Source organism: Lithobates pipiens, unplaced genomic scaffold, assembly GCF_037356315.1.
Source record: "Lithobates pipiens isolate NorthernLeopardFrog02 unplaced genomic scaffold, aLitPip1_a1.2 Scaffold_25, whole genome shotgun sequence".
Classification (NCBI taxonomy): Eukaryota; Metazoa; Chordata; class Amphibia; order Anura; family Ranidae; genus Lithobates; species Lithobates pipiens.
Window position 1 is genome coordinate 92,169,865 of NW_027507787.1, and position 288,358 is coordinate 92,458,222.

The following is a 288,358-nucleotide window of genomic DNA, read 5'->3' on the forward strand; positions in this document are numbered from 1 at the left end:
CTGCTCACTGTATGCCTCCCCGGCGGATGGATATTACTGTTATACGGCTCCCTTCATCCAGTAAGTGCTGCAGCTTGAGGGACTTATCACTGGGACGGCTGAGACAGACAGAGCAGCAGGAGTAATCTGGACAACGGCAGTGGTGCACAGGCAAGCAGTCCCCTGCACACACACACACACACTGACAGGTCACACTATTGTAGCATGTGCAGTCCCTAGACTCTGTGTGCTCATGGTTATTATCATTATGATGATCAGGGCACAGTAGGTGCTGTATGGCTCTGTCAGTGTAACATGACTGTGTGGTGCTGACTTTCCTGATATATGACTGTACTGTGTGTTACAGACTATAACTCAGCACAGCCATAACAAAGTCAGCATCACACAGTCATGTTACACTGACAGAGCCATAGAGAACCTGCTGTGCTCTGATCATCATAATGATAATGACCATGAGCACATAGTGAGATGCTACTTTTACACATGTGATGGGGGAAGGGACAGTAAAAATACATAGCCAAGCTGCATTTTTACCACCCCCAAACCACTCTCCTTTCATAACCTTTCACCCAAGCTTTGCAATTAGGTCCTTTTTCATGCAGACCTGATTGAAAGCTCCGTATGAAGACACAAACTGAATGGGCACAGATGTCAAAACACTCACATCTCTCCCATTCAGATGCAGTTATGACTGGTGGGGCGCTGTAAATGTTAAATGTTCCAGCTCCTGCCTCCTGCCCTGACAGCGTGGAGGCAGGGGTGGGGTTATGGGCGGAGCCAGGATGGGTTGTGGGCGGGGTCAATGGGGCCCCGTCAGGTAGGCTGTATGGGGCCCCATGATTTCTAACAGCGGCCCTGAATATGAGCCTTACAACAACCCACCATCTCCCAGACTGATTGTTTACAAAATGTCCCTATAGGACTGAAATGTCCTATTTAAATCTCTTTAAAGAGGAACTGCAGTATGGTCACATAATTTGTAATAAAAACATCTTTGCCATTCTGAAGCTTCCCTCCAAACACTTTGCATATCATTTTATATATACACTGGGATTCTGTACTTGCCAAATATGCTGCAGAAATCTCCCTCCACTGAGTCTGGCTGCAACCATTTTAACTGAGGGCAGCTGAAACCGCTGCCTGTTCACTTTCTGGATTTACACAAACACACACCTCCAGCTCTGCGGCTGTCATTGGCCCTCTTATTCCCTTCCTGGCAAACTCTCATGAGACAGAGACAACTGTGCATGATGTCATAAGCCTAGGCTAATGACCAGACAAGAAACCGGAGGTGGGCTGTATGATGTATTTACTGGCAGGAAAAAAATATTTTACTATCCAAAGTTAAAACAACAATAATGGCAAAAAATTGAATAGATCAAAAGATGAAAAAATGACTGAAAGTCCACTTTAACATAGTGTAAACAACCTGGCATTTAACTTAAGTGGTTGTAAAGTCAGAAGGTTTTTTTTTTATCTTTGCATTCTATCCAGCAATGTCCACAAGTGCCTTGGCCGCCTGGGACTCTCCTTCACTATTGGCTGAGACACAGCAGCGATGCCATAAGCTCCCACTGCTGTCAAATTCAATTAGCCAATCGGGAGAGAGAGGGGGCGGGACCGAACCACAGGTCCGTGTCTAAAAGAATACACGGAGCTGCTGCTCGGCTCGGGTGCCCCCATAGCAGGCTGCTTGCTGTGGGGGCACCCACAGCAGGGAGGGCCCAGGAGCTCCAACCAGGGACCCTAGAAGAGGAATATCCAGGCTGCTTTGTGCAAATCCACTACACAGAGCAGGCAAGTATGATATGTTTTTTATTTTAATAGAAAAAAAAACAAGACTTTACAATCACTTTCGGCCCTTTAAGGCTTTTTGGTTTTTGCATCTACTCTCCTTCATATGCCTTTCTGCAGTTGCATTAGACGTAAAAAGCATCCCGCAAGCAGTACACCCAAATGGCCGAACGTCCGTGTGAGTCCTCTGATGCGTTATGAGGTGATATTTTCTGTTGAAACACTTCCCACACTCAGAACAAGCAAACGGCTTTTCTCCAGTATGAATGCGCTCATGTTCCACAAGACGTGCCCTGTCCACAAAAAACATCTCGCAATAACGGCATGTTATCCCCTCCCCCGTGTGATAGCGCTGGTGGGAAACAAGGTGGGACTTGTATGCAAAACTTTTTCCACATTCTAGACAGACAAATGGTTTTTCTCCCGTGTGAATTCGGTAATGAGCTTTAAGGTTCCCTTTGTGGAGGAAGTGCTTTCCACATTCAGTACAGGTGGCCTGGCTTTGTAACATTAGATGGCTCTTCATGTGGTCCTCCAATTCATGCTTCCTTTCAAAGTCTTGTCTACATGCCGAGCATCTGTAATATTGTGCCTTTAGGCAGTAACGCTGCTGATGAACAAGTAGGGAACCCTTGCTTGCAAAGGATTTGTGGCACTCAGCGCAGCTGATGCATTTGATTCCTGTGTGAGTGATCTGGTGACTCTCAAGCTGTTGTTTTGCTAGGAAGCTTTTATCACACTCTGTGCAAGGATATGTTTTTCTCGCCGTATGAAGCCTGCGATGGAAGTCCAGTTTTTGCTGGCTGGAAAAACAGATCCCACATTCGGAGCAGGGGAAGTTTTTATCTGTAATGCAATGTGCTGCTTTGTTGGCAACTGGAGACTTTGTATTAATAGGGACGGCCTGGACACTGTCTTCGGAACTGGAAAGGTTTTTTCCCCCATTATTTTCCAGTTCTCTTTCATCAACGCTGCTTGCCCTGCTCTGGGTGGACTCCATAACGAAAAGGTTTTTGTATCTATCTTTTAAATGGTAAGCAGGAAGGGGATATCCATTGGGCTCGTAGGCAGGTAGACCTCCATCTAGGAAAAAGAACATGAAATTACATTAGCTCTAAAAGAACTCTACAGTAAAACCTTGGAGTGTGAGCATAATTCGTTCTGGAGGCATGCTAGTAATCCAAAGCACTTGTATGTCAAAGCGAATTTCCCCATAAGAAATAATGGAATCTCAGATGATTCGTTCCACAACCACTTATTCATAAATCCTTCCCTTTATAGTCCATATAAAAAGATTATAGCAATGTGATCAGGATGTGTCCATCCACAAATGGCACCCTCCACAAGTGGATTAGAAGCAAACTCCAGATGGAGCTACAGAGTATAAAAGAGAAGAGAGGCCCCTCTAAGTGTAGCAATATGGTTACATTTAATGGAGGTACAACATTTAGCAACTCACATGGTTGATTATTAAAAGAGGAACATCTAAGTATGCAGGCATCTGGGGTAAAGCTGTCCACATTGACCAAGGTTATGCAATTAGCGGACCTCCAGCTGTTGCAGAACTATGTCCCATGAGGCATAGCAAGACTGACAGCCACAAGCATGACACCCAGAGACAGAGCATGATGGGATTTGTAGTTTTGCAACAGCTGGAGGTCCGCTAATTGTATATCCCTGACATTGACCATTCCCTACACCACCAGCTCTCACCGCTGTCAGTCTGCAATCGTGACCAAGAAGACTACCTTGCAGTAGAGCGATCTGAAAGCCAGGCTTGAAGCACTCTTGAAGTGCAGAGTAGAAGGCATGATGCCAATGGCGGTGAGGAAAACGGTCTATGTGTACAGCTTTACCCGGATGCCTGCATACTTAGATGTGTCTGTTTTAATCATCAACCATGTGACTTGCTAAATGTACCTTTATTAAATGTAACCATATTGCTACACTTAGAGGTGCCTCTCTTCTCTTTTATACTCAGTTGTGACATGACGCTACTTCTATATCAAGACATTGCTTGGATATCAAGTCAAAATGTATTTAAAAATGTTGCTTGTCTTGCAAAAAGCTCTCAAACCAAGTTACTCTCAATCCAAGGTTTTACTGTATTTGGTATAGAAATCAGCAGTAAACCTCCACAATATGGAGGATAGGTGCGGTTGTGCCATCTTTCTGTAAGTTGAAGAAAGCACCTGCCTTGAAGACTACCACATATGTCCAAGCAGGTGGGAACAGGATTGCTAGCTGAGCATTTTAGAAATTAAGGGAGGTGGGCTCCTAGGACAGAACTATATTGTAAGTAATAGAAATTGGAAATAAACTTCCATTTTAATATAATTCAAAAACTAGGAAGGGAAATAGGGATTTTGACGGTGCAGGCGTTAACTAAATCATAATAAACATTATTGAACTGATTACAAAATTGTATTACAAATATTTATTTAGTTCAAAATTAAAATTCATTAACAATTACATTAATGAGAAATAAAAACAAACGGTGGACAGTACAATACAGTGGTTGTTCTCATTAAACACACATTATCCCAACATGTTTCGCAGATATATTTGCTTCTTCAGGGGATGTGTGGATATTTCAAAAAGATCTACATCAAAAATATAAACTAACATGGTAACAAAATGTTGTCATTAGACACAATGAATAAAGATACATGTGCAGACTTGAGAGAGGGAAGAAAAAAAAAGGGGGGGGGGGGCTTTTCTGCATCCACTACCAAGATGATATTATAGGGAATTTGTCCACCTCAACAGTCACCCACAGCCATGTTGGATCGCAGAGGGCTAAAAAACCGGCCAAGAACTATTGAATAATAAGGAATTGAAATAAATTTGTTTGAGAAAAATGGGTAAGTATAAGTAAATAAATAAAATAAATTAAAAGGTTCCTGAAATAAAGCAGCCTAAGGGGGGTAAAAACCCTCCCAAATAAGGTAATGCCATACTTGAAATACAAAATTACTGTTAAGTACTCACATTGATTAAAAAAAGAGTGTTGGAATATTAGCAATCGCTTATATTTATTCGAGGACGCTCGTATACCAAAAAGGACACCAGCTGTACAAAGACTAGAGTGAAAAAATATTTTTTCTCAAGAAAGGGCAAAAATACTGTTATATAAGGCTTGGTTCACACAGGGGGCGACGCGACTTGCCGCGCCGCGACCTGACAAGTCGCCCCCGTTCTGTACTACGGAACCGTTCTAAGAGGAGCGACTCGAGTCTCTCCGACTTAGAAAAAAGGTTCCTGTACTACTTTTGGGCGACCTGCATTGACTTCTATACAGAAGTCGTTTGCAAGTCGCCGCTGAGGTCGCGGCGCGGCAAGTCGTGTCGCCCCCTGTGTGAACCGAGCCTAAGTAATGAAGCGTAAACAAAGAGAGTGTGTAAATAAATAAATGACGTGCGAGACCGCAACCACCCAGTCAATCCCCCAAACGGACACAGAGGAACAAGGGGAAGAAAGATGGAGTGACAGGAGGGGAAGGATGGCCAGAAATTACCAATCCCTCCTGACCAACCCAAGGGGAGGATCGCAGCGCTAGAAAGGGGCAGCAGCACTCAAAGGTGCCTGTGCCCCCGGGCGTCTGTGCGATCCACAATGGTAGGGAAACTAGCAAGGTGGACAACCAAGGAGGGCCCCAGAAATGCAAAGAAAACACTATAACAAAAAAATCTAAAAATGGCAACAAATCCCACCGGATCAGGAGAAGTCGCCAAATGCAGGGGGTTGCGATGGGGATTAAGTGTGCCCCATCGTATGCCAACCTGTACCTGGGGGGGTGGGAAAAAAAACATTTTTACGAGAGACGACTTGTTGCCCTTTTTGGACAAGATCGTCTCGTGGTTTCGCTATATTGATGATGTTCTTTTTTTCTGGTCAGGCACTGAAATATAACTAAATAATTTCTTTGATTTGATTTCTAGTAATAATTTTAATTTAAAATTTACCATGCAATACAGCCAACTTAAAGTAGATTTCTTGGATTTAACCGTTTCTTTGGATGGTGATGGCAGACTTAGCTCTTTCCTATTTAGGAAACCCTCTGCTGGGAATATGGTTCTACATGCTACAAGCTTTCATCCTACTTCTCTTGTTAATAGTATCCCTTATAGTCAATATTTACGCTTAAAGCGAAATTGCAGTAAAAATTCAGATTTTCAATTAGCAGCTAATGATCTGTATCAGAGATTGAGAACAAGAGGCTATAGCCGTGAATACTTGAAACAAGCATACAATCGTGTCAAACCTAAACCTAGATCATCTCTTATTTTTTCCACTCGACGCTCCAATACAAATGAATCAGTTAGAATAATTACCCGATATTCAAATCAACATCAGAAGTTTAAAGAAATCCTACACAAATTTTGGCCACTTTTACTGTCCGATCCCATTACTAAGAAATACATCAAAGAATTCCCCGAAGTCACCTTTAAAAGGGTCCCTTCCCTTAAAGATAAACTGGTACACAGCCATTTTGAAAAAATAGACTCAAACATTAGAACTGTCACTAATGGTACTTTTCCGTGTGGAAACTGCGATGTTTGCTGCTATGTTAATTCCCATTCAAAATTCAAACTGCCAAATGGCAATTGGCACGACATCAAACACCGAGTTACATGTCAAACACGGGGCGTAATTTATCTCGCCCGCTGTCTTTGTGGAGGATTTTATGTAGGCAGAACAAAGCGACAATTTTGTATTAGGATTAGAGACCATATCAAACCTATTATTAAAAAGAAAATGGAAACTGCCATCAGCTGTCATGTTGGTCTTTTCCATTCTTTCAATCTTAAATTTATTACATTTTCTACCTTGGAACACATCCCTTTGGATCTTAGAGGGGGCAGTGTAGATAATATTCTGCTCCAGCATGACGCGGAATGGATTTTTAATCTTAAGGCCACAGTATTTCCTGGCTTTAATGAAAGCCTAAGCTTTAAACCTCTTCTGTGATTTTTCACCCCCAGTCCTCTAGCTTTGACCATCATATAAAAAAATTTTTTTTTTTTTTGTATTTATTTAATTTATTTATTATTTTTTCTCTTTGTCTTTTTTTTTTTACATTACCGTATATACTCGAGTATAAGCCGAGATTTTCAGCCTCTTTTTTGAGGCTGAAAGTGCCCCCCTCGGCTTATACTCGAGTCATCGCTGTCTGCCTGCTCGATCAGCGTGTCGAGCAGACAGACAGCGGACATTCTAAAATTCAAAAGCCGCGCCTCCGCCTTCGCCTGTGATAGGCGGAACACAGTGTTCCGCCTATCACGGACATCCGCTCATCCTCGTACTACGGACGAGGATGAGACGATGTCCGTTATAGGCGGAACACAGGCTGCTGGGAAATTCAGTGTTCCGCCTATCACAGGCGAAGGCGGAGGCGCGGCTTTTGAATTTTAGAATGGCCGCCGAGGCGCCGACGAAGAGCGGCGATCCTGGCAAGGCACGGGACGGAGGCAAGGCAAGGCACGGCACGGGACGGGACGGAGGCAAGGCACGACACGGGACGGAGGCAAGGCACGGCACGGGACGGAGGCAAGGAGGCAAGGCACGGGACGGAGGCTCGGGACGGAGGCTCGGGACACAGGTAGGCTGGACACACACACACACACACACACACACACACACACACACATGGACACACACACACAGGGATGGATGGATGGAGACACACACACACAGGGATGGATGGATGGAGACACACACACACAGGGATGGATGGATGGATGGAGACACACACACACAGGGATGGATGGATGGAGACACACACACACAGGGATGGATGGATGGAGACACACACACACAGGGATGGATGGATGGACACACACACACACAGGGATGGATGGATGGATGGACACACACACACACAGGGATGGATGGATGGATGGACACACACACACACAGGGATGGATGGACGGACACACAGGGATGGACGGACACACAGGGATGGACGGACACACAGGGATGGACGGACACACAGGGATGGACGGACACACACACAGGGATGGACAGGCATGTCTCACCCTCGGCTTATACACGAGTCAATAAGTTTGCCAGTTTTTTTGGGGGTAAATTGGGGGCCTCGGCTTATATTCGGGTCGGCCTATACTCGAGTATATACGGTATATTTCATAATTTTCTTTCACTGTTTTTTGTCTGACCATTGAATATCATATGTAATATTGTAATGTGCAGTTTTAAGAGTTTTCTTTAATTTGTCAACTTCTCCTGATCCGGTGGGATTTGTTGCCATTTTTAGATTTTTTTGTTATAGTGTTTTCTTTGCATTTCTGGGGCCCTCCTTGGTTGTCCACCTTGCTAGTTTCCCTACCATTGTGGATCGCAGGACGCCCAGGGGCACAGGCACCTTTGAGTGCCGCTGCCCCTTTCTAGCGCTGCGATCCTCCCATTGGGTTGGTCGGGGATTGGTCATTTCTGGCCATCCCTCCCCTCCTGTCGCTCCATCTTTCTTCCCCTTGTTCCTCTGTGTCCGTTTGGGGGATTGACTGGGTGGTTGCAGTCTCACACGTCACCACTCTTTTGTTAGGGCTGCGGCGTTGCTGGTGACTGCCTCCTCCCTTCTTCTTCCGGCCTGAGGCACTATGGGGTTTGTAGGCTTACCAGCCTTCTTCCCAATGTCGAGTATGCGCACTAGCGCTCTTCTGTCCACATCGAGTCGGTGACGTAAGACGCCGGCCCAATGGCGGGGCATATAAAAGACCGCCATTACACTGTCATCCCTTGCTATCCTTAGCCAAGGGTGACGCTTATCCTCTAAGATTCTACTATTCACCAGTAAGTTATTTGTCTCATTCATTCCCTATCACTATCGTTTTGACCTCCTATTTAACATGGCTTCACTTTTTCTCTTTCCAATTCAACTTTCCTTGCCATTTTAATTTTTTGTATTTCCACCAATCTCCAATTTCTTTTTTTATTTGTTTCTTCCACCAAGTTTTTAAGAGGTTTTGTTAAACCACTATGGGATTTTAATCATTTATTCATTTATTTTTTCATTAATCACTGCGTGTCCCTGCATGTTACTTTTTGAGAGGCTTAACCCATTCACTTCCCTCTCAATTATTTATTCACACACTCTTTGTTTACACTTCATTACTTATTCAACAGTATTTTTGCCCTTTCTTGAGAAAAATATTTTTTCATTCTAGTCTTTGTACAGCTGGTGTCCTTTTTGGTATACGAGCATCCTCGAATAAATATAAGCGATTGCTAATATTCCAACACTCTTTTTTTAAACAATGTAAGTACTTAACAGTAATTTTGTATCTTTGTATTTCAAGTATGGTATTACCTTATTTGGGAGGGTTTTTACCCCCCTTAGGCTGCTTTATTTCTTTTAATTTCTTTTATTTATTTACTTATATTTACCCATTTTTCTCAAACTAATTTATTTCAATTCCTTATTATTCAATAGTTCTTGGCCGGTTTTTTAGCCCCCTGCGATCCAACATGGCTGTGGGTGACTGTTGAGGTGGACAAATTCCCTATAATATCACCTTGGTAGTGGCTAAAGGTGGGTCCAAAATGCAGAAAAGCCCCCCCTTTTTTTTTCTTCCCTCTCTCAAGTCTGCACATGTATCTTTATTCATTGTGTCTAATGACAACATTTTGTTACTATGTTATTTTATATTTTTGATGTAGATCTTTTTGAAATATCCACACATCCCCTGAAGAAGCAAATATCTCTGCGAAACATGTTGGGATAATGTGTGTTTAATGAGAACAACCACTGTATTGTACTGTCCACCGTTTGTTTTTATTTCTCATTAATGTAATTGTTAATGAATTTTAAATTTTGAACTAAATAAATATTTGTAATACAATTTTTTAATCAGTTCAATAATGTTTATTATGATTTAGTTAATGCCTGCACCGTCAAAATCCCTATTTCCCTTCCTAGTTTTTTAATTATGCTTCAATTTTCAGGGATGTGGTGCCTTACTTATTGGGTGTTTGCGATGTTGAACCACTAAAATATTTTATTCCATTTTAATATCCATTCTTGAGTTGTTATGTTTTTTGCTCAGACACTATAAACTGCAGTAGAACCTCTAATTTATAGAAAGAAATCCAATGTTAATTGAAGAGGCTAACCGCTTGATGCAACTTGGGCAAAGCCAGGGCCGCTGATAAGGCAGTACAGCCAGCCCTCCTAATGGGCCCATCAGTTCAAAAGAGGGGCCCAGGCATACCATCTTATTACATCCACTGAGCCTCTTCTGCCTTCCCCTTGCGCACTGCAGGGGGATTGGTCATAGCACATGTGCCCCTCCCATCTGCTGTCCGGGCCCCCGTTTGCCCCTTTCCCCCGCAGCACTTCCGGCTTCCCTACTTTCCTCACTTACCGGCAGCTACTATGGGCACAAAGGAGAGGTTTCTGGATAGAGAGCAGCAAAAGGGGCCGGTAAACATGTAATTTACTGGCCCCTTCCTTTCCTGAATAAACACAGTGAGCGATCGGTTCCAATCACTCCTATGTCCATCTTTCATAGTTTACTATGTTTGTTTGTGAATGAGCAGGAAGCCTCAGAGAATTTCCTATTCATTATTCTGTGCTGCTGAGGCTGCAAAAGAAAGGGACTGATAAATATAGGCCCTCAGTCACTTTCGGACGGGAAGGGGGAATGGCAGGTAGGATGGCCTCGTGATTTCTAACAGCAGCCCCGGGCAAAGTACAGCTTCACTTTAAGCTATCTAATGAGGCCACTTACAATAATTTCTTAATAGCGATAGCAGACAGACTTATTTAAAGCAGTATGAAAAACGCAAATGCAAACATTATATTGCAGTTTACCAATTCTTAGATGTGATGGCTGAACTTTCTTTTTATAGGCTTTCTTTCCTTTATTTTCACCTCCTGATTCTGCTAGTCTGTTATTTTTTTTTAAAAGAACAAGCTGTCCTGCAGATGTATTCAGTTTCAGGGATGAAACAAACCATTTAACACCAACAGGGCTGCTTACATTGTTCCAAAATGAACAAAAAACGTCTGTAATTGCTTATAAAGTATTAGCTGGAGTTTTGCTTCAATTTGTTATTGTATTTAAAGCGGAGGTCCACCCTAAAATGGACCTTCCGCTCATCGGATTCCTCCCCCCTCCGGCGCCACAATTGGCACCTTTCAGGGGGGAGGGGGGTGCAGTTACCTGGATAATCCAGGTAACTGCACCCACTTCCGGGCTAGCTCTCTGCGGAAAGGGGCGTACATTACGCCCCTTTCCGCAAGTGCCCGCCCCCTTCCGCAAGTGCCCGCCCTTCCGCAAGTGCCCCGCTGCCTGCTGGGAAACACACAGATCCCAGAGGCAGCGGGGACCGTCCTCATTGCGCAGCGCGGCTCGCACATGCGCAGTAGGGAACCGGGAAATGAAGCCGAAAGGCTCCATTTCCTGATTCCCATACCCAAGATGGCGGCGGCAGCACTCGAGTGTCGAACTAGAGATCGGCTTCGGGTGCCGACATCGCGGGCGCGCTGGACAGGTAAGTGTCACTATTTTAAAAGTCAGCAGCTGCAGTATTTGTAGCTGCTGACTTTAAAAAAAAAAAAACGCGGAGTCCCGGCGGACTCCCGCTTTAAATCTGCTAGAATAACTAACACTCCTTCTCCGCTGGCTGACAATGCTGTCCAAATGTGCCCCCTGTGTGGATTCCTCCAGAGTGGTGTCTCTCCAATACAGGCGTGTTACTGGCCAGATCACCAGGTGAAAACAGAGGGTTAAAAAAGTCTACAAGAAGAATACTAATGTAGCCACCACATCTAATGATTGGTAACCTGCAATATATTACATTTTTGGTTTGGGGTTTAATACCGCTTTAAGTCTTGATAATCAAGCTAGTTGGAATAGTTTGTTCATCCATCAGACAACTAAAATGTATAGAAAAGTCTACCGACAACATCTGAGGGTCCCACTGAATATGAGACGAGGTGTTTAGGTATCTGACAGCACAAATTTGTAACTATTCATCTCCCTTATAAAGGTTTATCAATCAAGACTAAGAATAGTTTTATTAATGCCATCAGTGCTTAAAAAGGGTTATAAAGGTTTGCACTTTAAAAAAAAAAAATAACAAACATGTGCACAGAGCAGCCCCGATCCCCCTCCTCTGGGGTGCCCCATTGGCGCTCCTTCCTACTCATCTTTATTGGGTGCCCCTACAGAGAGTCGCTTTCCATGTGGGCACCTGTGCAGGCACGCTCCCGAGTCCCGTTGCTGCGTCCATTGACACAGACAGCAGGACCCGGCCTCGCGTCACTGGATTTGATTGACAGCAGCTGCTATCAATCTATCCAATGAGGACAGAGACAGCAGATGGAGCCACTGGGCTCCTGCACGTCGCTGGAACGGATGGGTTCAGGTAAGAAAAGAAGGGAGGGGGGAGCTCTGGGGGAAGTTGTAGCAAAGAAGGTTTTTCACCTTAATGCATTGAATGCATTAAAGTGAAAATCCATGAGACTTTACAACCCCCTTTAACAAGAATACAAACCTAATTTTTTTTTTTTTAAAGTGTACTTTACAAAAAAAAAAAAAAAACAGTCTAGTTTTGAATAGATGCAGGAGATTTGAAATGCTTATTGGTGGTTTTACCGTTATCCAGGGCTCTGATAAGCTGGATATATACACAAGTAGAATTTGGAATGAAAATGCTCTGTACATTTCAACAGCTTGACAAATGTTGTTTGAAAATACTTCAAAATTTAGTTTGCTTTTAACATTCAATTTTGGAATGAACTTCCAGGATGAAGACCACATATACAATAGAAACAATTTGTCCAAGAAAAATTTCCCAGCCTGCTCCTTTTTTGTCACTGCGGTCAAAAACCAATGCCTATTTGACCCCAGTAACGATCAGAAAATTGAATGACCATTCTTAAAAAGAAAACATTTTCAACAAAATTCTACTAGTGTATACCCAGCTTTATAGAGATTTAACCTCATTTCCTGTACTGCTGACAATGGTTTCACCAGTCAGGAAGTGCAGTAAAATCTGCATTAGTGACACAGACTGCAATAAAAATCTGATAAGGCTTCTAGCCTTCCTATAAGGCCTCATGCACACTGGACATCATAAAAACGTCAGTAGCTTTAGCTGCAGAATGCCGCATTAAAAAAAAAAAAAGCGTTTAGCTGCGTTTTTTTCGAGTTGGAGCGTTTTTATAACTTAAAAACTCCTCTTAGAAATACATTAGTTCTGTTTTTTTTCCCCATCCCATTTTTTTTTCTGCGAATGAGCGCTGATAATAGCCTAGGTGTTTGTGCGATGCACCTACCTCCCCCCCCCATAAAAGAAATAAACACCAGCTGCCACTGACATAGGATAACATGCTGGGGAGGTTACTGGCTGGAGAAAAAAAAACCCTGAAGCCAGCTGTAAAAACGTCCAGTGTGCATGAGGCGTAAGCGCCCAATCACACCGGTGCTGCTTTGAAGTCACTCTATTTCAGCATGATTTCAAAGCCGCATATCAGTGCGATTTGCACTGCTTTCATTGTGGCTTCCGACTTCATACAACAGAAGTCTATGTAAGTTGCAATGAAAAGTAGTCCCGGAACCTTTTTCAAAATTACGGCGACATGAGTCGCAGTTATTTGAACAGTTCTATTGCGGACAATGGGGTGCGACTTTTCATGAGATTTGGAACTGTCAAATCACATGACAAATCGCATTGGTGCGAACAGTGGCATAGAAAAGCATACTACTTATATCTGTGTATATAGTTTGAGTAAAAACCACTTTATTTACACTAATAAAAAACTACTCACATGTAGCCGATGCTTGAAGCGCACCGCAACAAACATTGCATATGCATAAAACACCGCCTGTACTCTTTACACTGTATTGCATTATCACCTGTGTACAATTCTTCTCCTCTGGACTTCAAGCACCAGCTAGTAGTTTTTTATTAATGCAAATAACGTGTGTTTTACTCAAACGATATAAGCACTAGGGTTGCTGTTTTTTTCTCATCCCAATGGCAATGATTGCATCTGATGTATAATGAGGAGATTGATGCAGGAGCAATAAGAAGGAAGGAGGAGTATTTGAAAATTCCTACCATGGGCCTGGGCAGGACAATAAGCGATTCTTGACCTAACTTAATTGGGAGGACACACGATATCAGGTGAGCGCACATCTGATGATGGGGGGAGCACGTGCGTTATTGGATATCAGTATCACAAGGGGACAAACACAGAGGAAGAGAATTGCATGAAGAAAACACCACTGATTGAAAGACATTTTTATGATTTATTTATTATTGGGATTTTGCCGGAACATAGGAGTACTTTAATTTTGGCACAGCTTTATTTAAATGTATTCATTATACACCATTTTTTTATTATTAATTAATTATGGCTAGATAGTGCTGAAGCCACAGAGAGGGGCGTGTACCTCCTGCAGAGGGCAGGGTCCACACAGAGTGGGCCATTGCTTTCAGAACTTGCACTTAAATCACCCTGCTATGCAAAAAATGGTGAAGTTATGCTAGAGCCGCAAAAAAGACCATTTAAAAAGTGTCCTTCATGGAGAGGGTCTTTAGAGATTGATTTGCCAGGAAGAGCCCAGTGCCGAGAGGTAATGTTACAGGCAGGCCAGCCCTACATTTCTAGACATTTCCTGCATTGAGGTTTGGGTAAAGTTCCCCAAGGAACTGCTGAAGTGCGACCAATCCGAAAGCTGCAATCATACCGCCCCAGTAAAGACGATGCAGTTGAGAAAGATTTCTTTGTGTGAAAAACCAAGCAAAGACTTTTGTCTTTCAGTAGTTTTAGAGCTATATTCCAGAAATCTACTTTTAGTAGAGAGGTTGTCCATTACATCAGGACACTAGCAAAAAACGAGAAATCCTAGGAGCAGGAGTTATATGTGCTGTCCTACAACTTTGTTTGCTAGTGTCCTCACCTGAAGGTGGCAACATATAATCCATGGTTAAAGATTTAGTTCACCTTTTCAGAAAAAAAGGAAGGGTGAACACACTACACCCTCCCCATCTTTGCTGTACCTACCTTTGTAGGTGCTGAGCTGTCAGATCCCATGCAGCCAGTGTAGCAGTCCAGGGATTTAAAATCTGTTTTTCTTCCTCTTCTTTCTGCACAGCTTTTGAGACGGATCAGAGTGATTCCGAATGGTCATATGCCGGCAATGACCAATCAGAGTCGCTCTGATCAGTCCCAGAAGACTTCAGAAAGAAGGAAAAGCAAAGAAGAGTGGGGATTTCTAATCCCCAGAATATTGCACTATACTGACAGCATAACACCCATGGTAGGTAAACACAGTGTGTGTGTGTGTGTGTGTGTGTGGGGGGGGGGGGGGTGTCAGGCTGTAACTAACACCTTTTTTCAGAAAAGATGAACTTACACTTTAAGGCCGCGTACACACGGGCGGACTGTTCGCCCAACCTTGTCCGCTGAACAGTGTTTGGGCGGACAGTCCGCTCGTGTGTGGGCTTTCAGCGGACAGTTTCAGCGGACAGTTGGACGGACAAAGTCTTTCGGAAATTCCGAAAAACTGTCCGCTGAAACTGTGTTTGAGCGAACAGTCCGCCCGTGTGTGGGCCTGTCCGCTGTACTTTCGAAATGAGCGGACTGTTCCCGCTCGGAAAGTCCGCCCATTTCGAGCGCGTGTACAGGTAGGCGGGGCCCGCGAAGGAGACGTCGCGGGCTCCGCCGCCTGGAATGGGCTTAAAGGGGAACCCCAACGCCGAAAAAAATCGGCGTGGGGGTTCCCCCCAAGTCCACACCAGACCCTTGTCCGAGCACGCTACCCGGCCGGCCAGGAAAGGGGGGCGAGCGAGCGCGCCCCCCCCGCCTGAGCCGTACCAGGCCGCGTGCCCTCAACATGGGGGTGTGCCTTGGGGAAGGGGGTGCCGCGCGGCCCCCCCACCCCAAAGCACCTTGTCCCCATGTTGATGAGGACAAGGGCCTCTTCCCGACAACCCTGGCCGTTGGTTGTCGGGGTCTGCGGGCGGGGGGCTTATCGGAATCCGGGAGCCCCCTTTAAGAAGGGGGCCCCCGGATACCGGCCCCCCACCCTATGTGAATGAGTATGGGGTACAATGTACCCCTACCCATTCACCTGTGAACTAAAGTACAATAAAAAACACAACACAGAGAAAAAATATTTTATTGCACAGCTCCGGGGGTCTTCGGGGGTCTTCTCGCCGGACTCCTCCGCTATGTGTGTGTAGCTCTTTTGCTAGCGGAGGAGTCCGGCTTTCTTCCTCCCCGCCGCCGGCCTCTTCTCCCGACTTCGGGGGTCTTGTCCCCCTCTTCGGTTCTTCTGCCGGGCCACCGCGCCTGGTCCGGTGGCCCGGTCTTCTGTCGCCGTCTTCCGTTCTTCTGTCGCCGCCTTCCGTTCTTCTGCCGGGCCACCGCGCCTTCTTGTAGCTCTTTTACAGGCGGTGGCCCGGTCTTCTGTCGCCGCTGTCGTCGCCGCCGCCTTCCGTTCTTGTTCTTCTTCTTGTTCTTCTTCTTCTCCTGGAGATGTTGACTCGACGATCTCTCCGGCCGGAATGCCAGAGCCGCGCTGTGCGGTCACTTATATAGTGACAATGGGGCGGTGTCACATGGTATATGTCACATGGGTTGGTCACATGGTGACCCCGCCCCCTTACGATGTCATAGTCCCCATGTGACATCAACCCATGTGACCAACCCATGTGACATATACCATGTGACACCGCCCCATTGTCACTATATAAGTGACCGCACAGCGCGGCTCTGGCATTCCGGCCGGAGAGATCGTCGAGTCAACATCTCCAGGAGAAGAAGAAGAAGAACAAGAAGAAGAACAAGAACGGAAGGCGGCGGCGGCGGCGGCGACGACAGCGGCGACAGAAGACCGGGCCACCGCCTGTAAAAGAGCTACAAGAAGGCGCGGTGGCCCGGCAGAAGAACGGAAGACGGCGACAGAAGACCGGGCCACCGGACCAGGCGCGGTGGCCCGGCAGAAGAACCGAAGAGGGGGACAAGACCCCCGAAGTCGGGAGAAGAGGCCGGCGGCGGGGAGGAAGAAAGCCGGACTCCTCCGCTAGCAAAAGAGCTACACACACATAGCGGAGGAGTCCGGCGAGAAGACCCCCGGAGCTGTGCAATAAAATATTTTTTCCCCTGTGTTGTGTTTTTTATTGTACTTTAGTTCACAGGTGAATGGGTAGGGGTACATTGTACCCCATACTCATTCACATAGGGTGGGGGGCCGGTATCCGGGGGCCCCCTTCTTAAAGGGGGCTCCCGGATTCCGATAAGCCCCCGCCCGCAGACCCCGACAACCAACGGCCAGGGTTGTCGGGAAGAGGCCCTTGTCCTCATCAACATGGGGACAAGGTGCTTTGGGGTGGGGGGGCCGCGCGGCCCCCCCTTCCCCAAGGCACCCCCCATGTTGAGGGCACGCGGCCTGGTACGGCTCAGGAGGGGGGGCGCGCTCGCTCGCCCCCCTTTCCTGGCCGGCCGGGTAGCGTGCTCGGACAAGGGTCTGGTGTGGACTTGGGGGGAACCCCCACGCCGATTTTTTTCGGCGTTGGGGTTCCCCTTTAAGCCCATTCCAGGCGGCGGAGCCCGCGACGTCTCCTTCGCGGGCCCCGCCTACCTGTACACGCGCTCGAAATGGGCGGATTTGCCTCCGCCTTACGTGGGCGAGTCCGTTCATTTCAAAAGTTGAGCGAACTGTTTGCCCAACCTTGTTCGTCAAACAGTCCGCTCGTGTGTGGGCAAGTCCGCTCATGCAAATTTTGAGCGGACTGTTTGATGAAACTGTTTGCCGAACAAGGTTGGGCGAACAGTCCGCCCGTGTGTACGCCGCCTTAGACTTAAAAAAACCTGTGTCCTTTACACAGGACACAATGAAAAAAATACAGGCGGTCCCCTCTATACAAACATCGACTTACAAACGACTCTTACTTACAAATGAAGAGAGACAACAGGAAGTGAGAGGAAATCTACCCCTAGGAAGGGAAATTCTCTCCTGTAATGCCGCGTACACACGACCGGACTTTCCATCAGAATAAACTCTGGCGGTCTTTCCGACGGAGTTCCGCTGAAACGGACTTGCCTACACACGATCACACCAAAGTCCGTTTGTTTAGAATGCGATGACGTACGACGGGACTAGAAAAGCAAGTTCAATAGCCAGTAGTCCATCGGAATAGCATACAGACGAATGGTTTTCCCCATAGAAAGTGATTCCGTCGGACAGATTTGAAACATGTTCTATTTCTAGGTCCATCAGAATTTTTGAAAAAAAAAAAGAAATTCAGATGAAGCCCACACACAATTGGAATATCCGATGAAATGATTCCGTTTGACCTTTCACACAGCATAAGAATTATTATGGGAAAAAGGTACCTCCGCTGATGCTTTATCACTAATCCTTTTTTCCACAACAACCCAAAATTTTCAAAATTCTATTTTCATTGGGACAGAAAGTGAGGCGAAATCTTCTGAACAGGGGCACAGACAGCAAAACAAACGTTACAGGGGTGATAACCCTTCCCTATTCTATCCAAAAAGCCTAAAAAAATTTATTTTTTTGGCTGGAGCTACACAAAAAATGTACCTGTTCTGACTTACAGATAGATTCAACTTAATAACAAGCCTACAGACCCCATCTTGTTTGTTAACCGGGGACCGCCTGTAAAGAGTTTAATAAAATGCTTTTGTTTTCTTTCGTAAAAGGGTCATTTCTTAAAACAATTTAAAAAATTAAAAAAAAGGAGGATACATTTTACACAAACTATGCTTTTTTTGCTGGGTAGAAAAAGAGTATTTGATGCTTCCTGTCTTACAACAGAGGCCAAATGGCACAGTAAAACTATCACAATTATTCACAGTTCCTCCTCCTGCAGCACTTCCCTAGGCCTCGGGGTTATACAGTACCAGAGATTGAGGAAATGTAAGAGTAAAAGAGAAACAGCAATGACAGTGAACAGAAATGATAGAGAGCCAGTGCCCCAGATATGGAGCAACAAGCTTTTGGTGACCCCTTAAATATATGTTCAACTGGGTCAATAATTTCTGGTAAGCCTTCATCTTTTAAGGTGGTGGTACTAGCACGTTGGTGAAAGCTCCCAGAGGAAATATCTTTGGACGCTAATTAATACATTTCCATTCCACTTGGGATCGCTTTTTATGCACAAAGGACTATTCACATTGTTTCGGTTTTATTTCATTTATTCACTTTATTATATGACATATTATTGTTTGTGTAACTGTTCAGCCGTAATCCTTTTTATGCACAAAGGACTATTTACATTGTCTTGTTTTTCAATTTTCCACTTTGCTATATGACACTTTATTGTTTGTGTAACTGTTTAGTTGCAATTAACGTCATATGGTGTATTTTGTATATGATTTCTTTTGTGATTCTGTCACGTTTTTCAAACATTATTATTTAGCGCTGCACTTTATACTATATTTACTGGAATCAAGACCCACAATTCCAGATTTGAGCTGGGATGACAGCAGTTTGTGAATTCTTGTAGTTTGTAAAGATCATAAAATGGATTTCTATATACTCCATTGTTCTGGTGTGATGACCTTAGTTCACATGTCAATGTAAATGTCAACATGATAAAGCCTCCATTACTTACTAGATTGATGTAGTGGGGACTCCTTCTGTTACTGTTAGAGTGGCAGAAAATGCAAAAAATTGCATTGAAATTAACATCTCTTTTAACACTTACCCAGAGATTTGAAAGGCTGGGAATTCTCCATGTCATCATCCCTGTAGAGGTCCCGATGTCCTTCTAAATACTCCCACTCTTTCATGGAGAAATGGACAGTGATATCCTGACACCGTATAGGAACCTGTCTCACACACAATAATAAAGTCACCATCCAGACACATACCTTCTGTTACTGAATAATGTCCCATTCTTTCTGGCACCACTTACCTCTCCTGTCAGCAGCTCCAGAATCATATTAGTGGCTTCTAGTATCTTGCTGTTTCTTTCAGGTATTGTGGGGTCAGGCAGGGACTCAGTGATGGCATCTGAACCTCTACTAAGATATCCCGAGCTCTGTTTGTCTGTCCTTGTTCTGGATGTCTTCACAAGTATATAACTCTAAAGAGAGAAATAAGAGAGAGAAAAGACAAGAAAAAAGGTATATATAAAAGAATCTTAGGATAATATTTTAGCAACACGATATATAAAAAACTTTATATGAATCACTTCCCGGTCTCAGGGAACCCCTATTAAAAATGACTACATCTACAACTCATGGTATATTATTGTGATGGTCAATGAGAAGAATGCTCCTTACACATGTTGTCATTGGAAAGAATCACCTCCTTACAGATAGCTAAAATGACTAATGGTGTCAGTGGGAACTTACACTATATGCCTTTACACACACTTGAACATTAATGGCATCCCAGTCGGGATGGCATCCCCGTCTGACTTTCCGACGGAAAATGTGCAATCGGATCGTCTTGTTGGAAAATCCGATCATATGTGGGCTCCGTCTGACTTTTTCCGTCGGAATTTCCGACACACAAAATTTGAGAGCTGGATCTAAAATTTTCCGACAACACAATCCGATCATTTAAATTCGGGTCGTGTGTAGACAATTCCAACGGAAAACGTGCCACACGTGCGCAGAATAAATTACGAGACAAAAGCTATTGGCTACTCCCCTCTTTATAGTCCCGTCGTACGTGTTGTACGCCACCTCGTTCTGAAAGATCGGATTTTCCGCCAACTTTGTGCGACCGTGTGTATGCAAGACATGTTTGGGCCAAAATCCGTCAGAAAAAATCTGATGGATTTTTTCATCGGAATGTCCAACCGTGTGTACAGGGCATTAGTCCGTAGGGTTCAATATTGAGTTGGTCCACCCTTTTGAGCTATAACAGCTTCAATTCTTCTGGGAAGGCTGTCCACAAGGTTTAGGAGTGTGTCTATGGGAATGTTTGACCATTCTTCCAGGTCAGGCACTGATGTTGGATGAGAAGGCCTGGCTCGCAGTCTCCGCTCTAATTCATCACAAAGGTGTTCTATTGGGTTGAGATCAGGGCTCTGTGCAGGCCAGTCAAGTTTCTCCACCATTAACTCCTTCATCCATGTCTTTATGGACTTTGCTTTGTGCACTGGTCCAAATCATTTGGTGGAGGGGGGAATTAAGGGGGGTGATCAAGGGGTTAAATGCGTTCCCTGGGAGGGGTTTCTAACTGTGGGGGAACGGGAGACTAACTGAAGGAGAGAGATCGCTGTTCCTAATCCTTAGGAACAGCAATCTCTCTCCTCCCCTTTCAGAACGGGGATCTGTCTGACATTGACAAAGCCAGAACGGGGATCTCTTTCCCGCAATTGCAGGTAGCCGGCGGACATCTTGGCCGCCGGCCATGCGCATCGTGTCCTCCCCATGCAGCAGACGCACGCGCCTGCTATGGTTTTTAAAGGAGCCCACGTACACCTATGGCGAATTTGGGGAAGGAGCCAACCTGCTGCAGTATAATAATGGCGGTTGGTCGGCAAGTGAGTAATTGGGCAACTATGTGGCAAATGAGGGTTAATGTTGATAAATGTAAATTTATGCAATTGGGAGTTAAGAATATGCATGCATCATACATACTAGGGGGATTGCAGCTGGGGGAATCCATAGCGGAGAAGGATCTGGGGGGTTTTGTTAGATCATAAGCTCAAGAATAGCAAGCAATGTCAAGCTGTGGTTTCTAAAGCAAGCAAAGTACCTTCTTGTATTAAGAGAGGTATGGACTCCATCCAGAGAGAGAGAGAGATATTATTTTACCCCTGTACAAATCATTAGTAAGACCTCATCTGGAATATGCAGTTCAGTTTTGAGCACCAGTTCTCAAAAAGGATATCGGGGAACTGGAGAAAGTGTAGAGAAGGGCAACCAAACTGATAAGAGGCGTGGAGGAGCTCAGCTATGAGGAAAGATTAGAGGAACTGAATGTATTCTCTCTTGAGAAGACTAGATTAAGGGGGATATGATCAACATATACAAATACATAAGGGGTCCATATAGTGAACTTGGTGTAGAGCTACTTACTTTCAGGTTATTACAGAGCACTCCAGACTCTACTGCTGCAGGAAAAGAGATTTAACCTCCACATATGAAAAGGCTTCATCGCAGTAATGCTGCATACACACTATCGGAAATTTGGTCGGAAAAAGCTCTGATGGTTTTCCCGACGGGATTTCGCTCAAGCTGTCTTGCATACACACGGTCACACCAAAGTTCCGTCAAGAACGCAGTGATGTACAACATGTACAACGGGACTAGAAAAAGGAACCTTAATACCCAGTAGCCAATAGCTTCCATCTCGTAGTTGAATCTGAATGCGTGAATCTTTGCGCGTCGGAATTGCATACACATGAACACATTTTCGAATAGGACCTTTTTCTGACTGAAAAATTGAGAACAGGCCTTCAATCTTTTGCTAACCGAAATTCGGCCAGCAAAAGTCTGATGGAGCATACACACGATCACATTTTCCAACCAAAAGCTCTCATCAGTCTTTTGCTGGCTGAATTTCCGATCGTGTGTACGGGACATAAGAGCTGTGAAAATGTGAAATAGACTCAAGAGCTGGTTCTGGCCAGCTCAGTAGATTGATAAAAAAAAAAGAACTGGATGCATTCCTAAATGTACAAAATATAATTACATATTAATATTTAGAGGTAATAATGCCAGGGATGGTTGGAAATCTCTGATTGCCTCTTGGGGGATCAGGAACAAATCTATTTTGCCCCTTGGGAAAATTGGATCATGCTTTACTGGGGTTTTTTTTTTTTTTGCCTTCCTCTGGACCAACTGTGTGTATAGGTTTGTGTATGTTAAAGTGTTCCATTTGTTTTGTTTTTTTTCTATTGGTTGAACTAGATGGATTTCTTTGTGTCTATGTAAATGCAATATCTGCAGGCCTGGGTTTTAACAATATAGATAACAGTGACCTCATATGACATTCCCAGAATTCTCCTCACATGTCCAGTCAGGTCTGGGTCCTATTCATAGAGATAACAGTGATGACATGTGACACTCTCACCTGTCCAGTCAGCAGGTCAATTAACTCTTTAGTGACATTCAACACCGCCTCCGCTCTGCAGTTCCCCAGCTTCCCTGTTTCACTTCTTGTCTCAGAGCTTCTTTTACTTTTGCAGCAGCCTGATATAAATAACAGAAAACAAAGAAAATGCATAAATGATCAATCAAAGCCTAAGTACCTGTTAAACAGCTTTTCAGGGAGTTGTAGGATTGATTCTTAGGACTGAGCAAGTATGGGTGATTGTACAAAGTCTGATGTTTACAAGTAATGCAGCATACTTCAGCATCCCGTGAAATACCAGAAAGTATTTGCGACAGTATTTTGTCCCCCAAAAAGCGATCCGACTGTGAAAGGAGGTTTGCGAGCATTTAGTAGGAAATGTTGCTCTCTTCCAATTCCCAATTCGTTTTTTTTTTATTGCCTAATGACAATTTTTTTTATTATACACAGCTGTATTGGTTGGAATGCTGGCACTCCTCTCCTACATGTAAAAATAATATTTTTTTTGCTAGAAAATTACTCAGAACCCCCAAACATTATATTTGTTTTGTTTTTAGCAAAGAACCTAGTAAATAAAATAGCAGGCGTTGCAATTTTTTACGTCACACAGTATTTGTGCAGCAATTTTTCAAATGTGTTTTTTTGGAAACAAAAAAGTTTTATGAATAAAAAAAAACCCACTAAAGTTAGCCCAATTTTTTTTGTATAATGTGGGATATATGTGAGCGTGATGTACGTATCGGTTTGCTTCTGCTTGCAAGCATGCGGGGATGAGGGTGCTTTACATTTTTTTTTTCATTTTATTATTATTTTTTTTTACACTTTCCCTTTAAATCTTTTTTTTTTTTTTATCACTTTTACTCCTATTACAAAGAATGTAAACATGCCTTGCAATAGGAATAGAGCGTGACAGGTCCCCTTTACAGAGAGATCTGGGGTCTATAACCCCACATCTCTCCTCCAGCCTGGAAAGACCCAAGATCCAAAAAAACTAAAACAAAACAAAACACAATGTCAGCCTTTCCAGCCTAATACACGGCAGTGTTTACAACTACAGGGGCCAGATGTAACGTCATAAGATCGCACCCAGCCTCCAAAGGTCATAGAGACTGTCGGGACCATCTGGTCCATGGTATTCTCTATGGTGAACTTCCGTCACTGGCAGATTCCTTCTCCGGGTCGCCGATCGCATGGGCGAGCCGGTAGAAGCACCGGAGGAGGGCACTGTGATTGTTTTTGTGGTGAAGGGAATTGCCGGTGGAAAATTGCAGCTGCACCCATCATCCAGATATCCCCACTCAAACTCCAGGACATCATATGGGAGGTGGCGATTATTAATTGCATGTGATACCAGTTGGTGTGACATCAAAATCTTCTCTCAATCAGTTGGAGAGAGACTTTAGTATTTCTTCTCCAATGACAAAATTAACCATGCACTTTTGCTTGCATCAGGTGTTAAAGTGGTTGTAAAGGTTTCTTTTTTTACCTTAATGCATTCTCTGCATGAAAGGGGTTGTAAACCCTTGAGGTTTTTGCATAGAATGCATTAACCACCTCCCGACCGGCGCACGCCGATGTATGTCGGCAGAATGGCACGGGCAGGCATATTGGCGTACAGGTAACTCCATTTCTATATGTCTCACGGGGCAGCTGAATGGGGAGATGCCGTTGTAAACAGCATCTCCCTGTTCTGCCTAGCAACAAGTGACACTGATCTCTGCTCCATGTGATTGGAGCAGAGATCAATGTTCACTAACACAAAGCCCAGCCCCCCACAGTTAGTAACACGCCCCTAGGAACACTTAACCTCTACACTGCCACCCCTGGTTAACCCCTTCCCTGCCAGTGTCATTTACATAGGAATCAGTGCATTTGTATAGCACTGATTGCTGTATAAATGACAATGGTCCCAAAAATGTGTCAAAAATGTCCGATGTGTCCGCCATAATGTTGCAGTCACAATAAAAATCGCCGATCGCCGCCATTACTAGTAAAAAACATTACTAGTAAAAAAAAAAAAAAATTAATAAAAATGCCATAAAACTATCCCCTATTTTGTAAACACTGTAACTTTTGCACAAACTAATCAATAATCGCTTATTGCAATTTTTTTTACCAAAAATATGTAGAAGAATACGTATCGGCCTAAACTGAGGGAAAAATCTTTTTTTTTTATATTTTTGGGGGATATTTATTATAACAAAAAGTAAAAAATAATTAGTTTTTTCAAAATTATCGCTCTATTTTCGTTTATAGCGTAAAAAATAAAAACCGCAGGGGTGATCAAATACCACCCATCAGAGTACCTGTCACAGTCCATCCGAGTACCCAAGTACCTTTCACAGTCCATCTGAGTACCTGTCACAGCCCATCTGAGTACCCGAGTACCTGTCACAGCCCATCTGAGAACCCGAGTACCTGTCACAGCCCATCTGAGAACCCGAGTACCTGTCACAGCCCATCTGAGTACCGAGTACCTGTCACAGCCCATCAGAGTACCCGAGTACCTGTCACAGCCCATCAGAGTACCCGAGTACCTGTCACAGCCCATCAGAGTACCCGAGTACCTGTCACAGCCCATCAGAGTACCCGAGTACCTGTCACAGCCCATCAGAGTACCCGAGTACCTGTCACAGCCCATCAGAGTACCCGAGTACCTGTCACAGCCCATCAGACTACCCGAGTACCTGTCACAGCCCATCAGAGTACCCGAGTACCTGTCACAGCCCATCAGAGTACCCGAGTACCTGTAACAGTCCATCAGAGTACCCGAGTACCTGTCACAGCCCATCAGAGTACCCGAGTACCTGTAACAGCCCATCAGAGTACCCGAGTACCTGTAACAGTCCATCAAAGTACCCGAGTACCTGTCACAGCCCATCAGAGTACCCGAGGACCTGTCACAGCCCATCAGAGTACCTGAGTACCTGTCACAGCCCATCAGAGTACCCAAGTACCTGTCACAGCCCATCAGAGTACCCAAGTACCTGTCACAGTCCATCTGAGCACCCGAGTACCTGTCACAGTCCATCTGAGCACCCGAGTACCTGTCACAGTCCATCTGAGTACCCGAGTACCTGTCCCAGTCCATCTGAGTACCCGAGTACCTGTCCCAGTCCATCTGAGTACCAGAGTACCTGTCCCAGTCCATCTGAGTACCCGAGTACCTGTCCCAGTCCATCTGAGTACCCGAGTACCTGTCCCAGTCCATCTGAGTACCCGAGTACCTATCACAGTTCATCTGAGTACCTATCAAAGTCCATGAAGTACCTGAATGCTTGTCACAGTTCATCTCAGTACCTGAGTACCTGTCAGTCCATCTGAGTACCTGTCACAATCCATATGTGTACCTGTCACAGTTCATCTGAGTACCAGAGTACCTGTCACAGTTCATCTGAGTACCAGAGTACCTGTCACATTCCATATGAGTACCTGAGTACCTATCACTGCCCTTCAGAGTATCCGAATACCAGTCACAAGGCCATCAGAGAACCTGTCACCAGGCCATTAGAGTACCCGAGTACCTGTCACCAGGCCATCAGAGTACCCGAGTACCTGTCACCAGGCCATCAGACTACCCGAGTACCTGTCACCAGGCCATCAGACTACCCGAGTACCTGTCACCAGGCCATCAGGCTACCCGAGTACCTATTTGCAACCCATGCCTCATAGAATATACGCTGGGGTGTTTGCTTTCCAAAATGGGGTAATTTTGTGGGTAATTACCCTGTCCTGGTGCTCCCGGACCTTCAAAATTGTGATGGGTAGGAATGAAATGAGATGTGTTATTTATGCTCCTAGAATGCCTGAAGGTACTACTTCAATGTTCGGCCTCTCTATGTGACCAGGCTGTGTAAAAGTCCTACATATGTGGTATCACCATACTCGGGAGGAGTAGCAGAATGTGTTTTGGGGTGTCATTTTTGCTATATACATGCTATGTGTTAGAAATATCTTATAAATTGACAACTTTGTGTAAAAAAAATAAAAAAATAAAGAGTTTTCATTTTTTTTCCACATTTTCCAAAAACTTCTGAAAAAAAAATGAACCGTTCAAAAGACTCATTATGCGTTGGGGTGTTTGCTTTCCAAAATGGGGTCATTTTGTGGGCAATTCCATTGTCCTGGTACTCCAGGGCCTTCAAAAGTGTAATAGGTGGTTGTGAAATGAGATGTTTCATTTTTGCTCATAGAACGCCTGAAGGTGCTACTTCAATGTTGGTGCTCTGTATGTGGCCAGGCTGTGTAAAAGTCTCACACACGTGGTATTGTCATACTCAGGAAAAGTAGCAGAATGTATTTTGGGGTGTAATTTGTTGTATGCATATGTTGTGTGTGAGAAATAACCTGATAATATCACAATTTTGTAAAAAAATAAAATCTTAATTTTGCAAAGAATTGTGGGAAAAAAATTACAACTTAAAAAAAACTTACCATGCTACTTAATACCTTGGAATGTCTAAATTTCTAAAAAGGGGTCATTTAGGGGGTATTTGTACTTTCCTGACTTGTTATTGTCTCAAGAAATGAGATACACTTGATGTACCAAAGGCCTGATCAGATGTGATCAATTTTCAGTGATTGGCACCATAGTTTGTAGACTCTATACCTTTCACAAAGACCAAATAATATACACTAATTTGGGTTATTTTTACCAAAGATATGTAGCAGTATAAATTTTGGCCACAATTTATGAAGAAAAATTACTAAATTCGCAAAATGTTATGACAGAAACAAAGAAAAGGTCATTTTTTTTCCACAAAATTTAAGCTTTTTTAAATTTATAGCACAAAAAATTAAAAACCCACTAGTGATTAAATACCACTAAAAGAAAGCTCTATTTGTGTGGAAAAAAGGACGCAAGTTTCATATGGGTACAGTGTTCCATGACTGAGTAATTGTCATGCAAACTGTGAGAGCACTGAAAGCTGAAAATTGGTCTGGTCAGGAAGGGGGTGTAAGTGCACTGTATTGAGGTGGTTAATAAAGTGATTTGTGTAACAAGCTTATTAAACATTCTACATTCAGTGAACGTTCGTGTAGTGCAAACTTTGCAGTATATGAACTTTCACTGAATGACAGGAAAAGGGAGAGGGCAGTTTCTTGCCCCCCCTTTTCCTCATGGGAGAGCGGCTGGATCAGCTGTTTCAAGTTCCCCCGCAGAGCCTGTGGCCAGCGGGGAAACAGCTGTTAGTCACATGTTTTGAGAAGGGGTACAGGTGACCTCTCTTCATGACATGTGAAAAGCCCGGGAAGAACTGGTTTAAACCAGTTTTCTGGGGGTTATAAAAAGGAGGTTCCGCTGAGGGGGCTCATTCGCCTCAGAAGAAAAGCTGTGGTGTTCTCTCTGGGATTATTCCCTGAACAAACAGCCTCTTCTGTGGCCAGAAGATGAGCCTTCTTCGGCGACTGATAGAGCGGGCGGGAGAGGACGGCGGAGAAGCCTGGATTCGCCAGTGCTTAGAATTACCCCGCGCAGCGTGTCAAGAAGCTCCGGTGGGAGCTACACCGCCTGTCAGCTATCCGGGTCCAGAGGAGAGAGGAAGAGAGCGGCCAGCGGTGGAAGCCACGGAGATGTCGCTGCGGGGTGAAGAGGATGCTGAAGGTGTGGAGGAGGAGACGTCGCGTCAGCAAGGAGGTGCCGCCCCAGGTCGGTCGAATGGGGCGGCGAAACGAAAGCGCAACCCCCGCCGGAGCTATTCTCCTACCCCGACGCGCCCTGCTGTACATAAAAGAGCTGGTCCTTCTCAGGACCATAGCAGAGGGCAGGTGGGCGGGGGAAGGCTTGGAGCGGGTAGGCGGAGCGGCCAGCTGAGCGGAAGAGCTCCATTGACTGAAGCGGTGGGCAGGGTCGAAGGCGGTACGGGAGGCGGAGCAACCTCTATGAGGGAGTGGTCTCCCTCTCCTCAGCGTCCAGCATCTCCTAGGCAACCGTCAATGCTGAATATCAGTGAAGCAGGGCCTGATAGTGAGCCTGCTTTACAACAAGGTAATACAGGTATGACTGATCCTTCTGTTAATGTTTTATTGAATAGTGTTGTGGATTTATTAACAAAGGTGTCTAAGGAATTATCCAGTCAAAAGTCTATTTGTCAACCAGCTATTAATAATGCTTTAACTCCTGATGTTTCAGCTATGGGAGTTTGGTCGCCACCTAGTGGCGTTAATGCTAATGGCACACAGGATTTACCAATTCATTTAGAACAATTTAATAATATTTCTTATAGCAATGCTAGATCACAGAACTTGCCAGAAACTTGTTTAAAGGAATCCATGCCCTGTGACATTTCTCCGTTAGGTTATCATTTATCTCCAGTTGTTAAGGAAAAAATTTGGCGAGGGGAATTTTTGGATATATTGTCTCTTCTCCCTTCCGCTAAAGATTTCATTAATAAGTCAGAGAAGAAAGAGGATGATGATAGACGCAGACCTATAGCAAAAAACCTAAATAATTGGTTGCAAGCATTTTGTATTTTTGCAAGTGTGCTTTGTGAAAAATCACCTGAGAAAAGTACGGGTTTATTTCAACATTTAGATATTATAATTGAGGCATACAAAAGAGGAATTTGTTTCAACTTCAATGATAGCCAGTGTAAATGGCCCAATTCATGTAAATACAAGCATGAATGCGCCTTTTGTGCTGGAGCGCACTCAGTTACAAAATGTTTCAAAAAAATGTCAGCAGCAAATTTGCAAGCGGGAATTTTTTCAAAAAGCACACACACCAGTGAGTATAGCAAAAATGCTCCCGTGGCTTCAGGTGTATCCAGACAAGTTGAAAGCACATCTTCTCATTGAAGGTTTTAGGGATGGTTTTTTATTGCCTTCCTTTCAGGGTCAAGGTTGTACTTTAGTTAAGAATTTGAAATCGGTATCTAAATTTCCCCAGGTAGTTTTAGATAAGGTTAATTTTGAAATCTCAGAAGGAAGGGTGGCGGGCCCCTTTTCTTTCCCTCCGTTTGAAAATTTCAGGATTTCCCCTTTGGGTGTAGTGCCCAAAAAGGAAAAGAATTCTTTTAGACTAATTCATCACTTATCTTTTCCTAAAGGAGATTCCCTTAATGACCAAATTGATGAGAGCATGTCATCAGTTTCATATGCTTCTTTTGAAGATGCTTTAGTTAAATTGAGAATATTGGGGAAGGGAGCTATTTTAGCTAAAGCGGATGTCAAGTCAGCTTTTCGCTTACTTCCCATTAATCCTTCATCTTTTAATTCCCTTGGTTTTTTCTTTAATGGTAACTTTTATTTTGACAAATGTTTACCTATGGGTTGTTCCTTGTCTTGTTTTTATTTTGAGTCTTTCTCTTCATTTTTAGAGTGGGTAGTTTCTGCCGTTTCTGGGTCTCAATGTTTAATTCATTATCTAGATGATTTTTTATTTTTAGGTCCTCAGGATTCTTTTATTTGTGCTAACTTATTACAGACATTTTTTGATGTTTGCAACCATTTTGGTATCCCATTGGCTCATGAGAAGACTATATGGCCTTCCACTTGTCTGGAATTTCTAGGTATTATTATTGATACTGATTTAATGGAGTTTAGGTTACCTGAAGAAAAAATTGAAAAAATTTGCTCTTTATTGTTAAAACTGGTAAGGAAGAAAAAAGCCTGCTTGAAAGAGATACAGTCTCTTTTGGGCCTTCTGGCGTTTGCTTCAAGGGTCATGCCAGTGGGTAGGGTATTTTCCAGGAGATTTTACATCGCTATTTCTGGTTTAAAGTCTCCCTTTTCTCATGTGCGTTTATCCAGTGATATGAAAGAGGACTTGCTAGTTTGGTGGCAGTTTCTTTCTCATTTCAATGGCAGGGCTTTGTGGCAGAAGGATTTCATTCTTGATTCGGATTTCCTTCTCTTTACTGATGCCGCAGGGTCACATGGCTTTGCCGCAATTTGGCAGAAGCATTGGTGCGCTGAACGCTGGCATGTCTCTTGGGTAATGAAGGGTTACACTAAAAATATAGTCGTTTTGGAACTATTTCCTATCATTGTTGCGCTTGAAATTTGGGGTGCTTTCTTCCAAAATAAAAGAATTTTGATACGAACAGATAATAAAGGAGTGATGTATGCTATTAATTGTTTAACATCTAAGTCTCCGCCAGTCATTGTCCTTTTGAGATACCTGATATTTAAATGCTTAAGTTTGAATATATGGTTGAAGGCGGTACATGTGCCAGGTAAGGACAATGATTTGGCGGATGCGTTGTCTCGTTCACAGATGGAGCGTTTTTTCAAGCTATTTCCGGAGGCGGATCCAGTGGGACACTCCTGTCCAATCAACTTATGGGACCTGATCTAAGGCCCATTTCTGTCTCTATTATCAATTCTTTGGCACCTTTTACTTGGGCAGGATATCAGTCTGCTTGGTTTATGTATCAAGAATTTTTAAACAAGTTAGGTGAACCGTTGGGTTCGGTGTCTGAAATACTGTTATTAAAGTTTCTTGGTTCTTTGTTTGAACAAACTTATTCTTGGTCATACATACATAAAACTTTGTCAGGAATTTCTTTTTTTCTTGAAACTAAATAACATGCCGTCTTGCATGCAGTATTTCTCTATAAAACAAGCTTTAAAAGGTTACAAAAGGAATAATTTTAGGCCTGATTCAAGGAAGCCCATCACTCCTCTAGTGCTGGGTCAGCTTTGCTCCGTGACGGATAAAATTTGTTTTTCTCAGTTTGAATCAGTTCTTTTTCGGGCAGCCTTTTCGGTCATGTTTTTTGCGGCGCTTAGGGTATCTGAGCTGGTTCACATATGCATGTCTGAAGTTGTTATTTTTGAAAATTCATTAAAAATTTTAATTAGCAGATCCAAAACGGATCAGGTAGGTAAAGGTAATTGGTTAACTTTAGATATGTGTATGAGTACTAGCATTTGCCCGGTGGCTCTAATACGTCAATATTATTCAATTAGGCCTTTGGGGTTTTCCAAGTTTTTTATTCATGAATCAGGGTTACCCCTTACTAAATATCAGTTCTTATGCGTTTTTAGGAGCTGTTTACAGGCCTTAAATTTAGATCAAGAACATTTGACGTCGCATTCTTTTCGGATTGGAGCAGCAACAGAGGCCGCTAGACTGGGTTTTGATGTTAGATCTATTAAGCGAATTGGTAGATGGAAGTCAGATAGGTACTTGCTTTATATTCGTCCTAACGCAATGCTATGATTTATTTCAGGTAACACTCGCATTGTGTGGATGATTGGACACTCCTTCATTTATTGGGCGAATTTGAGAGCTCAGCAGCGAGTTTATACTTGTAATTTAGGATTGGATGCTTCTAAATTTAAGATTTTTTGGTGTGGAAAGAGGGGAATGTTATGGTCTGACCTAAATTCTTTTATTTCTCAGCTTCTTCTTCATTTTCCCTCTCCGGATATCTTAATTATTCATCTAGGTGGTAATGATATTGGTTACTTTAAAACTTTAGACCTTATTTTTCAGATTAGGGATGATTTACAGAGGATACAGTTGTCATTTCCCAATTCAGTAGTGGTTTTTTCAGAAATTGTGCAGAGGATAAGTTGGCTTTCTCATCCTTCTGTACGTCCTTTTGAGAAAATCAGGAAGAGAGGGAATAGGGCAGTATCCAAGTTGCTATCAAAATTGGGAATGCTATCCTTTAGGCACACTGAGCTGGAGGGGGGTATCCCTGGCCTTTTCAGACAGGATGGCATCCATCTGTCTGATATTGGCTTGGATATTTTCAATGTAAATTTAAGTTATTGTGTTGAGATGGCCGCGGGTTGGGGTTCTGTGGGCAGTTGGCCTTAGGTCCTCCTGCCCTTTTGGGGATTTTGTGTTGCTGCCTGAGTCGTAGTGACTGGGCTAGCTTTAAGTTTATTGGATGAGTTTTGATGAGTTATGTACAACATTTTGAAACCAATAATAAACAACCGCGGCCATTATTATCCAAACACTTGTCTTCTTGTCTTATTTCAAAGTTATTGAAGGAAAAAAAATTCCGGCCTGCTGTCCCATGTAGAATGTTTAATGAGCAGGGGCGGACTGACACATCAGCACTTTATGTAGTGCCAATCCATAATTTGTTAATTGAAAGATTAAAGAGCTTGACTTGTAGTTTTGTTAGCCGTTTTTTTTGTTAGTTTGTTTTAACAGGGGCGTGGGTGGTGAGTTTTTATATGCAGTTTGTTATTTCCTGTGATGGGGATTCCATGCTGTAAACAAGAGGAAGTGGGAAGGAGCGTCTGCTAAAGAGATAACATTGAAGCTCCCATATGATTTATTTCTGGTGAGTGCATATTTTGGTGGAGGCTCACTTCTATTGGATCTTTCCATAACATCCGGGGGAGTTCGCTGGATGTTCTGCTCTTGTTTTTTTTAGATTCCTGGTGAGTGCATCGAGAATTAGAGTTTAAGCACTGAAAGAAGCTTTCTACACATAGTGGACACTTATTTATTCTGGATTGCTTTCACCACATCATTTGGACTTTTACTCCTTATTTGTATTTTTTCCACTTTTGTATTCATCATTTATTTATGATATTAGATTAGATTTGTATTTTGAATTAAAGAGGTTGTAAACCACGGGTTAAACCCCCCCTCAGAACACAATAGCACAGCAGGGTAGATTGCTGTACTAACATTGGATTGTTAGTGCAGAGACAAGTCCGACCTGAGCCGTCAGTTTTTTTTGTTCAACCCGCGGAGTTGAATGAAAAAAAAAAAACTAGTGGTGTGTACTAGGCCTTAAACCTTCCATGTACTGACGATTATTGAAAACACAGGGGTCAAGAAAGGTGCTAAAAATGAAGGTAAAAGTAAACAGACTACTATATTCCCTAATAGCTATTAGAAGCCGTTAAATTGGATTACAATATTGAACCCATAACTTAATCATATCCATTAAAACACAATTATGATTTTTTTCTTTAATATACCAATTGATCCAAACAGCTGCCGATTCTCCACAAGGACATCCGTGAACAGATCATCGTGTTCTTCTATATATTCCCACTCCTCCATGGAGAAATAGACCGTGACATCTTGATACCTTATAGGAACCTGACACACAAAGATACCATCACCACACGGACACATCCCTTCTGCTACTATATATGTCCCAAAGTTCCCAGCACCACTTACCTCTCCTGTCAGAAGCTCAATCATCTTGTTGGTGGCTTCTAGAATCTTGTTGTTCTCTGGTATCAGGGAGGGAGATGGGCACTCCATGATGGAACTCTGAGTTCTGCTCACTGTTTCTGAGCTCCGAGAATGACTGCAGTGGTTGTTAAGAGTGCCAAACTTTTTCAATATGACATAATGCTGGATATAGAAAACACAGATACAATGTATCTACATATTTATATTTTTAAAATAATGGTCACGCTTTATAAAAAAAAAAAAAAAAAATTATAATATTATATATATATATTTTTTTTATGTGCATCTGCCATGTTACCTAGCAGTTTTACTGTGGGCATACTTTCCCTTTTTATAATGCATTTCTCAGGGTCTTGGCTCAACTTTCAGTGGAGAAATCTTTCCACCATCCTAAAAAAAATTAAGTTTTCTTTCTCTAATTACTGATAACTTTCTGCGATATTTATTTTGGCTATGGCAAAGCAATATTTAAAGAATAGGCTCGGCTTTAGTAACATGTTACACCCATGTTTAGGATATGGTTTGTTAGAGAACCTTAGTGAACAAACAGCATCATGAAGACCAGGGATGAATTTGTGGAGAAGTTTAAAGAAGGGTTAGGTTATAAAAAAAAATATCCCAAGCTTTGAGCATCTCATGGAGCACTGTAAAATCCATCATCCAAAAATGGAAAGAGTGTGGCAAAACTGCAAACCTACCAATACATGGCCATCCACCTAAACTGACAGGCCGGGCAAGGACAGCATTATTCAGAGAAGCAACCAAGAGGCCCATGGTAACACTGGAGGAGCAGCAGAGATCCACAGCTCAGGTGGGAGAATCTGTCCACAGGACAACTATTAGTTGTGTACTCCACAAATCTGGCCTTTATGGAAGAGTGGCAAGAAGACAGCCACTGTTGAAAGAAAGCCATAAGAAGTCCCGTTTGCAGTTTTTTTTTTCAGCAGGGACAGAGTTGATGGAAAGATGGCTGAAACCAAATACAGGGCAATCTTAGAAGAAAACCTGTTAAGAGTCAGCAAAAAACTTGAGACGGGGCAGAGGCTCACCTTCCATCAGGACAACGACCGTAAACATAAATAGTAGGTGAGGTTGAAAAAAGACACAAGTCTCATAGTTTCATAGTTAGTAAGGTTGAATAAAGACACCAGTCCATCCAGTTCAACCTGTGTGAGTGTCTACCCCTATCCCTGTACATTGCACACTCACATTGGTCCCTACCCTCAAGGAGCCCACAATCTAAGGTCCCTATTCATATACTAAGACCAACTTTGGACAGAAGCCAATTAACCTACCTGCATGTCTTTGGCGTGTGGGAGGAAACCGGAGTACCCGGAGGAAACCCACGCAGGCACAGGGAGAACATGCAAACTCCAGGCAGGTAGTGTCGTGGTTGGGATTTGAACCAGCAACCCTTTTTACTGCAAGGTGAGAGTGCTAACCACTACACCACTGTGCCGCCCTAAACTGACAGGCCGGGCAAGGACAGCATTATTCAGAGAAGTCCAACATATGTGTGTGATAATTATATACATATGCTTATTAGCGCTGTCTGCTCAATAGAGCGAGTGGGCAATTAGACAGCTCTCTATAACAGGGAGTCCATGTATGAAAGTTAAAATGCAGCACGTGTGTCGGTGGTCACGGATAGGCTGACTGTGGGTGGCTGCCGGCTCATAACAAGCTAGAAGGGGCTCTGTAGACAGTAAAACACAGAGAGCAGCGCCATCTAAGTGCAACAATGTTAAAACATTTTACTACAGGACAGAAAATGTGGAACTCACAAGATCATAGAGATCACATCGCATGTAGGAAGGTATAAATGATGCATCCACTCCTGGGGGAAGGCAGTGGGCTCACAGGTGGAGAGATAGCCGATGATCCCGGCTGGGCTGGTGGTTCTGAGCGCTTCCTGGTTCTCCAGAATCGGCTCGGGGGGCTGGACACTCGGAGCATGCATGCTCCTTCATCAGGCAATAGTAGTGGCCATGTTGAAAGTGTTTTTTATAGTCTATTTTGCCAGGAGACGTTGATGCAGTGCCATAGCAATCGCTTGTAAACAGACCTCAAATTACAAAGTGGGCGCTGGTGTGACAGGCTGGATTGGGCAGGTAGAACTCATATAAAATGTAAACGAGCATTAAAATGAAACAAGAATTGTTCTATACATCGCAATTGAAATAATATTATACAAACAAAGGTGGAAGGGGGGTTAAAAAATGTATTATACAACATGAGAGAATTAAAAAAATATATATGCACAAAATAATCAAGCAATCTAAAAGCAGCTAAGGTGAGAGGTGGTGAACTGAAGTTGAGAATGAGTGGAAGAAATTAGACAAATGTGAATGAGAGAAGGACTGAAAAAAAAAAAAAATTATTTATAAATATTAAAAAAAAGGGTGAAAAATAAAAATGATGAATAAAAAAAATAAACAGAGAAAAAATATATGCGTTGAAAAAGTTATAATAAAAATAAATGAGAAAACAAAAAAAGGTATAGATAGATATAGGAATGAAATATAAAAGATAAATAAAAATGTGATTAATACAACTGTATAATGGGGGGGGGGGAGGGGATAGGGGAATGGTAAAAGGGTGCCAAGAGACTTGGGATGAAGGGAGCAAGTATTTAAGTATTTGGGGGATGATAAGAGAAGTACTTACCATTGATGGATATCTAGGAGGGGAAAAGGACCATAAGTCCTTAACATAAAATGATTAATGATAACATGTTAGCCAAAACACAAATGGAGATTTCAGAATGAGAACAGAATATGTATATATCTAAATATTACTTATCTTTCTAAGGGGAAAGAGGAAATGGTTATTGGATAGTAATTTAGAGTAAAAGGTTAATTTCCAGCTTCTCGTTCAACCCATATGGCATGAGGGCATCTAGTCTGTAAATCCAATAAGATTCCCGAGCGCGCAGGTGTTTGTAGCGTTCTGCTGCTGGAAGAGTGTTGGGAATAGCGTAGATTACCCAGACTTTCAAACATGGGAGGAATGTTCATGATGAATAAGGAAATATTTGGGGACACGGTGTTGGTCTGACCCTGCGTTCACCAGGCGCCTGTGTTCCCCAAATCTTTTACGTAGTGTACGGATCATGCAGCCTACATATAACAGGCCACATGGACGTTACAGACAGTATATCACAAACTCGGATGAGCATGTGTAAAAATCAGATATGGGATAGGTTTTTCCTTTGGAATGGAATTCTTTTTGTCTGTGGGCGACGTGTGAGCAAGTCAGACATAGGGGCTTATGGCATTGGTACTTGCCTCGGATATTAAAAAACTTCAGAGGAGCACTGATGGTGGGTGGATTTGATTTCATTTTACTGGGTGTAATTTTGGTTTTTAGGTTCCTAGCACGTCTGTATGAGATGAGCGGTCAGGCTGTCATAGTAGATTTAAGGTGCGGGTCCTCTTGTAGGATGGACCAATGTTTTTGGAAGATTTGTTCCATATTTTTGAATTTGGTGCGGAAAAACCAAGTTAGACTTACCGGTAACTTGTTTTCCAGAATTCTTTCAGGACAGCACCTTCTCCCTCCCTCCCTCATCCTTAGGAAGCACCTTCTTCCTCCAAACTTTAAAAGGGAGGCACCTCCCTACCACACCTAAGTTGTAGAAGAGAACCTCCGACACCCGGCTGGAACACATAAACATATACATTAGTCACAGCGTAGCATAATAAAATACAATAGGGCGGGATGTTGCTGTCCTGAAAGACTTCTGGAAAACAAGTAACTGGTAAGTCTAACTTGGTTTTTCCCAAGGCGTCTTTCAGGACAGCACCTGAGAGGATAAAAGAGACTTACTCCTTAGGGCAGGACAACAGCATGCAGGACCTTCCTGCCAAACGCTTGATCGCTAGCAGGTGTGAGGTCCAGCCTATATTGTTTCAAAAATGTGTGAAAACTCGACCACGTCGCCGCCTTGCAGATCTGTTCAGGGGTGGCACCAGCTCTCTCTGCCCATGTAGATGCCAAAGCCCTGGTTGAGTGTGCACAAATCCCTGCTGGCGGGGATAACCCTGCCTGGGAATATGCCTATGAGATAGATAATTTCAGCTATCTTGCTAAAGAAACTTTAGAAGCCTGGAAACCCTTTTTATTACCTGAAAAAAGTACAAATAGTGAATCTGAACGTCTGAAAGGCTGTGTCCTTTCTAAGTAACACAACAGAGTCCTCCTGATGTCCAACATGTGGAAAAGGGTCTCCTCCTCTCCTTCTGGGTTAACGCAGAAGGTTGGAAGTACTATGTCCTGAATACGGTTCTGTACTGAAGTTACCTTCGGTAAGAATTTTGCATCTGTTCTAAGAATGACTATCAGGAAATATAGACAGATACGGTTCTTTAATAGATATTTAGCTCACTGATCCTGCGTGCAGAGACAATGGCAATCAGAAAAATGGTCTTTAACGTGAGAAACCTAAGGGGCGCCTCATCCAGAGGCTCAAAGGGACCCTTTGTTAGATACTGCAGGACTACCGACAAATCCCATCTAGGAAAAACCCTAAGAGGTGCTGGTCTAGACCTCTTGAGAGCTTTAAAGAATCTGATCACCAGCGGATCTGAGGGCACAGATCTTTCTAAAAACACATTTAGTGCCGCCACCTGCACCTTCAGAGTACTAACTGCTAGTCCCTTGTCTGCTCCATTTTGTAAAAACTCCAGGATGGAAACAAGGCTCCCTGGGACCTGGGTGGATGAAATACACCATGTATTATAAACCTTCCAAACCTTATGCCGCGTACACACAATCAAACAATCCGGTGGAAAAGTCCGGCAAACTCAAGTCCGCCAAACAATCCCCCCGTGTGTAGCCTCCGGCATACTTTTTTGACCCGACAGTACGGCAGACTTAGAATTTCGTGTTGCACATCAATCTGCCCGCCGTACTCGCATTTCGGCGGACAATCCGGCCGTGTGTGTGCCAGTCCGCCGTACTTTTGAAATGAGCAGACTTTTCCCGCCCGGAGAAAAGTCCGCTCATTTCGAGCGGGTCTCCAGGTAGGCGGGGCCCGCGAAGGAGACGTCTGGTATGGACTTAAAGGGGAACCCCCAACGCCCAAAAAAATCGGCGTGGGGGTCCCCCCCAAGTCCACAACAGACCCTTGTCCGAGCACGCTACCCGGCCGGCCAGGAAAGGGGGGCGAGCGAGCGCCCGCCCCTCCTGAGCCGTACCAGGCCGCGTGCCCTCAACATGGGGGGTGCCTTGGGGAAGGGGGGGGCCGCGCGGCCCCCCCACCCCAAAGCAACTTGTCCCCATGTTGATGAGGACAAGGGCCTCTTCCCGACAACCCTGGCCGTTGGTTGTCGGGGTCTGCGGGCGGGGGGCTTATCGGAATCCGGGAGCCCCCTTTAATAAGGGGGCCCCCGGATACCGGCCCCCCACCCTATGTGAATGAGTATGGGGTACAATGTACCCCTACCCATTCCCCTGTAAAATAAAAGTACAAAAAAAAACACAACACACGAGATAAAATACTTTATTGCACAGCTTCGGGGGTCTTCCGTCGTCGGGGGTCTTCTCGCTGGACTCCTCCGCTATCTTCTTGTAGCTCTTTTGCTAGCGGAGGAGTCCGGCTTTCTTCCTCGCCGCCGGCCTCTTCTCCCGACTTCGGGGGTCTTGTCCCCCTCTTCGGTTCTTCTCCCGGTCTTCTGTCGCCGCTGCCGCCTTCCGTTCTTCTTCTTCTCCTGGAGATGTTGACTCGACGCTCTCTCCGGCCATTATGCCAGGGACGCGCTGCGCAGCCACTTATATAGGGACAAGGGGCGGTGTCACATGGCTTTATGTCACATGGGTTGGTGTCACATGGTGACCCCGCCCCCTTACAATGTCACAGTCCCCATGTGACATCAACCCATGTGACCAACCCATGTGACATAAAGCCATGTGACACCGCCCCTTGTCCCTATATAAGTGGCCGCGCAGCGCGTCCCTGGCATTGTGGCCGGAGAGAGCGTTGAGTCAACATCTCCAGGAGAAGAAGAAGAACGGAAGGTGGCAGCGGCGACAGAAGACCGGGCCACCGCCTGTAAAAGAGCTATAAGAAGGCGCGGTGGCCCGGGAGAAGAACCGAAGAGGGGGATAAGACCCCCGAAGTCGGGAGAAGAGGCCGGCGGCGAGGAAGAAAGCCGGACTCCTCCGCTAGCAAAAGAGCTACAAGAAGATAGCGGAGGAGTCCGGCGAGAAGACCCCCGAAGATGGAAGACCCCCGGAGCTGTGCAATAAAGTATTTTATTTCGTGTGTTGTGTTTTTTTTTGTACTTTTATTTTACAGGTGAATGGGTAGGGGTACATTGTACCCCATACTCATTCACATAGGGTGGGGGGCCGGTATCCGGGGGCCCCCTTATTAAAGGGGGCTCCCGGATTCCGATAAGCCCCCCGCCCGCAGACCCCAACAACCAACGGCCAGGGTTGTCGGGAAGAGGCCCTTGTCCTCATCAACATGGGGACAAGGTGCTTTGGGGTGGGGGGGCCTGGTACGGCTCAGGAGGGGCGGGGGCGCTCGCTCGCCCCCCTTTCCTGGCCGGCCGCGTAGCGTGCTCGGACAAGGATCTGTTGTGGACTTGGGGGGGACCCCCACGCCGATTTTTTTCGGCGTTGGGGGTTCCCCTTTAAGTCCATACCAGGTGGCGGGGCCAGCGACATCTCCTTCGCGGGCCCCGCCTACCTGGAGACGCGCTCGAAATGAGCGGGCTTTCCTCCGCGTGTGTGGGCGAGTCCGTTCATTTAGAAAGTACGGCGGACTTAGTACGCCGTATTAGTCCGCTGAAAAAGTGCCGTGTGTGGGCAAGTAGCCCGTTCAAAAATTCAGACGGACAGTTTGGCGGACGTCCGCCAGACTAAGTACGTCGGACAGACGGCTACGTGTGTACGCGGCTTTAGAGTAAATGACCCTTGTAACCCTTTTTCTACTTGACAAAAGAGTTGAGATCAAACGGCTGGAAAAACCCTTGCTCCTAAGGAGCTGCTTTTCAGAAACCAGGCTGTGAGTGCCAAGCTGGCCACTCCTGGATGATTTACTGGGCCCTGTAACAACAGATAGTGCCTGAGGGGCAAATGCCAACAAGGCTTGATTGTCAGTCCTAGAACGGTCGAAAACCAGGCCCTTTTTGGCAAAAGGGCGTGATTAGTATGACTGGTACCTTTTCCTTCTGAATTTTCGTTAAAATTAAATGGAATTAACTGAAATGGGGGGAAAGCGTAGCAAAGACGGAATTCCCATGGATATGCTAGCGCATCTGTTCCCAGCGACCCGTCACGACTGTTCAGGGAGAAGAACTGGGGAACCTGGGCATTCTCTTTTGAGGTGAACAGGTCTACCTCTGGTAGCCCCCATTTCCCTGCAATCATTGCGAAAACCTCTGGGTTTAGAGACCATTCCGTTTCCTGAATAGGGTTCCTGCTTAGGAAATCCGCCACCCTGTTTAGATCCCCTTTTAGGTGGACTGCTGATAGCGACAACAAATGCCTTTCTGCCCACCAAAGGATTTCCAGGGCCAGTACTTGGAGCAACCTGCTCCTTGTACCCCCCTGCCTGTTTAAATAGGCCACTGCCGTGGCATTGTCTGTTTGGACCTGAATATGCTGGGACTGAAGATCCTGAGCAAACGACACCAGAGCTAAGGCAATCGCCTTGAGCTCCCTCCAGTTTGAGGACCTTACTGCCTCTTCTTTGGACCAGGTTCCCTGAGTGAAAAACTTTCCTAGGTGGGCTCCCCACCCCCAGGAACTGGCATCGGTTGTTAGTCTTTTCTCGACTGGAAAAGCCCAGACTAACCCCTCCGATAGGACATCCTGTCTCTTCCACCACCATAGAGACCTTTTCACCTGGGTTGGCACTCTTACCTCTGTCTCTAGGGATGCCACTGTGTGATCCCAAGATTTCAGAATAAAAGCCTGCAGACACCTGAAATGCAGCCTTGCCCACTGGACAGCAGGCATTGTTGAGGTTAGAACCCCCAAAGCTGACATAACCTGTCTTACCGTCAGACATTGACTGGTCTGCAGCATAGACACTGCACCGTGAATCCTGTCCTTCTTGTCTAAGGGAAGAAAGATCCTTTGATCCACAGAATTGATTAGATACCCTAAAAACCGAATCTCCTGGGATGGGTTTAGGGAAGACTTTTGGAGGTTCAAAATCCACCACAGAGCCTCCAAATGGTTGCGTGCTTTGCCTAAATTGATCTGCAATTCTTCGCTGGATGGGGCGAAAAATAGCAGATCGTCTAAATAAGGAATAACTGCGATTACATGAAGGCGCAGCTGAGCTAACGCTTCTGCCATCACTTTGGTAAAAATTCTGGGTGACGATGACAGACCGAAGGGTAAGGCTCTGAACTGGAGATGATGAACCACGCCCCCCAACCTCACCGCCAGCCTGAGGAACTTCAGAGACTGGGGCGAGATCAGGATATGCAGGTATGCATCCTTTAAATCCACTGACACCATGAAACAACCTGGCGTCAGAAGATTCCCGACTGAGAAAATCGAGTCCATCTTGAACCTTCTGTACTTGATGGATTCGTTTAAAGGCTTTAGGTTGAGAATCAACCGAAATTTTCCTGTCGGTTTTTTTACTAGGAAGACATGCGAATAAAACCCCTTTGCTGTTCTTGTAGTGGCACTTGGACTACTACACCCTGCTGCATCAGTTTCTCGAGAGAGGACTTCATGGCCAGGGCCCTTAACGAGTCCCGTGGGGTGTTTGTAATCAAGAACCTTGTTGGGGGGTTTTTGGTAAACTCGAGTGTGTAACCCTGCGAGAGAGTGGTCAGAATAAACTGATTTGAAGTTATCTTTGACCCCTGTGGAAGAAGTTCTTGCAGTCTTCCGCCCACCCGCAGGGAAGAGTCATTGAGATTTCTCGGCCTGTGTAGGAGGAGGACGGAAGAGAATTCCGCCTCTATCTTTTGGTTTTGGGGCGGACCAATTTTTCCTTCTCCCCTGCAACTTGCTGTCTTGATCCTGAGTTTTTTGAGGTCGAAAAAGACGTTTTGGCACTTGCTTTTTCTTTTTGACCGGGAAGGATCTCTTTTTATCGGCTGTCCTGTCAAGAATATTATTGAGGTCAGGGCCGAAAAGAAGGTCACCCAAAAGGGAATCCCACACAGCTTGCTCTTTGATGCTGAATCACCTGGCCAGGTTTTAAGCCAGGCTCTTCTTGCAGTATTAGTTAAAGCTGCTGACCTGGCTGACATCTTTTTTTTTTATCCAGAAAAAAAACTTTATTCAATAGTATATACATACAGTCCAAAGAAATACAGTCAGTGCAGAACAATGCAGTACAGTACACATTCAGCCCGAGAACATATCGTACATGAGAGCAGGCAAGTCCCCTCCCCCCCACCAATCTATAACACAGTGATATTGATAGTCAGTACATACATCAAAACATCTGTCCAGAGCCATGTAGGTAAAAATAAGCGTAAATGGCAGCGCCTAAGGCACCTCCGGTCCGAGCAGCTGGTCCATAACTAAATCATCCGGAACAAGACCCGGAATATCCAGCCATGGCCCCCACAGTTTTTCAAATTTATCAGGGCAATCTCTATGTTGATAGACAATTTTTTCCATTCTTAGCGTATTACCAACAGTGGCGGTCCATTCCCGGACCGATGGAGGCAAGTCCGATTTCCAGTGGAGCATTATCAACTTGCGGGCAATAAAGAGCGCCCTAGTCAGGGCCTCTCTAGTGTGCGATTCTCATTCCAACTCCTCCAGCAAGTTCAGAATGCAACACCGAGGATCCCAGGGACCTGGCTGACATCTTAATTGCCTCAGCTGAGGCGTCTGCAATATAAGCAACTGCAGCAATCGTGGTAGGAAAAAAATCTAAGATTTCCTGTTTGGGGGAATCAGCCGCTATATCTGACTTTAGCTGGTTAATCCAGCATTCCAAATTCCTGGCTACACATGTTGTGGCCATTGCTGGCTTTAAATTGCTCATAACTGATTGCCATGATCTCTTGAGCAAAAGATCCATGCGTTTGTCCATTGGATCCTTCAAAACTCCCATGTTTTCAAAAGACAGGTCCATGGACCTTGAGACCTGGGAGAAGGCGGCATCCAGCCTGGGCACCTTGTTCCACACCGCAGCAGGGTCCTCCTTGAAAGGAAAACGCCTCTTGTGGGCTTTGAAAAAAAAAGGTCTCTCTCTCTGGATCTTGCCATTCTTTCTTAATGGCCTCAGAGATGACCGGATTAACTGGGAATGTTCGCCCCTTAGGCTCGTCCAACCCAGCATACATGCGGTCATGGAGTGATAATTCCTTTCTTTCCTCACTTAAGCCAAGCGTAGCATGAATAGCCTTAAGGAGCCCATCTACCTCTTCAAGGGACGGTTTGAATGTTGCCAAATAGAACAGACTATCATTATGAGCCCAGCATTTTTCATTCTCGTCCCAATCATTTATGGTCACTACTGTCTATTGATATGTAAACCACTTTGTTAAATCACAACTTACTGATCAATAAGAACATCTAGTTAAAATCATTAAATGTACCACAAGAAATATGTTCAACAATGCAATACCTGTCTCAAGCTGGGCCCCACCACATGTTGCTGCCTGGAAGGCCCAGGTTGGACGTTGGAAGCCTCAGCTGGGGGTGAAGGAAGCCTGGAGACTGGTGGCCTGGGTACCCCCTGGTCTACCGGAAAATGCAGCCTCTGGAAGTAAACCATCCTGGGGTAATGAATGGCATCTGGCTCTCCTGATCTCAAGGACTCCAGGTGCTTCTTTCTCTCCCTGAGATATGTACTCTTCATTACACCAATTTTCCTAGTCACATAGTCCATGTCTGCCGTGGGGACCATGATCCGCACCAAAGAAAGAAGTTTCTACCAGCGCTGCGTTCCTCTTTCTTCTGTCGTAATAAAACTGGTTGTTGATCTGCCACAGGCAGGGCATCTCCCTGTACAGTTCCAGGAATAGACCCATAAAATTGTGGTTTTTGAATGGATCCATCTTCTCTGCAAGACACAACACAAGTCAAACCCTAAAATACTAATAATGCCATGATAAACCCTCCTAATCTTGTCCCAACATCAGCCTAGATAGAAGCAGTCTAGTCTAGTGATGTACCAAGTTCAAAATTTTACCTTCGTTTGCACGATCGTCGCGTCAGCTCCTCACTCTGTTCCCAGATCGTACGGACGACACACGCGTGTTGCGTTTTATATACAGTGCGCATGCGCGAAACTCAGTTCGCCCCTAACGTTCTTTCTAGACTATTCCCCGCCCCTTCGCTTTTGGCGCATTGGGGAGAGCACATGGCGGAGAGAACGCAGGTGCGCAATCAGAGTTCCACTAACAAAGAGGAGGGTGAGGAAAGCCCGGAGCCTGAAACGTCCCGATCCAGGAAGAGAAGATTTAAGGCCTCAAATATGTCTTTTGGAGAGATGTTGGATATGGTGGACATATTGAACAGGACCGACTATGATGGGAAGTATGGATCTTACCCAAACCCAAATATCAGAAAGGCCAAGATCATGACTAAAGTTGTGAAGAGTCTTCAGAAGAATTTTGGGATACGCCGATCCAAGGATCAACTGAGAAAATGCTGGTCAGACCTGAAACTGAGGGAGCACGATCAGTACAGAAGGATCAAGCATGTTCTTCAAAAAAGTAAGTAGTTGTCATGTGTTCATATGATTATTCTTGCTTGTATACTGCTTCATGTGCTTTGATTTCATGTTGTGCATTTTAAAATGGCCACTTTCAAGTTCATGGTTTCATTCATTCGTAAGAAACATCGTTCTGCAGGTAAGTATTCCAGCTTAACAAAGTGTCCACAATAATGTTATCACCTTGGAACTCGGCCAAAAAAAAACAATTGTACAACACTTCCAAGCAATGTTTCATATTCCTATTTCTGCCCTCTGTGTGCTAATTATTCTTTTTTTACATTCTCATAGGGGAGTGAAGACTCGGCAAGTATGAGGACACCAGGGACCCCACCCCTCCCAAAGAAGGTAACATTCCAAAACCAGAAGCAGAGGAGCAGGAGGAGGAGGAAGGAGAGATCGTTGAAGTTGGACAAATTGTCACCACAACAGGTGAGTGTCGGAGAACACAGCTTTCGGTAAGCTCATCAATGTATGTCACCATATTTATAATACATGGTGTGTTTTTTTGCTTTGTTTTGTAGGTGATGTGGAAGAAGAATCCCATTTTACCAGTGAAAGTGCCCAGATCCTGATTGGGGAGATAATGGGGTGCAATCGGGATTTAGAAAATATACAGTAAAACATCAATGATGTTAAAAATAAAATGAAGAACATCATTGATGTTTTGGGGAGAGTGTGAAACAGCCCAAACTAGCTAGGGTTTTATTTTTTGGCTTTTAAACCACAACTTTTGTATTTTTTCAAAATCCCAATTTGGAAGATGCACAGAGTGTGTTAACATGCGCTACATTGATCGTGGGGGATCAATGTACGTGTTTAGTGGAAAGTGGCTGAGATGAAGGGGTTGCAGCCCCAAAACATGTACATTGATCCCCCATGATGGGAGATGCACATGTTGACACACTGTGTGCATCTTCCAAATTTGGATTTTCCAGGGGTGACACTCCATGTGATGAAGGCAATATCAGCCCAGTTTGTACATACTCATGTCTCATATTGTCTTCACTTTTCAAAGTTGAACTTTGTAAGTTCCTGTGTTCTGTATGTTACGCTTTGATACATGCCTGTTTACACAAAAAAAAACAAGTAAACAAAAATTACCTGAAATAATGTTTTTGATACACCCAATTTGTTGGTTTGTTGTAAAACCCTTTTCTAAGCACATGTGAGTGTGCTTTGATTAAAAATTAAAATTATGCACAATGTGTGGCTTCCTTTTTCATTGCGCAAATGATGTATTTGGACTAAAATTGTTGTTTTCGGTGAGAATGGGTGTTATTTACTAAAGGTAACTCCACTTTGCACTCCAAGTGCAGTTTCAGGTGTACTTTTGCAGTGCACTTGTAGTGCATAGTGGATGTGCCTTTAGTAAAAAACACCTGGACGGCACAGTGGTGTAGTGGTTAGCACTCACACCTAGCAGTAAGAAGGGTCACTGGTTCAAATCCCAACCATGACACTACCTGCCTGGAGTTTGCATGTTCTCCCTGTGCCTGTGTGGGTTTCCTCCGGGTACTCCGGTTTCCTCCCATAATCCAAAGACATGCAGGTAGGTTAATTGTCTTCTGTCCAAAATTGACCCTAGTATATGAATGGGGACCTTGGATTGTGGGCTCCTTGAGGGTAGGGACCGATGTGAGTGTGCAATGTACAGGGACAATTGTAGACACTCAGGTTGAACTGGATGGACTGGTGTCTTTATTCAACCTTACTAACTATGAATCTATGATGTGTTAATTTTGACAATCATGCCATTTTCCTGCCATGGTGCTGAAAATGAGCACGATTTTTGTCAGTAATGCACTACATACATTAGTTACCAAAAACAAGGTGTGTGTGTGTAGCAGACCCACAACATAATAAGATTATCTGAAAAAGAGACTGTCCCCTCATCTCGCTCAGAACTTGGGTTTGCACTGTTGGTGAAAAAGGCACAACAAGAAAAAACATAGATTTACCTAGGAGACACCTAAAACCAAGCCAAGCAGTAAATGTAAACAAATATTGGAGTTTCAAAGAAAAATGTATTCATAAAATGCCGCTCAGACATTGTCTGGCATAACAATGGCCCCCCTACCCACAAAGTAGTCCATGTATTGGGTTCTAACCTCACGGGCGCTTTGGGGGGGCAAGCCAGGATGAGCAGCTTCAAGGCCCGTGAGGTTCTCATTTTCCAGCAAGTCTGCTTCTTGGACAACCGAGACCGCATCGTTTGCAGAATGTCTTTTTAGAAAATTGTGAAGAACACAGCAGGCCAGCACAATGTGATTTAGTTTGTATTTCGCCATGTGGATAGGCGTTAAAAAAAAGGCGGAACCGGCTGGCCAGTATTCCAAAGGTGTTCTCCACCACTCTTCGGGCTCTGGACAGACGGAAATTAAAAATCCTCTGGTCCGGGGTGAGGGTCCTCATCGGGAAAGGCCGCATCAGATGGTTTGCCAGGGCAAACACCTCATCCGCGATGAAGACGAACGGGAGTCCTTCCTGATTCTCCTCTGGGGGTGGCAAGCCCAGACTGCCACTCTGGAGACGCCAGTAGAACTCCGTCCATGAAAACACTACACCATCCGACATCCGTCCATTTTGCCCCACGTCCACATGCAAAAACTAATAGGTTGCAGACACCACTGCCAACATCACGATACTATGAAACCCCTTGTAGTTAAAATAGTACGACCCCGAGTTGGGTGGTGGGACGATGCGGACGTGCTTCTGATCAATTGCACCTCCACCCAACGACTGGCAAAGTGGGAGGCCACAGTCTGCCATTCCTGTGGCGTTGAAGGACACTGTGGAGTGAAACAAGACCAAAAATTTGTAATTTTACAAATCAACATTGCAAGCAGATTAGACACAAACATTTTTGGCCAAGATTAGTATAACATTTTGGGAACTGAGTATTTAAAGCCTAAAGTATAAGGTCCCCTTATCAGAGTCACCACCCCCCCATCCCTCCCCCACCCCCCATCCGATGGGCCCTTGCTAAAAAATGAGGGGGGGGATGTTTTGGACAGGTAACCCTCTCCACTTGATTGAGAGCTTAATGCCTAAATAATGTGTGATACTTTTGGAAGCCCATCCTTACTTACACTATTGGCAGCCCACCGGACAGGTAATAAGTGTCATAATACCAAAAAAAAAAAAAAAAATGGAAGCACATTCTGACATTTTGCTATTACATATCAAGATAGTAATAGGGGAACATTTTTTAAAAATGATAGCATTTGAAAGTATTGAGGCAGGCCCTTGCACTACATGCTTAGGTGAATTCATTCATAAATCTGACCATCAAAAAGGTAGATATAGTGTGTATTGGGTTTGGTAAAGTCAGCAGATAGAGGATTGCTATCAGCTGAGCTAGCAGTTGGGGGGAGGGGGGTTCCTAATGAGTTTGGCACAACAAAATAAAATAAAAAGTCACTCTGCATGAATTGAAGCAGGGTGTTTAGGGGAAAGAAATACTATGGAGCTGACAAAAGACATTGGTAAGTGACTAGACTATAGTTTTATGGGCCAAGAAGAGCATGGTGGGGAAGTTAGTGAGGCAAATATGCATGAGGACAAAGGGGCAGAGCATATGAATTAGAGCATATTGCAATGATGGTAATTAGGGAATGAGGAAAGAAATGCAAGACATTAGCAATCATGAAATACATAGAATGTGATGTTAAAGGATAAAACTTAGCTTCATATAGTCCTTCTGCAGGACCTGAATGATGGCAGAACAGGTCTCTGGAATAATGATCCCCAGAGCCTGGGGGGAGATGCCTGTAGAGAACTTGAGGTCCTGAAGGCTTCTCCCAGTCGCCAAGTAGCGCAACGTGACGATGAGCCTCTGCTCCGGAGTGATGGCTTGCCGTATGCAGGTATCCTGCCTGGTGATATAAGGGGTCAGCAAAGCCAGCAGACGGTGAAAAACAGGGTCCGTCATCCGGAGAGAATTCCTGAAATCATCAGGATTATTCTCCCGGATCTCACGGAGCAAAGGCATGTGCGAGAACTGGTCACGCTGATGCAACCAATTCTTGGTCCACAAACGCCTCCCCTCCCTGTTCATGGACCAGGCTTGTGTCAAAGTAAGAACCCCAACACGAAGCCCCTGCACAGCACAAACTCTACGACGAGTACATAGACAAAACATGGTTTCAAAATGGTCGGCTGGTCAGAACGGACAACAGAAAGCACCGATACACAGCAATGCCTGAAAGAACGAACTGAATAGCAGAAGCAAGCAGACAATAAGCAATGCAAATCAAAGCGTACTATACCAAGATATAGTCCACAGTGAGAAACAAATACTTACTGACTACACGCACCGATTATCAGATACGCAAAGACAAGCAGAAACTGAAGAGCAGTAGCGATCTGAATCACTAATCTGAAAAGCGCGAATCGTCTCTCACCAAACTTCTACTAACACGCGATACACCCGAGATCAGCAGAAGGAGCCCAAAGGGTGCCGGACGTGGTGCTGAACTTCCCTTTTCTAGTCCCGCCGTACGCGGCTTACGTCACCGCGTTCTTGGCGACCCGAAATTCCGACAACTTGGTCCGACCGTGTATATGCAACATCACTTCCGGACCTCGTCCGGAATTAATCCGTCAGAAATAACTCCGACGGATTTGGTTGTCGGAATCTCCGATCGTGTGTACAAGGGCTAAGAATTTTGTTTGAGAAGTTGTCCATGTGTGGCATAATCTTCATCTCTGGTACAATTATGCTTGAGACGGCAGTATTGGCTTTTGGGAATGTTTGTGATCCAGCATGGGTAGTGACAGCTTTTGTAGTGTAGGTATGAGTTTCCTGCAGTGGGTTTTGTGTAGTTTTGTGATTCTATGGTCCCATTGTTGTGACTAAGTGTTAGGTCAAGAAAAGCTAGGGAGTTCTCGTCACAGACTGAGATGAACTAAAGACCCATGTCGTTGGCATTACAGTGAGCTATGAATTGTTGGACGAAGGATTTCGGACCATCCCAGATGAGGACGACATAATCAATATAGCGGCCATAAAAAAAAAAAATCAGGTGAGAAGTGAAAGAGTTATTATTCCAATGTATCGGTTCTCCCACAGGCCCATGGTGAGATTGGCATAGCTTGGGGCAAAAATGTGTCCCTATTGCTGTTCCATGGGTCTGTAGGTAGAAGTCGCCATTGAATTCAAAATAATTGTGTGTCAGACAGAATTTTCTGACTTCCAGTATGAATTGGGCCAAGCTGGTGTTAATCATGGGATCATCATTGAGAATTTGTAGTAAAGCTCATCTCATGTGGTATGGAGGTATATAGTGAGGCTACATCCAAAAAAAGCCATAAGAAAGATGGTTCACAGGAGTCGTTTTGGAGGGTTTGTAATAGATGTATACTATCTTTAATGTAGAAAGATAACTGTTGCGTTAACGGCTGTAAAAAATAATAAATATATATGGAGAAATAGCTGGTGATGCTCTCCATGGTGGCCACAATCGGTCTACCCGGAGGATGTGTGGAATCTTTATGGATTTTGGGTAGGTGGTAGAAATATGGTCTATGGTAAAATTGATGTTTCAGGAAGGAGGTTTCTGATTTATTGATTATGCTTTCTGAAGAGGCCCTATCTATTTATTCATGTGCTTCTATGATGAAGGATGAGAGTGGATCTTTGGACAATTTTGTATATGTGTTAGTGTCGTAAAGTAGTCGTAATGATTCCTTAAGATAAATCTGACTTGTTTTGGACTACTAGGCCACCACCTTTGTCCGCTGTTTTGATTGAGGTCATTGAGTGCAATGAGTTCGGGGGGAAGAGGTTGGATAAAGAGTAGAGAGTGTGGGCATTATGTTGGCACAGACAAAGTATGTCTGCAGACACAAGTTGGTGGAAAGTTTGGATGTATAGACATTTGGTAAAGGTAGGATTGAAGACAGACTTTGGGTAAAAGGAGGTGTGTTGAATGGGTGGAGATGTGGGTGCATGCTGGGTTAGAAGTTCAAAATAATGACTTTGTCTTCAGTGCATAGCTGTTCTAGAAGATTTTGGACTGTTGGGTCAGAGAAAGTGGAATGTGAAAGAGTGGAGGAGAGTAGGAGAGCCTTCTTTTCCAACCATATATACGATAACTATTCCCTTTTCCCCCTTAGAATGATAATATTTAGGTATATACATATTCTGTTCTCATTCTGAAATCTCCATTTGTGTTTTGGCCAACATATGTTTTCATTTATCATCACTTAAGGTTAAGGACCCATATGGTCCTTTTGCCCTCCTAGATATCCATCAATAGTAAGTACTTGTGATATTGGGGTGTTTAGCTCAGTGGTAGCGGCGTCTTCACATGTGCGTCCACAGCAGTCAGTTATCAGGTTTGAGCCCATTTTTATTAACAGGAACAAAATAAAAGTTTATACACAGGATTTCCCACACAGGGGTTCTTCTCCAGTAAATTCATACAACAGAAAATGCCAAGCCTCCTGGCACCTAGGCTTACTTTGCCTTGCAGTTTCTTGCTGAACCGGCCTACACCTGGCCTCCACAGGATTCTCCAGACCCCTGGGTTTGCATACTGTCCGTCCCCCAGACTTCAAGACTTCCTTCCGTCCCCCTTGGACTTGCTAGTCGCCTTGGCTCTCCCAGCCTTCCAGACCCTTCTGTGGTCTCACAGGCCCTTGTAGCCGTCCCAACCCTCCCAGTCCTTCAAACACTAAGTCCCCCCTTACCAGGGATGTAGTCTCACACAGAGCGGACAGCTTTTCAGATACAGGTCTGTCTTGATACAGCAGCAGCAGTAACAAGCTGCACACACTCCACCTTCCTTCACTGTCTGCTCTCACCAGCCCCTCGTTATATGGGCTGCGTGCACCTGGGCACACAGCCTGCTGGCTAGCCATAAGTCCTGGACACAGGGTTGGAGATCCTGTCCCACCAAAGACCCTGAAGGATCTCCAAACTATAGAACCCCTTCCAGAAATAGCAAGATCTTGAAAAAACTGCCAGAAAAGGACAGGGACTCTCACTATTACAGTACTTCTATTGTCAGAGTCCCCCCCCCCCCAAAATACTTGCTCCCTTCATCCCAAGTATGTCTCTTTTTTCCCCTATTAGCTGCTTTGTTCATTATTATTTCAATTGCGATGTATACATTTGTTTCATTTTAATGCTCATTTACGTTTATATAAGCTCAATCCAGCCTGTCACACCAGTGCCCATTTTGTAATTAAAGGTCTGTTTGCAAGCGATTGCTATGGCACGGCATCAACATCTCCTGGCAAAATAGACTATAAAAACCACTTCCAACATGGCCACTACTATTGCCTGATGAAGGAGCACGCATGCTCCAAACACGTGCTCTTCCCCACTCCCCGTTCCACCCGGAAGTGACATGTCCAGCCACCTCTGAGCCGATTCTGGAGAGCCAGAACCAGGAAGCTGTCATGGTTATGCAGTGTTCTTCCTGTGTTTGCGTGGTTTTTATAACCTCTCCTCTAAGCATGGCTCCACCCCAGGCCCTATCAGGGAGCCCTATATTAACCTGTGCACTGCAGGCCATCAGTGCTTATCAACCATTGTGTATTGCTTTGTGTGTTAGCTTCCTGTTTCCTGCCGTGTGCTCTGCTACTGGTTTCTGTTACCGACTTTGGCGTGTCTTGACTATCCCTGTTTGCCTGTGATCCTTACCTTTTGGCGTGTACCCGACTATTCTTGTCTGCTTGTGGCCCCGACCTTGGCTTTGTCCCTCCCCATCCCTATCCTCCTGTTGCCTACTGTGGGTGTGAGCTGGGGGATCCTGGGGGTTGCGACCTGGAGCCAGTTGCAGCCAAGTCCATCCTCACCACTGGAGGCGCTGGTGAACACTTGCTGGCTCTTAGACTCCGTGGCCCAGGGAATCTTACGCTCTAACCCCAGTGGGATCTGTCCCCCCGTCTGCAGCAGTCAGCCGTAGGGTCCACAACCTTGCGGTGCACTCCTGATCCCTACGGTGTGCACCTGTCACCTCGCCTCAAGGTGACCTGACAGAAGCGCTGGTAGCCACCAGCGCAGCCAGGATCATTAGCTGTCTCTCCACCTGCGAGAACACCACCTTCCCCCAGGAGTGGATGAATGATTTATACCTTCCTACATGCTGTGTGATCTCTACGATCTTGTGAGTTCCAAATTGTCTATCGTGTATTACAATGTTTTAACACTGCTGCACTTAGATGGCACTGCTCTCCTTTGTGTTTTATGTGTATGATTATATATGTCAGTATTAGATTGTATATCCCTGTATGTTGTGGTCATTCAGGTGCTTATCCTCGCTGAAACCACCGCTTGTGGAAGGGAATTCCACATCCTTGCCGCTCTTACATTAAAGAGCCTTCTACGCAGTTTCAGGTTAAACCTCTTTTCTTCTAATTTTAATGAGTGGCCACGTCTTTTTAAACTCCTTTTTGCTGAAAAGTTTTATCCCGATTGTGGGGTCACCACCCATGTCCACTCATTTATCACTACCCTCTGAACTCGCCCTTGTAGCCAGTGTTCAATCCATGTACTAACCCCTATGGTCCTTCCCAACTGACCTTTCTTTTTCCCTTTATCTAGATGGCAACTCATCCCCTCATAGAAGGTTAATAGATTGGTTTGGCAAGAATGATTCTTCATTAATCTATGCTGATATACTGCTAATAATACCATTTTCATTACTAAAATCTTGCATCTAGTCCCTTATCCCCTCAAAGAGCTTGCATACTATTGATGTCAGGTTAACTGGTCTGTAAATCTCAGGGATATATTTTCATCGTTTTTTAAATATTGGTGCTACATCGGCTTTTCTCCAATCAGCTGGTACCATTTCAGTCAGTAGACTGTTCGTAAAAATTAGGAACAATGGTATGGAAAATACTTGACTGAGTTCCCCAAGGACCCTCGGGTGCAAGCTATGTGGTCCCGGTGACCTATTAATGTTACGTTTTTCAAGTCTATGTCTAATTCTGTCCTCCGTTAGCCATGAGGGTGCATCTGGTGACATGTCACGAGGATAAACACTGCAGTTCTGGTTACTGAAGCCCCCCCCCCCCCCCCCCCGATTCCTTTGTGAAGACCGAGGAGAAGAGTAAATTCAATGCCTTTGCCATCTCACCATTATGTGTAACCAGATTCCCTTCCTCATTCTTTATGAGGCTAATATGGTCGGTCCTCCCTCTTTTACGGTTTATATACTTTTCTTGGGATTTGTTTGCTCTCCTCTGCTGTGTCTTTCATATTCTATCTTAGCCACCCTAATTGCACCCTTATATTTCTGGTTGCATTCTTTGTAAAGTTTGAATGATGATGATGATGATCCCTCAGCCCTCCTCTCCTTTGCTTTTATAGGCATTTTTACATTGAAGGACTTTTATTCATTCTTTTAAATTTATTTCCTAATGGGATGCATGGGCTAATGCCCTTATTTATCATTTAAAAGTTTTTTTTTTTTTTAGCACAACAGACAGGTCAAAAAAGTCCATCAACATACATTTGTACATTAAAAAGGGGATAATGAGAACAGCAATAACAATATACCGGTAGCAACCCCTATCAAGAGCCTATCAAGAACGAATTGGTGCTTGTTAGTATAGCTCCATCACCCCTATGTGGGATTAAGTACAAAAACAACAAATTAAGAGGAGTTGGTTGTAAAAGCAGGTGGTTATGGAATCATGCACGGTTACAATTACTCTACCGAGGGGGTAACAAAGGTGTTATAATCTGGAGAGAACCGGAACTCATGCCAGTAGTACCAGGTTTTGTTGAATTTTTCCTCTTTTCGATGTAATGTGGCCGTCAATTGTTCCATCAGGTTAATTTCATTCACCACAGCTATCCATTGACCATAATGCCCTTACTTAATATGCTCTTAAAGCAAACCCATCTCTCCTCCGTGCTCTTTGTCCCTAAGATTTTATCCCAATTAATATCTTCTAGCAAGGTCCAGTGTCAACTGAAATTCAGTGTCTTTGTATTCCCCTTATGTTTCCACATCCCTGATCAGGTGTGTATTGTTGTTAATCAGTAGATTTTGTAACGTTTGTTTCTAGTCTACCATCTGACCCATGAAATTGTCCTGCAAGACATTTAGGCCCTGGTGAGCCTTAGACGAATGTGCGGTTCCTTCCACCCAGTCTATGTCTGGATAATTAAAATCCCCCATTATGAGAACGCTTCTCATCCTTGTCCCTAATCCAAACTGTAATAGGAGGTCTGCCTCCCCCTCCCTCTGGTTAGGGGGCCTATAGCATACTCCCAGTATTCATCTGTGGAATATGCTCCACGCTGACATCGCATGCACGCTGCCGGTCAGGACCTCCGTGAGTCGGGTCGTGGATCCCGAGGACTTGATCGCCACGGGGATACCTGCGATTGCCTCATGGACAGGAAGAACGGGGAGATGCTAATGTAAACAAGCATCTCCCCATTCTGCCTAGTGACGTGTCACATGTAGCCACGCCCCCCAAGTTAAAAACACTCCCCAGGACACACTTAACCCTTACACTGCCCCCTAGTGGTTAATCCCTTCACTGCCAGTGTCATTTACACAGGAATCAGTGCATTTGTATAGCACTGATTGCTCTATAAATGACAATGGTCCCAAAAATATGTAAAAAATGTCCGATGTGTCCGCCATGTCGCAGTTACGATAAAAATCACTGATCACCGCCATTAATAGTAAAAAAAAAAAATAATTAGTAGAAATGCCATAACACTATCCCCTATTTTGTAAACTCTATAACTTTTGCGCAAACCAATAAATGCTTACTGCGATTTTTTTTTACCAAAAATATGTAGAAGAAGAATACGTATTGGCCTAAACTGAGGAAAACAAATTATTTTTATATATATTTTTGGGGCATATTTATTATAGTAAAATGTAAAAAATAATGCTTTTTTTCAAAATTGTCCCTCTTTTCTTGTTTATAGCGCAAAAAATAAAAACCCCCAGGGTGATCAAATACCACCAAAAGAAAGCTCTATTTGTGAGGGAAAAAAAAGATGTCAATTTAGTTTGGGAGCCACTTCGCACGACCGTGCAATTGTCAGTTAATGGGACCCAGTACCGAATTGCAAAAAGTGCCCTGGTCAGGAAGGGCATAATATCTTCCGGGGCTGAAGCGGTTAAAAGCCCCTCTAAAGATTCGGCCATCTTCACTCCCAGCAGAGCTGCACCCTCCTCATTTAGGTGCAGTCTGTCGCTTCTATAGAGCTGGTTGACTGACTGAGAAGTTGGCCCAGTTCTCCAGGAACCCAAATCCCTCCTTACTACACCAGCTCCTCAGCCACTGTTTACTTCCCTAATCTCCGTCTGCCTTTTTGGTGTGGCTTCAGGTATCGGTAGTATTTCTGAGAATACTACCTTGAAGGTGCTTTTCCTCAATTTAGCTCCTAAGTCCCTAAAATCATTCTTTGGGACACACCATCTTCCTCTGACTTTGTCATTGGTGCCAACATGCACCATGACAGCCGGGTCTTCCCCAGCCCCTCCCAGTAATCTGTCCACCGTGGCCAACCCAAGCGCCCAGTAGACAGCATTCAGTTTGCTGCTTCAGGTCTTTGTCGCAGATTGCTCTCTCTAAGAATTCAGTCCCCTACTACCAGAATATGTCTTTCCTTTCACTTCGCTTCCCTACACTCTCACCGGAGGAGTTCTTCCCCTGGCAGCTTAATGAGTCTCTCGGCTCTAGCAGTGCTGGTACCTGATTGGTTTCACCAATGTCACTCGATGGGGCGTACTTTTTGGGATGTTCCAGCCCAGGATTGGCCTCCCTGGCACTTTCCCCTCTACCCTTTCTGACTGTCATCCATCTACTCTTTTCTAGTGCCTGCATCTCTTTGTCTCCACCCACCTCTGTGCTGGCCCCTGCCGAGTATGTTCCCAGCTCTCCTTTAGTATGGAGGGACTTCTCAGTTCTGACAGTTGATAACCTAGATTTACAACCTGGGCTTCCAGATAAACAATGTGCTTACATTTTGCACAGCAGTATTCGCCCTAGATCGGATGATCAAGGAACGCATACATGATGCAAGATGTAGACCGATTCGCATCTCCACACCCGCCGGGCATCATACCTACTAATTTAATGAGGATTGGGAATTATACCCTGTCCAAATTAACTAACAACTAGCTTCCTGACACTAATACTCAATACAATACACATACACCCAGAGATACAATAGAATGGCTTAGATCAAAGCATATTCATGTGTTTGAATGGCTCAGTCAAAGTCCAGGCCTAAATCTAATTGAGAATTTCTGGCAGGACTTGAACATTGCTGTTCACAGGCACTCTCGATCCAATCTGACAGAGCTTGAGCTATTTTGCACAGAAGAATGGGCAAAAATGTCACTCTCTAGATGTGCAAAGCTGGTAGAGACATCCCCAAAAAGACTTGCAGCTGTAATTGCAGTGAAAGGTGGTTCTACAAAGTATTGACTCAGGGGGGCTGAATACAAATGCACCCCACACTTTCATGTTTATTTGAAAAAAAAAAAAAAAAAATGAAAACCATTTAATCATTTTCCTTCTACTTCACAATTATGTGCCACTTTGTGTTGGTCTATCATATAAAATACATTTACATTTTTGGTTGTAACATGACAAAATGTGGAAAATTTCAAGGGTATGAATATTTTTTCAAGGCACTGCATGTATGCAATTTTTCCTGATAACCTGCTGCAGAACCCACTGGAGGGTAGCCTTGTCTGTCGTGAGCAGCCTCACCTGAGCCAGTGGACTTTTCATATCGGTTTGCCTTCTTACTACTTTGTATAAACTCATCAAAGTCCCAGCACTTCCTGGATTCCCTTTTTTTCTTTTTTGCTATTAATACATTTGAAGAATTTCTGGGTGGTTTGTCCTACTTTTTTTTCAAACTTGTCGGTTGTAGTACATATCAGGCACTAATACAACTAAATATTAGGCAATCAGCTTCCCTTAATTGGGTCTTCATGTCTTAAGTGGACCTGTCAGTAAATGTACAAGTATTCATGAATACATTCCTGATGTGGCACAATAAAAAGCAACAATATCATTTTTTCAGGATAGCGCCATTTTTTTCAATATTAAATAGGCAACCCTGAGCTCCAATTAGTGACTTTGCCTAGGGTGGGATGGTTTCATCAGTCTGTCACAGGCAACATGTAGACTTCTTCACCCCACTAATATAGGTGAATAGTCATGCCAGTGTGTATTTTTGGTCTTTGTAATGTTACAAAGGTTTTAATAAAAAAAATTGAATAATAATAATAGTAATAGATCTGGTGGCAGTATCTATAAAGCAAAATTTGATACATGGGGTTATCCTAAAAAAGTGAAATTGTAATTGAAATCCCCCAACCCCGCATACTTAATTTCCTGTTGGATCTCCTTAGAATTTTTTTTCCCCACTCACCTCTTCAGTCTGAATACAAAGGAGTCGAACGGCCAGATGTAGCAGCCTTTCAGCCAAGTTATTCTTATTCTCAGTTATCCTGTTGAGTTGACTCTGGTGCGAGAAGACCGCAGTTTGTGAGATGCCCTCCATTGTTTAGCAATCAGGAGAGTAATTCTGAAAAATTTAAATATGGAATAAATTTCAGCACCCCAATGGCCTGTCAGTTGCGTTTGCTTTTTCCCCCCTTTACATGTATTATTTACTATATTCAATCAGTTTTGTATGCTGTGGATCAAAAAAAGTAACAGTTGTGGGTATTTACATTCTATATGTTTTATGTGAACAATTAACCTGGGGTATTATGCACCCCTTACCAATTCACATTGGGGTTACTCCCCCAATTATTTGGAGACCTCTTAATGTTGAAGGGGGCTTTCATATTCCCGTTAAGCCCCTAGAACCAAATTACCCCATAACCACCAGGCCAATGTTGTGGGGAAGAGGCCTTAGTCCTCATTAACATGTGGAAAAGGTACTGTGCTGAGGGAAAAGGGAGTGGGGGGGGGGGGGGGGTTGTTCAAACGAATGGGAGGAGGCAGACCTTTCATTCATATACCCATCCTCCATTCATAGAAGTTATAGTACATCTTCTCTGAATAGAGGAGGTGTTGGAAAGGGCAGGTGTAATCAGCACATTTGAGTTGTGCATTGACAGGTACCTCGGCTCTATGAACCCCTGCCATACCGAAAGTCTAGATTTCAACTAAAAGCAGGAGCCAGCAGCACTAGATGTTTTCAGCAGTAGCACTGTAAAAGCCTCCGTAGCTACAAAACGAAAGCAGATAAGATGATCAATGTTTGCTAAACTCCTTTAAACCACTTGATGTCTTGTCTTTGTATTAAAACATCATCAGACCCGCACAGACAGCAACAGTGTTCTTGATTGTTAACACACTTGTTCCAGTGTCACCAGTCCAATGTAAGTCAGCAACTAAGTTCCTGATTTCTGTCACACCAGTGCAGCCAGCAAGTGTTCCAGATTACCAGCCACACCAAGCAGCCAGCAACAGTGTTCTTGATCATTGCCACACCAGCACAGTGGGTCCCATTTTTTTATTTTATTTATACTGTATGTTTTTGTTTTTAAACTTTTTTTTAAAATAGATCTATGTTTGTCTTAAGCATGTTTGAGTTCACTTACTGTTGTCTGACTCATTACCTCTGCTGGAAGTCTATTCCAAGCAACAACTACTCTTTCGGTAAAATAACGCTTTCTAATGCCACGTACACACGACCGGTTTTCCCATAGGAAAAACCTTCGGAGGTTCTGCTGAAACTGTGGTGCGTACACACGATCACACCAAAGTTCGATCATTAAGAATGCGGTGACATACAGCACCTACAACGGGACTAGAAAAAGGAAGTTCAATACTCAATAGCCAATAGCTTCCGTCTTGTACTTTAGAGCATGCATCATTTTTGGTCCGTCGGAACAGCATACAGATGAGCGATTTCCCTGATAGGAATTGGTTCCGTCAGAAATATTTAAAACATGTTCTATTTCTAGGTCCATTAGAATTTTCGTTTAAAAAAAAGTCAGATGAGGCATACAAACGATCGGAATATATGATCGTCTGACTTTTTCTGTTGGACATTGCGCTCGCATGTACGTGGCATAAGATTTGATTTTGAACTTTCTTCCTGCTAGTTTGAGGTCATGTCCCTGTGTTCTTGGTCTTGCCTTCATACTAAAAATACTGCTCATCTGAACTTTATTCATCTCCTAGATGTATTTAAAAGGTTTCAGTCATGTTAGTTACATTCAAGGCATGCCACAAATAACTTACATTTTCTTGTGCTCAACACTGAACTGTTGAGCAATGAAAATGAGATTTGGACCTCTGCTAGAAGAAAGTTTACACTGGGCAGATCTCCTAAAAAAAAATGTATTCAATACTTTTTATATAGACCATAGTTTGTAGGCGCCAACTTTCATGCAGTCTAAATAATTTACACTTATTTGTTGTATTGTTTTTTTTTTAACCAAGGAAACGTAGCAGAATACATTTTGGCTTAAACGTATGAAGAAGTATTATTAATTTGCAAAATTTTATAACAGCAACTGGGAAAAACAGTCTATTTTCAAATGTTCAGTCTTCTTTCCATGATACTTTTATTAGTTTAACCACTTGCTGACCATATAACTTGCATATATTATCCTTGGAAATATTCTTTGTGTGGCTTTTTGTGATTGATTTTTATTTCTAGTTGTGTGGCGCAGTTATTTTTTACTATATAACTTATATATATATATATATATATATATATGGTGGCAGGGTGCCCCCTTGCGCTTGATCATATACCTGGTATGTGATCTACGTGAGCCCACCGGCCCAGTTGTGCTGCGATTTGTCACAGCATATGCCGATCACCAAGTCCCAATCAATGATCGACCACCGACACCCGGTGATCGGCTCTCAGCTTCACTGAACACAGCTCTGTGCATGTAAACAACACAGAGCTGTGTTCAGTGACAGGGGATCTAGTTTTTTTTTATACCCTGCTCAAAGGGGAATGAAAACAACCAGATCCCCAGTAAAAGCAGCACACACAAACACTTGTTAGGCACACATTTAACCCCTTGATCACCCTAGAGACTCTTTCCTGCCCAGTTTCATTAGTACAGTGACAGTACATCATTATATATATATATATATATATATATATATATATATATATATATACACACACACTCACACAAACACATATATTATTAGCACTGATCACTGTAATAATGTCACTGGTGACTGATGATGTTAGTCAGTTCCCCCCAGTGTCAGTTAGTGTCAGATTTCCCGCCACACTATTGCAGTCCCAGTACAAGTTGCTGATCGTTGCCATTACCAATTTTGAATATAGGGTCACATGACTAAGGCCTCATACACATGGTGTATGAATCTGTACCTTGTGTGATGGCTGTGTTTACCTGCATGGGGATGTATAGGTGTTCTGTGCATCCCCATGCAGGTAGCCCCTTTGCTATCAATTGGGGTGCAGTGGCTGCATGAATAGATCTGCTGCTCCCAATGTGACATCTGTTTGGGTGTGTGTCCCCGAACTCACATTGCCTGTGTTTGGGAAAGTGTGCCCACGTGGATGTCATATTAGGAGCAGAGGCTGTGCCTATGCAGCTACTTTGCCCAAATTGATGGCAATGGGGCTGTCTGCACAGACCACCTGTGTATCCCCATGCAGGTAAACACTGGCCTCACATAGATTACAGATTCATACACTATGTGTGAACAAGGCCTGACTATCAGTCAAAGTTTCACAGTGCTGAAAAATGGCCTGGACAGGAAGGAGGTTTAACATGCTGGTCTTCGATTGGTTAAAGCTGGTTTAGAGATTTTTTTGGTATACTGCACCAGGGACATGAGGGACACAACTTGCCTCCAGTAAAGTGTGCCCTACGTCCTGCTGCTTATTGTAGAACCCTGATGTTGGATCCTCCTGGCAGCTGAGAACTACCAGCGCTGCATGGGTTAATGGAAACAGCTGTGATGGTTGCCCGCCCATCCCTATACATATTTAGCACTGTAAGGCCTTTTACACTTCACTCTGATCTGCACTGCCAAGTACATTCCTAGAATGTCTGATAACACACACACTGGCCTCGGCGATGCCTTGCTCAATTGAGGTGTTTACTTCCTAAAACCAAGTTTTACACAGGAACTAAACCCTTTGATTTAACTGTTTCCAAAAAAAAAAATTATATTCAAATAATGCCGTGAATTAGAACTGTCACAGTTGCTTGTACTCTCAAACGAACTGCCAAGTCAGGGGGTAAGTTCCGCTTCAACAGACAATTTTTATATGGGCACGTGGCATCCTACATATGTACACGTATAAACACTTCAACACGCCATAATAAAATTTAGAACAGTTTCACATGATACCTTGAGTGTCTCTTTATTGCATTAAAAAAATAATGAATTGATCGGGACTATTGGGAACCACTAACCAATTACTCCACAGAATCACTGTGACCCAAACATTTCCACAACACATTCTGTGAATGGAGGAGCATGGAGGAGCATGAATGACAGCATATTCTCCTCCACTCAGAGTGTGTGGGTGGAGGAGGCTGTCCCTGATGCAGTAAACAAAAAATAAAACTAAACTTAGGCTTTAAAATCCATGTAGAGTAACGGTCTGGCAGTTTAGTAGCCTTCTTCACTCGCTATTACATAAAATGGCATATTTAGTACAGTGGCTGCTTTATAAATGTGGCTTACCAAAGATGGACTTGAGGACTGTAATCACGTCAGCTGCCACAACGTACCCATATGCGGGGTTGAAGTGCTTATACCGGGATAATGACTACAGCTGCAGGCATCATAATGGTATATTTATTTTCAGGTGGCGATGCTCTTTTATGTAAAAGCGATCCTAATGGCTAATTAGCCGCTGGACCACTTTTATAGGCAGCGGAAGGGGGTCCCTCTCACTCCCACAGACTTCCTAGGCTCTCCTGTCCTACCGGGAGCCTGGGAATGAAGCCAGCAGTTCTACCGGATGACCATAGAGATGAACGAGAAACAGAAAATCCCCGATCAGCTCTATGGTGTAAGAAGCTGGAAGCGACAAGTATTTTGTCACTTCTGGTTTTGCCAGGATGTAAACAAGCCATTACTGGCTTGTGAAAGCATCTGATCAAACAGATCTTGGTTTGAAAAGATAGTTTTAAATGACCGGGAGAGATCTGGAGTCTAATAGACCCCAGATCTTTCCATAAAAAAGGACCAGTCACTGCTTCAGCTATAATAAAGGATGTTGTTCATCCCTTGACATAGCCAAATGGTAAACAGTGTTTGCACCACACATGTTGGGTATTCCCACGAACATTATACCAAGAGCAATAATTCTAATGCTGCACCTCCTGTGTAACTTTAACTGGGAACCTGTAAAGGCTTTTAGGGCTCGTTTACACTTGCTTCAGCTTCAACAATTATTCCTCATGTAGCTTCAGTGGTGCTTCAAAGCATCTTCAAAAGCCCCACCAAAGCACCAAGCAAAAGCAGGTGTAAACAGGACTGTAAGATAACCATTTTATTTAGTGACAGGAGCTTTAACATGTGTTCAGAGAGCTTTAATAAAGCGTGTCCAAAGCCATGTTTTAAAGCAAGCGATAACTAGCCCTTAACCACCTCAATACAGTACACTTATACCCCCTTCCTGACCAGACCAATTTTCAGCTTTCAGTGCTCACAGTTTGAATGACAATTACTCAGTCATGCAACACTGTACCCATATGAAACTTGCGTCCTTTTTTCCACACAAATAGAGCTTTCTTTTAGTGGTATTTAATCACTAGTAGATTTTTTATTTTTTATGCTATAAATTGTGCTTTGTTTCTGTCATCAAATTTTGCTAATTAGTAATTTTTCTTCATAAATTTTGGCCAAAATTTATACTGCTACATATCTTTGGTAAAAATAACTCACATTAGTGTATATTATTTGGTCTTTGTGAAAGTTATAGAGTCTACAAACTTGTGCCAATCACTGAAAATTCTGATCAGGCCTTCAGTACATCAGGTGTATCTAATTTCTTGAGAAACTAACAAGTCAGGAAAGTACAAATAACCCCCAAATGACCCCTTTTTAGAAAGCAGACATTCCAAGGTATTAAGTAAGTAGCATGGTGAGTTTTTTTATGTTGTCATTTTTCCCACAATATTTTGCAAAATTAAGATTTTTTTTTATCTAGGAGCATAAATGACATATCTTATTTCATTCCTACCTATCACACTTTTGAAGGTCCTAGAGCACCAGGACAGTGGAATTACCCACAAAATGACCCCATTTTGGAAAGCACACACCCCAACGTATATTCTATGAGGCATGGGTTGCAAATAGGTACTCGGGTACTCTGATGGTCTGGTGACAGGTACTCGGGTACTCTGATGGTCTGGTGACAGGTACTCGGGTACTCCGATGGGCTGTCACAGGTACTCGGGTACTCTGATGGGCTGTCACAGGTACTCGGGTACTCTGATGGGCTGTCACAGGTACTCTGATGGACTGTGAGTGACAGGTACTATGATGGGCGGTGACAGGTCCTCTTTATTGGGGGGGGGGGCAATCAGTGTGTGTTGGTGTGTACTGTAAGCGGTAACGAGATGTTACTGCAATCTCCTCTTCACACACAATCGGTGTGAGGAGGAGAACCCGGTAACATCTCGTTACCCCGGTTTGTTTACATTTTAGTGATCGGCTGTGAAACGATCACAGCCGATCACGTGGGTAAACAGCCAGCCAATGGCTGTTTACCAGCATCAGTGACGAGCAGTGTTCCCGGGAACACGCCGCCACTGATGTGCACGCGCAGCAAGCACGCGCCATGCACAGTGGGGGTGTAACCATCTGTGATTGGCCGTGACTCCATCACAGCCGATCACGTGGTAAACAGCCATACCCAATGGCTGTTCACCCCCCTTGGTGGCGAGCGGTGTCTCTGTGACATGCCGCCACCGAAGGAACAGGGATGCGCGCGCACTCCCTGTTTAAATGGGAGGACGTTATATGGCGCCCTCCCGCCACAAGAGATGCGCCGCCTGGCCGTCATTTGAGGGTCGGCAACTGGTTAAAGTGTATAGTTTGTTGCCATTCCATGGGCGTGCACAATTTTAGAGGTTGACATGCATTTAAAAAAGTAATTTTCTAGCACAAGAATGCTGATTTTTACATATAGGAGAGAGAGAAGTTTCAGAATAGGCTTTCCTACAATTAATGTAGGAAATAAAAAAAAAAAATAAAGATCCTGGTTGCATGACTTGTCAAAGTCATTTGACGGATCTGTCATTGTCAGGTGACTGGTCTCCCCGCTTCATTGAAGAGGAGCGTCACTCAGCTTTGGTAAAAGTAAAAAAAAGTTACCAGCTACAAATACTGTAGCTGCTGACTTCAAGTATAGCTAAAGCATAGCAAAAACTTGCCTTTCTTCCAACTGTCCCTATCCCTAGCTGGCATCTTTTTATGCCCAAGCTCTTTTTTCTGATTCAAACGGCTTCACAGAAAAGTTAGTCCAATTTTTTTTTTTACATTGTGAAAGATGTTACGCAGAGTAAATTGATACCCAACATGTCACACTTCAAAATTGCGCCCGCTCATGGAATGGCGACAAACTTTTACCCTTAAAAATCTCCATAGGCGGCGTTTAAAAAAAAAAAAATCTAGAAGTTGCATGTTTTGAATTACTAGAATTATTGCTCTCGCTTTACCGATCGTGGTTATATCTTTAAAAATATATATTTTTTTCTTCTTATTTTTTTTCCCAAATATAACATTTTTATTCAACTTCAAACAAAGGGAAAAAGGTCCCCACATTACAGAAAGAGTATGCATAATACCACAGCTTGGGTTAAGTACAATTACAACAAAAAGGGCATATATCTCTCATATCACAGTATACCCGGATATAAAAACAACGTCCAAAGCTATCCCTACCGAACCCTGGACACTCCAGGAGTGGAGAGGATAGGGGTCCTAATTCACAACTTTTCTAATTTTCCTAAAGGGCATTAGAGAACATAAGAAACAGAAATGAGAGAGTGAGTGAGTGAGTGAGTACGGACTTGGGCTGCTTAGCAAGGAGCACAAGACAACAGGAGACGGTAGCCTTCACTTGAGCAGACAAAGGGGTTCCATTTGTCCAAGTTTTTTTTTGATATCTTGTTTATTTTGTGACGTGAGGACAAGATCCTCCATCCTCTTTATCCCCTCAACTTTTCGAATCCAGTGTGCGATGGTCTTATTATTTATTTTACCTTTTTTTTAATACTGTTCTTTTAAAAATTGTGTCACTTTTATTCATATTACAAGGAATGTAAACATCCCTTGTAATAGAAAAGCAGCATGACAGGACCTCTTAAATATGAGATCTGGGGTCAAAAGGGTCCTTTTAACCTCCCTGGCCGTATGATTATTTCAGATTTTTTATGCTGAAAGCTGTACAATTATTTTGCATGACAATTTGGCATTTTATATTGTATACCTGTAATTCTTAAATTAGTGAAAGAAAGAAGGAAAGAAAGGAAGAAAGGAAGAAAGAAGAAAGGAAGAAGAAAGAAAGAGAAAGAAGAAGAAAGAAAGAAAGAAAAAGAAGAAAGAAGAAGAAAGAAGAAGAAGAAAGAAGAAGAAAGAAGAAGAAAGAAGAAGAAGAAGAAGAAGAAGAAGAAGAAGAAAGAAGAAGAAGAAAGAAAGAAAGAAGGAAAGAAAGGAAGAAAGAAGAAAGGAAGAAGAAAGAAAGAGAAAGAAGAAGAAAGAAAGAAAGAAAAAGAAGAAGAAAGAAGAAGAAGAAGAAAGAAGAAGAAGAAAGAAGAAGAAGAAGAAAGAAGAAGAAGAAGAAGAAGAAAGAAAGAAAGAAAGAAGGAAAGAAAGGAAGAAAGAAGAAAGGAAGAAGAAAGAAAGAGAAAGAAGAAGAAAGAAAGAAAGAAAGAGAAAGAAGAAGAAAGAAAGAAAGAAAGAAAAAGAAGAAGAAAGAAAGAAAGAAAAAGAAGAAGAAAGAAGAAGAAAGAAAGAGAAAGAAGAAGAAAGAAAGAGAAAGAAGAAGAAAGAAAGAAAGAAGAAGAAAGAAGAAGAAGAAGAAAGAAGAAGAAGAAGAAGAAAGAAGAAGAAGAAGAAGAAAGAAGAAAGAAGAAGAAAGGAAGAAGAAAGAAAGAAGAAAGAAAGAAGAAAGGAAGAAGAAAGAAAGAGAAAGAAGAAGAAAGAAAGAGAAAGAAGAAGAAAGAAAGAAAGAGAAAGAAAGAAAGAAAGAGAAAGAAGAAGAAAGAAAGAAAGAGAAAGAAGAAGAAAGAAAAAGAAGAAGAAAGAAGAAGAAGAAAGAAGAAGAAGAAGAAGAAGAAGAAGAAGAAGAAGAAAGAAAGAAGGAAATAAAGAAAGAAAGAAGAAGAAAGGAAGAAGAAGAAAGAAAGAGAAAGAAGAAAGAAAGAGAAAGAAGAAGAAAGAAAGAAAGAAAGAAAAAGAAGAAGAAAGAAGAAGAAAGAAAGAAAGAGAAAGAAGAAGAAAGAAGAAGAAGAAGAAGAAAGAAGAAAGAAGAAGAAGAAAGAAGAAAGAAGAAAGAAGAAGAAGAAGAAAGAAGAAGAAGAAAGAAGAAAGAAGAAGAAGAAAGAAGAAGAAGAAAGAAAGAAAGAGAAAGAAGAAGAAAGAAGAAGAAGAAAGAAGAAGAAGAAAGAAGAAGAAAGAAGACGAAGAAAGAAGAAAGAAGAAGAAAGAAAGAAAGAAAGAAGAAGAAAGAAAGAAAGAAAGAGAAAGAAGAAGAAAGAAAGAAAGAAAGAGAAAGAAGAAAGAAGAAGAAGAAAGAAGAAGAAGAAAGAAGAAAGAAGAAGAAGAAAGAAAGAAGAAGAAGAAAGAAAGAAGAAAGAAAGAGAAAGAAGAAGAAAGAAAGAAAGAAAGAGAAAGAAGAAGAAAGAAAGAAAGAAAAAGAAGAAGAAAGAAGAAGAAAGAAGAAGAAGAAGAAAGAAGAAGAAAGAAGAAGAAAGAAGAAGAAAGGAAGAAGAAGAAGAAGAAGGAAAGAAAGAAAGAAAGAAAGAAAGAAAGAAAGAAAGAAAGAAAGAAAGAAAGAAAGAAAGAAAGAAGAAGAAGAAGAAGAAGAAGAAGAAGAAGAAGAAGAAAGAAGAAGAAAGAAAGAAGAAGAAAGAAGAAGAAAGAAGAAGAAAGAAGAAGAAAGAAGAAGAAAGAAGAAGAAAGAAAAAGAAAGAAAGAAAGAAAGAAAGAAAGAAAGAAAGAAAGAAAGAAAGAAAAAAGAAGAAGAGCAAGTAATTCTAATTTATTATCGCTGGGATGTGAAATAAATTGACACAGTAATGTAATCTGTAAGATTACTGTGTACTGTATTTGTACTTTTTGAATTTGTGCCATTCTCCTTCCTCAGGGAACGGAGCTCGGCGCTGTGATGAATTGAGCGGAGGACGGCTGGCACACAGAGTGGGGAGGACATTGCAGGATCCTGGGGACAAAGTAAGTTTGCTGTACCTGGATCCTGTGATGCAATCCCAGGTGTGGCTTGCGGTCACCGCTTTTGGTGCTGAAAATCCACCCCGAGTCACACTCAGGAATACCGTCAGGGAGGTTAAGGCTAAGGGCCGGTTCACACAGCGAGCCGCGGCGAGGCGTCTCCGACTTACCTCGCCGCGACTTGCGGGGAGCTCAGCGGCGACTTGCAGAGGACTTCTGCATAGAAGTCAATGCAAGTCGCCCCCGAAGTCGCCCCGAAGTAGTACAGGAACCTTTTTTCTGAGTCGGAGCGACTCGAGTCGCTCCTCTCAGAACGGTTCCATAGTACTGAATGGGGGCGACTTGCGGGAGCGAGGCGAGGCGAGCCGTGTCGCCTCGCCTCGCGTCGCAGTGTGAACCGGCCCTTAATGTACATGGGACGTTTTTACAACCTCTCCTGAACTAATTAACTTGACAGATAGTAACCCACATTAAAAAATGGCAGTTTTGCCGTGTTTGAAAAAATAAAAACTTTTTATTTTTTTTCCCCAAAATGGGCAAAGATGAAAAACGCCTGTAAACGAAACGCAGCTAAATGAGAGTTACCACGTTTAGCCATAACTGCCGTCTGAAACTTCGACGTCTGAACTCATTTTTTTTGCCTTCAAAGACAAGCCTCTAAATGCAACTGCCTAAAAACGACATTAAACAAACCTGTGTACATGTACACATAAGATAACATTGGATGAGTTTGGGGCAGTTGAAAAAAACATCCAACTGCCTCTGAACATCTGTTTACAAGCAGCAGTGTACATGAGGCCTGCAATGTTATGGAGACGGGTGGGGGCCATTTTCCCCTCACTCATCTCCATACCCAGCACGGATGAACATCCGATCGCCTCCGCTGATGGCTCCGGTAAGCGACGGATGGCACCGGAGCACGGCGGGAGAGGGGCCCCTCTCCCGCCACCAAAAAAGTGATCTTGCGGGAAATCTGCCGCAGAGACCACTCTTACCAGAAACTGGGCCACCAGCCAAAAAAAGGATACTGGGGTTATGGCAGCTAGCCTAACCTCCTCACTTTCAACATGAGACCAGCATGCAACAAAAAACGGACGGCCATTCATCTGAAAATCTGATCATGTGTACGAGGCTTTACACTTTTCCACAACTTTATCCCTGACCTGTCTGGTCTGTTTCTTGGCCTTCATGATGCTGTTTCCTCACTAAGGTATTCTAACTAACCTCTGAGGGCTTCACAGAACAGCTGTATTTATACTGAGATTCAATTACACACAGGGGGACTCTAGTTACTAATTAGGTCACTTCTGAAGGCAATTGGTTCCAATAGATTTTAGTTAGGGGTATCAGAGTAAAGGGGGCTAAATACAAATGCACACCACACTTTTCACATATTTATTTGTAAAAAATTTAGAAAACTATTTATCATTTTCCTTCCACTTCACAATTATGTGCCACTTTGTGTTGGTCTATCAAATAAAATCCCAATAAAATAAATTCACGTTTTTGATCGTAACATGACAAAATTTGGAAAATGTAAAGGGGTATGAATACTTTTTCAAGGCACTGTATCACTAATACAAAGCACTACAAAGTTACTCCATATGGTGGATTTTACAGCCCATTTCTAAAATGCATACCGCGTTTTGGAGCCGGTGTTCTGTCATATCAGCGAACGGAAATTACATTCCATCAGCTGTGCATGTGTTCTACCCAGTGGCGGCCGGTGCTCAAATTTTTTGGGGGAAAAAAAAAACAACATTAATTGCAGCTACTGTGCCATCAAATGCAGCCACTGGGCCCATCAATGTCTGCTAGTGTGCCCATCAGATGCCGCCAGTGTGGACCATCTGATGCCGCCAGTGTGGACCATCTGATGCCGCCAGCGTGGACCATCTGATGCCGCCAGCGTGGACCATCTGATGCCGCCCGGCACTTACCTGTCTTGGAGCGGGTCAGCGGCGGTCTCCTGCACGTCCTCCATGTCTTCTTCCGTCCTCTCTCAGGCGTCCAATCACAGCCACTGACGCTTGAGCCAATCAGGTGATTGGAAACAGACCAGGCAACCTGATTGGCCAAGAGGCAGATTCAGTGTTAGCAAAGCAAAGGAATTCGCTTTGCTAACACACAGCTGAGTGAACAGAGAACGCACAGCCTTGCACCCGCTGTTCACCTTTTTGGGCGCTGATTAGATCATATGGCTCTAATCAGGTGCTTCCCAAAAAACACCCCCGCCGCTATAATTCAGATGCCCGGCACCTGAAAATGGCCTGGGCAACTGAATAGGGGGTGTCAGCAGCGACCATAGATAGATTTATGCAATGCATGAATCTATCTATGGTGATTAGAGCGGTGCAGGAGAGTGGGGGCGGCGCTCCTGCACCCTTTATGGATGCACCACCACTGGTTCTACCGCTACCAGGTTTGCTGATCTGACAGAACACCTGCAGTCAGAAGAAGGCAACGAGCATCGTACTACACCCAGCTACGTGTTGAAATTCAGAGTAATTTTAGCAATAAAGTAACGGGCATATAAATAAATATAATATATTGACATCTGTGATGTTTAATTTGAAAAGTCCATTTTACAGTCCATTCCTAAAATGCATACAGCACTGTTGAGCCGGTGTTTAGTGCTAAGCAGTGCGGGGTGTAACATGACAAAATGTGGAACATTTCAAGGGTTGTGAATACTTTTTCAAGGCGCTGTATCTGCTCTGTTATAAATGACCCCCTGAAGAAGACACGTGACCCCCTCCCAATGAAGCACTCACCTGATACTGATAGGATGGGGGAGGGGCTTAGCTCAATATAACCTCTGACCTCAGGAACTTTGGAGAGCAAAGAAAAGGTAAATCCCCATGGGGTCTGCATGTAACTCTGGAAAAAAATAAAATAAAAGACAATGATTAAAGACAAATGAAATAAGAATGCACTTCATGATATCATTAGAGGCATTACATCCACGAAGTTATCAGCACAGCATGTGCAGAAATAGGAGTACAGTTACCCACTAGGGCTACAAGAAAATGGCGACCGCCTGCTCCCAAACTCTTTCTACAAATAAAGCCGTCCGTCCCTCTGGTGCAGAGCTGCAGAAGATGCTGAAACTTACCGCTGCTTACCGGGCGGGTAATGTAAGCATAGCGGAAAAACTGACCGGAGAAGCCGCACTCCTGGCTCCTTCTGAGACATCTGGAGCACATGCGATCGGTGGAGCCCCTCCGCGCATGCGCAACACAGACTTTTACTAACAACTTTGACTGGCGCTAACAACTGGAAAGGGAATGGGGACAGTTATGATCAGAGAAGGACCAGTGGGAGGAATTGTGCAGTGGGAGGGGAAATAGGCCCATAACAGCCAATCAGCTTCCAAATATATTCGCACAAAGATTTTGTAATGAAGCATGCTGACAATTTGTTATTTACAGCAAGTAAAGAACATTTCACTTATATAGACTCCTGAGAGCAGAACTTTACTCATATCAACTTGACAAAAATAATGTTCTTGGGCAAAGAACCTACATTCCGTTATGCTACCAAAATTAGCATGTGCTGTAAATTGCCTCCAGCATTGCTCCTGTTTCTTCTTGCTGGAGGCTGTCATTTTGCTGAAGCCCAGAGCCCCTGAGCAGTAGTAAATCTTTAAAGTGGTTGTAAACCCTTACAACACACTTTGACCTACAGGTAAGCCTAGATTAAGGTTTACCTGTAGGTCCAAGAAATATCTCCTATTTGCCGAAAGACAGGCACCGATGTCTATGGCGCATGCACCGTAGACAGCGGCGCGCAGGCGCACTGAGCGCGCCGCAGTCAACGGCAATATGCCGCGAGTGGCGGCTCCCGTGCGCATGCATGGGAGTGACATCATCGCGGCTTCCCTGAATGACAGCGGTGGAGCGGCGAGACCCACCGAGAAGATGGATGCGCCGGACTACAGGGGACAGCGGTGACATCGCTGGCTTCTGTGTCAGGTAAGTGACACATAATAGACTACTATGCGATGCATAGTAGTCCATTATGCTTTACCTTTGCAGGGAATGAAAGAGGACATAAACTCATCAGGGTTTACTTCCTCTTTAAGGCTGTCAGCAGATCAGACGCTACAAATTCGGCACAGTGCCTAATTATACTGAGCATGTGCAGAGCAGGGTGAGACATTGTATTACTGAATTTTAACCAGTATAGATACTTATTTTTAATGTTTTACATAACTATACCTGCAACAGGGGCCAGCCTGACGTGATCCAGCAGGACTTAAATTTCTGACTAAAGGTCCACTTTAGACCCCTTTCACACGGCTGTCCGATCAGGTCTGCTTGTCAGTTTTTCAGGCGGACCTGATCAGACACTGCATTTATCTCTATGGAGCCATGGATGTCAGTGGACTCCTGTTTGCTGACACCCCCCACCCGATCCTGTCCACCAAAAACAGACGGGTGGTCCTATTTTTCATTCATCCCACGATCAGATGGCATTGGATGGTAACGGACAGCATAGCAGAGCGGACACGGATCTGTCATCTGCCTGCTCAGTGGAGAGATCCCCCCCGCTGAGCAAGCAGATTCCACATAGCGGAGGTGCCCATGTAAAAAGGGCCTTAATCACTTGGTGACCAGCCGTCGTCATTTTACGGCGGCAGGTCGGCACAATCTTACAAACCGTCATGGCTGTATGTCGGCTCGCGGGATCGGGATAGCACACGTCCGCTGCACTGCGGGGGTGCCAATGCTTGTGGCCGATGGTCACGATGACCGCAGGCCACAAGCGAGCAAGGGAGACAGAACATGGAAGTGTGTGTTTGTAAGCAGGAACCATGATCCGTCACTTCCTCTAGTCAGTCCCCTCCCCCTTCAGTTAGAATCACCTCCCAGGGAACACATTAGCCCCTCGATCGCCTCCTAGTGTTAACCCCTTCACTGCCAGTGACATTTTTACAGTAATCAGTGCATTTTTTATAGCACTGATCGCTGTATAAATGCCAGTGGTCCCCAAATGGTGTCAAAGTGTCCAATGTGTCCACTATAATGTCGCAGTCCCAGTAAAAATCGCAGATCATCGCCATTATTAGTAAAAAGAAAGTAATAATAAAAATTCTATAAATCTATCCCCTATTTTGTAGACGCTATAAGTTTTGCGCAAACTAATCAATATACCCTTATTGTGATTTTTTATTTTTTTTTACCAAAAATATGTAGAATACATATAGGCCTAAACTGAGAAAAAATTATCTTTCTTAAAAAAAAAAAAAAAAATGGGGATATTTATTATAGCAAAAAGTACAAAATATTGTGTTTATTTTCAAAATTGTTGCTCTTTTTTTGTTTATAGCGCAAAAAATAAAACCCGCAGAGGTGATCAAATACCACCAAAAGAAAGCTCTATTTGTGAGAAAAAAAGGACGTCAATTTTGTTTGGGTGCAACATCGCACGTCTGCACAATTGTCAGTTAAAGCGAAGCAGTGCCGAATCGCAAAATATGGCCCGGTCATTCAGCAGCCAAATCTTCCAGGGCTGAAGTGGTTAATCACTTGCCTACTGGGCTCCGTCACCCCCATTCCTGCCCTGGCCAATTTTCAGCTTTCAGCGCTGTCACACTTTGAATGATAATTGCACGGTCATACAACACTGTACCCATATGAAAGTTTTATCATTTTTTTAGGACAGATAAAGATTTATTTTGGTGGTATTTAATCACCACTGGGGTTTTTTATTTTTGTTAAACAAACGAATAAAGCCAAAAACATTGAAAAAAATAAAACGTTTTCTTAGTTTCTGTTATAAAATGTTGCAAATAGGTAATTTTTCTTCTTCGCTGATGGGCACTGATAGGCTGCATTGATAGCAACTGATGAGATAGCACTGATGAAGAGGTACTGATAAGGCGGCACTTATATGCTGCACTGATATGCTGCACTGATGGACACTTACTGGCACTGATGGGGCTGCACTAATGATAGCGGCATCATGTATCCTTGTGAATCGCCTACTGCCGAAATCTCACGTTATATGCAGACAGGAAATGATGCAAATGGGAGATCCGACTTCTATTACCTTCCTCTCCTCTGATTGACAGGTTGCTATAGCAATGAGGCGGGAACTTCTTCCGACATTGCTATGGCAACCTGCCAGGAACAGGGACAGCCGCGCAGAGGCATTACTGCGCATGCGCGAGATCGAGAGGTGCATGCTGAGTAGCCAAAATCTGTAAATGAAGACAGGAGGGCTTCACGTGCCCACAGCTTTAATGGAACCTGCCTGCTTCCGAGATCTGTAAGTAATAAACTATTTTAAAAGAAAGTAAAAGTGCAACACACGCATGACATATTGTAAATGGTCATGTACATGTTTGGAGAAATACAGAGCGGTCTCTTTGGGGACTGGAACTCTGCTTTAAGCTGCAAAGGCGTACACATGCTGCAGCTATAATGCTTTGCTTCCCTGAACGTGACTCATTCAAATGAATGAGATCGCACTGCAGGGCAGGACTTAGTTTGGTGGGGGCCCCTGGGCTTGAGTCACTTTCGGGCCCTACCTTCTATACATTACCGTATTTATCAGCGTATAACACGTGCTGGCATATAACACACACCCCAAGTTTAGGAGGGAAGTTTAAGGAAAAAGCCTTATCAGTGTCCATCTGCAATCTTGCCCATCCATCTGCAGCCTTGTCCAGTGTCATTGCAGCCTTGTCAGTGTCATTTACAGGCTTGTCATTGCAGTCTTGAAGTTTAAAAATGGCGCTGCCGAAATACAGAGTCGTGTGTATCTCGGCGGCTCTCGGGCCCTCTCGCAGTCCCGAGCGGAGCCGAGAGTAGTCGAGTGTACTCAACTCGGCTCACAGTCACGCCCAGTCCCTGTGTTATGTCCATCATAGGGCGGGACTGGGCATAACTGTGAGCGGAGCCGAGCCGGGTACACTCGGCTAGGTATCTTGGCGGGGCCCCCTATTGGGTGGGGCCCATGGGCTTGAGCTCAGTCAAGCCCAATGGTAAGTCCTGCCCTGTCGCACTGCAATTCCACAAGGTTTCAGCGCAGTTGAGCAGCATTTAGGATGTTTACACCAAGCAGTAATAAAAGGAACATATCGCCTCCTTACCAGCTGTCAAACACCTCTGAACAGTGATCTGAGAGCAGATCGCTTTTCATAAAATTGACAGTCCTGGTCTCTCAGTTCAATTAACCCCTGCCGCACTGGAAAAGCCATAATAATAATAGGATAAATAATAGATCATCAAATAATAGCTAAATAACTTCTTACAACAATAGCACAGCATTCCTTCCAGTAGTAGTAGTAGTCATATTCCATAGCAAACTTTCTGCATAAAGGGCCCATTTACTGTCCTTCAGACTTTGCGGGGCGGACTGAGGTCAGTGTGGGTAGACAATGGGAGTAAAGAATGCCCCAGCATTGATCTTAGTGGGAGAAATATTGCCCCATTGTTGGTGTTAGAGGAAGAAATGGTGCCCCATCGTTGGTGTCATTGGAAAGAATAGTGGCCCATTGTTGGTATCAGGAGAAGGAATAGTGCCCTATCATTGGTATCAGTGGGAGGAATAGTGCCCCATTGTTGGTATCAGTGAGAGGAATAGTGCCCCATCATTGGTGTCAGTTTGAGGAATAGTGCCCCATCACTGGTGTCAGTGGGAGGAATAGTGCCCCATCACTGGTGTCAGTGGGAGGAATAGTGCCCCATCACAGGTGTCAGTGGGAGGAATAGTGCCCCATCACTGGTGTCAGTGGGAGGAATAGTACCCCATCACTGGTGTCAGTGGGAGGAATAGTGCCCCATCATTGGTGTCAGTTTGAAGAATGGTGCCCCATCACTGGTGTCAGTGGGAGGAATAGTGCCCCATCACTGGTGTCAGTGGGAGGAATAGTGCCGCATTGTTGATTTCAGGGCAATGAAATAGTGCCCCATCACTGGTGTCAGTAGGAAGAATAGTGCCCCATTGTTGGTATCAGGAGAAGGAATAGTGCCTCATAATTGGTATCGGTGGGAGGAATAGTGCCCCATCATTGGTGTCATTGGAAAGAATAGTTCTCCATAATTTTTGTTATTGGAAAGAATAGTGCCCCGTTGTTGGTATCAAGGGAATGAATAGCCCCCCATCATTGGTATCAGTGGGAGGAATAGTATCTTATTATTGGTATCACTGGGAGGAATAGTATCTCATTATTGGTATCAGTGGGAGGAATAGTATCTCATTATGGATGTCAGTGGAAGGAATAGTGCCACATTGTTGATTTCAGGGCAAGGAATAGTTCCCCATCATTGGTGTCAGTAGGAAGAATAGGGCCCTGCAGTTGGTGTCAGTGAGAGGAATAGTGCCCGATTGTTGGGGATAGTGGTAGGAATAGTGTCCTATTGTTGGTATCAGTGGTAGGAATTATGCCCCATTGTTGGTGTAGAAGGAATAGTGCCTTGTATCAGTGGGATGACTAGTGTCCCAAGGGCCTGATAAACGCAAGCAAAGGGCCAAATCTGGCCCCTGGGCCGCAGTTTGGAGACCACTGTTCCAAATCATGGCACTAACTGTTCAATGAGAACACTATCATATTTGGTGTATGGGGGGAGGATTGCAGTACTCACATAAATATATTTACTAACCCAACTGAAGACACTTGACATGCATAGCCGCAATGATTAAAATACACAGTAAATCTATGCTGAAATATAATCTATGCTGTAAATATATTTGTTATGTGCTGAGACCCAAATGTTTTTCTATTATATTGCATGGAAGATACTTATTGGTGTTCTTATATTGTAGAACTTGATCCTGCATATGGGCACCCCCTGAAGAAGAACTGTAATGACGCGTACACATGATCGGAAATTCAGCCAGCAAAAGACCGATGAGAGCTTTTCAAGGAAAAATGCGACCGCGTGTATGCTCCATCGGAATTTTGCTTGGCGCATTCCCGCCAGCAAAAATTTGAGAGCAGGTTCTCAATTTTTCCAACGGAAAAAGTTTAGATCGGAAATCCAGATCGTCTGTAGCAATTCCGATGCGCGAAAATCCTACGCATGCTCGGAAACAATCTGATGCATGCTCGGAAGCATTGAACTTAATTTTCTTGGCTCGTCGTAGTGTTGTACGTCACTGCGTTCTTGACAGTCAAAAGTTCAGCGAACTTTTGTGTGACTGTGTGTATGCAAGTTTGAGCGGAATTCCGTCGGAAAAAACCATCATAGCTTTTTCCGATGAGAATTCCGATTGTGTGTACGTGGCATAAGGCTCGAAACGCGCTGGCTAATTTTGCTATCCACTGTGTTATGGTCAATTCTTCACTGTAACTGACCTTGTGGTGTTCATGCATGTACTATGTAGCTGCTATTGCCTTTATTTAGTGATTGTTGTTTGTATTAATAAAGTTGTTCATACTTTTTTTTTTTTTACCTATAGGCTCACATACATTATTGCCTATAATAGTCCTGTGAAATAGAGGGAATTATTTTCAGTACAGAATATGGGGATGATGGCACTCCCTTAGCACTCTGCCACAGTTTTGGATTTTGAGACTGATTTCACTCTGTTAGGCCGCGTACACACGCGGGGACTGTTCGCTCAACTTTGTCCGCTGAACAGTGTTTCAGCGGACAGTCCGCTCGTGTGTGGGCTTCAGCGGACAGTTTGACGAACAAAGTTTTTCGGAAATCCCGAAAAACTGTCCGCTGAAACTTGGTTTGAGCGGACAGTCCCCACGTGTGTAGGCTTGTTCGTCAAACTAAGTTCCGCGCATGCTCAGAAAGAATTTATACGCCGAAGGTTGCATTGCAGTGTATAGGACGTCGTTTTCTAGTCCCGTCGTACGTGCCGTTCACGTCATCGCGCACGGTTTCAGCGGACTGTTCGTTCGTCGTGTGTGGGCAAGTCCGTCCATGCTAATTTTGAGCGGACTGTCCGCTGAAACTGTTTGACGAACAAAGTTGAGCGAACAGTCCCCGCGTGTGTACGCGGCCTTAATTTTTTTTGTCTGAGGTCTCCCTCAAAATCTTTGAGTTTGGAGGGACCTGAGAAAGCATTCCTATAAAGTTGGGGAGACATTGCCACTCCGGGTCGTGGTGCCCCCCTTTCTTTTCCCAAGATAGACCCGTATATCTGTAAAAGCTTCCAGAACTTCATGTCCTTAGCATCTGCGGAGCCAGAGATACCTACCAGTATGCCCTGTACACACGGTCAGACTTTCCGATGACAAAATCCATTGGATTTTTTCCAACGGATTTTGGCCCAAACTTGTCTTGCGCACACACGGTCGCACAAAGTTGTCGGAAAATCCAATCGTTCTGAACGCGGTGACATAGAAGGCGTATGACAGGACTATAAACCGGCCAGTAGCCAATAGCTTTCATCTCATAATTTATTCTGAGCATGCGTGGCACTTTGTCAGTCGGAATTGTCTACACACGATGGGAATTTAAACGTTCGGATTTTGTTGTGGGAAAATTTTTGATCCAGATCTCAAACTTTCTGTGTCAGAAATTCTGACGGAAAAAGTCAGATGGAGCCCACACACGATCGGATTTTCCGACAACAAGATCCGATCGCACATTTTCCATCAGAAAGTCAGACCGCGTGTACAGGGCATTACATGCAAAGAGGCTAACCAATGTAAATCTATGGGAGTTTGGAAGTGACCCATTTTGACCCTGATAAAGAGATTGTTAAAACATTAAACGTTTAATATTACATCATGTCACCTACTATGTAACTATGTCCCCTTTGACCAATTTGGCAAAAAAAAAATCAATAGTTTAGGTTTGCTTGCTTATCCTGTAATATTTGCTTTTCTTACTAGTCTTATGCTTTGTGAGGTTGGTCCACCTCATTATATGCCCTTGTGTATCTTGTAACTTTACACATTTTCAGGCATTCAAGTATTTATTTTTTTGTATTTTTTTACTGATGTAATTGAATACTATTGTTTTAAAAAAAAAAAACACAAACTAATAGGTCAATGAGCTATACAGCCCTTCCCAGCATTTTCTTTCCACCAGGAATATCTGATGTTCATACATTAGTACCATATGCAAGTACTCTAAATGTAATCAAGCTTTACTCATTAACCTCTTCCCGACCTCCCTATAGAAGTTTTACTGCTACAAGTTGGCAGCTATGCAGCGGTTTACGTATATAAACTTGATCCCACACTTCCATGTAGGGGGCTCACGTGCACGCCGCCGGCTTGATTTCACTGTGATTACACACCGTGGAAGCCGATGGCCGGGCACTCGATGTCCGCCGGAACCCGCCGATCGTCAGGCAGAGAGACAAAACTGATCTGCCTGCCTGATCTGCCTAAAGGGGTTAACCTAGTGGTTAACCCCTTCACTGCCAGTGACATTTTTACCGTAATCAATGCAAATATATAGCATTGATCACCGTAATAATGCCAATGGTTCCAAAAATGTGTCAAAACTTGTCTGCCATAATGTCACAGTCCCGATAAAAATACCCCTAGAATATTCATTGTGCAATATAACAAAGGTATGCTGTAAACTATGACAGTTTTCTATCTGTGCAGCATTGTTCTCTTACTTTGTGAAGTTTCTGCATAGTGCGGCCATCTCCAGTGTGGGCATCTGAAGCCACAGTGTTCTTCTTTCTGGATTCTGTGCATGCTGGCTACCCAGCATGCACCTGCCGATCTTGTGTATGTGCAGTGTGGTGCAATTTTGGTCAGCTTGGCATGGAACAGCACAGTACATAATCAAGAGGGGAGCAAGAAAACATCACTATCTGACATGGAAGCTGTGATAAAGTGTCACTTTGGTATCCTACACAAGACAGTTAATAGCTCTTTAAGAGCCTGTTGCAGATTTGGATTATTTTATGTGAGAAGTGATCTCAAAGCAAGTGTGAAGAGGACCTGGTGGATGCAGAGTGTGATGAGTCTGAAGCATTATGGGTGGAACTGCATTTAGATGGGTGTAGTTCAAAGTTAATCGTTGGAGTTTGTTATAGACCACCCAATGTGAATGAGGAGGTGGAGACTCAGCTCCTTGCACAGATGGAAAGGGCTGCAAGGGCTGGGACAGTGATAATAATGGGGGATTTTAACTACCCAGAAATTGACTGGAGTAATAGCACTGCTGGGACAGTTAAAGGGCAAAAAATGATAAACCTATTACAGGACAATTTTATGGTCCAGTTTATTGAGGCCCCAACTAGGAATGAAGCTCTGTTGGACCTGGTAATCTCAAACCATGCAGAGTTTATTACTAATGTCCAGATAAAGGAACACCTGGGTAGCAGTGATCATAACATGATTTCCTTTGATGTTAGCGCTAAACAAGAAATACATACGGGTAAGATAAAAACACTTAACTTCAAAAGAGCAAATTTTCCAAGGATGAGGGCTACTCTCCAGGACTTAGACTGGGAGAGAATATTCACTTCAATGGGCACAGAACAGAAATGGGAATTCTTCAAAAAGACTGTTTGGGACTTCACTGCAAAGTATATTCCCATGGGCAATAAGTTTAAAAGGCTAAAAACAAAACCTTTGTGGCTCACGGCCAAAGTTAAAAAAGCTATAAACTATAAGAGAAGAGCTTTTAAAAAATATAAAAATGAAGGATCACTAGTGTCATTTAAATGTTACAAAGAAATTAACAGAATATGTAAAAAGAAAATCAAGGATGCAAAAATTCAAAACGAACGACAGATTGCAAAAGATAGTAGGACAAACCCCAAAAAATTCTTCAAATATATTAATAGTAAAAAGGTCAAGTCTGAGCATGTAGGCCCTTTACAAAATAATCTAGAGTTGGTGACTGGGGACAAAGAGAAGGCTAATTTATTAAACACTTTCTTCAGCTCTGTGTACACAAAAGAGCACAGTGGAGCGTCCATAATGGGGGTGATAGTGACACAGCCCCAAATGATCCACAATGGCTCAAAAGTGATATGGTCCAGAAATATTTAGACAGAATAAAGGTGGATAAAGCACCTGACCCTGATGGCATCCACCCACGGATCCTAAAAGAATTGAGCTCTGTAATTTCAGAGCCATTGTATCTAATTTTTAGGGACTCATTAATGACGGGAATAGTCCCACTGGATTGGCGCAGGGCGAACGTGGTGCCTATATTTAAAAAGGGATCAAAGTCTTTACCAAGTAACTATGGACCTATTAGCTTAACTTCTATAGCTGGGAAGATACTGGAGCATTTAATAAAAGACCACATAGACGAGTTCTTGCTGAACAAAAACACTTTAAGCAACAGACAGCATGGATTCATGAAAGACAGAAGTTGTCAGACAAATCTGATTTCTTTTTATGAGGAGGTAAGTAAAACCTTGGACAGAGGGGTGGCGGTGGACGTGGTATACTTGGATTTTGCAAAAGCATTCGATACAGTTCCGCGCACACGGCTCATGTGTAAGGTAAAGTCTACAGGTTTGGAAATATCAGTTTGTAAATGGATAGAAAATTGGCTAAAAGACAGAATTCAGAGAGTAGTGGTTAATGATTCTTACTCTGAATGGTCTAAGGTTATCAGTGGTGTACCCCAAGGTTCAGTGCTGGGACCCTTACTTTTTAACATCTTTATAAATGATATTGGGTCTGGGATCAAAAGTAACATTTCTGTCTTTGCAGATGACACCAAGATATGCAGTGGAATAACGTCCTTACAGGATGTCTCCAATTTACAAGCCGACCTCAGTGCTCTGTCTAATTGGGCGACTATGTGGCAGATGAGGTTTAATGTTGATAAATGTAAAGTTATGCACTTGGGGGCTAAGAATATGCATGCATCATACATGCTAGGGGGAGTACAACTGGGGGAATCCATAGTGGAGAAGGATCTGGGGGTTTTTGGTAGACCATAAGCTCAATAACCACATGCAATGCCAAGCTGCTGTTTCCAAAGCAAGCAAAGTCCTTTCTTGTATTAAGAGAGGTATGGACTCCAGAGAGAGAGATATAATTTTGCCCCTGTTCAGATCATTAGTAAGACCTCACCTGGAATATGCAGTTCAGTTTTGGGCACCAGTTCTCAAAAAGGATATCGGTGAACTGGAGAAAGTACAGAGAAGGGCAACCAAACTGATAAGAGGCATGAAGGAACTCAGCTATGAGGAAAGATTAGAGGAACTAAATTTATTCACTCTTGAGAAGAGGAGAATAAGGGGGGATATGATCAACATGTTCAAATATGTTAGGGGTCCATATAGTGAACTTGGTGTTGAGTTGTTCTCTGTACGGTCAACCCAGAGGACACGGGGGCACTCTTTACGTCTAGAGGAAAAGAGATTTCATCTTCAAGTACGGAAAGGTTTCTTCACAGTTAGAGCTGTGAAAATGTGGAATAGACTCCCGCCAGAGGTGGTTCTGGCCAGCTCAGTAGATTGCTTTAAGAAAGGCCTGGATACTTTCCTGATGGTACATAATATAACTAGGTACTAACATAGGTAAAGTTGATCCAGGGAAAATCCGATCACCTCTTGGGGGATCAGGAAGGAATTTTTTTCCCCTGCTGTAGCAAATTGGAGCATGCTCTGCTGGGGTTTTTTTTTTTTCGCCTTCCTCTGGATCAATTGTGGGCATAAAATTGGGTATTTGGATTGTACGATTATTTTTTTATTTTATTTATTTGTTCTTAAGGTTGAACTGGATGGACTTGTGTCTTTTTCCAACCTGACTAACTATGTAACTATATGTGTCCATTAATTCATTATTGATACACAATTTTGCACTGATTTATGCTTGATCACATGTGATGGGTTTATATATATATATATATATATATATATATATATGTATGTACCTATTTATTTATTTCCGTTTCTGGACACTATACACTAGAGGCAGTATTTATTCACCCATAGGAGGTTTTTATATATACTTTCTATTTTTTTTTTTTATGGATTTATTTATTTTTCGCATTATTCTCTTTTTCACATAGTTTACTACCACTTGTAGGCTTGGCATAGGAGTCTTGGGATACACACATATGTCATTGCCTCCTGCACTTATCACGATACCAATAGTTGGACAGAATTTTATGTTAGCTGGCAGGCAACGCCACTTTTCTCTTTTTATTTAATTTACATACATAAAAATAAAAACCATAAATGTATTTTTATTATTAGTTTTATTATTATTTTTAATATTTAAATTATATAGGATTTTTAAAGGATTTATCTAGCACCAGCAGTTTGCACAACTCTACAAAATAAAGGGAGGAAGCACACTTGAGTGGTACTAAAAAAACGAATACCTGCGAGTATATAGATATTCAAGTTCTGTCAAACTTTACAGAACATTACAAAATATAAACACTAGATGGCATCAGAGCCATGTCTAACAGATTTTCCTATGTGTAGCAGATCTTTGGTTGTTTTTATTTTTTATTTTTTTTATCTTTAAATTTTTGATTCTTTTTAGCAAACTACACCTATCAATATTATAAACATGCTGAAATCTCTGAGACTTTATTAGGCAAATTTCAGGCTTTCCAAACAGTGTTGATAACTAGTTCATCTTTGGTAGTTTCCTATTGGTCAGGAAGATACCTATGCTAGCGATGAACCAATAGAAAAGTGAAGTAAATGTAAAGGAGAGGGCTTGCTTTAAAAAACAAAACTGCCAGGAAGTGTCTAAATTAGCTTACTATAGTTCCCTGAGATTTGAAGCTCATTAATGATCTTATAAATACTGCATCAGTATTGACCTGTGCATGCCCTTCCGTTGTGTGTTTTCCAAGTGCAAAAGTTCTGCGTTAGAAAAAAATTGCCGCAAGAGCATGTGCAGCAAAACAGCATCAGCGTTTACATAAGCCCAACCATGTACAGCTATTCACTTGTACTGTATGGCAGGCTGTACATGGCACATGAGGCTTCCAGGCACTGGGCAAAAAGTGCCAGGAAAGTACACTAGACAGAAAATGTACTGCCACTGCTAGTTAATAAAGATAACGTTTGAATGCATGGCAACCATGGTTTTACAGTTTTTGTGCAATTTCGCCTGGAAAAACTATTTTCAAAACCACAATGCATAACACAGCATTTGACCTATGGTCAATAAGCTTAGAATTATCAACAGCAGGGCAAATATTAAACCTTCCAACAACACATATTATAAACGTGTGTTGGAAGAATGAAGGAGAGGATAGGGGGAGCAAATTCTGATACATGCCATGAGATACCGCCTAGGCATAGTCCGTGAAGATAGTATAGCCATTTACTGATTTACCAGAATCCACAGGCAGCTTGATTCTTCAATAAAGTACAGACATTGAATTCATTGTAGTTTTAGTTCAGATAAGTGCATTGCAGTTGAAGTGTAAGAATAAACAGACTTTCCTAAACCATGTCACTGAGGTGGAGAGTATAACTAAGCTGAACAAAAGGATAAGGCCAGGAGTGTCTAGTAGAGTGTACCAACTAGACAGTTACAGTGGTGTGAAAAAGTGTTTGCCCCCTTCCTCATTTCCTGTTCCTTTGCATGTTTGTCACACTTAAGTGTTTCGGAACATCAAACCAATTTAAACAATAGTCAAGGACAACACAAGTAAACACAAAATGCAATTTGTAAATGAAGGTGTTTATTATTAAAGGTGAAAAAAATCCAAACCATCATGGCCCTGTGTGAAAAAGTGATTGCCCCCTAAACCTAATAACTGGTTGGGCCACCCTTAGCAGCAACAACTGCAACCAAGCATTTGCGATAACGTGCAATGAGGCTTTTACAGTGTCCTGGAGGAATTTTGGCCCACTCATCTTTGCAGAATTGTCCTAATTCAGTTACATTAGAGGGTTTTCGAGCATGAACGGCCTTTTTAAGGTCATACCACAACATCTCAATAGGATTCAGGTCAGGACTTTGGCTAGGCCACTCCAAAGTCTTCATTTTGTTTTTCTTCAGCCATTCGGTGGTGGACTTGCTGGTGTGTTTAGGATCATTGTCCTGCTGCAGAACCCAAGTTCGTTTCAGCTTGAGTACACGAACAGATGGTCGGACATTCTCCTTCAGGATCTCTTGGTAGACAGCAGAATTCATAGTTCCTTTTATCACGGCAAGTCTTCCAGGTCCTGAAGCAGCAAAACAGCCCCAGACCATCACACTACCACCACCATATTTTACTGTTGGTATAATGTTCTTTTTATGAAATGCAGTGTACCTTCTACGCCAGATATACTTGGACACACACCTTCCAAAGAGTTCCACTTTTGTCTCATCGGTCCACAGAATGTTGTCCCAAAAGTCTTGGGGATCATCAAGATGTGTTGTGGAGAAATTGAGACGAGCTTTGATGTTCTTTTTGCTCAGCAGTGGTTTTCTCCTTGGAACTCTGCCATGCAGGCCATTTTTGCCCAGTCTTTTCCTGATGGTGGAGGCATGAACGCTGACCTTAACTGAGGCAAGTGAGGCCTGCAGTTCCTTGGACGTTGTTGTGGGGTCTTTTGTGACCTCTTGAGTCGTCGCTGCGCTCTTGGGGTAATTTTGGGCGGCCGGCCACTCCTGGGAAGGTTCACCACTGTTCCATGTCTTCGCCATTTGTGGATAATGGCTCTCACTGTGGTTCGCTGGATTCCCAAAGCTTTGGAAATGGCTTTATAACCCTTTCCAGACTGATAGATCTCAATTACTTTCTTTCTCAATTGTTCCTGAATTTCTTTGGGTCTCAGCATGATGTGTAGCTTTTAAGGATCTTCTGGTGGACCTTACTGTGTCAAGCAGCTCCTATTTAAGTGATGCCTTGATTGTGAACAGGTGTGGCAATAATCAGGCCTGGGTGTGGCTAGAGAAATTGAACTCAGGTGTGGACAACCACATTTATAGTATGTTTTAACAAGGGGGCAATCACTTTTTCACACAGGGCCATGATGGTTTGGATTTTTTTTCACCTTTAATAATAAACACCTTCATTTACAAATTGCATTTTGTGTTTACTTGTGTTGTCCTTGACTATTGTTTAAATTGGTTTGATGTTTCGAAACACTTAAGTGTGACAAACATGCAAAGGAACAGGAAATGAGGAAGGGGGCAAACACTTTTTCACACCACTGTACATAGTAGGTGAGGTTGAAAAAAGACACAAGCCCAACAAGTCCAACCTATGTGTGTGATTATATGTCAGTATTACATTGTATATCCCTGTAGGTTGCAGTCATACAGGTGCTTATCTAATAGTTTTTTGAAACTATTGATGCTCCCTGCTGAGACCACCGCCTGTGGAAGGGAATTCCACATCATTGCCACTCTTACAGTAAAGAACCCTGTACGTAGTTTAAGGTTAAATTTAACGAGTGGCCACGAGTATTGTTAAACTCCCTTCCGCAAAAAGGTTTTATCCCTATTGTGGGGTCACCAGTATGGTATTTGTATATTGAAATCATTTCCCCTCTCAAGCGTCTCTTCTCCAGAGAGAATAAGTTCAGTACTCGAAACCTTTCCTCATAACTAATATCTTCCAGACCCTTTATTAGCTTATTTAAGAATTCGTATCACCACAGAGTGGTACTGTGGATACGACACACTAATAATTAAATGCCACGTCCCAATATTGGAGATTATTGAAATAATTATTCGATGATGGACTTTGTAGACATAACACAAAAAAGTTTTTTTTTTAAACTGATATTTATTACAAAAATAGAACTAGAACAACACATACATAAAATTTCATATATTCTCAGATTGTGCCTATGAGCATATTAATTACACCATCTACATATTCAAATTGGATACTGAAAAATTCGGTGAACCAAACAATTCACTTTCTGCAATGATATGAAGTTTAGAGAGACAGTGTATCAAATAAAATGCAGCTCAACTTGCTCTACATGTTGCATTTTCAATAACACTTCCTCAGGTGCTTTGGGCATATTCTATAAACAAAAGAGTAAGCATAAGTTCATCACATTCTACATATGTAACTAACAGACATTAATGTATAATACTGTTACCCCATTGAGCTTGGCGTTCAGACCATGAACCCCTGGCCAGAACCTCCACACTGCCATATGAGAACATATAAGAAAGCAGAAAGGGACATAAAACAGAAGTAGGAAAGCATTAGCATGAAATATGGGAATTATGGGTACGGGTGTAATGCCTCGTACACACGATCAGAAATTCCACCAGCAAAAGTCCAAAGTGAGATTTTGGTCGGAAAATGCGATCGTGTGTATGCTCCATTGGACTTTTGCTGGCAGAATTTGGGCCAGCAAAAGATTGAGAGCGGGTTCTCAATTTTTTGGTCGGAAAAAGGTTCTGATTGGAAATTCTGATCGTCTGTACAAATACTGACGTGCAAAATTCCTACGCATGCTCGGAAGCATTAAACTTCATTTTTTTGGCTCGCCGTAGTGTTGTACATCACTACGTTCTTGACGGTCGAAAGTTCCGAGAACTTTTTTGTGACCGTGTGTATGCAGCGGAATTCCGTTTTCTCCAAGTTTTTTCCAAAGGAAAATCCGCTCGTGTGTACGTGGCATAACATTTGGATTGTTAAATGAATGGGCTATAAATAGGGAGCTTTTCAACATGAGGATATAGTTATAACCAGATATCTATTTCCATTTTTCAAAAAAGAAAAGAAATAGAATAAACTGGGCGGGAAATGATGTCCTCATCCCTAGTGGACGTTCAGAGAAACAGGACTTCAAGTCGCTTCTTGAAGTAGTCTATATATATATATATATATATATATATATATATATATATATATATATATATATATATACATGAATATTATGGATTCAATATTGTATGATTAGAGTTCATTTTAATTTAAATAGTTATTTTAAAAGAGGAATACAGAAAGGAGAGTATTCATTGCCTCTAATGTAGCCAACTTGTACCAGATACCCTAGGGCAGTGATGGTGAACCTTGGCACCCCAGATGTTTTGGAACTACATTTCCCATGATGCTCGGCTACACTGCAGAGTGCATGAGCATCATGGGAAATGTAGTTCCAAAACAGCTGGAGTGCCAAGGTTTGTCATCACTGCCCTAGGGTAATCAGTGATAGCTGATAACAATAGCATCCATAACAGACAAACCACCAGGTATAGGCTGAATCAATTCAGGAAAGCTATGAGAGCTAGTAGTCCAGACAGTAGTAAATGGTCCCTGATAGATATCTGTTTGGGGGGGGGGGGGTACAAAAAGAGAGAGGAAAGCCTCTTGTCAGTGTATATAGTCAGAGAACTAAATGACTATTAGGCTTGGAATAGTTCAAGAGTTGCATCTACAACATAGAGCAGTTAAAGCGGGATTCCACCCTAAAGTGGAACCTCCGCTGATCGGAACCCCCCCCCCCCCCCCTCCGGTGTCACAATTGACACCTTTCAGGGGGGAGGGGGGTGGAGATACCTGTCAAAGACAGGTATTTTCACCCACTTCCGGGCATAGACTCCCACGGGAGTCTACGCCATTTCCTGCCCTGCCGCGCTGTCTGCTGGGACACACACGGGTCCCAGTGACAGCGCGGAGATTTCCTATTGCGCGGCGCAGCTCGCGCATGCGCAGTAGGGAACCGGGAAGTGAAGCCGATTCGCTTTACTTCCTGATTCCCTCACCTCGAATGGCGGCGGCAGCAGCCGAGGCCCGAGCGGTCGATCGGCCTCGGCTGCCGGCATCGCTGGAACCCGGGACAGGTGAGTGTCCATTTATTAAAAGTCAGCAGCTGTAGTATTTATAGCTGCTGGCTTTTAATATTTTTTTTTTGGGCGGAATCCCTCTTTAACTTACCTTAAACACTGAACAATCCAAATGTTACACCCGTTCCCATAATTCCCATATTCCATGCTAATGCTTTCCTGCTTCTGTTTTCTCCCAGTCCCCCATTCCCTTCCCCGTGTCTCCCCAGTTTTTATGGTTTTTGCTTTACTTAAACTCAGATGTTGTGCAACGTTATGCTCTCAGGTTAGAACAGCCACTCTGCACTAGAGCTGCACGATTCTGGCTAAAATGAGAATCGCAATTTTTTTTGCGTAGAAGATAGATCACGATTCTCACGGCGTAACATTATCTTTCATATTAAACAAACTAATTGGGCTAACTTTACTGTTTCGTTTTTTTTTTATTAATTGAAGTGTATTTTTCCCCAAAAATTGCGCTCTGATAGTTCCTCAGACACATTTTCTGTAAAATAGTGCGTAATGGTTTTGCAAACCTTAGCTACCACTGAGGCATCGTCCAAGAGATTTTCATTGAGTCTCCAAGACCATGCCTTTGGGGACCCACCGGGGACTTTGATCATAGCAAGAACAGGAGCATGGTCAGATATGGTGATATTCCCTATTTCAGCTGACTGCAATAGTTATAAGGTATCGTGATCTACACACATGAGATCTATGCGTGTATAGACATCATGTGTGTGTGGTAATCTCTGTCCGATGCGTGCAGTACTCTCCATGTGTCTATTGAGAAAATGATTCTGCAGCGATTTGTGAAAATGTTTAAGGTAGGCCTGGGAGTGCGTGGGGCGTCCACGAGATGTGTCTAGAAGTGGGTCGGGGCCAGGGGTCAAGTCCTGGGGAAAAAAGTGTGGGAACTCCCACCCAACATCCACTCATATGCGTATATATTTCACAGAAAATACAGTGCAACATTTATTGTAAAGTGCCAGTTTACAAAAACAAAATAAGTTAACTTGTCAAACTAACAGAATAATCAACACAAGAACGGAGGGGGACAGCAGAACGGAGGGGGACACGGAGGAAAACTGGAGGGGGACAGCAGCAGAACGGAGGGGGACAGTAGCAGAACGGAGGGGGACAGTAGCAGAAGGAGGGGGACACGGAGGAAAACTGGAGGTGGAAAGGCAGCAGAATGGAGGGCTTGTGGGGGAGACAGCAACAGAAGGGATGGGGAGTGGGGGAGAAAGCAGCATAATGGAGGGGGGGTGGGGGACAGCAGCAGAACGGAGGGGGAGTGGGGGAGACAGCAGCAGAACGGAGGGGGGGTGGGGGACAGCAGCAGAATGGAGGGGGGTGGTGGGCAGCAGCAGAACGGAGGGGGGGGGTGGGGGACAAAGCAGCAGAACAGAGGGGGAGCACGCTCACTGTAAGGCCGCGTACACACGGGCGGATTGTCTGTCCAACTTAGTCCGCTGAACCGTGCTTCAGCGGACTTTTTCAGCGGACAATCTGACGAACAAAGTCTTACGGAATTTCTGTAAGACAGTCTGTTCAAACTTGGTTTTGTCCGTCCAAACTTGGTTTCAGCGGACAGTCCGCTTGTGTGTAGGCAAGTTGGACGGACTAAGTATGGCGCATGCTCAGAAAGGATTTACACGGCCGAAGGTTGCATTGCAGTGTATAGGACGTCGTTTTTCTAGTCCCGTCGTACGTGCTGTAGACGTCATCGTGCACGCTTTCAGCGGACTGTCTGCTCATCGTGTGTGGTCAAGTCCATTCATGCAAATTTTGAACGGACTGTCTGTCGGATTGTCTGACGAACTTAGTTGGCCAGACAATCCACCCATGTGTACGCGGCCTCAGTAACAAAGTGTGTGTAACACACTAACCTGGAAGTTTGTCAATGACTCTGGAGGACTCGGAGCTCATGAGAGGAGAAGTTGAACTGGAGAAGTCTGGCAGCTCAGAGTTACACTGCTGGCAATGTGCTACAGCAGCTGCCGGAGTAGTCGACTGACTGGGCAGTGGGCACAGGCTGGATCCTTACCAGCAGTAAGCGTGGCTCTGTCTGGTGTGGTGTCTGTGGCTGGCTGCTCTCTCTCGGAGGCGCTGCTCAGCCTAGCAACCAGTTGCTCAGGCATATGCAGGATGCGGCTGCTAAAGGGAACCGAGTTCCTGTTGTGGAAAAAGTACAGGAACTCCGTTCCCATGCGTTCCCGCAGGACTTGAGCCCTGGTCGGGGCTAACATTGAAGTCACCTCCAAGGATTAGGAGGCCCTCTCTAAAATCTGTCAGCTTTTTTTAAGACTGAGTCTATAAAGGAAAGTTGTCATGCGCAGAGAGAGCAAACATGAATTTTGTGTTGGCTATGACCCCTTTCACGAAGACATAACAGCCTTGTGGGTCTACGTGGCTTTCTGAAGGTTGGAATGGCCAGGATTTGTGAAATGTGATGGCCGTACCGCGTGATTTAGTTACCGGGGAGTTGCTAAAGCTAAAACCATTGGTTATAGAGATGCATGGGTATCTTGGGGAGGGATTGCTGTCTAAAGTGAGTTTCCTGCAGGAACACCACTTGGGCTCCCAGGCCTTTCAGTTCAAGCCATAGCTTGTTGCGCTTGTGTGGAGAGCAGAGCCCCCTAATGTTATAAGACTGTACCTTAAGTGATGGCATACCTGAAGCCGATGACAATCGGTCCGTCTGTTCCCCTCTGAGTCCTTTTGGGCGTTTGTAGGTGAAAAAAAAACAAACAACCTGAAGACCAAAGCAACAAACAGTTAGCGATCAAAAGCAATATGGGGGACACTGAGGAGAGTAAGGGAAAGAGAAAAAGAAAGGAGGGGAGGGGGGTGGGTAGGAGAGGGAAGGAAGGGAAGGGTAGGGGGGAAGGAGGCAAAGGGGGGGAAGAGGGGGGGAGTAAGGCACAAAAGTAAAATAACACCCCTAAGTGAAAATGTCCAAATTGGGCCCAATTAGCCATTTTCCCTCCCCAGTGTCATGTGACTTATTAGTGTTATAAGATCTCAGGTGTGAATGGGGAGCAGGTGTGTTAAATTTGGTGTTATCGCTCTCACTCTCTCATACTGGTCACTGGAAGCTCAGCATGGCACCTCATGGCAAACAACTCTGAGGATCTGAAAAAAAAGAATCGTTGCTCTACATAAAGATGGCCTAGGCTATAAGAAGCTTAGGAGTACAAAGATAAATGTGTCTTGCCTACAGTCAAGCATGGTGGTGGGAGTGTCATGGTCTGGGGCTGCATGAACGCTGCTGGCACTGGGGAGCTACAGTTCATTTAGGGAACCATGAATGCCAACATGTACTGTGACATATTGACGCAGAGCATGATCCCCTTCCTTCAGGGACTGGTCCGCAGGGCAATATTCCAACATGATAACGACCCCAAACACACCTCCAAGATGACCACTGCCTTGCTAAAGAAGCGGAGGGTAAAGGTAATGGACTGGCCAACCATGTCTCCAGACCTAAACCCTATTGAGCATCTGTGGGGCATCCTCAAACAGAAGGTGAAGAAGTGCAAGATCTCTAACATCCACCAGCTCTGTGATGTCGTCATGGAGGAGTGGAAGAGGAATCCAGCAACCTGTGAAGCTCTGGTAAAACTCCATGTCCAAGAGGGTTATGGCAGTGCTGGAAAATAATAGTGGCTACACAAAATATTGACACTTTGGGCCCAATTTGGACATTTTCACTTACTGGTGTACTCACTTTTTTGCCAGCAGTTTAGAGATTAATGGCTGTGTGCTGAGTTATTTTGAGGGGACAGCAAATTTACACTGTTATACAAGCTGTACACTCACTGCTTTACATTGTAACAAAGTGCAATTTCTTCAGTGTTGTCATGAAAAGAATAAAATATTTACAAAAATGTGAGGGGTGTACTCACTTTTGTGAGATACTGTATATCCAGTGAAGTGACTGGCCTCAGGTGATACACAGAGATTAAACAGATCCTCCTCCATAAGTTATGCCTTTTTATCTGCGGTCTTCTCTTCTCTACAGCCATTAAAAGTGCAGAATACTGTATATACAACTTGTCTGAGCTTTCAGAAAGCATGGGGCTGAGAGCTGAAAAGACACTCTGATTGGAGTGAACTGATTGGAGGGAAGGGACACACCCCCTTCACACAACACACAGGAACAGAGCTGGGACTGTTAATCAAAGGCTGTGTGCTGGAGCTCCCTACTCTGTCACCTTTGCCTCTTGTTGTCAGCAAAACTTGTCAAAAGTGACTCGAAAATACACTTAGTGCTCTGGATTGAGACTTTTTTATATGTCTGAGGTTTACAACCATGTTAACTATAAGGTCTTGAATCCTGTTTTAATGGCAGGTATACTTTTGTACTCTAACCTCTAATTGCAAGCTTTTTCAGTTTCCTTGTTATTACACGCATTTGTTATGTGGTTGCCAAAATAGTACATTTAATTAGTGTACACCCTTTTTTCTCACATAATGTTTGATGTCCCCTAGAGTGCAGATTAGTGCTAGTTTCATTCACTCTCACAAAATCATACTCACAAAACACCTTCCTAAACAGTAAACTAGAGAGAGACTGACAGTGAATAATGACGTTAATCTGCCCCCTAGGGGAAAAGAACATATTGACATAGTAATGTTTGTTGGGATACTACTTAATATAAATGTTGGTGAACAGCTTAATTTACTCATGTGGTGCTAATTTACAAGAGTGGGGTGATTTTCCTTTTTCAAAAATTCTCCTTTTTTGTGAATGATATAAAAAGCAACATTTTGCTGCAATATTTATCAGTCACGGTCCTCAAATGAGTATGCAAGTTGGAAGTTTTTCTTATTACTGGCTGCATATGTGTTCCAGCTTAGTGACTCATTGTATAGTAAATCAGCAATAAAGATGACATCCCTGAAATCCACCTCTTTATAAACCAGCAAACAATAGTTTCTACCATATTTGTATCCTGACACTTCATTTCAGTGAATTGTCAATCGTTCCTTCAGAACAAAATCCGAGCTTTGGTCAGCTGAAGGCCTTAATCTTCAGTCACCAGAACAGTGGTTGCCATTGGATAGTCAAAATGTTTAAGTTGATAGTGCTCAATGAGGGTTATTTTCAAGTTGCAGGACATTCAAAGAATTTGTCCAAAATTCAGATGTCGATCCATACCCCAGAGAAATCAATGTTGAACTTTAAAATTAAATTCTCACAATTCACTAATAGGGAAAGAATTGTCAAAAAATGGCATGGAGAGCTGGGTACTGCCCCGGGGGGAAGTATAACAATGCAAAAAAATTTTTTTTTATTAATGTTCAGTAAGGGGAAGGTATTTACACTCAGCGTAACAAGCAACATTGAAAATACATACATCTTTCAAATAACATGTTTGGGGGATGCCTGGAAAACTGTACATGGTCTTTCAGAACATTACGATTCTCTGGAACACCGTATTCGACTGGCACTACATACATTGCATATGTATTATTATTTTTTTACATTATTAATTGGCTTACATACAGCAGCAACCCAATAGGATTGATTTCCTCATCCCCAAAAAATTTATTGGTTACTTTTTGCAAAGACAGCTGATTTTTTGTGTGGAAGTAATAGGGTAGAATTGAGTGGTGAAATAGCAGACACATAGCCAAAATATGCTGGAAGCTCTATTATTAAATATGAAGCTAAAACCATCAACTTCATACAATTCTGTAAACAAGTTTCATGGCATAGCCTGTTAACTGCTTTTCACTACCACACTGTATTGTGTACAAGGTTTAATAAAATGTCAACAAAAAGCCTTTCATGCTTTTCAGAGGGAAAGCATGCTGAGATAGCATGCTTCTATTTTAAGAGAGAGAAAGCAAGCAGATTGCATCTGAAAATAAAATATCAGTGTCTTTTCTGAGACTTAAGACAGGAAATTGTACAAATTTGCAGCACTGCCTTTCGGCCTTTTTGACAGGTCTCAATATCAGAGGGAGAGAGTAAACAGATTTAATCTGGAAATAAAAAATTGCGCCTTTTGTCTGAGACTGATGACAGAAAAACTGTACAGATTTGCAGCACAACCTTTTATGCTTTTTGATAGGCTGCTATTGTAGCAGGAAGGGCAGCAGATTTCAGCTGGAAATAAACAATTCATGTATGTTTTCTGAGACTAGACAAAAAAATCTTACGGATTTGCACAAGAGCCTTTCATTCTTTTTAATAGGCAGCTACATCAGAAATAGTGAGAGCAAATTCCAGGTCAGTTGGCATGGACCATAGGGTGAGTACATGGATTGAAAACTGGCTACAAGGGCGAGTTCGGAGGGTAGTGATAAATGGGGAGTACTATTTAATTTATTCATTGATGACCTGGAGGATGGGGTGAACAGCTCAATCTCTGTATTTGCGGACAATACTAAGCTAAGCAGGGCAATAACTTCTCTGTAAGATGTGGAAACCTTGCAAGTAGATCTGAACAAATTATTGGGGTGGGCAACTACATGGCAAGTGAGATTTAATATGGAAAAATGTAAAATCATGCATTTGGGTGTCAAAAATATGCAATCTGCTCACTGGGGGGAGAACCTCTGGAGGAATCTATAATGGAAAAGGACCTGGGGGTATTGGCATGCAATAGAAAGGGGATTAACTCCATAGACAAAACAATAATTCTCCCTGTCCAGTTCTGGGCACCGGTCCTCAGGAAGGATGTACTGGAAATGGAGCGAGTACAGAGAAGGGAAACAAAACTAATAAATGGACTGGAGTTATGAGGAAAGGTTGCGAGCACTGAACTTATTCTCTCTGGAGAAGAGACGCTTGAGAGGGGATATGATTTCAATTTACAAATACCGTACTGTGTGACCCCACAATAGGGATAAAACTTTTCTGCTGAAGAGAGTTTAATAAGACATGTGGCCACTCATTTCAATTAGAAGAAAAGAGGTTTAACCACTATGTGTGTGTGTGTATATGTATATATATATATATATATATATATATTTTTTTTTTTTTTTTTTTTTTTTTTTGTGGTTGAACTGGATGGACTTGTGTCTTTTTTCAACCTGACTAACTATGTAACTATGTATCTTGCCAACTGGCTCACGCCAATAAACGCTAGCAGGCGTGCCACAGGAGCATTCCCCGTGGGTCCCACAGACTCGATGTCCACTGGTGGCCTGCGATCATGGCAAAGAGAGGCAGAACGGGGAGATGTAAACAAGGCATTTCCCTGTTCTGCCTAGCAAACTCTACTGCTCCCAGTGATCAGGAGCAGTGATCTCTGTCATGTTCTAGCCCATCCCCCTACAGTTAGAACATGCTGAGGGAACACAGTTAACCCCCTGACCGCCCCCTAGTGCTTAACCCCTTCCTGCCATGACATTTACACAGTAATCAGTGCATTTTTATATCACTGATCGCTGTATAAAATGCCAGTGGTCCCAAAATAGTGTTAAAAGCGTCCGATCTGTGCTCCGCAATGTCACAGTCATGCTAAAAATCGCAGCCGCCATTACTAATAAAGAAAAAATATTAATAAAAATGCCATAAATCTATCCCCTATTTTGTAGATAATTCCATATAAAAACAAACTGGGTGTGGAAGGCCACAATAGACTAATGGGGTAAATACCAGAGGGTGGACACACTATACTATTCTCACTTTCTACATGGGAAAACATGAGATAGTGGTCTGATAATACTGAAAAAATAAACTGAATAATACATAAAACCAATACACTAGCAACTACCCCGCCAGACCTATATATATATATATATATGTGTGTGTATACATAAAAAAATAATACTTTTAACACACTTCTACTGTTATTACTCTACATAACAAAATATTTTATATAGCTTTATAGGATAGTGGAGAGCTGGAGAATCTTATTAATTCCCCCAGGCGACAAAGTCTCAAGGGAATATATCCAAAAGGTTTCCAAAAGTTGTTTGATGCAGAGCTTGTAAAACTTCTCTGCATCAAACAACTTTTTTGCCATTTGTTCTAAGACCCATACTTTTAAGCCTTCAGCAGAACCTTTTTGACAGTTACAGAAATGACGAGTAACGCTATGTTTGTCCTTGCCTTCCTCAATCTTTCTACGATGTTCCCCAAACCTTTGTCTGAGTGGGCGAATAGTATGGCCCACATAGAGATGATGAGAGGAACAAAACAAACAATAGACCACAAAGTCAGAAGAGCAATTATAAAACTCTGATTTCGTAAGTCTTACCCTTGGTTGAGAAATGTTTCTGACCATGTTGTACATACAGGTTTTACATAAAGGTTTTTTACACTGGAACATATCATGTAGTGGGAGTAAACATAACCATGGTATGGACTGAATGGACACAGGTTTCAACTTACTAGGAGCGATTTTATTCCTTATATTTGGCGCTCTTGTATATGTTACTCTGGGGAATTTTGGCAAAAGGGTTTTTAGATGTAAATCTTCCAAAAGTATTGGCCAGTGCTTTTTTAGAATAGATTCCTTTTTTTTATGATCATGATGGAATCTAGTCATAAATCAAATAGATTGTTCTGACCTACATTATCACGCTGCAGAGTTGAATCTGATGCGTAATATATATAAGCTTCTTGGATTACTGATTTAGGATATCCTTTATTCCTCAATTTTTGACTAAGTATTTTGCTTTCCTCAATAAAGTCGTTATGACTTGTACAATTAAGCTTGAGGCGGCAAAATTGGCCTCTGGGGATATTGTTCTTCCACTTATGATAGTGGCAACTCCTATAATGCAACAACGAGTTGCCAGCGGTGGGTTTTTGGTAATTCTTTGCATGTATAATCTCGTTATCATGATATAGCTCTAGATCCGAAAAAGCTAATTTATCTGTATCTGAGACATGGGTAAATTGCAAACCATATGGATTGTCTTGGCAATGGTTGACAAAAGCCATCATATCTTGTGGGGAACTATTCCAGATGATAACGAAATCATCAATATATCTACCGTAATAAACTAGATATCTAGAAAAAGGATTATTGTTCCACATATACTTATACTCCCAATAACCCATGGCTAGATTTGCGTATGATCGCAGTGCCTTGAACCTGTACATAAAATTGGCCTTCAAAAGCAAAATAGTTATGCTCAAGGCAGAACTCTGTACAATCTAAGATGAATGCAGCTTGTCTGTCATTCATGTAAGGGTCCTGAGACAGAAAGTAATGAAGAGCTGCAAGGCCAAAAGAATGTGGGATAGATGTATATAAAGAACTGATGTCCAATGACATCCAGATGTAGTTATCCTCCCAGAGATAAGATTTCAAAGACTCAAGTAGATGGGTACCATCCCTAATGTAGGATTGCAAATTTTGGGCTAATGGCTGAAGATAATAGTCTATATATTTTGTCCCACTATTGTTATTCGTTTTTTTATTTATTAATAATCATCATCATCATCATCTTTTTATTATTATTCTGTAAGTTTTTTGGCTCTGCGTAACTTCTGCATACTTTCATCTATTAAAGCCATTCAACTTTTAAAATGATCAGCTCTTTCAGCTGATGTGTGCTCCCCTTCAACTTTTTTCTACTATTTATACTTTTTAAAATATTAAGCTTTTTAACACTTTTTTTTTAACATTGAAGTCAATGAGAGCATGCTTAAAATCCGTAAAATCTTCTGCTGCCAAAAATTTCAGCTCCTTTATACTTTCACCTACAGATGCCAAACAAACTTTAAAATGTTCACAAAATATTCAGCTTATATATTCAAATATTCAGTATTCCCACTAATAAATACAACTAGAAAATGCATTTCCTGGAGAAAATGCGTGGGAATGCTGAATAGCATCAAAACTGCTCCATCATATTCCTCTATTATAAATCAGTACATGGTGTGTCTGTGCTCTCCCCCACTGCCCATCACTGTTTATAAGAAGCTTTGGTAACCATGGAAACAAAACAGACAACAAAAGCCTGGATGCCCGAAATTTTCTGAAATGATCACTAAACTTAAACAGCTTTTTCACAAAAACTGTAAAATATATCAAACTGAAAAGATATAGCTAGATGGCTGAATGTTTTGTGAACATTTTAAAGTTTGTTTGGCGTCTGTAGGTGAAAGTATGAAGGAGCTGAAACTTTTGGTAGCGGAAGAAGATTTTACGGATGTTAAGCATGCTCTCATTGACTTCAATGTTAAAAAAAGTGTTAAAAAGCTTAATATTTTAAAAAGTATAAATAGTAGAAAAAAAGTTGAAGAAGTGCCATCATCAGCTGAAAGAGTTTAACATTTTTAAAATTGAATGGCTTTAATAGCTGAAAGTATGCAGAAGTTACCAAGAGCCAAAAAACGTACGGAATAATAATAATAAACTTAAAAAGATGATTAACTAGAAAATGCATTTCCTGGAGAAAATGCATGGAAATGCTGAATAACATCAAAACTGCCCATCATATTCCTCTATTATAAATCAGTACATGGTGTGTCTGTGCTCTCCCCCACTGCCCATCACTGTGTATAAGAAGCTTTGGTAACCATGGAAACAAAACAGACAACAAAAGCCTGGATGTCATAAATTTAATGACATTTTCTGAAATGATCACTAAACTTAAACAGCTTTTTCACAAAAACTGTAACAGATATCGAACTGAAAAGATATAGCCAGATAGCTGAATATTTTGTGAACATTTTAAAGTTTTTTTTGGCGCCTGTAGGTGAAAGTATGAAGGAGCTGAATCTTTTGGCAGCGGAAAAAGATTTTATGGATTTTAAGCATGCTCCCATTGACTTCAATGTTAAAAAGTGTTAAAAAGCTTAATATTTTAAAAAGTATAATCAGTAGAAAAAAAGTTGAAGAAGTCCCATCATCACCTGAAAGAGCTGAACATTTTTAAAGTTGAATGGCTTTAATAGCTGAAAGTATGCAAAAGTTACGCAGAGCCAAAAAACATACGGAATAATAATAAAAAGAAGATGATTAATAAATAAAAAAAAAATAACAATAGTGTGACTGCTAAAGCATTCCCACTAATAAAAAAAACGAATAACAATAGTGGGACTGCTGAAGCATTCCCACGAATAACAATAGTGGGACTGCTAAAGTATTCTCACTAATAATAATAGATAAAGAAACGAATAAAAATAGCGGGACTGTAGAAGCATTCCCACTAATAACTGTCACTTCAAGAAAAAAATGTTATTACAGGGGATATATCCCTATAACATCTGTATACTGAGCCTACAGGCTGAATTCACAAAACTCACAAAATAGGACGTGGCTCCTTTAACCACTTGCTTACTGGGCACTTAAACCCCCCTCAGTCCCAGACCAATTTTCAGCTTTCAGCGCTGATGCACTTTGAATGACAATTGCGCGGGCATACAACACTGTACCCAAATGAAATTTTTATCATTTTTTTCCCACAAATAGAGCTTTCTTTTGGTGGTATTTAGTTACAGCTCGGAGTTTTATTTTTTGCTAAACAAACAAAAAAAGATGCAAAAAAAAAAATCATGTTTTAATAGTTTGTTATAAAATTTTGCAAACGGGTCATTTTTCTCCTTCATTGAAGTGCGCTGATAAGGCGGCACTGATAGGCTGCATTGGTGGGCACTGATGGGCTGCATTGGTGGGCACTGATAGGCTGCACTGGTGGGCACTGATAGGCATAGTTAAGGCGGCACTAATAGGCACAGATAAGGCGGCACCGATGGGCACAGATAAGGCGGCACTGATGGGCAAAGATGGGCACAGATAAGATGGCACGGATGGGTGGCACGGATAAGTGGCACGGATGGGTGGCACGGATGGGCACTGATAGGTACCACAGATAGATGGGACTAATGGGCACTGATAGGTGGCACTGATAGGTGGCTCTGATAGGTGGCACTGCTGGGCACTGATGGGCGGCACTGCTGGGCACTGATGGGCGGCACTGATGGGCGGCACTGGGGTGCAGCACCTTTGAGGCAGATTGGGTGGCACTGTGGGTGGCACTGTGGGTGGCACTGTGGGGTGGCACTGTGGGGTGGCACTGTGGGTGGCACTGTGGGTGGCACTGTGGGCATTATGGGCACAGACGGGGGGCACTTACTTTTACTTTGTTAAACTTCAGGATGGCACTGCGGGAGGCAGGTGGGCACTGGCAGGTGGCATGTGGTGACTTTCATTGCTGGCCGTGATCGGGACTGATGTCCCGATCACGGCCGCCGGTGATCGGCTTTTTTTTTTTCTCCTCGCGCTGTCAGCGCGAGGAGGAATAATAGCCGATTACCGGCTCCGTTCTATCACATGATCAGCTGTCATTGGCTGACAGCTGATCACGTGATAAGGGGTCGGGATCGACCCCTTACACGGATCGGTGATCAGGCGAGTCTCACGGACTCGCCGATCACAGAGCGCGCCGCGCGCGCCCCTCAGGGGGCGCGCAGGCCGCTCGTAACCGGGACGACGTCAATAGACGTAGTCCCGAAAATCTAGGTCCGCGCTAATGCCGTCATTCGGCAATAGCGCGGTACCCAAGTGGTTAAGAAAATTTTTCAGTTATTTATTTTTATGCTGAGTCATCATGAGTTGTTGTTTTTAAATCTCATGATGACTGACAGTGAAAGGGTTAAAAAAAACAAAAAACACTGTGATGTCATCACCTGCTCTCATATAAGACTGCTCAGGGCTCTGGCATCAGTAGCTGAGTTGTTTACTGTACAGTGAAGACATCTCTGTCCAGTTTTCTCTTGCTGTTTGATTGGATTCAGATTTATTCGATTCAGTTTTATTGCAATGTCTCAGACTTAAAGTGTGTCTTATTATTCTTCATAATGAGACAATTTACAAGTAAACAGATTGTTTCTCAAAACAATATTGAGAAACCAACCAAAGGAAGCCCAGCTATGGAAGGAGAGATCAATATACAGCTTGCAGATCTCCCATTCAAGAAGCCCACCAAAATGTGGAGGGCAGGGCGATTTGTACGTCACTGTTTCAGATCCATTATCGGATGTTTTGATGCCGGCTGTAAAGCCAATGGACCACACTGGGACAAACAGGGCTGGTGGTAAGTTTTATGTATTTTGATAAATACAAAATACTTTCATTGGATTCTTTTTCCTCCCATTGATGACAATCACACCCCCCATATGTACAGATGTATAGGGATGGCCATAGACATTGCTGGCTTTTGTCTTGTAAACACCATTCTGAGGATTTATTTTTAAATCAAGGGAAGCAAGCAGCTATTTTTAGATCTGTTTACCCTGAGCCAAGCCCCCCCCCCCCTTTTTTCCAACTGACACCTACTAACTGACTTTTTTTTTTTTGAACAAGCCTTGCATGCTACTTATTACAGGCTGGACTTATGACCTCAGTGCCACCCAGCAAGATGGCAGAGATTTACAATATGCAAAGAAAAGACCCCCACATACATGTTTAACCCCTTGTTACCCACATAACACATATACATAGTTCCCACAATTTAAAAAAAATACCCCACAGTAACTGTAGCAAGCCATTGTAGGCAGAGAATGCATTTTCATTTACAATAGGAGTCGTTCTACAAGACGCAGATCATTAAACCAATGCCATACATTACAATGATGGTAAAGCTTGTAATTTAGTTTTACTTGCTCTGTGCAGTGCTGAGAAAGAAAAAAGCTTCCTCGTGCACATCGGACGTTATAATGATGTTATAAAAATGCCAGTAGCTTTGCAGTGAGTTTTTCAACAATTTTGCAATAGTGTTTTTTTACAGCATTGGCTTTCTTGGCGTATTTTTTTTTTACTGAGCCAGTGAGGAGCAAGAGAGCCTAGGCTCTTGTGCACATTGCTGGATCGGGATCAAGTTTAGGCATGTATTTAGGGAGGCTGGGGGGGGGAGCGGCATGCATACGTTTTTTTTTTTTTTTAGAAATGCAGCAAGATAAAATCCCTCTGCCTTTACAAGCACTTTAATTGAACCCGTATAAGAGATCTGAAGTTGTCATGGCTAAAGAAAAACAAAAAAAACCAAAAAAACACACTTGTAGGACGCATGTCCACTGATCCCAAGGTTTTGCAAGGTGCGGGACTTTAACCACTTCGCGCCCTCTCTATAGCCAACAGACGGCTACAGAGCGGACGCTATCTGCCGGGAGGGCGTCCCTGGACCTCCTCCCATTTGCTTCCCCTCTACGCACCACCGTGGACGCGCATCGGGGAAGTTCTGTGTTGGCCGTGTCCCTCGGACACAGCCAATCACAGATCGTGCTAAATGGCCAATCACAGAAAAATTTATAATTTGCATAATTTTATCACAGAAACAAAGAAAAAAATTTTTTTTCTCAAAATTTTCGGTCTTTTTTCATTTATAGCGCAAAAAAATAAAAAACCCAGAGGTGATCAAATACCACCAAAAGAAAGCTCTCTTTGTGGAAAAAAAAGGACAAAAAATTAATTTGGGTGAAGTGTTGCATGACTGAGTAATTGTCATTCAAAATGTGAGAGCACCGAAAGCTGAAAATTGGTCTGGGCAGGAGGGGTGTTTAAGTGCCCAGTAGGAAAGTGGTTAAAGAGGCGCTCCAGTCTCCCCCCCAAAAAATTTTAAGTCAGCAGCTACAAATACTATAGCTGCTAACTTTTTGGACACTTACCTGTCCAAACATCCACAGCTGTCCTCACCTGAGCCGATTCTTCAATCCCAGCCTCTTGTATATAAATTCACCAAAGCAATCCCGTAGATTGATATAAAAGAGGCTGGGATTTTAGTTAAATTATAAGAAACAGCAGAGCTCTCAGCCCGAAAGTGAAGAAATTGTCTCCTTTCTGCAGTGGCACCCCCCCCCCCCCCCCCACTCTCCTCCCTGCTGAACTAATGGGGTCTGGGAAAGTATTTATTTTAATGGCTCCAGATTTTTTTCAGAAGTAGGGAGTCCCATTTGTTGCTGTGGTGTTCTGAGTTCAGGGCTGATAATGACGCACTTTCTTGACAAAACTGCCACTCAACAAAGCCTCTGCTTAGCTGGTCTGATTATTCATAAACCGCTGCCACAATGTACAGCCAGGCAGGTGACACCACTACTTCCTGTCCCAACGTCCTTTGCTCCAGCAGGGTGGGTCATTCAGGCTCCAGCAGAAGGGTGGGCCGTTTTGGCTTCAGAAGGGTGGGCCGTTCGGGCTCCAGAAGGATGGGTCAATAATGCCCCAGAAGGCTGGGCTGTTCAGGCCCCAGAAGGGTGGGCCATTCAGCCTCCAGAAGGGTGGGCCATTCAGGCCCCAGAAGGAGTGCCACAGTGTTTTTTTGCAGGCGTGTGTTGGACCAGCTATGTATGGAGGTTGGAGGATGATACTTTTTAGGCGTGTGTTGGACTGGCTATAAGAGGAGGTTGGAGGCCAGTTTTTTTTTCTTCATCTGGTACTGTTGAACCAGCAATTTGGCTAGAATAATATGAAATTTTTTCACAATAAGTAGAAATAATTATTTTGAATTCTAGAGACTTTCTAAACCTAACACCAGTATCACTACGAGCACCTAAGACTTAGAGGGTTAACAGGCATATACCCTGGAAACATTACATTAGAGGGACACAGAAATCCCAATCATCCAAGGTCTCACCATGACCAAGCACAAGTCATAAGGAAGATCCAATGGGATCCCTGGAAGCTCTATGTAGCTTCACTTATGAAGGCAAATATATAACAAAAACCTCTGTTTTTAACATTTTTTAACTAGTTTAGACACACAATTTATTTCTTGCTATATATTTCTCAACAGTTCTGGAAACGTTAAAGTTAGGCACTTTGCAGAGGGGCCTTGACGTGGCAGTGTGACTTCACATATATTTACATCCAATGTAAATTGTGGAAACAGTTTAGACTTTTTTCTTTACATTACGCTGGCTAGCTGGTAAGAATGCTGGGGAATTTTGTGTTTTGGATTGTTCCGTGAACTGCCATGCTTTAGTGCCAAATCACACCTTTGTGTTGTGGTAAATGTGCATTACTGCAACCTATGTTTTTTAATTCACGTTACAAGCATCAGTGTGTTGCAGGGCCATCCATCGTCAATGGTACCCCAACACATTGACCCAACAAACTTCCAACACACATGCAGTGCAATGCAACACAATGCAGATTAACGCACAACCATGCATTGTGGTGCATCATGGCATAAGAAATTATGTATATACTTTATTGCTATATTGTGCAAAAAATTTAATAAAATTAGATAAAAATAAATAATGTGTGTAAGATTTTTTTTCTTTTATTCGTTCTAAACACAATCCGGAACACAGGTCTGATTCCAACCTTGTAGCCTCTAGTCAGAGCAGGTGCAACTCCGATGACTGTTAAGCCAGCCATAGATGGTTAGATTTTCAACCTGTGGTTCAGGAAAGAAAATAGGTGCATTCCCCAATCAACATCAGTGGATGTTGATGGAGCTATCGTGTTCTCTTCGTGGGGAGAGCTACAGTGATTATTGCTTAACCTCTGGCAATGATCTCATGAAAAATCCAACAGGCTAGTTGTACCCATGTGGATCAATCAATAAGCTTGGGTGCAATCAGCCTGCCCATACATGGTTTGAATCTCGGCCAGTTGAGTAGGAACCGCTTCACCTTAAACTGAAGACTGAGCCCCCTCCCTTTTTTTTTTAAAGGGCCTGATCGAACCCAGAGGTAGGCGGGTGTAAATGGACACAAGTCTGTGTACAGCTGCTTGCCCATAGGGACCTTCCAATCAAGTCAGCCGTGAAAACTGATAGGTGGGACCTGATTGGAACGCCTATCTGAAAAGGGCATATCTTTTAAAAATGTTTTATAATGGACTTCCCGTTTCCCATCCTCCTTTCATGTGTGTAACACTGCATATCCGGTGTGCCACCTGATCTAAGGGCCAGTGACACACGGTGCTACATGTCATCCCTGGGCCGAAAATACACAGTGTGGGGTGCCATCTGTGCACAGGGGCCTGTTATACCTGGAATACCAGCACAGGGTATCTACAGAGGCTAATTAAAGCCAGTCATACATGGATTCAAGTTCAGCAAGGATCAGGATTAGTGCAGCTACAACAATTGTCTTGGTATTAATCTTTTTCTCTGAGCGTTTCCCATTTGGAAAAAATGGTCCCAGTGGCTCTACAGCCTCTCGAACATTTTTACAGATGAAGGTAGGGGGACCTCCCCTCCCTCCACCTTTCCCGGGCTCTCCTGTCCCATCAGGGAGCCCGGTACCGATATAACCGCTCTAATCGCAATCACTGTGAAAGAGTTTCTTCCCCTTTTTTGTTACATTACTTTTGGTTTGATTAGAAGCCATTACTGGCTTGTACAGCATCTGATCAAACTGATATTGCTTTGATCACATGCTTTGGAGGCCAGAGGAGAGATATGGGCATAAAAACTGGATATGTCACAGCCCATGAATGTTGTTCATCCCTTGCGATAGCAATAAAGTTGATCCAAAAAAAAAATGTAAGCGCCCCATACACCCATGCTCATGCACAAATGTAAACATGCATGTAGGTCCTGCATGCTTATGTAAACAGCGATCGCACCACACAGAGGCATAGCTTGAAGCTTGTGGGCCCTGATGCAAAAATTTACCTGGACCCCCCCCCCCCTCATTACCACCCACCACTTCCACCGTGCGTGCAGATACACCCACCACATGCCAAGATACCCAAAGTGGCTTAAGAGTTTTGAGTTCTTCTTTACATCAGAGGGCAGGGATTACCGCTGGAGAATAAGAGGACAGGGCCCCTGGCAGGTCACTTGGCAGAGCTCCTTTCCCATATCAGCACTGTATACAGTTCCTCGCCCCCTACACAGGGCTGATATCACATTCCTTTACACACAGTCTCTCAGACTTCACAGGGTGTTTCTGGCTTTTATGTTGCCCTTCTCACCTGAGAAATTCTCTGGTCAGAACAGCAGTGTAGTTGCAGTAGGCAGATATACCATGTGCAGATCATGGCTAACTGGCTGTGTTGTAAAGGAATGTGATTTCAGCCCCGCGAAGAAGAAGCAGTATAGAGTGCAGTAATGGGAAAGGAGCTCAGCAGCCGGGCATAGTATCCAGGGCAGTGGGGGTGGTCAGGGGGCTTTGGGGGGGGGGGGTTCAACTTAGCTCTGGGACAGCAAAGCCATGTGACATAAAATCTGGAGCCTGTAGCCCTTCAGGGGCCCCATGAGGTGTTAAGGGATTTGTTTTAGCAATTTCTGAAGGTTTCTTTGTGAGTATTGGAAGTTGTTGGGGTAAGGTCACCGCCCGGAAATGTGTCTTTTCCCCAGTTGTCAGGGAAGTGGGGTAAGCAGACATCCCCGAGTGAGGGCGTACAGAGAATCCCAGCTGGTGACTTGAAGACACCGAGCGGTGTCTTACCTCACTAGTGACATCTGTCCCATCATTGCTATAGGACGGCACTCTCCTCCTCTTGCCTCGCTAAGCACGGATACCATTCCATCTTGCCAGTACACAGCACAGACACTTCCCCATCCTGGGCTGTTCTCACCTTGTGCTCCTCTCCATTCAGGAAATGCCTCACAGCTTTTCCCCTGCCAATGAAATTGGAGGAGTGTGGACTGTGGAAGGCAAAATTGAAGCCCAGTACTGGAGCGTGGCTGTGGGGCCCTAGGGCAGATCAGAGCTGGACTTTGTGGAGGATATGATAATATGACAGGGAGGCTGCTGGGGCCCCCGGAGCTAGGGCCGGGGTTGCGATTGTGACCCCTGCAACCCCTTATGCTATGCCCATGGCACCACACGTGTGAGGTATCACTGTGAATGTCAGAGCAAGCACAATATATTAGACATGTGCATTCATTTTCGTCCAAATGCATTTTCGTCCAAATTTCAGGTATTTTCGTTAACGTTTTGACAAACGATAACGAAAGCACAGAATCCGAAAAACGAAAGATCCGACATAAATAAATGCTTTATTTTTGTTTTAGTTTTGACACAGTTCGATACAGATAGGAGATTCGACGTGACTCTAACAATAACAATCTGTGTCTATTGAACTTGTATCATAACAGTCCATTCATTCACACAGGGGCAACATGACTTCTAGCACGACTTTGGGAGGCAACTTGGACCCGACTTGAGTGTGAATCACAGTGCGACTTACAACATGACTTAAAAAAAAAACGGCATGGGTTCCTTCCTTCAAGAGCATACCAGGCCCTTCGGATCTGGTATGGATATTAAGGGGAACCCCACGCCAACAAAAAAAATGGCGTGGAGCCCCCCTCAAAATCCATACCAGGCATTTCAGGTCTGTCATGGATTTTAAGGGGAGCCCCCGCGACAAAAAAATGGCATGGGGTCCCCCTCGAAATCCCTACCAGGCCCTTGAGGTCAGGCCCCGTCCATTTTTTTTTGACATGGGGTTCCCCTCAAATTCCATACCAGACCCTTATCTGAGCATGCAACCTGGCAAGCCGCAGGAAAAGAGGGGGGGACGAGAGAGCGCCCCCCCTCCTGAACAGTACCAGGCCACATGCCCTCAACATTGGGAGGGTGCTTTGAGGTACCCCCTCAAAGCACCTTGTCCCCATGTTAATGAGGCCCTCTTTTCCTGCGGCCTGCCAGGTTGTGTGCTCGGATAAGGGTCTGGTATGGATTTTGAGGGGACCCCCTCGCCATTTTTTTTTTTGGCATGGGGTTCCCCTTAAAATCCATGTCAGACTTGAAGGGCCTGGTATGGATTTTGAGGGGGACCCCCACGCCATTTTTTTTGCCGTGGGGTTCTCCTTAAAATCCATGCCAGACCTGCCTGAAGGGCCTGGTATGGATTTTGAGGGGGGCCCCCACGCCATTTTTTTTCTTTTTTTGACACGGGGTTCCCCTTAATATCCATACCAGACCCGAAGGGCCTGATATGGAAGTTCGGGGGACCCCCACGCATTTTTTTTCTTACATTTTTTCTTTCTTAATGCTAATGACCTGTGTGCAATGCAAATAGCCTTAAAAAAACCCATAGAAGACGTACAACATTAGAATCCTACTATAGCTTGTAGTCTAAATATTCGACCGGGAATGTATCATTGCAGCATCATAAGTGAGTTTCGCTGCTCCGTCAAATCTTCTTTAAACATTCGACAGACACCATAAGCCTTCAATGACAGATTCGACCGTAATTCTTTTGGATTTTCTGGACGAATGCAATTTTTTAACGAAAAACTAAATAAATAAAAACGAATTTCGGGAGTAACTAAGTAAATTTATTTTACAGACAAAAACGAAATTCCGAAACAAAATATTTCAGTCTGCACATGTCTACAATATATCAAGCACCAGACCTCCTGTGTATCTCTAAACTTGTAACCTGACCCTGCCTTTCTGTTAAAAAAAAAAAACTTGTAACTTGTAAAGGCTTTTAAAGCATCACCTAAGGGTAATTTAATGTATGGTAGTTTGTCGCTATACATGTAAAGTGTGACATGTATGGTATCTATTTACACAATATTTATGGTTTTTATGTTATACCAAAAAATTGGGCATTATATTGTGTTTGTGTTCACCAAAATTCATTAAAAAGTGTATTTTTTCCCAAAAAATTGTGTTTGAAAAGCAGCTGTGCAAATATCATGTGACATAAATTGCAACAGCTAACATTTTGTTCTCTTGGGCCTTTGCTTAAAAAAATATATACTGTTTTGGAGTGCTAAGTAATTTTCTAGCAAAAAAAAAAATGCAGATGCTTATATGTATTAGAGAAATGTCAGACTTGGCCAAACCCACCATTCAGCACAATTTGGCCAAACCCACCATTCAGCGTGGAGCAATTAGCCCCACCCATTCCCCACTCCTATTCTCAGGAGTAACGACTTTCTATATAGGGATGAGCCGAACACCCCCCCGGTTGGCTTTGCACCAGAACCTTCGAACGGATCGAAAATTCATACGAACTTTAGAACCCCATTAAAGTCTATGGGACTCGAACGTTCTAAATCAAAAGTGCTAATTTTAAAGGTTAATATGCAAGTTATTGTCCTAAAAAGGGATTGGGGACCCTGGCTTCTGCCCCAGGGGACATGGATCAATGCAAATTTTTTGTTTTTAAACTGGCATTTTTTCGGGAGCACTGATTTTAATGACGCTTAAAGTGAAAAAAAAGTGAAATATTCCTTTAAATATAGTGCCTGGGGGGTGTCTATAATATGCCTGTGAAGTGGCACATGTTTCCCATGTTTAGAACAGTCCCGGCACAAAACGACATTTAATAGAAAAAAAGTAATTTAAAACTGCTTTTGGTTTTAATGTAATGTCTGGTTCTGGCACTATGGATGAAAATCAGTGAGAAAAATGGCATGGGTAGCTCCCCCTGCCCATTACCAGCCCCTTTGGGTCTTGAACGGATATTAAGGGGAACCCCGAACCCAAATAAAAAAAAGGAAAGGCGTGGGGCCCCCAGGCCCTATATACTCAGAACAGCAGTATACAGGCGGTGCAAACAAGACAGGGACTGTGTAGGTTTGCTGTGTTAAGTAGAATCTGTTTGTAATTTTGAACTGGTACATTTTTAAAGTGTAGCTCCAGTCAAAAAATCTATTTTTAAGCTTTTTGGAAAACATAGGGAAGGGTTATCACCCCTGTATAATTTTTTTGGCCGTCCGTCGTTTTTTCATCTCACTTCCTGTTGTCTCCTTCCGTTTGCAAATAGGAGACATTTGTAAGTTGGATGTTTGAAAGTAGGGGCCTGCCCTATATGCTCTGCAGAAATTTGGCCCTAAGGTGTGGTTGTTGCCACAAGTTAACACTGTAAGCCCTCAAAGTGACTCTTGGTGGGCGCTGGAGCGCCCTGCTGTGAACTGTTATATCAAGAATTGTAATTACATGCCATTGTTGAACAACAGTGGTAGAAAAATTGAGCCTTTTGGTGGTTGTGGTGGTGCTGGTGCCACAACACTGTAAGTCCTCACATTTACATGAGCCCTGCTGCAAAGTATTGCATCAAAAATTGTAATTACACGCCCCTGTTAAACAGGGGCTGAAAAATTGGGCCTTAGGCGCTGGTTCTGGTGCCACGACACTGCAACCTCTCCCAGATACTCTAGTTGGATTGCAGGAAGGAGCCATGCTGCAAAGTATTGCATCAAAAATTGTAATTACACGCCCCTGTTAAACAGGGGCTGAAAAATTGGGCCTTAGGCACTGGTGCCACGACACTGCAACCTCTCCCAGATACTCTAGTTGGAGTGCAGGAATGAACCCTGCTGCAAAGCATTGCATCAAAAATTGTAATTACATGCCCCTGTTAAACAGGGGTTGAAAAATTGGGCCTTAGCCTCTGGTGGCGGCACACAGAACCAAAAATGTTCTTCCAAGCTATCAGAAGGATCGTTGAGCAGGAAGAGGCATTTAAAAAAAAATATTCCATTCCACATTCCATTCCATATTACATCAGCTTCAGGTGCTTGGTAGCTGGTGGACTGCATATGCATTCCGAAAGAACGCTGGATGCTGGACAGGCCAGTAGCTCAACTGCATACTGTGCAAGCTCTGGCCAGTGATCCATCCTCAAGACCCAGTAACCCAGAGGATTTTCGGTGGGAAAGGTGTCCAAGTCTGACTTTGCCCCTAGGTATTTCTGCACCATGTAAATCAGATGCTGGTGATGGTTGCTGGAACTGATAATACCTTGGGGCTGCAGACTAAAAAATTGTCTGAACGCATCAGTCAGACAGCCACCTTCTCCACCGCTCCTTCTGTGACTGACCAAAGCTTCAGCAACACGTTGTCCAGGACCAGGAGTTTGTAACCTCCCAGTCTCTGGGAACGCATTGCACAGACCTTTCTGCAAGGCCTCCCGGAGGTGTCTCATCCTCTGCTCCCTCTGCTATGGCAAGATAAAGTCTGCAACCTTACCCTTGTACCATGGATCAAGGAGAGTTGCCAGCCAGTAATGATCCCTCTCCTTGATCTGAAGAATACGAGGATCCTTCCGCAGGCTTTTCAGGATCAGGGAGGCCATGCAACATAGGTTAGCTGAGGCATTCGGTCCGGAGTCCTCTGGGTCACTAAGGACAACATGATCCGCAGCCACCTCCTCCCAGCCACGTACAGGTCCGCGGGTTTCTTGGGACTGTAAATCATTCCTAAAAGACTGCTGCTGCTGATGCTCCACCTCCATGCTGACACAATCCTCCTCCTCCTCCTGTGTGATCGGCAGGACAGCAGGAACACTGTCTGGATAAAGGGGGCCTTGAGAGGCAAGGAAGTCCTCCTTTTCCTGCAGCGTATGCTCCAACAGGTGGACAAGATATACAGTGTCACTAATGCATGCACTGTCACTGCTCACCATCCGTGTGGCCTCCTCAAATGGTGACAGGACAGTGCATTCTACCCTGATCATGCCCCACTGGCGTGGTGAAAAAAAACGAGCTCCCCTGACCCTGTCCTTGTGCCGTAGTCGCACAGGTACTCATTGATGGCCCTCTGCTGCATGTGCAGCCGCTGCAGCATGGCCAACTTTGAGTTCCACCTGGTGGGAATGTCACAGATAAGGCAGTTCTTGGGCTCCTTTTGGAGCTCAGCCAGCCAAGCACTGGCATTATATGATTGGCAGCAATGCACACAGACTTTCCTGGCCTGCCTCAGGACATTCTCTAAGCCCGGGTACCTGCCCAAGAACCGCTGCACAACCAAGTTAAGGACGTGAGCCACACAGGGCACATGGGTCAGTTGTCCCTGTCGGAGGGTAGAGAGGAGGTTGGTGCCATTGTCCCAAACCACCATTCCTGGCTTAAGCTGCCATGGTGTCAACCACCTCTTAGCCTGCCCCTGCAGAGCTGACAAAATATCTGCCCCAGTGTGGCTCCTGTCCCCCAAGCACACCAGCGCAAGCATGGCATGGCATCTTTTTGCCTGCGTACTTGCGTAGCCCCTTGAACGCCTACGGAGCACCGCTGGTTCCAAGGACAAAGCACGGGAAGAGGCCATGTAGGAAGAAGAAGAGGAGGGGATGGAGGAGAGAGGTGTGTCACAACCAGTAGTAGCATTTTGGAGGCGTGGTGGTGCAACAACCTCCAACACTACTGCACCTTGTCCTGCATCCTTCCCAGCTGCCAGAAGAGTGACCCAATGCGCCATGAAAGATAGGTAACGTCCCTGTCCATGCCTGCTGGGCCATGAGTCAGTGGTAATATGCACCTTACCACTGACCGCCCTGTCCAGCGAGGCATGGACATTGCCTTCCGCATGCCAGTAGAGAGTCGGAATCGCCTTCCATGAGAAAAAGTGGAGTTTGTGAACCTGCCACTGAGGAACCGCACATTGCACAAACTCACGGAAGGGGACTGAGTCTACCAACTGAAAAGGCAGCAGTTGAAGTGCTAGCAATTTAGCCAAGCTAGCATTCAACCGCTGGGCATGTGGATGGCTGGGAGTGAACTTCTATTGATGGTCCAGCAGCTGGGGCAGGGAAATTTGCCTGGTACAATCAGACATTGGTGTACTGCTAGCAGAGTGCCCGCAAGTACTTGGCTATGACACACCTAATTCTACAACTTCATTCCTCTCAGTGCAAGTTTCAGAGTGGACTGAAGGTATAGTGGGGTTGGAGATCCCAGCTGATGAGGAGCAAGGAGAGGTCAACTTTGTTCTTTGGTGTGGGTCTTTAAGGTACGCTTGCCAACGAGTTTCATGGCAGGTCAACATATGCCTGGTCAAGCATGTGGTGCCCAAGTGGCTGATGTTTTGGCCACATGAGATACGCTTTTGGGGGTAGCTTCAGGTGTATACTGTGCAGGAGGCCCAATACACCCACTATAACTGCTGCAGGTGCCTGTGGTATAGGAACAGAACAACACCAGCAATTGGGGGTAGCTTCAGGTGTATACTGTGCATGTGGCACAATAAGCCAACTGTAACTGCTCCAGATGCCTGTGGTATAGGAACAGAACAACACCAGCAATTGGGGGTAGCTTCGGGTGTATACTGTGCAGGAGGCACAATACACCGACTGTAACTACTCCAGATGCCTGTGGTATAGAAATGGAACAACACCAGCAATTGGGGTAGCTTTGGGTGTATACTTTGAAGGAGGCGCAATACACACACTGTAACTGCTGCAGCTGCCTGTGGTATAGAAACAGAACAACACTAGAAATTGGGGGTAGCTTCAGGTGTATACTGTGCAGGAGGCCCAATACACCCACTGTAACTGCTGCAGCTGCCTGTGGTATAGGAACATAAAATCAGTAGCAATTGGGGGTAGCTTCAGGTGTATACGGCGCAGGAGGCACAATACACCAACCCTAACTGCTGCAGCTGCCTGTGGTATAGGGACAGAACAACACTAGCAATTGGGGGTAGCTTCAGGTGTATACTGTGCAGGAGGCACAATTCACCAATTCTAACTGCTGCAGATGCCTGTGGTATAGGAACAGAAAAACACTAGCAATTGGGGGTAGCTTCAGGTGTATACGGCGCAGGAGGCACAATACACCAACCCTAACTGCTGCAGCTGCCTGTGGTATAGGGACAGAACAACATTAGCAATTGGGGGTAGCTTCAGGTGTATACTGTGCAGGAGGCACAATTCACCAATTCTAACTGCTGCAGATGCCTGTGGTATAGAAACAGAACAACACTAGCAATTGGGGGTAGCTTCAGGTGTATACTGTGCAGGAGGCCCAATACACCCACTGTAACTGCTGCAGATGCCTGTGGTATAGAAATAGAACAACACCAGCAATTGGGGGTAGCTTCAGGTGTATAAGGTGCAGGAGGCCCAATACACCCACTGTAACTGCTGCAGCTGCCTGTGGTATAGGAACAGAACAACACCAGCAATTGGGGGTAGCTTCAGGTGTATACTGTGCAGGAAGCACAATACACCCACTGTAACTGCTGCATATGCCTGTGGTATAGGAACAGAACAACACCAGCAAATGGGGGTAGCTTCAGGTGTATACGGTGAAGGAGGCTCAATACACCCACTGTAACTGCTGCAGATGCCTGTGGTATAGAAACAGAACAACACCAGAAATTGGGAGTAGATTCAGGTGTATACTGTGCAGGAGGCACAATACAGCAACTCTAACTGCTGCAGCTGCCTGTGGTATAGGAGCAGAACAACACTAGCAATTGGGGGTAGCTTCAAGTGTATACTGTGCAGGAGGCACAATACACCAACTCTAACTGCTGCAGCTGCCTGTGGTATAGGAACAGAAAAGCACTAGCAATTGGGGGTAGCTTCAGGTGTATACGGCGCAGGAGGCACAATACACCAACCCTAACTGCTGCAGCTGCCTGGGGTATAGGGACAGAACAACACTAGCAATTGGGGGTAGCTTCAGGTGTATACTGTGCAGGAGGCACAATTCACCAATTCTAACTGCTGCAGGTGCCTGTGGTATAGGAACAGAAAAACACTAGCAATTGGGGGTAGCTTCAGGTGTATACGGCGCAGGAGGCACAATACACCAACCCTAACTGCTGCAGCTGCCTGTGGTATAGGGACAGAACAACATTAGCAATTGGGGGTAGCTTCAGGTGTATACTGTGCAGGAGGCACAATTCACCAATTCTAACTGCTGCAGATGCCTGTGGTATAGAAACAGAACAACACTAGCAATTGGGGGTAGCTTCAGGTGTATACTGTGCAGGAGGCCCAATACACCCACTGTAACTGCTGCAGATGCCTGTGGTATAGAAACAGAACAACGCCAGCAATTGGGGGTAGCTTCAGGTGTATAAGGTGCAGGAGGCCCAATACACCCACTGTAACTGCTGCAGCTGCCTGTGGTATAGGAACAGAACAACACCAGCAATTGGGGGTAGCTTCAGGTGTATACTGTGCAGGAAGCACAATACACCCACTGTAACTGCTGCAGATGCCTGAGGTATAGGAACAGAACAACACCAGCAAATGGGGGTAGCTTCAGGTGTATACGGTGAAGGAGGCTCAATACACCCACTGTAACTGCTGCAGATGCCTGTGGTATAGAAACAGAACAACACCAGCAATTGGGAGTAGATTCAGGTGTATACTGTGCAGGAGGCACAATACAGCAACTCTAACTGCTGCAGCTGCCTGTGGTATAGAAACAGAACAACACTAGCAATTGGGGGTAGCTTCAGGTGTATACTGTGCAGGAGGCCCAATACACCCACTGTAAACTGCTGCAGATGCCTGTGGTATAGAAACAGAACAACACTAGCAATTCGGGGTAGCTTCAGGTGTATCCTGTTCAGGTGGCACAATACACCCACTGTAATTGCTGCAGATGCCTGTGGTATAGAAACAGAACAACACCAGCAATTGGGGATAGCTTCACTTGTATACTGTGCAGGAGGCACAATACACCAACTCCTATCTGCGCTAAGTTCAATTACAAGAAAAGAAGACACTGTCCCTGCCTATCCTAGCTCTCTGAATGCCGCAACACACTACACAAGGCTGCCGCGCAGGTGGCCTTATATAGTGTGGGGCGTGTACCCCCTGAGCTTTAACTGGCCACAGGCATCCTGCCGGTGGCCAATTATGGCTCTCCTCGCTGCCGTTGCTGTTATTGGCCAAGCATGTGGGTCCCAGTGCATGCTTGGCCAATCATTAGCCAGCAATGCACTGCGATGGCGCAGTACATTGTGGGCCGTGAGCGCAAATATGGCGCGAACGGCCCACAAAGGTCTGGCTTCGCCAAACGGGCGAACAGCCGGTGTTCGAGTTGAACATGCATTTGACTCGAACACCCAGCTCATCCCTATTTATATACTTCCCAGGTATGGTTATGGCCTTGGCAACCAAATACTGACATCCGATAATAACAGAGCTTGAGAGTGTCATTGATTGTTATGGAAAAGCTGATCACGGTCCTAAGTCATGCCTTAGAACAGGGGTCCAATGTGAAGCTACAGAAACAACAAAGGGGAAGGCGCAAACACCTGGTGCATTACCCAAGAATTTTTTTTTATTCAAAGGCAATGAAACCTATATATTCGGGTGAGGTCAGGTGATCTGTGTTCTGTGCCACCTGGACTGCTGTCTGGGTGGGTGTGTGTCATCTGCCCCGGGCTGCTAGGCCGGAGATTGGGCCTATTCCGGGGGCATCTGGCTGCTAGGCTTTATGAGGACCTATCCAGAAGTGAAAGTGCAGCACAGGGTTGTGATTGCGGCTAGGAGAACCCGTCAGTGGTCAGAGGTAGAAAAGAAGCTGTCTCCACCAAGGGACCAGTCGCCTTTACCAAGAACCACAGTGAGTAACTGAAGCAAGTACCGGAATCATATTCTCACGAAAGGGCACGGTAGAGAATCTGAAAACTTCAGGTGGTGATGAAGTCAGGGACCCAACCAGGAGACGCTTGCAGAGCAGCCGTGTGTGTCAAGCCAGGGACCAAGCTGGTTAATAGGGGTGAAGCTTGAGAAGTATCTGGAGTGACAAGCCAGGGACCCCAGCAGGGGTAATGCTTGAGAGAGATACCAGAGTCAGTGAATCAGTGGGTCTCTAGTGAGAGACCAGGAGCTCAGTATTGAAGAACTACAAGAAGTAGTTGTAGTGGAGCTGAAAGAACTGTTATGTTTGAGTTAGGAACTGGTAAAGGACTGTTGCCATAGGAGACAGCATTCCGCAAGTGCAGATGTGGCTTCTTGCTGGGGCCTTTTGCTGCACAGCTGTCCTCCTATTGAAGTCTCGGAGTCTGCCAATTGAGTTTGCAACTAGCTGTGGGTGTCCTGGCCCTAACCCTCTTTCCCTCCAAAATATAAAAGGACTGTTAAAAGAAAAAAAAAACACTCTTTTACATTGAAAAAGTGTCTGGTGCCCAATGACTTTCACCACCTTTCACAACCCACTACATATTGAAGGATGTCAGCTATCTTTGGCCTTGGGGGTTCTCATTAGACCAAAATAGGTAAAAGACTTTGCTACATTTATACAAAGAAGATTTATAAATAAATATATGAATTTTGAATGTATTTGAACATGCTCGGAAGTTTCTTTTTTTTCGGGGTGTATTTAACTAGTCTTGCCTAGGGTGCAAAATAATCTAGCACCGGCCCTGGGTGGAGGAGTATGATATAGTCAGTGCTGGTGCAAGTTTTTTTGACACCCTAGGCAAATCTTCATTTTGCCACCTCCCTTGGCTCCACCCCCTTTGGCCTGTTCATGTATATGGTGGAATTGGTGATCTGACATTACGCAGTGCATGTTAACGCACAAAAAAGAACGCATATCAACGCTGATACGTTACAGCTGTACAAAGTGTGAAGAGAAGAGCTCCCAGGACTACAGATCCCAGCATGCTCGGGTTGCTATGACATTGTGATCCATGATTACCCTAGGATGGTGCTGGAAATGAATTTAAGTAAGGTTCCCCGCTGTCATGTACTGTACAGGGGCGGGGGAGGCTCATCTTGTCCCATTCCTCAACAGCCTGGTACAGCCCAGCATCCTCCTGCTCTGCCCTGTCCTCCTTCCGCCTGTCTCTGCCAACACCGACCACCACCGCTGGGAACAGCTAGCACAGCCGTGGAGGCATCAGAGTACCGGCCATGTGTGAGTGGCTCGCCTTTCTCTTCTTCCGCACAGGGCTGCAACCTGGTGGTGTAGTAGGAGGGAGACGCAGAGGGTACAGTGATAATGAGAGAGTTCTATCACAAAATATTGCAATGACCAAACATACTGCACATTACAACGTCCTGGAAAGCATTGGGTACTGCAGCTGTGCAGGACATTGTTGTGTCAGACAGCCCGCTTTCACTGAAACTGCACTCAGTGTGGGTTGCACCGCACTGTTTACAGGTGGTGGTGCCCCTTGCCGATGTGTGCTCTAGGCAGGCGCCTAGCTCACCTATTGGTAGCACCGGCCCTGGATGTAGGGTTGTGGGGGAGGTGCTAGGAGAGGGAGCCTACAGCTGTCACCTGTGCCCTGCCCCCGAGCATCGTGCCCAGGTCATGTGACCCCCCTTGTCTTGGCCCTGGTTCCAGTAATATGCTCTATTGATCTACTGAACATCCTTCCCCCATCCATAGATCTCCTGCTCTGTATGTACAATCACTCATGCCCCATACTTGGGGAAAAAGGAAAAATTGGAACAGGGAACAAAAGGGGATAAAATGAAAATATGGAAGAACACTGCATGCCACTGTGACGAATTTCCGCCATATAAGTTAGTCTCTGTTCACATCTGTGTGTTCCGGTAATGCGCACAGAAATGCACGTTTCCACGCAATCCTGGAACATGCAAAAATATGTGCCTCGCGCTTGTAGTGCCATTTAGAAAGTGACCAAAAAGTGAGGCTCCCTGAGACACAAAACACCTTTGTCTATGAATATCTCTTTAATCAAAATTTTTATAAATACGGTATAAAAATAGCAAAGACACTCTTATGGGCAGGATCAACCAATCACTGTTAGGGTCATATTGATGTAAAAAGTCACCGACTGGACAATGGCTGCAGTCGGGACAAACACAGACAGGGGGAGGACCACATGTAACATGCATACACTAAACATAAAACACAAAATCGTCCAGATGCCGACCAAAGCTGGTGCCGAACCCACTTGTACGCAAAAAAATACGATAGTGGGTCCAAATTGGATCAGTGGGGTCAACACCAACTTCCCCGGGGGCTCGAGCCAACTGGAACGTAAAGGATAGGGGGCTCAGTATCAAATACCACTAACATTGGCGTGTTCACTACAGCATTATTATTCCACAAGGAGGGATCACATAAATCAGTGAGATTATACTCCAAGATGTAATTCCTAGTGGCATAAGCACAATGGTTATATGCATATGGTGAACTAGAACTTCAGAGCAAAGAATACAGTTTCCAAGTGATAATGAAAAATCACTGCTCAATATGCGTCCGAGTCCGGATATCCATCTATGTGTTATTCTCTGTTCGTTGTATAGTCCTTCAGAACGCATCCCAAATAATAAATCCAAATGACCAGTGGAAAATGCTGTAAGAATTCTGGTCCACTTGTTATCCAGACCAGCCGGTCATTCTACCATGCAAAATCTCAGTGACCGTAGCCCAGCTGGGGACTACCACCGTAGTGTGGCGTCCGGGCGGAAGTGACGTCAACGCGTTTCACAAAACAACATGATTAGCTTCGTCTGGATGTATTGGTGGTGTGCGAGCACTCCCTCTTAAACATCATCCACTTTCCATACACACCCACCACTCATAATGATTTAAGGGAGCACTTCTCGTTCATGCAAAGGTCAGAGTAACATCATCCGCTGAATAGGTCCACTTTTAAATAAATTTCAATAGGTTACTTATTCCAAAGCATGTTACTTTAAATCTCCAATGTTAATGTTTATTGCCATTAATTCTACAATTTAAATCACAGCTCTTAGTGGGAGACAAATAATTTATTTGTGACCTCCTTTTGTGTTTCAAGATTGTTAAGAGGTTAGAGGTCATCCACCGTCTAACTTGTAATACATTTCACACGCTATTTCAGTAGGCATAGTATTTCATTCATTATTCATGTTGTAGTGCCATTTATTGTAAATGTCACCACAAATGTGAGACCTCTGGTCCTTGTGGCAAAATCCATGGTAAATAAAACAAACCGATTGTCGGGCATAGGGCAGCGCACTGAAATCAATGGGCTGCTCTGGACCTGTTGGGCAAAAAAAAAATGGGTGTTTGCCATCCAGCAGTATGTCAGAGGTGTAACTGGGGCCTTCATCATTTCACCAACTATGGAATGCTCGGAGAGCAGAAATCAGCATTTAGCACATGGGCAAAAATGGAAAAAAAAAGTCCAACAGTGAAAGGGCTAAAGTGACCCTCAAAATTACTATCTGAGCACTCACCCCCCCCCCCCTCCTCTGGCAGTGGCAGTTGCTCATGTCTTCAAACGCTACACTCCTCCCCCCATAGCCCCATGTGTAATATGCTGCGCCCTATTTTAGACTGAGTCCCCACCATCCTCCACATACCAGCTAAAATAGACTAAAGACAAAAAATGTTTTTAAATTTACAATAGAGTAAGAGGGGGCTATAACCTCTGTCAGGTTTTATTTGCCATCTGTGTCCCAATTGGGGGAATTTCCCTTCACTTCCTTTCCCACAGTCAAAAAAGAAGTGTGAGAAATCCCTTAAAGTGACATAATCCCCGGGTGTCACCAGAACTAGTGTCCCCATTGGAAGATTTCCCCTCTATTTCCTGTTCTGGTGACAACCAAAAATCTGGAATTTTCTTTCACTTTTGGCGGAAAGAGGGTGTAGACATCAATAAAAACCCGACAGGGGTTCTAATCCCTCTCCACTACATCTAACACTAAGAAAGTTTTCCTTTATTTATAATTGAACATATGGGTGAGAAATGGAAAATTATTATTTGTGTGTGTAGGGGGGGTGGGGTACTTGGTTTGATAGTTAACCACTTTCCACCCAGGCCAATTCCGATATTTCTCTCCTACATGTAAAAATCATCTTTTCTTTTTGCTAGAAAAATTACATAGAACCCCCAAACATTATATATATATGTTTTTTTAGCAGATACTATAGAGAATACAAGAATACAATGGCAGTCATTGAAACTTTTTATCTTGCACAGTATTTGCGCAGCAATTTTTCAAATGTATTTTTAAAAAAATAAAAAAAAAGTTTCATGCTTTAAAAAAAGAAAAACACTGAAGTTAGCCCAAATTGTTTTGCATAATGTGAAAGATGAAGTTACGTTGAGTAAATAGATACCTAAAATGTCACACTTGCGCACGGTCGTGGCATGGCGCCAAGCTGGATGAATGAATGAAAAATCCGCATAGACAAAGCTTTAATTTTTTTTAGTGGTTACTTGTTTTCAGTACCAGAGGAGTTCTAGTGCTAGAATTATTGCTCTTGCACTAACGTTCATGGAGATACCTCACATGTGTGGTTTGAAAACGGTTTTCATATGTCAGCGGGACTTACAAATGCATTCGCTTTTGCAAGCACAGAGGGACAGGGGTGCTTTTTTTGTTGTTTTCTTTTTGTTCATTTTACTTGTATTGTTTTTGTTTGACACTTGATCAAATATACAGTGGTGTGAAAAAGTGTCTGCCCCCTTCCTCATTTCCTGTTCCTTTGCATGTTTGTCACACTTAAGTGTTTCGGAACATCAAACCAATTTAAACAATAGTCAAGGACAACACAAGTAAACACAAAATGCAATTTGTAAATGAAGGTGTTTATTATTAAAGGTGAAAAAAAATCCAAACCATCATGGCCCTGTGTGAAAAAGTGATTGCCCCCCCTGTTAAAACATACTATAACTGTGGTTGTCCACACCTGAGTTCAATTTCTATAGCCACACCCAGGCCTGATTATTGCCACACCTGTTCACAATCATCACTTAAATAGGAGCTGCTTGACACAGTAAGGTCCACCAGAAGATCCTTAAAAGCTACACATCATGCCGAGACCCAAAGAAATTCAGGAACAATTGAGAAAGAAAGTAATTGAGATCTATCAGTCTGGAAAGGGTTATAAAGCCATTTCCAAAGCTTTGGGAATCCAGCGAACCACAGTGAGAGCCATTATCCACAAATGGCGAAGACATGGAACAGTGGTGAACCTTCCCAGGAGAGGCCGGCCGCCCAAAATTACCCCAAGAGCGCAGCGACGACTCATCCAAGAGGTCACAAAAGACCCCACAACAACGTCCAAGGAACTGCAGGCCTCACTTGCCTCAGTTAAGGTCAGCGTTCATGCCTCCACCATCAGGAAAAACTGGGCAAAAATGGCCTGCATGGCAGAGTTCCAAGGAGAAAACCACTGCTGAGCAAAAAGAACATCAAAGCTCGTCTCAATTTCTCCACAACACATCTTGATGATCCCCAAGACTTTTGGGACAACATTCTGTGGACCGATGAGACAAAAGTGGAACTCTTTGGAAGGTGTGTGTCCAAGTATATCTGGCGTAGAAGGAACACTGCATTTCATAAAAAGAACATTATACCAACAGTAAAATATGGTGGTGGTAGTGTGATGGTCTGGGGCTGTTTTGCTGCTTCAGGACCTGGAAGACTTGCCGTGATAAAAGGAACTATGAATTCTGCTGTCTACCAAGAGATCCTGAAGGAGAATGTCCGACCATCTGTTCGTGTACTCAAGCTGAAACGAACTTGGGTTCTGCAGCAGGACAATGATCCTAAACACACCAGCAAGTCCACCACCGAATGGCTGAAGAAAAACAAAATGAAGACTTTGGAGTGGCCTAGTCAAAGTCCTGACCTGAATCCTATTGAGATGTTGTGGTATGACCTTAAAAAGGCCGTTCATGCTCGAAAACCCTCTAATGTAACTGAATTAGGACAATTCTGCAAAGATGAGTGGGCCAAAATTCCTCCAGGACGCGGTAAAAGCCTCATTGCACGTTATCGCAAACGCTTGGTTGCAGTTGTTGCTGCTAAGGGTGGCCCAACCAGTTATTAGGTTTAGGGGGCAATCACTTTTTCACACAGGGCCATGATGGTTTGGATTTTTTTTCACCTTTAATAATAAACACCTTCATTTACAAATTGCATTTTGTGTTTACTTGTATTGTCCTTGACTATTGTTTAAATTGGTTTGATGTTCCGAAACACTTAAGTGTGACAAACATGCAAAGGAACAGGAAATGAGGAAGGGGGCAAACACTTTTTCACACCACTGTATATATTTTTTTAACTTTTATTCCCATTACAAGGAATGTAAACATCCCTTGTAATAGGAATATAGCAGGATAGGTCCTCTTTACAGTGAGATATGGGGTCAATAAGACCCCACATCTCACCTCTAGGCTGGGAAACCTGAAATAAAAAAAAAGATCTCAGCTTCCCAGCTGAGTTGGCGCCATTTGTTTGAATGCAGAGGCCGGACGTGACATCATACCATCGCTCCTGGCCTCTGAACGATCATACAGAATCCGGGGACCATCTGGTCCACCAGAAATCACTATGGTAAACATCTGGGGCCGGCGGATCCATTCCCCGACTCACTGATGGCAGGGGTGAGTCGGTAGAAGCAATGCAGGGCAGCGGGAGGAAGGGGGACATCCCCTCTCACCACCTGTAAGAACGATCAGGCGGCTGATCAGCAGCTATGATCATTTTTATGGTAAAGGGAATCGCCAGCTGAAAAAGGTGATGTCTGAATGATGCTTGTAGCTCCACCCTTCATTCAGATATCCCGGGTCAAAGTCAAGGATGTCATGACAGCCGGCAGGTGGGAAGTGGATAAAGGGTTGAAACAAACAAACAATATAGTTTGGTAGTGAAAGGGTTAAATCTCATTCACAAGTAGAAAATGCATTTTCCTGGAGAAAATGCGTGGGAATGCTGAATAGCATCTTCCTATCTGCTAGCTGCCTGTCCCCTAAACGCACTGTAAAAAACATTAATAAATCCACAACAGTGCATGCTATGGAAACAGCGACTTCACTGTTAGAGACACAAGGCCTTTGTGAACGTTTCGGTATAAAATTTATGTTGATAAACCTAAAAATGTGGGCATGGCAGCGATTTAAAAAAAAAGAAGTTGGCTGTGCGTTTCGCTGTGAAATGTGAAGAATTTTATAAATCAGAACTTCCCCATCATATTGCCCCATCAAACCAGCCCCCATCAAATTTGCCCCATCAAAACTGCCCCATCATATTGTGACCATCAAAACTGCCCCATCATATCGCCCCATCAAAACGGCCCCATCAAAACTGCCTCATCAAAATTTCCCCATCATATTGCCACAGTCATAACTGCCCCTATCAAACAGCCCCATCAAAACTCCCTTATCATATTGCCACCGTCAAAACTGCCCCATCATATTGCCACCATCAAAACGGCCCCCATAAAAACTGCCCCATCAAACTGCTCCCATCAAAACCGCCCCATCATATTGCCCCCATCAAAACTGCCCTATCATATTGCCACCATCAAAACTGCCCCATCATATTGCCACCTTAAAAACTGCCCCATCAAAATTGCTCCATCAAAATTGCTCCATCAAAATTGCCCCATCAAAATTGCCCCATCAAAACTACCCCATCATATTGCCACCATCAAAACTGCCCCATCAGAACTGCCCCATCATATTGCCACCATCACAACTGCCTCATCAAAACTGCCCCATCATATTGTCACCATCAAAACTGCCCCATCAGTATTGCTCCCATGAAAACTGCCCCATCATATTGCCACCATCAAAACTGGTTCAAGGGTTGAAACAAACAAACAATATAGTTTGGTAATGAAAGGGTTAAATCTCATTCACAACTAGAAAATGCATTTCCCCTATCTGCTAGCTGCCTGTCCCCTTAACAGGCTGTAAAAAACATTAATAAATCCATAATAGTGCATGCTATGGAAATAGCGACTTCACCGTTAGAGACACACGGCCTTTGTAAACATTTCAGTATAAAATTTATGTTGATAAACCTAAAAATGTGGACATGGCAGCGATTTAAAAAAAAGAAGTTGGCTGTGCGTTTTGCTGGGAAATGTGAAGAATTTTATAAAGCAAAATTTTCCCATCATATTGCCACAGTCATAACGGCCCCTATCAAACAGCCTCATCAAAACTGCCCCATCATATTGCCACAGTCAAAACTGCCCCATCCTATTGCCACCATCAAAACGGCCCCATCAAAACTGCATCATCAAAATTGCCCCTATCAAACTGCCCCCATCAAAATTTCCCCATCATATTGCCACAGTCATAACTGCCCCTATCTGTCACGTACCTGGTATAGGAGCCCAGAATGCATGAAGCGGCCTCTCGTAAGCCTCTGGCTCGAGAATCCCTGGAGGGGGGGAACAGGAGTTCTAGAGTTCAGAGGGCACAAGTGCCGAGCTGGTGAAGGACAGGTCCGGACCTTGAGTAGTGGAGGAACCACAGAAGAGCTGGAAATGGAGACACCCGGTAGACTGGTCAGACAATGGCAGGCACAGGCGGTCAGGCTGGAACAGCTGGTAGCAGACAACAGCAGGCACAGGTGGTCAGGCTGGAACGGCTGGTAGTGAACAGCAGACAACAGCAGGCACAGGCGGTCAGGCTGGAACAGCTGGTAGCAGACAGCAGACGACAGCAGGCACAGGCAGTCTGGCTGGAACAGCAGGTGGCAGAAGCAAGGTCAAAGTACAAGCCGGGTCGGTAACAGGCGGGCAGCAACGGTACACAGGAAGAGACAGAAGCGTGGTCAGACAGGCCGGAGGTCAGAGGCTGGCAGCAAGCAGACATCGTCGGGAACAAGCCAGGTAACAAGAATCAGGGACAATCAGGTAGCAGAAGGCAGAATAACTGGACACGCTGTAGACTGGACAGCACAGAGGCACAGTAACAGGTTCCTTAAGTAGCCCTTTGGGCGCCAAGAACGGTCGCATGGCGTATCTGCGCGCGCCTGTGTGAAACCGTGCACCCGTTCGTGACCCTGCGCACCCGCGTGCGCCCGTTCGTACCATCGCGCACCCGCATGCACCCGTTCGTTCCATCACGCACCCGCGTGTGCTTGTTCGCAACATCGCGCACCCGCGTGTGCCCGTTCGTACCAACACGCACCCGCGTGCTTCCATTTGCGCCAACGCGCGCCCATGGATACTGGTTAGTTCTCAACGTGGGGATTCTGTGAGCAGGCCTTCCATATGCCACTGGATTCTGGGGACGACCATGACATTGCCCCCCCCCCCCCAAGGGGCAGCCCCCTGATGCCCAATTGTGCCATCTTACCCGGATGAGACCTCTCAAAGGCAAGTATCAATCTCCTGGCATGGATATTGGACTCAGGCTCCCAGGAATTTTCTTCAGGCCCGTACCCCTTCCATTTTACCAAAAATTGGATTTGATTGCGTCTTCGCCTGCAGTCCAGGATGGATTCTACCTCGTATTCGACTTCACCGTCGACGATCACGGGTTCAGGGGGAGCAACCTTCCGGCTGTCAAAGGGATCTGGAACAGCTGGCTTGAGTAAGGCCACGTGAAAGACAGGATGGATCCGAAACGATTCTGGCAACTTCAGTTCATATGCCACGTCACTCACCTTCCTTACAACTGGAAAGGGACCCATAAATCTTGGACCCAACTTCTTGGATGGGCAGGCCATTTTCAAGTTCAGAGTGGATAACCAAACCTGATCCCCGACCTTGAGATTAAGTTCCCCCCTTCTCCTCTTGTCGAACACCTCTTTATTATAGTTCTGAGTCTTCATCATGGTCTCCTGCAGAAGCCTGTTGGATCTGAAAAAGTCGAGGTTTTCCTGAACGGCTGGTACCGGACATTCTGGAAGATCGTTGGACAAGAACAGAGGGTGGAAACCGTAGTTTGCGAAAAACGGGGATTGTTTCATGGCTGAGTGGACAGAGTTATTATACGCGAACTCGGCAAGAGGTAAAAGAGGAGCCCAATCATCCTGGGAGAACGAACAGAAACAGCGCAAGTACTGTTCCAACATCTGGTTTGTTCTTTCAGTTTGCCCATTGGTTTGAGGGTGATAAGCAGAGGAGAAACAGAGATCAATCTTCAGGACCCCACAAAGTGCCCTCCAGAACTTTGACGTGAACTGTACTCCCCGATCCGACGTGATATTCGCAGGAATGCCATGGAGTCTCACGATTTCCTTAATGAACATCTTGGCTGTTTCTGCGGCGGAGGGAGTGCCCTTCATTGGTAAAAAGTGGGCCATTTTGGATAATCTATCCACTACCACAAAGATCGTGGAACAACCTTCCGAAGGTGGTAGCTCGACAATGAAGTCCATGGAGATCATCCGACAGGGTCTTTCTGGGACGGGTAGTGGTTTTAACAGACCCCAAGCCCTGGACTTACTGCCCTTGTTCCGGATGCAGGTAACACATGCCCCCACATATTTCTTACAGTCCTTCTTTAACTGTGGCCACCAGAATGTTTGTTGAAGCAGCTCGGAGGTCTTATGAACCCCAAAATGGCCAGCCAGCAAGTGGTCATGACAAGAGCTGAGAACCGGAACTCGCACTTCCTGAGGAACGAAAATCTTGTCCTTGTACCAGAAGAGTTCATCCTTGGCCAGAAGAGTGATGTCAGGTGGAAGAACAGTACTAGCGGATGCTTGCTTGATCTGGGACAGCAAATCCCCTTGAAGCAGAAGAAAATTCCCGGATGCAAGGAGGTTTCAGGTTCACTGTACATGCGAGACAAAGCGTCAGGCTTGGTATTCTTTGACCCCGGGCGGTAAGTTATATGAAAAGAGAATCTGGAGAAAAAGAGTGCCCATCTGGCCTGACGTGGTCTCAGTCTCTTGGCAGACTTCAGGTACTCCAGATTCTTATGGTCAGTGTAAATAAGGATCGGATGGGCTGCTCCTTCCAGCAGATAGCGCCATTCTTCGAGAGCCGCCTTGATTGCCAATAGTTCCCGATCTCCAACATCATAATTACTTTCTGCCTCAGATAGTTTGCGAGAAAAGAACGCGACTGGGTGCAGCAGAGATCTTGGTCCTTGTCTCTGAGAGAGTACTGCCCCAACCGCTATCTCGGAGGCATCGACCTCCAGGATGTATGGCAAAGTTGGATCGGGATGTTTTAGGATAGAAGCCGAAATGAACAAGTCCTTCAGAGTAGTAAAGGCCGCTTGAGCTTCGGGAGTCCACTGGAATTTCAGGCCCTGTTTGGTTAGTCCTGTGATGGGAGAAATGATGGTGGAAAATCCCCTAATAAACTTTCTATAGAAGTTTGCGAAACCTACAAACCGTTGGACCCCTTTCTTGTCCGTAGGAGCAGGCCAATCCCAGATGGGAGAAACCTTCTGGGGGTCCATTTCAATGCCTTCTACCGAAATGATCAGGCCAAGGAACTGAATACTTCGTTGCTCGAAGATGCATTTTTCCGGCTTGGCGTATAATCCATGAAGGCGGAGTCGTGATAGAACGTTCCTGACGTGTTCCCGATGTTCGGCCAGGGAGGAGGAGAAGATCAGGATGTCATCTAAATAGATGATAACAAATAGATACAGATAGTCTTTAAAAATGTCGTTCACTAAATACTGAAATGTGGCAGGGGCATTGCACAGACCGAAAGGCATGACCAAATATTCAAAATGCCCGAAGCGAGTGCAGAAAGCGGTCTTCCACTCGTCTCCACTCCGAATGCGAACAAGATTATAGGCACCCCGAAGATCCAGCTTGGAAGATACTGCTGCTGACCCCAGTCTTTGAAACAGTTCGGGCACAAGCGGCAAAGGATAACGGTTTTTGATGGTGATTTTGTTGAGTGCCCGATAATCAACACAGGGACGTAAGGATTGGTCCTTCTTCTCTACGAAGAAGATTCCCACGCCTGCCAGGGAGGTAGAGGGACGGATAAATCTCTTCCTTAAGTTGTCGTCCAGATAAGTCTTCAGGGCTCCCAATTCCGTTTCCGATAGTGGGAAAATTCTTCCAAAAGGAATCTCTGCACCCGGAAGCAGTTCTATCAGGCAATCGTATGGCCTGTGAGGAGGTAGAGTCTCAGCGCCCCTTTTTGCTAAAAACGTCCAGGAAGCTGTGGTAAACTTGGGGCACGGCTTGACGAGTTTCTGCGTCTATTTCCAGGCAGAGCAAAGATGAGGGGGCTTCACCGATTCCCGACAAACAATGTTGGAGGCAGTAGGGTGAGAGATATTCCATCTTCCCAGAAGTCCAGTCAATTTGGGGATTATGGGCTCTCAGCCAGGGCATGCCTAATATGATAGGAAATAAAGGGGACTTGATGACGTCCAAACACAATAACTCCTGGTGAGTCCCGGCAATGGTGGCAAACAAAGGTAAAGTCTCTTGAGTTACTGGACCAGATTTGAGGGTTGAACCATCGGCCAGATGCACGGAAAGTCCCTTTGCCCTAGACCGAAGGGGAATGTTATATTTTGAGGCAAAGGACAAGTCTATGAAGCCACTGCAAGCCCCCGAATCAATAATTGCGCTGGTTCGGATATTCCCTCCTGGGAGCTGCAAAAGAATGGGTACAGTCAGATGGGAGATACTATTCGGCAAGTCAGGAGTAAGGGCAGGAGACATGGAAAAGCACTTACGAAGCTTTGCAGGGCAAGTGCGCACGAAGTGTCCCGGTTCTCCACAATACAGACAAAGGTTTCCTGCCCGACGGCGCTGACGTTCTTCAGGTGTCAGTGAAGGTCTAAGTAAACCCAGCTGCATGGGCTCAGGAGGGTCCTAGATTGCTGCGGTGGAATTACAAGAGGCCGGATGGGGGGAGTTAGGTACCCGAGGTAACATCCACACTGGACGAGAGGTTGCTGTGGAACGTTCCAAACGACGCTCTCTTAAGCGTCTGTCTATTTGGATTGACAGATCCACAAGGGCTTCCAAAGTCTCAGGAGTGCCCACTCCGGCTAGTTCGTCTTTTAGGGGTTCCGAAAGACCCATACAGAATTGATAACGAAGAGCCGCGTTATTCCAGTTAGTGTCTAAACTCCGACACGTAGTCTTCCACGGGTCTGCGGCCTTGCTTCAGCGTATGCAAAGCTGCCTCTGCGGTAGCAGTTAATTGTGGATCCTCATATAGCCGGGACATGGCCTAAAAGAAGGCGTTCAGGGTATCAAGAGAAGGATCCTTCTTCTCCAGAAGACAATGAGACCAGGTCTGGGGTTCGTCTGTCAGCAGGGAAATGACAAATCCCACTTTGGTAGATTTGAGGGAAAAGGTCCTTGGTTGTAAGGCGAAGAAAAGTTCGCAGGAGTTGCGGAATGCCCTGAATCTTCCCCGGTGGCCTGAGAATCTTTCAGGTGTGGGTACCCTGGGCTCTGGCAGCAACATCACCACCGAAGGTGCAGCAGAAGTCCTGGAAACAGCTGGTGTGGATGCAGACAGGGCCTAGACACGTTCCTCCAACTGGCTATAGCCTTCCTGTAGGTTCTTCACCGCTTGGGTAAGTCCAGCAAGATGGCGGCAGAGCTCGTCCATTGGAGAGGCTCCCTGCGTGGGCTCGGACATGGCTGTCCAGTACTGTCACGTAGGAGCCCAGAATGCAGGAAGCGGCCTCTAGTAAGCCTCTGGCTCGAGAATCCCTGGAGGTGGGAACAGGAGTTCTAGAGTTCAGAGGGCACAAGTGCCGAGCTGGTGAAGCACAGGTCCGGACCTTGAGTAGTGGAGGAACCACAGAAGGGCTGAAAATGTAGACACTCGGTAGACTGGTCAGACAGCAGCAGGCACAGGCGGTCAGGCTGGAAGGGCAGGTAGCAGACAGCAGACAACGGCAGGCACAGGCGGTCAGGCTGGAACAGCTGGTAGCAGACAGCAGACAACAGCAGGCACAGGTGGTCAGGCTGGAACGGCTGGTAGCGGACAGCAGACAACAGCAGGCACAGGCGGTCAGGCTGGAACAGCTGGTAGCAGACAGCAGACTACAGCAGGCACAGGCAGTCTGGCTGGAACAGCAGGTGGCAGAAGCAAAGTCAAAGTACAAGCCGGGTCGGTAACAGGCGGGCAGCAGCGGTACACAGGAAGAGACAGAAGCGTGGTCAGACAGGCCGGAGGTCAGAGGCTGGCAGCAAGCAGACGTCTTTGGGAACAAGCCGGGTAACAAGAATCAGGGACAATCAGGTAGCAGAAGGCAGAATAACCGGACACGCTGTAGACTGGACAGCACAGAGGCACAGTAACAGGTTCCTTAAGTAGCCCTTTGGGTGCCAAGAACGGTTGCACGGCGTGTCTGTGCGCGCCCGCGTGAAACCGCGCACCCGTTCGTGACCGCGTGCGCCCATTCGTACCATTGCACACCCGCGTGCGCCCCTTCGTTCCATCGCGCACCCGCGTGCGCTCGTTCGCAATATCGTGCACCCACGTGCGCCCGTTCGTACCAACACGCACCCGTGTGCGTCCGTTCGCGCCAACGCGCGCCCATGGATACTGGTTAGTTCTCAACGTGGGGATTCCGTGAGCAGGCCTTCCATATGCCACTGGATTCTGGGGACGACCATGACACTATCAAACAGCCCCATCAAAACTGCCCCATCATATTGCCACCATCAAAACTGCCCCATCACATTGCCACCACCCAAACGGCCCCATAAAAACTGCCCCATCAATCTGCTCCCATCAAAACCGCCCCATCATATTGCCACCATCAAAACGGCCCCCATCAAAACTGCCCCATCATATTGCCTCATCAAAACTGCCCATCATATTGCCACCATCAAAATGGCCCCAATCAAAACTGTCCCATCAAACTGCCCCCATCAAAACTGCCCCATCATATTGCCACCATCAAAACTGCCCCATTATATTACCACCATCAAACTGCTCCCATCAAAACTGCCCCATCATATTGCCACCATCAAAACAGCCCCATCAAGATTACCACCATCAAAACTGCCCCATCAAAAATGACCCCATCAAAACTGCCCCATCAAAACTGCCCCATCAAAACCTCCCCATCAATATTGCCACCATCAAAACGGCCCCCCATCAAAACTGCCCCCATCAAAATGGTCGCCATCAAAACTGCCCCATCAAAATTTCCCCCATCAAACTGCCCCATAAAATTTGCCCCATCATATTGCCACCATCAAAACTGCCCCATCATATTGCCCCATCAAACTGCCCCATCAAAACTGCCCTATCATATTGCCACCATCAAAACTGCCCCATCATATTGCCACCTTAAAAACTGCCCCATCATATTGCCACCTTAAAAACTGCCCCATCAAAATTGCCCCATCAAAACTACCCCATCATATTGCCACCATTACAACTGCCTCATCAAAACTGCCCCATCATATTGTCACCATCAAAACTGCCCCATCAGTATTGCCCCATCAAAATTGCCCCCATGAAAACTGCCCCATCATATTCCCACCATCAAAACTGGTTCAAGGGTTGAAACAAACAAACAATATAGTTTGGTAATGAAAGGGTTAAATCTCATTCACAACTAGAAAATGCATTTCCCCTATCTGCTAGCTGCCTGTCCCCTGAACACACTGTAAAAAACATTAATAAATCCACAACAGTGCATGCTATGGAAATAGCGACTTCACCGTTAGAGACACAGGGCCTTTGTAAACGTTTAAATTTATGTTGATAAACCTAAAAATGTGGGCATGGCAGCGATTTAAAAAAAGAATTTGGCTGTGTGCGTTTTGCTGGGAAGTGTGAAGAATTTTATAAATCAAAATTTTCCCATCATATTGCCACAGTCATAACGGCCCCTATCAAACAGCCCCATCAAAACTGCCCCATCATATTGCCACGGTCAAAACTGCCCCATCATATTGCCACCATCAAAACGGCCCCATCAAAACTGCTCCCATCAAAACCGCCCCATCATATTGCCACCATCAAAACGGCCCCCATTAAGATTGCCCCATCATATTGCCACCATCTAAACTGCCCCCATCAAAACTGCCCCATCATATTGCCCCATCAAAACTGCCCATCATATTGCCACCATCAAAATGGCCCCAATCAAAACGGCCCCATCAAACTGCCCCCATCAAACCTGCCCCATCGTATTGCCCCATCAAAATTGCCCCATCATATTGCCACCTTTAAAACTGCCCCATCATATAGCCACCATCAAACTGCTCCCATTATATTGCCACGTTAAAAACTGCCCCATCATATTGCCACCATCAAAACTGCCCCATTATATTGCCACGTTAAAAACTGCACCATCAAAATTGCCCCATCAAAATTGCCCCATCAAAACTTCCCCATCAAAACTGCCCCATCATATTGCCACCATCAAAACTGTCCCATTAGAACTGCCCCATCATATTGCCACCATCACAACTGCCTCATCAAAACTGCCCCATCATATTGTCACCATCAAAACTGCCCCATCAGTATTGCCCCATCAAAATTGCCCCCATGAAAACTGCCCCATCATATTGCCACCATAAAAACTGCCCCATCAGAATTGTCCCTTCAAAACTGCCCCATCATATTGCCACCATCAAAACTGCCCTATCATATTGCCACCATCAAAACTGCCCCATCATATTGCCACCATCACAACTGCCTCATCAAAACTGCCCCATCATATTGTAACCATCAAAACTGCCCCATCATATTGCCACGTTAAAAACTGCCCCATCAAAATTGCCCCATCAAAACTGCCCCATCATATTGCCACCATCAAAACTTCCCCATCATATTGCCACCATCACAACTGCCTCATCAAAACTGCCCCATCATATTGTCACCATCAAAACTGCCCCATCAGTATTGCCCCCATCAAAATTGCCCCCATGAAAACTGCCCCATCATATTGCCACCATCAAAACTGACCCATCAGAATTGCCCCATCAAACTTGCCCCATCATATTCCTCTATTAATCAGTACATGGTGTGTCTGTGCCCTCCCCACCGCCCATCATTGTGTATTAGAAGCTTTGGTAACCATGACAACAAAAGCCTTTAAAATTTAATTTCCTGAAATGATCACTAAACTTAAACAGCTTTTTCACAAAAACTGTAAAAGATATCAAACTGAAAATATATAGCCAGATAGCTGAATATTTTGTGAACATTTGAAAGTTTGTTTGGCGTCTGTAGGTGAAGGTAGAAAGGAACTGAAACTTTTGGTAGCGGAAGAAGATTTTAAGAATTTGAACCATGCTCTCATTCACTTCAATGTTAAAAAAAAGGGTTAAAAAGCTTAATATTTTGAAAAGTATAAATAGTAGAAAAAAAGTTGAAGAAGTCCCATCATCAGCTGAAAGGGCATAACATTTTAAAAGTTGAATGGCTTTAACCACCTGCTTACTGGGCAAACCCCCCTCCTGCCCAGACCAATTTTCAGCTTTCAGCGCTGAAGCACTTTGAATGACAATTGCCCGCACATACAACACTGTACCCAAATTAGATTTTTATTGTTTTTTCCCAAAAATAGAGCCTTCCTTTGGTGGTATTTAATTACAGCTGGGAGTTTTATTTTTTGCTAAACAAAAAAAGATGCAAAAAAATAATAATTTATATATATATATATATATATATATATATATATATATATATATATATATATATATATATCATGTTTAATAGTTTGTTATAAAATTTTGCAAACAGGTAATTTTTCTCCTTCATTGATATGCGCTGATGAAGCGACACTGGTGGGCACTGATAGGCTGCACTGGTAGGCAAGTTAAGATGGCACTGATAGGCACAGATAAGGTGGCACTGATCGGGACAGATAAGGCCATACTGATGGGCACAGCTAAGGTGGCACTGATGGGGGCACAGATGGGCACTGATGGGTGGCTCTGATAGGTGGCACTGATATGTGGCACTGAGGTGCAGCACTGTTGTTGAGGCAGATTGTGGGCACTGATAGATGGCACTGTGGGCACTGATGGGTGGCACTATGGGCACTGATGGGTGGCACTGTTGCCTATTCTTAGGTGGCACTGGCAGGGGGCAGGTGGGCACTGATGAGCTGGTGCCAGCTCGCTGTTATCCGGACTGATGTCTGGTGATCGGCTTTTTTTTTCTCTATAAGCTTGATCTGTGATCCAGCAAGTCTCATAGACTCGATGATCACAGAGTGCGCCGCGCGTCCCTCCAGCAAAGCAGGTCCGCGATGTAGCCGTCATTCGGCTATAGCGCGGATCTCTAGTGGTTAATAGCTGAAAGTATGCAGAAGTTACGCAGAGCCAAAAAACATACTGAATAATAATACAATTAAAAAGATGATGATTAATAAATAAAAAAAAACAAACAACAATAGTGGGACTGCTAAGTGCTAAATCATTCCCACTAATAAATAAAAAAAACTAATAACAATAGTGGGACAGCTGAAGCAGTCCCACTAAAAAGGGCCAAGATACATCCCTGGGTATTACAGACCAGTTAGCCTAACACCAATAGTATACAAGCTCTTGAAGGGGATGATAAGGGACTATATACAAGATTTAAGTAAAGTGAACGGTAACATTAGCAGTATTGAGCATGGATTCATGAAGAATCGTTCTTGCCAAACCAATCTATTAACCTTCTATGAGGTGGTGAGTTGCCAGCTAGATAAAGGAAGGCCCGTAGACATGGTGAATCTGGATTTTTCAAAAAAACTTGATACAGTCCCCCATAAATCTTTACTGTACACAGTAAGGTCCGTTGGCATGGACCATAGAGTGAGTACATGGACTGAAAACTGGCTACAGGGACACATTCAGTGGGTAGAGATAAATGGGGAGTACTCAGAATGGTCTGTGGTTGAAACTGGGGTCCTCCAGGGTTCTGTCCGGGGCACCAATCCTATTTAATTTATTCATAAATTACCTGGAGGATGGGGTAAACAGTTCAATATCTGTATTTGCGGACTATACTAAGCTAAGCAGGACAATAACTTCTCTGCAGGATGTGGAAACTTTGCAAGAAGATCTGAACAGATTAATGGGGTGGACATCTACATTGCAAATGAGGTTTAATGTAGAAAAATTTAAAATAATGCATTTGGGTGGCAAAAATATGAATGCAATCTACTCACTAAGGGGAGATCCTCTGGGAGAATCTAGGATTGAAAAGGACCTGTGAGTCATCTTAGATGAGAGGCTCAGCAATGTCATGCAATGCCAAGCTGCTGCACGCACAGCAAACAGAATATTGGCATGCATTAAAAAGAGGATTAACTCCAGAGATAAAACAATAATTTTCCCACTCTACAATACTCTGGTCTGGCCGCACCTGGGGTATGCTGTCCAGTTCTATGTAACTATGTAACTATTTTACACATATACAGCACACCTTTCAAAGTGGGAGTAAACTCTCATGTATGATGTTTATCTATAGGTAAGCCTATAATAAGGCTTACTTATAGGTACAGTAAATATCTTCTAAACGTGCACCGTTTGGGAGATATTTACTTTAGATGCAGCCAGTGACATCACCAGCGCATGATCTCTGAAGGAACGGGGCACCTGTGACGTTCCTTCAGAGCCATGCTGTAAACAGCGACTCCTGCATGCATGCGCGGGAGTGATATCACCGCTCGACCATTCATATCACTAAAGCCTGTGAACCCGGAAAGAAGACCGGGTGAAGATGACAGCGCCTTTAGTGGTGACAGCGTGCTGCTGGAGTGCTTCGTTTTCAGGTAAGTCTGTCATAATGTGCTAGTATGCAATGCATACTACCAGCCGTATTGCATCTGCAACTGAAAAAGATGTGAGCATCTTGTTTGAAATTGGAAAGAGAAAAGAAAAAAGTCACTAGACATGTGCACGCCAGCAATTTTTGTTTAGTTTCAGATGCATTCATTCATTGAAGAATACATTTTTTTCATATGCATCATGTTAAACAGGTTCCTTTCGGAATTTGTTCTGCATCTTCAGCATTAGTTTCGGGTGTATTAAATTTTTTTTTACGTTTTTCCAGAAGATTATTATATATTAGATATATTGTCGACTTGGGCAGATACTAAACAAAAGGACTCAATATCTTCAGATGCTAGTCTACCAGAAACGGCATAAGCTGATTGGACAATATCAATTGGCGTAATGTGCATCCAAATTACCAATAGTTAATAGAAGGATAGAACGAAATTCTGATCCATATGTTATACAAATTATCAAACAAATTCAAAAATGTAATTCATTTCCCCATTGACTCGAACTACTACTGTATCATGTGACATTATCCAAATTAAACAAATGCATTTGTTAATGTCCTTATAACTTTTTTTCAAGTTTGTGGACATTTGTTACTATGTCCATTCGGAGATTGGTATACTATAATTTTCACCCTAAAAACGAATTGTAATGAAACTAATCACACATGTCTAAAAATTATACATTTGCAGCACAGATTTCAAGCCTGTTTGGACAGGCTCCTATTTCAGATTGCATCTTGCAACAAAAGATTGTGTTTTCTTTTAGGCTGAGCTAGTTTTGAGAGAAAGAGCAAGCATATTACTTCTGAAACTAAAAACTCAAGCACACACGTTAAACCTTTTTGGATAAACCATGATTTCTGAAGATGAGATCAGGCAGATTGCATCTGAAAATAATTTTTTTTATCCTTTTAGACTTAAGACAGCTTTTACAGACTTTTAAATTTTTGGACAGACACAATTTAAAGAATTGCACCACAGCCTTTATGCCTATTTGGTATTGGTTGCTTATACCTTGGGAGAGGGTGTGCAGATTTCATCCAGAAATATGTTTGTCTGAGAAAATAAAATAAAAAAATTGAGAGATTTACTGCACAAAATATCATCCTTTTTAATAGAAGGAAATCACATCATCCTTTTTAATAGAAAGACAAACAGTGGTTGGAGGTGGTTGATAGAAGGCAATTCCAGAAGGGGAAAACAGGCAGACTCCATTGTAGAATTACATTGTATTCTTCCTGTGACAAAGGAGCAAACTTTTTAAGCATTTTTATAGGCCATTCTTTTTAGAGATAAGGAGGGAGACCAGGCCACGCTGTAAAATGTCACAATATTACCACTAGAGGGACATAGAATAAAGTAATAATTCTAGTGGCCAGAATGTTGTATTTTACCACTGCAAATGATAAAATTCAATTCAATCCAATTCATACAGAACAAATGTAAATGCAGGTTCAAGTAGCTATGCATGTTTTTTTTTTTTTTTTTATAAATAGATCTCCAATGTTTTGTCTTTTTTTTCACATTTTTTTAATTAATATTAGTGTTGTCCTTTTTTTAATGCAACATAATACAACAGGAATATTTATGGTCAACGCAGGATTTATCATACAGATAAATTGATGAATTTTTACATCCTAGAAACAGATGTGAAATATTAGGTTTTAGGTATTCTTAGTCCTGAAGCGCTATAACCTAACACAAATATTCATGCAGAGCGCAGGCCCTTAGCAAGAAATGTTAAAGTGGTTCTAAAGTCAGAAGGTTTTTTAATCTTAAAGGGGTTGTAAACCCTCATGTTTTTTCACCTTAATGCATCCTATGCATTAAGGTGAAAAAACACCTGGCAGTCACCGGCCCTCCAGGCCCCCCTGTTTTACTTAAACAATGAGGGAGTATGTGAGACCATAGCGGACTCATGAATGCTCACATCGGGACAAGAAAGCTCAAGAATATAATAAAATGAAAAAATTTTCAACTTTATTAGAACATTCACACAAACATCTTAAACAGTAAAAAGAGACTCCACAGGTGAATTGCCCATCAAAACCTGTGGGGTCCTTTCTATGACAATACCAGATATACACAGGTGAAATAAATGGCTGTAGAAAAATGTGTAAAAAAGGATCAAAACAGAAAAACAAAAAAACATGACGTGGAATAAAAACAATGCTAAACACTGCTATTAAAGCTGTGGGGTCATCCCCTCCTATGTTCCCTCCTGTCTTCCCTATGGAACCAGCTGAAGCTGATAGCAGATGAATATGGGCCAGGCAAAGAATACACACAGTTCTATCCAAAATGTCCTTTTTGTAAGCTGTATCAGGCTCAATGAACGTGCGGTCAGGAATAAGTTCCACAGATTATGGCATATCATATATAAAGTCAGGGATCCAAATGATCAGGTATATGTCCATAGCTGTAACAAATTTACCTGAAAGTGCAAGTATCGTCCATCATCTGGTGGTGCAGTCATATAGGATAACAGAGACCCAGTGTGTGCCACTGGTCGAATATACAACGCTCACTGGTATGACTTCAATGGAGGTCCTGCAGAACAATACCGCAATCAGCTCAGACACCATCCAGAGACAAATGAGCGGATTCCGAGTGGAACGGAGCAGTTGCCAGTCACACAAACGTTATGCAACATGGGTCTCATAGATCACACATCCTGAGTCTATCCAGGTCACAGGTGAACTCAGAGGAAGCGAGTCTCCATTAGTATCCAGTAGAGGGAGCTCTGAGTAGGAAATGCACCAGTCTAGTGAGGACTGAACAGAAAGTCTCTATGCAAATGCCCAAAACATTCGTAAAGATGGGGGATCATGCGTGGGGAGCACAGGAGGGGAGGACAGCAGCGTTAGACCACGCTAGGTCAACACGTTTCGTGCCCTCAAATGGCACTTCAACTGGACAAGGGACAGAGGGGCAATCTTCACTTAATATAGGGTCAAATAACCAATCACAAAAGTGCCCCTGTAACAGTGAATTTTTGATACTGCGCCATCTTGTGGATGGATAAAAGTACTGCAGCCAAAATTTGTAATTAAGCTAATATTGGATGCAGACTGATGAATCTATACTGATATATAATAATACATTATATATTAGGCCACCAGAGATCAAAAATAGAAGGTTAAAGTAGACAAATAGGTACCTATAAGTATCTGGATTAGGGTCTACAGGAAGTGAAGTATATTGCCAGATATTATAAGATATTATAAATCTTATGTCATACCAACACAGGTGTTCATAAGTGTGGGACTATGACAAATGCAAAGTGTACAGATTCTCATACTTATGCTTCCAGAAAGATCTTCAGGCTCAGCTCTGCATTAAGGCCTAGTGAGTGCAGAGTTTGGAGCCTGAAGATACATCTCTTTTCATGTCTCAATAAAATGGTATTGAAGTCCATTTATTTCACCTGTGTATATGTGGTATTGTCATAGAAAGGACCCCACAGCTTTTGAAGGGCGATCCACCTGTGGAGTCTCTTTTTACTGTTTAAGATGTTTGCGTGAATTTTCGAATAAAGTTTACCATTTTTCATTTATTATATTCTTGAGCTTCCTTGTCCCGATGTGAGCATTCGTGAGTCAGCTATGGTCTCACATCCTCCCTCATTGTTTGCTTCTATAATAAGTTTTTGCTCCTGGGAAGGAAGCCCGTCATATTGACGGAATTATCCTTTAAATTGAATTAGATCTTTGAGTGGATTCAAGTGCTTTTCTTTATTATTTATTACCCCACGTTTTACTTACCTGGGCCCCTAATCTCTTCGCCAGGGACACACTGTTCCCCTCTCCACAGGTTCCCGGCTCTTGATTGGATAGAGTGATAGCAGCACAGCCATTGGCTCCCACTGCTGTCAATCAAATCCAATGACGTGGGTGCTGGGGGGCGGGGCCAAGTCTGGCAAGGTAACTCCCTCGAGAGAGTGATTCGCTGGGTTATCTGATGCTGGAAGGACCTGTGAGAGCCGCTGGGGGACCCCAGAAGATAATGTTTGGGGCCACTCTGTGCAAAACGAGCTGCACAGTGGAGGTAAGTATGATATGTTTTTTATTTAAAAAAACAACAAAAAATGACCCTTTACAATCACTTTAATGCATTCTATGCATTAAGATAAAAAAACCTTCAGTGTGCAGCAGCCCCCCTCTGCCCCCCAATACTTACCTGAGCCCATCTTGACCTAGCAATGTTGCACGAGAGTCTTGGCTGCCTGCCTGCCTTGGCTGCTCCTCATTGGCTGAGACAGCAGCGGGGCACCATTGGCTCCCGCTGCTGTTCATCAAAGTAAGTGAACCAATGAGGAGAGAGAAGGGGCGGGTTGAATCACATCTCCATTTCTGAATTAGCAATAAAGTGAGTTTCAAGCCTCAAATAGACATTAGTTCAGAAAAATATAAATACTGTACATTAATACATAAATACATAATACACAAATACATAAATAGATTTATGGAAAGTTTGTGGACTATCTCAGTACTTAATAATAGATATCAAAATGGGAGGTATTGAAAAATGTATACAAAAAGGTTTAATAACAATCAAAAAATTATACAAAATATATAAACAATCAAAAAATTTAAAGCATATCCACCGCAATCAAACAATAACTATCGGGTTTCCCCGTAGGGTTTATGTTGAGAGGTGGCGTGACAAAATTCCTCTACCGGTTTTTGTTTATTGTTTATTGTTTTGATGCCAGAGCTGGTCTTATACAATAACCCGCATTCACCGCTGGGGGAATTTTGTGGGTCTCGTGATCTACTGCTACTGGTTGTGTTGGTGAGCCGGTCTCCTTATTTATATTTGATTGTAAAATTATTTTGTTATTACAATGTATATTTTGCTGTGTTTGTTTCTATTCTACTATATTCATTTATTTTATAGATCCCCCTCCTGAAGAAGCGTTTTTTGACCACGAAACCGGTAGAAGAATTTTTGTCACTCCACCTCTCAATGGGGAAACCCGATAGTTATTGTTTGGTTGCGGTGGATATGCTTTAAATTTTTTGATTGTTTATATATTTTGTATAATTTTTTTATCGTTATTAAACCTTTTTGTATAAAAAATTTTCATTACCTCCCGTTTTGATATCTAATATTAAGTACCGAGATAGTCCAGAAACTTTCCATAAATCTTGTAGGTTGGATACACCAGCTACAGCTTCAGCAACTGTCTGGGTGGTCCTATAACCTCTTGTCTTTAAAAAAAAAAAAAAAAAATTCTGAATTGATACACCAAGTAGCGGCTCAGCTCGGGTGCCCCCATAAGCAAGCTGCTTGTACTTGGCAAAGGGGAGGGGCTAGAAGCGCTGGGGAAGGAAGCGAGAAGAGGAGGCTCTGGACTGCTCTGTGCAAAACCACTGCACAGAGAGGTAAGTATAACATGTTTGTTTGTTATTTTTAAATAAAAATAAAAATAGACTTTAGTATAAATTTACATATTTTGCAACTGTTTTTGCAACTGTGAAACAGCTGTGGAAAAATCAGTGTGGCAAAGTAAAAATTCAGTGGCAACAGACTACAGCAATGGAGCCAATACATCAGGGATATGCAATTAGCGGACCTCCAGCTGTTGCAGAACTACAAATCCCATGATGCATAGCAAGACTCTGACAGCCACAAGCATGACACCCAAAGGCAGAGGCATGACGGGACTTGTAGTTTTGCAACAGCTGGAGGTCCGCTAAGTGCAGATCCCTGCAATACATGGTAAAAGTAGCAGGCCTACAGCTGTGGCAGGAGATGATTAAAGTGTAACCACAGAAGGAGGTGTTAATGGTTGCAGAGTGTTCTCATGGGAGCAGGAGTTGGCCAGGTTGGTATTTTTTCATACCCACCATGGTGAAAGCAGAGACAACATTCTCTTCAGTTATCTCCCCCCAACCATGTACACATGTTGAAACCTACCCGTAGAAGCCTGCTCTATGTCGTCCTCCTCAACACCAGCACTGCAACTATCCTCTTTCTCCTCCTCCATGGGCTCCTATTGTGCTTGGTGCAGCCTCAGAGTAAAGTGGGCCCTTAGAAACCTGAAAATCCTCCCCTTCCTGTGCCTCCAGTACCTAGTCTATTACACAACACAGTGTGTGCTCCAGCAGGAAAACTATAAGAATAGTGTCATTAATGGACACATTGTCACGGCTTACCATTCTGGTTGCCTCTTCAAATGATGGTAATACATTCAATGCCTCCTCAATAAGGAGTCACTGCTGCGGTGAAAAAAACAGCTTTCATGGTCTTCTCCTCATGCCATACTTGCACAGTGTGATATTGAGGGATGTCTAGCTCAGTGGTAGATGCATTTTCAGTGAGTTCACAGCCAACAGGAACTTCAGTTTAAGAGGTAGTAGCCCACTTTTATTGAAAGTAACAAAAATGAAAGTTCATACATGCACGGGTTGCCCACATAGGAGTTCTCCCAAAAATTACAACAAAAAAGAAAATGTCAAGCCACCTGGCTCTCAAGGCTCACTCAGGCTTGGTGGCAGTACAAAGCTGTGCAGGCCCACTCCTGGCCTCTTGGAAGGGGTTCTCCTGACACACCAGGCTTTCACACTCCAAGACTCGTGGTCCCCAGGACTCTCTCTTCCATTTGTCTCAACTATGGTCTCCCTGACTCTCTCAGTCCACTGTCCTGGTACCTCTCCCACATGGAGTGCTATCTCAAGGATATTGCCTGGGTTCTTAAACAGTAGCACACCTCCCTCCGGGCTGCAGCAACTGCTCGCACACCAACTCTGCTGAGCTATGCTCAGATCTGCCTTATAATGAGTGTGTGCACCTGGACACCCACACACACACAACCTGCAGAACTTCTGGCAAGCCCAGACACAAGACTGAAGACCATCCCTCCCAATGCTCTTTGAAGTCTTCAAGTTTCCAGCCCAAGTCCAGACTTACAAAATCCAGAAGACTTAAAGCATAGTTTTCTCTGCCCACCAATCTTCTGCTGGAAATTCTCAAACTGCCTCTTTGAGAGACCTGTCTCCATTTTACACTCATTTTCAATGAGACGGGGGCTCTCATTCTCACAACAGGTACTCATTTATGGACTGCTGCTGCATATGCAACATGGCCAAAGTCGAGTTCCACCATGTAGGCACATTGTACCTAACTAGGAACAACACATGATCTTTCCTGCACAAGTTGGCATGGCGTTAACCACCTTTAGGTTTGCTCCTGCAGATTTTCAAGAAAGGGCAGAGGAGGAAAAGGAAAAGGAGGAGAAGGTTTAGGGCAGCGTGGAGCTGGCGCATCCTTGCTAACCCCCCTGAGCTGTAAGCACAGGGTTCTTGGGCTACGCCAGGCATTGTGAACTGGGTTACTCTCCCTACATGCAGGCGTACCTTTTCACGTGGAGCACGCTCATCAATGCCTGGAACCTGGTGGAGACTGCGGTGAAGAATCTAACATTAAGGCAGTTCCCCGACTTAAAGATGAGCCTTCACTGTGTGCTGCAAATAAAATACAGAGTTCCTCTGAAAAGTGACTTGTCCCATGTGACTACACACTGTAACTTGTATGTTTGCATTAGGAGGGACATACTGAGCCTGCGCCCACTCCACCAGTCCAGCATACCTTTGTTACCTCACTCCCAGTAACAGAATGGGGTCCTGTCGTATGCATAGCATGGACCTCATGTATGCACTTATTAACTCTTCCACTTCGTGTACTTTGTGACCAGGCCATAGTTCTTCATAATGTGGGTTTGGCTCTAGTTGCTATGGGACACCAACTGCTAGAGAGGGCATCAGAACAGTGACTCCCTCACTACGGGAGGACCTGTCACCTTATCAGGTAAACTCCTAATGTCTGGTTGATCCCTCTTTTTTTAACAGCACAAGGGTAGAGCCCAGAAAGAGCAGGTACTGCAGAACTAGCATTACCCCTTTCCTAACCCTGGCAGAATATGTTGCATTCCTTTGTAGACAGCTGCCTACAGGCTACCTACACATTGATCCCTAACATTCAAGTGCTGCTGCCACCAAGCTCTGTGGTAAGCAGTCATGTATCTGGCCATACATGTGGTACCCAAGTGACCAATGGAATTACCATGGTTCATATGCTGCTGGCAGAGACTGCAAATGACTGTCTGTAGCACATGTATGGGTAAAGGCCCACATAGCTGAGCTATGGGGATCAGACCAGGGCATAACAGTGGCCTGCACCCATAGAGCTCTGCCAGCATTCTGCCTTGCTTATGTTGTGTCTCTCCCTCACTTTCTTCCTCCACTATCTTTGGCATTCACATATGGTCAGAAATATCATCATCATCCCTACCCTTCTCATCACTGAGCCAATTTGGCGGTAAGCTGCAGCAACAATCAGGCCATTTGGCTTTCCTTGCCTTTTGTCCCCTCCTTCTGTTCTTCTTTTACTTGCCTCCTCAACTTCAGATACAATTAAATGTTGCTCATCCTACTGCAGCAAATGATTGATGTTGTGCTCAAATAATTCAGCTGACTCTTCCATGCCAGGTTGTGCAGCAATTGCAGGATTAGCTATGGATGAAGAAGAACAGAGCACTTTTGCAGCTGTAGACAACATTATGCTTCCTTGTAGGAAGAGAAGGATGACGAAGGCTTGGATAGTCACTCCCCCACCTCCTCCATGTAATAGCTGCATGGGAACAACCTCTGCCTCTCCATTTAAGCCTTCCCAATTTGGTGGCAATGGATTATTCCCTACTTTTATTACCTGTTATGGCAAGAGCTGGATGTGGTGCTCTGCTGCACTTGATGCATTTGTGAATTAAACTGCACCACAACAGTATGTAGTGCTGTGCTATGATCAAGGGGCAGCTTTGTGGTGTCATCTACAACCTCATTCTGCGGCCACTATAAAAACAAATAAAAAAATGAAAATCCATAGCAAAATTAAACAGCAAGCTCCTGCAAAAAAGGTCAGACTCCAGACAAAAGATTTGTTCTGGATAATGTGGGAAAGGGTTAGAACCTCCAAGTTTGTTTTATTTCATAGGCTGTTCAGTTTTTTTTTCACTAGCTGTATCTCCGTTTGAGAGGTTTGTGTTTACTGTCAGGATGACAACGGGTGACCATTGTCAGCCTGAAAGAAGTTAAGGAGAAAACTAAATGTATGGCGTTCTCACTGGAACAAGAATTAGATTGAAATCTTCCAATTAGGTGTTCCAGTAACAGCTATCAAAGGTGTGATTTCCCCACTCGGGAAGATTTCTACTCATTTGCTTTTGCAATATTTGGGCTGGCGATCCACCGTAAACTTCAGAGGACCTTTGTTTTTTAAATTGCCATGTTAGGCATTTTAAAGGATGTGGTCTGAGATAATTTTAACAGATGTATTTTCCCTGAAGCAGTGGTAATTCAGCTTTTGAGAGGTAAGAATACTGTATTATCATTTAGCATATATTTAGAATTATCATTGCATTGCTTTCCATTTTTGATTTGACTTTACATTTTTACATGCTTGCTTATATGCATTTCTTTTAAATATAGCAGTATGCAGTTTAGCCACTAGAGGGAGCAAACACTCAGTTTCAAATTGCTCTGCCTGAAAAAAGGATTCCGCCCAAAAAAAAAATATTAAAAGCCAGCAGCTATAAATACTACAGCTGCTGACTTTTAATAAATGGACACTCACCTGTCCCGGGTTCCAGCGATGCCGGCAGCCGAGGCCGATCGACCGCTCGGGCCTCGGCTGCTGCCGCCGCCATTCGAGGTGAGGGAATCAGGAAGTAAAGCGAATCGGCTTCACTTCCCGGTTCCCTACTGTGCATGCGCGAGCCGTGCCGTGCAATAGGAGATCTCCGCGCTGTCACTGGGACCCGTGTGTGTCCCAGCAGACAGCGCGGCAGTTCAGGAAATGGTGTAGACTCCCGTGGGAGTCTATGCCCGGAAGTGGGTGAAAATACCTGTCTTTGACAGGTATCTCCACCCCCCTCCCCCCTGAAAGGTGTCAATTGTGACACCGGAGGGGGGGAGGGATCCGATCAGCGGAGGTTCCACTTTAGGGTGGAATCCCGCTTTAAGTTGATTTAGCCTGGATTCAAACCTATGCCTTTTTAGTGCTTTTTGCATTTTGCAGATTTGCACTACAGAACGTGTTCCATAGGAAACCATGTTAAATGGACTTTAGTGCAAATCTGGAAAATGCATTTTTTGCACTTTCTGCACAGCAGATTTTAAGCATTTTTTCAGTTATTTTTTTATGGACTGTATGTTTTTGATGTTTTCCATTTATAATTAGGTGTATATATATATATATATATATATATATATATATATATATATATATATATATATATATATATATACAGTGTATATATATATATATATATATATATATATACCGTATATATATATATATATATATATATAGAGTATATATTTTTTCACTGTACAACAATTGTCCATTATCACTGGTCAAAGCCAAAATCGTATCCAAGTCACACGCATCCAACATTTCGTCAAAGTTGAATGAAAGTTGCACCAAAGTTGCACTCCAAAGTCGGCGCAACTTTGGAGTCATACAAGTGTAAATGTAGCCTTAAAGTTATACTAAACACACACTGTTTTTTTTTTTTTTATTAATTTTTTTTTATTACATTTTTAAGCACAAGTGAACAATAAATTTCGCACTTCATAAAAGCCTTCAACTCATGCATAAATAACACAGAAGCAAAACTGTATTCAACACACAAGTTGTCGCAAACTCGCAATATAATTGTCCCCCAACCCCCCCACCCAACCCACCCCCCTCTTCGAATACACACTGCTAGCTCCAGCCACTCAAATAATGGTTGACTGGTTGGGTAGTAAAGGACGCCGCCAGGAGCAGGGGAAAAAGGGGTAAAGGGTAAAGCCCCCCCACCCCCCCGAGCGACACACCCATGGGGTGGTCCAACAAGGGGAGAGCGGCAGAGGCCCCCCCCAATCGCAAACCAGCCAGATGGGTGCTAAGCCTGCCCCTCAGTGGCCCCACCGAGGGGGTAGCCCATGTCGCTCAGCCAAGGGTTCCACAGCGCTCCGAATTTCTTTAAGTTGTTTTGCTTTATAAACATCACTCTTTCACACCAAATTGTGGAACTAATTGCATTGGCCCATGTTTCAAATGCGGGGAAGTTTCTGGCTTGCCAGTTTATTGCTATTAACCACCTAGCCTGGTACAGGCACCTTAGTACAGACGTCCTTATTGGGGAGGGAACTCCACCCTCTAAAATCCCCAGTAGGCAGATCTTAGCTTCTGGTTTCAAGGTAGTCTTAAAAATCCTATTTATTCTATCTACTATTTCTATCCAGTACCTATACAATTTTGGGCATTTCCACACCATGTGGAGAAGGTCCCCTGACGCCCAACATCTGGGGCAATCATCGCTAGGTTTCCTGCCCATTTTCCACATCTTTTGTGGGGTGTAACATGCCCTGTAGGTAAAGAGCAAGTGGGACACTCGCTGTGATGGAGATATGGATACCAAGCTCCCCTGTCCTAGGATTTTGTCCCATTGTTCCATAGATATCGGCCCTACATCCCTTACCCATCCCCTCCTGCTCTTTTCAGGTCCCTCTCCCTTCAGGATTTTGTCCCTAAGTTTAATATATAGCCTAGAGATCTGACCTTTTACTTGCTTCCGCTCAATGAGTCCCTGGAGCAAGGGGGATTCAGACCTCTCAATAACTAATGACCCAAACTGGGCTTGAATTCCATGCCTTAACTGTAGGTATTTAAAAAAATGTCTTGTTGGAAATACTAAATTCTTGCCTAAGATCTTCAAAGGATTTCATTAGGTTCCCTTCATATAATTGCACTAGCCTACTAATCCCCTGCCTCTCCCATTCCACGGATCTGTCTATGCTATTTAATTCAGCCATATTTCTATTGTGCCATAATGGGGTATAGTTGGTCACTCCCACATATCCCATAAGTTGCTTTGCTGTCTGCCACACCTTCCTCATTAATACACTAGTAGCACACCTATGGGTAAATGAATTGGCCTCCAAAACTTCAGCCAATACTTTATGGGGTGCATTCTCAATCATCATTTTGTGATTTGGGCACCCTCCACCTTGGAGCCCAGCCCCAGCTAAATGCTGGAGTTGGGCTGACAGAAAGTATGATCTCGGATGTGGTATCGCCACTCCTCCCCTCACGACGGGTAGCTACATTGTCTGTAGTCTAATCCGGGCTTGCCCCTTCTTCCAAATTAGGTCCCGAAATAGCGATTCCAACTTCTTAAACCATTTCTGGTTAATCCAAATTGGAGAATTATGTAGAATATATAAAAACTGTGGCTGCCAGATCATTTTAATTAAATTGCAGCGCCCCGCCACGGAGAGAGGAAGGCAACACCAGATGTTAACTTTCTGTTTCATTTTCATCAATAGTGGTGCCAAATTATCATTGACATACTGATTTACTTCTCCGAAGATCCAAATCCCCAAGTACTTCAGCTTAGATACCACCTCTAGGCAAGTAATTATAGGCGGTAATAGATCCCCGGATCTAGTCAACGGAAGGAGGGGTGATTTGCTCCAATTAATTGCCAGCCCTGATTGTTGCTCAAACTCCCCCATCATCTGCACCACATTGTTCAGGGTAGAGCTCATGTCCCCAACAAAGAACAGAACATCGTCCGCAAACAAGGTGATTTTATCCTCCCCCGATCCACGTCGGAATCCCTGGATGTCCGGACGCGATCTCGTCAGGACAGCCAGGGGTTCCATAGCCAGAACAAACAGGAGGGGAGACAACGGACACCCCTGTCTCGTCCCTCTCTCCAACTGAAACGCCTCGGAGAATGCAGTTCCCATTTTAATTTTTGCCCTAGGTCCCCTATAGAGTAATTTTACCCATCGAATAAACAAAGGGCATAAACCAAAGAGCTCCAACACCCCCCATAAATAACTCCATTCCAGGCTATCAAAAGCCTTGATGGCGTCTAGAGCTAATATAGCTCCAGGTCCATCATTATCCCTGGGTATTTGAATGTTGAGAAAAACTCTCCTGATATTAGTACTAGTTGCCCTGCCCGGGATAAAACCAGACTGGTCTGGGTGTACTAGCTTGTGGATATAATTGTTTAAGCGGGCCGCTAGGGCCTTAGCTAGTATTTTAACATCGGAGCATAGTAGGGATATTGGCCGATATGATGTGACTTTCTGTTGGTCCTTCCCCTCTTTAAGTATTAGAGTGATGTTAGCCTCCAGCATTGAGGCGGGAAGTTCACCCACCTCCAATGCATGATTTAGTATTTCCAGGAGTTCTGGCAACAACACTTCGCCATAGCGTTTATAGATTTCTATTGGTAGCCCATCCGGGCCTGGGGATTTGTAGTTGGGCATTTCAGCAACTGCGTTTTTTAGCTCTTCCAACGTGAGTGGTAATTCAAGACTCATTCTATCATGTTCTGATAAAGTTGGGATTGCTGTTTGATGTAGAAAATCAATAACTGGACTACCCTGGCCCCATGTGACTGATTTATATAACTTTTTATAATAGTCGGCAAGTACCTTCATAATCTCCGAAGGGCTGGAAACAAGAACCCCATTCGGTGTTTTAATCACCTGTAACGCTGTAGAGGAGCTATTGGTTTGAACCAAAAGGGAGAGGGCACGACCCACCCTCTCCCCTTCGGCAAAGTAATGTTGGCGTTGAAATATGCGCCTATTTTCTGCCTTCTTCAGGAGTGCCATTTTGTATACTTGCTGGCTATCCAGCCATACCTTCTGCCTATCAAATGATGGATCTTCTATATACGCTCGCTCTGCATGAGTAACATAGCTTCTTATTGCCTTCTCCTGCTCTCGAGTTTTCCTCTTAGTTATTGCTAGGGATGAGCCGAACACCCCCCGGTTCGGTTCGCACCAGAACTTGCGAACGACCCCCGCGTTTGGTACGAACGTTAGAACCCCATTGAAGTCTATGGGACTCGAACGTTCGAAATGGAAAGTGCTAATTTTAACGGCTAATATGCAAGATAGTGTCCTAAAAAGGGTTTGGGGACCTGCCTCCTGCCTCAGGGGACATGGGTCACTGCAAAAAAAAGTTTTAAAAACTGCGGGAGCACTGATTTTAATGACGATTAAAGTGAAAAAAAAAAGTGAAATATTCCTTTAAATATGGTGCCTGGGGGGTGTCTGTAGTATGCCTGTGAAGTGCCACGTGTTTCCCGTGTTTAGAACAGTCCCTGCACAAAATGACATTAAACGGAAATAACACCATTTAAAACTGCTTGCGGTTTTAATGTTATATCTGGTTCCTGCAATATGGTTGAAAATCATTGAGAAACATGGCATGGGTAGCCCTCCCTGCCCATTACCAGCCTATTTGGGTCTTGTACGCATATTAAGGGGAACCCCGTACCCATATTAAAAAAGGAAATGCGTGTGGCCCCCAGGCCCTATATACTCAGAACAGCAGTATACAGGCGGTGCAAACAAGACAGGGACTGTGTAGATTTGTTGTGTTAAGTTGAATCTGTTTGTCATTTTCAACCGGTACATTTTTAAAGTGTAGCTCCAGTCAAAAAAACGATTTTTAAGCTTTTTGGAAAACATAGGGAAGGGTTATCACCCCTGTATAATTTGTTTTGTCGTCCATCTTTTTTCATCTCACTTGCTGCTGTCTCCTTGCGTTTGCAAGTAGGAGATGTTTGTAAGTTGGATGTTTGAAAGTAGGGGCCTGCCCTATATTATAGCGGTATGTACTGGGTACAGAGCACGCAGATAGCACGCACTATCTCCTAACACTACTGACTGCAAGCTCTATTATTAACCACTTGACCACTGGGCACTTAAACACCCTTAATAACCAGACCAATTTTCAGCTTTCGGTGCCCTCACATTTTGAATGACAATTACTCAGTCATGCAACACTGGACCTATAGGAAATGTTTGTCCTTTTTTCACACAAATAGAGCTTTCTTTTGGTGGTATTTAATCACTGCTGGGTTTTTTATTTTTTGTGCTATAAAAGAAAAAAGACCGAAAATTCTGCGAAAAAATGAATTTTTCTTCGTTTCTGTTATAAAATTTAGCAGATTAGTCATTTTTTCTTCATAAATTTTGGCCAAAATTCATACTACTACATATCTTTGGTAAAAATAAGTACAAATTGGTGGATATTATTTGGTCTTTGTGAAAGTTATAGAGTCCACAAGCTATGGTGCCAATATCTGAAAATTGATCACACCTGAAGTACTGACGGCCTATTTCCTTTTTCTTTTTTTCCACAAAATTGTCATATTATCAGGTTATTTCACACACACAGCATATGCATACCACAAATTACACCCCAAAACACATTCTGCTATTACTCCCGAGTACGGCGATACCACATGTGTGAGACTTTTACACAGCGTGGCCACATACAGAGGCCCAACATGCAGGGAGCGCCATCAGGCGTTCTGGAGCACCCAGGCCAATTCTGACATTTCTCTCCTACATGTAAAAATCATCATTTATTTGCTAGAAAATTACAGAGAACCCCAAAACATTATATATATATTTTTTTTTTTAGCAAAGACCCTGGAGAATACAATGGTGGTCGTTGCAAATTTTTATCTCACACGGTATTTGCACAGCAATTTTTCAAACGCGTTTTTTGGGGGGAAAAAACAGTTTTGTGCTTAAAAAACAAACAAAAAAAACAGTAAAGTTAGCCCAATGTTTGCATAAAGTGAAAGATGAAGTTATGCTGAGTAAATAGATATCAAACATGTCACTCTTCAAAATTGCACATGCCCGTGGAATGGCGCCAAACGTCGCTACTTAAAAAATCCCCATAGGCGACGCTTTAAATTTTTTTTTACTGGTTACATGTTTTGAGTTGCAGAGGAGGTCAAGGACTAGAATTATTGCTCTCGCTCTAACATTCTCGGCGATACCTCACATGTGTGGCACATGCGAGCACATGGGGACATGGGCGCTTTAATTTTTATTTTATTTTTTTATTGTTCATTTTACTTTATTTATTTTAGTTTGACATTTTTTTCCCCAAAAATATATTTTTGATCACTTTTATTCCTATTACAAGAAATGTAAACATCCCTTGTAATAGGAATATGGGGTGACAGGTCCTCTTTACAGTGAAATCTGGGGGGTCAATATGACCCCACATCTCACCTCTAGGCTGGGAAGCCTGAAATAAAAAATAAAAAAAAGATTCTGGCTTTGATCGTACTGGCGAGTTGGTAGAAGCACCGGAGGGCGGTGAGGGGTGGGGGCCGTCTATGGCTGGGTATTTCAGGGTATCACCGAGTATGGCTGGGTATCTCTGAGTATGGCTGGGTATGGCAATTTATGGCAGGGTATTACAGAGTATTGGCGGGGTATTGGCGGGGTACTACAGAGTAATAGCAGGGTACTGCAGAGTATTGGGGGGTACTACAGAGTAATGGCAGGGTACTGCAGAGTATTGGGGGTACTGCAGAGTAATGGCGGGTACTGCAGAGTATTGGGGGGTACTGCAGAGTAATGGGGGTTACTGCAGAGTAATGGGGGTTACTGCAGAGTAATGGGGGGTACTGCAGAGTAATGGCAGGGTACTGCAGAGTAATGGGGGGTACTGCACTGCAGAGTAATGGCAGGGTACTGCAGAGTAATGGCGGGGTACTGCACTGCAGAGTAATGGCGGGGTACTGCAGAGTAATGGCGGGGTACTGCAGAGTAATGGCAGGGTACTGCAGAGTATGCACTGGTATTGCAGAGTATTGGCAGGGAATTGAGGGGTTAAATTCGGTGAGCAGCGATGTGGGCACTGCAGATGCAGCCCACATCGCTGCTGACACTGATCTCTTTCCCCTCCGCTGTACCGATCGGTACAGAGAGGGGAGGGAGGAACCGGCGTCATAACATGACGCCGGTTTGTTTCCAAGTGATCACTCTGTCATTTGACGGAGCAATCACGTGGTAAACGGCCGCTATGAGCGGCCGTTTACCGTGATCCGTCATGCGCCGGGTCCTTTGGACCCGGCGGTCACGGATGCTCTCAAGTGCGCGCACCTCGGGGCACGCGAGAGCAGAATTCTGGGAGGCCGTTAATTAACGGCCTCTCAGAGTTAAACAACCGCCCTGAAGCCGTTAATCGGCAATGGACAGTTGTTAAGTGGTTAAAGCTAGATCACTAGCTATATAGGTGAGGTGAATATAGTGGTGTATACTGCAGTCAGGGCACAGACAACAACCACTACACAGCAGCAAGATAGGAAATCAGCCAAAAACGATTGGTGTGTACTGTGTTGAAGGTACACAGAACACCCACTGCTTCAGATGCTAAGTAACACACTACACGAGGCCGCCTCAAAGGCGGCCTTATATAGTGTGGGGCGTGCACTACACAGCCTGAGCTATGATTGGCCACAGGCAGGATGCCTGTAGCCAATCATGGCTCTCCTCGCTGCCGGCGCTGCGATTGGCCAAGCATGCGGGGTCACAGTGCATGCTTGGCCAATCATGGGGCAGCAATGCACTGCGCCACCGCAGTGCATTGTGGTCCGCGCGCGCGTCACTCGAATTTTGACGCGAACGGCCCAAACGTTCGGAATTCGCAGAACGGCCGAACAGCCAATGTTCGAGTCGAACGTACGTTCGACTCGAACACGAAGCTCATCCCTAGTTATTGCAATTTGCTGTAGTAATATACCTCTGATATAGGCTTTTAGGGAGTGCCAGACTATTCCAGGCACTGCTGAACCTTTATTAATTTGAAGAAATTCCCTAATCTTATCCAAAGGGGCGCTTGAACTGCCAATCAGTTCCAACCAGGCAGGGTTTACCCTCCACTCCCCCGGGCCAATTCTATCTCCCATACTCACAGTGGTAGACAAAGGGGAATGATCTGAAATCCCCCTGACACCATATTCTATATCCTGTACCAGCCCCGAAGCCTCCTTATTCCCAAGGACCATGTCTATTCTTGATAAGGTATGGTGGGTGTTGGAGAAGCAGGAATATTGCCTCTCCTGGGGATGTCGCGTTCGCCATAAGTCACTCAGTCCTATTTCTGATAAAAATCCTTGTAACCGACCTACCCTAATCCCATCGGGCCTAGGAAATCTATTCAAGCTCCTATCCAATGTTTCGTTAAAGTCACCTAATATTATCCACGGCACACCTGGTTTATCCAAGCTGAACGCAAATAGTTAATACATAACCTCCAGCTTGAAAGGAGGGGGTATATAGATGTTAGCTAGAATATAATATTGCCTACCAATCATACAGTACAGAAAGACAAACCTACCTTCCTCGTCAACAGAGGACTCCTTACATAGGAAATCCATTCCCTTCCTTACTAGGACACTCACTCCCCTTGAATATGATGAGTGGGAAGAATGGTAATATGCCTGAAATTTCCGACTATTTAACTGTGAGACTGTATTAGGAGTCAAATGCGTCTCCTGTATAAAAACTAAGCCGGGTCCACTTCCCTCTGTTTCTGATATAACCGCAGCTCTCTTATTTGAGTCTCCCAAACCACTCACATTCCAAGATATAATACTTGCTCTACTCATTGACGTTAATATTTGCTAAACCGGCAGGGAGCAAAGGGCGGCGGGAAGAGGGCTGCACCCCCTCCCCCGCCCCCCGCGTCCGCCACTCCCTCATGTGCATACAGCGTGTATTCGAAGAAACCCACCCCTGCCCATCAGAGCGTCCCCTAGGGGTCTCTATTGTGGCCCTCTTGCTCAATGCACACCAAACATCACCCGGACACTCCACCCCCCCCCCCCAGTTGGGCTGTAAGCCCAGCCTCCCTAGACTAGGAACAACACCAAATGTCATGGCCATTTTTGTGGCATTTAATTAATCCCCCTTCATCTCTCAATCACAAGGAGAGGAAAGGGGAGAAGAAGGGAGAGGAAGAAAAAGAGAAAGGGAGAGAGAAGAAGAGTAGGGGAGAAGAAAGAGAAGAAGAAAAAAAAAGGGGGGGGGGAGGGAAAAAAATAAAAAATAAAAAAATAAATAAAAAGAGAGGGGGGAACACCCCCATCCAATAAGTGAGAGTCCCCCCACTAATCAAAGTCCGTCTGTCACGTCCTTCACAGCTTGAGTATACCATGTAGTTCGCACTACATAGTCTCTCATTTCATACCTAACACCCAACGATCAGTGAAATATTCACCCTCCCCAATCTATTTATCCCCAGCATCACTCAAATGTTACATTCCTAAAAAAAATACATATATAATATTATTTGTGCCTCAATTCTATCCACATCTCCCCCCCCCCCCAGCCCCATAGTAAATAACAGTTAATAACGGAACATGCTCCATCAATTAATTACAATTATTTGTGAAATCAATATTACCGATAGTGCAAAAAAAAGAAAAAAGAAAAGGGGAACCCCCTACCAGTCCAAATCCAATGTAATTCACACTATTTAATCAATCATTTTGTAGCTAGCACCCAAATCTTGATTACCCCCCGTGTCACCCAAATGTCACGTTCTTAAAGGACATACATAATGCTATTTATGCCACAATTCTATCCATTCCTCCCCCCCTACCCCATAGTAAATACCAATTAGTGACATAACATACCCTATCAAATAATCTCAGCTATTTATAAATTCAATATTACCCATAGTGCAAAAAAAATAAAATAAAATAAAAACCCCACCCCCCCCCCCCACCTCCTCCTCACTAAGATTAACTTTATAAGCAAAATAATGCTACATAGCTCTACAAGGCCCCTTTATGTTCCTCCAACCAACTTGCAGCCTAAAGTGGTGTATTAAAAAACAGGGTTGAGCCCAAAGCAGACACTCGCAGTCGAGCAGGATACAATAATGCATATGATATCTTATATTTTTGCAAGGTGCGTTTGATAGAAGTAAACTCAGCTCGCTGTTTCTGCAAGTCCGATGAATAATCCGGATAGAATGATACTCTAGTCCCTTTATAAAAAATGTCTCCCAGTTCTCGAGTTCTTCGCATTAAGATCATTCGGTCATTATAACTGACAAATTTCAATATCAAAGGCCTACAGCGTTCCTCCAATGACCGAGACCTAGAGGGAATTCTATGGGCCCTTTCTATGGAGAAGAGTGGGGAAAAAGGGGTATCTCCAAATAACTCCTTAAACCAACTCTCCAGAAAGGCTGTAGGGTTAGAGCCCTCACTTCCCTCTGGCAGACCAATTAGACGCACGTTGTTCCTGCGATTTCTATTGTCCATGTCATCTATTTTTGATGCCTGTATAGCGATTTGTTTCTGTAGTCCAGTTATTTTTTGCTGTAATGGGAAGAGCTCATCCTCCACCGTACTTAATCTTCCCTCGAGTACAGTCGTTCTATCAACAGTGTTACTCAACAGTTGACTCATAGAATGTAATTCATTTTTGATATTGCTCAGTTGGTTATCAAGACCAGAAATAGAGTCCTTACACTCGTTAACTGCCTGCAATATCTCTCACAATGTGGGTTCGCCAGCCCCCATCTCGGGGGGTTCTGGGGGTTCCACGGGGGTATAAAGCGTCTTGTTCTCCCCTGGGGGTAAATTACTTGCCTTGCTTCCTGAGGATGGCGTAGCAATATTTAAGGGCAAATGACCAGTGCTTCTCCTATCCCCAGTTGTCGCCTGTGCCCCCGTTTGCCCCGCTGGATGGGAGCGTCCCTTCCTGCTTGGAGAGGTCGCATGGGCAAAACGCTCAAGTTTAGCTGCTGCTGCGGAAGCTTGATTTAGTTTTTCCTTGGCAGCTCGTGTTTTATGGTTCCCTTCCCCGTGTGATACATCCTCAGTGGCTCTTTTGCTAAGCATGGTGTTATCAGGGTAATGTAGGCTGGATCAACAATATAAAAAAAATAAAAATATAAAAAAAAATAACAGTGTAACAAGTCCTCACAGCAGAAAAGAGCTCAGCCAGTGATAGGGGAAAGGGAAACACAGCAGCTGTTCCTTCGTTAATTTTACTCAGTTCCTCACCTGCCCCATCTATAATCAATCAATGATACAGTCAGTGAAATATAGTGTCCTTGACCCAAAAAAAAAGAAAAAAAAAACTCCCACAAGCTGGCCACTAAAGGAGGGAAGAAGGGAGGGGGGAGAACAATCCACCAGGAAAGAGAGAGTACCAGGTCACTTTCCTTCTTCTCAGGTATTAATAGTGCCCATAGTCCCAGCTTTCACCTCTCCCCCACCTCGCTCCCCCGGGTTACCGTTCGCCTAGACTGTTGTCTTAGGCTATTCGCTGTCCAAGCGCTCCACTGCTCCCATCCGTTCTTACTCACGGGTCATGCGAGGCTCAGGGTTCAAATGGTGTCCACCATAGCACATAGGCCAGCTGGCTAGCAGAGGCAGCCCAGCTCCACTGGTCTCCGCGGGGCGTCCTGTATCGGCTCAAGTCGGCAGCGTGCCCTCTTCTGACCTGACCTCGGGTTGCCTTTGGGATCTTGCGATAACCCGAGCTGGCAGCGAGACCTCCTTTGGATGCTTTCGGCTGTGTCCACAAAGATAGACGGAGATAGGCACAACAATCGTCCCGAGGTCCGTAGGGCTCAATGGAGAGTAAGGGCGGAAAAGTCAGGCTGCAGGAACGATAGTCACACGAGCAGCGTACATTTTCCCAGTCAAAGGGAGAGGGGAGATACAGAGGCAGAGAGCCCGGGTGCTCTCATCTTACTCTCACTCACTCACACACGCCTCCATTCCTGCCACGCCCCCCTACAATGGTAAACACATACTGTTTAATTTATATTGTCCTTTCTATTTCTGTAAATGGACGAGGGCACTGTAATTATTTCCATTAAAAATGTAAGCCTTTTTTCTAATCAATAAAAAACAGCCTTTACAATACAGAGTAAAAATAGAAAAATAATATCAATAAACTGTTTTAAATTGTCATACAAATATATATTTTAAATTAAATGTTTATTATTTTTTGTCAATAACATGGTGTGGGCTGTGAAGAGGGAGGGTGAAGCCACCATCAATCTACATGTAATATCTAACCCCTATTGTATTTAGCTGGTTAGTGGGCATGGAAGAGGAGGGAGGGAGTGGGCTGTCTTTACCACAGTGTATACACCCACATGTGTGACTCTTTAGTCACATGGGCTGCTCAGATGTGATAGAGATGAAATGCTCAGCATAGAAAATCTGTGGTTGAATTGGGGACTTGAACCAATCAGGGAGCTAAAAAGCAGCAGATTCCTCCAGGTTTTTGCAGAATATAAAAAAATAATCTCATCGGAGCGATCACTTGTAAACAAGCCACCGCATGTCCGGTTCAGCTCCTTCCTCTCCTCACACCGATCAGTACAGTGTGTGAGGAGAGGAGGGAGCCGGGTGCAGCAGCGCTTGTGGGCTGGATGTGAAGTGCCTATAGCTCTGATCTGTGCCTCTTCTGACTCATCCATGCCCAGCCATGCTCATCTGTGCCTAGCCATGATCACCTGTGCTCATCCATGCCCAGTCCTGCTCATCCGTACCCAGCTGAGCTCATCCATGTCCAGCCGTGCTCATCAGGGACGTTCGGTGAGGTCAGTGGCTGGTGAGGCACTGGCTAGTATCAGAGCCAGATATACACAGATTACATACGCCACTAACGTTAGAGCGAGAGCAACAATTCTAGCACTAGACCTCCTCTGTAACACAAAACATGTAACCTGTAAATATTTTTAAAGCGTTTTCTATGGAGATTTATAAGTACTGAAGCTTGCTGCCATTCTACAAGTGTGCGCAATTTAAACCACTTAAGGAACCGGGCCTATTTTTCAAATGTGTTGTTTACAAGTTAAAATCATTTTATTTTTCTAGAAAATTACTTAGAACCATCAAACATTATATATATTTTTCTAACACTCTAGAGAATAAAATGGCGATTGTTGCAATATTTTCTGTCACACCGTATTTGTGAAGCGGTTTTATAAGCACACTTTTTTTGGAAAAAATACACTTTTTTTAGTTAAAAAATAAGACAACAGTAAAGTTAGCCCAATTTTTTTTTTATATTGTGCAAGATGATGTTACTTCAAGTAAATTGATACCCATTATGTCACGCTTCAAAATTGCGACTGCTCGTGGAATGGCAACAAACTTTTACCCTAAAAAATCTTCATAGACGATGTTTAAAAAATTCTACAGGTTGCTTATTTTGAGTTATAGAGGAGGTCTAGATCTAGAATTATTGCTCTCTTTCTACCGATCGTGGTAATACCTCACATATGTGGTTTAAACACAGATAGCTGCTGCCATAACAACAATATTCCACTTATAAAAGCAGCCGTATAATGATGGCGGGCGTTCTGTAAGTGATTAAAGTGTTAGGTATCTATTTACTCTGTGTAACATAATTTTTCACGTTATACAAAAAATCAAGCTAACGTTAGTGTTGTTTTTTTGTATTCATGAAACAGTCCAACCCCCCCCCCCCCCCAAAAAAAAAGTGTTTAAAAAAATTGCAGCACAAATACCATGTGACATAAAAATAACCACCATTTTATTCCATAGGGTGTCTGCTAAAACAATATACATAATGTTTTGGGGGTTCTGAGCAATTTTCTATTGGAGGATTTTCATTACCTCTTGTCGTTGTCAAAACTCAAATGTTTGGCTTTTCCATCACTTTCTGTCTGAGCCAAGTTAAGAATGATTTCAAAGGTTGTTATGTTAGGGTTTAAAGTTAAGGTTGTGTGGAAAGTCTTGGTTACAGAGCCTTAAAAAAGTATTCATACCCCTTGAAGTTTTCCACATTTTGTCATGCTACAACCAAAAACGGAAATTAATTTTATTGGGATTTTATGTAATAGACCAACACAGACTGGCACATAATTGTGAAGTTGAAGGAAAATGATAAATGGTTTTCACATTTTTTTTACAAATAAACATCTGAAAAGTGTGGCGTGCATTTGTCTTCAACTCCCTTTACTCGTATTCCCCTAACTAAAATCTAGTGGAACCAATTGCCTTCAGAAATCACCTAATTAGTAAATATAGTCCACCTGTGAAGCCTTCAGGAGGATTGTTAGAGAACCTTAGTGAACAAACAGCACCATGAAGGTCAAGGAACACACCATACAGTTCAGGGATAAAGTTGTAGAGAAGTTTAAAGCAGGGTTAGGTTCTAAAGAAATAGTCCAAGCTTTGAACAGCTCATTTCCATCATCCAAAAATGGAAAGACAAATGGAAAGACAGAACTGAAAACCTACCAAGAAAAGGCCGTGCAAGGAGAGCATTATTCAGAGAAGCAGCCAAGAGGCCCATGGCAACTCTGGAGCAGTTACAGAGATCCACAGCTCAGGTGGGAGAATCTGTCCACAAGACAACTATTAGTCGTGCACGTCACAAATCTGGCCTTTATGGAAGAGTGGCAACAAGAAAGCCATTATTGAAAGAAAGTCATAAGAAGTACCATTTGCAATTTGCGGGAAGCCATGTGGGGGACACATCATGTGGAAGAAGGTGCTCTGGTCAGATGAGGCCAAATGTATCTTTTTCTCCTAAAAGCAAAACGCTATGTGTGGCTGAAAACTAACACTGCACATCACCCTGAACACACCAACCCCAACAGCAGGGACAGGGAAGCTGGTCAGAGTTGATGGGAAGATGGATGGAGCCAAATACAGGGCAATCTTGGAATAAAACCTGTAGAGTCTGCAAAAGACTTGAGACTGGGGCGGAGGTTCACATTCCAGCAGAACAACGGCCCTAAACATCCAGCCATAGCTACAATGGAATGGTTTAGATCAAAACATATTCATGTGTTAGAATGGCCCAGTCAAAGTCCAGACCTAAATTAAATTGAGAATCTGAAAAAGGTGGTTCTACAAAATTTAACTTAGGGAGGCTGAATACAAATGCACGTCACAAATGCCATCAGCCATGTGATTTTATTGCCCCCCAAACTGCAAGTGTACAGAAGCCCAAAATACAGTCAAAATAAAAAACACAAGGGATGTACCTAGTCAGTATGATGTGTCCTTTGTGCTGATACCTCTTCTGTTAGGTAAAATCCTCCTCCATTGATCTCTCCAACCACCATCCTCATAATCTTTTGGCATGGAGGGGGGGGGGGGGGCATAACAGAACTGTAGGGATTCACAGATCTCAGCAAGAGTGCCTGACTATTCCCACCTTTTTCCGCCTAGCTCCTCCATTCGTAGAAGCTTGTAGAAAAGTTTTTATGAATGAAAAAGATGTATGAATGCTTGGGGTGGACCCAACCATGGTTTTTGTTGCACAGAAGCTGTAGTACAGCTTCTATGAATGGAGGAGCTGGGCAGGAAAGAGGGGCATCGTTGGGAATTCTTAAGGAGAGCCTGTAACAAGCCCCTTAGTTCTTTTAAACCCTCACTGCACCAGGTGCCATAAACAAGGCTTATGCTAAAATGCGTCAGCCTTTTTTTTAACTTGGTTATGCTCAAATAAAGATCAGAGATGAAATGTTCAGCAGTGCCGGTGTTCTGACATATAGCGTCCGGCCATCTAGAAGTGTCCGCTCCGTACTGCGCAGGCGCGGCGCTTGTGCAGTACGGAGCAGAAGGAGATTCGTGAGTCGAGGTGCAAGCCCCACCATCCAAGTGGAAATAGGGCTGCACATAATAGAGTGCCCCTCGTGGGCTTGCTTCGCTGGCCACGCTTCGGGCACGGCGCTCGGCTCTTTTTATTCTAATTCTATGTCCACTTGGATGGTGGGGCTAGAACCTGGACTCAGGCGCCATTCATCTTCGGCAATTTTCGGAATTTGGCATGCGCATTACACAGAGGACACTATCCGATGGGGGGACATTATGTGATAGGTCACTGGCTCTTCTCCTTGATTTTCTCACTGCACCAGAAGATTGAGGTGGCAAGAGTAGAGGGGCGAATCACTGGAGGAATTTTTCACTTAGTAGAAGAGGCATCAGCCCAAGGGACACATCCTAATGACTGTTAGCCCACGTAAACACGGTCGGAGATTTTGCCAACCAAATCTGTCGGATTTTGCCTGTCGGATTTAGTAGTACGGATTGTGTCCGAAACTGTTGCATACACACGGTCGGGCCAAGTTGGCGAAAAATCAGATCTTTCAGAACGTGATGACGTAATTTCGTTACGATGGGACTACATTCAGGCTAGTAGCCAATAGCTTTGATGTAGGAATTTGATCTGAGCATGCGTGGCACTTGGTCCGATGAAAATGCTCTACACATGAACGGATTAGGTCCGTCCGGCCCAGTTGGTTGGAAAATATTTCCAACATGTTGGAAAATTGGGTCGGACGGAGATTCGGACGGAATCAGTCCGATGCATACCACACACAGTCGGATTATCTGACGACACGGTCCGATAAGACTCATTCCGACAGATTCTCCGACCGTGTGTACAAAGGCTTATGACTGTTTTGTCCCATGTGCTAGTGATTTGGGGGTTGTACATTTTTTGTTTTTTTTTGTTTTTACTGCATTTAGGCTTTAATGCTGACAATAAAGCTGGCCATATATACACTAGTAGATTTTTGAATGATCAAGCGTACAAATATTTGTACAAACAGTTCAAATGAAGATGAATGTAATCTGAAAGTACTTTCAATTTTTCTTTGCATTTAACATTCAATTTTGGACCTAATAGACTTTACCAAATGAAATCTACATACACTGTTAAAAAATCAATTTGAAAAAAAGTTCTATCCTGCTTCTTTTATTTTTCTCATCACAGAATGAGAAATTAACATTCTAAAAGTGAAAAACATCAAACAAAATTTTACTAGTATATGGAACGCTTAAGTGGCTGTTCAAGTGACAGAAGGTGAGCTCTACTGAGCTAACGGTATCTTTAGCAGTAATCAGAATAAATTCATGAAGAATCGTTCTTGCCAAACCAATCTATTACCCTTCTATGAGGGGGGGAGTTGCCATCTAGATAAAGGAAGGCCCGTAGACGTGGTGTATCTGGATTTTGCAAAAGCATTTGACACAGTTCCTCATAAATGGGGAGTACTCGGAATGGTCAGGGATGGGTAGCGGGTTCTGTGCTGGTACCAATCCTATTTAATTTGTTCATAAACGACCTGGAGGATGGGGTAAACAGTTCAATCTCTGTATTTGCAGACGATACTAAGCTAAGCAGGGCAATAACTTCTCCGCAGGATGTGGTAACCTTGCAGGATAATCTGGACAAATTAATGGGGTGGGCAACTACATGGCAAATGCGGTTTAACCGCTTGCCGACCTCCACACGCCGATATACATCGGCAGAAGGGCTCGTCAGGCAAACTAACGTACCTGTACGTGGCCCTTTAAGAGGCGGCCAGTGGGTACGTGCGTGTTGCTGGCAAGCTTCGTGGGTCCTGCGGACTCGATTGCTACGGGGATACCCGTGATCACCTCATGGGGATGAAGAACGGGGAGATGCTAATGTAAACAAGCATCTATCAGTTCTGCCTAGTGACAGTGTCACTGATCTCTGCTCCCTGTGATTGGGGGCAGAGATCAGTGACGTGTTCCAAATACCATACTGGTGACCCTGCAATAGGGATAAAACTTTTCTGTGGAAGGGAGTTTAATAAGACACGTGGCCACTCACTAAAATTAGAAGAAAACTGCGTAGAGGGTTGATTATTGTAAGGATGTGGAATTCCCTTCCACAGGCGGTGGTCTCAGCGGGGAGCATCGGTAGTTTCAAAAAACTATTAGATGATCACCTGAACAACCAAAACATACAGGGCTATGCAATGTAATTCTGATATAAAATCACACACATAGGTTGGACTCGGTGTCTTTTTTCATCCTCACCAGCTATGTAACTAGGTAATGTCACAGAATTGTTAGGTTGACGATATTTCTCTAATTTTGTTTTTCTCTGTTGGTTTCCCTTAGTATAACGATATAGAAGAATAAAAGGCTCTCTAGCCAATTTTCTGCCTGACTTCATTAGAGGAAGTCATACCATTCTGATCCCTTACCCGAACTGACATCTCCACTTGATTGCACCGTGTGCATATATTTTCACGATTTACTATTTGGTCAGTTGCCAAGTGAGAAACCGCACATTCCAGCAATAACAAAGAGGGAAAGAAAATGTATGAAATGAATTCCTTAATTTGCGTTCCATCAGATTATGGTACATGGAACAATCAGCAGAGTTTTCAACTCAGGCTTGGTCATGAGTCAAAACGGAGTTTAGGCTTGGTGACAGACAGTAAGAGCCATATGTACAGCCTAATCTAGTAATTGTCCTACCTGGCAACTGGGAAAGGAAAGAGACTACTTGCTGAGTGGCTGCAATTTCCATCCTGGCATTTATCGCTTGCGGTTGGCTGCTCCACTTAATAGGAGCTTGTGAAGACAAGCATTGATTTGCTGCAGATGGCATGCTCTGTTACCGGCTGCTGTGTGCAAGGCACAACAGTTTAAAGTAAACAAATTCTTCAGTTTAAACTTTTTAAATGACCTACCGAAGAGCAGAGAGATACCCAACTATTAAAGCATAACTAAAATGAAACTCGCAAGCTGCAGGATGTGCACTGAGCTGTGCATGCTCACTTTACATTCCCAGCATGGTGCCTGTGTGTCAGGATGAATGAGCTCCTGCACATGAGGAGTTACACCTTCCTACGCCAGCTAATCAAGATGGCACCTGGAAGAAGCCAGGGAGAAGGCATGTATTCTGGACTTTAGTTCCGATTTACTTTCATTGCACAGAAAAGCGTTTTTCTGTGCTTCTCTCTGATGTTGTTAATTTTATTATAGTGGCCTGAGTTTTCCTGACATAGTTATAGTCAGGTTGAAAAAGGACGCAGGTCCAAAAAAAAAAAAAAAACTCCATATAAACAATCCTATACCCACAGTGGATCCAGAGGAAGGCAAAAACGCTTATAAGGTGTGGTCAGATTTTCTTCAAGAGTAGAAAAATGTATTCCTTCCTGATCCTCAAGAAGGTACCGTAATCAAATTTCCCCTGATCGTTACCTTTAAATGTTAATATCCAGTTGTGTTCTGTCCATTTCCGAACACAACAAGCTACTGAGCTGGCCAGAACTAGTTCTTGAGGATGCCTACTCCACGTTTTAATGAGAAGAAGCCCTTCCATATGTGGAGGTTAAATGTCTTTTCTTTTTCAGATGTAAAGCATGCCCCCTTGTCCTTTGTGATGACCTTAAAGTGAAAAACTTTACACTAAGTTCACTATATGGACCCCTTATGTACAGTATCTCACAAAAGTGAGTACACCCCTCGCATTTTTGTAAATATTTTATTATATCATTTTATGTGACAACACTGAAGAAATGACACTTTGCTACAATGTAAAGTAGTGAGTGTACAGCTTGTATAACAGTGTAAATTGGCTGCCCCCTCAAAATAAATCAACACACAGCCATTAATGTCTAAATCGCTGGCTACAAAAGTGAGTACACCACTAGTTGAATTGGGCCCAAAGTGTCAATATTTTGTGTAGCCAGCATTATTTTCCAGCACTGTCTTAACCTTCTTGGGCATGGAGTTCACCACAGCTTCACAGTTTGCCACTGGAGTAATCTTCCACTCCACCATAAAGACACCATGGAGCTGGTGGATGTTAGAGACCTTGCGCTCCTCCACCTTCCGTTTGAGGATGCCCTACAGATACTCAATAGGGTTTAGGTCTGGAGACATGCTTGACCAGTCCATCACCTTTACCCTCAGCTTCTTTAGCAAGGCAGCGGTCATCTTGGAGGTATGTCGTTATCATGTTGGAATACTGAGGATATACTGAGGATCATGTTCTGCTTCAGTATGTCACAGTACATGTTAGCATTAATGGTTCCCTCAATGAAATGTAGCTTCCCAGTGCCGGCAGCATCGAGGAACATGACACTCCCACCACCATGCTTGACTGTAGGCGAGACACACTTGTCTTTGTACTCCTCACCTGGTTGCCGCCACACACACTTGAGACCATCTTAACCGAATAAGTTTATCTTGGTCTCATCAGACCACAGGACATGGTTCCAGTAATCCATGTCCTTAGACTGCTTGCCTTCAGCAAACTGTTTGCGGACTTTCTTGTGCATCATCTTTAGAAGAGGCTTCCTTCTGGGACAATAGCCATGCAAACCAATTTGATGCAGTGTGCAGCGTATGGTCTGAGCACTGACAGACTGACCCGCCAACCCTTTAACCTCTGCAGCTAATGTTGGCAGCACTCATTTGTCTATTTCCCAAAGACAACCTCTGGATATGACACAGAGCATGTGCACTCAACTTCTTTGGTTGACCATGGAAAGGCCTATCCTGAGTGCAACATGTCCTGTTAAACCACTGTATAGTATTGGCCACCGTGCTACAGGTCAGTTTCAGGGTCTTGGAAATCCTCTTATAGCCTAGGCCATCTTTATGTAGCGCAACAATACTTTTTTTCATCCTCAGAGAGTTCTTTGCCATGAGGTGCCATGTTAAACTTCCAGTGACCATTATGAGAGACCTTGTAACACTAATGAGTCACATGACACTGGGCATGGAAATTGCTAATTGGGCCCAATTTGGACATTTTCACTTAGGGGTGTACTCGCTTTTCTTGGCAGCAGTTTAGACATTAATGGCTGTGTGTTGAGTTATTTTTAGGGGACAGCAAATTTACACTGTTATACAAGCTGTACACTCACTACATTGTAGCAAAGTGTCATTTCTTCAGTGTTGTCATATGAAAAGATACTATATGATAAAATATTTACAAAAATGTAAGGGGTGTTCTCACCTTTTTGATACTGTATTTATATATGTTGATCATATCCCCCCTTAATCTCCTTCTATTTTTAAGAGGGAATACATTCAGTTCCTCTAATCTTTCCTCATAGCTGAGCTCCTCCATGCCGCTTATCAGTTTGGATGCCCTTCTCTGCACTTTCTCCAGTTCCCAGATATTCTTTTTGTGAACTCAAAATCAGTGAGAATGCTACTTCTGCAATACCTTATAGATTACATGTGGAGCTCTGAAGTATATTATTAGAGATTTACAGTGTACTATATTAGAGCTGCTGCTAGCATCAATGTGTGCTCCCACACTATGTTTAGATAAAGTGACAATATGATAGGCGCTGCATTTCTCAGATTAAGTGCTCAAAACAATAAAAACGTTTATCACCAATACTTGAATATATGCAATGAAATAAATAAATGCAATGAACTAAAAAACAACATGCTTGGATCCAATTTAATGGTGTAAAACTTTAATATGTAGTCCGGTAAAAAATAAGTAATTCCTGTGATTCTATCAAATCATACATATATATACTAATAGTGCAAAAAAAGTGCAGTGAATTAATCCACATTTTGTGTCTCTAAATAAGGGCAGAAACTTTCACACATTATGTGCCTCCCTGGTGCTCTGTGCTCTCAGAACTCTCACCTCCGAATAGGTGTCATACAGCATATATATATGATTATCCTCCCAGAGTTGGGTAGTAATCGTCTCCTCCTCCTCCTCCTCTGTCCCGCTAGGGGGCTCTCCGTTAATACCTCCTCCTGAAAACAATACTTGGGAGGATTCATGCTGCCCGCATGCCTCGCTCATATATGGGGAGATATCAAATAGCCTCGTATTGTGCAGTATTATGGTTAAGTTAAAAGTTTATTTAAACTCCAATGCACTTACACTTTAAAACTTTCAATTGTGCCCCAATACAAAAAGCTCGGGCTTCACCTCCGCATTGACACCACTTCCAGTCGGCGTCTGCCTCTGCTCACCCAATTGGTGATATGGGTTTTATTTTTATTATTGTTTATTTTAAACACTTCATCTTTTTGTGAACTGGTGCCAAAAACCAAACTGCATATTCAAGATGAGGTCCTAATAATGTTTTGAACAGGGGCAAAATGATGCTCTCTCTCAGCTGTTCATGCCCCTTTTAATACATGAAAGGAGTTTTCCAGCTTTAGAAGCTGCAGCTCAGAATTGCATGCCATTATTAAGTCTATTGTCTACCAAAACACCCATGTAGGCAGGTTGAAAATGTGTACAGTTTAGTTGTGATGGACTTCTCTGGCATCCCGCCTGGGTGCTTCCACCAAACAGTGCCTCCTGCCCTCCAAGCCCTTCCAGCAGACCGAGAGCTAATACTGGCCCTTTTACCTCAAGCATTGTTCACAGACAAGATGTTGAGGTAAAAACCTAGTAGTCGTACAGTAAAAACCTTCTAGTAGTTTGTTTCAGGTAGGGATGAGCCGAACACCCCCCGGTTCGGTTCGCACCAGAACTTTCGAATGGACCCCAAATTCGTACGAACGTTAGAACCCCATTGAAGTCTATGGGACTCGAACGTTCGAAATTAAAAGTGCTAATTTTAACGGCTAATATGCAAGATACTGTCATAAAAAGGATTTGGGGACCTGGCTCCTGCCCCAGGGGACATGGGTCAATGCAAAAAAAAGTTTTAAAAACGGCCGTTTTGGCGGGAGCACTGATTTTAATGACGATTAAAGTGGAAAAAAAAAAGTGAAATATTCCTTTAAATATGGTGCCTGGGGGGTGTCTGTAGTATGCCTGTGAAGTGCCACGTGTTTCCCGTGTTTAGAACAGTCCCTGCACAAAATGACATTTAACGGAAATAACTTCATTTAAAGCTGCTTGCGGTATTAATGTTATATCTGGTTCCTGCAATATGGTTGAAAATCATTGAGAAAAATGGCCTGGGTAGCCCTCCCTGCCCATTACCAGCCCCTTTGGGTCTTGTACGCATATTAAGGGGAACCCCGTACCCATATTAAAAAAAGGAAATGCGTGTGGCCCCCAGGCCCTATATACTCAGAACAGCAGTATACAGGCAGTGCAAACAAGACAGGGACTGTGTAGGTTTGTTGTGTTAAGTTGAATCTGTTTGTAATTTTCAACTGGTACATTTTTAACCACTTGCTTACTGGGCACTTAAACCCCCCTCAGTCCCAGACCAATTTTTTCAGCGCTGATGCCCTTTGAATGACAATTGCCCAGGCATACAACACTGTACCCAAATGAAATTTTTATCATTTTTTTCCCACAAATAGAGCTTTCTTTTGGTGGTATTTAATCACAGCTGGGAGTTTTATTTTTTGCTAAACAAACAAAAAAAGATGCAAAAAAAAATAAAAAAAAACATGTTTAATAGTTTGTTATAAAATTTTGCAAACAGGTCCTTTTTCTCCTTCATTGAAGTGCGCTGATGAGGCGGCACTGATAGGCTGCACTGGTGGGCACTGATAGGCTGCACTGGTGGGCACTGATAGGCTGCATTGGTGGGCACTGATAGGCTGCACTGGTGGGCACTGATAGGCACTGATAGGCATAGTTAAGGTGGCACTAATAGGCACAGATAAGGCAGCACCGATGGGCACAGATAAGGCGGCACTGATGGGCAAAGACGGGCACAGATAAGATGGCACGGATGGGTGGCACAGATGGGTGGCACTAAGGGGCACTGATAGGTACCACTGATAGATGGGACTGCTGGGCACTGATAGGTGGCACTGATAGGTGGCTCTCACTAGCTATATAGGTGAGGTGAATATAGCGGTGTATACTGCGGTCAGGGCACGCAGACAACAACCACTACACAACAGCAAGATCGAAAATCGTCCGAAAACAATCGGTGTGTACTGTGTTGAAGGTACACAGAACACCCACTAACTCCTGCAGATGCCTTTATTATAGAACACTAGAGATAAAGGGGTATATACAGATGTATACTGTGCTGTGCAGGAGGCACACACAACTTCCAATAACTCCTGCAGATGGCAAGTGGGCTTAAATAGAGAAGAGCTATGTAGGTGGATATAGCGGTATGTACTGGGTACAGAGCACGCAGACAGCACGCACTAGCTCCTAACACTACTGACTGCAAGCTCTATTATAAAAGATCACTAGCTATATAGGTGAGGTGAATATAGTGGTGTATACTGCGGTCAGGGCACGCACACAACAACCACTACAAAACAGCAAGATCGAAAATCGGCCGAAAACGATCGGTGTGTACTGTGTTGAAGGTACACAGAACACCCACTGCTTCAGACGCCAACACACTACACAAGGCTGCCGCGCTGGCGGCCTTATATAGTGTGGGGCGTGCACTACACAGCCTGAGCTATGATTGGCCACAGGCATCCTGCCTGTGGCCAATCATGGCTCTCCTCGCTGCTGGCGCTGCGATTGGCCAAGCATGCGGGGTCGCAGTGCATGCTTGGCCAATCATGAGCCAGCAATGCACTGTGCCATCGCAGTGCATTGTGGGCTGTGAGCGCCACACGAATTTGCCGCGAACGGACCAAAACGTTCAGACTTCGCTGAACAGGTGAACAGCTGATGTTCGAGTCGAACGTATGTTCGTCTCGAACACGAAGCTCATCCCTAGTTTCAGGTGTGCTTCCATTGAGTGAGAAAGCTGTTTCCCACAGCCTTTCTGTCCCAAGCTTTTACTTATCTTGTGTCTAATCTTGTTAGTGTAACACTGACTAAAGCTGGCCATACAATAGTAACATTTTGTTTAGAAATTTTTTGTTTTAAGAACGTTTATTAGATTTTCAAATGGTTAGAGGGGTCAGATCCATGTTCGTTTTTGACTGTAATGACGAGAAATTGACGAGAAATTGATGGAAAATTAATCTCAAATGAACAATTTTGTAATAGTGTATTTGGTTTTCGTTTGGGAAATTTTCAAGTACTTTCACACACCATTAGTCAAGGCATCAAATGTACTGAGAAATTTCATACGAATGTTTGAAAATCTACTAGTGTATGGCCAGTTTAAGACAAACACATATAGGACTCTGCTTACTGGCCAGTAGTGAGAGATTGGGGAGGAAGTGACAATTTTAACAGTTTCAGGAAAATGATGAAATTGGTGTTTTCTTTGATTTTGGTAACCCCCAATGTCGGAGGAGTCAAATAATGTGTACTCTAGTTTTGTTGAAAAAAAAAACACAATCCTCTCTAGGTTAACTACTGTATATACATTGCAAGTATTCTAGCAAATTTGGTTGCTGATGCCTAGCTATATCCGTAGAAGAAACAAAAGTTGTTTGATTCACAATGTACTTTCTATGCTGATTCTTGAAATGGAAAGGTTTGCCTTCGTTCAATCCACCTAATCAAATTAAAAAAAAAAGTAAAACACCTTTAGCAGATGCATTGTGAACACCCTGTATTCATGGAGCAGTAATATGTTATATATTCAGAGCCTGGACAGTCAACTACGTTTTTTTTCTTTTTTTTGCTCTTTGCTGCTTCTTGGGATTGGCCTGGGTCACCAAGGCCCAGGTGCATCATAGTGTTCAAGTGGTTCATTCAATTTACCAGTATCTCTGATAAATGAAACTTTTATTGAGAGTTCTCAGTCTCTTTAATTGTCTCATTCCAGAGTCGCTAATATGTTTATATCTCAACTGTGCACTTGTATACATGGGATGTTCTAGGAATTTGCACACAATCAGGACTCATCCTGCAGGCCTGGATGGTCTAAATTAAAGACCAGCCTGCCTGGGTCCAAGGTTAATGAGGAAAAAGCAAATTCTTAGCTCAAAGAAAGCCTGTGACTAAATGTTTGTACAATGTAGGTTGGAGGCTTTGTTGTCCATCACATACACAAGGCTGAACAGCGTGACAGATGAGAAAAGTTTCTTAGTGGATCCAGATGTCAGAGAGGATGACTTCATGGAATCAAGAAATGGTTCAGAATCTTCAGCTTTATAAAGGAAACCTGGATTCCACTGTCTAAAAACTACCCTTCTTGTTTTTACAGATATTTTGAGCCATCAGATTAAATGCAGGAAGCCATCTAGAGTCTTGCCCTGGTGCTTGCCCTGGTGCGTAGGTGTTCACACCTCTTGGACTTTTCCATAGTTACTCCCTCATCAAAATCTGTCCATCTCTGGTCACCATTTTCCTACCCAGGTGCTACTGCTTACCTTTGTAACTCTTCTTACAGTCCTCTCAGTCACACCTTCTGGACCTCTATCATGCTGTTTCCACCATGTGGAATTTTCTTCCTTTTCAAGTCATAATTTATTAAACCTCTGGGGCTTTTTCTGTGCTGCTGGGCTTCTTACAGGCTTCCTAGTCATTACTTGTAAGTAAATCTTCTTATTGTTGCCCCCATCTCTAGAACTATCTTCTTTTATGATTACCCCTTTTCAACCACACCCCCAGTACTCATTTTGCACCTAACACCTTCTGAAAAATTGTCTTCTACCTGACATCAGAGGTATACTAAGCCTCGCATCATCCCTATAAAGACAAACAATCCCAAACTCAACCAAAGAATACATCTACAAAATCTTTAGTCACCTTATAACTGTACTTGCATAAGCCTTGGATTCCCTCCAATTCTAACTATACACCCGGCAGAGTTAAAAAGACACTTACCTGTCCAGGGATCCAGGTCTCACTCCTTCATAGCCAGCTCCACACTGTGCATGCGCAAGCCATGCTGTGCACTGTGAATGGTCCCGTAGCCTCATGGAACATGTTAAAGGTGAGAGGGGTGGACTTCCGATGGGATCATCTAGGACAGTGGTCTCCAAACTGCAGTCCTTTGCATGTATTTTTCCAGCCTTTGATGTACTATTCCTTCCAGGTAAACCAACGATGAGGCACTACTCCTTCCACTGAGACCAATAATGGGGCACTATTCTTCCTACGGACACCCAGCGATGGACCACTAATCCTTCCACTGACACCCAATGGGAAACTATTTCTCTTAATGACACTAATAATGGTGCACTATTTCTCCTCCTATTGACCACCGTTTACTCCCAGTTATGCTGGGTAGTTTTCTACTCCTACTGGGCACATCTTGGCACCCTAAAATCTGCAGGATAGTGAACTGGCTCTTTGATTAGAAAGTGTGGAGACCTCTGATCTAGAAGATTCTAGTGGAAGTGGATGCAGGTTTACCTGCCAGAGATAGGCACCTATACCTCCCCCCCCCCCCCAAAAAAACAGCAAAATGTCCCTTTTAAGGTGAAATTATGTTTTAAATATACTTATTTTGTCCTGCTATACCCATCAATGCCTTAACCCAACACTAGGGGAGTGAGGTGCAGGACTGGGAACCAATCAGGGATGTTGCATGCAAATGTGTTACCAATGGACATACTGATAGGAGGAGACAACAGAGTGAGCAAAAGGATAGCCTCAACAACCTCAACCTCTTCTTCTGTTCTTTCACTGCCCAGTCACCAAGGTAGGGTTGGAGATGGCATGAACTTTAAGAGGTGTCATCTACCTGTCCGTGCTGTGTAAATCTAGGAACTGTAAAATATTTTCCTTGAGAGTCCATTTAGGGACATAGGATTGTAGAATATGATGTGGTTTATGTTGGCACTTATGGAAAGTTTGGATATTGCCAAACAGAAAAACGCTAAGCCAGCACTTACATAATTCTGTGTCTAAGTGGGTCAGATGTACATTTCACATGCCAAAAACAGACAATTCACGATTAAACACAGAGTTTAAGAGTAATGGATTTATTAAAACACAGACTGAGACACATGACGTGTGCGAATCCACACATCTAGGACAGGAATGGGTACAATATTTAATACATTCTGAAACATTAATTTATTTTTGTAGTGTATATGCACACTGAGACTTACCTCTACAATGAACAGTATATTGTCATGTGACATACACATTTCAAGAACAGGTGCCAGCATAACAAGGGCCCAGGGGGAAAAAAACACTGTCTAGATATATACATACATGCCTACCTATAGGTAGAGGAACTTTCCTGAATAACAATGCACAATAATATGGTGAGCAGTCATTTATAGCAACCAATCAGATTCAGACATTCTCTAAGCTAGTTTGATCCCACTAAACATATATGATTGCTGATTGGGTGCTGAGTGTTTTGTTTACATATTACTCTTTGCCATACTAAATAGGTTTTATTGATTAGAGAGAGAACTTTGTGGAAAATACAATAATCAGTAATAACCAGTCAAAATCTATGTTTACCTGCCTTGATGCTAACAAACTTAAGCCTGATTGGTTGCTATTGGTCTGTGCATTCTACACCTCCTTAACAATCTTTCTTATTAAAGGGTCAGCCCAAAATTAATATATAAAGAAGATATTTTGTTTTGTAAGGTCCCATGTTCTCCTGCCTACTTCATTCCATTATACTAATAAACAGTAGAAGAAGGTACAAAACTTCTATTTTGGCTGGAGAAACCACTGCTATGGGATCCCACAGTCAGGTAATAAAATGCCATGGCATTTGGTCATGTGATCTCCACTGAGCAGATGATCATATTTTAAATTGGCAGATTCCCTCTTTCAGCAGAAGTCACATTACCAAATAGGAAGGCATTTAGAGGCATTGTCAGCCTTCAAGGGATGAGGGAAAAAGCATATTATCTCACCACAGTAAACTTTCTTTCGATCTGCTGCTTAATGGATTATAGGGAGGAAAGTGGGCAAAGGAATGGAGGATCTTATTTCAGCAACAAATCTGATTTTCATGGATGAGGATTATACTGGTGAGTTTTCTTTGCTGGGTTAATCATCTATTTGATGCTAAAGATAATGCAGCCAAAGAAGCCTGGTGACTTCTACTACAGCATCCAATTAGTGTGTGTAACCGTGCTGGATCTGTGTTTGGGTGAATATCAAATGTCGGAGGACAGAGATAATTTGACCTTCAAAGAGTTCAGTAACTGATGGAGGTATGATGTTGATGAGACTGTTTGCAGTGTCTGTCTGCTGCCTCTGTAATAGTGACTAAGAGATGCTCTGGAAGATGATCATGAACAGGTTTAGAGGTGCGCCCATAGTCAAACCCAATCTACAGCACCAAAAAGGCTTTCATCCAAAATTGATCTCTGGTTCCATACCACACTGACTACTACAATCTATACAACCCTGATGAAGGGGGAGGCATTTCCTTGAAACACGTTGGATTTTTACCTGTTAACTAAGTTCTTTAAAATAGTACCTGTGAACAAAGTTCTTTAATAAAACTCTTAAAAACCAACCTCGGTTGTGACTTACTTCTACACCAGCCCGCCTCTGAACCTGTTCTACTACAACGGGAACAGTGGGTATCCAAAGAGAGTGGGACCCTAGAAAATAAGGTGATCCTGGAAACAACCAAATTTGAAAACCACCTCAATACATGAAATAGAAATATTGACCCTTTAATAAAATTTGAAAGTCCATAGGTTTACATAATCCACAGGTAAAGGCGTATTTTAAGCAGTCAAAAGAATACCTGTACGTCCGGTACCCCTAGAGGCACCAAAATAAATACAATGATAAAATAAATAACATTTCAAACAGCAATAAATAATTATGTACAAAGAGAAAGGGGTGCCAAAACACACACATAAGCAAAGAAACAGATAAAAAGGTATTGAGACAATTGAATTAGATAGACAATCAAACCTATATTTAGAGTAGGTCTTCAAATACAGCTCCACATTATAAACTTATTAGACAAAGCAAGGCATGGCAATAAAGTCATCAACTTTGTATAAAGTATCCATTATCTGCCCCATTCTGTTATGATTCTTGAAGTATCCAGTATACCCAAGAAATCATCTTGAGGTTTTGATGTTTTTTTGGCAGAGGGTTTGTCTATAGCTAGATAAAGTCACATTCACAATGTTTCATAAATATAAGATTTATCAGTTCCTCTATGGCAGCAAGAAGAATCTGAACTCTCCATTTGGGTACCCTGTAACCATTCATGAGGAAAACAAGAAGGCTTTGAATGTCCATGAACATTACAGTTGCCTGGCTGTTTTACAGACCCTCTAACCCAATAGTTCTCAACTCCTGTCCTCGGGTCCCACTAACAGGCAAAGTTTGCAAGATAAATGAAATACATCACAGGTGATATAATTTACTGCTCAGTGATTGCAGTATTCTAGTCTGCATCTCCCCATGGTAATACTTAAAATCTGACCTTTTAGTGTGTCCTGAGGACAGGAGTTAAGAACCACTGCTCTAATTGTTGCCATTTTATTTAAAATTGGATCCTCCCCCACCCCTTCTTTATAAAAACGAATGCACCCACTCCAGCACTATCCTTTGCCCATGCCATTATTCAGGCAACTTCCTGTTAGCCCAGGCTATTATGGGGCTGTATCAACATATTGAACTGGGTTCACAGTACTACTGCAAAGAATGTATAAAAATACCTTTAAAACATGACATGGGGGCTAGGGGGTGCTCCTTGGGGGAGGGGATTACTGGATTGCCAACATAGCAGGCAGGAAAAAAAATGTTTTCGGGGAGTCTGCCAAGCAACCTCCATATTATTCTTAAGCCCTTGTACACAAGGTTGGACATTCCGACAACAAAATCCGTCAGATTTTGTCTGACAGATTTTGTCCGAAACTGGTGTTGCATACACACGGTCGCACAAAGTTGTTGGAAAATCCGATCGTTCGTAACGGGATTACGTTATTTTGTTACAATGGGACTACGTTCAGGCTATTAGCCAATAGCTTTGGTCTAGGAATTTGACCTAAGCATGCATGGCACTTTGTCCGATCGGAATTCTCTTTAAATGATTGGACGAAGTCCGATCGGATCATGTTGTCGGAAAATTTTATAGCCCAGCTCTAAAACTTTGTCGGTCAGATATTCCGACGGAAACAGTCCGATGTAGCCCACACATGGTCGGATTATCCGACAACACTGTCCGATCGGACATTTTCCGTCGGAATGTCCGACCGTGTGTACAAGGGCTAAGAAAGATTTACTTTATGTGTCTATTACTGTTCACAAAGTTGATTATTTTTCTGCCTAGCCTTACTATATTTAATTTGCAAATAAGGTGAAGTTATGCTTTAAAGGGATGGACCATTATCCAGCCAATATTTAGATTGCCAAGCTTTAAAAAAATTTAAAAACAAGTGTTTATCATTGTTGATGCTAGATTACCAAGTTTAAAAAAAAACAAAAAAAAAAAACAAGTGTTTTTCATTGTTGATGCTATCAGGACATGGTTGGTGATAAGCTTGGTAGACATGATTGGAGATCAGCTTGGTAGACATGATTGGAGATCAGCTTGGTAGACATGATTGGAGAAAAGCGTGGCAGTATCATGGTTGGCAACATCTAGTCAAATGACGCATCACCATGGCATGAAAAAGTTCTGTCTCTTGTGGGCAAACAGTAAAAAGCGACAACTCAGGATGGTCCATCCTTTAAAGCTTGTTTAGGAATGTGGGCCTTTAATTAATAAGGCCAGGAACAAAGTGGAAGAAGCATTAATGCACAGCAAAACAAACAGGATATAATGTTTAGGTCTTCCCGCATTAAATTGTTAAATTCTGATTGGTTGCTTCAGATATCAGCAAACCTCTGCATTTTGCTCTTGTTGTATTATTAAATAATTGACCAAAGTATTTAACTCAACAGCCAGATATTAGCTTATTAATTTTCAACAAAGTGTCCTGCAAAATACAAAGCAGTGATCTATTTGATAAAAAATTGATAACTGGAATTTAAAAGGTAAAAAATTAGGATGGGTAACTGCAAATTAAATTTGAATGCAAGAATTGATTGTTTTAAGAAAGGTTTGGAGTCTTTTGTAAATTCACATAATATAACTAGATATTTATAGGTAACATTGACCCAGGGAATATCCGATTGCAACTGGGGGATCAGGAAGGATGTTTTTTTCCCCTGGAGTAAATTGGATTATGCTTTATTGGGATTTATTGCCTTCCTCTGGATCAACTGTGGGTATTGGATAGTGCATATGGAGGTTTTATATTTTTGTTGTTCTTTTTTTAGCTTGGTTGAACTGGATGGACTTGTGTCTTTCTTCAAATAGATTCACTGTGTAACTACATGCAACTTCCTGTCCTGTGATCCACAATTGCTGTTTCCACAGGTTTACTGCTCTTTGCTATATCATGTGGCCTGATGGTATTGGCTGATTTACAGTGCTGATTTTCTGAAAACCTGTCAGCTTAGCTAGGATAGAAGAGGCACTATGTTATAACTACACCTTCCTGTAAAAGGCAGAACTCCACCTTGGGGTTTAAAAACAAAGAAACCTAAGTATAATATAATCACACACATAGGTTGGACTTGATGGCTTGTGTCTTTTTTCAACCTCACCTACTGTAACTATGTAAGCATGGCTATCTTGCCTGTGATTGACAAAGACGGTATCAACCGAAATTCCGTTTTTACTTTAAAATGGAATTTACATTTTAGTAAATTTTGCCCTCTGTTCTCTTGGTAAAAAGATCCTGCTAGGTCACTAGAGCTTTAAAAATTGAACTTCTCTGCAAGAGAAGACAGTGTATAATTACTTTTTGGTGGCCTGTTTCTCCTACTTCTGTGTTCTGTGCTGCAGCCTTGGAAAGCTTATTTGGCATTTAACAATTCCATGAGTGTTAGATGCCTTTGTCAAATATTATGAGCTTATTCTTTCCTCTACATCTCTCCTGACTCCTATAGTGACTCAGAGGATCAGAGTGTCAGAGAAAGGAACCAGTATGGCAGAAGACACAGGCATATGCAGGGCAGGACTTAGGGTGGTGGGGGCCCCTGGGCTTGAGTCACTTTCGGGCCCTACCTTCTATACATTACTGTATTTATCGACGTATAACACGTGCTGGCATATAACACGCACCCCAAGTTTAGGAGGGAAGTTTAAAGAAAAAAACTTACATTTAAATGTCCATCAATGCAGCCTTATCAGTGTCCATCTGCAGACTTGCCCATCCATCTGCAGCCTTGTCCAATGTCTTTGCAGCCTCGTCAGTGTCATTTGCAGGCTTGTCATTGCAGTCTTGAAGTTTAAAAATGGCGCTGCCGAGATACAGAGTCCTGTGTATCTCTGCGGCTCTCGGGCCCCCTCACAGTCCCGAGCGGAGCTGAGAGTAGTCGAGTGTACTCGGCTCGGCTCACAGTCACGCCCAGTCCCTGTGTTATGTCCATCATAGGGCGGGACTGGGCATAACTGTGAGCAGAGCCAAGCCGGGTACACTCGGCTATGTATCTTGGCGGGGCCCCCTATTGGGTGGGGCCCATGGGCTTGAGCCCAGTCAAGCCCAATGGTAAGTCCTGCCCTGGGCATATGGCATTTTGAATACTGATGCCATTCACATCTGCTCCAGGCTCTGGAAGGATTCCGACATTATTGTATGTAGAAGGAAGGGGGGAAGTAACACATCATTGACCTGTATCCTAGCTTAGGTTTTGCATAAAGCACGTGGATCCATTTGGGAATGAGAGGGTAACCAAATGTAGACCCAGATGTATCTAGCATGTTCCAAAAACAGCCCCATTCAACACTGACAAAATCTTTGGCAATGCCCAGTACAAATAAGGATAACCCCTGGGTAGTAGATGCTCTGTTGCCCGGGTTATCCACTGGGATTTGTAAATTTAGATTAGACCTTCAACCTCAAAAAAAAAAAAAAAATTCCCCTGCCTTTTACCCCTCATTCTCTCATATTTGGCCATTATTGCAGCCTAGCAGCCAAAGCAAGAATGACTTTTGCCCCCATCTGAAGCCCTGGAGCACATCTGCACATGCACAGGGCAGGTATGGAAGTCCCAAACTTCAGCATGTCGGCAGAGCCCTTTGCCACATCTGCATAGGCACCAGACCACAGAGATGGAGAAGCTGGTGGAGGAGTGGGGCCAAGGGGACTGAAGATCCTCTTTAGCTGCCACTGCCCCCCCTCCCACAGTATTAAAGAGGAGATGGAGCCTCAGTTCCTCGCACAGATAGAAAAGGCTGCAATGGCTAGTACAGTAGAAATAATTAGACATTTAAACTATTTTTTAAACTAACTGGAGTAAAGCACTATTGGAAAAGTAAAAGGAGAGGACATTTCTAACTCTGTAAGAACACCCTACATACTGTATGTTAAGGGTGTTAAGGGTGTTTGCATGAACCCCCGTCAGGTTAGAGTGGATATTCATATGTTATACCTGAGCCAATCTCATACCTAATACTTTAGCTAGAATCTATGCATCTTCTGTCAATAGTGATATAGGGCAATACAAATCAGGGACGTGAGGGCTTTTATCCTTTTTAGCAGTGCCATAATGGTGGGCTTGTATATAGAATCCAATCGATGTCCGCTATCATGTTTACTGAGCATTAGTGTTTGTGTTCCAACAAGCAAATAACAGATATATCAGATAATTGGCTGGATCAGAGCCAATGTATCCTTACATGCGAGTGCTACAGGCTGAATATTAAAAGCAGTTGGCATCACTAGATGCTTCCAACCCTTAGAAGTAGCACATCAGCATAGACATAGAGGGACTAAGGAATTCTTTGGACTTTTGAATTACATTTTTGAACTGTATTTTTAAGCAGATCTGCTGCTACACAAAATAATCCCCTTTAAATATTGTGAATGTCAGTGCAGAAATAGTTTTCTGCAAAACAGATTATATTTTATGGATTTTTGTTTGGTCCTTTGAATCTGGCTGTCTGAGTTTTGCAGCAAAAGGAGCACTAAAAATACATTATTCAAGTATGTACAATAAGGCACCCATTATACACACATATATGTACAAAGATAAAGGCACTTAGAGACAGCTACAAAAATATTATTTGCGACGGATATGTCAACAGCTTCATATATAAGGCTATTTTTCCTTGTTATATAAGTGGCACTCTGCAACTTCTTTAAAATCAGATTACTGGGTGCAACTGTTTATTCTATGTAGATGCTTATCATCATTTAAATGTCCATATAAGTGGTTTAAATGGACCTCTACATTTGTCTGAACATAACAGTGCATGGTAATACACGTGTATCTAGATTATTATGAATGTCATTGATACATATCTAGTACTTTGTTATTAAAAACATCTTTTAATTGTTTCTTTTGGAATGTTGCTAATGGTGCTGGCTCTGGTTTGGCCTTAGAAAATTGAAAAAATAAACACGTTGTGTCATCTTCTATGAAAAAAGTGGTTGTTCACCTCTTTATAAAGCTCTTTTTTAAGCATAAATACTCTAAAAAATTGTGCACAGCCCAAAAAAAGTTCATCCCACCGGCAGTGAGAAATATTTGGTAAATCATAGGAGTTGCTTCCAATTTGGTAACCATGTTTTGTTCTTCTCGTATCTTAACATTATTATTGCAAAAAAAGATTCTGGAATGAAGACATCTGGTAAACTTTCTCTCTATTACTGTTAATCTGGTTTAAATGTTTCTTTCAGGTTTTAATCCATTGTCAAGAAGTTAAGCGCAAGGTTCAGAATTCACCAGAAATATTCTTGCATTCATTTTTGGAGTGTATTTGCTCTTTTTAGAAGTGTTTTAAATAAGAAGTTCCTAATTATCATTCTCCTCTATCTCCACCACATCAGTAGCCCCGAAATTCCACTCGGAAGGACACCACCGCTGGTACCTTCCTTTTTAGCCTGTTGAAGTCCTTTGCTGACCTCCAAAGCCAGATCTGCAGCTCTTTCAGCAGCCAGAAGTCCTCCATCTTACGCAGAAAGTCATTACCCCTCCCAAACCCCAACCCAAACTGAGGAGAAGAATTGGAGAATTCAGGTGGAGGCTGGTAGCCCAAGGAAGACATGACACCAGCAATACTGACAACCAGACCCTGCAGGCTGGTGCAGAAGCGGCCAAGGCTCCTTCGAAGTTCAGTTCTGGCCACTTCACTGTCAATGGACCGCAGGTAACAGAGAAGGAGGCTGTAGGCCCGATGGTTCTCTGCTAAACGCAGGCTGTCATTCAGGTTTCGCCACATCTGAGAGTCCACTGATGCACTGGGGATGGCGTCTGGACCACCGGCACGAGGGGGGTTGAAGTCTGGATCGTTGAAAGGAGGACCAAGATAGTTTAACTGATAATGAGAAAAAAAAATATTTTGGATTTTTGGTATATCATTGCACAGGTAACATTAAAACATAGCTCTAACAAAAACTTATTTTTTTTCTTTTTTTTCTGGTCAAGAAAAAAAATGAGAAACCTTTCTCTAATGCACAGAAAGTAAAAGAACATTTTTGGTTTTCAAAACTCTTCTTGAGGAGATAAAAGTCACTTCTTGTTTGGTCATTGGAACAGGAAGTGAGGTGAAATCTCTTCAACCAGGTAACACAGATGGCAATAAAAATATATATGTCACAGGTTGCCTGAGAGAGATCTTACTTACTTTTAACAATGTTCCAGAAATGATAACATTCTCTATATATTTTAGGCTTTAGATATAAAATACTAACTGCTATAGGTAAAAAGTACTATTCTGTAATTTTCCATGTTAATGGTTAATGATCATTATCAACGATTATTAAAATGTTGTTTTTTTAAACAAAGCATGGCAATGTTATTCATAAACAAAATAAAGTTTATTTTTTTTTTCGATTGCTAATGCTACAAAAAAAAGCAAATAATCAAAAATATAAAAAAAAAAATTTCATACAAACCAAAAAAGCCACTTAAGGAAATGAAAACAAAATTGGACCCCTAAAGCCGCGTACACACGTAGCCGTCTGTCCGACGTACTTAGTCTGGCGGACTTCCCGCCAGACTGTCCGTCGGACTTTCCGAACGGGCTACTTGCCCACACACGGCACTTTTTCTGCGGACTAATACGGCGTACTAAGTCCGCCGTACTATCCGCCCTACTTTTGAAATGAACGGACTCGCCCACACACGCGGAGGAAAGTCCGCTCATTTCGAGCGGGTCTCCAGGTAGGCGGGGCCCGCAAAGGATACGACGCTGGCCCCGCCGCCTGGTATGGACTTAAAGGGGAACCCCAAGGCCGGCGTGGGGGTCCCCCCAGGTCCACATCAGACCCTTGTCCGAGCACGCTACCCGGCCGGCCAGGAGGGGGGGCGAGCGAGCCCCCCCCTCCTGAGCCGTACCAGGCCGCGTGCCCGTTCTTCTGTCCTTCTCTTCTTCTTCAGATGTTGCCTCGCCGAGTCCTCCGCTCACAATGACGGGGACCGGGCACGCGGCGACTTATATAGGGACAAGGGGCGGGGTCTTCGGTTGATGTCACATGGGTTTATGTCACATGGGTTGATGTCACATGGCGACAGTCCCAGCATCCTCCGGGACTGTGACATCGTAAGGGGGTGTGGTCACCATGTGACATCAACCCATATGACATCAACCGAAGACCCCGCCCCTTGTCCCTATATAAGTCGCCGCGTGCCCGGTCCCCGTCATTGTGAGCGGAGGACTCGGCGAGGCAACATCTGAAGAAGAAGAAGAAGAAGAAGAGAAGGACAGAAGAATGGAAGGCAGTGGCGGCGGCGGCAGAAGACCGGGCCACCGCCTGTAAAAGAGCTAGAAGAAGGCGCGGTGGCCCGGCAGAAGAACCGAAGAGGGGGACAAGACCCCCGAAGTCGGAAGAAGGGCGGTGGCGAGGAAGAAATCCGGGCTCCTCCGCTAGTAAAAGAGCTACAAGAAGATAGCGGTGGAGTCCGGCGAGAAGACCCCCGAAGACGGAAGACCCCCGGAGCTGTGCAATAAACTATTTTAACCCTTGTGTTGTGTTTTTTTTTGTACTTTATTTTACAGGTGAATGGGTAGGGGTACATTGTACCCCATACTCATTCACATAGGGTGGGGGGCCGGTATCCGGGGGCCCCCTTATTAAAGGGGGCTCCCGGATTCCGATAAGCCCCCCGCCCGCAGACCCTGACAACCAACGGCCAGGGTTGTCGGGAAGAGGTCTGATGTGGACCTGGGGGGACCCCCACGTGATTTTTTTTCGCCGTTGGGGTTCCCCTTTAAGTCCATACCAGGCGGCGGGGCCAGCGACGTATCCTTCGCGGGCCCCGCCTACCTGGAAACCCGCTCGAAATGAGCGGACTTTTCTCCGGGCGGGAAAAGTCTGTTCATTTCAAAAGTACGGCGGACTGGCATACACAAGGCCGGATTGTCCGCCGAAATGCGAGTCCAGCGGGAAGATTGGAGTGTAAAACTACTTTCTAAGTCCGCCGTACTTTCGGGTCAAAAAAGTATGCTGGAGGCTACACACGGGGGGATTGTCTGGCGGACTTGAGTTTGCCGGACTTTTCCACCCGCTTGTTTGATCGTGTGTACGTGGCATAAGATGTTGGTTTGGCACTCATTTTGGCTCAATTACACATGTAGATCCTTCAAACTGGAGTGTGAATCTTCCCTTTCTAAAGCCCCGTACACACGAGCAGATTTTCCGTTGGATGGATGGTTGGATGGTTTTTCCGATGGAATTCCGCTCAAGCTTGCCTTGCATACACACGGTCACACAAAAAGTTTGCTGAACTTTCAACCATCAAGAACACGGTGACGTACAACACTACAACGAGCTGAGAAAATGACGTTCAATGCTTCTGAGCACGCGTCAAATTGTTTACGAGCATGCGCAGGAATTTTGCATGTCGAAATTGGTATAGAAGATCGAAATTTCTGATCGGAACTTTTTCCGACCGAAAAATTGAGAACATGCTCTTAATCTTTTGCTGGCGGGAATTCGGCTAGCAAAAGTCAGATTAGGGAGACTTACGCTATTTATTTATTCTGGTGTGCACAATCACTGATGCTGAAAGTAATGTGAAATCCAACATTTTGAGATGTCACTAGAACAGTGACAACTGTTTAAGATTTTCACTGACTTCCTGTTTTGAGGCACCCCATTCTAAAATCTAAAAAACCTAAACAAATCATTTTCCAAAACACCCAACTTTAGAAGTGATTTATTGTTCCAAAGCAAATGCACCTTTGCACACTGGCACTGATTATTACTTCAGTGTTTCTGTTCTCCCTCATTTTCTATCCCTCGCTCAGCTAATTTGACCCCAGTGCTGATGGAGAGGAACATGGGAGGGGCAAAAGATGTTGTTCAGGTGCCCTGATGTCCTCCTTATCAACCAATTATGTCACTGGTTGTTAGGAAGTAGGCGGCTGGAAGGTTGTAAAGTTGCACAATGAAAACTGGAGGCTTTGTGTAACTAAAAGGCAGGCTTCATCCACCCGCTGGCTTGTATACAATTTTTGGGCAATTTTTAGACATTTTGCCAAGGCACCCCTGAAGAAACTTGAAGGCACCCTGGTTGAAAAAGGCTGCTATAGAGAACGCTAGTTACACTTCAGTATATACACACATGACATTGTTGACATTGCCTTAAGCCCCTTCCCAAGTAATTTCCACAGCCTTGAAAACACAAACTCCTACATCAGTGAAAACAGCCCTGATTTTCAGTTACAGCAGCCTTCATCAACCATTTTACCAGATACACACAGGTTACATACGTTGTGATTGTTAGAGCGAGAGCAATAAGTCTAGCACTAGACCTCTAGACCATTGTTTAGACAGTATATAAGGATATGTGCCCAAATCAGGGCCCCAGAGGTAACGAGGGACACCAGCGTCCAATCAGACAGCTGTTCCCCTGATGACCACTGGAAATCCTAGGGCAGTGAAGGTGAAGCTTGGCACCCCAGATGTTTTGGAACTACATTTACCATGATGCTCAACTACACTGCAGAGTGCATGAGCATCATGGGAAATGTAGTTCCAAAACATCTGGGGTGCCAAGGTTCGTCATCACTGTCCTAAGGGAACCAAGTTCCTCATGGCTGTCTTCCCCTTCTGCATTGCCACTTTGGTCGAGCTCTAGCTACAGTAGGAAGTACAGACTACACCTGCCTACATGCTATAAACACCTAGTGATACTGACAGTTCCCCTATTTTCCTATTGTGTTTCTTTGAAAGGAGGAGAGTAATGCCTTCTGGTATATGTGGCATCCATATTCCAGGGGGCATTACTATCCTCCATTAGTAGGACAATATGTAAACAGACATGGCACAAGATCTCTGTCTGAACCTGTATAATATCTGATGCTACATCATTGGGGGGGGGGGAGAAGCAGGAAGAGACAGTAGTGCCCTGTGACATGAAGATGGAAGATAGCACATGGAACAGAAACTGGAATTAGGAGAGCAGTGCGGGAGAAGAGGACAATGCTGGATCTGCTGGGTTAATGTATTAAGATAAAGATAAACCTTCTGACTTTACAACCCCTTTAAAGTGGTTGTAAACCCTAATGCCACGTACACACGACCGGACTTTTTGAGGGACTAGGTCCGATGGTTTTTCCGACGGACTTTTGGGCAGAGTTCCCACGGACTTTCCAAATGAACAGACTTGGCCACACACAATTACACCAAAGTCCGACGGATTTGAACGTGATGACGTACGACCGGACTAGAATAAGGAAGTTCATAGCCAGAAGCCAATAGCTGCCCTAGCATCGTTTTTTGTCCATCGGACTAGCATACACACGAATGGATTTCTCGGTCCGGTGGAAAAATTTAAAACATGTTCTATTTCTAAAGTCCGCCGGATTTTTGGCAAGCAAAGGTCCGATAGAGCCCACACACGATCAAATTATCTGACGGACTCATTCCGTCGGACCTTTGCTGTCAAAAAGTCTGGTCGTGTGTACCCGGCATTGCATATACCCAGTTAAGTGACTGGCCTTGGATAATACCCAGAGAGTACACAAATTCTTGTAATAAGTTGTACCTTTATAGCTGCAGTCTTCTATATATGTTAAAAGTGCATGCGAAGGCACGGCGGCAAATTTAAACATTTGCCTGTCCATGCCATTCTGCCGACGTACATTGGAGTGTGCCGGTCGGTAAGTGGTTAACCACTTGCTGACCAGCCACCGTCATCATACTGCAGCAGGTCGTAACGTTCCCGCAAGCCGTCGTAGCTCTACGTCGGCTCCTTTAAGCGGGATAGAAGGTGCGTGCATGGCTGGGGGGTGCAGATGCCCGTGGCCGACGGTCGCGATGACTGCTGGTCATGACCGATTGTGGGCACGAGAGGCAGAACAGGGACGTGTGTGTGTAAATCCTTGTTCTGTGAGGAGAGACAGATCATATGTTTCTAATAGCTAGGAACCACGATCTGTCATCCCCTCTAGTCAGTTCCCTCACCCTACAGTTAGAACACACAGTCAGGGAACACAGTTAACCCCTTGATTGCCCCTAGTGTTAACCCCTTCCCTGCCAGTGACATTTATACAGTAATCGGTTTTTATAGCACTGATTGTCGTCCCAAAAATGTGTCAAAAGTGTCTGGAGTGTCCACCATAATGTCTCAGTCCCAATAAAAATCGCAGATCGCCGCCATTACTAATAAAAAAAATAATAATAATAAAAATGCCATAAATCTATCCCCTATTTTGTAGACACTATAGCTTTTGCGCAAACCAATCAATATACGCTTATCTAAGTTTTTATTAGCAAAAATATGTAGAAGAATACATATCAGCCTAAACTGAGAAAAAAATAGCTTTAAAAAAAAAAAAAAAATGGGGATATTTATTATAGGAAAAAAAACAAAATATAAAATTATTGCTCTTTTTTTGTTTATAGCGCAAAGAAATAAAAACCACAGAGATGATCAAATACCACCAAAAGAAAGCTCTATTTGTGGGGAAAAAAAAGGACGGCAATTGTCAGTTAAAGCGACATAGTGCCATATCGCAAAAAATGCTCTGGTCATTGAGCAGCCAAATCTTCCGGGGCTGAAGTGGTTAAAGCTTGTACGAGCTGTCAGAAAAAACAGACAGAGAGCTGAAGTCACACTCTGCATAGTTCAGTGAGGAGAGTTCTGAGAGCTGATTGGAGGGAAGAGATACGCCCCCTTCACGCAGCATACAGGAACAGAGCTGAGGCGGTCAATCACAGGTTGTGTGGTGGAGATCCCTCCCCTGTCACCTTTTTTTTTCTTCTGGTGTCAGGAAAACTTGTTAGAAATGACTCATGCTGATAGCAGAGGAACCAAGTAGCAGACATAAACGACACGTGGTGCTTCTAATTGAGACAAGAACACAGTATATAAGGATATGCTTTGTGCATATTTCATGTCTGAGGTCTACAAGCACTTTAATGTAATGTCTTCAATTCAAAATAGTTATTTCCTAAAGGTACGGGGAAAATTCACTTTAAGTCTCGGTGATTTTGTTTCTCCTGCTTGTGCCAATTTATTCTCTGCACCTGCCTGTCAAACCGGAGCTGGGTACCTGTCTTTTTCAGACTGATTATGTAACGTAATGCTGACAGCTTGTTTATTTGAATGTTATGTAAGAACCTGGCATTGTATATACTACTCCGAGAGTTACTAATGGTGCCCCAGGCGGTGCAGGGTGATGTGTTGTAGGTAGTGCAGTTAGGGAAGCGGAACAGAGAAGGAAATTAGTGAGGGAACGGCAAAGGAGGGGCAGCGGCCTTGAAGATATAATTATTTGTGAATGTGTGTGTATATACAACAGTGAGTGTTTATGTCAGTGTATACTTAGATACAAGGATCCAATGACACCTCCAGCCCCCAGTGTGTATATAACACCGCTGATTGAAGCCTCCAGGGAATGCCTAGTTGTGTAAGTGTATCTATGTGTGTACACACAGCATTATATGTATATCCACACGCTGATCCCTTCATGTTTACCCATGAACATTCCTGGAACAAATAAACACAAGGATCAGTCTCATCACAGACCGCGGTCGTCTCCGGCGCGCAGTAGAAATAACTGCTTATTTTTTTTCTCTTTTCTTTTTTTACAGGTATGTGATTTTGCGCAGCCGGGCCGCCCCACCGCTGTATATAAGTGGTGGGCGGTCGAGAAGCGGTTAGCCACTTCAGCCCCGGAATATTTGGCTGCTCAATGACCAGAGCACTGCGATACGGCACTGCGTCGCTTTAACTGACAATTGTGCGGTCCTGCGGCGCTGTACCCAAACAAAATTGACGTCCCTTTTTTCCCCACAAATAGAGCTTTCTTTTGGTGGTATTTGATCATCTTCGCAGTTTTTATTTTTTGCGCTATAAACAAAAAAAGAGTGACAATTTTAAAAAAAACACAGCGGTTGACGTATAGCTATGACAGCTTGCGGGATCATCCCGACCTACCACAGTATAGCAGGTAACATCTCCAGGTAGCCCCATGCCATTAGCTATTTAACAACTGTCAGATGGCGGAGCAGGCAGACAGTGGGAGCCTTCGGCGTGAGCAGACCATTTTTTTTGGGGGGGGGGGGGTCAGCGGTGGCGGTGAGACATTGTTTTTTTAACAAAGGAATTTCCAAAACTCTGTGTCTGTCTCTGTTTTTTCATTTTTTACACTTTTTTTGGTGAATGAGTAGGGGTACATTGTACCCCTACTCATTCACATGGGGGGTGGGATCTGGGGGCCCTCTTGTTAAAGGGGGCTTCCATATTCCTTTAAGCCCCCTGCCCACAGACCCTCACAACCACAGGCCAGGGATGTGGGAAAGAGACCCTTGTCCCCATCAAGGTACTTTGGGGTGGGGGGGTAGAGCCCCACCCAAAGCACCTCCCCCCATGTTGAGGGTATGTGGCTTAATGTAGTTCAGGAGGGGGGACTCTCGCTCACCCCCCCCTTTCCTGGCCTGCCAGGCTGCATGTTCGGATAAGGGTCTGATATGGATTTTGGGGGGTAACCCACACCATTTTTATTCACAATTTTTTGATGTCAGCAATGAGTTTTTTTTACATTCAAGCTGCCAGCGGGAATCCTCGCTGACACCTGATGAGTCATACACTGTTAAGGATGGGCCGGCAGGCTCCTTAACAACCAGCTAATGTTAAAGACACGGCCGACTCCATAAATTTACATCTGAACTGCATCTAAATTGCAGCTGAACAGCTGCTTTGGAAATTCACAATAAAAACATGTGAATCTAGCCTTAGCCCCTGTACACACGGTCGGAGATTTCCACAACCAAATCCGTCGTATTTTGCCCGTCGTATTTTGTCCGTCGGATCTTGTCCGAAACTGTTGCATACACACGGTCGCACAAAGTTAGCGAAAAAATCCGATCTTTCAGAACGTGATGAAGTAATTTCGTTACGATGGGACTACATTCAGGCTAGTAGCCAATAGCTTTGATGTAGGAATTTGATCTGAGCATGCGTGGCACTTGGTCCGATCAAAATTCTCTACACATGATCGGATCGGCCCAGTTGGTCAGGAAATATTTCCAACATGTTGGAAAATTGGGTCCGACGGATATTCCGACGGAATCAGTCCGATGCATACAACACACAGTCGGATTATCCGACGACGCGGTCCGATAGGACACATTCCGACGGATTCTCCGACCGTGTGTACAAGGGCTAAGTGACATGTCTGTCTGCTGCATTGTTCCTTTGCTATCAGCATTAAACCACATCTAAAAAAAAATCCTGACACGAAGAGAAAAATGGTGACAGGGGAGAGACCTTCAGCTGATTGACAGCCTCAGCTCTCATCACTGAGCTCGGCAGAGTGTAACTTCAGGTCTCTGCCCCCTTTATTCAGAGCTCTCAGACTAGCTCATAAATTCAGCACTTTAAACGAATGTACAGAAGAAAATACAGCAGGCAGACAGATACAACTTATGTAGGAGGATTTGTTTCATCTCTGTGTATCACCTGAGGCTAGTCCTTCACTGGGTATGTGTAAGGGTTTTCATCCACTTTAAAACAAAATTCTGGGCTTTTACTAACTATGTTTTAAAACGTTACCTAACCCCTCCTGACACCTATTCTAGTTACACAAACAAGATGAAACTATAGGGTGCAAACATCACAGCACTGTATTAAAAGGTATAAATATATATATATGTACTCACAAAAGAAATAATGATAACAGTGTTGTAAATAACCCAAGAACCAAAAGGTCTGCCAATTGATGGAACTCAAATGGTTCAAGTGGAGGTCATACCAACTTACGCGTTTCAGGGGGCGTGCCCCATTCCTAAGAGCAAAACCCTATGTTCAGTTTCTCTGGAAGTTCTTAGTGATATGATGTCCAGTTTCTACTTCTTTATGCTACCTATACTAATTAACCTGTGTAAAAAAATGCATAAAACTATCTTTTCCCCCTGTGTTAGCCAGAAGAATGCACTCAACAACAGCTGGTAATGCCTGAACGATGTTGTTGTTGTTGTTCCCCCCTGCACCACATAATGCAACTGACACCCATTTACAAAACTGACTAATTGTAAACCAGCAGTATGGTCGCTGTGCAAAGAGCGTTTTAGAGAGGGTTACAGTAACAGAGGTCAAAATCAGGAAACAAGCCCACTGAAATTAAGGATCGTTTCACACTGCTGCACTGCAGTTTGGCTGCAGCACGGGTGTGCTGGAGGTGGGATCTCAGGCTGAATGGCAAATGCATGTGCTGAGGGTGGGATTTAAATTGGTAAAGGCCAATGTGTGTGCTGAGGGTGGGATCTCAATAGGGAAAGGCTAATATGTGCTGGAGGTGAGATCTCAGCCGTAAAGGCCCATGTGTGTGCTAAGGATAGGATCTCACAGGAGAAAGGCCAATGTCTTCTGGAGGTGGGATATCAGTGGGAAAGGCCAATGTGAGTGTGTGCAGAGGGTGAAATTTAACTTGGGAAAGGCCAATGTGTGTGTGCTGAGGGTGAGATCTCAATGGGGAAAGGCTAATGTGTGTGTGTGTGTGTGTGTGTGTGTGTGTGCTGAGGGTTGGATCTCAAGAAGCACAATTTGTGCTGGAGGTGGTATTTTAGGGGAAAGGCCAATGTGTGTGTGCTAAGGGTGGAATCTCACTGGTGAAAGGCCAAAGTGTGTGTGCCGAGGGTGGGATCTCACTGGAGAAGGGTAATTTGTGCTGGAGGTGGAATTTTAAGGGGGGAGAAGTCATTGAGTGTGTGTTAGAAGTAGGATCAAACTGGGGAAAAGCCAATGTGTGTTGGAGGTGGGATCTCAGCAGGAAAGGTCAATGTGTGTGTTCTAAGGGTGGAATCTTACTGGGGAAAGTCCAATGTGTGCTGGAGGTGGGATTTCAGAGAGAAAGGCCAATGTGTGTTTGCTAAGGGTAGGATTTCACTGGGGAACAGCCAATGTATGCTGGAGGTGGGATCTCTGCAGGAAAGGCCAATGTGTGTGTGTGTGCTGAGGGTGGGATTTACCTTGGGAAAGTCCAATGTGTGTGTGCTGAGGGTGGAATCTCACTGTGTGCTTCAACATGTTCACATATATGCAGGTACTGGAGTTCATGTAAATCACGTGCATTCCTGCAGTTGCACAGAAAACACGGTGCTGCACAGAAAATGCATAGGGGTTCCAATAACTCCTAATGGCACCGCCATGCACTGATTTCCATGCAGCCACATTGTAAAAAAGGTGCAGGGACAATTTCCCTCCAGAAAATGTAAACACATCAGCCCACTCAAATGAATAGGCTGATGTGCCCACGCACCAGCAGCTCGCAGAGCTGCATATATGTGAACTGGCTCTAAAACAGAACTGCAGCCAAAATAACAATAAAAATGGGCCATTAAAAGTTAAAACATCAAAACCAGTTTTACCTGCAATGGTCACCTTCAAACCAGAGATTTCACCCTGCATACCTTTTTTACTGCTAATAGTTGTCCTCCGTCTTAAGGCCACCATTGAAAGAGGTGGTATCAGTGGGGAGCATCGATAGTTTCAAAAAACTATTAGATAAGCACCTGAACAACTGCAAAATACAGGGATATACAATGTAATACTGACATATAATCACACACATGGGTTGGACTTGATGGACTTGTGTCTTTTTTCAACCTCACCTACTATGCAACTATGTAAGAGACTGATACTAGGTCAAATTCAGGCATTTACACTGCTTGCATTTAAAAAAAATACATTTAATGATGATTATTGATTACAAAACTGAATTAAAGTATATTCAAAGCCAAAACTTTTGTTTTTCATTTTGGAGGGTATAGAGAAGGGTTTAAAAAGCTGTCAGCTTTTTGCCATCTGCATCTCATTAGGGAGATTACTCTACATTTCTTATCCTGTAGACTCAACAGGAACTCTGATATCTTTCTAATGTGACGGAAATCCCCTCTAAACCCGCGTACACACGATCGGACTTTCCAACGGGAAATGTGTGATGATAGGCTGTTGGTAGAAAATCCGACAGTTTGTATGCTTCATTGGACAACTGTTGTCGGATTTTCCGCAGACAAATATTGGTTAACAGTTCTTAAAATTTTCAGCGGACATTTGTCTGTTGTCGGATTTTCCAAGCGTGTGTACACAAGTCCGTACAAACACGCATGCCCAGAAGCAAGGACGAGCCAGAAGCATTGGTCTTGTAAACTAACGTTCGTAATGGAAAATGAACATTTGTGATGTGGCAAATTATGAAATGTCAAAATGCAGAGCACATTCTCTTCTTATTTAATGGGATAATAATGAAGCTGCTTTTCTGGTGATATTGATGGAGTTATTGCAAACTAATTTTCAAAGGCTTTTTTCTTCTAGTGATATCAAGAATAATATTATTATACTTTTATTTAATTATTTATTTATTTTTTTGGGGGCAAGTTATCACAACACCATTATTTCGTAGTTTTGAAGATCAAAGATACAACTATGTTATTGTCCCTTGTCAATTTTACATTGTTTATTTTAAATGTAACTTCCTACTCCCAAACTGTCATTTGAAGTAAAAAACATAGCCAAGTATTATTCTCCACAATATTTTTATTGTGCATTAAAAAAAGAAAATAAATAAAATTAGACATGCTATCTGCCAATAGCACTTAACCAAATGTACATTCTATGCATCCAAAAATATAGAAAATATAACAAATCAAATCATTAATATTCAACCAGAAAATAAAATAAAAGCCTCATGCATGTGTCCTGCTTCTTAATATAGGGGTCAATAATGCCAAGAGTTGGTGAAAGCAGGGGTCCGTCATCCAGAGATAATTCTGAAAATCATCTGGATTATTCTCCTGGAGCTCCCGCAGAAAAGGCATATGACATAATTGGTCACAATTAATAAAACAACCAATTTTTGGTCCAAGAAATCCTCCTCCTCTTTTTCTTGGACTGGACTTGGGTCAAAGCAATAACTCCAAGGCCAATAATAAATAACACGTTATCTCTTCCGATACCGCAGCATGTCTGGTTGACAAATGGCTATTCAGAAATGAACTGAAAAGCACAAAATGAAAAGTGCAAACTGAAAAGCACTAAATGAAAAGCGCAAAATAAAAAGTGAGAATCAACACTCACCAAACTTTGAAATTAGCAGAAGTAGTCCAAAGGTTGGAGCTAAAGAGCTGAAAACCCACATAGTAGGCCACTACGTTCATGTTTGTTGGCCGACAATTCCTTGCCGTTTGTATGCAAGACAAAATCCAGGCACACGCCTTCGGACAAAGTCCAATGTTTTGTCTGCGGAAAATTCAATCGTGTGTAGGAGGCTTAAAGCCTCCTACACACAGTACGATTGTTGGCAGGGGATTGTCTGTTGATAGACTGTTGTCCTAAAATCTTACCGTCAGTACGCTCCTTTTGACAATTGTTGTCCAACTTTCGGCCAACAAATGTTGGATGACAGGCTAGTAAATTTTCGGCAGACAACGGTTTGACGTCAGATTTTCGTATGGTCAGTACACAAATCCGTCACACAAAAGTCGAAAGTACAAACATGCATGCTCGGAATCAATGCTCACAAAACACGAAATTAGCAGAAGGGGCCCAACGGGTGGTGCTCAAGAGCTGAGATTCCTTGTAGTACGTCACTACATTCGTGTTTGTGGCACGACAATTGTGTGCCGTTAGTATGCAAGACAAGATCCTGGCACACACCCTTTTAAGAAAAATCAGACGCTCGGTTGGCCAACAATCGTACTGTATGTACGAGGCTTTAGACAGATGTCACATGAATGAGTTTTTCCAATTTGAAGCTTTTTCCACTATTTCTGTTCTGGTGGCAACTGTAGAGTTTGGATCCTTACTTTCATTCCCTGTGAGGCTGTGACACTGGTGTTCAAGACAAGTAAAGGGAGAAAATTTCACCAATGGGGCACAGACAGCAATAAAAACCCAACAGTTGTTCTATTTTCTCACCACTCTATCCAAATATATAAAAAAAAAAGGATTTTATTATGCTTTCATTTGTATATTTTATACCTGCCTAGAGTTACATTTTTAACTTGGCCAGTGGTTGTCTGCTATCCACTCCACCACTGGGTAGTGCTGAAAGGCTTTCTGTAGTAGAAACCACTACAAGGCCAAACAGGCCCCCCACCATCACTTAGCCCAAGAAACAGCATTCACGTGTGGCTACTGGCTGAAAATTGGGAGGTTTGGGAGAGTGTCATGTGTGCATCATATCCAGATTTTTACTGTTTTGGAAGCAGGGCAGCATTGACAGTAGAGCAGACACCTAAGGGTGCTTACTAAGCAGTTATGTGAACCTGTAGAGAGTGCAGGTTTACTGTAAATGCAGCTGGGGGAAGATATACCGAAGCATAAAAATAAATGTTCATCTATTTTCTACACACACACATAGAAAGTAAAAAAAAAAATTGTGAGACATTTTGTTGAAACAGGTTCACTTCCTATGCAGTCAGCTAATCTTATGGGTGTTTGCGTAATGCAGTCGTGCTCTTTTATGGTCAGCATGTGTGAAAGACGGGAAGAAGTAAAGTTTTACTCCCTATTAAAACTTCTTACTGCCATTTAACATGCTTTCTGCGAGCTGCAAAATGCAAACCATGATCAGGGAGCTTTCCATATAAGCCGAACCTGAGATTCTTTGCAATCTGAGGTCAGTAAAATTATCCCATTTTTTTTGCATAATCTGAAAGATAATGTTACGCCGAGTAAATAGATACCAAACATGTCACACTTTATAATTGCACGCACTTGTGGATTGACGACAAAGTACGGTACCTAAAAATCTCAATAGGCGACACTTTAAACATTTTTTACGGTTACCAGGTTAGCGTTACAGAGGAGGTGTAGTGCTAGAATTATTGCTCTCGCTCTGACGATCGCGGCGATACCTCACATGTGTGATTTGAACACCGTTTACATACGCGGGCGCGGCTTCCGTATGCGTTTTCTTTGCTTTGCGAGCTCGCGGGGGCGGCGGGCGCTTTAAAAAAAATTTTTTTATTTTTTTATTTATTTTATTTATTTAAAAATTACTAAATTGTTTAAAAAAAAATAAAATAATTTTGATCACTTTTATTGCTGTCACAAGGAATGTAAACATCCCTTGTGACAGTAATAGGTGGTGACAGGTACTCTTTATGGAGGGATCGGGGGTCTAAAAGACCCCCCACCCCTCCTTTACACTTCAGTGTATTCAGATCGCCGAAAACGGCGATTCTGAATACCGGATATTTTTTTTAAACCGGTGCCATTGGCAGCCGAGTAAACGGGAAGTGACGTCATGACGTCGCTTCCGTGTTTACTATGAGGAGACTGGAACGAAGCCGATTACGGCCCGGAAGCCGAGTACGCAGATCTGCGTACGCTCGGCGGGAAGGGGTTAAGGAAGGGACAATGATTAAAAACTTTTTTAACACTGTAGATTTAAATGAAAGAGAAACTGTTATGTTATATCAATGTTTCATAGTTAGTTAGGTTGAATAAAGACACCAGTCCATCCAGTTCAACCTGAGTGAGTCTCTACATTTGTCACTGTACATTGTATACTCACATTGGTCCCTACCCTCAAGTAGCCCACAATCCAAGGTCCCCATTCATATACTAGGGCCAATTTTGGACAGAAGCCAATTAAACTACCTGCATGTCTTTGGATTGTGGGAGGAAACCGGAGGAAACCCACACAGGCACAGGGAGAACATGCAAACTCCAGGCAGGTAGCGTCATGGTTGGGATTTGAACCAGCGACCCTTCTTACTGCTAGGTGAGAGTGCTAACCACTACACCACTGTGCCACCCATTCTTCAATAAAATTCAAGGTTTCAGAGAGCATCAAATAACCCATTACCAAGCTCAACCCTGGCATGGTATTCCAAAAGCTTCAGACAGTATTCCTTTAATCTGCAAAAATATTTGTATTCTAATAGGAAATTTGGTTAGTAGTGCACTCTAGTCATAGCCACCATGAATTTCAATCTATCTATAGCAGGAGTGGCTGGTACATAAGGGGCGCAGGGGCACCGCTCCCCTAGTTTGCCTGCAGGGATGCCTGACTCTTAGGTTTCTATGAGTTTTTTTTTTTTTTTCAAGCCACATAATTAGAGCCTGAGGCTCTAATTGGCTTGAAAAGGGTTGGGCTTGGGGTGCAAAACTCACCCACTTGTGACACTAGCAAATTAATATTCGCTATTGTCTTCCGGCTTCTCCTCCAGGCCAATCAATACAGAAGGCGGATTGGGTTGGCCAGGAGGAGAAACTGAGGAAGCCACGTAGAGGCTGAGTGTGTGGGGGGGGGGGCATGGAGGGGTTGAGTGTGGGGGGACCGTGCAGGGGTTTGTTTGCCGCCCCACCCCCACAAAAAAAAGTTTAGCACTAGCTGCCACTGATCTATAGCCATTCCTGTTCTAGAGAAGCCAATCTATGATCATCTCCTCTCGAAGAGGACTATTGGTACATTTACGTTCCATCAGTACTTGCAGCCAATCGGCTCCCGTGCTGATCCATATATTCTGAAAGCAGAGGAGTCCCAATGTCAGAATACAGTAGCACAATGGGGGGGGGGGGGGGGTGAATTAATTTATCCACCTCGAATGTGTGGGGAATCCATTGGGTGTCTTTCACACACAAAAAATATATGGTTAGGTTAACTGGATCTGGACCAAAATGTCCCAAAAGGAACTGTAATGCAGTGTACACATGACCGGACTTTCCGGCAGGTCCAACGGAATCAGTCCGTTGGACAATCCGATCGCGTGTGGGCTAATCCGATCATTTTTTACAAAAAAAAATCAAACGGACCTACGAATAGAACATATTTCAAATCTGTCCGATGGACTCAATTCCTATCGGGAAAACCGTTCATCAGTATGCTGGTCCGACAAACAAAATACGATGCAAAGGAAGCTATTGGCTACTGGCTATTGAACTTCCTTTTTTAGTTCTGTCTTACGTCTTCATGTTCAAAATAAACAGACTTAGTCCGTTCGTGTGTGGCCAAGTCCGTTTGTTAGGAAGTCCGTCGGGAAGACAGTCGGACCTTTTCTGGCGAAAGGTCCGGTTGTGTGTGCACAGCATTAACAATACAAAAGGCAGCAAGGGCACTACAAAGGTGGTAACAGAGTCCAGAAAGATACTTTATTGGATGATTCACAAAAAAAAAAAAAAAAAAAAAAAATAGTTTTGGGGGCTCTTACACTCCCCCTTCCTAGGGTTTGAATAAGATATGATATTAATGATGCCTGAACTCAAAGACAGTTCAAAAATGTATTTATTGGTCCTTGGCATTGCGTTACATCTGCTAGTAGGTTCCAAGTCCAAACGCTACAACTGCTCATTTTTCCTTCTATTTATCACCTATGTTGAACTGAGTGCTGCCACTTTACAGTTTATCTCCCATACTTGGCAGAAGAAAATATAGTAAGCATCCAACAAAAGCTTTGTTCCTATTCTTCTATGCATTTCACATTTGCCAATAATCTGTTCTTGAAAGGTGTAGTTCTGTGGTCTTTGGAAAACTTGCAGTGGGGTCCCCCACACACTATAAAAGTTAAATACGCATTATTTCTATGCATATTAAAAGAGCCTGTGTTATTTATCATACTCCCTGCATACTGCTCTGATCAGCCTCACCGATGTCCTCGTGTCCATGTCACTCTGGCCTGTGGACAATTCTTCTGGGTCATCATGTACAATGCAAGGCTATCGCCTCTGCATTGTACCCAGAATAAGCAAGCATGGGACCACAGCTAAGAGCGCTCTAGAGAGTTACATAGTTAAATCAGGAGATACTATGATCCATAGGAGAAGTACAGCTAAATGAGCTTAGGTTGGACTTCTCCTTTAAATGCTTGCTGACCAGCCGCTGTCATTATACTGCGGCAGGTTGGCACAGCTGTGCGAATCACCGTAGGAGTACGTCGCCCGCTTTAAGAGCGATAGGGGGCGCACACGCGCCGCCAGAGCTGGGGGGGCATGGACATGATGTCCGCGGGCAACCCGCAATTGCTCTTTAGAGAGCCAGAACGGGGATCTGACAATGTAAACAGACAGATCCCCATTCTGACAGGGGAGTAGAGAAAGATCTGCTGTTCCTAGTGATCAGGAGCAGCGATCTCTCTCCTCCTCTAATAAGTCTCCTCCACCCACAGTTAGAAACATCTCCCTAGGGAACACCTAACCCCTTGATCGCCCCCTAGTATTAACCCCTTCCCTGCCAGTGTCATTTATACAGTAATCAGTGGCTCTGATCTCTGTATATATGTCACTGGTCCCAAAAAAGTATCAAAAGTGTCTGATCTGTCTGCTGCAATGTCACAGTCCTGCTAAAAATCACAGATCGCCAACATTAGTAGTAAAAAAATAATAATAATAAAAATGCCATAAATCTATCTATTTTGTAGACGCTATAGCTTTTGCGTAAACCAATCAATATAAGCTTATTGCAATTTTTTAACCAAAAATATGTAGAAGAATACATATTGGCCTAAACTGATGAAGACATTTTTTTTTGCATATTTATTGTAGCAGAAAGTAAAAAATATTGATTTTTTTTTTCAAAATTGTCTCTGTTTTTGTTTATAGCGCAAATGGTAAAAAACACAGTGGTGATCAAATACCACCAAAAGAAAACTCTGTGGGAAAAAAAAATGACATAAATTTTGTTTGGGTACAACATTGCAGGACTGCGCAATTGTCAGTTAAAGCAACGCAGTGCCAGTCATTAAGGGGTTAAAGGGTGCTGAAGTGATTAAGGAGATTCACCATCTCTATTTGTCGTGTTTACCATTTTCACTGAAAGTGAAAGTAAAAGAAATCCTACATTTTGGGTTCTCCCCAGAAAAGTAATAGAGGGGAAATGTTCCAATAAGGACACTAGTTGTGGTGACCTGGGGGTCCCCAAGAAATTCCCCTAATTTGCAGGGATTTATTCTCACTTCCTGTTTGGCTATGGGATAGGAAGTGAAGGGAAATCTCTGCAATGGGAAGCAGATAGTGAAAAAAAAAATCTAACAAGGGGTCAACCCTTACACTATCCAAAAATAAAGAATTGCCTATTGTATTACTTTAACACGAATTTAACCCTTGCAGTGTTTGTGGGGGTCCCACTATAAGGTTTTTTTTTGCCAGCCTTTAACTATTTGCAATAATGAAAAATGGGGAAGGTGTTACAGTAAATTAGCATAGTAAAGAAAGAATTACATCACAGCACAAATCTCACCTCATCCTTGTTGCCTTCTGATTCCCAAACTTTGGCATGCCCAGTTGTATATCTACTATAACAGTCAATATGGCCGCTGCAAGCCCCCACCCCCAATATGGAGGCTGGGATGCTACAAAGCAGGATGTTCCCAGATTTTATACCTGGCCTTAGGACACTACAGATAAAATTACGTGACAAGAAAGCGTGTGGCCGTGTGACAGAATTGTGTTGGAGGAGGGAAAAAAAGCTTTTGAGGGAAAAGAGGGGGAAAAAAAGAAAAACGCGAGGAAGAAATGGAGTGAAACAGGCGGTGAGGGGGGGGATGCTAGAGGAGGGGGGAGGATGGAAAGAGAGACAGAGCCAAGTTGGAGAGGTCCGTGAAGAGAGACAGACAGGGAGTGCTGCCTTTAATCACACAAAGTTTACACAGTGTGTAGAAAACGAGACCGCTGCCATGTCTCATATTATAACCAGGCTCTCTCACAGCCAAAACAGAGCCGCCCCTCATCTTCCACCTCCCTTCCGTCTATTTCATTTTTCAATCATCCTCCATTTATACTTCCCACATCTCCCTCTTTTTCCTTTAAACGGGAAGCTTTATCACTCCTCTCCTTCCACCATCTTTCCTCCATGTTTTTTTCTTACTTCAGACTCCCATTTTGCTCTTGGACATCTGTCTGTCTATTTTTTTTTTTTTCTCACCCTCTCTTGGCTCAGTGGGACGGAAGCGGTCCCATTTTAGACCGCACTGAGCCAAACATCTTGAGAAGAGTGAGAAGCGTGGAGACGAGAGGGTCTTATAAAGCGTATGTATACTGATCTGCACCTGTGTTTATGTGTACACACCACAGTGAGGACGTGTAGGCAGCAGGGTTTATGTGGACATGGCTCCGCCCATCCCTTTATACGACCGGCCCGCGTATTTCCTGGTATTTTCCAATAAAACCCTTCCACGTATAAAGCTCTCTCTCTCTCTAATTCTCCAAATAGCTTTACCATATATAATCCCATGTAGTGCTTTAAAATGTTTAACTGTATCTAGCCTATCCTTATTAACACCAGTGCTTTTCCTTTGCTGTTAATGAATTACCACCCAAGCTGAAAAGCCGTTCCAGGCATCCACCTCTCTTTATGTAAGCAGACACCCTTCCAGCCAGGGGCATATTAATAATAAGACAATGGGCAGGTGCCTAAAGCTGGCCATACACCTCACAATCTGATTGAACAAACTTCTTTAGATCTACCAATAATTTACAGTTGTGCTCATATGTTTACATACCCTGGCAGAATTTATGATTTCTTTGCCATTTTTTTTAGAGAATATGAATAATAACACAAATTCACTCATGGTTAGTGTTTGGCCGAAGCCATTTATTATCAATCGACTGTTTTTACTCTTTTTAAATCATAATGAGAACAGAAACTACCCAAATGACCCTGAAGAAATGTTTACATACCCTGCTGATTTTGGCCTGATAACATGCACACAAGTTGACACAAAGGGGTTTGAATCGCTATTAAAGGTAACCATCCTCACCTGTGATCTGTTTCCTTGTAATTAGTGTGTGTGTGTGTATAAAAGATCAATGAGTTTCTGGACTCCTGATAGACCCTTGCATCTTTCATCCAGTGCTGCACTGACTTTTCTGAATTCTGAGTCATGAAAAAAGCAAAAGAATTTTAAAAGAATCCATGGGACAGGGTAGTTGAACTGAATAAAACAGGAAAGGGATATAAAAAGATATCCAAGGAATTGAGAATGCCAATCGGCAGTGTTCAAACTCTAATCAAGAAGTGGAAAACGAGGGGTTCTGTTGCAACCAAACCACGGTCAGGTAGACCAACTAATATTTCAGCCACAACTGCCAGGAAAATTGTTCGGGATGCAAAGAAAAACCCACAAATAACTTCAGGTGAAATACAGGACTCTGAAAACATGTGGTGTGGCTGTTTCAAGATGCACAATAAGGAGGCACTTTAAGAAAGATGGGCTACGTGGTCGAGTCGCCAGAAGAAAGCCATTACTACGCGAATGCCACAAAGTATCTCGCTTACAATATGCCAAACAGCACAAAGACAAGCCTCAAACCTTCTGGAACTACGTCATTTGGAGTGATGAGACCAAAATTTAGCTTTTTGGCTATAACCATAAACGCTACATTTGGAGAGAAGTCAACAAGGTCTATGATGAAAGGTACAAAGGTGTATCGCTGATGTTTTGGGGATGTGTGAGCTACAAAGGCACAGGAAATTTGGTCAAAAATGTTGGCTAAATGAATGCAGTATGTTTTAAAAAAATACTGGAGGAACATTTGCATTCATCAGCCATGGAGCTGCGCATGGGACATACTTGGACATTCCAACATGACAATGATCCAAAACGTAAGGCCAAGTCGACCTGTCATTGGCTACAGCAGAATAAAGTGAAGGTTCTGGGGTGGTCATCTCAGTCTCCTGACCTTAATATCATTGAGCTACTCTTGGGAGATCTCAAATGTGCAGTTCATGCAAGACAGCCCAAGAATTTACAGGAACTGAAGGCTTTTTACCAAGAGGAATGGGCAGTTTTACCATCTGAGAAGATAAAGAGCCTCATCCACAAATACCACAAAAGACTTCAACCTGTCATTGATGTTAAAGGGGGCAATACACGGTATTAAGAACTGGGGTATGTAAACTTTTGATGCGGGTAATTTGGGTAGTTTTTGTTGCCATTATGATTTATAAAGAGTAAACACCGTTGTTTGATAATAAATGGCTTCAGCCACACACTAACCATGAGTGAAAGAAAAGTTTTTGTCTTATCGTTCATATTCTCTGAAAAGTGGCCAAGAAATTATAAATTCTGCTAGCTGCTGACTTTTAATTATTTTTTCCCCAGGCTGGAACTCTACTTTAAGTAGAGATTCTACTTCATTGTAGAGCTAAAAGAGACTGAATATATATTGCACATTTAGGTTGCAACAGGTATGACCAGCTTTAGCGTTTTCAAAAAAGAGGAGCAAACGGATTATTATTAGATTATTATTATACAGGAGTTATATAGCGCAGTTTGTGCAGAGCATTACAAAATTAAGGCTGACAGTATAGTTGCAATACAATTTGGTAAGAGGAATCAGAGGGCCCTGCTTGTTGGAGCTTACAATCTAAGAGGGAGGGTCAAGTGATACAAAAGGTAATAACTGGAGGGGATGAGTTGATGGTGAAAATAAAAAAACAGTGTGTTAGTTAGAAGCAGGATAGGCTTCTTTAAAGAGAAGGGTTTTCAGGGATTGTCTAAAGATTGCTAGCTTAGGAGATAGTCAGACAGATTGCAGTAGGGAGTTCCCACAGATGGGAGAAGCTCAAGAGAAATCCTGGAGTCAAGCATGGGAGGAGGTGATAAGGGAGCTAGAGAGCAGGAGGTCTTAGAAGGACCAAAGAGAGCGGCTTGGTTAATCTTTTGAGACCAGGCTAGTAATATACTGTAGCTGGGTGTCATGTACCTTACAGCGGAGTCAGACTGCTGGGGGTGGCCTCTAGCACGGTTCCGGTCTCCACACCCCTGGAAGTGGGAACAGGAAGTGTGGAGGCAGCGAAAGGGTGCAGGTGCCTGCAGCTTGGAGATGAAGACCTGAACATACTGGGTCCTCCCGGATGAAGAGGCGTAGGCCGGTCACTGGTGGAATACAGCGGGAGCCAAGCAGGTGTGAGGAAGACACTGCACGTCAGGAACAGGCTAGGTTGGCAACTGGCTGGCAACGAGGTACAGAAACAAAAGGCAGGTGCGTAGTCAGGGACGAGCAAGGGGTCTGGTAACGTGCTGGTAGTGAGGTACAAAATCAGGAAGCAAGCCGAAGTAGGAAATCCAAGCCGAGGTCAGAAATAGTTCAGGAAACAGTAAACAAAGATGATCCGAAAGAATAGTCGAGCAAGCCAGTAGTCAGGAACAAGGTCACAGGTACAAGAACGATCAGGTATTCCAGGGACAAGCTGAAGATGATCCAGCACTGGTATCAAGTCAGGATCCTGTTTATATAGGGCGAGATGTGCCCGGATTGGTGGACGTGGCCGTGCGTGTGTGAGTATGTGCATACGTTCGGTTGACACGAGTGCGTCCACGTGTTCGTATTGGCGTGCGTCCGTTCGTACCGGAACTCGCACGCCTCTGACGGGGACACCGCGCATGGCCCTTAAGACGAAAGTGAACCGCTGCTACATGGGGACGGACATCCACATGGTGAGTTATCTGACACTGGGGGCAGAGTTGTGGCTGGCTTAGTACTTTGAATTGTATTTGTTGGGTGAGCAGACGCCAGTGGAGGTATTGGCAGAGAGGGGCGGAGGACACTGAACGGTTGGTAAAGTGGATGAGTCTTGCAGCAGCATTCATGATGGACTGAAAGGGGGAATATCCTATGTAAAGGTAAATGAATAGAGGAAAACACAATACAAAGAGCTGAGAGAACCACCTACTGGTTCAAAAGTAGAATACTATGTGTTTAGTTTTACCTGGATTTTTATTTTTCATTTTTTTGCAAGCCTGACCATAATATAAGACAAAAGAAATATATAAAATCATCTTAATGGGAGATTCTCTGATATTTTATATGACATCCAAATTACATCTCATGCCTTATTTTCTACATTAAAGTCCAAAATGTCGTATATTATGATTTTAGAATCTTCACTTAGAAATGCCTTAAAATACTTGTGGTGTGTGAGTAAAATCACTTGTGGTGATGAGTACCTGACCCCAAGTGTCCTCATGCACACTTGTAATTTGGAGGAAGAGAGGGGTATGTCTGACCCGAACACTGTGCAGCTCGGGCAAACTATCATACCTATTGGACTGCACTGTTGTACTAAAACACAATGCAAAATAGCTACAAATTGGAGTTGGTTAGAACAGTGTCTGAATATCTTGCTTTTTGTGGTTTAAAGAGAATCTCAGGACAGAGTGTCTGAGTCTCTTAAAAGTTCATCCTCCAACCCACTGATACCTTTGCTGTTCTCCTCAGTAGCTCAGTTGCTTTGTCACAGATATGGATGGGGGCCATGTGTCCTTCCTCCAGGATGCAAGGCTAAGGTCTGAGTGGCTATTTGCCTGGCCTGAATACTGTTACCTGTTGAGTAGGAGAAACCCATGAACCCTGTATGAGCTCCCACACAAAGCTTATATAAGTGTAGCGCTATGCCATATGTGTGGCTGTTAATGTACACAGTTTCTTTCTGTTATCAGTGCAGGGCAGCCAGGCACACAGCTGTCATACATCCACCCTGGCTTAGTAAACAGTCTAGGGGTGTTCTTTTGTAAATTCATTTCTGGCAGAACTTCAGAAGGAGAGCTGAGAGTGAAGCAGGATACCCCAAAACCAAATAGATGGAGAACACTTCTATATTGATAGTAGCATTTACATCCCAAGGGATTGATAATCAGCTAGGACAGTCTGTATGTGCACAGCTGAGGACCATGCACCAAAATGTAGCACTAGTCATAGAAGACTGAGACAGTCCGTCTTTCATGGCCCAAGATGAAGAAAACTCCTGCACAACAGAGGAGGATTTTCTCACAGGTTCTCAAAACCTACACAGTCCATAAGCGCAACCCCAACAGAAAAGTGCATCATCCAGGTGAGGAGTGCTCCAGGTCTAGCAATTCCTGGAGCTCACAGATCCATTCCCACACAGATGAAAAACCCTATTCTCTGGACTCCAGAGACTCCTCTGCATTGTGTAAAGAAGCTGTTTGATCCTGCCTTTTCTGATCCTCCTTCTTCCGCTGTCCCCAATCCATCTCCTGACAAACCTTTGGAGTCACTCCGCACATGCTCAGTTTAGTTTATATTGCTAGAGAGTTTGTTTTTTCTTGGGAGGGTGCATTTGATCCACACAAGGCCAATCAGCACTATCCAGACAGAGGGTCACAGGTCCTGCAGCCTCATAGGACAGGCAGAGTAGAATGAAAACTCCTCCTACAAGCTTTAACCAAGACTGCTATAAACTGCTGAGAAGAAAAGGTATTTAGCAGTTTATATTTACTAAAATAATTGCATTTCCACGTTCTGTGTACTGAGGGAGACCAGATATAGTGAATGCAGGTTCTTGGTTTAGTAACACTTTAACAGGAACCCTTCCACAATCTGGACACACCTCCCCAGGGATTGGACGGGCCCTATTAAATATGCAGGCTGGATATTTGAATCCTCTTGCCCTAATCTCCAGAAGCTTGTACTTGAGACAGGGAGAGGTAATCAAACTCACAGCCTGTGGATTTCTGAGCAGACTGAATTAAACAATTCTGTCTCCTATGGATATAGAAGAAGCCCCATACTAAATTTACCAAACAGCCTACGTAAGAGGACACTACATAAGGTTTGACTCTTGGAGCAATGGAGCAGTGTAGGAGTACAGGGAAGGTGAGTATATGTTGGTTGGGGGTAAGCTTGTAAAAGACTCCATGAATTTTATCTAAATGGGCAGAGCAACAGGGCCTCTTTAAACATTTATTCCAGCCAGGTTAACTTTCCCACAAAACTTTGGTTGCTTTTTTAGCCAACAGATGACAGCAGTATCTTCCCAGCTGCAGCACTTAATGATCACAACCTCCCAGCTACTCCAATACTCCTAAATCAAAGAGGTTGAAGATTTTGATTGGCAGCTTATGCAAATGATGAGCTGAACATTTGAAGTTAGCATAGCATAGCATAACATAGCATAAGTTGTCCGCACTTCTAATCGCCAGTCTGCAAACACTTACTGGGGTACAGTAATGTGGATAACTGCTTCCATTGATTTTTTGTCTTCCATATATGCACAGAAGGTTCTAAAACAAATAATGCACAGCAGATTCTGTGGTAGTCCCATACTGTACTTAAAGGGGAATTCCAGGCAAACCACTAAATAGAAACACATACAGTATATGTTATTTTACCTCCCAGAGGACAGCCAATCTTGTCATACAGATTTTGAGAGTGTACATGGCGGGTGCTGGATCCAAACAATAATATTAGATATCCAAATAGAGTATAAAATCTATGGCAGAAAGTACCATCTCTTTAGTGGGGTAGCTCTAATGCATGAAAGGGTCACAGAGAGGCACTTCAGACTGAACAGAAGAACAAAGGGGCAGCATATCAGTTGTTTAGATTCCAAAATAAATGTGTATTCACTTACATAATATAATTGGATGCGTTTCAGGGGCTCTGGAATGTACCCCCTTCATCAGGGCTTAATTACTGATGTAGGATGGAAGCAAAAAAAAGGGTCGCTGGTTCAAACCCCAACCACAACACCACCTGCCTGGAGTTTGCATGTCCTCCCTGTGCCTGCTTGGGTTTCGTCCTGGTACTCCAGTTTCCTCCTACGCTTCAAAGACACGCTGGTTGGTTAATTGGCTTCTGTCCAAAATTGGCCCTAGTATATGAATGTGGGTTGGGAACCTTGGATTGTAGGCTCCTTGAGGGTAGGGACTGATGTGAGTGTGTGGTGTATGTGTAAATTGATGGCACTATATGGGTACCTTAAATAAATAATACTATAATAGATGAGCATCTTAATTAGATTCAATGTACAGGGATATGGATAACTATAGACACACATACTCACTCTGGATGGACTGGTGTCTTTCTTCAACCTTACTGACTATGTAACTATGAAAGAGTCAATGGTGTGTTATTACAATAGAACTCCTGACAAAATATCTGTAATCTGGTTACAGCAACTGGTTATATTTCATATTGTTTTAATATACTCTGTATATTTTTAGAAAGATATTCCATATAGGTTTTTAAAGGGCTCAATTTACTAAGCTTAAGCACAATATTAAGGCCTATTTTGATATCACTGTAAATGTTAAACTTGTCCCATCAGGCCTATAGACAAATGACGGCTGAGCAGGAGTGCTGCTATCCTGGGTGGACATCATATGGCGACTGTTGGTACCATGTGATCGCTGTGATCAATCACAGCAGATCACATTGCAATTGTATGCAATTAATGGCTTCCATTCATGGCCATTAGCTGTGTACTATTGTATTGATCTCTGGGATTGGTCACAGCGATCACATGGTAGAGACAGGTCCAACCACAGCCCATCTCTACCATGTGATTATCTGTGGCCAAACACAGCTAATCACAACAGTGATGAATCGATGCATTCATTAAAAAAAAAAAATGGTTGCTTAGAACAGTGATTATCACTGTTATAAGCAATCATAGTGTGAAAAAAAATCCCCTCCCCCCATAGTAGTACAGCGTTACTTTGGTTACAGTATTTCAAAAGAAAGTAAAAAATGTAAAATGTAATAAAAACAAAGAATAAATGTTTAAAATTGTAAAAACAATTATTAATGTAAATGTGTAAAAAAAAAGTATCTCAAGGGTTCAAGAAATGAGATAGGCCACCAGTACATCAGGATTGATACATTTTAATATATATATTTGTAGTCAGAGCCCACCTAGACACATGAGTACTACCTTACCAAGACCTGCATTGTGCCTTGGCCTGATAGGTCGGTATACCTGAAAAGAGGACAAAGACACATGAGTAGGTGACGAAAACAGAATGTTTAATAGAACTGAGATAACAAAGATTAATCCAACAAAGATGCGAATTCCCTGCTGACCTCCGCATGTGGATCAGGGATGTACCTGCTAAAACAGGAGGATCTCCATCGCCCCATATGCTTAATGATGAACGGAGCCACCCCCTGTTTAGAAGGGGCAGATGCCGCCTCAATTATGAAAGAATGGCCAGTGAATAGTTTTGGGTTCAAGCCTAACTTTGCGATTAAGATCCTAACCTGTGCCATGAACTGTTTGGATGTCAGAGGATCTGATTGAAATGGTAACAAAGAGCTGTCTGGGGGGGATGTAGCCAAAAACGAGGCAAGTGAATCAAGAACCTGGAGTGGACACCACCTCTTATGGTACCGTAAAACTTGACCACGTAACCCTGACACACCTGTCTTGTTTTATTGTTGTTGAGCTGCAGGGCGAAATGATCCGGGAACCTGCTGAGACTGCTCTTGGACAGGAAAGGTGCATGATTATTTACCCGTGAAACCTCTCCTGGTCTGAGGAACCCAAAGAAACTTAAGTATACCGCTGCCTTGAGCACCAGACTGGGACCTACACCAAAAGGGGATGATGACAGCAAATCCGACATATCCCGGACCATCTGACCGGATATGGGCAGTCTGGAAGCCTGAGCTTCACCTTGAGATTTCAGAATACCCTTGAGAGGGTGAGCGCAAAAATGGATGGACTAGCAGGGTCTTGGAGGGTCCTGAAGTGCCGTATGCCTGCGAGATATGACTTAATGGTACCGGCGGACAAAGCCAACTCACTGTGGCAATAGGCCACAAACGCCATTACAGATTTGATATCCCACAGACCACTGGAAGAAGGACGCCCCAAAAAACTAAGAAATTTCCTCCACCCCGTAGAATAGGCTTTGAATGTGTTGCTGGATAATGATGTGTTAGCCAAACCAATCGCCTGAGTCCAGAACCTTGTCAGTCCATGGTGAGCAGGGAAAATGGAGGGACCGGCTTGCCCACCCGTTCTGCTTCTGGGTGCTGCAAGAAAAATTGATCCAATTTAAAACGTGATAATGCATCGGCAGCCCTGTTGAAATCCCCGCTGATAAATTCCCCCTGAAAATGGAACCTGTAAGTCAAACCTAACCAAGTCAATCTGCGCATGAAGTTCACGATGACCAGAGACCCTGACCTGCTTTTTTGATGATATTGGCAGTGGTCAGATTATCCATGAAAAAAATGACTGAACTTCCCGCCCAGACTGGTCCCCAAGTGACCACCGCTGCCACGATTTAGATTTCAAACAATGCTGAAGTCTGCGCAAATTTAGGTAACTGGAACACCTCCCGGGGTCAATGGCTGGCCAGCCATTTTACCCCACACATTGCCGCAAATCCCCCTGATGCCGCTGCATCAGTGAACACGAAATACTATTCCAGTCCCACAGGAACTGATCCCACATGACCAAGTCAGGCTGAGACATGCATTCACATCCTGAACAAGGGGCAAGAGGCTCAACAATCTGGAGACAAAAGCCCTGCCTTGCGGAATGATTCTCATTGCATGATTAAGCATGCCCAAGAGTGACTGCAATTCCCTTTTCGAGTGGACAGGGGACCGAACAAATGCATGGACAGTCAGACGAATCCTGTCCAGCTTCTCCTTGGGCAAACTTGCAATCATGCGATTGGAATCAAGCGTGATGCCTAAAAAATTGATGGTATTGGCGAGACCTTCCACCTTGTGAACTGCCAGTGGCACATTTAACTCAGTAAACAAATCGGTGAGACACTGCAGATCCCTAGGTGCCCGACAGGGATCCTCGACGAGCAAAAAATTGTCAAGGTAGTGCACCACCCTAAGACAGCCTTTATAATGATCAAGGATCCAATAGAGAGCCTGGGCAAAAGTGTCGAACAAACAGGGACTGCTTTTGGACCCAAAGGTTAATTTTGTGGCAAAATAATAACGATCCCGCCACATGATGCCATGCCATTGCCATAACGCCTCTCTTATGGGCAGTAGCTTGAACACATTGGCAATGTCCCCCTTGGATAACTAAGCCCCTTTACCTGACTGCAGAATGAGCTGAATGGCTGAATCCATGGAAGAATATTTCAAAGAAAACTCTTCAGAAGGAATCAGTGAATTAAGACTTGGGACGTGTGAAAAATGAGGTGCGGACAGATCATAAATGAGACGGTGTTTATTCGAAAATTCACCACACAACCCCAATGGGGCTGACCCTCCACATACCAAAAGGTGATGACGTGAATGGCCCAATTACAAATCCTTTGGCTACCTCTATTTCCAACAAATTTTCTACTAACGTGGCATGGTGGTCAGCAGACAAAAGATTCCTACATTCGAATGTCTCTGTAGGCAATGTGATCAACCCTGTGTGGAACCCAAATGTGAAGCCATCAATCAGGAATTGCCTGACATCTGAGGATGGGTGACCCTCTAGATAGACCCCTAAGGCGGAAACATTGACTCAGCTTAGTCATGTAGCACCGAACGGTTTGACCAGACAGAAAGATTTAGGATGAGCACGGAAACAGTTGGAACATACGTGCAGAAGTCTACACTGATTGTAATTGCAGCCGGAATGATTAAAGTTGTTGCATACCTGCGATTTTCCTAAAAAATGGATGGACCTACCCAGCTTGTCCACCTGGCCTGAAGGCCCCATGGAAGAGACACCAACTCCCAGCTTACTAACCCCTGATGGGCCCTGGGCCTCAACATCGGGACACCAAGCAGAGGTGTGCACCGAGGACTGGCAGGAGCTGCATACCGGGGACTTCTGGTTGGCAAAATGTCTGCAGAAAAGTTCCATATCTACATTGCTCCAACACATGACCACCTGGAACTGAGCCCAAGTGGCCGCCACCTTGGCCGAAAAAGACCGGTGATAATCATAAAAACTGCATCCTCAGTACTTGTGCGCCAGATCCACTACCTTGTGTAGATATAGCTCTAACTCCACCCTCCTGTCAGGACTGGCCGCACAAATTATGTCACGAAAAATGCCGAAAGCCAGCACAAACTCAGCCACATTAAGTTTGCAATTGAGTCTGGGATCCTTGACTTTCAGCACAACTGACACTTCACTGCAAGCATAGGATTTGTTTTCTGTAATATCTTGGGAAGCTATCAGTAAGGAAGCCAAATTCACATCCTTCCCCTACAAAATATCTTTCTTTAAATTTGTAGGAATGAAGTGAGGTGGCGATACAGACGGGAGAGCTGCTAACGGAGATGGAGCTGCTACAGGCAGGGAAATAGCCACGTTACCTGCGGGAGTACTGGGAAGGACTGGAGCTGGGGGCATAGGTGGCGCCTGAGATCTGGCCGCATGTGCTTCCACCACCTCCAATCTGTCCTGCATCTGCGACATGGAACTGGATAGTGTGTTTAACAACGCATGGATCTGTGTGAGTGAATTTTGCACCGATACCTGCGACATACTGTTAGAAGCGAGTGGCTGTGCCGGGCTAGAGCACAATAGTCTAAAAAGTTCAGACTTCCTGGCCGAAGCCGGAAAAGAAATTCCCCTGCGATGAAGCCCTGCCGTGAGCCTGGGCACAGTCCAGCTCCTCAATGATGGGGTGCTGCCGTGCACCGACCCCCCGGCAACGGATGGAGGAATAAACGCAAATTCGTCACTCTCCGACACGTGTGACATGGTGAATCTGCGGTGAAAAACACAAGAAACATAAGGAGATACATACCGATCCCCCCCCCCCCCTTTATAGAACGGACCTAACCATAACGTGGGTGCAGTAATGTACCAATATGTGCGTGAATGAAAACCTAATGCGCAACCCTCCTGCATGTGTGTACTGAGTGAACCCGAGCAACCTGCGGCGCCAAGACAGGCAATTAATAACGAACACTCAGGGCTAATATACCCACAGAGCGTGATGGGTACGGAAATAAGAGTAGGAAGTGAAGTGCAACGTATGACGTATGAAAGTTGGCCGAGAACCTGTATTTGTCATTAAATAAGTGAAACCTGGCCCGTAAGGATCTAAAGTCATGATAGACCCTGACTTGAAACACAGATTGAACCCCTGAACGCCAGAAAAGTAGACACACGCACCTGCCGCTTTTGCGTAAAGCTGGTACAAGAAGACCGAATCACCCGCGAGGTGATGTACCTAACATATGTTAACATGACAGACAGAGAAAAACCAAGTACATCACTTACCCTGCAGCAGGAATGTAATCAGTGAAAAAACCTCCGACAAGCCGACGCCCTCCCCCCCCCCCCCCCCACCGTGCCCCTGAAACACACCTGATGTTTGAGAAATGCACGGATCCCTGAGAACCAAGCAAACACCTGAATAGGAACAGAACCTGTAATAAACGTAAAAAAATAAAAATGACAGATCAAACCAAGCGATCCCCCTGACATGGCAAACACCCCCCCCCCCCCCCCCCGAGCAGAGCGAGCCCCAGAAAGAGAGGAGCGCTGGCTTGTGTCCAGTGAAATGGAGCCTGAACATGCCTGCACCCCCCCCCCCCCAACACAGCCCCCTGACAGAGTGATTCCTGCTGTGTAGACAACCCCCCTCCATGCCTGATGCCTTGTCCGACACCCTCCCCCCCCCCGATGCTGGACAACAGAAAAAAAAAGGCAATCCGTCCCCCAGAGCCCATACCTGTGATGTGACATGCTGCCTGAACATGCCTGCAGCCTCCTCTCCCAGGCAGCACAGACGACCCCTAACCCTCTGTGTTACGCAGCATGACCCCCAGAGCTTCCTCTAGCATGCCTGAAGTGCTGGTGCTGAGATGTCCGCCCACCCCCCCCCCCCCTCGCCAGCCCAGCTGCCCATGTCGCGGCCACCAGACCTGCCAGATTTCCTTCCCGACCCTCGGAGCCATCCGCGCAGCCCCCCCTTACCTAGCTACCACCCGCCCGACAGGAAGCCACGATGAGCCCTAAGGAGCCGAAGTGCCCTGATGTACAGAAGTCCCCTGGAGTGCAAAAACCGGAAGTACGAACTACCGTAAATGATGTCGCCGACCTGGAATTAGAGCAGATGCTGCCCCTGGCTGGGGGGGAGGGCTAAATAGAGCCGGGCTCCTCCCACAAATTCAGTCTGGCCTATGGCCAGCCTTCCAACATGTATATATATATATATATATATATATATATATATATATATATATATATATACATTATCTCACAAAAGTGAGTACACCCCTCACATTTTTATAAATCCCTAGCAGTGAGAAGGGTCGCTGCTTCGAATCCCAACCACGACACTACCTGCTTGGAGTTTGCATGTTCTCCCTGTGCCTGTGTGGGTTTCCTCCGGGTACTCTAGTTTCCTCCCACACTCCAAAGACATGCTGGTAGGTTAATTGGATCCTGTCTAAAATTGTCCCTAGTATGTATGAATGTGAGTTAGGGACCTTAGATTGTAAGCTACTCGAGGGTAGGGACTGATGTGAATGTACAATGTATATGTAAAGCGCTGCATAAATTGATGGCGCTATATAAGTAACTGAAATAAATAAATAAATATTTTATTATATCTTTTCATGTGACAACACTGAAGAAATTACACTTTGCTACATGGAATGTAGTGAGTGCACAGCTTGTATAACAGTGTAAATGTGCTGTTCCCTCAAAATAACTCAACACACAGCAATTAATTTCTAAACTGCTGGTAACAAAAGTGAGTACATCCCTAAGTGAAAATGTCCAAATTAGGCCCAGTTAGCCATTTTCCCTCTCCAGTGTCATGTGACTCATTAGTATTACAAGATCTCAGGTGTGAATGGAGAGTAGGTGTGTTACATTTGGTGTTATCACTCTCACTCTCTCATACTGGTCACTGGAAGTTTAACATGGCACCTCATAGCAAAGAACTCTCTGAAGATCTGAAAAAAAAATTGTTGCTCTACATAAAGATGGCCTAGGCTATAAGAAGATTGCCAAGGTCCTAAAACTGAGCTGCAGCACGGTGGCCAAGACCATACAGTGGTTTAATAGGACAGGTCCCACTCAGAACAGGCCTCACCATGGTCGACCAAAGAAATTGAGTGCACATGCTTAGCGTCATACGCACAGGTTGTCTTTGGAAAATAGATGTATGAGTGCTGCCAGCATTGCTGCAGAGGTTGAAGGGGTAGGGGGTCAGCCTGTCAGTGTTTAGACCATAAGTATCATATTGGTCTGCATGACTGTCATCCCAGAAGGAAGTCTCTTCCAAAGATGATGCACAAGAAAGCCTGCAAACAGTTTGCTGAAGACAAGCAGACTAAGAACATGGATTACTGGAACCATGTGTGTGGTCTGTGGTCTCATGAGGCCAAGATAAACTTATTTGGTTCAGATGGTGTCAAGTGTCTAGAGTCAAGCATTGTGGTGGGAGTGTCATGGTCTGGGGCTGCATGAGTGCTGCCAGCACTGGGGAGCTACAATTCATTGAGAAAACCATGAATGCCAACATGTACTGTGTGATGCTGAAGCACAGTATGATCCCCTCCCATCGGAGACTGGGCCACAAGGCAGTATCCCGACATGATAACAACCCCAAACAAACCTACAAGACAACCACTGCATTGCTGAAGAAGCTGAGGGTAAAGGTGATGGACTGGCCAAACATGTCTCCAGACCTAAACGCTATTGAGCATCTGTGGGGCATCCTCTAACGCAGGCATATGCAATTAGCGGACCTCCAGCTGTTGCAGAACTACAAGTCCCATGAGGCATAGCAAGACTCTTACATCCACAAACATGATATCCTGAGGCAGAGGCATGATGGGACTTGTAGTTTTGCAACAGCTGGAGGTCCGCTAATTGCATATCCCTGCTCTAACAGAAGGTGGAGAAGCGCAAGCTCTCTAACATCCACAAGCTCTGTGATGTTGTCATGGAGGAGTGGAAGAGGACTCCAGTGGCAACCTGTGAAGCTCTGGTGAACTCCATGCCCAAGAGGGTTAAGGCAGTGCCGGAAAATAATGTTGGCCACACAAAATATTGACACGATGGGCCTAATTTGGACATTTTCACTTAGGGGTGTACTCACGTTTGTTGCCAGCGGTTTAGACATTAATGGCTGTGTGTTGAGTTAGTTTGAGAGGACAGCAAATTTACACTATTATACAAGCTGTACACTCACTACTTTACATTGTAGCAAAGTGTAATTTCTTCAGTGTTGTTACATGAAAAGATGTAATAAAATATTTACAAAAATGTGAGGGGTATACTCACTTGTAAAATACTGTATACAGTATATACCATCATTGTTAACTTTATACATTTTGTACAGACTGAATAATATACACTGATTTGGGCTATTTTTACCAAAGAAATGTATCAGTATGACCAGTCTTGGTCCACGTTGGAACAGAATATATGAAAGGTGGAGGCTCCTTAAGAACCAATTTAAAGAACTAGGTTGCAAGTTGAAGTGAAGGACCTCCAAGGTGATGTTCTCTGAAATATTGCCTGTGCCATGCGCAACATAGGAAAGGCAGGGGAAGATTAGAGAGCTGAATGCATGGCTAAAGACTTCGTGTAAGGAGGGAATTGGGTTTTTAGAGAACTGGGTTGACTTTTCATTGGGGTACAACCAGGGGTCAAGTCCTGGGGAAAAAAGTGTGGGAACTCCCACCCAAGATCCACTCCCCCACCAAAAAAAAAAAATGATACGCTCATATGCATATATATTTCACGGAAAATATAGTGACTGAAAATGTGACATGCTACAGGAAATTACCAGACTGCAAATGCAACATACTACAGGAGATGACCAGACTGTGAATGCGACTACAGGCGATGACCAGACTGCAAATGCAACATACTACAGGAGATAAAGGTTAAAAAAAAAAAAATGTCAACGGCAACAAAAGCCTCAATGCCACACCATCTTTAAAGATATCTCTCAGTCTCTACTAATGATCAGGAGCTGGTGAGACTGGCTCCTGATCATATGACCGCTGTGAAAGCCAGTTAAAATGCTCATGTGGTTGGGCATTCCTTCCTGCCCCCTGCCTGATGTAAAGACCCTGTTAAATTGACACTGGACCTGAGGGGAAGGGATTAAAAATTGCCTCTCTCCCTATCCAAGTCTATGAGAATGCAGAAGCAGCTTGAAGCAAGTCAACTGTAGGCCATCTGCAGGTCAAATGCCCCTGAAATGAATTCTGAATAATCTCTGACCTGTCTCAAACTGATGTCATGTACTTTGTATTTACTCATCTACACAGGCTCTAATGTGCATGACCATGTGCTCTTAACAAGATGTCTGTACAACACACTCTTGAATGACCTCTGGACCAGGGATGACCTCAGACATGTTCAGATCCTACTCCGAACCCATCTGAGCTATATCACCAAAAAGCTGTCACTGTGCACTGCCAATCATAAGTGGCCAAGGCACTCTACCTACCACTGTGTGTATACACTCCCCTTGCATACTTGGATCCGATCATGGTTAAGCTCACCCCTATGATAGGTTCAGCTGTTTGGATATTCAGTTTTGTCTCAATGCTGCACCATCTTGATTGACAACCACTGGCAAGTATTAAAGCATACATTTTTGCATAGTAATTTCAATAAAACATCCTCACTTGGAAACGCCAAAGGTTATTGAGGTCTGAAAGACACATCTGTGTTTTTCACATCAACAAACCTTTCATATGATACCACCTTGTCAACTAAAACAACTGACGTGTGTCTAAGGAGAAGTTCCCATTTTTGGGCCTGTAACGGCAAAAGTCTTTTGTTCAAACCAACATGTTAAATAAAACAAGAAGCGAAGGTTGAGGACTGCAAAATAAAATCTGGGCCTGTAAAAGCAAGCAGAGCCTGTCCATGACAGCATTTTGTCGACTCAGAAGACAAGCAGCTCAGGCACAACATCGAAATTTTGGTCTTGTGACAGCAAGAAACCTTCCTATATGGCAAATTGTGCAGCTGTTGTCAATTAGTATAGTTAAGACCCAAGGTGACAGTTGACAAGCAAAAGAGGTTCCAGTCAAAAGGTTTTGGCCTGTAACAACAAAAAGAAACCATTCAATGGCCAAATCTGATTAACCGAGACATCTGACAGACAGCAAGGCTAAAAACAAGACTGATCAAACTCCGCTAAATTAGTGTCAGGGAAAAGGAACAGCAACAAAAGCCTCTCTATTACACCACGTCGTATGTGTATGTTCTGGGCCACACACAGGCTACATGGTGTCCTAGAAAGACTTTTGCTCCTACCAAAGGAAGGCCAAACACTTTAGGTCAAGACCTTAAGCATAATTCCAACAAAAACATATTTCCTGGTAGGATTAAACTTGGTTGAAAACGGGGAATTAAAAAAAGTGGGCAGTACAGTAGCTTAGTGGTTAGCATATCTGCTCTGCAGCATTAGGACCATTTGTTCATATCAAAGTCAGGACAATCCTCATGCATGCATGGGTTTACTCCAAAAAAATGCTGATAGGTTAGTTGGCTTCTGTCTAAATTGGCCCTAGTGTATGTAAGATAGGGATCCTAGATTGTAAACTTCTTGAACGCAGGAATTGATGTGAATGTACAATATGTAAAAATGTAACATGCTGCCTAAATTGATCTACTATATAAAAACCTGCTGTACTTAAAAAGGGGCCAATTTAACCACTTGCCGACTGCATAACACCATTACATGGCGGCAAAGGGGCTCTCCTGTGCCAGATCATGTACCTAGTACATGATCCGAAACTTCAGAGTAGGAGACGCGTGCGCTGCCAGCATGCCGCTTCTGCCATGAATAGTCACAGCACAAGCCAAACAGCGGGTGCCGGCCAACGGATGATCGCTGATACCTGCTGATCGGTGAGGAGAAAGACAGAGCAGAGCTCTGCCTATGTAAACAAAGCAGAGCTCTGTCCTGTCAGTGGGGACATGCTGGATTTGGTTTCCCTGCGAGGCAGGGAATAAAATCCAGCACATCCCTTAATAAAAGTACCACATAGTTAACACAAAAACAGTGGTTAGGTACACATTTCACCCTAGATGTTTAACTGATTCCCAGCCAGTGTCATTAGTGCAGTGATGGTGTATATTCTTGGCACTAATCACTGTATCAGTGTCACTGGTTCCCACAAAGCTTCAGTTAGTGTCATTTTGTCTGCCACAATATCGCAATACTGCTATAAGTTGCTGGTCGCCGCCATTACAAATATCAAAATAAATAAATAAAAATTCCAGTATATATACACCATAGTTTGTAGATGCTATAACATTTGCGGAAACCAATTAATATACGATTGTGGGATTTTTTTTTACCAAAAATATGTAGCAGAATACATATTGGCCTACATTTATGAAGAAATTAGATTTTTCAAATTTTTGTATGGGATATTTTATAGCAGAAAGTAAAAAAATAAGTTTTATTTTTTTCAAAATTGTTGGTGTTTTTTTGTTTATAGTGCAACAAAAAAAAACCCAGTAGTGATCGAATATCACCAAAAGAAAGCTCTATTTATGGGAAAAATTACGTAAATTTCATTTGTGTACAGTGTTGCATGACTGCGCAATTGTCAGTTAAAGTAACGCAGTGCAGTTTAGCAAAACATGCTCTGGTCATGAAGGGGGTTACATTTTTCAGAGGTCATTTAGTTAAACCACATGACTAGGTTTTGCAGTCATTAGCAATTGTGTTGTCGCTGACAATTTAAATTTTATTTGTTCAGCACCAGCAGTGAGAGACTAAGGACCTATGTCAATGAGTTTTATTCATGTAAATGGATTTAACTACTTGCTCACAGTAGATGCCCCTTCTGACAGTGCTGTGGCTGGACGCAGCATGATTTTGTCAGCAGATGTCAGATGATTTATGGCTGAGATCTGCTGATTGGCTGTGTACACAGAGTACTGATCTGGCTGTTTCTTCTCCCTGCAAAGCAGAGAGAAGAAATTGCCAGATCGCTTTGTAAAAGCAGCATATTTTACACATATTACACTTGTTAGACACACAGTTAACTAGAAAACTGAAAGTAAAATTAACAATAAAAAAAAAAAAATTAAAGCGCCCCTGCTCGCTCGCAGAAGCAAACACATACATAAGTCATGCCCACATATGTAAACTGCATTCAAACCGCACATGTGAGGTATCGCCGCAAACGTTAGAGCGATAACAATAATTCTAGCCCAAGACTTCCTCTGTAACTCAAAACATGTAACCTGTAAAAAAAATTAAAGCGTCGCCTATGGGGATTTTTAAGTACCGAAGTTTGGCGCCATTGCATGACCGTGTGCAATTTTGAAGATGACATGTTAGGCATCTATTTACTCGGCATAACATCTTCTTATTGTGCAAAAATTTTGGCTAACCTTTCTGTTTATTTATTTTTTATGCATGAAACAGTTTTTTTTTTTTAAACGCGTTTGAAAAATTGCTGCACAAATACCGTGCGCTATAAAAATTTGCAACCGCCGCCATTTTATTCTCTAGGGTCCCAGAAAAACAAACAAAAACAAAACATGTATAATATTTGGGGGTTCTGTGTAATTTTCTAGCAAAAAAATTATGATTTTTACATGTGGGAGAGAATTGTCAGAATTGGCCTGGTAGCCAAGTGGTTATATAGCCACCTAATGGCTGAACCCAGGTGTGGCTGATTATTACAGCCTGCTGGCTCTTGAGAGACACCTGCTGGTGGACACTGGAGCTGCAGCAAATAGCCTAGAGCAGCACAGTGCCACCAGCAGGTGATCTCAATCCTAACAGGCCATGTTTTTAGGCTAGGGTTTCTTAATGTCAGAAACCATGAAATCAGGCCGAGACAGAAGTACAGTTAAATCACACTTGTTTAATAATAGAAGTAAAAAGAACAAATGTAGTCAAAACATAGCCAAAGTTCAGTAACTGGAATGGATAGTCAGCCAAGCCAGAAGTCAGGGATCAGTGTAGAGGAACAGCAAGCAGGATCTGGAGCCAGAAGGGATGTCAGCAAAGCAAACCTTAAACAGGATCGCAGGAGATAGTTTCTGTGATGTTGACCTAGGCGAAGGCAGAGAACCACTGGACTGGATGGATTTAGTAGGCAGGACTGACGAGCAGGATATCAACAACAGCTGAGTAACTGTGGAGAGAGATGGGAGCTGGCAATTAGCCAACAGCTGAGCGGTCAGCTCAGAGAAGGAAGGGCTGAGCCCATCCGTGACACTTAACCAGGGTTCCGTGGCACCCTGGGGCTCTTCCACTACACCAACTACTAATAAAAAAAGGCACTTTTCCAACGATCGCCACGCGTGAGGGGGAATTATCATTTTTACCATTGGGGTTTATTTTGTGTCCAATATTATTTGTTCCATTTCACTAAAGTTACTGAAACATCTTTTTCTCATAGAGCATAGGAGTATTAAAAAACTATCTGCTCTGGGTGTCAACTGTATATGCTAGATACACTATATTCTTTTATATATTATTATATGTACAACTTACTGACCACACAAATATGCCATGAGCTAGAGATGTAACAATGTAGCCGGGGTTCACAGAGACATGAACATTATTTCAAGGGTTCCTCTATATTAAAGCGGGAGTCCGCCGGGACTCCGCGTTTTTTTTTTTTTTTTAAGTCAGCAGCTACAAATACTGCAGCTGCTGACTTTTAAAATAGTGACACTTACCTGTCCAGCGCGCCCACGATGTCGGCACCCGAAGCCGATCTCTAGATCGTCACTCGAGTGCTGCCGCCGCCATCTTGGGTATGGGAATCAGGAAATGGAGCCTTTCGGCTTCATTTCCCGGTTCCCTACTGCGTATGCGCGAGCCGCGCTGCGCAATGAGGACGGTCCCCGCTGCCTCTGGGATCTGTGTGTTTCCCAATAGGCAGCGGGGCACTTGCGGAAGGGGGCGGGCACTTGCGGAAAGGGGCGTAATCTACGCCCCTTTCCGCAGAGAGCTAGCCCGGAAGTGGGTGCAGTTACCTGGATTATCCAGGTAACTGCACCCCCCTCCCCCCTGAAAAGTGCCAATTGTGGCGCCGGAGGGGGGGAGGATTCCGATGAGCGGAAGGTCCATTTTAGGGTGGACCTCCGCTTTAAGGAGGTTGAGAAAGGTTGTTTTAGACCATATTTCATATTACACCTAAATTTAGGGTATAAAATGATACATGGCAGCATACACCATTCTCAGAACCCAAACTGTAAATAGTGAACTAATGCCCTGTACACATGGTCGCACATTCCGACGACAAAATCTGTTGGATTTTGACCCAAACTTGTCTTGCATACACATGGTCGCACAAAGTTGTTGGAAAATCCGATCGTTCTGAACGAGGTGACATAAACCACGTACGACGGGATAATAAAGAGCCCGGTAGCCAATAGCTTTTGTCTCGTATTCTGAGCATGCGTGGCACTTTGTGCGTCGGAATTGTATACACATGATCGGAATTTAAACGATCAGATTTTGTTGTCGGAAAATTTTACATCCAGATCTCAAACTCAGTGTGTTGGAAATTCCGACGGAAAAAGTCCGATAGAGCCCACACACGATCGGAATTTCCGACAACACAGTCTGATCGCACGTTTTCCGGCCGTGTGTACAGGGCATAAGCCTTTGAAGCCAATGCAACCCTGATGAACAACATTTTGAAATGTGTCCCATAAACAATTGTCTTTTATTTAAAGCGGAGGTCCACCCTAAAGTGGACCTCCGCTCATCGGTACAGGTATTCTGCACCCACTTCCGGGATAGCTCTCTGCGGAAAGGGGCGTAGATTACGCCCCTTTCCGCAAGTGCCCGCCCCTTTCCGCAAGTGCCCCGCTGCCTGCTGGGAAACACACAGATCCCAGAGGCAGCGGGGACCGTCCTTATTGCGCAGCGCGATTCGTGCATGCGCAGTAGGGAACCGGGAAATGAAGCCGAAAGGCTCCATTTCCTGATTCCCATACCCAAGATGGCGGCGGCAGGACCTTACAGACGATCTAGAGATCGGCTTCGGGTGCTGACATCGCGGGCGCGCTGGACAGGTAAGTGTCACTATTTTAAAAGTCAGCAGCTGCAGTATTTGTAGCTGCTGGCTTTTAAAAAAAAAAAAAAAAACGGGGAGTCCCGGTGGACTCCCGCTTTAAGATTATTGTTTTGTTTTGTTACATCTCAGTGATGCTGATCTCTGGCTGCATCTTTGCATCTGCTTCCTGTCTACATGCATTCTAGCTGTATGGGATTTCTCAGAAGCAGCTTCCCGATCATCAGCTCCCAACTGTATTCACTAAAGCAGCAGAGCAGTTGCTTGGCACGGGACCTGAAGACCACTGTAGTACACTGCTATAGTGATTTCCAGGTCTCACAGGGATCCCACAGTTATGACACATACATACTTACATTGTTCCAAGCTGGCCAATGTCCCTATGTAAAATAAGTCATACATAAACTTCAGCTTTAACAAGTTAAAGCTTGTATGAGATTTTTTTTAAAGTGTTTTTCCATACTGAAATATAGATCCAGTTATGCTTGGTGCAGGTGGGGGATTGTTTCCCAAATTTGTTTCTTTGGCTTTTGCAAAATCATCCTGTATCACGGAAAGCAATGCAACACGGAGATGCAGCTTATACACAAAGGTTATTATGTAATCCTATAAAATCTTATTATGAGTCAATGTGGATTACAGTACATGAATGGTCTTTAGAGGAATATTAATAAAACATGGTAGACTGCCCAAAACAAAAATGGTGACTGTTGTAATAAAAGTACGGAGACTGATTCTACTTGGCATTTAACATACATAGTCACGAAGCGCCATTTTGAATTTAATCACAGTCTAAAGAATTTTTCTACTAAATCTTAAAGTAAACCTGTTATTTGTGCAGTACAGAACTTGGCTGCATTATAGTAGTGCAAAGTACAAAGGCTGGTTAGTGAAGAATCCCACTGCAATCTATTGGATTGAATTGCATTGTAGTCAAGTTACTAGAAGGTTAATGTTGCAGAGAACATGCATAGGTAGGGGTACACTTGGAATGATGTTAAAGCCCATCTCCAGCAAAAACATTTTTCTTTTTTTTTCTTTAGATAGAGTGGGAACTAGTTAGAACTTGCCAGGTTTTTATTGATGATCTTATCTTGTGATCCCACTGAGAGTGATTTCCCCTAATTTCCTGTCCCGGTGGTACCTGGACAAGAAATGAGGTAGGGGGGTAAGTGTCACTGGGACAGGAAGTTTTAAACAGCAAAAAAAAACCTGATCCTCCTTGCTACGGAGCACCTGCCTATAGTAATTCGCAATAATCCATCCATAAAGGGAGTGTTGGTAGGATATGATGGATACAAACTAGACCTTTACTTCTCTATATTACCAACCCTTAGACTACATCCATGGTCCTTTTACAAGTATTTTGTTTCGGTTTTGCTGGCACACACACAACAACTTCAAGATCAAGATCCATAAAACTGAGGCTCTCAACATTTCTTTATTCTTTATTCATTTATGGATGGCAAATTAGATCAGACAACATTTTTCTTTCTCTCTCTCTCCTGGCAATGCATAACCCTTAAATATTTAGGCATACACTTTCCTACCCACCTGGACAAACGATACAGCCTCAACTACAAACCCTGGTGGACACAGGTCTGGGCTGGACCGGGCCAAACATAAAAATACCCAGTTTGGCAGGGTGGCCTTATACATTATAGAATGGACATTTTTCCACATTTACTATACATGCTCCCAACCACCCACATTGGGATTCCAAGATCTTTCTTTCGCACATTATGATAAATTGTTGGTACAACTAGAAACCATCACCCACCCATTCCTCTAACTTTCTTACCCTGAATGCACTTAACTACTACAATTTATTTGACAGGCTAAAACCTTACAGCTTCAGCCATAACTTTCATCTTCTTCAAGTTTTCTCCCCATAGTTTGCTGTTCCCATCAAGATTATATCCTATTATATCCCATTATCACATTGTTAATAATGTATGTGTCCCCACTGGTGAGATTTCCCCTCATTTCCTGTCAATGACAAGGTTTCTGTGGGACAGAAAGAGATGGACAAATAACACATAGACTTTTCTGCTTTGTATTGCTCCTCATGTCCATCAAAACCAAAACAGAAAATGGCTTTAGCCCGACTTTAAGACAAAGGTATGAAGTTGTGTCCGATTTATTTTGACAATTTAAAGCCATTCTTATTTATGAGTAAACCCCATCAAAGGGTTTGAACAACTAAACTCACTTCACCATTTTCCAATACTATTCTAATATGCTGCAAACCCAAAAGCTATACAAAAACAGGAAAATTTACTTTTTGGTAAATACAGTATAATAATAAGAAAAATTTATTTACTCACATATGGTCCAGCAAGGGAGCGCAGTTGGTGTTCCAGGTATTTCGTGAGATCGTAGCTTTTCTGTATTGAGCTTCTAGCAAGAGGATCTGTTATGTTTAAAGCATCGACAGCGACCGCATGCAAGAGAGAGACCAGCATAGCACATAGGACTCTCTGTGAGCCCTCTTCAGAGACAGTTAGTGACCAGGTTGTAAGGGAGAGGACAATACAAGAGAGATAGGTGCATACACAAGAAGATGGTGGGGGAAAGAAAGAGGGAAGCGGGATAAAGTTAGAGGAAGAGGGTGAAAGGTAGAGAAAAGCAGAATAAAAGCAGAGAGGAAGAATGGGAGAGAGAGAGAGAGAGAGCAGGATAAAGATAGAGAAAAAGAGTCGGAAAAAAGAGCAAGATAGAGAGAGAGGGGAGGAGGTGAGCGGGAGTTCAGGACAAAGAGAGAGAGGAAGAGGCGATTGTGAGAGTAGGGTAAAGAGAAAGAGGTGGAAGGGAGAGCAGGATAAAGAGAGAAGGGAAGAGACGGAAAGGAGAGTGGGATAAAGAGAGAAGGGAAGAGGCGGAAAGGAGAGTGGGATAAAGAGAAAGAGGCGGAAAGGAGAGTGGTATAAAGAGAAAGGGGAAGAGGTGGGCAGGAGAGTGGGATAAAGAGCAAAAGGAAGAGGTGGGGGGGGAGAGTGGGATAAAGAGAGAAGGGAAGACATGAATGGGAGAGGATGAGAAAGACAGAGAGGAAGAGGTGGAAGGAAGAGTGGGAAAAAAAGAGAGCGGAAGAGGTGGAAAGGACATTGGGATAAAGAGAGAGAGAGAGAGAGAGGGAGGAAGAGGTGGAAGTGAGAGTGGGAAAAAGAGAGAGTAGAGGAGGTGGGCGGGATAGTGAGATAAAGAGAGAGAGGAAGAGGTGGAAAGGAGAGCGGGAAAAAGAGAGAGGGGAAGAGGCAGAAAAAAAAGCAGGATAAAGAGAGAGATGAAGAGGTGGAAAAGAGAGCAGAAAAAACAGAGAAGGGAATAGGTGGAAGGGAACGCCGGAAAGGGGAAGGTGGAGAGGTGGAAGGGAGAGCAGGAAAGGGGAGGGAGAAGAGGTGGAAGGGAGAGCAGGAAAGGGGAGGGTGGAGAGGTGGAAGGGAGAGCAGGAAAGGGGAGGGAGAGGAGGTGGAAGGGAGAGCAGGAAAGGGGAGGGTGGAGAGGTGGAAGGGAGAGCAGGAAAGGGGAGGGAGAAGAGGTGGAAGGGAGAGCAGGAAAGGGGAGGGGAAGAGGTGGGAGAGAAAGAAGGGAAGCGGTAGAAGGGAAAAAGGGATAAAGAGAGTGGGAAGAGGTGGGAGAGAGGGTGGGATAAAGAGCGAGGGGGAGAGGTGAGTGGAAGATTTGAGGGAGAGAGGTAACGATAAAGAGAGAGGGGAAGGTGAGAGAGAAAGCGAAGTAAAGAAAGAGGGGAGGAGGTGGAGGGGAGTGTGGGATAAAGAGAAAGAGGAAAATGGAAAAGAGAGCAAAAAAAGGAGAGAGAGGGAATGTTTGGAGAAAGAGCAGGAGAGAGAGAGAGAGAGAGATAGAGAGTTTGGAGAGAGAGATCAGGATAAAGAGAGAGAGAGGGCAAGGACATAAAAAGGTGAGCAGGATAAAGAGAGAGAGGGGGAAAGAAGTAAGAAGGAGAGCAGGATAAAGAGGAAGAGTTGGGAAAGATAACAGGATAAAGAGAGAGAAGAAGAGTTGGGAATGAGAGCAGGATAAGAAGAAAGAGTGGGATAGAGAGAAAGATTTGGGAGAAAGAGCAGGATAAAGCGGGATCAAGAAAGGGAAATGGAACACGGGAGAGAGATAGAATTGGGATAAATAGAGTGCGTGTGAGAGAGAGAGAAAGAGAATCAGTATGAAGACAGAGAAGTGAGCAGAGAAGAAAAGAGGTGCAGGAAGAAGAAAAGGAGCAAGGAAAAGGATAATTAGGTAATCAAGGGAGAGAGGAAAAATAAAAAAACACGAAGGGAGTTTGCAGAAGAAAGGAACAATGGGAAAAAAAGAAGGGACAAAAGTAATGAAAAATGAAGTAAGGATCATGAGGAATGAGGGAATAGAAGGAAAGCAAGAATAAGTAAGGGAGTCATAGAAGGAGTTAAAGGAGAAATAGAAAGTGGGAGAAGGAAGAGGAGAAGTAGAGAAAGAGAGAGAGGGAGAGGGAAGGATGGATTGAGTGGGAGATACAGAGAACATATAGAGGGTAGAAAGCGGGAGGGAGACCGCAGGGAAATTAAAAGGTGGGAGAGAGGAGGTGGAGAGGGAAAAAAGACTTGAGAAATAGGGAAGGGAGAGATAAAGGGAGAAATTGTAAGGAGAGAAAAGAAAATTTAGGAAATTAAACAAGGTTAAAATATGAACACAGAAATAAAATGTGAAATGTAGAGAAAAAAAAGGAGGGGGAAAAAAAATATTAGATAACGTTAATTTTAACACAAAGCTAACATTTACCATTAGAAAATGCACAGTACACAATATAAAATATAATGTAACAGTATGCAAAGTGAAAACACAGTGAAAAAAGCAGTTTAGAACTTTGCAACCAATCAGATATTATCATCCATTTATTTGCTTGGGCTTGAAATGACAACTAGAATCTTAATACTGTGGACACGTTATTATAAGAAAGGTCCCATTTAGAATGATCTTTCTTGTCTTTAAGGGAATGCTTCCTTTGAGAAATGCCAATGCTGATTTCTCATTTGATGGTTTCTTAGCTGTCATACTGATCCTTTGACTTCAGTTCTTTAAGTCTCTGATCCAGATAAGCGTTTCTGACTTCAACATATTTCTTCCAAATTCGTGACTTAAAGTGCTGAGGCAGAAGGCCAGCATAAACAGCCAGGCAGCTAGCATTTTCAGGTGCAACATATAGCAGACCATATTTCTCCTAGGAAAGTTTACTTTAAGGGCCCTAAGGTTTACAAATTACTGGTGGGTGTAATCACTTTTGGCGTGAATATTAATTTCCGATCTTCAGGAAGACTTATGATTAACTATTGAAAAATTTATCTGCAATTAGTTTCCATCATACATATTTCCAAGGATGGAAAAAAACACTTCTATCCGGGAATAGACGCCGCTGCCAAGGTCTGGTTTATTATTTTCTAATTGTCAATTCAGACACTGGATGTACTTTGGAAATTCACTTTTTTTCACACACATGAAGAATAAACCCAACCAAATCGATATTTGTGGCCAAGGTGGACACTTAGGGCTCAACGATCCACTGTTTTTTATATTGCCGGGGGCAAGATTTCTTATACAATACACAATGTACAATATATTCTTATGCAACCAAACTATTATTTAGCATTCCAACTACAGTATTATGTTGCACAGCTCCATAGTACCTAATGGATTAGCATTCGTTGTATTTTTCAAATTTTTGTTTGAGTTTTAAGTCCAAACAGCAAATATTTCTGGAAGTTTACCTGCCATAAACCTGGGAAGCAAACTGAGTAAATAATGAAATAATTCATAAGCAGAGGTTACCAGTGAAAACCCAGTGTTACGCAGATCCAGAGATATGGGCAACTACAGCTGCAAAACATACGTAAACTGCAGGGGAGAGGGGTAAAGGGCCAGAGGCCCTCATTCGGATTTTTCAGGACAAAAGTATAATAAAATTAATATTTTATTAACAACAAGATTACAATAGACAGGTCATATATAGAAAAGAGTTAAAAATATTCAGTACATATTGACAGAAAATTGACACCGAATAGATAGTAGTGAGCCCCTGTGCGTCAACGCGTTTCGCTATTGCTTCTTCAGGACACACAGGGTTTGGTTGAAAAAAAAAAAGAGGTCTCACTCACAGACACACGATTGTCTACACATGGAAATTTCCCGGGTTAATTAGAAGTAAATCACTGTTTATAACAGAAGGTGGATTCTCATTAATACCAATAGCTGGAGGATGGACTGATAACATATACAGATATAGGTGTATCATTCACTGGGGTAGAGGGGGGTGAAAATGCAAAGCTTGAAAAATCCTGGATTATCAAGGGGGAAGGCAAGGAGGGCCTCTCTGACCATTAACGGCCCACATTTATTGAGGAAATAAACAAATAGTTCCAAAAGACTGGGGAATATAATTTCAAATAGATTCAGCAGGCACTTGTGCATCAACCTATCAGAAGTCTGTAAAATCCACTGTAGTGTTTAAACATGCAGTGGTGACTGATCATTCAGTGTCCCCCCGGGAGCATACGCAAACCGCAAAGACGCTCACCAGTCCTTTTAAGCGGCAGGTGCGTTCGTTTTTGTTTTTTCAGAGTTTTTTACTTTTATTTTCATCTATCTGGTGATCTATGGCAAAGCAATGTTGTCACCTTAAGGACAGGACTACAGAACACCTATTCCTTTTCTCTTCTTCAAAATGTAGACGGGAGGTGTTCTGTAGTATATACAGTGTGAGGATACAAAGAAATTGATAAAAGTGCAGCAGAGGTAGAGCACAGGAGGTTATCAGCTGAAAAGACTTTTGACAGGATCAAAATTTTGGAGGGGGGGGGGGGGGGATTTACTAAACAGATATAACAAAACACTTTCAGTGGTATATTTGGATAGCCCCAAAGTTGTCCATGAGGAAGGTCCTTGTAGCCTGCAACATTGTGCAGCGTTTCACCATCAACAATTCTACTAGTTTAGATTTCCTGCCTAATGGCCATAAGCTGTTTGCAGATGCTTTCAAAACACAAGAACAGTGATTTCAACACTGACATCCTTGTAGATCAGGGGTGGGCAACCTGGGGCCCTCCAGCTGTTGAAGAACTACAAGTCCCATCATGACTCTGGGAGTAATTGAAACTGCCAGACTTGCAATGCCTCATGGGAAATGTAGTTCCACAACAACTGGAGGCCCCGGGTTGCCCACCCCTGTTGTAGATGTCAATGGATACTGAAGCTCTAGAGTGGGGATCCTCAAACTTTTTAAACAAAGGGCCAGTTCACTGTGCATCACACTATTTGGAAGCCAAACTGTAAAAGAAGTACAGTTTGGACTGCAGATAATACTGGGGTGCCGTGAAGTAGCCTCTGCAGCTTACGCATATATTTGCAAATGTGTACAAATTATACCCCTGCTTTTAATTGTTATGCCCCGTACACGCCATCAGAAATTCTGACAGCAAAAGTCCAATGTGAGCTTTTGGTCGGAAATTCCGACCGTGTGTACGCTCCATCGGACTTTTGCTGACGGAATTGTGTGAACATCCACGCAATGCGATTCAGGTGTGGGAAAAAAGGGCCCTAGACCATTTTGGTGCGGATGTGATTTTAGCCATACAAAATAGATGGCTCAAATTGCAATGTACAGACATCACATGTGATGTGCACAGGACTGTGGTGCGATTCCTGTACGAATCACATGCACCAGTGTGAATCTAGACTAAGTCTGCAAACCTATCTGATGGAATAATTCAGGTATGAGAAAGTGCTTTTTGTTTTATCACAAATTTACGGTATTCTTTTAACTAGGGTTATCAACGAGTGCATTGCACGTGATAACACATTTAGGGTCTATTTGTAAATGTTTTCATTCAAGGTTCACACTACCTTCACCCTGGATTCACAGATTTTTATTTTTTTAAATAGACTATACTAAGAAATGGTCTATTTTAGAATCAGGTAGACTTCTCTACCCATTCTCCAACTTGTTAAAGGAAACTTGTCGTTAGGGGCGCATGGGCGTCCGCAGAACTTTTTCCAAGGGGGGGCATCATTTTAAGGCCGCTCATGCTCCGCCCCTTTTCGACAATCTCATGAAAATCTTTCCACTGGTAATACATATGTGTTATAGAACAGATAATTCATCTTCACTTTGTATTGGAAGTTACTCTGGAGGGCACTGAGATGGTGGCTAGAGAAGGATGGGGAGAGCAGGGGGGGAGAGAACTGCGGGGGGGGGGGGCAGGAGAGTGTGGTGGTGGAGGAGAGCACTGGGGGGGGCAGGAGAGTGTGGTGGTGGAGGAGAGCACTGGGGGGGGGGGCAGGAGAGTGTGGTGGTGGAGGAGAGCACTGGGGGGGGCAGGAGAGTGTGGTGGTGGAGGAGGGCACTGGGGGGGGGGCAGGAGAGTGTGGTGGTGGAGGAGAGCACTGGGGGGGGGGCAGGAGAGTGTGGTGGTGGAGGAGAGCACTAGGGGGGGGGGGCAGGAGAGTGTGGTGGTGGAGAAGAGCACTGGGGGGGGGAGTGTGGTGGTGGAGGAGAGCACTAGGGGGGGCAGGAGAGTGTGGTGGTGGAGGAGAGCACTGGGGGGCAGGAGAGTGTGGTGGTGGAGGAGAGCACTGGGGGGGGGCAGGAGAGTGTGGTGGTGGAGGAGAGCACTGAGGGGGGCAGGAGAGTGTGGTGGTGGAGGAGAGCACTGGGGGGGGCAGGAGAGTGTGGTGGTGGTGGAGGAGAGCACTGGGGGTGGGGACAGGAGAGTGTGCTGGTGGAGGAGAGCACTGGGGGGGGGCAGGAGAGTGTGGTGGTGGAGGAGAGCACTGGGGGGGCAGGAGAGTGTGGTGGTGGAGGAGAGCACTGGGGGGGCAGGAGAGTGTGGTGGTGGAGGAGAGCACTGGTGGGGGCAGGAGAGTGTGGTGGTGGAGAAGAGCAATGGGGGGGGGGGGCAGGAGAGTGTGGTGGAGGAGAGCACGGGGGGGGCAGGGAGCACAAGGTGAACTGGGGACAGTAAAATAAGTTGGATAGAATTGGCAGCCCCCGATCCTCCTATCCAGGCACTTTGGCACACAGGGTGGGCTGTACCTGCAGCATCTCCTACTATGGATAAAAGCGATGGCTGGCTGTGTACGGCGGCCGCTCTGTAGCACGGCCCCACCAGACCGGCTTGTGTGATAGGTGGAACGTTGATTATCTCTACTATGACACAAGCAGTTCTGGGGGGGGGGCATGTTACAGAGCGGCCGCCGAATACAGAGGCAGCCAGCTCTGTGATCCAGAGGAGAGAGCGGAGGATGCAGCCGCTGGCGGACTCAGTAAAAAAAATTCAGCATGGCGGCGGCTGCAACACCTTGGGGATTCCAGGGGGGGGGCACTTGACCCCCCTTGCCCCCTGCTGCGGACGCCCATGTAGGGGCGTATGCAAGAGCAATTTCGGGTCCCTTTAAAATAATTGCCTTTTACTTCCCTTCCGAGTCTTTGAGCCACATTTTTAATGAATTCAAAAATAATGAAGCGATTGGATCAGCATTGGAGTCCTGCCTCCATAGCATCGTATACTCACCCTTCCTCTGCTATCCCACCACTTAGTTACATAGTTAGACAGGTAGAAAAAAGACACAAGTCCATCTAGTTCAACCATAAAAATAAATAAATAAAAAATAATATCATACAATCCCATATACCCAATCCTATACCCACAGTTGATGCCATCTACTGAGCTGGCCAGAACCACCTCTGGAGGGAGTCTATTCCACATTTTCACAGCTCTTATGCCGTGTACACACAAGTGGTTTTTCCATCGAAATAAACTCCGAAGGTTTCTCCGACAGAATTCCACTCAAGCTGTCGTGCATACAAACAGTCACACCAAAGTCCGACCGACAAGAACGCGGTGACGTACAACACGTGCAACGTTTTTGGTACGTCGGAACAGCATACAGACGAGCCGTTTTTCCTGATAGGAATTGGTTCCGTCTGAAAAATTTAGAACAGGTTCTCTTTCTAGGTCCATCAGAATTTTCGACGTAAAAAGTCCGAGGGGACATACACACGATCGGAATATACGATGAAAAGCTGCCGTCTGACTTTTTCTGTCGGAAATTACGCTCGTGTGTACATGGCGTTACCGTGAAGAAACCTTTTCATATTTGGAGATGAAATCTCTTTTCCTCTAGGCATAAAGAGTGCCCCCTTGTTTTCTGTGTTGACCATGAAGTGAAAACCTCAACACCAAGTTCACTATATGGATCTCTTATATAGTTTTACATGTTGATCATATCCCCCCCCCTTAATCTACTCTTCTCAAGAGAGAATGCATTAAATTCCTCTAAACTTTCCTCATACCTGAATTCAGTTGCTGGAAGTAAGGAACAGGGCTTACACAAGGCTGAGGACTGTCTTCCTGCCCCCGTGTGAAAATGCTAGGCCAGTCAAGAAGTACCAGCATTGTCACTTGAGAAAGAGGGGGGTGCGCTCCATGCTCTTCCATACCAAGAACTATGTTCCTTGCTCCCAGCAACTGAATAGAATCGACAAAAGGCATTGCTGTAGTGGGGAGAAAGAAAGGAGAAGTTTGGAGTATATAAAAACAAACAAACACACATAGTCACCTAAGTGTGATGCTGGAGCTGTCCCACATTGATGCTAAGCCTGAGAATTAAGTGATCATATGACTGCTGATCACTCAGTTCTCTGTCTGCCCAGAGCGAAGCGCTGGTCTGGAGAGGGTACAGGCACAGCTGGCTCTGGCTCTCAGCACAGCTGCCAATCAGGCAACTTTATGGATCCGGACAATATTGTCGCGATACTTTCAAAGCAGCTCTGCCACGTCAGCTGATAGCAGGCTATAACTACAGCAAAAGTAAATGCACTCCTGTGACCAACGATAAAAGCATGGCCTAAAAAGCTTTGGTCATACTTCTCTTTTAGGATGGGTTCACATATGTGGTTTGCATTCATCCAATCTGACAGAACTTGAGCTATTTTGCAAAGAAGAATGGGCAAAAATTTCACTCTCTAGATGTGCAAAGCTGGTAGAGACATATCCAAAAAGACTTTCAGCTGGCATTGTAGTGAAAGGTGGTTCTACAAAGTATTGACTCAGGGGGGCTGAATACAAATGCATGCCACACTTTTCACATATTTATTTGTAAAAAAAAAAAAAATCAAAACCATTTATCATTTTCCTTCCACTTCACAATTATCTGCCACTTTGTGTTGATCTATCACATAAAATCCCAATAAAACACATTTGTGTTTTTGGTTGTAAAATGACAAAATGTATGTAAAGGGTATGAATATTTTTTCAAGGCACTGTCCATGTTTTATTTAGGTTGTCCATATCAACAATATTCTTTGGTAGTCATTAAGAGCATCTAATTATATAGAAGAAAAAATAAAATAAAAATTCTGAACAATGTTTTTGAAAAACTTTTTTCTTCCTAGAGCTGACTATGTCGATCTGTGTACTTTATTATTTTTTTGCGAATATCTTATAGAACCATTCCAATGACTCTCTTTCGGATATAAGCTAATACAATCCAAGGAACATCTAGCACATTTTAGAAGCAGAAAAAAAAAATAACTGGAGGTTATGTTGACCCCTCAAGAGCTGTAAAAAAGCAAAAACTTTGAGGGCCACTAGTGGCTTTCGGCCCAATTGTTGAAAGCCTTACTCCCTAAAGGCTGTTCCAAACATGCGAATCCACCATAGCTGGCTAACTGCGGCAATTTTGTGCGGAAAAACAACATAAAACTGAATGATGTCACAGAGATGGAATTCTGAAAATAATTTTAAAAATAAATAAATCCTAGGGCCGATTTTCTTTTGCTCTTTTTTTTTTTTTTTTTTTTTTTTTAGACACCTCTATCTCTCTTATTTTGGTTCCTCACTCTGTTTTTACATGTAATGGGAAGCACATGTGCACTCTGTAATAACGAGAGGAAACAGGGAGAAGAGGGACAAGAAGTAAAATATACAGCACAAGGGAGCTAAACAGAGGATTGTTTCAGCAAATGACAGTATAGGAAGGTAGGTCTGGTTAGATGTGAAACTTTAGGTACACGAAAATGTTATGGAAGATTTTTCAAAATGTATTGACCACAGAAAAATGAAGGAATGTTTGTTTTGGTGGTAAAATAAAACTGCAAAATATTGTATTCCCTAATTGAATGGGGTGAATGGGATTCAGTCATATAAAGACGCAGACTGAGTATCTATGAACATTAGAAGTTGGCATGCTAGAGGTTGCCTACTCACCCCCACCCCAAACCGCATCCCTATACCAAGAACCCCCATCTGCCAGGGTCTCACATTGAGCAATATGGCAGAAAAAAAAGTGCACTCTCTTGGATTGATCAGGGTGTGTGGCTTTCTGCTGGCTTGAAAATTGTATACAACATTCAGGTCAAATCACCTTCCACTTGAAGACCATTCTACATTCAAGAATAGCACAGCCCAAGCACAAGTACCGGATCCAAAAACAAGAACCAAAACCGCGCTAATGCCAATAGTGTCTAAATTCGGTAAATAGTAGCAGTGACTTAACCACGTAATATAACCTCAGTTATTACAATATAAAACAACAAAAAGCCACACTTATTACAAAAAAGTGTATAAAACCAAAACATTCAAAGAATCATAACTACATATTTTGAAAATAGTCCACGTGAAAAAGTGACAATTATTTGAAGTAATCTTCAAGCAAAGTTTATCAAGAAGTGCGGCACTAAGGATAATAGAAACTCCTTCTGTGAAAACCATCATCTCAGATAATAGGGGTGCTTACCGGACACTATTGATCCTCTATCTCTAGAGAAGTCAAACGAGCTATGGTAATAACCCTCTATGGGATGTTGTAGATGGAAATGCGATTCTATGGAACACAGCTCCCCCTGCTTGTCTCCAGCCCAGTCACCACAATTACCAAGAATCGAAGTATATAGGGAAAAAAGCGCTCCAATAGTATAAAATAACTTATTGCTTTTAAAACATTTAAAATTGCAATTACATGCGTATGTAGTAAATAAGTCCAATAATAATCTCTTTGCTGGCAAAAGTAGTACACCCGCACTTCAGGCGTCAGTGTAAACGTGATGGCGTCAGCACGCAGCACCGCCCTACATGCTTCGTCAGAGATGACGTCTTCCAGCATCATTTATTATTTATTATTATTATTCAGGATTTAAATAGTGCTATCGGTTTGTCCAGCACTTTACAACAAGAAGGCAGACAGTGCAGTTACAATAATTCAATACAGGAGGAATCAAAGGGCTCTGCTCATTAGAGCTTACAATCTAAAGCCTAGGACACATGGGCTGAATATCAGGCAACATTGGCTGGTTCAATACAAACCAGAAAACATTCAGCCTGTGTGTACGGCAGCCAGTCTGACATAAGCCAGCTGAACGTCCGGCTTCTGTCGAAGGGCCATGACACAAAAAGATCTGCAGATCCGCTCTTGATCAGCACTTTCAGCCAATACCCCAGCAGGGGAGATCACTGTGTTAACATTGGATTGTTAGTACAGTGTCTCCCCCTGAGCTCTTCGGGTTTTTTTGTTTTTGTTTAGCCCACTGGGTTGAATGAAAAAAAACTACTAGTGTGTACCAGCCTTAAGATGGGGTGGGATACAAAAGGTAATAAGTATGGGGGATGAACCGATGGAGATAGTAAACATACAGTTATTAGGTGGAGGCAGGATAGGCTTCTCTGAAGAGGAGGGTTTTCAGGGATAGTCTAAAAGTGCACAGAGTAAAAGATAGTCGGACAGATTAGGGTGGGGAGTTCCATAGGATGGGAGAGGCTTGGGAAAAGTCCTGGAGGCGAGCATGGGAGGAACGAAGAGAAAAATGAGGTTGGTATTTTGAGACTAGGTTAGTGATGTAGCTGGGGCCTGAGTTGTAGGTGACTTTGTAGGTTGTTAGTATTTTCATTTAATTTTTGGGTGAGTGGCAGCCAATGAAGGGATTGGCAGAGAGGGGAAGCAAACACTGAACAGTTGGTAAGGTGAATGATGTGGCATTATGTAGAATGCAGCAGCAAAAGACAGCAAGTCAGTTGGAGGATTTGGAGTGAGATCGTTTATTGGGTGCTTCTCTAAACAAATCATTCTGCTGGAGTCTCTGATCAAAGCTGGGTGGAGGAGCTGTGGATTTTGTTGTTCTTGTTATACTTTGTGTATACTGTAAATGTTTACTGTGTATTTTGTACATAAATGTAAGGCATGTTTCCATTTAGGCTAGGTTCACATATGTGCGGGTCGGGAACTAAAATCATGTATAATCACATGGGTTCAAGTTTTCAGCATGGAAAAGACAGGAACAGTCGCAAAGTAAGGTCTTGTAATTTTAGAATACTGTACATGCCCATTTATTGTTTAACCACTTGCCGCCCGCCCTATAACAAATAGACGGTGGCAAAGTGGTTGCATAATCCTGACCGGACGTCATATGACGTGATCAGGATTATGTGCCGCTGCACGCCCCCGGGGGCGCGCATCGCGGGGATCGTTGTTGCGGGGTGTCAGTCTGACACCCGGCAACTACGATCTCGGTAAAGAGTCTCCGACGGAGACTCTTTACCACGTGATCAGCCGTGTCCAATCACGGCTGATCACAGTGTAAATAGGAAAAGCCGGTGATCGGCTTTTCCTCACTCGCGTCTGTCAGACGCGAGTAGAGGAGAGCCGATCGGCTGCTCCTCTGACAGGGGGGGTGTGTGCTGATCGATTATCAGCACAGTCCTATCAGTGAAGGAGAAAACTTACTTATTTGCAAAGTTTTGAAACTGAAACAAAAAAAAACATTTATTTTTTCAAAATTTTCGGTATTTTTTTATTTGTTTAGCAAAAAATAAAAACCGCAGAGGTGATCAAATACCACCAAAAGAACGCTCTATTTGTGGGAAAAAAATGCTAAAAATTTCATTTGGGTACAGTGTAGCATGACCACGCAATTGTCATTGAAAGTGCAACAGCGCTGAAAGCTCAAAATTGGTCTGGGCAGGAAGGTGTTTAAGTGCCTGGTATTGAAGTGGTTAAATTATGAGACGGCAATGCAGTGCTGCCTCGATGAAATCTAGGCGATGCCTGAAGGGCTTGTTCAGACAGAAGGGCAACAAAGGCTGTTGCACATAAAAACAAGTGCAAAGTGAAATCTTCCTCTATCTAGAGATAGCTCAACTCTTCTTCACAGTCTTGGACACTTTTGCTGCTTATTGTACTGTTTTAGTGGCTTCAGTAGATGAGATCTTACCTTCAGAGATCTTAGTACATACAGTTGCAATAAAAAGTATGTGAAACCTTTTGGAATGATATGGATTTCTGCACAAATTGGTCATAAAATGTGATCTGATCTTCATCCAAGTCACAACAATAGACAATCACAGTCTGCTTAAACTAATAACACACAAATAATTTAATATTACCATGTTTTTATTTAACACACCATGTAAACATTCAAAGAGCAAGTGGGAAAAGTATGTGAACCCTTGGATTTAATAACTGGTTGAACCTCATTTGGGAGCAATAACTTCAACCAACAAACTGTAGTTGCAGATCAGACGTGCACAATGGTCAGGAGGAATTCTTGACTATTTCTCTTTACAGAACTGTTTCAGTTCAGCAATATTCTTGGGATGTCTGGTGTGAATCGCTTTCTTGAGGTCATGCCACAGCATCTCAATCGAGTTGAGGTCAGGTCTCTGACTGGGCCACTCCAGAAGGCGTATTTTCTTCTGTTTAAGCCATTCTGTTGTTGATTTACTTCTATGCTTTGGGTCGTTGTCCTGTTGACCCATCTTCTGTTGAGCTTCAGCTGGTGGACAGATGGCCTTAAGTTCTCCTGCAAAATGTCTTGATAAACTTGGGAATTCATTTTTCCTTCGATAATAGCAATCCGTCCAGGCCCTGACACAGCAAAGCAGCCCCAAACCATGATGCCCCCACCACCATACTTCACAGTTGGGATGAGGTTTTGATGTTGGTGTGCTGTGCCTCTTTTTCTCCACACATAGTGTTGTGCGTTTCTTCCAAACAACTCACCTTTGATTTCATCGGTCCACAGAATATTTTGCCAGTACTGCTGTGGAACATCCAGGTGCTCTTGTGCAAACTGTAAACGTGCAGCAATGTTTTTTTTGGACAGCAGTGGCATCCTCCCATGAAATCCATTCTTTTTTAGTGTTTTACGTATCGTAGATTCGCTAACAGGTATGTTAACATATGCCAGAGACTTTTGTAAAACTTTAGCTGACACTCTAGGATTCTTCTTCACCTCATTGAGCAGTCTGCGCTGTGCTCTTGCAGTCATCTTTACAAGACGCCCACTCTTAGGGAGAGTAGCAGCAGTGCTGAACTTTCTCAATTTTTAGACAATTTGTCTTACCTTGGACTGATGAACAACAATACTTATATAACCCTTCTCTGCTTTATGCAAGTCAACAATTCTTAATCGTAGGTCTTCTGAGAGCTCTTTTGTGCAAGGCATCATTCACATTAGGCAATGCTTCTTGTTTTTTTATAGGGCAGGGCAGCTGTAGCCAACACCTCCAATCTCATCTCATTGATTGGACTCCAGTTGGCTGACACCTCATTCCAATTAGCTCTTGGAGATCTCATTAGTCTAGGGGTTCACATACTTTTTCTACTGTGAATGTTTACATGGTGTGTTCAATAAAAACATGGTAACATTTAATTCTTTGTGTGTTATTAGTTTAAGCAGACTGTGATTGTCTATTGTTGTGACTTAGATGAAGATCAGATCACATTTTATGACCAATTTGTGCAGAAATCCATATAGTTCCAAAAAGGTTCACATACTTTTTATTGCAATTGTATAACAAGCCATATTTTCAAGTAAAGCATCCATTCAGAGCCTGCAAACCTCCCATCTCTGTGGCTTGGGGTCTAGCCAATGGAGCTTGTCAGCACCACCATGTGAAATGATCAAACAAGCCAGTCAGCCTCCAATGATATCAGTCTTGAAATTTTTTTATAGTTCTGAGTCAAGATCACTGAAAAGTCTGCCCAGACCACATCTCAGTCTACTAAAGCTGAACTCTAGGTATGGATTTTATTGCATAGTTACATTGGTTCAGCTTGGACTAATATGCCATACCTGCAGAGGCACTGCGGATTTGCAGAAACACTGTAGTAGTCGCTACTACTATAGTGATCACCTTCCATGATCAGTAACTGCCCTGCATAGTAACCACAGGGCTTCTTAGATCCTTACACACAGGGGGGGGTATTAAAAATCAGCAGTTGATACATGTTTTTAACACCCACCCCCAAGCACTCGCCTACAAGCAGATATGGTGTCGCTTGGAGCAGTACACATTGATGAGACTTTGCATTTGGGCAATTTTACCACTGCATGCAGAGTTTGACAGAGGTCACTGCTTGAGAAATTTTCCCATGTTTGTGGATGTTACCTTGCCATAACTCTGGACCAAGCATTTGGCTCGCAGTTGCAGCATGATCCCATAGTTTAACATTTCCATTTGTCGATTAAAAAAAGAAAGACAACAGGAGCCCGCAGTGTTGCCTCCTAACCTCCTCCACCACAGATTACTTTTCAGGGGAGTGGTAAATGATACAGCTTGTGTGAAAGGAGCCTAGGGCTAGGTTCACACTACAGTACTGTGATCTGATTTTGATACAATTTTCAGTGCGACTTTGTTGCAACCTGGTTACATTTTGGTTGTGGTTTGCATATTGTATGGGGCCAAAATCACACTGGAATCACACTAAAGTAGTACAGGATTCTTTTCCAAAATTTCAACAGGATTGACAACATTTGCTATATTGTTGCAACCAGTTAAAGCAGAAGCATGCACATAAAACAAACACATTGTTCCATAAATAAAACCCTGATAGATCCATTAAAAAACTCCACTCTACATATAAACTAATTATAGTGCCATCAATCAGTTTTCAACATTACCAACTATATAACAATGTAACAACCAAAAACGTAAATGTATTTTATTCGGATTTTATGTGCTAGACCAACACAAAGTGGCACATAATTGTGAAGTGGACGTAAAATGATAAATGGTTTTCAAAATGTTTTACAAATAAATATGTGAAAAGTGTGGCGTGCATTTGTATTCAGCCCCCTTTACTCTGATACCCCTAACTAAAATCTAGTGGAACCAATTGCCTTCAGAACTCACCTAATTAGTACATAGAGTCCACCTGTGTGTAATTTAATCTCAGCAAAAATACAGCTGTTCTGTAAAGACCTCAGAGGTTTGTTAGAGAACCTTAGTTAACAAACAGCATCACTAAGGCCAAGGAACACACCAGACAGGTCAGGGATAATGTTGTGGAGAAGTTTAAAGCAGGGTTAGGTTGTAAAAAATTATTCCAAGCTTTGAACATCTCACAGAGCACTGAAAATTGAAAGCATATGGCACAACTGTAAACCTACCAATGCATGGCCGTCCACCTAAACTGACAGGCCGGGCAAGGAGAGCATTAATCAGAGAAGCGGCCAAGAGGTTCATGGTAGGAGTAGCAGATATCCATAGCTCAGGTAGGAGAATCTGTCCACAGGACAACTATTAATCCTGCACTCCACAAATCTGGCCTTTATGGAAGAGTGGCAAGAAGAAAGTCATTATTAAAAAAAAGCCATACGAAGGCTCGTTTGCTGTTTGTGAGAAGCCATGTGGGAGACATAGCAAATGTCCAAAATTGAACTTTTTGGCCTAAAAGTAAATATGTGTGGGGGAAAACTAACACTGCACATCACCCTGAACACTCCATCCTCACCTTTAAACAAGGGGGTGCAAGCATCATGTTGTGGGGATACTTTTCTTCAGCACGAACAGGGAAGCTGGTCAGAGTTGATGTGAAGATGGAGCCAAATACAGGGCAATCTTAGAAGAAAACCTGTAATGCCGCGTACACACGAGCGGACTTTTCAACATCCAAAGTCCGACGGACTGATTCCGTCAGACTATTCGATCGTGTGTGGGCTGCAACGGACTTTTGATTCGCAAAAGTCTGACGGACTTTAGAAATGGAACATGCTTCAAATTTTTCCGACGGAACTCCGCCGGACCTGGTCCCTTCGAAAAATTCGCTCGTGTGTATGCTATTCCGACGGACTAAAACCGACGCTAGGGCAGCTATTGGCTACTGGCTATGAACTTCCTTATTCGAGTCCAGTTGTACGTCATCACGTTCAAATCCGTCGGAGTTTGGTGTGATTGTGTGTGGCCAAGTCCGCTCAGTCGAAAAGTCCGTCAGAACTCTGTCGGAACTCCGGCAGAACTCCGGCAGGATTCCTTCGGAAGTCTGTCGGACATAAGTCCTCTCGTGTGTACGGGGCTTTAGAGTCTGCAAAAGACTTGAGACTGGGGTGGAGGTTCACCTTCCAGCAGGACAATGACCCTAAACATCCAGCCATATTATTCATGTGTAAGAATGGCCCAGTGCAGACCTAAATCCAATAGAGAATATGTGGCAAAACTTGAAAATTGCAGATTACACATGCTCTCCATCCAATCTGAAGGAGCTTGAGCTATTTTGCAAAGAAGAACGGGAAAAAATGTCACTTTCTAGATGTGCAAAGCTGGTAAAGAGATCCCCAAAAAGACTTGCAGCTGTAATTGCAGTGAAAGGTGGTTCTACAAAGTATTGACACAGGGGGGCTGAATACAAATGCATGCCACATTTTTCAGATATTTATTTGTTAACAACTTTGAAAAATAATTTTATAATTTTCCTTCCACTTCACAATTATGTGCCACTTTGTGTTGATCTATCACATAAAATCCCAATAAAATAAATTTTTGGTTGTAACGTGACAAAATGTGGAAATTTTCAAGGGATATTAATACTTTTTCAAGGCACTGTATGCATTTTTTATTGCATTTTGTATTTTTTCAGAAACACACTACAGTCCATTTAACATGGTTTCCTATGGGTCACCTTAAAATCTGTGCATTTTATGGAAAGGGTCAGGGACTTTTTTCTGGTTTTGTGTTCCAAAGACTTCAATGGATCAAAAATGCGTATTGAAAAATGCAAAATGCACCTGGAACATGCAAACTGCAACCTGCATAGGTGTGAACCAGGCCTTAAACAGTCTTAGCAGATATTCTCATGTCTCATTCTATTATATATCCCAAAAATAGGAGGATTATTGCTCATTTCAGCACAATAAGTGGAGCCATTCAAGTCATTGGTTTACTCTTCAAACAGCCAAATGCACATCTAGAACCACTGGGGTACAGTTCAAATATAGCACAAGATTATTGAGCCATTCATTCCAAAACGCAAAACGCTGTTTCAGGCTTTTTGCCCATCGTTTGTGCAGTGTATGGAAACCACGACATCTAAGGTAGACAGCCAAGGAAACCTTTAAAAAGACAAAGTCTAGGAGGAGGGATTGCTGTAGAGGCTGAAGTTGGTAATATGTGATTTCTTCTCCCAAAAGGGAGTTCTGCTTTAACCCCCCCGTGTGAATTTTTTAAAAATTTTTTACATTTTTAGTGCTGCCTCCTGATGCCATTCCAGCCTAGGCCACAGTGACATGTACCTGATCCAGTGACCTCCTGGGATACTTACATCATATATCCCAGGAGACTGCAGGATCAGCACACAGGATGGCCAGGGGCAGTCCAGAAGGTGGGGCAGAGGGCGGGTTCAGTGTGTCATTGGAGCTGGTTGTCTGCACCCAGAAGGACTAAGACCATCGGTGTGGAACCCGAACAGCTGATCGCAGAGGAACAACATTGGATTCACTTTGCAATCAAGCATGTGCTTTGAAGAGCACTATGGGGGGGAGTTGTGTAATTCACATTTTAGAACACGTTACATATTACACCCATATTTAGGGTGTAACATGTAAGGCATTCTCTTTCCCTATCTCCCCCTCAGTGTGACAGTGGGCAGGGGTTCTTATACCTGCAAATAATGTCACATTTCGAAAATGGAGTAGTTGTGTGAGCCCCCATAACCACGACGTTCATTCACAGAAAGCTGTGAATCCATCTCGGCAGACGGACTTGTAGTTTACCTATTTCAATACCGGACAGTTACACCGCCTTTCAGTCCAGGCCATATTTCTGCATCAGCACTCTCACACTTTGAATGACAATTACTCCATTATGCAACACTGTACCTAAATTACATTTTGTATAATTTTTTTTAGATAGATGGAGCATTGGGTGTCTATTCCAGTATAGTCCCATAGCAAGCAAAAGCAAAATGCCTTGACCCTTATGTGGCCAGTTTACACCACTGTGCTGCTGTGGTGTACAAGCAGTGTGTGCTGAGAAAAAGTACAGTGGGTTATACTTTTATACAGTGCATCCCAGTTCAAGGTAATCCACTGCCTCCCACTGTGCGGCGGCCAATAGGACTTAATGAAATGTCACTTTGTGACATTTCAATAACATTTAATTGTTGAGGCCTAAATGATTAAGCCCACTAGGGGGTGAAATGCATCTGGAGGACCTCTCCTGTGGGTAGAGAGCAGAGCTGAAGCTATCCTTTCACACGGACAGAATCCATTATGATCAGCAGAGGATCTGTCCACTAATCCCCTACTGATCAGAGCAGAGCAGGCGGACACGAACACAGCCTGCTCTGCTCAATGGGCCGTCAGGTGTAAATGGACTTCATTGTCCGTTTACACTTGCCTGCTCTCTGATACAATCCACCTTGACGGAGGAGACCCGATTCCCTTGTTTTTTTTTTTTTATCAGATCGGAGGTAGGCAGACTTGTGTCAGTCCACAAGGGGTGCATGGACCATCCAATCAGGTCTGCCTGAAAACTGGCAGGCAGACCTGATCAGACTCTTTGTGTGAAAGGGGCCTTCCTGGTTAGTATTTTACACGTATCACACCTCCCCCTTGAAGAGTAAGGCCCCTTTCACGCATGTTGTTCAATCCATAGACATCCGTCGCTCCATAGAATTGAATTGAGTGTCCGATCAGGTCTGCCTGAAAAACGGACAGGAGGACCTGATCGGACACTCAATTCAACTTTATGGAGCAACGGATGTCAGCGGTGACATGTCCACTGACATCCGCCAATTACTTATCTGGTCTGCCAAATAGGACAGTGGTCCTATTTTTAATCCGTCTGGCAAACTGGATGAAAACGGACAGGCAGTCTGTTTTTAACTGATCTGCCCATAGAGGAGAGCGGGACTCAGCACAATGAGTGGAGACGGACCTGTCCTCCGCCTGCTCAGTGGGGATCAGGAGATCGATCCCCCATTCAGCAAGTTGAGTCCGTTAAAACGGACGTGCCCCATGTCAAAGGAGCCTAAATTATTCTACCTGGCATTCTGGGAGCTAGGAGAATTTTTTCTCACATGTACATGCATATACAAACTATATGAACCATGCTAGCTTTTTTTTCAAAGGAACTGGTAGGAAGATCCAGTATTCATACATCAGTACTGTGTACAAAGACCCTTATGCCGTGTACACTCTTATGCCGCGTACTCAGTTCACATCTAGTGATTTGGAATCATAGGCAGAATTGGCGCCATTCTGCCCGTATTTCCAATTCGCATTAAAATTGCAGCAAAATGCAGGATGTGCACTTGGGTGTTATTTTATTCTTAATGGCAACCCAAATGCGGTGCAATTTTGCTGTGATGTTGCATGAAAAAACTCACCTGGCTCATTGCCAAAATTTGGTATGTGAGCTTCTTTGGCACAATAAACTCACGTAGGGCAAGCTATTTGCCTAAATGCACAACACGTAGAAATCAAGAGCAGGAAGATGCATTCCCTCTATGTGAAATGTGAACGGGGCCTTAAGCTGCAATATTTTACATTCTTGGGTTTAGAGATACTTCAACCCTGATGCACCCTGATCATGAAAAGTGATGTCCCTGTCTGTGAAATCACTTGCCTTTAACCACTTGCCTACAGTACCTGGGCAATCTTTTACTTTTTTTGCACGCGTAAAAATTTGCAGTTTTTTTGTTCAAAATTACTTCAGTCGTCCCAAAAAGTATAATTTTTCTAAAAGCAGAGACCCTGAAGACTAAAATGGTGGTAGTTGCATTTTTAAAATGTTTTGCGTGATATCTGTGCAGCAATTTATCAAAGCGTAGTTTCAGGAAAAAAATTACACTAAAATAAATTGTAATGTGAATAGACACAATATAATACCAATTAATTTTTTTTGGCAAAAAAAAAAATAAAAAAAAAAAAATATGGGATTGCGTCAATTAAGTTTTGTGCACTGGTCCAAATCATCCATACCAAGACATTTTGGAAAATTTCATGTTTCCAACTTTGTGGGAACAGTTTGGGGATGGCTCCTTTCTGTTCCAATATGGCCGCGCATCATTGCACAATGACATGAGACCTGACCTCCACCCGATTGAACACTTTTGGGATGAATTAGAGTGGATCCAGGCCTTCTCGTCCAACATCAGTGCCTGGCCTTGCGCTTCTGGAAGAATGGTCAAACTTTCCCATAGACAATACTAAACCTTGTGGACAGCCTTCCACAAGGCTATAGCTGCAAAGGGTGGGCCAACTCAATATTGAACCCTATGGACTTAAGCCTCGTACACATAATCGGATTTTTGGCCAACCGAGCATCAGACTTTTGTCCGAAGGGCATGTGCCAGGAACTTGTCCTGCATATTAACGGCACACAATTGTCAGCCACAAATGTAGTTCAGCTCTTGAGTGCCACCCTCTGGGTACCTTCTGCTAATGCCGTGTTTGGTGAGCATTGATTCCGAGCATGGGTTTTTATGCTTTGGACTTTTGTGTGACGGACTTGTGTACAGACAATACGAAAATCTGACAACAGACCGTTGTCAGACAAAAATTTACCAGCCTGCCATCCAACATTTGTTGGTGGAAATTTGGACAACAATTGTCTGAAGAAGCGTACTAACAGTCGGATTTTAGGCAAACAGTCTGTCATCACACAATACCCTGACGAAAATCCGATTGTGTGTAGGAGGCGTAAGACTGGGCTGCCATCAAAGTTCATGTGCGTGTAAAGGCATTAAATTACAGATTCTGCCACCAAGCAGTTGATTATCAGGGCAGAGGATCCCAGGGCAGGAGAAGTGAGCATTTAAACCCAAAAACAAAAATGTAATGTATTGCAGCCTACCAACTCTAGATGGCTGCATTTGTTTTCAATTTTTAGTGTTTATTTCCTTTATTTTCACTTGATGATCCTGCCAGTGATACACTTCCTGTCTTTGAAAGGCTACTCTCCCTCCTCCACTGTATCTCTGGAGGAGGAATAAAGCCACCCTTGTACAGCAACACTGCAATGCATTGATTGGCCCCTGGGACCAGGACATGTTATTCTTGTCTAGGTCAGAATAGTGGCGGAGTGGGCCTGCTAGAAAAAAGTAAACAGAAAAGCCTTTAATTGTATCCCTTCTTATTTACCTTTTTTAAATTACTTAAAGAGGAACTCCACCCAAAAGGGGAAATTGTTTGTTGTTGACAGATAACTGCTCCCACCTCCGGTCAGAACACAGAGGCAATCCAAGCAGAAGTTCAGACCCCCATTCCCCAGCAGCCTTCTAAAACATATCACAGGTCCCAGAAGACTGGAGGACCATTCACAAAGCACAGCACAGCTCACACATGCAAAATGGGAAATGGTCGCCTGGACACAAAGCTGGTTGAAGGATAGGCTCGGGTGAGGGCAGTGCTGGATCCTTGGACAGGTAAATATCCTTATATTTGTAGAATTTGTAGCTGTTAATTTTTTTTATTTGGATGAAACTGGAGCTCCTCTTTACTTCACTTAAAGAGGGAGTCCACCGGGAGTCCGCATTTTTTTTTTAAAGGCCAGCAACTACAAATACTGCTGCTGCTGACTTTTAAAATAGTGACACTTACCTGTCCAGCGCGCCCGCGATGTCGGCACCTGAAGCCGATCTCTCGATCGTCTCTCGGGTGCTGCCGCCGCCATCTTGGGTATGGGAATCAGGAAGTGAAGCCTTTCGGCTTCATTTCCCGGTTCCCTACTGCACATGCGCGAGTCGCGCTGTGCAATAAGGATGGACCCGCTGCCTCTGGGATCTGTGTGTTTCCCAGCAGGCAGCGGGGGACTTTCGGAAAGGGGCGTAATCTACGCCCCTTTCCGCAGAGAGCTATCCTGGAAGTGGGTGCAGATACCTGTACTGTACCTGCACCCCCCTCCCCCCTGAAAGGTGTCAATTGTGGCGCCGGAGGGGGGGGAGGATTCCAATGAGCGGAAGGTCCACTTTAGGGTGGACCTCCGCTTTAATTGTGTGGAGAATACCTAAGAGCCATTCTGACTTTGAATTTCAGAATTATGATTTTGAATCTCAGAATTCTGACTTTTAAACTCAAAATTGTTACTTTGAATCTTAGAATTCTGACTATGAAACTGAGAATTCTGACTTTTAATCTCAGAATTTGGACTTTTAATCACAGAATTATTACTTTGAATCTTAGAATTCTGACTATGAAACAGAGAATTCTGTCTTTTAATCTCAGAATTCTGACTTTTAATCAGAGAATTATTACTTTGAACCTTAGAATTCTCTAGTTTCATAGTCAGAATTCTAAGATTCAAAGTAATAATTCTGAGATTAAAAGTCTGAATTCTGTGATTAAAAGACAGAATTCTCAGTTTAATAGAGAGAATTATCAGTTCCATAATAAGAATTCTAAGATTCAGCGTAATAATTCTGAGATTAAAAGTCTGAATTCTGTGATTAAAATGCAGAATTCTCAGTTTAATAGAGAGAATTATCAGTTTCATAATCAGAATTCTAAGATGAAAAGTAATAATTCTGTGATTAAAAGTCAGAATTCTGAGATTAAAAGTCTAAATTCTCAGTTTCATAGTCAGAAATCTCAGTTTCATAGTCAGAATTCTAAGATACAAAGTAATAACTGAGATCAAAAGTCAAAATTTTGAGATTAAAAGTCAGAGAATTCGGACTATGAACTCTGAATTCTGACTTTTACTCTCAGAATTCGGACTTTTAATCTCAGAATTCAGACTTTTAATCGCAGAATTATTACTTTGAATCTTAGAATTCTGACTATAAAACTGAGAATTCTGAATTTTAATCTCAGAATTCAGACTTTTAATTGCAGAATTATTGAGGCTGGGTTCACACATGTGCGGTGCGAATTGCTCCGTTTTCACAGCTAATTGATAAAGTAGTTGTTCAGCATTTCACATCAGTTTTTGATCAGGATCAGTTCAGGACTGCATCAGTATCAGGTCAGGTTTACATCATCATTTTATCCTGTTCACAATGAAATGCATCTGCGAATCAGATGCGAACCCATAGAAGATAATGTGCTTGCAATTCGCACTGCAATGCCCAGAAAACGCACACGTTTTTTGTGAAATGCGGAGGGCGAATGCAATGCACATATGTGAACCAGCCTCATTCAAATGAACGTATTTTAAAATGTCATGCGAATTGGATGCGGTGTAAGCGTCATCCAATTCGCATACGTGTGAATCTTAGAGTTCTGACTCTGAAACTGAGAATTCTTATTTTTAATCTTAGAATTTGGATTTTTTATCTCAGAGTTATTACTTTGAATCTTAGAATTTTGACTATGAAACTGAGAATTCTGACTATGAAACTGAGAATTCTGACTTTTATTCTTAGAATTCTGACTTTTAGTCTCAGAATTCAGACTTTTAGTCTCAGAATTCAGACTTTTAGTCTCAGAATTCAGACATTTGAAAGTCAGAATCTTTAAATACATTTTAGGATGGCCCCATGGCTTTTCTGCAGGAGAAAACAGCAACATTTTGTTGTAAAACAGAGTAAAACAAAACACACATTTTGCCAATCTCTACACAAAGCTTTAGCCTTAGAGCTGAGTGGACAGATGTAGACAGGACCAAGGTGTGACACCCAGAGTCTGAAATACCAGAGAAGATTTAAAGGGGGAATACGGGGCAAGACGGGGGAGGTGAGCCAGTAAGACAAGCTGCATCTTAAAGTGCTGCCTGTCAGTGCTATGGGTGGGGAACTCTGAGAGATGTCACAATCTGTCTTTGATACTGACACTTTCTTACAAGTGTCTGTCTCAAGGGCCCCTCTCATGTTTCACCCTGAAAAACGACACAGACGCCCAGCAACCTGCACAACGCCTCCTCCTATTCCCAGACACTTCCATTTCCATTGTGTGTGCCCACCTACCAACAACAGCAAGGAGATCACATCCACAGCCATTGTACAGGAAGGTGCAAAACAGAGGTCTATCCATATCTCTCTCTATCTATTTATCTATCTTAATAAACGCATATGGTGTCTATCTGTCTCAATTAATACATATGATATAGATAGATATAAGAAGATAGATAGATAGATAGATAGATAGATAGATAGATAGATAGATAGATGATAGATAGATAGATAGATAGATAGATAGATAGATAGATAGATAGATAGATAGATAGAATAGAATAGAATAGAAATAGATTAATTGAAAGATAGGAAGAGAGACCAGAAATAGAAAAAATTGTACATAGATAGAAAGATCAATAGACAGTTAAATAGATAGATAGGTAGATAGATATCTCTTTTATATCTTTCTATAAATCAAACAAGCAATCAATCTATTTCTATCCTAGCTTCATATCCATCTATCTGTCTATCTATCTATCTATCTATCTATCTATCTATCTATCTATCTATCTATCTTCTTATATCTCCCTACATCATATGTATTAATTGGGATAGAACGATAGATAGAACGATAGATAGATAGATAGATAGATAGATAGTTGGATGGGAAGACAGAATAGAAATAGACTAATAGATAGAAAGATATTATAGAGATATATCGATCTATCTACACTTTATCTATAGGTGTATGGCCAGCTTAGCACATCGTATGTATTAACTGATGATAAATAGATAGATAGATTGATTGATAGATCAGGAGAGAGAACAGAAATAGATACAATTGTAGATAGAGTGATATATCTCTATAATATCTTTCTATCTATTAATCTATTTCTATTCTATTCTATATATAGATAGATATATAGATATATCAATCTATCTACAATTTTATCTATTTCTGTTCTCTCTCCCAATCTATTAATCAATCTATCGACCTATCTATTTATCATCAGTTAATACATACGATGTGATAGATAGATAGATAGATAGATAGATAGATAGATAGATAGATAGATAGATAGATAGATAGATATATAGGAAGAAAGAACAGAAATAGATAAAATTGTAGATAGATCGATATATCTCTATAATATCTTTCTATCTATTAGTCTAGTTCTATTCTATCTTCCCATCCAACTATCTATCTATCTATCTATCTATGTATGTATGTATGTATCTATCTATCTATCTATCTATCTATCTATCATTCTATCCCAATTAATACATATGATGTAGGGAGCTATAAAAAGATAGATAGATAGATAGATAGATAGATAGATAGATAGATAGATAGATAGATACATACATACATAGATAGATAGGAAGATTGCACAGAAATAGATAGATTGAATGACAGGAAGAGAGAACAGAAATAGAAAAAAATTGTAGATCGATAGATAGATAGATAGATAGATAGATAGATAGATAGATAGATATCTCTATTATATCTTTCAATCAATCTGTTTCTATTCTGTTCTATTCTATCCTCCTATCCAACAATCTATCTATTAATCTATCTATCTAATGTCAGTTAATACATATGATGTAGAAATAGATAGATAGATAGATAGATAGATAGATAGATAGATAGATAGATAGATAGATAGATAGATAGATATCTGTAATGTATCTTTCTCGAAATAGATAGATTAAACAATAATAAAATAATAGATGTAGATAGACTGTCTGTCTGTCTGCCTTTAGACAGATAAGGCAATTATTACATATGACGTAGAAAGAGATATGAAGATAGATAGATAGATAGATAGATAGATAGATAGATAGATAGATAGATAGATAGATAGATAGATATAGAATAGAAATAAATAGATGAATAGATTGAAAGATGGGAAGAAATAATAACGATAGATAAAATTGTAAATAAATAGATGGATATATGGATTGATCGTAAAATAGATCAGAAATTGATTAACAGACAGATAGATAGATAGATAGATAGATAAATGGACATCAGTACCATCATAACTGCAAAATATTTTCTACGTTCTGAATTGTATTCTAAAATCCTTTTTCATTCTCCTGCAGTTTTTTCAGTTTTGCGCCCCTTTAGGAAGTAAACCATTGTGCTATAGGGTCCCATATAAAAGACAGACAGTAAGTCCTGGATGTAACTTTCCAAAAGCAGCGACTTTGCCCTAAGGTTGATCTATGATGAAAAGCGAAGGAACTTTTTCCAGGAAAGCCGATTTCCAGGGACAAATCCTGAAAAGCCGGGACTGTTCCTGGAAGTCAGGGTCACCTGGCAACAGTGTGACAGTTAAAGGAAATCCACCAACGGAGAGGGCTGCCTGCATGCAGAGGGCTCCTGGTTGGCCAAGTGTGCCGTTTGTAAACACGGTGTGGAAGCCGGAGGGGGCTAGAAAAGTTCTAGTGAAGATAGAAGCCCTTGCTAGATGATGGACCCATCAGAGGGGTATTATAGAGTGTGGAAAGTTGTGGGATGGAGGTACTGAGCTAGGCGGCCCTGCAGAGATATCTGCAGAGGAGAGAGGAACAGAAAGAGATGGAGAGCAAAGTTTTTACCTGTGATAAGCCGCATGTCGAGGCCCAGGAATAGTCAGTGGCTGGGGTTTGCTGGTAGTAGCCCAGCTGTCTCTTTAGTAGCCAGGGCAGAGAGTGCCATGTCTCGCTATTACCTTCCTTTAAAACCAGACTGGGTGATCTGTGGGAGGGTGGAGGGAGAGGAGGAGAGAGGAAGGAGGGGGGAGCAGGAATTTTTGGGAGGGAGAGAGAATTGGAGCCTCTCCCCTGACGTCATATGAGTAACCACAGAGAAAAAGAGAGAGAGAGAGAGGAAGTGAGAAGGACGAGAGGGAGGGAGAGAGAAAAAGTTATCAGGCTCGGAGAGGGCAAGAGGTGTCAGGATCAGAGAACCTGCATCCACATGCCACCTAAAGACCTTGTTCATATTGGAAGCTCTCACCTCAAGGGGTTCACAAACTTTTAAGGCCTATTCACGATCCGGTTACTGCACGTAAAGTTAAGCTGGAATGGGATGACCTGCGCACCAGCACGCGAGAAAAAAAAACCCAAACATATAGGATTTCTACAATTCACGTCTTTTAGTAAGGTGCGTTGGGTTGCTGTTCATGAATGGCACCACATCGCACAAACGCAGGTAACGAGTGTTGCCACGTGTTGCTGCAAAAGGTGTGAAAGGGCCCCTAGGCTTATCTATTAGTAGCTAGTCATTAGTGTTGAGCTTGGGTTTGGTCCAAACCCAAGTCTTTTCAAACCCGGAAGTTAGCTTTTATTGCTGAGCCAATAAGCTGCAGACAGGAGACGTGCTCCAAAGAACGGGGATGCTCACGACAATATTGACCTGATATGGGCACGTGGCCATATTAGGTCAATGTTAATTCAGATTCAGAATATTTTATTAATCAAAAGGGAAATTATTAAGATACAGTTACATTCAGTGAAGACAACACAAAATCACACTAAAAAAAGGAAATAAGACACAATAACAATACAATTACTAATAACAGCAAAATAAATAGTCACATTCATAGTCAAAGCATATAGAGCTCTCCTCTTCCCAACCAATGTAAAAATAGCATAACTCTAAAAAGTGGCAATTAGTGCGTGCAAATCGATACAAATCACAATCCAACCATAACATGAGGACCACTGACAGGTAAAATGAATAACATTGATTATCTTGTTACAATGACTCCTGAAAGTGGATGGATATATTAGGCAGCAAGTGAACATGTTGTCCCTGAAGTTGAAAGCAGAAAAAAGGGCAAGCGTAAGGATTTAAGCAACTTTGACAAGGGCCAAATTGTAATGGTTAGATGACTGGGTCAGAGCAACTCCAAAACTGCAGCTCTTGTGGGATGTTCCTGGTCTGCATTGGTCAGGTCCGACCAAAAGTGGTCCAAGGAAGGTAAACTGGCAAATCAGTGACAGGGTGATGGGGGCCAAGGTGCACGGATGCTGGCCTGTGTAGTCCGATCCATTAGAAGAGCTACTGCATCTTAAATTGCTGAAAAAATCAATGTTGGCTCTGAAAGAAAGGTATCAGTACACACAGAGCATTGCAGTTTGTCGAATATGCGGATACTTAGCCGCAGACCAGTCAGGGTACCTATGCTGATCTGTGTTCATGGCCAAAAGTGCCTACAGTTGAGTATCTGAACTGGACCACGGAGCAATGGAAGAAGGTGGCCTGGTCTTATGAATTCAAGAATGATTTTGAGGAACACAAGAACAAGTTTGGGATGTTGACTTGGCCTCCAAATTCACCAAATCTCAGTCTAATCAAGCATCTCTGGGATGTGCTGGAAAAACAAGTCCTTTTCATGGATTTCATGGAGGCTCCACCTTACAACTTACAGGACTTAAAGGACCTGCTATTGATGGCTTGGTGCCAGATACCACAGCAGACCTTCTAGTAGCATCCATGCTGGGTTATGGTGGGTGGTGGTCATAATGTTATGTCTGATCAGTGTAAGTAAAGTGCGTAAGTCATTATCCGTGTCAGATCCACGGATAAATTCACTTGCACAGGTGCGGATCCACCATCTCTGCCTCAAAACTTCCACCCTGTGACAACCTCCACCTAAAATCACTCAAATCCCTTTTGGGGATCAACTCATGGAATAATATTGAACACTTAAATTGATAAGAAGGTCTAACCACGCTTATGGGTCTTTCCATATAACTCAAAGTACCTCGTCTTTGGGCAAAGGGCAGAGCAACAGCATAATGATGTCATCATGCATGGAAGTGCGCTCGCACACGAGAAGAAAGTGTGCTGTGCCTTGCCCTGTATGAGCTTATACCTTTATCCTTAGTGCTGGGCGAGCACTTGCAAAATGTAAGTTTTATTATGTTTTCAACTAAAATATTTGAATACATGCAGTTACCACTATGATGGTTTCCTCCTTATTTGTCATATAATATCTATTTATGTATGTATTTACTTTTGTGTACTAAAGGGTTCAATGGACTTTAAATGGCTGTGGAAGGTTATGGAAGCTTTAATAGGCTGGATTTACACCTAATTCGTTAATCAGCATTGATTTGCAATGCAACAACATGTAAGTACAAACACTTTGCAAAGAAAGTTTTTTTTTATAGGTATATTTTTAAAAGCAAATTTCAAAAGCTTAGCAAAAAATATGTAAAAATCAGGGGTTCAATTCTGAAAAAAATTGCCGCAAAATCGTTCCTCTCACCCCTACCTGTCACCAATTGCTCTGAGAGCAGATTGCAGCATGCAGCATACTCTTCCTAGCCAAATAGGTGAGGATCAAATGGTAAAAGATACTTCTCATGCCCCATACACATGATCAGAAATTCCATCAGAAAAAACTTGGATGTTTTTTCCCGACAGAATGCCGCTCAAGCTTGCCTTGCATACACACAGTCACACAAAAGTTCTCTGAACTTTCGACCGTCAAGAACGCGGTGATGTACAACACTACGACGAGCTGAGAGAATGAAGTTCAATGCTTACGAACATGCGTCAAATTGTTTCCGAGCATGCATGATTTTTTGCGTGTCCGAATTGCATGCAGATGAACGCATTTTCGGATAGGAACTTTTTCTGACCGAAAAATAGAGAACCTGCTTTCAATGTTTTGCTGGCTGGAATTCTGCCAGCAAAAGTCCGATGGAGCATACACACAGTTGGAATTTCTGACCAAAAGCTCACATCCGACTTTTGCTGGCAGAATTTCTGATCATGTGTATGGAGCATTACAGTCACCAGGTGGATCAGCTTGTTGGAGAGGACTCATAGGGCACCTTTTCTTCTGTCCTGTTGAGTCCTGTTTCTAGCAACTTGTAGGCTTCGGTGGTATCAGATGGTACAGGCGTAAGTGACAAAGATAATCAAGCATCACCAATTGGCTGAATATTAGAGTATATCAAATTTCTATGCTATATTTAATATATTTGGAGTAAAAAAAAAGACAATTTTTACAATATGTTATTTAGCCCTGACCATAAATATAAAATATGTACAAAATCATTCCACATTCCGACAATCCACATTTAACAAACAAGTGCAGATTCTGGAGTTTGCTGACGGTATATACAATGTTGCAAGATCTGAGAACGCACTAATCCAAGCTTTCCTGGCACTGGAAAAAGCAGCATGCAGGATGGGTTTTGTGGTTAATCAGGAGAAAACCAAGTACATATGTTGTTTAGAAGGATGGAAAAGCCCAAAGCAAGCTTTTTGAACCTCTAAAGCAGTCTTTTTTAACCTTTCTATCATGGAGGAACCCTCAAAGCAAATTTCAGGTTTTTAGGGAAACTCTGCTAATAATTATTGTATCTACAGCTCACTGTACAATAGTGTGAACAGTAGGTTGAATTATAAGAACAAGTATAAGAATAAGGAATGTGAAATTGGCACCCAGGGGTACTCTATATGACACAAATATTTAGTGATAATAATGAAATAAATTTAATAATTTATTCTACACTGGTGTTCCATGAAGACAATCCAATTTACACTGGTAGTCAATGAAGAAGATCTATTCTACACTGGTGGTCCATGAAGACAATCCTATTTACACTAGTAGTCAGTGGAGAAGATCTATTCTACACTGATGCTCCATGAAGACAATCCAGCTTACATTGGTGGTCAGTGGAGATGGTCTGTTCTACACAGGCGGTCCATGAAGACAATCCAACTGACATTAGTGATAGGTGAAGAAGATCCCCAATACATAATGTGCAATACATTGGTGGTCAGTGGGAATAATGGTGGTCAATGAAGAATACCTCCTGATACATAATGTTTAGTACATCAGTGGTCAGTGGGAATAAGGCTTGAAACATTGGTGGTCAGTGGGGATAATGTCTAATACACTGGTGGTCAGTTGGAAAATGTCTGATACATCAGTGGTCTTTGGTAAGAATATTTTATTGTTAAATATTGTTGCACTGCCCCTTTAAATCCACATCATTATAACCAAGTGTTCAAATCACCATAAAACACCAATTGTGAATAATGCATAAGGATTCAAAATAAACAAATCAACATCAAAATCTTTTCACACCACCTGTGAATAAGAAAATTAAAAAAAGTCTATCCAAGAGAATATATACAACTTGAAATGTCAACAGTGAGTACCACCACCATGCTATGCACAGCCTCTTATCAAATCATAAGACCCCAAATTACAGATGGTCAATAAGCACTTAGAGGCACATGGATCTTGTTGCAGTGAATAATCTGGCCAATAGTGAACCACAGGACACACCGGCGAGGAGAGTTAAAAAAATCACATCTTCTAAAGGGGCCCCTTGAGAAAGTCCTTTTGGAGGAAACATGTATTGGTGTAGAGCCTGTGCACACTGGATCCGAAACCAGCAGTGCTGGAAGTTTTTTTTTTTTACATACTTGTTTCATTGGAAAGATTGTGAATATAAATACACTACGGGGGGACTGTCATTTGCTTTCTTTTGCCGGAATGGCATATATGGAGTGAAAGATGTGATGTTACAACTCTCCCTGCTGCTGTGCCCTGTGGTTCCCTATTTGTTTATTTGGAATCTTTATGCATTATTTACGATTGGTGTTTTATGGTGAATTATGCACTCACTTATTATTGCACTTATATTGATGTGGATGTAAAGGGACAGCGCAACAATATTTATTAATTTCGTTTTTCACACTTGTATTTTTGGTGTTTTTGAGTGGAGCTGTCAAGTAATTGTATTTATTTATTGATTTGGCACTGGGTGCAGGTTATTTTTCTTTTTGAGCATCTTAATAATATTCAATACATTTTGTGATCAGTGGGAGAATGTATGATTCGTTAATGGTCATTGGGAAGAACGCACCCCCAAAAAATAGTTAAAAGTATCATTGGTTTCATCAGTTACTTATTTGAGAAGCAATAATTTCTAATTGCTCAGGTAGCCCCTGCCAATTTCTGTGGTGCTATTTGTACTAAAATAAAAAATATGCAACATATGTTTGCAAAATGTGACAATGAATTAATGAATTAATTAATGAATGAATGAATTAATTATTTTTTAACTCACCTGCAAAGTAAAAGGCATAATGAGCTAGCATGCACTGCATACTAGCTCATTATGAAATACTTACCTTAGAACGAGGCCCCGACATCTGGCCCGATCTACACCGTGGGAGCTGACATGTTCCCTCAGCGTTTCTTCTGGGTATTGCTGCTCCGGCGCTGTGAGTGGCCGGAGCCGCGATATCGTCACTCCGGCGCATGCGCACAGGAGATTTCTTCCCGGACTTTCAGTCGAGAATCCCCTGTGCGCATGCGCCGCTGCAGTCAGCAGCATATTGCAAGGGGAATATCTCCTAAACCGTACAGGTTTAGGAGATATTTTTTTTTACCTACAGGTAAGCCTTATTATAGGCTTTCCTGTAGGTAAAAGTACCTAAATTGACTATACAACCACTTTAAAGTGTTTGTTCACCAATGCCAGAAGTCTGCCAAGCAAAATAGGTGAGTTGTAAGCTCTGGTGCACGGGGAGAAGTATGATCTAATTGGTATTGCTGAATCTTTGCTTCATTCTTCTCATGACTGGGCTATTAATATTCCTGGCTATGCTCTCTTTTGGAAAGACAGGGTAAAATGGAGGGGTGGTTGTGTCTGTCTCTATGTGAGAATTGATCTTAAAGTGAGTGTGAAAGAGGACCTAGTTGATGGAGAATGTGAGTCTGAAGCGTTATGGGTGGAATTGTACATGGCTGCTACTACAAAGGTTATCATTGGAATTTGGTATAGACTCCCCATTGTTAATGAGGAGGTGGAGATTCAGCTCCTTGCACAGATGGAAAGGGCTGTAAGGGCTGGGACAGTGATAATAATGGGGGATTTTAACTACCTGCAAATTGACTGAAGTAATGGCACTGCTGGGACAGTTAAAGGGCAAAAATGTATAAACCTATTACAAGACAATTTTGTGGTCCAGTTTTTTGAGGCCCCAACTAGGAATGATGCTGTGCTGGACCTGGTAATCTCAAACCATGCAGAGCTTATACCAATATTCGTATAAAAGAACATCTGGGTAGCAGTGACCATAACAAGATTTAATTTAATGTTAGCTGTAAGCAACAAACACATATGGGAAAGATAGAAACACTCAACTTTAAGAGAGAACATTTCCAAGGATGAGGGCTGCTCTCCAGGACTTAGACTGGGAGGTAAAATTGGCATCAATGGACACAAAACAGAAATGGCAATTCTTCAAAAAGACTGTACGCGAACTTACTACAAAATATATTCCCATGAGCAATAAGTTTAAAAAGCTAAAAATAAAACCTATGTGGCTCTTTTAAAATATCTAAAAATGAAGGAACACTATCATCATTTAAATGCTACAAAGAATATAACAGAATATGTAAAAAGGAAATCAAGGACGCAAAAATCCAAAACGAACGACAGATTGCAAAAGATAGTAGGACAAACCCAAAAAATTCTTCAAATATATTAATGGTAAAAAGGTCAGGTCTGAGCATGTAGGCCCTTTACAAAATAATCTAGAGTGTTGGCTGGGGACAAATAGAAAGCAAATTTATTAAATACTTTCTTCAGCTATGTGTATACAAAGGAGCATGGGGGAGCTCCTTTGTATACACAGAGCTGAAGAAAGTATTTAATAAATCATGTCCATAATGGGGATGGTATTGACGCAGCCCCAAATGATCCACAATGGCTCGAAAGTTACACAGTTACATAATTAGTCAGGTTGAAAATAAGACACAAGTCCATCTAGTTCAACCAAAAAAATAATAATACAATCCCATATACACAATCCTTCACCCACAGTTATTCCAGAGGAAGGTGAAAAAACACAGAAAAGCATGCGCCAATTTGCTACAGCAGGTTAAAAAAATTCCTTCCTGATCCCCCGAGAGGCAATCAGATTTTCCCTGGATTAACTTTCCATATTTGGAGATGAAATCTTTTTTCCTCTAAATGTAAAGGATGCCCCCTTGTCCTCTGTGATGACTTTAAAGTGAATAACGCAACACCAAATTCACTATATGGACCACTTATGTATTTGTACATGTTGATCATATCATCCCCCCCCCCAATCTCCTCTTCTTAAGAGAGAATAAATTCAGTTCCTCTAATCTTTCCTCATAGCTGTGCTCCTACATGTTTCTTATCAGTTTGGTTTCCCTTCTCTGCACTTTCGCCAGTTCCCCGATATCCTTTTTGAGAACTGGTGCCCAAAACTGAACTGCATATTCTAGATGAGGTCTTATTAATGATTTGAACAGGGGAAAAATTATATCTCGCTCTCTGTAGTCCATACCTCTCTTAATACAAGAAAGGACTTTGCTTGCTTTGGAAACAGCAGCTTGGCATTTCATGCTATTATTGAGCTTATGGTCTACCAAAACCCCCAGATCCTTCTCCACTATGGATTCCCCCAGTTGCACTGATGCATGCATATTCCTAGCCCCCAAGTGCATAACTTTACATTTATCAACATTAAACCTCATTTGCCACTTAGTTGCTGAATTAGACTGTGCATTGAGGTCAGCTTGTAAATTGGAGACATCCTGTAAGCTGCTATATAGCATGTAAGATGCTATTCCACTGCATAGCTTGGTATCATCTGCAAAGACAGAAATGGTACTTCTAATTCCAGACCCAATATAATTTATAAAGATATTAAAAAGTAAGGGTCCCAAAAGTGAACCTTGGTGTACACCACTAATAACCTTAGACCATTCAGAGTAAGAATCATTACCACTAAATTCGTTTTTTAGCCATTTTTCTAGCTATTTACAAATTGATCTTTCCACGCCTGTAGACTTTACCTTACACATTAGTCGTGTGTCGCAAACTGTGTCAAGCACTTTTGCAAAATCCAAATATACCACTTCCACAGCCATCCCTCTGTCCAAGGTTTTACTTACCTCCTCATAAAAAGAAATCTGGTTTGTTTGACAAGTTCTGTCTTTAATGAATCCTTGCTGTCTGTTGCTTATTTTAATTTTTTTCCAACAAGAACTTGTATTCTTTAAACAATGATAGTTACATAGTTAGTAAGGTTGAATAAAGACACCAGTCCATCTGGAGTGAGTGTCTACAATTGTCCCTATCCCTGTACATTGCACACTCACATTGGTCCCAACCCTCAAGGAGCCCACAATCCAAGGTCCCCATTCATATACTAGGGCCAATTTTGGACAGAAGCCAATTAACCTACCTGCATGTCTTTGGAGTGTGGAAGGAAACTGGAGCACACGGAGGAAGCCCATGCAGGCACAGGAAGAACATGCAAACTCCAGGCAGGTGGTGTTGTGGTTGGGATACGAACCAGAGACCCTTTTTACTGCTAGGTGATAGTGCTAACCACTACACCACTGTGCCCCCCTTCATGATAGTATTCCTTCATTTTTATATTTTTAAAAAGTTATTTTCTTATTTATATATAGCCATTTTTACTTTGGCCGTGAGCCACATAGGTTTTATTTTAAGCCCTTTAAATGCATTGCCCATGGGAATATACTTTGCAGTGAGTTTGCATACAGTCTTTTTGAAGAATTCCCATTTCTGTTCTATGTATATTGAAGCCAATAATCTCCTCCCAGTCTACGTTTTAGAGAGCGTTGCGCAACATTCGTTTAAAAGGCACACACCAGTTTATTAAAAGTTCTACTTACAACAGATAGAATAAAATAGGCTTATATGGAAACAGATCAAATAAAATAGGCTCATATAGTGACTTCCATATAAGCCTATTTTATTCAATCTGTTGGAAGTAGAACTTTTAATGAACTCGTGTGTGCCTTTTAAACAAATGTTGCGCAATGAGTCAATCTTCCTCTTCCATGTAATTTGCTGAATGGTCGGACTCTGAAGTTCCTCTGAAGGATAATTACTGTGAGGGATATCTCTCTGGAATGCAATCAAGTTGGCTGGATAGCTAAAGTGGTTATACCTGTAATGAGGGGTGAATGCTCACTGTAGTGCATATAGACCTTGGGAGGTCTTAGTATCTGGTATGTGGATATATTTACCATACTTATCCTGTGGGGAGCACTTGGGGCCTGCACAGATTGAAATTGGATTGACACTTCTTTTAAGTTCACTATATGGATTCTTAGACCCCTTTCACACCAGGGAATTTTGCAGGCGCTATAGCGTTAGAAAGAGCGCCTGCAATCCGCCCTAAAAAAGCTGCACCATTGTTTGTAGTGTGAATGCCCGAGGGCTTTCACACTACAGTGGTGCACTGGCAGGACGTCAGGGAAAAGTCCTGCCAGCAGCTTCTTTGGAGCGGTGAAGGAGCGGTGTGTTTACTGCTCCCCATTGAAATCAATGGGACAGTGCTGTAATACCGCTGGCAAAACGCCGCTATTGCCAGTAGTTTTAACCCTTTCTCGGGGGTAAAAGTGCCCTGCTAGCGGCCGAAATGCGTCGCAAATCCGGCGATAAAAGGCAGCTAAAAATAGCTGCGTTTTACCGCCCACGCTATGGGCGGTGTGGTGTGAAAGGGGTCTTAGTTGAAATTTTGGACATATTTTTTCCTTTTTCACTATATTTTAATAGATGGACTTTAGTGCATGTTATATATATAATGATCATGGAGTAACAGTGCAACACTTTGATTTTCTGTTATGATGTATACATATGTGTGAGTGCTGCTGTTTTTCACTTGTTTTTTTCACTTGCTTTGTTACTTGGAATCATAATTTTTTTACACATAGCACAATTTTTTTCTTTTACATTTCAAAGCCATTGTTTCTAATTTTTAGGAGCTTGTTAATGACTGGAATGGTACCACTGAATCTACCCGTGAGTGGGCTCCGGCGGACTTTTTCTTTCCAAAAGTCCGGCGGACTTTGAAAGAAGTTTTGACTCAAAATTGTTCGCCGGACTATCCGCCCATCTGTGTCCTAGTCCCCTGGACTTTTGAAATGAATGGACTTGCCCACACAGAGAAAAGTCCGTTCATTTTGAACGTGGCTCCAGGTAGCAGGGACTAGCGAAGGAAGTGAATGTCGCCGTCTCTATTGGCGAGATTGACACCTGGCTAGTCCCGTCACCTGGTATGGATTTAAAGGGGAACCCCTACACTGAAAAAACGGCGTGGGGGTCCCCCCAAAGTCCATAGTGGACCCTTATCCGATCACGCAGCCTGGCCGGTCAGGAAAGGGGGTGAGGACGAGCGAGCGCCCCCCCCCCCCTCCTGCAGCCTCTTCCCAACAACCCTGGCCTTTGGTTGTCGGGGTCTGTGGGTGGAGGGCTTATCGGAATCCGGGAGCCCCCTTTAATAAGGGGGCCCCCAGATACCGGCCTCCACTCTATTTGAATGAGTATGGGGTACATTGTACTCCTACCCATTCACCTGGTGAAAAAGGTGTAAATAAAAAAATACAACACAAGTTTTTAAAATAATTTATTACACAGCTCCGGTGGTCTTCTTCCGTTTTGGGGGGGTCTTCTTGCTGGACTCCTCAGCTATCTTCTTCTCTTTTGCTAGCTCTTTTACTAGTGAAGGAGCTCCGCTTTCTTCTTTGTCGTTGCCGCCGCCGTCCGGGGGGTCTTCTTCCGACTTCGGGGTCTTGTCCCGCTCTTCGGTTGTCTTGTCCCGCTCTTCGGTTCTTCTTGCCGGGCCTCCGCTATCTTCTTATAGCTCTTTTACTAGCATTGGCTCGGTCTTCTGTCGCCTCCTTCTCTTCTCTTCTTCTCATTAAGTTCATCACAGAGGACAAGGGGGCATCCTTTACGTTTAAAGGAAAAAAGATTTAATCTCCAAATATGGAAAGGTTTCTTCACAGTAAGAGCTGTGAAAATGTGGAATAGACTCCCTGCAGAGGTGGTTCTGGCCAGTTTGGTAGATTGCAGTACAGATCTTTCCTAACTGTACATAATATAACTGGGTACTAACATTTATAGGTAAAGTTGATCCGGGGAAAATCTGATTGCCTCTCGGGAGATCAGAAAGGAATTTTTTCCCCTGCTGTTGCAAATTGGATCATGCTCTGCTGGGGTTTCTTGCCTTCCTCTGGATCAACTGTGGGTGAAGGATATGGGATTGTATGATTTTTTATTTTTATTTTTTTGGTTGAACAAGATGTATTTTTTCAATTTGACTAACTATGTAACTATGCAACTATGTAAAGACAGGGGCACACACATGTACATAGGTGAAATAGTGTTACCTTTATACAAATCTGAGAATAATGTTAGCATAGAAGACACAGCCCAACTCCACGTTCTGAGGGAAAGCTTAGAATATCAGTGTCAGGACAGGAAGACATGGACAGCTAATAAACTTAACAGAGGTTCAAACTCTTACCAACTTATGGAAAATGTAACTTCAGTCAAAACTATTTTTAGTCTTGGATAGAGAGGAGAAGGATCAGAACATCTGTTGGGTTTTCATTGCAGCTCATTGTGGTTGATTTCCATTTTCATTGCGGCACTTCGCTTTCTGTTTTGGTAAAAAATATTGTCACCTGGACAGGAATTGATGTAACACTTCTAATGGCGATGCACACAGCTTTAAAAATAATAAGCACTTTCATTGTTTTTTTATTTCCTTTCTTTGAGACACATGGATAAGATTTAAAACAGGTGCACACAGAGTTTGGTGCAGCTGTGCATAGTAACCAATCAGCTTCTAGGTTTTATTGTCAAAGCTTGATTGAACAAAATAAAGTTGGAAGCTGATTGGCTTTTAATACAATATAAAGCTGCACCAGATTCGGAGGGCACTAGTTTTATTAAATCTCACCCATAGTTACATAGTCAGTCATGTTGAAAAAAGACACAAGTCTGTCTAGTTCAACCAATAGAAAAAAAATAATAGAAAAACCCCATATACACAATCCTGTACCCACAGTTGATACAGAAGAAGGGGAAAAAAACAATAAAGCTGGCCATACACCATACAACTTTCTTATTCAATTTCATTTAGATTTACCTTCAACTGCATAGTAGAAGGGCCTGCCTGATTGCACACAAATTGAAAGTGTTTAGATTTGACCTCATATTATATGGTTTTGGTAAATCTAAAGGAAATCTATATAAGAAAATTGTATAATGTATGGCCAGCCTTAAGCATGATCCAACTTGCACCTGTGGGGGGGATTGCATGAAATATCTGTGTTCGCATATGTGTGAACACAGGTTAAACATCATTTGCCCAATTAAACAGGGCATTGAGGTGAGTCCTCTAGGGATGTAAAAAAATAATTGTATCACATCTAAAAAAAACTCTCATTCCTTGACTCGACTCTCTGACTCTGACTCTCATCATCAGTACGGAGAAAGCTCTGGGCTGATGATGACGATAATATGATGAATTAATGCTTACCCCCGATGGAGCCACTGTTTTCTCAGGTCCCCTATGTTGGTGTTGGCTGGGTTCTTTTAACCCTATCGCAACACATACTTGTTTATGTAGTAAATTTATCAATTTCTATTATTCCCAGTAACCTGTCATTAATGATGGTCATTTGCAATCCCCCTTGTCCCCCGTGGGGGGAATTTTGTTGAGTCCTCTCGCCATTGATCATGTTCAGATGGGTGAGCATCTCTCCATTTTCACTTTGAACTGTAATCTGCTAATTAAATAAATGTATGGTTTGTTTAACCACCTTCAGACCGGACCATTTTGCTGGTAAATGACCAGAGGTCTTTTTACAATTTGGCACTGCGCTGCTTTAACTGGTAATTGCGCGGTCATGCAATGTTGTACCCAAACAAAATTTGCGTCCTTTTCTTCCCACAAATAGAGCTTTCTTTTGATGGTAATTGATTGCCTCTGCGATTTTTATTTTTTGCAATATAAACGTAAAAAGACCGCAAATTTTGAAAAAAAATTATATTTTCTACTTTTTGTTATTAAAAAAATCCAATAAACTCAATTTTAGTCATACATTTAGGCCAAAATGTATTCAGCCACATGTCTTTGGTAAAAAAAAAGTCAATAATTGTATATTTATTGGTTTGCGCAAAAGTTGTCACATCTACAAACTAAGGTACGTTTTCTGGAATTTACGCAGCTTTTAGTTTACGACTGCCTATCTCATTTCTTGAGGTGCTAAAATGGCAGGGCAGTACAAAACCCCCCCAAATGACCCCATTTTGGAAAGTAGACACCCTGAGGAAATTGATAAGTGGCATGTTGAGCCCATTGAATATTTTATTTTTTTGCCTCAAGCGATTGAATAATGACAAAAAAAATTTTTTATTTTTTTTTTACACAAAGTTGTCACTAAATGATATATTGCTCACACATGCTATGGACATATGTGAAATGACACCCCAAAATAAATTCTGCTGCTTCTCCTGAGTATGGGGATACCACATATGTGGGACTTTTTGGGAGCCTAGCCGCGTACGGGGCCCCGAAAACCAAGCACCGCCTTCAGGCTTTCTAAGGGCGTAAATTTTTGATTTCACGCCTCACTACCTATTACAGTTTTGAAGGCCATAAAATGCCAAGATGGCACAAAACCCCCACAAATGACCCCATTTTAGAAAGTAGACACTCCAAGCTATTTGCTGAGAGGCATTTTGAGTCCATGGAATATTTTATATTTTGCCACAAGTTGCGGGAAAATTACAAACTTTAATTTTTTTTTATTTTTTTTTCACAAAGTTGTCACTAAATGATATATTGCTCACACATGCTATGGGCATATGTGAAATGACACCCCAAAATAAATTCTGCTGCTTCTCCTGAGTACGGGGATACCACATATGTGGGACTTTTTGGGAGCCTAGCCGCGTACGGGGCCCCGAAAGCCAAGAACCGCCTTCAGGTTTTCTAAGGGCGTAAATATTTGACTTCACTCCTCACTACCTATTACAGTTTTGAAGGCCATAAAATGCCAAGATGGCACAAAACCCCCACAAATGACCCCATTTTAGAAAGTAGACACCCCAAGCTATTTGCTGAGAGGCATGTTGAGTCCATGGAATATTTTATATTTTGCCACAAGTTGCGGGAAAATTACAAACTTTTTTTTTTTTTTTTTAACAAAGTTGTCACTAAATGATATATTGCTCACGCATGCCATGGGCATATGTGAAATGACACCCCAAAATAAATTCTGCTGCTTCTCCTGAGTACGGGGATACCACATATGTGGGACTTTTTGGGAGCCTAGCCGCGTACGGGGCCCCGAAAACCAAGCACCGCCTTCAGGCTTTCTAAGGGCGTTACAGTTTTGAAGGCCATAAAATGCCAAGATGGCACAAACCCCCCCCAAATGACCCCATTTTGGAAAGTAGACACCCCTAAATTTAGGGGTACACTAGTGAGACTAGGTAATAAATGGCGGGTGCCCTGAAACTATAAAAAAAATAACTAACCAATCAGCGTCACCTGTAACAGTTATATGGTGATCACTGGTGAAAGGGTTAACTAGGGGGCAATCAGGGGGCTTTATGCGGTAGTATATGGGGGTCCCTGGCGCTATAAAAAGCTGCGGCGAACCTAAATACCTACCTGCCTAACTAGCGTCACCTGTGACACTAATACAGCGATCAGAAAAACGATTGCTTATTAGGCTGGGTTCACACTGGAGCGATGCGGGAACGCCACGAATCCGCGGCGGGTTCCCGCATCGCATGCCTCCCGGCGGCAGTTCACACTGCCCTATGCGAACTGCTGGGAGTGTCAGTGAAATGTTAATGGCACCCCCAGATCAGTTCGCATATCGCAGTGCGATCTGCAAACTCGGATCGCATGGTGTGAACACCCATGCGATCCGATTCTGCTGCGGACCAAAAAAAGGGTCCCGTGCGAGTTTGCGGCGGGTGCGACACGAATTCAGCCATACTATCTGTATGGCTGAACTCGAATCGCACAGAGATCGGATGTGATTTGCACTGCAGTGCGGTGCGAATCACATCCGTTCTCATAAACCGCTGCAATGTGAACCCAGCCTTAGTGACACTGGCAACGGGGGGTGATCACGGGGTTAAACCTTTATTGGGGGGGTTAGGGGGGTACCTTAGAACTAAAGGGGGCTAACCCTAACTGCCCTAACAGTTATTACAGTCACAAATGACACCCGCCGGGTGATCAGGGGGTTAAACCTTTATTAGGTAATAAATGGCGGGTGCCCTGAAACTATAAAAAAATAACTAACCAACCAGCGTCACCTGTAACAGTTATATGGTGATCACTGGTGAAAGGGTTAACTAGGGGGCAATCAGGGGGCTTTATGCGGTAGTATATGGGGGTCCCTGGCGCTATAAAAAGCTGCGGCGAACCTAAATACCTACCTGCCTAACTAGCGTCACCTGTGACACTAATACGGCGATCAGAAAAATGATCGCTTATTAGGCTGGGTTCACACTGGAGCGATGCGGGAACGCCACGAATCCGCGGCGGGTTCCCGCATCGCATGCCTCCCGGCGGCAGTTCACACTGCCCTATGCGAACTGCTGGGAGTGTCAGTGAAATGTTACTGACACCCCCAGATCAGTTCGCATATCGCAGTGCGATCTGCAAACTCGGATCGCATGGTGTGAACACCCATGCGATCCGATTCTGCTGCGGGCCAAAAAAAAGGGTCCCGTGCGAATTTGCGGCGGGTGCGGCGGGTGTGGCGGGTGCGGCGAATGGCTGAACTCGAATCGCACAGAGATCGGATGTGATTTGCACTGCAGTGCGGTGCGAATCACATTCGTTCTCATAAACCGCTGCAATGTGAACCCTGCCTTAGTGACACTGGCGACGGGGGGTGATCACGGGGTTAAACCTTTATTGGGGGGGTTAGGGGGGCACATTAGAACTAAAGGGGGCTAACCCAAATGACACCAATGCAAAAAAAAAAAAAAAAAAAAGCAATTGGTGTCACTGTGACTGGGGGGGCAGGGGTAATTGGGGGGTGATCGGGGGGTAAAGGGGGGGTGTGAGTGTGCCTGGCATGTTCTACTGTGTAGTGTAGTGCTTGTGCAACTCACCGATGCTCTCTCCTCGGTGCCGGAACGAAAACTACCGACACGGAGGAGAGAATACATCACTTCCTCTCCTGTGTTTACATTACAGGAGAGGAAGTGATGTCACCGGACAATTTCATTCGCCGGGAGCGATCGCGAGGGGGTGGCCATGAATGAATGGCCGTCCCCTCGTCCGGGATCGCTCCCGAACGAATACCGACCGCCGCAGGCACCGGGCGGGGGCCCTATCGGGCCCCCGACCCGCGGGAGGCAAGGGACGTACATGTAAGCCCTTATGCCTGCCCGTGCCATTCTGCCGACGTACATCGGCGTGCGGCGGTCGGCAAGTGGTTAAATGTAATTCTTATTCTGTAGATGATTTCATCCTGAAGAAGCGTGTATACCGCAAAACTGGTAGAGGATCCCTGCATACTCCACCTCAATTCTAGCCTTACGGGGGTACCCGTTGGGAGTTAGTGTGTGTGGGGTATTTTTTAATATGTTTGTATTATTTTTGGTTAAATTGTATTAAAACTTATATTTTTTTTACCTTAAACCTTGGGTCTGTGTATCATTGTCATGATAGTCCATTAGCCCGTCTGAGTGTCCTTGTGTACTGGTCAGCTTTAGCAACTGTCCTCACATCTACACCTTCCTACCTTTCTATATGTCGTGGTGCCTACCTGTGATGCCCGATAGCAGTAAATGTACTGTTAACGGGTGACAGGTGGTCAAAAAATCATTTTTAGTGCACACAAACACATTGTAAACATTTGTAGGGGAGATTGGGGCTGAGAGGTGGGCACCCATAAGGGAAGGAAAGACATACAGAGGTCTGAGATTGCAAGGAATTGTGTATTTTCCAAAACCTTCCAACTGTAACAGAGTCTATGCAGCAGTATTGAATTGGCAGAAACTCTCACAAGTAACTATGCAGATGCTGACAGTGCCTGGCAGAGGTGGCTGCTAGCGGGTAGTGGTGCAACAAGTAATATTAGCAGAAAGGCTCCACACAGCAGAACTGACGTGCAGTCCCTATTCTGCTCCCCTTCTATGGAACCTCTCCCCACACTAGACACACTCTCCCTGTCCAGCAGGTTTCTGTCACTGACCTAACAACATACAAAATGAGTGCCAACTGCAGTGAGCACTGCCCTCATTAAAGATGGCTGCAGACGTCATCCTGGGCAACAACATTCAATCAGACAGCTGCTCACCCGATGACACATACAGAGGCCTAAAAGGAACATGAGTTCCTCCTGTCCTCCACTCTTTCTGCATGGTGGTTTCTGGCAACGCCATTAGGGAGGTCAGTCTACACCTGCCTTAGGGTTGCCATCTTTTCTTCAAGTCAAACCTGAACACTTTAGCGACGCACAGCATTATTATTATTTTTTATAGTATAAACTATACATACTGTATATTTTTCAATTAAATAACATTTCTAATCATATGACAAGTGTCCCATTTACGTTTGATCCCGCAGAGTTCCCCTTTTACGTCTGATCCTGCACAGTTCCCCTTTTACATCTGATACCGCAGAGTTCCCCTTTTACGTCTGAACCCACAGAGTTCCCCGTTTACATCTGATCCCGCACAGTTCCCCTTTTTACATCTGATACCGCAGAGTTTCCCTTTTACATCTGATACCGCAGAGTTCCCCTTTTACGTCTGAACCCACAGAGTTCCCCGTTTACATCTGATCCCGCACAGTTCCCCTTTTTATGTCTGATCCTGCAGAGTTCCTCTTTTATGTCTGATGCCGCACAGTTCCCCTTTTACGTATGATGCCGCAGAGTTCCCCTTTTACGTCTGAACCCACAGAGTTTCCCTTTTACATCTGATCCCGTACAGTTCTCCTTTTACGTCTTAACCCGCAGTTCCCCTTTTACGTCTGATCCCGCAGAGTTCCACTTTTACGTCTGAACCCGCAGAGTTCCCCTTTTACGTCTGAACCCACAGAGTTTCTCTTTTATGTCTGATCCCGCACAGTTCCCCTTTTACGTCTGATACCGCACAGTTCGCCTTTTACGTCTGAACCCGCAGAGTTTGCCTTTTACGTCTGATCCTGCACAGTTCCCCTTTTATGTGTGATCCCGCACAGTTCCCCTTTTACGTCTGATCCCGCACAGTTCCCCTTTTACGTCTGATCCCGCAGAGTTCGCCTTTTACGTCTAATCCCGCACAGTTCCCCTTTTACGTTTGAACCCGCAGCGTTCCCCTTTTACGTTTGAACCTGCACAGTTCCCCTACACTGTAATGCCCTGTACACACAGCCGACGGAAAATGTACAATCGGACTGTGTTGACGGAAATTCCGATCGTGTGTGGGCTCCATTGGACTTTTCCCATCGGAATTTGCGAAATACAAAGTTTGAGATCTGAATCTAAAATTTTCCAACAACAAAATCCGATCGTTTAAATTCCAACACACAAAGTGCCACGTATGTTCAGAATAAATTACGAGACGAAAGCTATTGCCTACTGGACTCTTTATAGTCCCGTTGTACGTGTCCTACGTCACCTCATTCTGAATGATTGGATTTTCCGACAACTTTGTGCGACCGTGTGTATGCAAGAAAAGTTTGGGCCAAAATCCGTTGGAAAAAAGGCGATGGATTTTGTAGTCGGAATGTCCGACCGTGTGTACAGGGCATTAGGGGGGACGCTGTAGACTCTGATGTAAGGGAGAACTCAAGGGACTCTGACATAAGGGATGCTCAGGGAACACTGGGAACTCTGATGCACGGAGAGGACTCTGGTGTAAGGCGGGACACTGTGGTGTCTGGTATAAAGGGGAACTCTGATGTAGGGGGTGCTCTGAGAACCCTGATTTCCCTTAGTGTACTCACTCAGAGGCAGGAGAGAGAACTAGGGAGGAGGGGAGACTTCATTTACAGACAGGGATGGATGGTGAGCTCCCCCACTCCTTGGCACCTCTCATCCAGTGTATCGGAGGCTGCTGGACTTCAAAGTTCCAGCCCCACTTTTCTTTTCTGAGGCACAGCACCAGGGATTGGAGTGTGGGTGGGCAGACACAGAGAGGTGGGGGTGGAAGGAAGAGGAGCAGATCAAGCCCTATCTCCTCTCTTGTCTGTGTGTGTGGCAAGGGAGGGGTGGGGGGGTTGCTGGTGCTGGCTTTGGGCAGTGTGAAAGAAAGTGTAACAGACACTCTCAGCTTAGACAACTGCAGTCAGCAACCCTGGGAAAACATAGAACAGTCTGAATAATGTGTACGGGTTTCAGGCAGTTTGAAACCCGGACACACAATTCTAAACCCGAACTGTCTGGGTGAATCCTGGACAAGTGGAAACCCTAACCTGCCTCCACATTAATATTTCTAAAAGCTGAAACTGTGCAGGGTTTATATAGAAAAATTACATCCAGGCAAGTCATAAGTACTTAAAGTGGTAGTAAACCCCCTTGGTAGTTTTTACCTACAGGTAAGCCTATAATAAGGCTTTATAAACATGCAGTGTTTAGGGAATATTCACCCTGCCTGTTTTTGGCACGTTTTCTGAAAGCGCACCAAAGATGCAGCATGCAGAACTTTTTATGCACTTCCAGAAAAGCACCGGGTAAAAATAAAAGAAAGAAAGAAAACCTATAAAAGAAAACGAATGCAGCCAATTAATCTAAGAATTCGTAAGTTGTAATTTAATAAATGTTTGCTTTTAGGCTTAATACCGCCTTAAAAAATGGAAAAGAAATACTGCTCATCAGTTCAGAGGGCAAATAATACAAAGTCCTTAAAATTGTTCTTCTAATTCCAACATATATGGAGATAGCTTATGGAGCGCCACCCCCACAGGAGCCGCTTAGTAGATTAGGTTTTCTGTTCTTGTGCCTGGACTCTGAAAACAACCTCAGCCCAACTGACACACCAGATTAAGAAAATGGATACTGCACTGAGGAGCACAAATTTAGATACTATGCACTCAACTAAGGTTCGGTATCAAAATGCAAACATCAGACTGGTTAGTGGTAAATGATCCCAATATATTATCATGGTGTAGCGCCACCCCCGCAAGGGCCACTGTAATATACGGGTCTTCTGTCCCACACCAGTGATGACTCACCCTCCCCAGGATCTCAGTAACACGAAAACACTGTTTAAACTTTTAGCTGGGCTTTATTAGAACTAGCAAAAAGCCCTGAAAAGAGATAAACTGATTAACAGAATACAAATATTAAGTGCAATAATATACTACAACTTCTCAGTAAAGGAAAACAGGATTTGTGTTCATTCACTTTAACCGCCACTGGGAGGCATTGCCTGAAATGCACTGAACAAGTGGTGAACAAACTGTACAACACAATACAAAGAATAACGTTCAATAATTTCCCAAAAGTGATATTACTGACTATAAGATCCTACCTAAGTCTTGTAGGTTCTAGCTAACCACTGGCCAGTGGGAATTCTATTCACACAAACACACACAGAGTCTGCCAGCGTTGGGGCCCTTTAAATCCTGTGTTTGAGTACTCAGACTTTTGTGAAGTAAATTTGTAATCCACAGAATGGAAAGGGGTATCTTCACAAAGTGTCACAAAGATTAACAGATGTGGAAATCCACCTTCAGATAAAGCTGCATTAACAGTAAATAGGACCTAGCAGCTAGATCCACATACACAAGGATGGCAGAAGATCTCTCACCATTAGATGCACTTGATATATCTTCCTTCCAGCAATTGGTAGATTTATTGCTGTCTCAGTTGACTGGATGGTGATGTGAGCAACACATGGCACAGAAACCTCCAAACAGGATAATGATGATGATTGCTGCAGCACTGAAACTGGTCTCTAGATGTCTCTGCACTGTTAGCACATCTTTAGTAATCAGGCAGAATAACACACTGCAAACTCCCCTCTCAAGTGTGCACCTTCCTTATGAGAGTCACAGGCTCTGCAAGTGTTCAAGAGATAAACACATGGAATACTTTCTTCTGTCTGCCTGCCACCATGCCAGTCTGTCTCTCCTACTGTGTCCTTCTCCTTCTCCCCCAATCACAGCTCTCCTGAGTAGCTATCCAATCCTGTCTTTCATTGTTTTTGTTGTTAGGGGTGGGCTTCTTTCTTAGCTACAGCAGGACCCAATCAGCTTAGCCAGAAAATGCAATGCAATGTTTCAGAGAGCAATATTCTGCATATATTACAGAGGCAATACTAAGCCTGTGCTACATCCACCCCCTTCTAAAAAAATCTTTGGTCCCCCAAAGAGAGAGATGAGTGCAGTTAATAATAACATAGCATTTGTACAGTAACCTTACACATGGACCAACAAATTAGGCCTATGATCTTAGGCTGATTTCATGACATTTCCTAACAAATGCATTAGGTAATGGGACCTGCCACCAAAGTGTGTTAGGCGATGGGTTGGGGACATCGGTCACTGGTACCACCATAGAATGTGCCTGAGAATCAGGAAGTCTGTGAACAGTGGGAATAGCTTCTTCTGAGCTTGTTCCAAGGGTGTCATATGTTAATCTAAGTGGGGGTCTCACTGTTCTCTTAGCTCTCTGTTCTTTGGGCTGAAAACTAGTCTCTGCACTGGATTCTCCATCCGGTTCAAGGTGGCTTTCCTCAAACAGTTTTTCTGCAAGTTCAGAGGAACTCCCATCCGGAAACCCTTCATCGGGTTTATGGATTAACTGGTAAGCTTGCTCTACTAGCTCTGAATTTCCTTGCACCTGGGGCACAAATTCTGATGCATCAGGCCGAAGCACACTTGAGGGCTGATTAGCAGTTGATGTGGAGGGAGTGGCATCCATGGGCTCAGATGGCCACAACCATCCTACCTCAAGCTCATCATCACTGTCATCTTCTATTGTTGTGGCCTCATCTGGCAGTAGAGGTTGAGACCTAGTAACTGGAACTTGCCTGAAAGAAGATGGTTTGGGTAATGACGTCTCTGTTCTCACAGGTACCCTGACGGTTTCACTCAGAGGTAGTAAATGATTTCGATGCCAGGTCTTCAGGGGACCCGTTTTTCCATCAGGCCGAATTTGGTATACAGGAAGACCAGGCAGTTGCTTGCAGACATATTGTTGAGAACTCCAACGGTCAGCTAACTTATGCTTTCCAGAAAGACCCAGATTCCTCAGCAACACCTTGTCACCCTGCTGTAAATCATGAATCCTAACTTTCAAATCATAATTCTTACTGTTCCACTGACCTCTAACACCAGAAGCTTCTTGTGCCTTCTCATAGGCTGTCTTTAGGTTCTTTCTGAGCCTATCCACATAGCCCCTGTAGGATGTAGTGGAAGTTCTGTCTATTGAGACACCGAAGGCCAAGTCCACTGGCAGATGCGCTTCTCTTCCAAACATCAGTCTATATGGTGAGTAACCCGTCGCGTCATTTTCAGTACTGTTATAGGCATGAACCACAGCGGAAATGTGCCTGCTCCAATGCTGTTTTCTGTCAGATGGAAGGGTTCCAAGCATGTCAAGGAGGGTACGATTAAACCTCTCTGGCTGAGGATCCCCTTGAGGGTGGTAAGGCGTCGTTCTTGATTTTTTGATACTCAGAAGATCCAATAGCTGTTTAATGAGGCTGCTTTCAAAGTCTCTTCCTTGGTCAGAGTGAATTCTCTGAGGTAATCCATAATGAACAAAGAATTTCTCCACTAACACTTTGGCGACTGTGACAGCTCGTTGATCTCTTGTTGGATAAGCCTGGGCATAACGGGTGAAATGATCAGTCACTACCAACACATTCCCTTGACCACTCGTGTCGGGTTCCAGACACAAGAAATCGATGCACACCAGATCCATAGGACTTTGACTCTGTAGATGACCCATTGGGGCAGCTCTGGAAGGCAAAGTCTTTCTCTGGATGCAGCGAAGGCAGGAGCGACAGTAACTTTTGATTTCAGTTCGCATACACGGCCAGTAGAAACGATCCCTAACTAACTTAAATGCTCTATCAGGTCCCAAGTGTCCATGTTGATCATGTAATGCATTCAGCACTGTCCCCCTATGCTTCTCCGGGAGGAACAGCTGCCAACTCTCCTCTGGATCATCCGAGGGGCCCCTTCGGTAGACCACTCCATCTGAGAGCTGCAGGCGATTCCACTCCTTGTGAACCACTCGAGCCTCCTTTGGGGAGTCTGCTGTGAGTAGAAGTTCTGGGCGACCACTCTCCAAGGCTTTCAAAGTCAGAGAACAAAGGGGATCTTCTGTTTGATCCTTCCTCAAGTCTTTCTTGGAAAGGGTAGGCAGTCCCTCATCCCTCACTTGGGTCAAGTCACAATAGAGCTTTGGGACCCCAACAGTGGTGACTCCAATGGCTTCGGCCCCTATCGCTCCTCTGGCTCGGTACTCAATCCCTTGGCATAAAGCCTGAATGCCTTCTGTCGTCAGTTGAGTCCACCCTTCTGTATGAGTTAGCGGGTCATAGGGTCTCCTTGACAGAGCATCGGCATCCCTATTAACAGCTCCAGGTCGGTACTTCAAGCTAAAACGGAAACTAGAAAGTGCTGCCAACCATCGATGTCCCGTGGAATCCAGCTTGGCCGTGGTAAGGACATATGTGAGTGGGTTGTTATCTGTTTTGACTTCGAATTCTGCACCATACAGGTACTCTTTAAGCTTGTCCTCGACAGCCCATTTTAACGCCAAAAATTCCAACTTGTGGGTAGGGTAATTTCTCTCAGATAGAGTAAGGCTTCGACTCACATAAGCAACCAGTCTCAGATGTCCATCATGTTCTTGGTACAACACACCACCTAGTCCTTCTCTGCTGGCATCAACATGGAGCTCATAGGGCTTGCGGTTGTCAGCGTAGGCTAAAACTGGTGCATTGGTCAGGCTCCATTTCAACTGAAGGAAAGCTTGTTCGCACTGATCAGACCACTCTCCCTCTATGGACTCCCGAGACTTTCTCGCTCCACTGATTTGCCGGACTACTTCTGGGACCTCTTTCTCTCCATCACCTCCAGCCCGCAAAAGCTCAGTGAGAGGTCTGGCTATTTTGGCAAATCCCTCCACAAACCTCTTGTAGTAGGAGCAGAACCCAAGAAAAGATCTCAGCTCTTGCACATTTCTGGGCCTGGGCCAAGTGGTAACGGCTTCCAACTTCTTGGGGTCAGTGGCCACTCCCTCCGCTGAGACAACGTGCCCAAGGTAGGTGACTGTTGACTGGTAGAACTGGCACTTCTCAAGGGACAGCTTCAATCCCTCTTCATAGAGTCGCTTCAGAACCTTCTCTAGACGCTCCTCATGTTCTTCCAAAGTCCGTCCAAAGACAATTATGTCGTCTAGGTACACTAACACTTCAATTAAGTTCATATCACCAACAGTCCGTTCCATCAAGCGTTGGAATGTAGCAGGGGCTCCAGACAGACCCTGTGGCATCCTTTCAAACTCAAAGAACCCCACTGGGCAGATGAAAGCGGTTTTCTCCCAGTCATCTGTATGCATCGGGATCTGATGGTACCCACTTCTCAGGTCTAACACGCTGAACCATTTGGCACCTGAAAGGCATTGCAGGGCATCTTCTATTCGTGGAGTGGTGTACTGGTCTGGAATGGTTCTTTTGTTGAGAGTGCGATAATCGATACAGAGCCGTAATGACCCATTTTTCTTCCTCACCACCACAATGGGAGAAGCATAGGGACTTCGGGACTCCCGAATAATTCCCGTCCTCTTCAATTCCGCAATATATTCTCTAAGGTCATCTAAATCAGCTAATGGTATTCGTCGTGACCTTTCCCGAAATGGCCTATCCTCTTGTAGACGAATATGATGCTGTGCACTCTCTGCGCATCCCACGTCAAACTCATTTTTAGAGAAAATTTTCCTCCACTTTAAGAGTTGTGTTTTTGCCCGTTCTTTCCATTCAGATGTCATAGGAGAGCCTTTTGGATAGAAATACTCCTCTGGTAACTCTACCTTGGCCTCCCCCACTACACTGTGTTGTGTGATGGGTGTGGCTGGATTTACCTGCCCTATCATCATTCGGGTCCGAAGCTTCACTGGAGAATCAGTAACATTACGAACACTGACAGGAACTTTTCCATGGGTTCTCTGTAAGGCCTTCATAGAGATTACTTCTGGAATCAGTTCCAAACCTGAATTTGTCTTCTGTGAGTCACCTTCAAGGATAACATAAGGACCAGGTTGGTCCCAATTCAGTTTGACTGAAGCCCGCAAACATGTTACTTCACCTGGCTGCAAGACCTTTTCCATCTTGTCCAACTTCCACAATTTTCCCACTCCTTCTGTTGGGGCCTTTTGTTCATGGACCAATCGCTGGTACACTGAGCGCAGCATCGGATGTACACTTTTAGCTGCATCTTCACCCTCTGAGACCAGAGGAGTAAGTAACCGACGAACCAAGTCAGTGTTCGTCCCCACAATCAAGGAACTCCGATTAGCCCCCCGGGGGGCGGGGACATACAATGGCCAATGTGTCGGAAGTCTCTTTCTGCCCTACAACAGATGGGCCAAATTCAAGCTTGACTGGAAGATATCCGTCATAGGGTAGCTTCTTAGTTCCTATACCCCAGATCTCTAGACTTTCTAACTTCTGCAAGGGCAGGTGTTTCAGGTGTTTATCATAGAAATCAAGGTAAATTAGAGTCACTTGGGCACCAGAGTCTAGAAGGGCTTTTGTGTATACACCTTCCACCTGAACTGGCACTATAGGAGAAGGACCCACCAGCTTGTCAGGCAACTTGCTTGGTTGTTTTGATGCAGCTTGCTTGGCTGTTTGGGCTTGAATCCCTCGTTTGGCCTGGGCCCGTTTCCGTTGTCATCTTGACTGACTGTTTTGGTTGTGGTGTGCACCGATCTCCCGTGATCCGGGACCCGACTCTGAGAGTAGCTTGGGCAGCCTAACTGAGGCTTTGGGTGAGGCTTGGTACAAAGGTTTAGGCCTTACCTGTACTTCATTTAAGACTTGTGAACTGGAGCGAGTTGACTTAGATGGGCACCCGGCTGGCTCCCTCACCAGGGCCCTCTGGAGTTTCCCGCCGGCTTATGAAGTACTCTTCGTGGCTTTGTTGGGCTGGGACAGTCACGTTGATAGTGACCGATACCCCCACAATTATAGCAGGCCACTGAACTAGAGGGCTCTCCAGCAGGAACATTCTGTATTGCCTCTGCCCTGGATGGTTTCAATGTCTTCCCCCCCTCTGGTATGGCAATTCTGGCAGACAGCGATGTCATTAACTCCATCATCTGTGACATCTGAGTTTTCAAAGCCATTACTTTGGACTGGACTTCAACTATGCCCATGGTTCCTACTTCTACGGTGAAAGCCGCATGTGAAACACTAGCAGGTTTTTTAGCCTTAATTAAAGCCTCTTCTTCTAGGATAGTTTTGACCAATTTGGAGTAAGTCAATGGCTTGTTCTGGTCTCTAGCCCGAAATTTTAACATTATGGGATCCAGTGGGAGTGCTCCTTTAAGAATTTGATCCAACAAAGCTTTGCTTGCATGACTCGGCTCCATGCCTCCTTTTAGAATGACCTGATGAAGGATTTTATCCAGTCGTCGGACATAAGCAGATAACTCTTCTCCTTCATTTTGATAGGTGTGTGAGAACATATAAATTAGCTCAGCACAATCCTCCACCCCTCCAAAAACCTCTTGTAAAGCTTCTAGACACTCAGTGGCTGTGTAGCCTGGCTTGTCCCTTTTTAGATTTCTGATTACATCTGAAGCAGGAGATCTTAGGCTCTCGATTAACCTTTGTCTTTTTACTGTGTCAGCGACTTCCCATTCTTCCACAGCCTGCACTGCCTGATCTATCCAGGTTTCGAAATCCTCTTCCCTGGATGACACAGGGACCTTCCCAGAATAGAACCGCAACTTTCGATATCCATAATTGGCAGATGTGGCTGAGTTTTGTGCCAACGTTTCCACCAGCTTTCCCATATCGGTAAAGAATGTAGCAGGAGGGAACCCTGTAGTTGGGATGGAAGTAGTAGCTGATACTCCTGGTCCTGATGTTGTTGAGCTAGCCTTTTCAGGGTGATCATCCAGCATACTTGGCCTTATAAGCTGAGCTTTGAGATCCCCTGGTAACTGTATGCTATCTCCCTGGAAACAGGTCGGGATTCCTCTTTTCCATTCTAGCAAAGCATAGGTGGAAGAGGCTATCCGATCAACTTTCAGGTCCAATATGAATGTTTTCTGATCAGGCATCAAAGCCGACACTACTTGCTGGACCTGTTTCTCAGTCCAGGTGGCACCAGTGAGACTCATAATTACACAGAGCCCCAACCTGCCATTTTGTTCTTCACACCACTTGGCAGCAATGACCGGGTCCATCATGGTGACTTGGCTGGTAGAGGTAGTCATCACTCTGTGACAGGGACCAGAAGGTATCCCGGACGAGAACCCCCACATGTAGCGCCACCCCCGCAAGGGCCACTGTAATATACGGGTCTTCTGTCCCACACCAGTGATGACTCACCCTCCCCAGGATCTCAGTAACACGAAAACACTGTTTAAACTTTTAGCTTTATTAGAACTAGCAAAAAGCCCTGAAAAGACATAAACTGATTAACAGAATACAAATATTAAGTGCAATAATATACTACAACTTCTCAGTAAAGGAAAACAGGATTTGTGTTCATTCACTTTAACCGCCACTGGGAGGCATTGCCTGAAATGCACTGAACAAGTGGTGAACAAACTGTACAACACAATACAAAGAATAACGTTCAATAATTTCCCAAAAGTGATATTACTGACTATAAGATCCTACCTAAGTCTTGTAGGTTCTAGCTAACCACTGGCCAGTGGGAATTCTATTCACACAAACACACACAGAGTCTGCCAGCGTTGGGGCCCTTTAAATCCTGTGTTTGAGTACTCAGACTTTTGTGAAGTAAATTTGTAATCCACAGAATGGAAAGGGGTATCTTCACAAAGTGTCACAAAGATTAACAGATGTGGAAATCCACCTTCAGATAAAGCTGCATTAACAGTAAATAGGACCTAGCAGCTAGATCCACATACACAAGGATGGCAGAAGATCTCTCACCATTAGATGCACTTGATATATCTTCCTTCCAGCAATTGGTAGATTGATTGCTGTCTCAGTTGACTGGATGGTGATGTGAGCAATACATGGCACAGAAACCTCCAAACAGGATAATGATGATGATTGCTGCAGCACTGAAACTGGTCTCTAGATGTCTCTGCACTGTTAGCACATCTTTAGTAATCAGGCAGAATAACACACTGCAAACTCCCCTCTCAAGTGTGCACCTTCCTTATGAGAGTCACAGGCTCTGCAAGTGTTCAAGAGATAAACACATGGAATACTTTCTTCTGTCTGTCTGCCACCATGCCAGTCTGTCTCTCCTCCTGTGTCCTTCTCCTTCTCCCCCAATGACAGCTCTCCTGAGTAGCTATCCAATCCTGTCTTTCATTGTTTTTGTTGTTAGGGGTGGGCTTCTTTCTTAGCTACAGCAGGACCCAATCAGCTTAGCCAGAAAATGCAATGCAATGTTTCAGAGAGCAATATTCTGCATATATTACAGAGGCAATACTAAGCCTGTGCTACATCGGGTTGCAGTAAATAGCAGTATACAAACAAATTATCAAGTAAAAGATTAGGTCAATCAGGTTCCCTAGACAATGGGATTGATTTACTAAATCCGGCGAGTGCAAAATCTGGTGCAGTTGTACATGGTAGCCAATTAGCTTCTAACTTCAGCTTGTTCAATTAAGCTTTGACAAGAACCCTGGAATCTGATTGGTTTCTATGCAGAGCTGCACCAGATTTTGCGCTCTCCAGTTTTAATAAATCAATCCCCAATGTGTTTACTGGGCTATAGCAGCATGGCATGGAGTTCTATGCAGCTAAATTAGAGTAAACCTGGTAATCTACAAAATCAGCAATATGTAATGGCATTTGAAAACAGTAGCAGCAATGATAATCAATACTGCAGTAACTCCTCTGTAAACAGTAGGCTATATTCACTTTAGAGTGCACTCTATGTGAATGGCAGCAATGAAATATAAGACTCCCTAACAGTGGCAGACTAAGTGGGGGGGGGCGGGGGGGGGCGGGCCGCCCCGGGTGCCACACATTGGGGGGGTGTCAGGCCAGCGCCCTCCCCCTCCGCAACTGAAGAGGAGACAGCGCCGTGGGTTTGCAGCCAACACAGAGAGAGCCCGAGGCACTGGCAGTGGGCGGCATTGCAGGGGGGAGGTGTGAGCAGCACCCGAGTGGAGTGACACCTGTCGGCTTAGTGATCTGGGACCCGGCGCAACAATCCCCTTCTCTCTGTGGTCAAGTCGCGCCGTTCTGATCAGTCTCGGCAGCGGCTGTTACTCGCAGTGAAGCCGCCTCCCCCTCCTCCTGCATGCACAGCACTGTGTAGATGTAAAGGAGGAGGGGGAGGCGGCTTCACTCTGCTCGGCTGTGAGTGACAGCTGCTGCCCGAGACTGATCAGAACGGCGCGACGCGAGTCACGCGACCACAGAGAGAAGGAGATTATTGCGCCGGGTCCCGGATCACTGAGCCGTCAGGTGTCACTTCACTCGGGTGTTGTTTGCACCTCCCCCTGCAATGTCACTGCCTTGGGCTCTTCATGTGTGTTCAGGTACATTATGGGCCTGTGGGGGGGGAGTCTGAGCACTGTGGGGGGGTCTGTGCACTGTGGGGGGGTCTGCACTGTGGGGGGGTCTGCACTGTAGGGGGGTCTGTGCACTGTGGGGGGGGTCTGCACTGTGGGGGGGAGTCTGCACTGTAGGGGGGTCTGTGCACTGTGGGGGAAGTCTACACTGTAGGGGGGGTCCTGCACTGTAGGGGGGTCCTGTACTGTAGGGGGGTCTGCACTATAGGGGGAGGGGTCTGTACAGTAAGGAAGATTTGGCACTGTAGGGGGGTTCTTTACTGTAGGGGGGTATGCACTGTGGGGGGTCTGCACTGTGGGGGGGTCTGCACTGTAGGAGGGGTCTGTGCACTGTGGGGGGGGGTCTACACTGTAGGGGGGGTCCTGCACTGTAGGGGGGTCCTGTACTGTAGGGGGGTCTGCACTATAGGGGGAGGGGTCTGTACAGTAGGGGAAGATTTGGCACTGTAGGGGGGTTCTTTACTGTAGGGGGTCTGCACTGTGGGGGGGGGGTCCTGCACTGTAGGGGGGTCTGCACTGTAGGAGGGGTCCTGCACTGTAGGGTGGTCGGCACTGTAGGGGGGTCCTGCACTGTAGGGGGGGTCCTGCACTGTAGGGGGGTCTGTACTATAGGGGGTCTGCACTATAGGGGGAGGGGTCTGTACAGTAGGGGAAGATTTGGCACTGTAGGGGGGTCTGCAGTGTATGGGGTATGCACTGTAGGGGGGAGGGGTCTGTACTGTAGGGGGGGTCTGTACTGTAGGGGAGGATTCTGCACTGTAGGGGGGGTCTGTATTGCAGGGGAGGGGCCTGCACTGTAAGGGGGTCTGTACTGTAGGGGAGTTCTTACTGTAGGGGAGGATTCTGTACTGTAGGGGGGGTTTGCACTGTAGGGGGGGAGAGGTCTGTACTGTAGGGGGGTCTGTACTGTAGGGGGATCTGCGCTGTAGGGTGGAGGGGTCTGTACTGTAGGAGGGTTTGCACTGTAAGGGAGGATTCTGTACTGTAGGGGGGTCTGTGCTGTAGGGGGGGGTCTGCGCTGTAGGGTGGAGGGGTCTGTACTGTAGGAGGGTCTGCACTGTAGGTGAGGATTCTGTACTGTAGGAGGGCCTGTACTGTAGGGGGTTCTACACTGTAGATGGGGGGCCTGTACGGTAGGGAGGTCTGCACTGTAGGGGGTCTGTGTAACGTGCAGGAGGTCCAGAGCTGTGAGGGGCTGTGTAATGTAAAGGGGTGCAGAGGTGCAGGGTGCTGTGTAATGTAAAGGGGTCCAGAGGTACAAGGGCTGTGTGATGTAAAAGGGTCCAGAGGTTCAGGGTGCTGTCTAATGTAAAGGGGTCCAGAGGTGCAGGGAGCTGTGTAATGTAAAGGGGTCCAGAGGTACAAGGGCTGTGTAATGTAAAGGGGTCAGGAGGTTCGGGGTACTGTGTTATGTAAAGGGGTCCAGAGGTACAAGGGCTGTGTAATGTAAAGGGGTCCAGAGGTGCAGGATGCTGTGTAATGTAAAGAGGTCCTTAGGTGCAAGGTCCTGTGTAATGTAAAGAGGTGCAGGGTGCTGTGTAATGTAAAGGGGTCCAGAGGTGCAGGGTGATGTGTAATTTAAAGGGGTCCAGAGGTGCAGTTGTGGGGAGGGGTACACAGTAGTGACAAAAAGATATTGAAGGATGCAGAGGTATGCAGGGGGCACAGTGGGGTGTTTTTACATTTTAAGGTGGGGGGGTGCCAGATATAGGATTCGCCCCGGGTGCCAAATGCTCTAGGTACGCCCCTGCTCCCTAAAGAGGTGCCTCTTACTAGGGACAATATGCAAAGTTCTTGTGAAGCCGCTATCTGAGTGAGCAGTGTTTAGTCCTAGTTCCTCCTCTAGCTAATGTCTGGACTGGGGCCCAATCTTTATGGTGGTGCACATGAGTACAGTCCCAGTAAGATCTGCGTGCAGTAAATAATGCTGCTAGTTATATGGCACGTCCCTACATGCTCAGTCTTTGCAAGCAGCAATAGGTTAATGGCAGCAGTGTCCTCTTACCAGTCCCAGCAATACTGTAACAGGGGCCCCGCTGTTCAGATGTCCACTCACTTCTGCATCTGCCTAGAGTGATTCCAGTCCTCAGCACATGGCCACAGGATTGTGGCAGGTTTATGTGCACACAGGAGCAGCCATGTGCACACCTTGGACTACTCACAGCAAAGAGGAAATTCCTCAGTAATTCTGCCAGTGAAAATAAAGCTCTCTCTTGCCTGGCTCGCATTGGGAATTGTAGTCCAATGATCCATAGACTGCCATAGTAAAGTGTCTTTCCTGAACTTCATCTCCCATGATTCAATGCTGCCAACCATCAAGTCTCTTGAGCTCCTACTGCTTGTTAGCTCCCCCTGGTGGATGGGGGTGATGTAGTGTTAACCCATTCATCTGAAGTCCACTAGGAGACACAAAAAGTACAGCAGCACAGTATCCTGAATTGAAAAGGAAAAGCTCCTTTCCCAAACTGCGTTATGATGTGAATGAGCCCTTAAGCTTTATCTATTTTGATTAGAATAGGGAATGGTTAGAAACCCTATCGCAACTATTTTTCCTATATACGTCTCACTGGGGACATTTTGCATCCCTTCCTTCCTTCCTTCCTCAGGCACTTAAAATGAAGACCTCCTGTTCTGTTGACAGTTGTAAAATTTTACATTTCCCATCCCCTTCAGTCCCAATGACAGCTGTCACCAAGTCAAATGCAGCGGTCCCATTGACGTGAATAGGGCACAGTCAGCAAGCAGCACTGCCTACCAACCCCAACATGTATAAAATTTGCCGTGAAGCTACTGCGGCAATGATAATTATTCTGGCCATGTTAACAGGCCAGTAGATTGGGGGGAGGTTAAATAAAGAAGATCAACTACGTGTTTTCACAGCTTATCCACACGTGAAGGAGGCCTTACTGTCAGTAGAGAAACTATAGAAACTCTCTTACCAGGGACACAAAGAAAAACTCCAACAAAATTTGAGTTAGGCATGTTAATTACATTCCCTAATTCATACACAGTATCCATATACAGATCTTTTTATACAAAAAAAAAATCCAAACTACAGAACAGCAAGTGAGTAAACATGACTTTCTGGTAAAAAATAAAGTAATAAAATGTATTCCTATCAAATAAAAATAAAACAAATGTTTCCCTTTAAGGCTCCATGGGATCTGAAATAATAGCCCCCTAGACACATAATAAACTAGCAGTGCAGTGACAGATAGACATGTGGTCAGGGAGCGCAGAACACACACTGGGTGACAGACGCGGTGACAATGCAAAGCTAATGACTAACAGTGCAGTAATTAGGCAGTCGCCTGTGTGGATAGCCAAGGAAAGGTCGTATTTCTGGGACTCCCATTCAGTCCTTGACCTAGTAACCTGTTAGTCATGTGACCCAGAGGATGGCATGGGCAGGAGGGGGTGAGAGCCATTCATATGTTTTCCTTCTGCTGCCCTGACTCAGCAGTGAATACGGGAAAAGCCTGCACACTTTCTATTCAGTCAGGCTTTGATGCCGTATTGTCTGACACTCGCCAAACTATTGCCAAGTCATTTTCTCTAGACTAGGCTGATTCTTTCCAGTCGCCTCAGATATATGACTTCATGGATTTCAAATGGGCAATAAAAGTTGTGCATTTAATTACCCAAAAAAGGAAATGAGCTTTGAAACTATTAGCATTGCCAAGGTTTACCAAAGTTCATAAGCTAGTCTCAGTTCTGTTATGGCCTTTTCTCCCAGGGTTTGGTGGAGGACACAGGACTTTTTTCTTCAATGTGTGGGTATAATGTAGCTTTGGCCTCCAGGAGAACATTTCTCAACTAAGGATTTCTTGGAACCTTAGGTTTCCTCCTGAGGTTGCTAGGGGTTCATTGAACAATGAGCAGTGGTGAATTGATCTCCTACTAATGCTGAACACCAATGTAAGGGAGACACAGGACTCTTTTCTACAATATGTGGGTATAGCTGCGGGTGGCCTCCAGGAGAGCTTTTCTCACCTAAGGTTTCTTGGAAACTTAGGCTTCCAGCTGAGGTTGCTAGGGGTCCCCATAGTAATGAGTAGGGATGAGCCGAACACCCCGGTTCGGTTCGTACCAGAACTTTCGAACGGACCGCAAATTCGTACGAACGTTAGAACCCCATTGAAGTCTATGGGACTCGAACGTTCAAAATAAAAAGTGCTAATTTTAATGGCTAATATGCAAGATACTGTCCTAAAAAGGGTTTGGGGACCTGGCTCCTGCCCCAGGGGACATGGGTCAATGCCTAAAATGTTTTTAAAAATGGCCGTTTTGGCGGGAGCACTGATTTTAATGACGATTAAAGTAAAAAAAAAAGTGACATATTCCTTTAAATATCGTGCCTGGGGGGTGTCTATAGTATGCCTGTGAAGTGCCATGTGTTTCCCGTGTTTAGAACAGTCCCTGCACAAAATGACATTTAACGGAAAAAAAGTCATTTCAAACTGCTTGCGTTTTTAATGTAATATCTGGTTCCGGCAATATGGATGAAAATCATTGAGAAAAATGGCATGGTAGCCCCCCTGCCCATTACCAGCCCCGTTTGGGTCTTGTACGGATATTAAGGGGAACCCCGTACCCATATTAAAAAAAGGAAAGACGCGGGGCCCCCAGGCCCTATATACTCAGAACAGCAGTATACAGGCGGTGCAAACAAGACAG

General features: G+C 43.6%; 2 protein-coding genes and 1 long non-coding RNA gene across 6 annotated transcripts; all 3 read right to left on the minus strand.

Annotated features, from left to right (window-relative positions):
* Positions 1 to 1,292: 1,292 nt before the first annotated feature.
* Positions 1,293 to 72,272, minus strand: LOC143930392 (uncharacterized). 3 transcript variants are annotated; one of them, XM_077454679.1, is made up of 9 exons: positions 72,102 to 72,272; positions 71,761 to 71,866; positions 58,989 to 59,144; positions 33,937 to 34,116; positions 33,732 to 33,855; positions 22,833 to 22,951; positions 19,714 to 19,884; positions 19,504 to 19,627; positions 1,293 to 2,877 (listed from the first exon to the last, which is right to left on the minus strand). In XM_077454679.1, exons 3-9 carry the CDS (start codon positions 59,118 to 59,120, stop codon positions 1,850 to 1,852), a joined length of 1,878 nt encoding a protein of 625 aa, XP_077310805.1. In that variant the 5' UTR covers positions 59,121 to 59,144; positions 71,761 to 71,866; positions 72,102 to 72,272; the 3' UTR covers positions 1,293 to 1,849. The 3 variants fall into 3 exon arrangements, with proteins under 3 accessions (XP_077310805.1, XP_077310806.1, XP_077310807.1); XM_077454680.1 differs by having other exon boundaries at positions 72,001 to 72,272; XM_077454681.1 differs by lacking the exons at positions 71,761 to 71,866; positions 72,102 to 72,272 and adding an exon at positions 58,319 to 58,560 and having other exon boundaries at positions 58,989 to 59,126.
* A 15,347-nt stretch (positions 72,273 to 87,619) lies between these two features.
* LOC143929915 (uncharacterized) lies at positions 87,620 to 140,438 on the minus strand. The gene is made up of 3 exons (XR_013262643.1): positions 139,958 to 140,438; positions 92,268 to 92,346; positions 87,620 to 87,832 (listed from the first exon to the last, which is right to left on the minus strand). It is a non-coding gene; the product is annotated as an uncharacterized LOC143929915 (long non-coding RNA).
* Positions 140,439 to 181,762: 41,324 nt separating this feature from the next.
* On the minus strand, positions 181,763 to 253,870 carry CLCF1 (cardiotrophin like cytokine factor 1). Of its 2 annotated transcripts, XM_077454683.1 has the most exons (3): positions 253,731 to 253,870; positions 226,361 to 226,524; positions 181,763 to 183,234 (listed from the first exon to the last, which is right to left on the minus strand). In XM_077454683.1, the coding sequence occupies exons 1-3, from the start codon at positions 253,744 to 253,746 to the stop codon at positions 182,743 to 182,745; spliced, it is 672 nt and encodes a 223-aa protein (XP_077310809.1). In that variant the 5' UTR covers positions 253,747 to 253,870; the 3' UTR covers positions 181,763 to 182,742. The 2 variants fall into 2 exon arrangements, with proteins under 2 accessions (XP_077310809.1, XP_077310808.1); XM_077454682.1 differs by lacking the exon at positions 253,731 to 253,870 and having other exon boundaries at positions 226,361 to 227,918.
* Between the last annotated feature and the right edge of the window lie 34,488 nt (positions 253,871 to 288,358).

Excerpts from the sequence above, each read along its gene's own strand:
- CLCF1 (XM_077454682.1), bottom strand. The coding sequence starts at position 227,056 with ATGTCTTCCCTTCTCTCTTTATCCCACTCTCCCCCCCCACCTCTTCCT. Across the intron at positions 183,235-226,360 it reads GCTCCCTTGCTGGACCATAT|TTAAACTATCTTGGTCCTCC; the intron begins GTGAGTAAATAA and ends TCTCATTATCAG.
- LOC143930392 (XM_077454679.1), bottom strand. The coding sequence starts at position 59,120 with ATGGAGGGCATCTCACAAACTGCGGTCTTCTCGCACCAGAGTCAACTC. Across the intron at positions 33,856-33,936 it reads TTGAGCTTCTGACAGGAGAG|GTTCCTATAAGGTATCAAGA; the intron begins GTAAGTGGTGCT and ends TTTGTGTGTCAG. Across the intron at positions 22,952-33,731 it reads GCAGCTGTTTGGATCAATTG|GCTGCTGCAAAAGTAAAAGA; the intron begins GTATATTAAAGA and ends TATTTATATCAG.